This window comes from Plutella xylostella, chromosome 30, assembly GCF_932276165.1.
Source record: "Plutella xylostella chromosome 30, ilPluXylo3.1, whole genome shotgun sequence".
Classification (NCBI taxonomy): Eukaryota; Metazoa; Arthropoda; class Insecta; order Lepidoptera; family Plutellidae; genus Plutella; species Plutella xylostella.
The window spans coordinates 4,482,721-4,745,867 of NC_064010.1; the positions used below are offsets into that span (position 1 = coordinate 4,482,721).

The 263,147-nt window shown below is 38.8% G+C and overlaps 12 protein-coding genes, 1 long non-coding RNA gene and 5 other non-coding genes across 24 annotated transcripts; 12 read left to right on the forward strand and 6 right to left on the reverse strand.

Annotated features, from left to right (window-relative positions):
* Positions 1 to 3,378: 3,378 nt before the first annotated feature.
* Positions 3,379 to 9,601, forward strand: LOC105398258 (ankyrin-3). The gene is made up of 9 exons (XM_038121731.2): positions 3,379 to 3,535; positions 4,882 to 5,004; positions 5,878 to 6,032; positions 6,390 to 6,522; positions 7,024 to 7,206; positions 7,591 to 7,696; positions 8,003 to 8,235; positions 8,523 to 8,672; positions 9,065 to 9,601. Exons 1-9 carry the CDS (start codon positions 3,512 to 3,514, stop codon positions 9,383 to 9,385), a joined length of 1,428 nt encoding a protein of 475 aa, XP_037977659.2. The 5' UTR covers positions 3,379 to 3,511; the 3' UTR covers positions 9,386 to 9,601.
* Positions 9,602 to 12,027: 2,426 nt separating this feature from the next.
* On the forward strand, positions 12,028 to 12,269 carry LOC105398259. The gene is made up of 2 exons (XR_007268092.1): positions 12,028 to 12,073; positions 12,172 to 12,269. It is a non-coding gene; the product is annotated as an uncharacterized LOC105398259 (transcript).
* Positions 12,270 to 17,493: 5,224 nt separating this feature from the next.
* Positions 17,494 to 25,188, forward strand: LOC125488466. Its single transcript, XM_038121469.2, has 4 exons — positions 17,494 to 17,655; positions 18,123 to 18,295; positions 18,675 to 18,841; positions 24,865 to 25,188. The coding sequence occupies exons 1-4, from the start codon at positions 17,508 to 17,510 to the stop codon at positions 25,064 to 25,066; spliced, it is 690 nt and encodes a 229-aa protein (XP_037977397.2). The 5' UTR covers positions 17,494 to 17,507; the 3' UTR covers positions 25,067 to 25,188.
* Positions 22,796 to 24,448, forward strand: LOC105398301 (leucine-rich repeat-containing protein 34). Its single transcript, XM_011553191.3, has one exon. The coding sequence runs from the start codon at positions 22,939 to 22,941 to the stop codon at positions 24,367 to 24,369; it is 1,431 nt and encodes a 476-aa protein (XP_011551493.3). The 5' UTR covers positions 22,796 to 22,938; the 3' UTR covers positions 24,370 to 24,448.
* A 493-nt stretch (positions 25,189 to 25,681) lies between the features above and the next one.
* On the forward strand, positions 25,682 to 115,061 carry LOC105383208 (GTPase-activating protein CdGAPr). 6 transcript variants are annotated; one of them, XM_048632056.1, is made up of 25 exons: positions 25,682 to 26,087; positions 84,289 to 84,386; positions 84,709 to 84,794; positions 85,424 to 85,527; positions 86,336 to 86,480; positions 87,831 to 87,960; positions 89,171 to 89,355; positions 89,816 to 89,907; positions 90,225 to 90,282; positions 90,448 to 90,574; positions 91,206 to 91,384; positions 91,981 to 92,179; positions 92,856 to 92,990; positions 93,372 to 93,519; positions 93,868 to 93,986; positions 94,321 to 94,462; positions 95,152 to 95,212; positions 95,746 to 95,855; positions 96,353 to 96,477; positions 97,813 to 97,927; positions 109,821 to 109,924; positions 110,345 to 110,452; positions 110,760 to 110,834; positions 111,062 to 113,188; positions 113,674 to 115,061. In XM_048632056.1, exons 2-25 carry the CDS (start codon positions 84,310 to 84,312, stop codon positions 113,756 to 113,758), a joined length of 4,836 nt encoding a protein of 1,611 aa, XP_048488013.1. In that variant the 5' UTR covers positions 25,682 to 26,087; positions 84,289 to 84,309; the 3' UTR covers positions 113,759 to 115,061. The 6 variants fall into 6 exon arrangements, with proteins under 6 accessions (XP_048488013.1, XP_048488017.1, XP_048488011.1 ...); XM_048632054.1 differs by lacking the exon at positions 25,682 to 26,087 and adding an exon at positions 78,333 to 79,211; XM_048632055.1 differs by lacking the exon at positions 25,682 to 26,087 and adding an exon at positions 78,334 to 79,241.
* On the reverse strand, positions 32,428 to 33,589 carry LOC125491066. Its single transcript, XR_007268095.1, has 3 exons — positions 33,529 to 33,589; positions 33,256 to 33,445; positions 32,428 to 33,075 (listed from the first exon to the last, which is right to left on the reverse strand). It is a non-coding gene; the product is annotated as an uncharacterized LOC125491066 (long non-coding RNA).
* Positions 33,827 to 46,534, forward strand: LOC125491051. Its single transcript, XM_048631943.1, has 8 exons — positions 33,827 to 34,039; positions 35,591 to 35,640; positions 37,136 to 37,339; positions 37,857 to 37,955; positions 38,846 to 38,908; positions 39,048 to 39,590; positions 40,098 to 40,192; positions 46,469 to 46,534. Coding segments are annotated over exons 1-8 (1,122 nt in total). The 5' UTR covers positions 33,827 to 34,037.
* Positions 54,163 to 54,235, reverse strand: Trnak-cuu. Its single transcript has one exon. It is a non-coding gene; the product is annotated as a tRNA-Lys (tRNA).
* Trnak-cuu lies at positions 55,848 to 55,920 on the reverse strand. Its single transcript has one exon. It is a non-coding gene; the product is annotated as a tRNA-Lys (tRNA).
* Positions 115,062 to 127,797: 12,736 nt separating the features above from the next.
* On the reverse strand, positions 127,798 to 140,103 carry LOC105383174 (wee1-like protein kinase). Its single transcript, XM_048631944.1, has 12 exons — positions 139,717 to 140,103; positions 135,961 to 136,070; positions 135,300 to 135,437; positions 135,076 to 135,174; positions 134,106 to 134,197; positions 133,375 to 133,592; positions 132,150 to 132,296; positions 131,256 to 131,395; positions 130,781 to 130,906; positions 130,154 to 130,281; positions 128,998 to 129,161; positions 127,798 to 128,181 (listed from the first exon to the last, which is right to left on the reverse strand). Exons 1-12 carry the CDS (start codon positions 139,962 to 139,964, stop codon positions 128,007 to 128,009), a joined length of 1,785 nt encoding a protein of 594 aa, XP_048487901.1. The 5' UTR covers positions 139,965 to 140,103; the 3' UTR covers positions 127,798 to 128,006.
* A 482-nt stretch (positions 140,104 to 140,585) lies between these two features.
* On the forward strand, positions 140,586 to 165,249 carry LOC105383206 (SID1 transmembrane family member 1). Its single transcript, XM_048632061.1, has 21 exons — positions 140,586 to 140,934; positions 141,202 to 141,271; positions 141,580 to 141,676; positions 144,449 to 144,571; positions 146,542 to 146,734; positions 147,798 to 147,996; positions 148,498 to 148,581; positions 149,443 to 149,570; positions 150,350 to 150,513; positions 152,277 to 152,396; positions 153,370 to 153,481; positions 154,384 to 154,495; positions 155,269 to 155,334; positions 155,932 to 156,048; positions 156,726 to 156,846; positions 157,380 to 157,502; positions 158,551 to 158,667; positions 159,126 to 159,258; positions 160,883 to 161,008; positions 162,270 to 162,348; positions 163,051 to 165,249. The coding sequence occupies exons 1-21, from the start codon at positions 140,819 to 140,821 to the stop codon at positions 163,225 to 163,227; spliced, it is 2,577 nt and encodes an 858-aa protein (XP_048488018.1). The 5' UTR covers positions 140,586 to 140,818; the 3' UTR covers positions 163,228 to 165,249.
* Positions 153,036 to 153,108, forward strand: Trnak-cuu. Its single transcript has one exon. It is a non-coding gene; the product is annotated as a tRNA-Lys (tRNA).
* On the forward strand, positions 153,806 to 153,878 carry Trnak-cuu. Its single transcript has one exon. It is a non-coding gene; the product is annotated as a tRNA-Lys (tRNA).
* Positions 165,250 to 170,054: 4,805 nt separating the features above from the next.
* Positions 170,055 to 214,031, forward strand: LOC119694673 (homeobox protein DBX1). The gene is made up of 5 exons (XM_048632039.1): positions 170,055 to 171,087; positions 191,140 to 191,262; positions 193,899 to 193,970; positions 194,509 to 194,654; positions 213,530 to 214,031. Exons 1-5 carry the CDS (start codon positions 170,304 to 170,306, stop codon positions 213,872 to 213,874), a joined length of 1,470 nt encoding a protein of 489 aa, XP_048487996.1. The 5' UTR covers positions 170,055 to 170,303; the 3' UTR covers positions 213,875 to 214,031.
* A 20,975-nt stretch (positions 214,032 to 235,006) lies between these two features.
* Positions 235,007 to 240,177, reverse strand: LOC105383173. Of its 2 annotated transcripts, XM_048632035.1 has the most exons (4): positions 239,831 to 240,177; positions 238,678 to 239,518; positions 236,673 to 238,014; positions 235,007 to 236,614 (listed from the first exon to the last, which is right to left on the reverse strand). In XM_048632035.1, the coding sequence occupies exons 1-3, from the start codon at positions 239,897 to 239,899 to the stop codon at positions 236,702 to 236,704; spliced, it is 2,223 nt and encodes a 740-aa protein (XP_048487992.1). In that variant the 5' UTR covers positions 239,900 to 240,177; the 3' UTR covers positions 235,007 to 236,614; positions 236,673 to 236,701. The 2 variants fall into 2 exon arrangements, with proteins under 2 accessions (XP_048487992.1, XP_011551491.3); XM_011553189.3 differs by having other exon boundaries at positions 235,007 to 238,014.
* A 618-nt stretch (positions 240,178 to 240,795) lies between these two features.
* Positions 240,796 to 244,755, forward strand: LOC105383172 (protein dj-1beta). The gene is made up of 6 exons (XM_048632063.1): positions 240,796 to 240,956; positions 241,060 to 241,168; positions 241,515 to 241,634; positions 242,335 to 242,449; positions 242,892 to 243,031; positions 244,386 to 244,755. The coding sequence occupies exons 1-6, from the start codon at positions 240,856 to 240,858 to the stop codon at positions 244,488 to 244,490; spliced, it is 690 nt and encodes a 229-aa protein (XP_048488020.1). The 5' UTR covers positions 240,796 to 240,855; the 3' UTR covers positions 244,491 to 244,755.
* Positions 244,756 to 245,484: 729 nt separating this feature from the next.
* LOC105398262 (uncharacterized protein C1orf198 homolog) lies at positions 245,485 to 250,287 on the reverse strand. Its single transcript, XM_038121705.2, has 3 exons — positions 249,986 to 250,287; positions 249,254 to 249,866; positions 245,485 to 246,255 (listed from the first exon to the last, which is right to left on the reverse strand). Exons 1-3 carry the CDS (start codon positions 250,115 to 250,117, stop codon positions 246,101 to 246,103), a joined length of 900 nt encoding a protein of 299 aa, XP_037977633.1. The 5' UTR covers positions 250,118 to 250,287; the 3' UTR covers positions 245,485 to 246,100.
* A 2,200-nt stretch (positions 250,288 to 252,487) lies between these two features.
* LOC105383204 (zinc finger protein 714) lies at positions 252,488 to 261,400 on the forward strand. The gene is made up of 6 exons (XM_048632040.1): positions 252,488 to 253,557; positions 253,757 to 254,015; positions 254,465 to 254,642; positions 256,087 to 256,239; positions 260,168 to 260,266; positions 260,668 to 261,400. The coding sequence occupies exons 1-6, from the start codon at positions 252,552 to 252,554 to the stop codon at positions 260,902 to 260,904; spliced, it is 1,932 nt and encodes a 643-aa protein (XP_048487997.1). The 5' UTR covers positions 252,488 to 252,551; the 3' UTR covers positions 260,905 to 261,400.
* Positions 261,401 to 263,147: the final 1,747 nt, after the last annotated feature.

Below are 263,147 nucleotides of genomic sequence, written 5' to 3' on the forward strand. Positions count from 1 at the left end.
CTGCGCACATACTTGGGCACTATAATCTACTCCTGCGTAGATGGCTGATCTCAAATGAGATTGGCCGCCGTAGTCGAAATTCGGCTAGGAGGACATTATTACTTATTTTATTAGGAAAACTTAAACTAGTTAAAACTTAATATTACTAATTTGCATAACGGCCATGTAGTAGTTATAGTTATCGCATATGGTGGAATTCAGATCCATTGGACTCTTGTATTGGCTCAAAAGACTTGATGAGGTTTCACTAGCGCCATCTACCTTAATCTCTTATTCGCTCCATCCAAAGGTTGTCTGGCAGAGATCGCTTTTAGTGATAGGACCGCCTTTTGTACCCTAATTAGGTTCATCATCTTTAGCCTATAGCAGTCCACTGCTGGACGTAGGCCTCTCCCAAAGCACGCCACTGGATGTGATATTTAGCTTTCCGCATCCAAATTAAGTTACAACTTGTATATTTTATTATTCTTTTGGGGTGTACAAATAAAGAGTATTCTATTCTATAATCGGTTTTTGTCTATGGTGGAAAATTCTTCATTGAAAATCCCAACAAGTTACTGTGACTGGTTGGGAATTTTTATTTTCATAGTCCCAACTAGTTACAGTGTTACAGTTGTATGTGACACGTTGGGAATGAAGGAAAAGGGTGTCTCAACGAGTAACAGAGTGTGGACTGATGGGAATTTTGAACATAAAATTCCCAACGAGTAACAGTGTGACTGGTTGAGGTGTGACTGGCTGGGAACAAAGGTTTTAATGGACGATTATTGCCTCGCACACCGTTGCGCTGGTGGACAGGCAACTATTACTTACTCTATGGGACAGGCAGCCTGGGAAACCCGACAGTAAGATGTTGTCAAACTGCAAGAAGGGTCTGGCTTGGCTTAACGACTGCTACCGAAGCAGCAACCGGGACCGACGTCTTAACGTGCCGTTCGAAGCAAGGAAACGCCCAGAAAACAAGCCATAAATCGGTCATACTTAATTATCAGCTACGATCACTGAAGTTAGCTCGACCACGGACCCTTCGGATTTATGAGATTTATTAAAGAAACATAGGTACTTAAACATAAATTTCCCCAGTGATGTTTTATTTGGCTTGCTTATACACAGACCGGAGTCAAGGACAGGGTTTAACCACCGCTTCGGGACATCGTACTTATTTATAAATAGCCGCCATCTTTAAAACTGACAGACATATTGGATTTACAGTTTTTACTTCCGACTCTTTCTAAATTTATTTGTTTACATTGGATGTTTATGATTTAACTATGTGATTATGACTATGATTAGATAATAGTTTTAAAGATTTGTAACTTACTATCTTAACTAATTTACTTGAATAGTTAATTTAGCGACTTGAACATGGGATTAAATTAAATAAACATAAACTGAGCGTGCCCAGAGGCACAATTTTAGGTCCGCTTTTATTTGTATTGTAGGTAAATGTTTAACAATTTAATCCTGATGACGGATTACTTATCTTTAGTTACATCTATCATCAGCATAGCAAAAACTGAAAATTCCAAAAAAATAAAAGCGAAGAGAAGATGTTTGTAGAGAGATAAAGCCATAAGTCTCCCTTTCTTGATATGTACTTCTGAATTAAAATATCGTCCGCAGCTCCACTCACTTTACATTCACATAACATACTTAGGTAATATTATTATCAAGTATACTTACAGCATTATTTGATTGATATCCAAAACACTACACTACCGTCTTATCACCATGCCAAAATTAGCAACTATCCCTGTCTTTCTGAATGAGATTGAAGAGTGTCGACATATGGATCGGCAGACCGAATTGATTGAGACTTCCCGTATTGGTTATTTCAAATATTACGATTTCGGAGCCAAATATAATATACCAACGTACTTATTTACTAACCTATCTGTGCTTAGGGATAACTATTGATTGGTTGAAGAGGTGCCATCTGGGAAGATTCAACAATATATTACCTAGGACTCATTATGTAAAATCTAATGTAAGTATACTAAAACTGATACAAAATACAAACATCTAAGCTTACTTAGCGCATTAGGCCCCGGACCTAAGGTTAACACCCGCCACTGTATGTCATACCTTTTAAAGTTGGCAAGCAGCAAGGCATCCCTTAGGGCCGGAAGCTTTTCTACCAGTCAACATTAGGTACATATTGTGTATGAAGTGTTTCCTTCTGTATTCACCACAGTATCAAACACTAATCCATCGTCATCAACCTATATCAGTCTACTGCTGAACGTAGGCCTCTCCCAAAACACTAAACGCTAATCCAGCTATACTTAGTGTTTATCACCGACACACGCACAGAAGAATACATCAGGCACTATTGCTACTGAGCTTTAGCCTAAGACGAACCAAGGTGTTTTACCATACAAGGAGCGGTAGGCAGATGCAAAAATTGGCATAGCGTGCCCAGGTGATGTCCAAATTGATCGTCACTTGTCAACACCAGCCTTGCACGGGCGTTGACCTTACGATAATTCGGGCAATCGTCAGTCAGGGTCACACTGGGGTTGCCTGCCCTAGATTATTTATATGGATTGGTCTACGCTAGTACGATGTACATACCTACGTAGGTATTACATTTTTATCAGGAGGAAATTCCTACAAAATACACTCGTAAGCAACGAAAAAGCTTCAATGACTTTTCTGTGTCCAAATGATGACCAAATATTAGTTAGTTAACTAGTAGGTAAATGATGACGTCAACCGCTTACGCTAGGCCTTCAATCCAAAGCGATAATAGAATAGACTACACTAAAGGTATGACTTCATCAACAGTTGAACCTGGCACTCTCGAAGGAGAGACTCATCAAAATTGTCACAGCTATTTTAAAAATAACAGACGCACGAAACTTTTCAGTATCACGTCTTAGTACAGCCAGCAAAAAAGGGCAAAAAAGCAAAAACTGTGACACCTCACGAGTGATGAGTACTTAGGTGGTATGAAAAATACTAACATCAATTCATAGTACCTATTTAGATTTCTTAGATCTTTAACCCAGGTTCCCTATAATAAGATATGCGTCCCTGGATCAAAATGTTTGCCCTTTTTGGTTGACTGTAACTGCAACTAAGTAAGCACATAAACTTTTTCACACTAAATTAAAGTTAGGTTTAAGTCTACGGAGATCTTGTAAGTACCTCATTAAATGGTTTTGGGATCACAGTTGGCAAAACGAATCGAACTAGGTAACTAGGTATCTCTAATTAAATCAATCAAACCTAAAAATATCCAGCCAAGTGACCATCATAGCATTTAAAACTGCGTTATACTTTTACTAACACGCGTATGGAAAACAAAATTAACTACGTAAGTACCTGCGACACAATTTAGTATAAAAACAGACGATGAAAGCAAATAACTATCATTTGATTCCGAAGTGTGGCACAGGGAAGTTTGAAATAGAAAAATCGCGTAGTATTTAGTGTTTTCTAAATTTCTCGTGATATCCGATAAATATTGAAGAAGTGTGTGAACTAAGCACCCAAACATCTGTAGAAAATGGACAATTTGATTCACGACGAGGTGGGTTGAAATTATAGGATTAGTGTTAAGTGTACCCCCCGGAGATATGCACTAGGCCAGCGTGGCGGACTACCTAGGGCTAAAACATTTCCTTCATTGGAAGGAGACCCGAGCCCCAGCAGTGGGGATAGGATGAGATGTGATGATGACCTCGCGCAGACAAAACAGTATTAAAAAATATATAAGTAAGTACTTACTTAAAATATAAATTTTTACTTCCCTTACCCTTACTTCCATGGTGTTCAATGATGTGTGATGTTTGTTATATACATAACTATGAATAAATAGCTTAAAATTTACCAGTATTTACTGCTAAATCAACTCTTCCCCTCGTGTTTGCGATAATAAACAAAAATCAAGTAGGTACACTTTCCTGAAAGAAATACATAAAACATTTATTTGTAGCGGCGCTCAGCAGGCCAATCACCGGCCTTGACTGAAAGCGGGGTATTCTTTGTTTCCAAATATATTTCTGGCCAAACAAACAAATCGTTTGCGGTGTGTATGTTGTTATCCCAGAGAGGCGAGAGGTATGTCTCATTGTTTTAATACTGCATTCAATAATGTTTATCAATGTAGGTACCGATACCTGTAAAGTATCTAATAGGCATAACAATTATTATAAAAATTCAATGTTAGTGAAAGTCATGGTGGAAGTAGGTATATAATCTTAAAAAAGTCCCCGTTGTTAACTAGAGCTAGGGTTGGCCCCCGTGCCCTATAGGTAGTACCTACCTCTTGTAGAATTCTTGATTCAGGAATTCTTTACTGAAGTGCTTCCTGATAATGTATCACAAGGAAACATAGCACACGTGGTTTCCAAACAAAACATTCAATTATCGTGTCACAACTTCACAAGCGAGACTCGGGGGCATCACAATAAATTGGCGCGAATATATTCGAGCTCAACGTTTTGGACGTCCGCCATTTTTAGTTCGTTCAGAAACCGTGTGTGAAATTGCACGTGATAGCGACCTGCTGCGGAGGCTATTAATTAATCAACCGATTCAAACGATATAAAATCAATCGGCAGTCGGCAGTAATCGTCACCGTATATTTTGTATTTAATAATATGTAGGTTTCTAATAATATACGTTATACTTAAATCCTTTCGCTAACTGTAGGTACTTATAGAATAAGTCGACAATAATTATTTCCACGTTGTCGTTGTAGTGGTTTGATGGTTTCCGATTAGCCACTTAGGGTGAGGATAGACGAGTCTGGCCCATGGAAGTAATAAGTACTTACGTAAGTTCTTATTATTTCCATGGTCTGGTCTCACCCTTATTTTATCTCAAGCCATAAGCAAAAAACTCATAAATCATTATGCTACAATGTTGTTCCAGGAGCAAGCAGCCATGCCTTCGGAAATGGTGTCTCCGAAGTCGCTGCAGCGCGAGCTGGCCGACTCCATCATCCGCATGGTGCCGCTCGACGAGATCCGGATACTGCTGGCGTGCGGGGCGAAGGTAATCAGATGAAAATACAGATAAAATGTTTAGATTAGTATTCCACCGCTTTGCTCGTTAATTCTCAGAATAATAACTAAATCCTGTTCACACAGAGCAAGGAGATTGACAACCTCTTTGCTCTGTGTGTGTGAGTTTTTCCCCAGTGTTGTCATACTGAAATCTCAGGACAATTTTATGGGATTTTCCAATAAAAATGCATACTTCTGTATATGGGTTTTATAAACTTTTGTTTTCATATTATTTACGGTTATGGTTACTTACTATAAAATTTATAACTAACTGACGAACATGATAATGTCTTCTGACCGCTTATTATAACGTAAGTAATATCAATTGTGCATACCTAGTAGGTATCCAGACATAGTCTGAATTGGCTATTGTTTTAAATTCTAATTATAGAATCTAAAATATTGATGTTATCGTATCGGATATTGGCTTGGTTTTCATTGTTATTATACAACATCTATTTTCGTAATGCTGTAACAATACCTACCAAGTAGATAAGACACATAGATAAATAATAAAGCAGAGACATAACTATAAATTTTGTACCCAAGAAGTATAGTTAGGCACATATATTTTTTAAATCTATATTTGAGCTCATATTTAGACAACTCAGAAGGGCTAGCATGTGGCGCAATAGTTTTGCATCGCGCTCACTCATATCGCGCAGCCTCAAGAGATTTTGTACCATCTTAATTGCGCCCCGTGCTAGCCCTACAGATCCATTTTATTAGGTGACACAAATGATAAAACTATGGGTAAGAACCTATGCAATTTTTTTTAGATACATGTATATATATACATGTATATATATAACACATATTATTCTGCCGCCTGCACCTAACCTAACCCCCCTTTTCTCCTCAGGTGAACGAGCCAGTAACCCAAGGCCTGCGCCCGCTGCACTACGCCGTCTGGCAGCGGCACCTGGAGGCCACGCGGCTGCTGCTCGTGCGCGGGTGCGACGTGAACGCGCGCGACGACTGCGGGTACAGCGCGCTGCACCTGTCCGCCGAGCACGGGTGAGCTGTTGTAATTGTTGCTCCGGTTTCCGTCGTTGGATAATTAATTACCTAATCACCCACTGTCCACTGCTAGACATAAGAAGGTGCATGAGCTGTCACGAAATCGAAGGCGTGGCACAGGACCGGTCAGAGTGGAAATCTACACTTCGAGTCCTATGTTCCTGATTAGTAGGGATACCAGGACCTGATGATGATGATGACGTATACGTTTATCAATATCGAAAACAATAAAATTACAATAGGAACCCAGTGGGGTACCATCACCGAACATTAGCAATCTGGCGTAACTTTGGTGTGTGTTCTAGGTACCTTTGTTCATAATTTAAACTTACAGCCCCTTTTTTTCCTGCACAGTTACACGGAGCTGGTGAAGCTGCTGCTGCAGAGCGGCGCGGCAGTGGACTACCGGCCCGACACCGGCGAGCAGTTCCCGCGCACCACGCTGTGCGACGAGCCGCTGCGACTGGCCATCAGGAACAAGCATTATGTGAGTTCATGTGTAACATTAAGTGGAAGTTGGACGGAAATAAGTGCCAGAGAACCGATGATAGGTAAATGAGTTCGAATGGAGATAATCAACAGAAAAAATGGCTTGCGACGTCCTCCGCCCTATTATTAGTGGCTTGATGAGGACATAGTGTGGGGTTCTTAAGGAGGGGTCTATAATTATGTCTTGTATTTTACACAGCAATTCATTCATGGTAGATTATGACTTTTGACAAGTACCTAATTCTAATATTCTACGTCGAAAAAATAAACGATTTCATTTCATTTCATTCAAGGTTTCTTCAAGCATCGAGAAATTCCATCTCAAGCCTAGTTGGCCATCACGCCCACACAAAAACACTATGTGATAATTATTCAGCAAGACCAGAGATTTATTATTAGTTATTTCTTAAGTATCGGGCAATTTGAGGATTTCTGAGAATCTGATATGTAAATTCCTGTAGGAAATGTGAGTAATAAACCATATTTGTGTCCATTCCAGGAAGAAGCCCGCCTCCTACTAGAGCACGGGGCGGACCCCAACAAGCGCTACTTCTTCGGCTCGGAGATCAACCTGGTCTCCGACCCTGAGTACCTGGAGCTGCTGCTGACCTTCGGCGCCAACCCCGACTCCAGGGACCGCGCCGGCATGACGCCGCTCATGAAGGCTGCCAGACAACGGAAGGTGATTATAAACAGAGCTATTATTCCAAACCTATTCATATTTAGTTCACAAGAGCACCACACCCACTTTAATAAATTATGATGATACTGAGGAAAGGTCATATAGATCTGCATTAAATAAGCGTAGGTGGGGTAGGTAAACAAATTCTCTAGTCTAGACAGTGGAGGCCTCGTACAGTCCAATGGGATAGGCCCTTTGCACGCTGACGATTTAGGTAGCTAATTGGATGTAGAAGGTGGTAGAATGTTGAAATTTCGGAGAGGCCTATGTCCAACAAACAATACCTGAAACTGATGTTATTTACAAAATTACCTAGGTATATTATGTTGCTTGTTATACATACCAATAGACCTAAGTAGTATCTAATGTAGTCATCACCCCCAGGGCATGGACGCGGTGGTGACGCTGATCAGCTACGGCGCGGACGTGAACGCGATGGCGGACGCCAGGAACGACTTCCGCACTGTGCTGCACTACGCTGTGTTGTCTGGTTAGAACAAACATGATTATAATCCATTGACATCTTCTGACTCTCTAAGTCTCCACGGTGTTACTCTTCCTGAAGTTAAAAGTTATTAATTTTTGGTTACCGTGTCTAGAAAAGAGTTTAGGAAAGATTAGCTAGTCAGATTAGTTTCTGGTTGCCGACTACCCCAATGTTTATATAAATATACCGAGATATATTAGATGCATCATTCGAAGAGACATCTTATTGAACTTAGTCATATGAATGAAGCAAATAAGCGGCTAGACTGTCTGCAAAACTTCTAAATCGAATCAAAATATTTTTCCCCAGGAAACGAGGACGTAGTCAACTTGCTCATCAAGCAAGGAGCCCGTCTCAACTACGACTGTCCAGATCTGTCCAAGCCGAGTCCCCTAGACCTGGCTATCTTGAAGGGAGACGTGCCGATAGTCCAGCTGTTGCTGAGAGCCGGAGCGCAGGTCAACGCGTCGAGCTCTGTGATTGGTTCCCCGCTGCACGTGGCCTGCTCGGATAACATTACTAATAGGAAGGAAATTGTTCAGGTTGGTGGAGATTTTAAGGACCTTCATAGATACATAAAGCTGGAATGAGTATATAAAGGTTGAAGATAGTTAAATTGGTCTCTTCCAAGGAGCTATCATCACCCTAACCATCTACACAACGGCTGACTGTACAGCGACGTTTGATGACTAAGTTCTCCCAAATAATTTTCTATGAGCGCTTTCAAAGAGCCATCATCATCGTCAACCATCAATTATCCACGGCTTTCCACACCAATACTCCTCTGTCTCGAATCCTTCTAATAAAAAAACTTCTTCCAAACCCCCAGATCCTACTAGAGAGCGGAGCCGACCCAAACCTTAAGGTGTACAACGTGGAGGACGCGGCGCAGCTGAGGCCCGCGCTCGCCGAGTACCTCGCCAGCAACCCGGAGCCGCAGCCCGACATTGTGAGGCTGCTGTTGAGGAATGGAGCCAGGGTATGTAGCTTAGAAGAAGGATTACATTTATGATGATTTACATTGTGTGTGCGGAAATTCGGATGGTTTCTGCTTTGTATGCCTTCAAGAGGAAACAAAACAGATGCTTTTCTGTTCCCTCTAAATATCTTACTAGAGCTAGAGCAATAAGGTTGATGTGTGATGACCATAGGATAACAAGTAATGACTCTGTGTAGATCTGAAGGCCCAGCACGGGGCTCAAAACGCTCATGTCAAGGCGTGGAGCGTGTGAACGCCATGCAAAACTTTTGTCACGTCTCTTGACGTGCGCGTCTTTCACTCCGTGCTAGGCGGTCTAGGATGAATATTATACCTAGTATGGATATTTCAAATAAAACGGTAGTTGATAAGAATTTGTATATTGTTCGCAGGTAATAATGAAAACTCAGTTCCGTGACCCTGACGGCATCCTCAACCACCTGCAGAACGTCACGCTGGACGAAAACGAGCACATCTTCTACTTGCTTCTAGAAGCTGCTGAAGCGTTCGACCTTTGCATGATAAAAAGAAACCACACTCTTAATGCCACGCAGAAACAGGCATTAATCGACAGAGCTAAAACCCCTCTTTCCTTGCTCGCTCAAGTTAGAATCCACATGCGACGCTTTTTTGGCAACCATTTAGTTGAAATGGTGCCTAAATTCGATATTCCGACTACCCTGCACCACTATCTGCTATTTGACTACAGTTAAGGGGATTTGTGGTTTTGAAGCTGGTATTATTAAATTTGTAATGGCTTTATGGGAAATTTCCTTTGCCTGTTGCACTGTTGTTTTAAAATGGTGCAGGGTTGCCAGTATTGATAAGTCTGATTTTCTTGGGTAAAAGTATGACTTTTTAAGTACCTACTATAATTTTAAGTTTTTTTTTTTACTTTGACGGTCTATAAAGTGTACTATAATACTATTGAAAGTAAATCTTAAAAATTATCTTTACATTTTTAACCGACTTCGAACATAGGACGATGTTCTCCATTCGTCTGTATATGTATTTTTTTTTCCGCTGAGTAAATTGATGCTGGCTATAAGGTGTGACAAACGTATCCTTGCTACTCTTTTTTTTATCCAGTTTGTGATTTATGTAGGTACGGTTAGCTGCATAAGTTGTTATACACTTCTACCTTGTCAAACTGACGAACCGTCAATGCTTCAATGAATGGATAGGCGGTTTTTAAGATTGACAAGGTTCAAATGTGTATAGCTACTTATGCAGCTGACTGTACAATGTGTCAGCGGAAATCGACTAAGGGCGGATTCGACCAACGTCGAGTAACTTTTTACTCACGAGTAAAGTACTAGTTACTCGCGAGTAAGCAGATTTTGCATTCTACCAAACCTGAAACCAAGATAAGTAGCTTATCCCAAGAATAAAATGTTATACCGCCAAAATTGACCGTGTAACGAGCTTATCCGAGAGTAATTTTGTAATGGCGGCAGCACATCAGCTGATTAGAAAACCGTCATAATGACATATAAACACATCTGTCAAAACATAAACAAAAGTACGTTTAAGGGCAAAGTCTCAGAATAACAACAGCGAATAAAATATTAAAACATAAACAATTTCATACTTTTATAATCCATTCAAACTAAGTTGGCATGTCATTTCTATTGCATGCTTTGAAACGCAGCTATTTTTATTTTAGTTGCATTACAGTTTCGTTCCTCGTTCATTCAATTTAATCATGGTATAACTTGGTAGAATGCAAATGTACTTATCCTGGATATTTACTCGCGTATAAATTTTATTCCGGTATAGTTATTCTCGTGTAACGTGATGTTTGGACGAATTCACCCTAAGTATACGAGTTTGTGTTTTTTTTTATAGCTACCGCCGTATTTTCATGGCATAAGTACTTATATGTATTATTATGTAGTCATTTAAGCAAAATTATTTTACAGATGAAAAAGTTCTTATATTATAGGACACGTTTATGTATATGTATTTGATTACCGACCGATTGGCGTAGTGGTTAGTGACCCTGACTACTGAGCCGAAGGTCCCGGGTTCGATTCCCGGCTGGGGCAGATATTTGTTTAAACACAGATATTTGTTCTCGGGTCTTGGATGTGCCCCTAAAATGGTAATAGGCCCGCCCCTATTACATTGGGACTAACATAACACTCTGGCAAAAAGTGGGTGCAGCAATGCACCTCTGCCTACCCCGCAAGGGAGTACATTGGTACAAGGCGTGAGTGTGTGTGTGTATTTGATTACCTACTTTAATCACAACTGTAACAACCAACGGGTCCTCAAAGATGACTCTCACTTCAGCCACCCACTTTTCTTAGAGTATTATTAATATATATACCTATATACCTACCCAACAGGGTGAAATTTTATCAGTGATGTTCCTATTCTGTATTATAAATAGGGCTTAAAGCGAACCGATTACCAATCACGATTATTTAGATATTTTATTAGTTTTCACGATGTTTTCTGACATTATTAGAACACTGGTAGAAATTTCAGACACTTTATTCATTGTATTGTGATGCCTTCTTGTCGTAGGTAGGTACGACATAAACTTGAACATTATGTTAAAGTTGTAGAATTTATGATCTGACAAACGTACCTAGAAACCAATATAAATAAATAATTATGTTCCTAGCCGTGTGGGCTTCTGGTCTCTATGTACTAACTAAATCTGATTACTTGTATGTGATATTAATGTGATTATTTGTGATACATTATTATATTACTCACTTTTATGGCAATGTAACGAACATTTTAAACTTCTCAAAGTTATGTAACTTTTAATAAAAAGTATTCATCATTATATTTGTGTGAAATTAAACGGGATTTCATTTTAAAATAATTATTCCACCTTTCTAAAATGTAATGTATGCCCTTGTTAATATACTACAGCTGTCCTACTAGTTACCACCGAACCGTTAGGTGGTACGCTACCAGAGGTAGAATAAATTATCATCATCATTTTGCACTGCCGGTAGGTATTAGTCGTATCTATCATACCTATATGGTATATAATTTATGTCTGCTGCTGGATCCTTTGTCTATAGTACATTCCTAGGGCAAAGATAAAAACTGATAGAAAATGATGCTACCTCAATTTATTTCTGAAAATAACTGATTGAATAATATTAATTCATTTTACATAAAATATAAAAAAAGAGCCAAAAATATTTTTTTTCCTTGATTTGGTAAAAAATATATCGAAGTCTGGCAACATTAGAAAAAGCTGAAATCGTCGTGACTTGTCAAAATCAAAATTATATTGATCCGTCTCAGAAAATAAACAAGTTTCACCAGTAAAGTTTGCAGTTCTTCGTCAAATACACCAACAATGACCGACAAAGCTAAGGTGGACCTCGGCCTTCTGGAGGAGGACGACGAATTTGAAGAATTCCCCGCCGAAAGTGAGTAAAATGATCAGACAAAATCGCAAAGTCAGTGTCGCGAAATTTTACGTCTGTAAACTATTGATTTGTAATGCTGTTTCTTTCCCTCCTTACAGACTGGGGCACTGAGGATGCTGATGATGAAGATGTCTCCGTTTGGGAGGACAACTGGGAGGACGACATCGTCCAGGATGATTTCAACCAACAATTGAGGTTAGGATCTGTTTTTCTTGTAACATATTCCGGATGTTGAAGTATTTCGTAGTTTTTAGTGATTATTTTCAATACATTGCGACATTATGCTGTTAGACAGACTTAAAACTGTAATTGTTGGCGAAAACTCTGTGATTTTATACATTTAAACTTGCAAGACAAAGGAAACTTCACATAAATTAGCTCTACCAGTCTACATTAGATGATTAATGGTTACAAAATGTATGAAAGGAGGTATATTTATGTCATACCTAGTAGGTGCTACCAAATGGTCCGTCTGTCTTCCGTTTTTAGGACAATCACAAAGAACTAAAGTTGCCTGCGCTCATCTAAAAGTAATATTATACTAATTTGATGTTTTCTTTTTCTTCCAGGCAGCAATTGGAGAAGCTTAAGGACATGAGCAAGGCCGGTTAGAGTGCACACTCATTATCTCACATTACATATCTATCCCTACATGTATTAGTAGAATAACCCCTTCAATAAACTAACTTAAAAAGTCAAACTCCTTGTTTTTATTGAACATACCACACTATTTTACATTGCATTTCAATAGTCCAGTTTGCCAGTTAGATTGCGTTCCCAGAAGGCCAACCATACTCCTGTTACGAGACAAGCATAATATTATGAATAGCATAGAGTGAGGAAAAACTCACATTAACATTCGGTATACTTAACTTATATGCCTCTTACTCAGTCAGAGGGGAACCATAAGGCTAGACTAGACCAACTGAGAAATTTTCTTATGAATTCATTATGTTAAAACCTAAAATGATAATAATAAAAACCTGATCAGTATTATTGCTGAAGGGTAATCAAAGATCCTTTATTTTTGTTATTTGTAACTAAATAAAACTTTTTATTTTCTCTTTCAGTCAACAAGTGACACAGGGGCGAGGAAAGTGTTAGAAATGTTGGGGCTAGGATAATAAAATTAGAAAAAATAAAGAAGATAAGTTAATATTATTACATGTTTTATTTTATATTAGGTTAACATCATATTATAAAAGTAAAGTTTAAGAGCGGTGGTAGCTCAGATGGGTAAGCGCCAGCTTCTCACGCAAGAGATGCGGGTTCGAATCCCGGCGCCATAGACTAATTAGTCTATGCCGGCGCTGACATGTACCAATGAGTTCTTTTAACTTAAGTACAATGTATACCATCGCTCTTACGGTGAAGGGAAACATCGTGAAGAAAACTTGCATATCTATGAAATGAAATGTATTTATTTGCATGATTAAGATTAGATTTAGCACATCTAGATATGTGAACCCACCAACCCGCAGTGGACCAGCGTGGTGGGAAATGGACCAAGCTTAGGAAGGCAGTTTTGACCGTGGCGGTATGCACAAAGGTTCCACTCGAGAGAGCCAGGTAACCAGGTAACCTACACCCCACAGAGAATAGAATAGTAAAGTACCTTTGTACGTTGTTTTTGTGATTAGTAAAGGTACTTTGAGTGAGAACGCGATTATGGCTCCCCTAGCGTTAAGTAGCGAAACTAAATAATTAAATCAGACAAATAAGTTTAGAAAACATTATGGAAATTCAGAAATTACTTTAGCCAGATCATAACATGGTCATATAATGTACTAATATTTTATTAATTCATATGTTTTCCTTGAATTTCAATCTCTTCCATTAAAAATAATACGTTTCTTGCGCCCCTAGCGGTCAGTAGCGGAACTAACCTAACGGATATAACACCAACTGAATTTTCAGGCACCTCTAGCTGTAAATTAATCAAACCGGTCTCAGCTCTTCAGAAGCTTTACCTAGTCTGATATCTCGCACCTGTTAAGGCTGCTTTTCCAGTGATATGCGAGGACGCCAAGCTAGGAATGTGTTTTTAACAACAAATATATGCATTTACTTTTTTGTAGGTCCTACTTACAGTGAGAGAAGGTCCTTTTTACTCAGCATCCAGAGTACGAGTTAACACCTAACTACAGTCCAATTATAAAGTCATGACAATAAAGAGTGCGATTTTGCTAACACTTTTTATCATTGTCAGTTAATTTACTTACATTTAACATACGTTTTAAAAATAAAATACCGATTGATAATGGCTTTTCCACGGATTTGTCCTTAAATAAATATAATAGTTCCATTAAATACGGTCTTTAAAAATTAGTTAGGACCCACTTCCGTTTTCAGGACTTTATAGTTTGACGGTAGTTACATTAGGCTAGATGAAGGTTTTTCAAAATCATTCTAGGGTATGTTGTTTGGCGTGTCCGGATTAACGGGGCATAATTTATATATAAAATAAATACAATACAATACTCTTTATTTGCACCAAAGGAAATAATATAAAAAATAACTTATATAAAATTAAAAAAAACAGAACAAAGAAGCGGCCTTATTGCTTAAAGCAATCTCTGCCAGACAACCTTAGGATGGAAGAGATAATATGAACATATTTTGAGGTAGCTGTGGTGCAAATGTATAGGTACCTACTACTCGAAAATAAAATAGATACCTATACCTATTTATTTAAAACTATGCCTTTAAGATTCACCCCTAACATACCCCATATAGCACTTCTCTTGTGGAAAAGCGGGCTTAGCTCATCTTTCGGATGCATCGAATACCAACCTATATCCAAGGAAATCAGGAAAACCCTCCCTCATCCCCACTGATACGATCCAGAATTCTGTGGCATTTGTCGATGGGTAGATTAAAGACTTCTATTATGAATTGGGGTAGACGCAAATGCGCCAAAATTGAAAGCGGAAACCGGGGAAAATTACCACCGAGGGTTTCCCTCATCTCGCCTAATCTTTATTGCCCGAAACTCGTTTCGCATAACTCGTATGGTCTAAACTTTTTTGGTCGAATCATCCCTTTGCCAAATCTTATGTGGTCTAAGGCTCGTTTCGTCTAAAACTCTTTTGGCACAATCTTGAAACATCTAAGTCTCGTTTGCTCAAATTGATTTTCAAATCGGTAATCTTGTTTCTCCTTATATTAAGTTATTAAATGATATATTAAGTAGTATTAGTGACGTCTATAAATTCTTATTTTAATATTATTTTATGTACCTAACCAGTAAAGCCATACGATAAATAAATAAATAAGTAGTACATATACAAATTGTGGTATCCTTTTCTTAAATTCCGAAAATCACGATATAAAATGATCACAATATCGAAAGTCCAAGACCATTATAGTTATTACAAACGTCATTAAAACTCCATAGGATCGAAATCTAAAGATAGAAGGTGTTAGGTGCACATATTCGTCAAAAGCAAAGCGGAGCGCAGCGAAGCGGAGCGGAGCGTTTCCCACATAGCGGCCACAATACAAGGCACCACTTAGCGCTATGTAGGTGCGGAGACGTTTCGTTAAAGTGAAAGCCAAACGAATATTATTACTTTGTATACCTAGCCATTGCATTATTAGGCTATTCAAGATTTGACCAAAGCATTGTTAGGCTAAACAAGATTATACGAAATAACTTTTTACTAAACGAGATTTATGCCATACGATTTTCGGCGAAACGAGACTTTGACCAAACGTTACTATGCAATACGAGATTAGGCAAATAAATCTTAGGCCAAAAAAGGTAGAACCTACCAGGGTTCCGCTCATCTGGCATAATCTTTATTGACCAAAACTCATTTCGCATAACTCGTATGGTCTAAACTTTTTTGGCCGAACCATCACTTTGCCAAGACTTATGTGGCATAAGGCTCGTTTCGTCTAAAACTCTTTAGGCACAATCTTTAAACACCTAAGTTTCGTTTGCTCAAATTTATGTTCGTCTATACCTATGTATAATCTTGTTTCTCCTAATGTTATCTTAATAAATAATATATTAAGTATGTAGTAAATGTACAAATTGTGGTATTTTTCTCCTACATCCCGAAAATCACGATATTGTACGAGTATGATCAAAAAATCGAAAGTTAACGACCAATATAATTATTACAAACCCCATGAGATCGAAACCTAATAATAGGTGCGACGACGAGCAAAGCGAGGAGGAGCGTGTTAGGTGCACATGTTCATCAAAACCAAAGCGGAGCGCAGCGAAGCGGAGCGGAGCGTTTTCCAAACAGCGGAAACAATACAAGGCACCAGTTTGCGCTATGTAGGGAGACGCTCCGTCAAAGTTAAAGCCAAACGAATATTATTACATTATTACTTTGTATAAACCTATGCCATAGCATTATTAGGCTATTCAAGATTTGGCCATACCATTATTAGGCTAAACAATGTTATGCGAAATAACTTTTTACTAAACGAGATTTATGCCATACGATTTTCGGCGTAACGAGACTTTGACCAAACGTTACTATGCAATACGAGATTAGGCAAAAAAATCTTATGCCAAAAAAGGTAGAACCGATTTACCAACATGAGTTGGTAAATGTAAGGATTTATGAAAATGGGTAATTTATATGGGTTATGGGTAGTTATGGGATATTTTATTTTATATAACTATGTTTTTTCTTTATATGGGATCGCATTTTGAGCGACAATTTGCTTGCTTAGGCACTGCATTGCGTCGCGCCATCTCAAATGTTTTACAATATCTATCTCCCTTATGGCAGCGACGACGACGCACCAATGCGGCCTCACCCTAGGCCTAGGCCCCGTCTACCTTACTTTACATTAGATGTCTCTGGACGAGATAAGTGAATTGTTTGCAAGGCTCCCCAGGAATCCTCCGTCTCAACCGCAGTCAGTCCAGATCACACCGCGAAGTGGGAAAGTCCTCGGAAAATCCAAAAAACTTCGGAAGGAAATTTTGTAAGTAATTTTTTAGTTAATCTAGGTAGGATTATTTTATAGTTAAAAAAACGATAAAAGGGAGGGAGGGCTTATATTTTCCTGTTATTTAGTTAGATCGATTTTTAGAGAGGAGGCATTTTTTAGATCCATTTATAATAAACACTGACATTAAACAAACCACGGCTAGAAGTTGGTCATAAACTTAAAAAAGTGTCAAGTCAGATTCGTCGCAGAACTATGCCGAATCGAGTGTGGCGTCGTTTCGAAGCAGTCCGACGGTCGAGGAGTTGGCAGCAGATAATGATCAAATAATGTTAAGTACTGAAGAAATCATTCATAATTTTCTTGGCCTCAAAAAAGGGGCAACTTATATTAACACCCTTATTTCTTTTCGATTAAAAGTATAACTCCGAAACTTAAAAAAAAACCTTAACTCTCTACTTTTTCTATCAGCTGCTCTAATTAAAAAGTACCAGGACATCATAAACCTCGCAGAGCCATGCCGACCCGAGTGTGGCGTCGCTTCGAGGCAGCCCGAGGATCCCTCAAGCTGAGGGTCGAAGAGTTGGCTGCGGAGCGGTACGATGAAGCGGTGGCGATGCTGCTGAAGCACTTTACTGCTGACGAGCCACCGTGCAAGCATATTGGTGAGTTTTGTGCATTGATGTTTCCTTCAACATTGCATTAGGAGCAGGGTGGTTATTAAGTAGATACGGAAGTAAGTATCAGGACAGGACAATTGGGAAATCATTGTAATCAGAGAAAAACTTTATTATTTACCCATATTTAGGTAGGCATTCTTAAAGCTAGAGTGGCCGGTACACTGCCGCTTTTCCGACCTTCTCGGTTTCAATTCCCGTCCGGGGAAGATAACTATTTAGGCACCATGACGCTGAATTTTCTTACCTTTTCTGTATCACGTTTCGGTCTTCTTTTTTCTAGCCCTTTATCGTTGTTTAGGGTTAACTTTCTGCGTTATGCTTGTATAATATGCTTCATGTCACGCCATTTTTCCTACGCCAGAATTCACTTTACCTATATAGTCGTCTACGCAATCCAGCCACGATCATCTTATTTATGCCTCCGTATTCTAACCCTCTCTCCCCCTACCCAGAGGTCCACAAGCACCCCGCAGCCCTAGCCGCACTCGAGCGGCTGTGGCGCGGCGCGCTGGCGCAGGGCGTGTCGGTGGCGTGCGTGGTGGATGATGATGCAGAGGCTCCGGAGCTGGTGGGAGTCAACGTGCTCGCTGTGGCTGGACGGGAGGACAAGGATGAGGTGTTTCAGGTTAGTACCTAGACATAGAGGAAGCTACACTCGCAAGTCGCAAGCAATGAAAAATTTCCAGTTCCAGCCTGTTGCTTGCTCTGTAAGTACCTACGGATATATGGTTTACTCTTCCACAATAAAACAGCTGGACCAAGTTCATATAACTTGGTATGTATTTAGTAAGCTGACACCCTAATTACCACAAGAAAATCTTTCACAGCCTCTACCTTGACTACCTTCCCCAACGGGCCTATTTGATAAATCATAAATCTGAAAAAATCGCTTACAGGGATAAGACCTAAATTTTTGTACCTATGTGTTTGTAGTTAAGTAAGCTTTGTAAATTCTGTTCTTGTATGTGTAAAATTAAAGAATACCTATTCTATCTATCTAACAGTCGGACGACCCGGTCTGGGCGGCTCTATACGGCGCAGTGGACCTGGTCTCCCGTTCCGTGGACATCTGCCAGCACTTCGCGGTGCAGCGCTACCTGACGGCGTTCGGGCTGGTGGTGGCGCCGCAGTACAGGGGCATGGCGGTGGGCAAGGAGATACTGCTGGCCAGGTGAGCTGGTCTAAGCGAAAAGTCGTGAAATACTCACGATTTCTTTAGGGTGGCCTATTGAACTGATTGACTGATTTGTTTGTGGGCTACGAATAACTGTTCATAGTATGTGGGTAGGTAGGTAGGTTACATTATTATTTTCCGTCAACCCTAGAAAAATATTAATCAACCCACGTTGATTTGTCACCATCACCATGGAACTTTATCAAAATTAGAGCTATTCAATCTGCTGCCGGTTCCCCTCATCTCGCCTAATCTTTATTGCCCGAAACTCGTTTCGCATAACTCGTATGGACTAAACTTTTTTGGTCGAATCATCCCTTTGCCAAACCTTATGTGGTCTAAGGCTCGTTTCGTCTAAAACTCTTTTGGCACTATCTTGAAACATCTAAGTCTCGTTTGCTCAAACTGATTTTCAAATCGGTAATCTTGTTTCTCCTTATATTAAGGGCCCGTACAGGGTGACGTGCCGCGCAGTGACACGCACACATGTAAGTTTGCACAGTGGGTCGATAAACTTTTACTCGCCAACTTTATTGACAATTATGTTCAAGTACATTTTGGGTGATTTTAGGTTAAGTATAATTCTTACTTACACTGGTAGGCACCAGGAAAGAGTAGAAATTAATAGGGGTGCCACTTTACTCTATACTCGGAACCCGATTAGCTTTCTCAAACAAATGTGGTAGGTATTTACTTGTAGAAAGGTAACTAAAAGTATTAAAGTGTAGATAATAAGTTTCGGGCATCCTCCAGCCAACTGAACCCCGACGACAAAGCAAAGTAAATACATAGTGTCGCAAAAGGGCTATACTAAGCCAAAAGGGGATGACTCAAGGGGTCATTCTGAACAACTTTTGTTCTACAAGATTTGCAAATTCGCAAAAAAAAATATTCGTTTTCCATGGTAAAAAGTCACATGTCCAACAAAGTTTCTATGAAAAAGGTTTTTTTTTGTTAATTTCCAAAACTCGTAGAGCAAAAGTTCAGAATGACCCCCTGTCTTACTCCTTTTTACCCGACTGCCGAAGGAGGAGGGTAATGTTTTTTGATTGTATGTATGTATATATGTATGTTTGTCTGTTTATGTTTATTTTATAACACAGAAAGCCGCCATAGATATTTGTATGAAGATTTGAGGGAAAAAAATTGCTCAAGTTTGGGATTAATTTACACAAAATAAGTGTGTGTTTATTAAAAAACAAGGTATTTAGCGCCTAGTCCAAGCCTTTAACTTTATAATATGATAAAAATCATATGAAAATTCTTTATAATTACGACACAGTTGTTACAATACGGGAGTGTGATTGACTGGTTTTTCTTGATATCCTGAAATTAATTTACAGTTATCCATAATCATTTACTTAAATTCGAATGATTCAGCACCTAGCTAGACTCTTCAACTACCTGTGTGATTTTTTTCAAGGCTGTAGAGCATCATTTACTACATAATTCTATGACAATGCCAACCCTCGATTCCCTATTGCAGACCCTTAAGTAATTAAATAATATATTAAGTTACAAGATAAGATACAAATTGTGGTATTCTTTTCTTAAATTCCGAAAATCACGATATAAAATGATCACAATATCGAAAGTCCAAGACCATTCTAGTTATTACAAACTTCATAGGATCGAAATCTAAAGATAGGTGCGACGACGAGCAAAGCGAGGAGGAGCGTGTTAGGTGCACATATTCGTCAAAAGCAAAGCGGAGCGCAGCGAAGCGGAGCGGAGCGTTTCCCACATAGCGAAAACAATACAAGGCACCACTTTGCGCTATGTAGGTACGGAGACGTTCCTTTAAAGTGAAAGCCAAACGAATATTATTACTTTGTATACCTAGCCATTGCATTATTAGGTTATTCAAGATTTGACCAAAGCATTGGTAGGCTAAACAAGATTATACGAAATAACTTTTTACTAAACGAGATTTATGCCATACGATTTTCGGCGAAACGAGACTTTGACCAAACGTTACTATGCAATACGAGATTAGGCAAATAAATCTTAGGCCAAAAAAGGTAGAACCATCTGCTGCACTTTTACATGAAAATGATACGTTGTTTTATTTGATTTTATTCATACATAAGTGCACCACTTATTGCCTAATGAAATAGAAATTTACCTAATATTTATAAGGTTACAACTAAGTACCTACCATAGAATAACAAGTACAGTTAGTAATTCTATGGTACCTACTTAGTTATCTATAATGTTAAATTATCCATAAATCGTTTTTCACTCGAAATATTCATTCACAATCGGTGTTCGTGTGTATTCCGGTATTTGCCGGGAATCGTAGGAATTTTTCTCATTATGATCGCGCGATGGCGAACGGCGTCCCACTTGAGAATTTCATTATTACGGAGTGCCAGGCATGCGACGCCATTTGTACGATAAATTATATTGGTGATCTACTTCTACTTAGTATGATAGGAAGTCGATTAAAATTATCAAATAAGAGAAGTTATTAGAGATTTATGTAGTTTAAATATTTTATTTTTAAGTTGTAATTACTTACAGTTATACGTTGTAAAATGGGTGGTGGTTCAGAACTTTTTCAATAGTTAAGTACTTACTTAAATACTTTGTTAATACCTATAGGTAGTTAGGTACCTAGGTAGATACGTGTATCTGTACATAATAATAATATAAAATAAGAACGTGATTGATTGGGCATCAACGCACAGCCCAAACGGCTCAAGCTACAATCATGAAAATTGGCACGTAGATTCCTTAAAATTCAAATTCAAATTCAAATGGTTTAATCGACGTAAAATTTTACAATTATTTGTCGATAGTCATCTACCACCATTTCACAAAGGCCCCGTCATTGAGAAGGAAAGAAATGGCGAAAGAAACTCTTCGAGCATCTTTTCAACTTTTTCCTTATATATCTATTACAATTTTTACTTATATCTAGTACCTACAATTTTACTTAAGTACCTATATCCATTTCATTTTTTCAATAGCCTTAGCTGAGGTGGACAAGACCACGCGTTTTTGTCGTTTAAATAATCATTTATACTATAGTAAGCTTTACTACATAATGTAGCTTTAACATAATTCTTAAATTCTTGCTCAGTAAGGTTTATTGCTTCATTTGATAATTTATTATAAAAACGTATACAGTTCCCCATGAATGATGTGAATTTGAATTTGAATTAGGTAATAAAGGGTGGGTAGGTAGGTGAGCACTTGAAAAGTATTTTCAGAAACTCCACCCCTAAAGGGGTAAAATAGGGGATGATGTTTACTGTATGAAAGTATGAAAGTGTTTAGTTAAACGAGGAATTCCCACGGGAAAACTTTTTATGGCGAAGCAAAGCTCGCGGGAACAGCTACTTTTTCATAAAGTGTACTTAACTCTAGTATATTTAGGTCTATGGTATTTTCCATCCCGGATAAACGCAGAAGGACATTAATGTTTAATCAGTTCTTGAGGCGTCTGGAGTTGAAATTGCATCGCACCTACTTAATAGATTGCGGATTTGTAATAGCGTTTCCTCCTCCCTTATTGAAAAAGTTGAAGTAGCTAGTTTCTCAAAACTGAAATTTAGTTAGTTAGTTCTTGCTAAAAAGAAAGCTATGAGTAACTACTCACTCTTAATCGTTTCTTATTTGTCCTACAGAGTATGTTGTTTACTTATAGTTGTAGAGTTCGATTCTTTGACAAAATTACTCTTTTCTCACTGAACACGCGATGCGATGATGATAATGATGATATTGTACACTTACAACAAAGGCTGTAAACCTAATAAAAAAAACTAAAATATCAGAATAATAACTCCATCCCTAGAAATAAGGCGGGCCGTTCTTATTCTGAGTTTTAAATACAAACTTCAAAATAATAACAGCCTCCACATCCACATACAAACTTGTCCCTTGTCTGCTTGTCTGTTCTGTCTGTGGTAAAGCACTATTTATATTTATGTGTTGTCAAATCACAGTTTCAATCACTTTTCAATAATTACATAGGTACACTTTATTTACAATATTATCTATTTGTAAAAACCATTTAAGATCGCATATACTTATATCCGCCTTTTGGCAAAGATCAAAGTGTTAAACAAACATCATAAAATAAACACAATATGAGTGTTTGCGCTGCAACCTGCAAAAAACTAAATCGGCCACCGCCACGCTTGTTCCCGCGGAAAAAACAGAAAAGATGCATTTGCGACCCAATAGCGCAAGTAAAGAAAATAACTGGACAACCCGAACCATTGCCAGTCACTGAAATAAACCAAATACGACTGTCCTTGTTTACCGAACGCAACTCAGATGGCACTAGGTACTTGGTCTTAAGAGGACGAGACCTAGAAGCCAAATACCACCAGAGAATTAAAGATACAGATATAAAAGCTATATGTCTATACATTCGTGAATGCCCACAGAGAATAACAAAGTTGGATTTATGCTACAACCAAATAACTGATGCGGGTTTCTTTAAACTGCTAAAAAAGCTGTTAGTAAAAAGCAGATCTAGTATTAACAACTTGAATATCATGAATAATAAGTTAACAGAGCTTTCAATGGAGTATTTAGCAAGGTATGCGTACTATGTCAATCTGAAATACTTAAGAGTTAACGGCAATCCTATTGGAACAAAGGGAGGCGAGTATTTTGCAGATTTCCTCAGAATAAACAAGACATTGGAGTACGCAGACGTCGGCCAATCAGGGCAGACCTTGGCCAGTGTTGCCGCAATCGCCTCAGCATTGCACATTGATCATGGTGCGAATACTACTTTAAAAGTATTCGATTTGAGCAGAGTCGATCCTTTGTTCAATCGATACAACCTCGAATCTAAATGGCTTGCGTACCATATGGAATTGCTTTTGGTAAACAATTCTTCAATAGTCGAGTTGCATTTGCAGAAGAATGAACTGATAGGCCACGATATGGAGTTCCTGGTGAGAGGTTTGCGGCAGAATTCCACCCTTCTGTACCTGGATTTAGGGTACAATCGAATCGGAGAATACGGGGCAGAGCAGCTAGGGTCGTACTTGGCTGAAAAACCGGAACTTTTACTGCTAAACCTAGCAGGAAACGGGATAAAGGACACGGGTGCCAGGGCCTTAAGTTTCGGCTTACCATTTTCAAAAGTACGAGCGCTAGACATATCGGCCAACAAAATTACTGACACTGGACTAATGGATTTACTGTACACAATCAAAAAGCCTTACTACATGAGGTTTTTGAATATTTGGGGTAACAAATTCGGTGCAGAAACCTGTGGTTTGATCCAGAGAATGCTGGACAGCTGCGCACTTTTCCAGCATACCCTGGACGTTAAAATATATGAGGTGGATGGTATTTTATATGCAGCGTATTACCCCAACCCAGCTGACAGGAACAAACATCTGTATTACTGTGAACTCGAGTACGCCACGGCTCAGCCTATTTACCACATTAAAAGGAATGTCATTGCTGAGAAGAAATCGTTTAAAGTGGACTGCAAGCACAGGAAGAAGCTGGATAAGACCAGTCGGAATGCTTTGACAGATTATTACACGTTTTGATTTTATAAGTTTCATGTTTGCTAGTACTTATAAATTCTTTATGGCATGTTTTGGGATATAATACTTATTGTGGCTGTGATTTTTACATTTATCTTCTAAAGTAGTTATTAATTAAATAAATAATGAAATAACTATAAAGGTTTTTAGTATACTTAAATAAACTTTTACTAGGTTTAAGTCACATTCTTTAACAAAACAATAATTTAAACTATTAAATGAATAAAATAAAAAGTTACTCGTAATATTTTTATATTTACGAAAAAAAACGGGGGGCGTCGCCGACGCCGACGGTTCTATTTATTTATTTATTGTAATAAATTAACGAGTACTAAAGCATAATGACGAGGCCCTAGTGATTGGTGCATTCTTGGGCCAACAAGACGCAGCGCACCAATGGGGCTTCACCTCAACCTCACCCTTATTCTGAACACCAGGTCTACAGCTCAGAATAATAACGAAAAATTTTACCACAGCCAATTTTCCTATCTTTTTCAGGATTCCTTTGTGCAAGGCACTGGACATCAAGGTTACAGCCACGGTGTTCACTGCTGCGGCATCACAATCGGTTGCTGCTAAGGCAGGTTTCATCACCCTATTCGAGATATCCTACGAAGAATTAGCTAAACGGGGATTCGTTTTTCCTGGTGTTGAGAAATCAACTCGCTACTCTAAGCTCATGGCTTTAGTAATAGAATAAAGGAGGGAAAAAATGGGGCGGCCAATATCTTTCGGTTCGTATTAGATGGAAAACTGTTTTGGTTGCTGTTTAATTTTAACTGTGATAATTACTGATTTTTCTGTGATATATTAATTTATTATTTTAAATTATTTTAAAAGAATCTAGTCATGCTTGTCCTAGATAATTAATATTTATTGGAGCTCTGAACATTAAATTTAATCTTTTTTGAGTTAAGATAAACCGTGCGTTAAAATATACCACATATTATAAGGAAGAATAACTTACGTTACGTTATCTACCTACCTTTACCTACCTACACGACGATTATAGCCTATTTAATTTGTAGGTATCATTTTGTGGGTCGAATGTATTGTCAAAGTATCTAAAAGCTTGTTTTAATTAAAAATATTAATAAAAATTGGCAGTTTCTATTTATTTTAGCTCTAATTATTCACCTTTGCAGACTTCTACTAGAAACATACAACTTGACTAGAGTAGAGTTATTTTATTGAACGCTCTCTAGCGATACACAAATGAACTATGTTGTAGTTCCATCTAGCGGCGAGTAGCAGAACCAATGTGTCACAGATTATATTAAAAACCGGAATCTGTCAAAAGTGGAAAACGCAACAGAAAAAAATAGTTGTTTGACGGATGGCGTTCGGTGCGTACATTCGTAGCGTTTGTCGAGTTATTTTTTAATAATTTCAGTGAAAACTGCAAAGTTATAGCTTAAAATGTGTGTGAAACCGAATTCGTGCTGTGCGGATTCTTCATCCGAGGGAACAATGAGAATATAGGTCGATAATTGTTGGAAACACAAACATTCATTCGAAGTGATCACTCAATAATTGTTTGTTTTCTTTTTACATCCTGTTTTATTGAATTTCGTTTCAATTTGTGGCGTTAACATCCTGTCCTGTGCTTTGTTAGTGCAACGATGACCCAACTATGCTAGTTGAGTGATTTAGTTCAAGCTTATGGTGGTGAAAACAAGTGAACATCTGGATTACCCTTGTACACCACAGGAAAGCTGAAGGTATGTGCAAAATTCTTTATACATTATGTTTATAACTTTACTAAAATTTACCTTACAGAGAAACTGTTTAGAATTATTCCTGAAGATACACAAAAGCAGTATCTTTGAGTGTCATATCAACTGCACCTCATCTCACTCTAAACTGGGCCCTGAGTGCATTGACTTATGTAATACTAGCGTAACGACAGGGCCAGCCTCTCAAGACTATGGCACCCTTGCGCTGGCCCTAAAATATCATTTATCCTAACTAATATTATAAGTGTCTGTCTGTCTGTTACTCTGTCACGCCTAAACAACTGAACGGATTTGAATGAAATTTAGTATACATATGGTCTAGACCCTGAGAAAGAACATAGGCTATTTTTTATTCCGGAATTCCCATAAGAAAACTTTTTAAGGCGAAGCGAAGCTCGCGGGAACAGCTAGTATGTCATAATTTCTTTGAATTGGAGCCAGCCCAGCAACACGTTCTACCTTCCTTCCTCTTGGAATCATTGCCTGAGTGCGAGTTTTTACATGGTTTGAGAAACGGGGAGTAATGGAAAATTGATTTGTATGGTCCGGGAAGAGCCGCCACCTAGAAGTCAGTAGTAAGTAGCTGCACAAGGTCATACCATAAAATTGAGTGTTAGGATTCACTGCTAGATCGGCAATGAAGAACCTTAACTAAGGGCCCTGGCTTTTCCTCTCATCATCATCATCATCAGCCAATAATCATCCACTGCTGGACATAAGCCTCTCCCAAGGAGCGCCACAACACTCGGTCCTCGGCCTTCCTCATCCAGCCACTACCCGCCACCAGCCTAAGGTGCAAAGATTTCCTCTCATGAGGTGACAAACCATAATTTAGCCTAGTGTTTGTCATCAACATGCTGAGAAAAAATACCCATCTGTCCAAGACTCGGAGACTAGAGAAATGTAATTATAAAAACAGATGAATGTGCTAACTGGTGACTAATCCAACTTTCCTAATTATCTCTGAATTTAGGTGAAATCTAGATGCTTAGAGCTTTTTAGCACTTTCACTTGTTTAGAGTCTTAATAGTTGGTTAGTAGCACACTCATATTTCTCAAAACTGAGCAGTTTTACATTAATTGTTAATTAAATTACTCACTTGCTAATTAAGTTAACAAAGTGTCCAATTTAATTATCATTGTATGTATTATTAGTTAATTAGACTGTAGTGATTATTAACTTCACTTTTTAATTTTTAACCCACTTTAATTTAAAAGTGTGCTTTTTATACATATGAGTTTGTGCAGCTCTTTTTTTTTAATAACCTATAAACATTAGCTTCTCCTAATATACAGGGTGTTCCATAAGGCATAAGTTACAAAACTTGTACTTTTTCCAAGAACAAAAGTTGCATAGAATAATATATGAAATGACGGGAGGGTTCTTTCGAACATTCCATAACAAATTTCAAATTTCGCAATCTCCAGTAAAATTCACATGTCTCTGAATATAAAATACAGCAAGGACCTCAATCCACATTCTTTAATAATTTGTCAGTAGCGAGCTCAGTAAACGTCTGGCTTTATCTATGTTGTAGTCAAACTATCAATTAACACTAATTAGGATAATGACCAGCCGTACTTTAAACATTTCGACCTCTAGCCACATTGTAATGGAATGGCATATGAAGCTGTGCGTATGTTTTTTTTTTTAACTCCCACCGAAAAAAGATATAAACAAAAAACAAACACTCACGCCTTGTACTAATGTACTCCCTTGCGGGGTAGGCAGAGGTGCATTGCTGCAGCCACTTTTCGCCAGTGTTATGATAGTCCCAATGTAATAGGGGGCGGGCCTATTGCCATTTTACGGGCACATCCAAGACCCGAGAACAAATATCTGTGTTTAAACAAATATCTGCCCCAGCCGGGAATCGAACCCGGGAGCTTCGGCTCAGTAGTCAGGGCCACTAACCACTACGCCATTCGGTCGTCCAAGAAAAAAGATATAGGTACTGTGTTATAAGTTTGACCACAGTGAAGTGAAATGAAGTGAGAAATTAATCCTCATGAAAACGGTATTTTGGACCGCTGCTGCGCCAACCACGACCCTATCTCTTTGCGTTTAATGTACCGATTTATCGTCGAAAAGTAGGAGTAGACCCCCTGCTAGCTAAACAGGGGGCGCAAGACGCGACAAAAGTTCTCCGTCGCACTCGCTCTCGAAACCGCGCGATGTGAATGAGCGCGATTCAAAACTTTTGTCACGTCTTGCGCCCCGTGCTAGGCCGTCTGGTGGCAGTCGAGTCACGTATTTAGACTTTCGACTTTCGATCCAGTTAACTTGTCGCCCGGATCGAGAAGCGAAACGCTCTCAGCGAAAGTAAACCCTGGATCTAGAATCTAGAATGATTATGCCTATTGCTAGAACCTCTGTGTGTTTTGTTTGAGAAAGTAAATTATTTACTGTGTGATGAAAATTTATTAAAGTCACAGTGTACCTAAGCGATGAGACCGCAATTTTTGTACCTATGTATTAGTATATTATGTCTACTTACCACCAAATTCATAAAACGTATTTTAAGTTTCTTTAGAGGACGTTTACAAACACACCATCTTGTTCAGTATATTTTTAATCCAAGTAGGTATCTAGTTGCCGTTGCCGAATAAGGGTGCTTACATAGAGAATCGGGTTCCATGTACCTACCTGTAGCCCTACTCTTGGCACGCAATGTATTGGTTTCATCTTGCCTTCTCGCCATTTGGCACTCCCGAGATCGACGGTGGTGCCATCTTGTCTTAACTATTGAGCGGTTTTCAACGGAACTCGTCATACCCCATTTACACTCTCGCCTCGGCCCTCGCCTCCTCGCTCGCCTCGTCACTCGTGCGGAGGCGCGAATGTAAACACCCACTCGCGTGTGACGCGAGTGGGTGTTTACACTCTCGTGCAGAGTTCAGTTGTCTTTGAGCTAGCAACGATGGAGGACGTCGAAGTTTTAGCCGCAACAATAAATAATTTATGTATGATCACCGATTACTTCGCCGTTTATGGACCGATTTTGAAAATTCTTTTTTTTATGTATTGGGTTGAGATCCCATGTGGTCCCATTTTTTTCAAATTTTGATTCCACCTCCAAGGGTGGGTAAAGGGTTAAAAACAGGCTATGAATTTCCATTTTGGGTACCTATTAACCGATTGTAGTTAATGAAAGGAGGATGGGCAACAATATATGGGAGCTGGGACCACCCTCCAATAGCAGTAAGACTAACGTCGTTGGATAGGTCTTGTCAATAGGAATAACTTTTGCTTTGACAGCTTTGGTGTCACAGTTGTCCGTTCAGAGATATATGACTTATAAGTTCCGATACTCGTCAGTTCATCTTACTGCTATTGGAGGCTGGACCACCCTCCAATAGCATTAAGACTAACATCGTTGGATAGGTCTTGTCAATAGGAATAACTTTTGCTATGACAGCTTTGTTGTCACAGTTGTCCGTTCAGAGATATATGACTTATAAGTTCCGATACTCGTCAGTTTATCTTACTGCTATTGGAGGCTGGACCACCCTCCAATAGCAGTAAGACTAACGTCGGTGGATAGGTCTTGTCAATAGGAATGACTTTTGCTTTGACAGCTTTGTTGTCACAGTCGTCCGTTCAGAGATATATGACATATAAGTTCCGATAGGGGGTTAATTAAATATTTTCTTCGGAAGAAAAATAATAGCACTGGTGATTCTTTAATTATTTATTATTATAATTACACTATCTACACTATCAGACGAGATCTGGGCATATTGGATAACAATAACTGATAGATGAACTGACGAGTATCGGAACTTATATAAGTCATATATCTCTGAACGGACAACTGTGACAACAAAGCTGTCAAAGCAAAAGTTATTCCTATTGACAAGACCTATCCAACGACGTTAGTCTAACTGCTATTGGAGGGTGGTCCAGCCTCCAATAGCAGTAAGATGAACTGACGAGTATCGGAACTTATAAGTCATATATCTCTGAACGGACAACTGTGACAACAAAGCTGTCATAGCAAAAGTTATTCCTATTGACAAGACCTATCCAACGATGTTAGTCTTAATGCTATTGGAGGGTGGTCCAGCCTCTAGTAAGATGAACTGACGAGTATCGGAACTTATATAAGTCATATATCTCTGAACGGACAACTGTGACAACAAAGCTGTCAAAGCAAAAGTTATTCCTATTGACAAGACCTATCCAACGACGTTAGTCTTACTGCTATTGGAGGGTGGTCCAGCCTCTAATAGCAGTAAGATGAACTGACGAGTATCTGAACTTATATAAGTCATATATCTCTGAACGGACAACTGTGACAACAAAGCTGTCAAAGCAAAAGTTATTCCTATTGACAAGACCTATCCAACGACGTTAGTCTTACTGCTATTGGAGGGTGGTCCAGCCTCCAATAGCAGTAAGATGAACTGACGAGTATCGGAACTTATAAGTCATATATCTCTGAACGGACAACTGTGACAACAAAGCTGTCATAGCAAAAGTTATTCCTATTGATAAGACCTATCCAACGATGTTAGTCTTAATGCTATTGGAGGGTGGTCCCAATCTGCCCATTGTCTTTTAGAAAGTACATAGGTACTTAACTATATTTTTAACATTAAAAAAAATATGATGGTGACCTTGAGCTGATCTGATGATGGAAACGGAAGGTAGTCAAGGGAACTCCTCAACGGTAGGTATATAGCAACTACTTCGTGTTTACTACTGACTAGTAGTATCATTTGCTTCTTAATGTTGATTGTCAATTATTGCAAATAAACTAAGTATAAATAAGTAATAAAATAAAATAATGATAAAAAAACGACTTCAAAAAACCACTAAAACGTAAGAAATAATTTAAGGTTTAGACATGGTTTAGACCTATTCTATGTGGCAGTACTAATATATCTAAGCAGGTAAGTACTGCTTTTATTTCTTACGTTTTAGTGTTTTTTTATTATTATTATTTTATTGAAATATTTACTTATATGAAATTAAATGTTTCGTCTTGCGACCAATCCATTATACAACTGAGAAAAAACACTACGTTATAATTATACGACGACGAACACAACCTGCGCGGCACGATGTAGAAGCCAAAATGAAGCGGACGCGAGAGTGTAAACACCCGCTCGCGTGCGACGCGAGCTCGACGCGAGCTCCTTTGACTCGTGCCCCAAAACCGCTCCGGACGCGAGCGCCGCGAGTGGCGAGGCGAGCGAGGAGGCGAGCCACGAGCGTCTGTTCACACTCGCGCCTCGCCCCTCGCCTCCTCGCTCGCCTCGCCACTCGTGCGAGAGTGTAAATGGGGTATCAAAATCTAGTCCAAATTGTGAATTGGCACTCTTGACAACCTTTTTGACAGATGTTATTGTGTTCACTCTTGTGTTTAGGCAAGTCGTCTACGCAAGAACAAATAAACAACTTTTGAGTGGAGATTTGTGAATAAAGTAGTTAAATTATAGCTCGTTTGGGGCTACAATGTACATTAAATTTAAGTACAATGTGTACCATCGCTCTTACGATGAAGGAAAACATCGTGAGGCAACCTGCATGTCTAGATTTCGCACATCTAGATAATATGTGAAACCCATATGTAATGGCTCGTTTGGCACAACAATTTACATAGGATTTAAGTGAAATGTACCTATATTATCCCTCTTACGATAAATAAAAACTTCGTGAGACAAGATATCTAGGCAAGAACAAATACATTAACTAACAATTTGTGAGTGGAGATTTGTGAATAAAGTAGCTGAATTATGTCTCGTTTGGCGCTACAATGTACATGAAGTTTAAGTAACAATGTGTATCATCGCTCTTACGATGAAGGAAAACATCATGAGGCAACCTGCATGTCTAGATTTCGCACATCTAGATAATATGTGAAACCATCATCCCGCAGTGGACCAGTATGGTAGGAATAGCTCGTTTGGAGCTACAATTTACATGGTTTCTAAGTTAAATGTATACCATCTCTCTTACGATGAAGGAAAACATTGTGGCAACCTAGAGTTTTCATAATATCTAGATTATAATGTGAACCCACCAACCCGCAGTGGACCAGCATGGTAGGAAATGGTCCATGCATAGGAAGGCAGTTTAGACGTTAGGGATATGTACAATTGTTCCATTCGAGATATCCAGGTGCAGGTACGTACACCCCCGCAGAGAATATATAATAGAGCAGCCCGTTAAGCCACAACACCCGGTTTGGTGGAAGGATCCACCATTTACTATGGAGATGAACCACCACTTCCAGCACATCTACATGCCTAAATACTATAGTATCTTGTAAATATTTCAGTACTTAATGAAAAAGATTTAAAAATAAAAACATTATGTAAGTTTCAGAATTCTTTATCTTTATAATAATCATACAGACATACTTTTGTAGAATAATAATTTCACCACCACTGTTGAAATACTTGCAAACTTAATAATATAAGGAACATATTAACATAGGAACACTTTTTATAATATTATTTAACATTTCTTAAAAGAAAAATGTTCATATACTTCGACATAGGATAAGTATTAATATAAAATAATATTTTTAGTCACAGGAAAAATAATATAAAATCTACTTAAATCATCACATCATCTACTACTGCACAACAGCATCTATACCCATAACTAGTAACGCTGGTTATGGGACTAAATGGACTTAACTTTGTTATTTCTTGATAACTATTGCACAATTTGTATGAGGATATTGACTCCATCACGGACAGCTTCTGCTAGGTCCCCTTTAGGCTTTAGGGCATTAGCCCATGCTGTCAGCAGTTAGGCCTCTACCTGCTTTTCCTCTATGGCCATCACTCTGTCTACTTCTACATCAACTTGGTTGCGGCGGCTGGATCTACGCTGTGAGGTGGGAGCAGGATGAGCTGAGCGGCTTGATAGTTCAGGCCTGGGTATGATGGGTTCAGGATGCTGCACCTCGACATTAAGTATGTTATGATCCTGCCATATACCATGGAATGCCTCAGTCTGAAAAAAATAAATACACATTAACGTTTTAAAAACTTTTTTTTTCCAGTACTTACTTAATATGAAAAAAACAGTTAAGTAAAGTAAGATTTGTAAATCATCTTGGGGTAAGTTAGCTTACGGGGATTTTAATTTGTTAGTCATAACACAATGAAAAGTAAACTTAAGATTTTAACTTACTTTAGGCATATCGGCGGAGTCCATCTTTTTAAGACCCTCCGAGCGCATTTAAGGTCGAGGCCATTGATGTTATTTTTTTCATAATTTTAACTTCCCTTGGTCGGTCTTAAGAAGACCCCTGGCCATTCCAGGGTTACTAACTTTCTACAAGTAATTTCGTCTGGCGGTATGACGGCCGAGTTGCGGAACTCTGCGGGGAAAAACAAGGTTCATTATAATGATCGTAGTGGATATACAGATGATTCTAACACGTTTGGTAACTGAACAACTTACCATAATATTGGTTTTTAAAACTTTTTAAGTTGTTACTTATTATGAAAATCCACCGACCGGCCATGACAACAAGAATTTAATTGACAATTTGTTTTTTTTTTTCGTTTTCATTCATTCTTTCACAGAGTAACTGTCAAAATTGACTCACATACAACACAAGTTAGAACCAATTTCTAACACAAGACGATCTGAACATGCTATGTCAACTCAGTACAAACGATAGTAAATATTTCATTACCAGCAGCGCCGGCTGTGAATTAAACATGAAACTTTTTTGACAGTTTAGACATATGTCACAAACGTCAAGTTTTAAGTTTGAAATTTTTTCACAACCGTCTCTGTTGCGTTGTTTATTTCTGGTTTGCGATACTTTTGGACTTTTATTTGACTTTGCTGCTCTTACGGATTCTGTTTTGCCCACGATTGGACTTTCTTACGGATATCTTAATAAACGACAACTATTGCGCTTTCCCACGGACTCTGTTTTATGCTCAAGTTTTGGTGTGAACATGTCCAGTAGAGATGCCACGAATATTCGGCAACTATTCGGTATTCGGCCAGTTTTTTCAGTATTCGGTATTCGGCCGAATAGTGCGTACTATTCGGGCCGAATACCGAATAGTAAATCATGTAAAAAAATACTTGTTATTTTAATCAAAATTGTGTATTTATTTCCAAATCACAACATTTTAGTACTTAAAATTAATCAGTAGTAAGTTGTGCTGGATAAAAACGAGCATTTCAGCATTTGGTAGCCTACGATTGCGCTTTTCATTGTAACCATCCTCAGAAAATAACCTCTCACTATAAACGCTACTTCCAGGTGAAGAAAGATAAGTTATTGCAAATTTCAAAAGGTTCGGGTATTGTTTTTTGTTTGCTGACCACCACTTGTAAGGATCGGATATCCGATCTAGGCGAACTACGAGGGCGGGTCAATAAGTCCGTGACTTTTTGAAAAAAATACTGGTTTTTGGATAATTTTATTTTTTATTTTTCAACGTAGTCTCCTTTGAGCTCTATACACTTTGTCCAAAGTTTCTGCAATTTTTTTATCCCTTCCAAAAAATTAGGTTTCTCGAGGTCATCAAAATACCCACCTTGGCCTTCTTTGGCGCCGATTCACCCCGAGAAACCCACTGTTTAGATTGCTGTTTGGTCTCTGGTGTGTTGTGGTGGATCCACGTTTCGTCCTCGGTTACAAAACGGCGTAAAAACTCGTCCAAATTTCGGTTAAACTACGCCAAACACTCCTCTGCGAAGTTGTCATTCGAATGCGTTTGTGAGCAAACGCGGCACCCATCTTGCGGAAAGCTTTTTCATACCCAAGTGATCATTCAAAATTGAAACCACTGAGCCACGTGATATCCCTGTGGCTTCCACTATCCCTTGCACTTTCAATCTCCGATCGGCCAACACCATGTCGTGAATTTTTTCAATCATTTCAGGTGTAGAGACCTTAACAGGGTGCCATGAACGTCCGGCATCTTCCGTACTTGTACGGCCAGAATGGAATTCAGTAAACCACTTTTACCATAGATATTGATGGTGCAGAGTCCCCATAATCTTTATCAAGCTTAACCTTGGTTTCAGTGATGGTTTTTTTCCGCTAAAAATCATGCTTAGTGAGCACACGAAATTCAGTTTTTTACTTTATGTTTTTAAATCACGCGGTAGTTGCTAATAACGGGTGTAAAACACAAACCAAGTGACGTAACTGGTCCAAATTTTGACAGATGTCAACTGACAGTTGCCTGTTGACAGGAGCAATGTTGTTCTTTCAGTTAAGTGGTGGCGGGAAATTATAAAAGTCACGGACTTATTGACCCGCCCTCGTATTATCAAATAAAAATTCAACTCGTTTGCCACAGCATTCAGCCTCCTAATAATTAGCATTTCTCATATAATCTGTAGCGACTTCTTCAAGGCAGTTCCAGGAACAAAAAAAACAGGTTGTAGCGCCGAATATTCGGCGGCCGAATATTCGGCGCTTCGGCCGGCAGCGTCGCCGAATATTCGGTATTCGGTATTCGGCCAATTCACTATTCGTGGCAACACTAATGTCCAGGCTGAAATGCTGTGTACCTGGCTGTGATGTCGTTGCAGGAAGTGGTAAGTTAGTTTGTATACTTCATGATTGAAAAGGTTTCCAAGACAATCACATTTTAAGTTATGATAAGTTATCCAAGCAAACTTTTTTCCAGTGTTACTTATAGGTTATAGTATAGACTCCTACAAGTATTAACTGAACCTATAGGTAGCTGGAGGTCTTTCGGTTAAATTGTCCCTTCCAGTAGCTTAAGGTGTCTGAGAGGCGTGTTTTGAAACTATACAAGGCCAGAACGCAGAGGTTGGGACTGCTCGCGTATATTTTCAAATTAAAATGGTGCCATGATTTACTTGAATGTATACAAGGCCATTACGCACTAATCGCGTATATTTTCAAGTAAGTTGGGCCAAAATTATGGCTTGAAAATATACTGCAGCAGTTACCACTGCGTACTAATCGTGTATATTTTCAAGCGCCAAGGGGCAATGCGAGTACTTGAAACTATACGTGATTAGTTACCAGGTAGCCCTTTTGAATTGTTGCTCTCTCTTTCTTTCATGCGAAATAGTAATAAGTCTATTGCCTTCTAAACATTGCATCATCATTCCGCACTTGGCATTAATTTCGTAACGTGTTTTTTGTTTACACCGTAAGTAAAAAGTAAATTGATATTAAACTGTAGAACTGTTGTTAATAGTAAAAATTATCTCATAAGAGGGTGTAGAACAATTCATAAAAGACAATTACGGTGAATTCAAAACTTGATGAAAAATATGTCTATAATAGGTCTATACCTACTACACTCACGAGCAATGAATAAGTCTAAGTAGCAAAAAGTCAACACCAAATGACCCTAATTTTTTTAAACCATTAAATTTAATATTTGGTCAAAATTTACTATTTTAGTTGGTTATAATAATATTTTGATGCGCTGTTAAATGCACTTTAATATTGCCAACGGCGTCATTAAGCTAGTCTTATCCGTTCAGGAGTGTAGTAGGTATTACTCTTAATTCATTTAAATAATAAGATATTAGTAGGTATGCTTACTTGCAAGTATGATTGCTATAAATATCAATCAAATTAGAGCTTGTCCATCTTCATTTATTATCATTTTATAGGTATGACAGGCAGAACAAGTCAATTGTAGTCATTTACATTTACCGAAATAGTTAAGTAAATTAGAATCAGCATGTAGGTATAAATTATATGCGACAAGTACGCCAATCAAGCAATATGCGTAATAGCAATGTATATTTTCAAGTACGATTCAGTAAATCCCAACTTGAAAGTATACGCGATTAGTACGCACAAATCGTGTATATTTTCAAGTAAAATATTTATTTTTTTCACTTGAAACTATACAGTGCTAGTACACTATGGGTGCGTTCTGGCCTTGTATAGTTTCAAAACACGCGTCTGAGAGTATACAACAAATTTCTTCCAACCTAACAGTAGGGAAGGATTTCTTTATTAATTATTGTTTTTGTTCAAGTTCTATATTCATTTTATCATTGGCTTTAAGCTTTACTTGATAAGAACATTGAATATTTTCAGGTACTCTCCTACACACGTTTCCAGATCCTAAGAAGAACAATAAGTTGTTTGAGATTTGGATAACGAGAATTGGTGGTGACCTCAATGAGTTAAATGTGGATTATGTTTACAAGAACAGAAGAGTTTGTCGAAAACATTTTGTGGAGACATACCTCTACCCCAAAAAATTATGTCCTATGGCAGTGCCTTCACGTCTTTTACCAAGTATGTATTATTTCAGCATTATAGTGCCACAAACTTATCTGTTCCGGTGACAGTTCAAGTAAATGTCTAATACTTCTTCATTCTATAAGATTTTAAGTTTGCCCATAGTGGTAATTAGCCCTTGAGGTTTTAATAAACCCATCTAATCTATATCAATATACAATGAACTAGTAAGCAATTTAGTTCGCTCTCACCGGAACAGATAAGTTTGTGGCACATTAAATCCTAATCCTAACTAATATTATAAATGCGAAAGTAACTGTGTCTGTCTGTTACTCTTTCACGCCTAAACTACTGAACGGATTTGAATGAAATTTGGTATACATATGGTCTAGACCCTGAGAAAGAACATAGGATACTTTTTATCCCGAAATTCCCTCTGGAAAACTTTTAAGGCGAAGCGAAGCTCGCGGGAAAAGCTAGTTATCTATATTTGCTTTTGATTCTCAATTTATACTGCTGTCATCAAATGTTTTGTATAAATACTTATTATAATAATTATACCTTTTTTTCACAGGAGATGTTGAAGATGATAGAAGAAGAAGACCATTACTGATTGCTGAACCAATTAGTAATATGCCACTATTACATATGGATGTACCTAGCACATCACAAGGTAAGGTTAGGTTAGGTTATTTTTACATAAGGACATAAATTTATGCTTAGGAGGTAGCTGGTTTAGTCTCAAAGTTACATGTTACTATTTCTCATTAAATAATAAAAGGGAAATATTAAGTATGTTTGTAAAATCATAATGGAAGGCCAAGTAGTCCTTTCATGTTGGGATTTGATCCAACAACCTTGAGATAAAGATGTTATGCCCTTTGCAATATTCCACACCACATGTTAATATGTACATAATAATATGTAGGTACGGTCAGCTTCACAAGTCCCTATACACTTTTGTACCTTGCCAAATTTACCGGCACTAATGATGACTAACTTGACGGTTTATGACTTTTGGTTTTGACAAGGTACAAAAGTGTATAGCCACTTATGACGCTGACTGCACATATAATATTAATTCTCTTGTAATTTTTAGTTTTCCACACCCAAATGGTGCCAACGGGACCCTGTTACTAGGCCTCTGCTGTATGTCCTCAGCAGACTGTTTGTCTTTAACTTTAATATAGTTGGACTTTCAATAGGGTTGTGATTAAGTTCACAGAAGATCTAATCATTCCAGAGCTAACTCATAATTTCATACTTCTTACGTTCTGATCGGTCGTTCTTAAAGAATGTCACGTCACTTCATACAAATGAATGTCAACCTGTTCTTGCCGGCCCCTGACCGGACCGTTAAGTGTGTGCCCACTCTTACTCAGTTACATCCCTATTTATTAGGAGGAAATAACCAACAAAACGTCATTTTACTGCATCTAATTAAAAGTCCAACTATATGTCATATAGGACAGTTGTCATTTTCTAAGAGTGTGTATGACTATGACTGTATAGAACCATGAAAAAAAAGATATCTAATATTTACCTTATAAATATGTTTTACAGGTTACAACATGGACACAACTGAAAGACCTGTAGCTGCTGGTGGAAGAATGAAGTCACAATCTCGTAAGTTTAAATATTAATTCATTATATTATACCGAACACAACTCCTAGACCCCATTATGTGCCCCCAATTAGAGCGGCTGATTGCGGGGTAGGGATATTGATTATGCAATAAATTGACAAAAAAATATCGTTATTCCAGGTCGCCGATACAATACTATGACTGAAAACGAAAAAGCTCTTCTTAAGTTGTCCTCAAAGCTCCAAGCAAGAGTAAGGTTGTTGCAGAAACAGAAAAATGCCACAAAACATGAAATTAAAATTGTGAAGCAAATGAAGAAACAAGATGAGTTCAAAACTGTATTCGCAGGATTAAGTGAAGGAGCACAAACATTTTTTGCAATGCAATTATCGCAAACGGGTAAGAAACTGAAAGGAAGACGTTTCACAACGAAAGAAAAAATATTCTGCCTAGCTCTTTATAAGCGCAGTCCTAAAGCGTACCGCAAAACGTTTAAACAACCAGTAAGCTACACTTTTTGTCGCAGCTCTACAAAAACAATGAGTTTAAAAGAGCAAATAAAAGAGGTCATTGGAGAAATTCAAAAAACTGGTTTGCGTGTTGTGGCTACTGTTTGTGATCAGGGAGCAACTAACAGAGCTGCCATAAACAGTCTTCTAGAAGACACAAGAACCACATGCATCAAAGAGGATAAAGAGTGGTCGGGTGGTTACTTCCAACTGGGTAACAGTAAAATATACCCAATTTACGATCCTCCACATTTATTAAAAGGGATCAGGAATAATTTACTCAATAAGGATCTCATATTTGAAATTGATGGAGAAAAAGGGGTGGCAAAATGGAGCCATATTGAAGAGCTCTATACCCGTAAACCTGGCTTCGATGGCCTACGATTGGTGCCAAAGTTGACTGCTGAGCACGTGAAACCAAAGTTTATTCCAAAAATGAGGATGAAGCATTGTGCGCAAGTATTTAGCAGAACGACATCAGTTGCATTGGGATTTTTGGCAGGTAACAATTTTTTTCATTCATACAGGGTGTAGGTAAATGACATTCTCCCGCAAAACTAAATCAATTGTTAGTTTGACCAGTACATAATATGGTAAAATTTACCGGGAGCATGTCATTTACACTTGTATTGTATATTACACTTATATTATAATATTTCTCTGTGGCTTTGTTCGGCCATATAATATGAGATGATTATATGTAACTTTTCTTATATTTCAGAATGTGGAAAATTACCAGATGAATGTAAACACACTGCAAGGTTACTTCGTCTTTTTGACGACCTGTTCGAGTCAGTTAATGGCAGTTATCACCAGGTAATGAATGGAAAAGTGTACAGGGCGGCAGTTACGCCAAAATCACCACACCACGCACTCTGGAGACGAAGCCTCAAAGTTTTAAAATCAATGAAGTTTTGTGACAAAGCCGGCCGTACTGTATCCGTACCTTCCGTACAGAGTTGGATTAAAACAATAGAAAGAATAGAAAAATTGTATCAGCTCTTAAAATCAATGGGTATAGACTCAATTTTACTGAGAAATGTAAACCAAGACCCATTGGAAAACTTTTTTGGAGCTATTCGGTCACATGGCCAAAGCAACACAATGCCCAATGCTTTCGCATTTGAAGCCGCCTATAAGTCTTTATTGATAAATAATTTAAGATCTGCCCATTCTGTTGGGGCGAACTGTGAAAGCGACGGAGTGCAGTGCCTACAGTCATTAAAATATTTAATAGAAAAACAAAACAATAAAGATACCACAAGTAGTTTTGAAATCAATGCGGAGCATATTAGCATTGATGAACTGAATACAGATGAAATGACAGTAGGCACTAGTCGTACCGAGGTGGAAAGGACGGCAGCGATTGCTTATTGCAGTGGGTGGCTAGTGACCAGGGTCCAAAAATGTTGTTTTAAGAGCGGTCCAACATGTAAAAAAGATTGTAAGTGAAGAAAGACAAAATTTTCACAAAAACATTGAATGCAGGGAATATGAGAACAAAGGCTGGCTTTGTTACCCCACAAGAGAGGTGTTTGATTGTTTTTTACAGCTGGAAAACATTATTAACATCGTGCTGTCAGATAAATGTCACATAAAAAATATATCAAATTATATAAAAGTGATAATTGAAACCAATGTTGATTTTAATTTCATTTCTTGTGGGGAACACAAAACAATTAACATTGATTTTATAATAAATAAATCAATTAAATTTTTCATTCATACCTGGTGTACCACCGTTAACCAGATTTTAACAGGCAAACTGTCCTGTTTTAACGAAAACGATAAAATTAAGAAAAGTGCTTTCGAGTATTATTTAAAAAATAAAAGACGTAAAAATTACATATTGTTTTATTTATTCATAAAAATCATTTTTTCAGTTTGTTATCTGAAATAAGTCTGCATAATTAATGTCTGTTTTATGTTCAATCTGCTAGATTATATTATTTTCTCCTTCTGGTAAGGAAATCTGTCAGCAGATTGAATAAAAAACAGGCATTGATAGAACAGCTATACAATACAGGTTACCTACCTACCTATACGTATAGTATGGTATGATTAGTTCCATGTTTGATTTCTAGATGGCGCTCATCTGCGATACGGATTCTGACCTTGAGTCAACAGTCTTATTCCGATTATACTATAGTAGTCTTTGGATCTGAACACGATTGTGAGCCAATTCATGTCGGGAGTGCCAAATCTAACTTGAAATTGCCATAAACTTGTGTTCGATCTTAACACAATATGAATTTACGTCTTGCGTGCCAAGAGTAGGCCTACTGTACCGGTAACCTGATTATGCGAAAGCGCTCATGACATTTAAAAATCCGGGAAATGCTCCGTGAGTGACCGGTACAGGTAGATACAGGGAACCCGATTCTCTATGTAAGCACCCTAAGTCCGCCTCGCCATCCGATTGCCTACTCTAGTAGATAAGTTTTGCTCATGGTAATAAAATTGCTTTCTTCGCAGTCCCCTGGGATAACTTTAGATATTGAGGCCAGGGGGTCACTCTATGACGAAAAACTATGTTTCAGAGAACTGCTGCGCGAGCTACGACCCTGTCTCGTTGTACTAAACGTGTCGATTGCACGACAGTGCAGCGAGCATAGATTCGATACTATTTTCGAATCTACACGAAGGGTCACTTTTACTCTTTTACCAAACGCTAAACGTATTTAAATCAAATTTTAAATACATTTTGTACTAACTGACAGACGTATGACAGGCTGCTAAATACGTTTAGCGTTTAGTGAAATTCCACGTAACATATGGAAAAAACAAATGTCACTTTGGAATTAACTTTGCCTTGCATTTTGACAGTGACAGTTGACGATACGCAACGTTAACGGAGGTTCGATACTTGTGCTCGCGACTCAGCTCTCGTTCGATCGTTTTCGTCAGTATAAAGTAACCCTCCAGAGTCACCCCGTTACGGCTACGTTATGTTATGGGGCGAAGGGTGCGGCGGGCGGTGTAGGTCAAAGCAGAATGTGGCTTTACTCACGAAACCACTTTACTTTGTCAACTATTTCAATACAAAATCGTTTTCGTAGATGGTAGTACCTAGTTCAGTTGGGTATACCTTTTTAACCCTGTTGACGAAAAAGGTTATTATAAGTTTAAAGTGCCTTTGTAGGTGGTAGCGTAGCTCCCAAACGGCTGAACCGATTTTCGATTTGTTTTTTTAGGGTCATAGGTTATGATAACCCTCAGTGTTCTTAGCGATATTGTATCAAAATTGGCTAAGCCGTTCAAAAGTTATGCAACTTTTAATGTCGAATGTCGGGGGTTTTTTACGTTGTTTAAGGTAGTTGTTCAATGGTAAGCCGGTACTGGGAAGGGAAGGTCGTATCCATAGGTCCCACCCATGAGTCATCGTAGGAGTGTAGGCTAGATGAATAGGCCATTGATTTTTGCCACAGGAGGTAATGATGTATGAATAAGTTATTGTTTTTGTCGCTACACAAAGTCATTTTTGGTCACGGTTTTTCAAGCGAAGTTCAAAAGTTGGGGAAGTAACTGGGGAGTAACCGATTTTTTTTTTTTTTTTTTTTTTTTTATTTAAGGATCACAAAACAGATAAGTTACACTTTTAAAAACAATTTAAGGACTAGAGTAAAATTATTGTAATGTGTACTTTCTAAATACATGCGACCACAACACGAGTAGGTAAGTAAAGAAAACTTAAATGTAAAATAAACAGACTTATTTAACTAATTAAATTGATAAGTACCTTAAGTTACATTAATTAGTGATACTTAAGTATAAGATTTTTGCAGCTGATAATGCAGTAAACAAAAAATAAGTGCCTTGTTTAGGTAAATTACTGTTAATAAAGTACTTACGTACTAGGTTTTTGTAGCTATACTGTAAACTAACTATAAACTTATAATTTAGAAACATGCGAAATTAATTGTAGTTAATTCAGAATTTTAAGGATTTTATGGCTGAAATAGAGGTGGAATATATATCAATATTATCTTTTAATTTATTATACAGTTCCATTGTTCGATAGACAGGAGCATGCTGACCCATATTAGTTCTGGAGAATGGTAGGTCAAAAGGATTTTGCTTAACGACTCTGCCTTTGACTTTAGGTACGTTTAAGCGTATTGCTTGTAGAAGGTCGGGACAATCAATCATGCCATGCAATAGTTTAAATAGGAATATTAGATCATTACGGTCTCGTCGTTGTTTTAGTGTGTCCATTTTAAAGTAGTCCAGTCGTGTCGAGTATGAAGTAAGTGTGCGACATAAGTTTTGACTGTAAGATAAATGATGCATAAAACGTTTCTGAACTTTTTCTAGCCTGTCACTGTGTATTGCGTATACGGGGTTCCATGCGGGGCTGCAGTATTCTAATATAGACCTGACGTAAGCATTGTAAAGTAGCTTTAATGTTTCGGGTTCACGAAATACTTTTGCTTTCCGAGTGACGAATCCTAGGACTTTGTTAGCTTTGGCGACTATCTTTTCAACATGAATGACAAGTTTATATGAGCAGTCGACTTGAACACCAAGATCTCGGGCGCTATAAACCGTTGGTAAGATTTCATTTCCGATTGAGTAGGTATATGCAGTTGGGGATCGCTTGCGGGTAAAATTAATTTTGAAGCATTTTGATATATTTAGTTTCATATTGTTGTTTTTGCACCAGTTTGTTAGATTATCAATGTCTTGCTGTAGTTCATGACAGTCATTAATGTTATTAATAGTTTTATAAATTTTTAAATCGTCTGCGTATAGTAATGCTTTAGAGGTTCGGATGGATTTTAAGATGTCATTAATAAAAATAACGAAAAATAAGGGCCCCAAATGTGATCCTTGAGCTATTCCCGAAGATATTAAAAGTATTTTGGATTTATATCCGTTCAATGCAACAAGCTGAGATCGGTTATTTAAGTAGCTATTTACCCATCGCAGCAGGGATCCGTGTATACCAAGGTGAGATAGCTTGTCCAGCAACAGTCTGTGATCCACAACATCGAACGCTTTGCTGAAGTCGGTGTAGATTGTGTGCACTTCAAGCCCCGCGTCCAGTGCTGTCATGACGTCGTTAGATAACAAAGCAAGATTCGAAACGGTAGAGCGTTTGGGGAGAAATCCGTGTTGTTCATTTATTAAATAAGGTTTGACATGCCAATACAGTTTTTTTACTAAAATAGATTCTAATATCTTACTAGTAGCGCAAAGGATAGAAATTGGACGATATTTCGTAACGTTATCTGAGAAGCCTGATTTCGGTATAGGGACCACGTGAGCTAACTTCCATTTCTTTGGGAACTGGCCTAACTTAAGAGAGTGATTAAAAATGAGTGATAACGGTTTAGAAATGGTTTTTCTACAATGCTTTAAAAAATAAGGTGGTAGGCTATCCGAACCTGATCCCTTGTTGGCGTCTATTCTAGAGAGAGCCGCTTGTATTTCAGATTCGGATATAGCCACGGAGGAGAGACAGTGGTTTGCTATGTCATAGTTTATCTGCGCGGGTGTTATAGCAGTGGCAGGTTCAAACACAGAGTTAAAATATTCGCAGAAGATATCGCATATGTTTTGGCCTCCGGTGGCTACCTTTTCCCCGTATTTCATAGTCTGTGGAAATGAGTTACTATTTTTCTTAGTATTTTTAACAAAACTCCAAAAGAACTTAGGATTAGTTTTTAAGTTTTTTTCTGTGTTTTCTTTATATTTAGCATAGCATAGTCGTGTGAGTTTATCGCAGCGGTTACGAAGCAAGTTGAAGGTAAGTTTATCCAAAGGATTGTTGTATTTTTTGTACTTACGATGATATTTGGATTTTTCTTGTAGTGCTTTTATTAGCGGTTTACTGTACCAAATGGGATAAATGGAGAATTTGCGGGTTTTCATTGGGACATGTATTAAGAAGATGGTCTCTAGTGTTGAGTAGAAGTTATCTACGACTATATTTATATCTTGGTTGCCTTCTATTTCTAGGGCCGCGTACCAGTCGACCTGTTCAATTTTGTCATTTATCTCCGCGTAATTTGCTTTGTAAAAGTTGAAAGAAGTGGTGTGATTAGGCTGAAGTGTTTTCCTAGGTGTTATACGTACTGTTATATCCAATGGAGGATGGTGTCTATCTATCACTGAGAGAGGTGATGAGCAGCGATCTACCTTTATACATTCAGGTGAGTTGGTTAATACGAGATCCAGTGTACGATTTAATGTGTTAGTGATACCGTTACATTGCAAAAGGTTGTTGAAATGAATACAATCAATAACACATTTTTCAATTTCATTAGATGATGGCTCAGGGACAAAATATAGTGTATCGGGTGACTGACCCCAGTTAGTTCTAGAAAGGTTGAAATCACCTACGATTAGGTTAAAAGAGTTTTCGCTGGTACGGTAATTCAAGGTATTTGTTATATTTTGACATAATTCGTTGCTATATGTATGATTTAGTGGTGGGGGGTTGTAGGCTACACAAAGGTTTATGGTTGAGTACTGGTTAATTAGTTTGTTTTTTTTATTTACAGGTATTGAGAGCCAGATCAGCTCACAATCACATTCAGATTGGATATTTGTCTCAGTGATAATCTCTTTACGGATTGCAATAAGCACGCCCCCGCCGTCAGTTTTGTTTCTAAAGTTAATTAAGGGTCTATCTCGTCTGTGTACAGTGTATCGCGTATCGATGAATTCATGGTCATAGACAGAGTCATTTAGCCACGTTTCAGTAAAAATGATTATATCGTAATCTGAAGAGAGAATGTTGGTTTTAATTTTATCGGTTTTTGTTCGCATACCTCTAAGGTTTTGGTAGTATACATTTAAAGAAGCCATTTCTTATGCAAAATATGAGTGTCTTATTATTAACAAAATATTATAACTTATAAACTATACAAGTAACCTATATTACAAATTATTAAGCATTTCTAAATTTTTTATTATAATGATAGGAGAGAAGTCGGTTTTGCGTACAAGAATTTGACCGTTACGAACCCAACAGTGCTTCAGTCCCCTTTCCTTGACAATGCGACGGGTAGCAGCATGGAGCGATTTGTTTACGGGCGATAGATGCTCAGAAACAAATATAAATCGTTTATCGCCTTGTATTCCCAGGTGAGACGTACTGAGTTTGTCCGAGTGTGGAGCCGACTTGTTGAAGACTTTAACAGCCGCGAGTAGTTCATCTCTGCATCTAGAGCTGGGCAGTTTAGCGATGATAGATCTCGGTCTGTCAGATTGTTTATTCATCTTGCTGATCCGGAAGCACGAACGTATATCATCATTGGCGAGATCGTACGAAACAGTGTGTGCAATTTTCTTTACCACTTCAACGATATTTTCGTTACGATTTTCTGGTACGCAGTCTATCTCCACATTACACTCACGAGCATGTTGTTCTACTGAGGCGACACGGTTAGTTAAGTCGGCTACTTTGATAGATAATACAGAGTTCTCATTTTTTAAGTTCTCAATGGTTTTTGTGGCTGTTTTGAGTTTAATGAGGACATCTTTTAGTTCAGCGGCTAAAAAGTCCGTAGCCTGAGTAAATTCAGTGCTCATCGTTTCAATAGTTTTCTTAAATTCACCCAGTATAGTTGTATGCATAGTTTTAATTATGAAGGACTGAAGTGAATTAATCTTCTCATCGATCAGTTTTTCTAAACTTTCCGCATTCATTTTGGTAAGTTGTTCAGAGCGGTCACAGTCCGCGTCCCGCAGCAATCAATAGTGTACCGATTAGGTAATTAGGTATAATACGCAGCGAGTCCCGAGGTGTAAACAAGTTACCTGCCAGTTAAATTATAATAGCGGTATGTTGGTCGTCGCTAGAGTGAGGCTGTGTCCAGAACGTCGTAAGCGCCATGCAAAACGCGTCGCTTACGCGTTTCGTTCGGAGGGATTGACTAACCTTGTTATTCACTGTATGTCACGCTCTGCGGTATTTAATTCTTCTTAAAACACTTGTAATTAGTAATTTTTACCAAATATTGTTTTTGATATTTGTAAAATTGCACTTATATTTGTTATTTCACTTTCTTAAAATTGGGTAATACTTTTTGTTTACTAGTTAATGATTATAAATCACGAGTAGAAGCAAAACGTGTTGCACGTCTTCGGAGTAAGTTATTATCCGATCAACTGCAAATCATAGAATAGAATACTACTGTATTTACATATTATACGCCTTCCTTTTAATATTCAGGGTGCCATGCTAGTGTTATTTTGGCACATCTTCGGTACGGCTGAGAACGTGTCCTAAATTCATCTCTACAGGTTTTTGATGGGTTCTGGCCCAAAGTTCCTCTTTTTAATAAATTGCATACATATATGTGTGTTATTCTGTTGGTGAAACAAACAATGATGTGGATTCTGAAGGCACAAATTCTTATTTAGGGGGATCAAAACCTTCATTTCTTTAATTAAAATTCGACTCTACGAATGTTGTGTGTGGTGTGTGGGAATTTATAGTTTCACAACGTTAAAATTAGAATTTCTGCTATCAGAATATCTCCAGTGTCGTACAAGTTTGTTGTCCCAACTAGAGAACCGTTATTCACGCTAATCTTATTTAATTTTAGTGGCTGAATCTATTGGCTGGAATTAACACAATGTAGCTTTTGGTCTGCCATGGGCCACGGATACAGATCACACAATGGATCTACGGATCGTAATTTACAGCACAATGTTAAATGTACTGACTAATACCTCCACATTGTAAAACTCGTAACATAATAGAGCACCGTTAATTGCACCTCTAACGGAGGTGTCACGTTGTACAGTCAGATACAAAAGTTTTTGCAGCATTTTAAAATAAATTACATAATGAATACAATTATAATTATAGTTAAAGACAGACACTTCAAAATTTTGTGTTACATGATGATTTTGTTATCTATGCATTCTTTACAAATATTCACCAACATGCACACAAATACCTCATCGATATCATCACTTGTTAGAAGAAAATTCAAAACCAAATCATAATTACCAATTAAATATTTAAAATTAGGACTACTTATCAATAAACACACATTTACAAGTACGTAACTTTTTTTACACGTATAGAGGAACAATAGTAATAAATGAGATAAAATAACTGGTGCAGCTGACTGTACTATGCACAGACTAGCTCGGACTCAGTGGTGCATTAAGTTAATGGGTCCGTCTCAGATCCAGATCTCAGGCTATACACTACATGAGTACTAAGTGAATGTATCGGACGTGACGGGTCAAAGCTGGAGGGTTACATATTATTTATCACATCACGACCCATCACGTCCCCACTGCTGGGCCACGGGTCTCCTTCCCATGAAGGAAGGGTTTAGGCCTAGTTCACCACGCTGGCCCAGTGCGGGTTGGTGGACCCCAACACAAGCAAGCTTGTGCTGAGAGAGTTGTCGGGTAAGTGGAAAACCAGACTGTTTTTGATGACTGTTACATATTATACTGACGAAAAATTAAGAACGAGAGCCGTCGTGCAATCGGAGGGTTTTACAACAAGACAGAGTCGTGGCTCGCGCGGCAGTGCTGCGAAACTTAGTTTTTTGAATGAAAGAAAGAAAATATATTTATTTAGTACTACACAAGTACACCACATACACAGAAAAACAAATTACATATACGCTAATAACACAAACACAGATAGTACACAGAAAAATAGAAAAGAAACATACAAAAAATACAAAAGAAACTAATAAAGAATACCTAGCCAGTCTGTGTTGGTGGTGCATCAGCGCAGCGCCAAAAAGGCCCCGAGCTCAGCATATGCTACACGTACATAAATTTTTCGTGATTTCTCTGTAATAAGTACCCATATGCCTTCGATCATATAATTATATTACCGGAGCCGTATGCAGATAAACTTGGGTATTGAGTTAGGGCAGTGTTTTTCAACCTTTTTCATGACGCGACCCCCCTGGTATAAAAAAATATTTGGCGACCCCCTTGACCCTTTCGGTTTTTTATCATGTATGTATGTGTATGTTACAGTATTCCCAATATTCATTCCATACGACGTATTGATGGTCTCCATGATTAGGATTCAAAGTAGTACATACTTATCGGATTTAAAAACACATTATTTTAGAATTACACACTTGAATACGTGTGGCCAGTGGCCATGTACAAAGGTACCACGTACAACTAATGCCATTGCGACCAGGAATTTCTTTTTCGAAATTAGCTTTTTCTATCTGACTTTTTTGAGCATTTCAATATCTTGAATAAAAGTTTTCAACGGTGAAATGAAAGTAAAAAGACAAACTACCTAGCTTTACAAAAAAATAAATACTACTAAACAAAGTCGTCGTCTTTAAACCAGGCAGGAAGGCCTACCCACGCTACGTTTGCCTATTCATGGTCTCCACTCGAGAACTCGTCTACCCCAACAGTTATCGGTTCTTCGGCAGATATGACCAGCCCACTGCCACTTCAGCTTGCATATTTTGACAGCTATGCCAGTAATCTTAATCCTCTGACTGACGGAAAACCTCATTTCCGATACGATTTATCAGAGAAACCCCAAGCATAGCTCTCTCCATAGCACGCTGAGCGACTTTAAATCGGTGGACTAGTCCTACCGTCAGTGCCCACGTCTCTGCACCATACGTCATCACTGGCAGGACGCACTGGTTGAAATCTTTAGTCTTCAGGCTCTGAGGGATGGCCAAGGAGAATATGTGCTGACGAAGTTTTCCGAATACAGCCCAACCCAGTTGGATGCGCCTTGCAGCCTCCTTGTCGAAGTTGCTTCTGCCTAGCCGAATTTGCCTTTTGTCTCCCCGAGGTAGACATATCTTGCACAAATTCGATTGTTGCCTCACCAACGATCATCGGCTCCAGTTCGATGTGAGCATTGTACCTATATGACTTTCGTCTTGTCCAAATTTATACCCCGAAGCCTACACGTTGGGAAGCAGCATTTATGCCACTTCTATCATCCAGCTGAGTTTCTGCAGAGATTCTGCCATAATAACGATGTCGTCCGCGAAGCAGAGAGGTGTGTCATGTACTCGCCATTTATACATATGCCAAGTCCGGCGGCGTCCGAGCGGTACAGACTCCTCAACTCCTCGATATAGCGCCATTTGATTTGAAATATCTGCAACGCTACCAAAATTTCCCATGTCTCGATGGAGTTGAAGGCGTTTTCATAGTCCACAAAGGCTAGACACAGAGGCTGATTATACTCTTCGGTATTCTGTGTCATCTGCCTTACTGTGTGGATGTGGTCTATTGTACTAAAACAGATTCATGAGATAATTTAATTAATAAAAAATAAGCTCAGCCTTCGCATTTAAGATTTATTTTTATTTTTAAAGTATGAGTCTTTATTGTTTTTATACTAAAGTTCCCAGTTTTTTCGCCCTTTGGCGACCCCCCTACAGAAGCTTCGCGACCCCCCAGGGGGTCGCGACCCACAGGTTGAAAAACACTGAGTTAGGGTATAGCTGACCGCTTCTTCTCCAGTTTAGGCTCTATTTTAAAGACAGACATTTTTCAAGTTGAATCTGAGGTCAGGGTAGTCAATAAATACCTCTTGTCGTAGAAGGTCAGCCATACAGTTTTATACTATGCTAACTAACGTAACTAACCGTGTTTGTAGCTGTCCCTTCAGCAAGCACCTATAAATACAGCCGCAAGTAGATACCCTCTCTCCCGCTGCTGTCCTTGACCCGAATATAATTCAGCGCTAGTGCGACGCATAGCGCTATTTACAGTGACAGCAGCTGACTGCTGACCTTCGCTTGAGGAGTCTTCTTCTTAAGGTGTAAGCAGACCGGGACGGCATGGCAAGAGATTTTAATCAAACGCAACTGAAGACTAAAAATGCATCAGGCATCAGGAGTGGCTGTGGCAAAGTGGTGGAATGCCGCAGTATGTAAGCGGCCAGTGTGCGCTGACTTACGGCAAAAATCGGCAAAATCCCTTGTCATGCCGTCCCGTTCTGCGTAAGCCTTTACAAACCTATGTATATCCCCAAAGGTATAAACTGCCATCCTAAGCTTGGACCATTTTCCACTGCGGGTTGGTATATTCACATTGCTAAATCTAGATAAGCAGGTTTCCTCACGATGTTTTCCTTTACCCTAAGAGCGATGGTATAAATTGTAGGTACGTCAATTCCAAAGAACTCATTATGGTACATGTCAGCACTGGGATTTGAATCCGCATCTTTGGCATGACTCTGCATGACAAACGTATCACTTTATATTAGGTCCAGCGCACCCAGGGCAGTCAGCGACTGACGCTAATCCGACTGGGAAATCCTTTCACCACGGTGACAAACCTTAGTCTAGCTCTTGTACAGTGTACTACCGACCAGAACTTAAGGTGCTTACATAAAGAATCGGGTTCCCTGTATAGTACTTGTACCGGTAACCTGATTATGCGAAAGCGCTCACTCACGGAGCATTTCCCGGATTTTTTAATGTCATGAGCGCTTTCGCATAATCAGGTTACCGGTACTGTACCCTTAGTTAGGATTCGGCTTGGTCTATCGAAACACCCATTTTCATAGCCAACCTCAACTCGGCAACTTTCAAATCTTAATGAGAGTCGTATCGGATGCGTAATGTAGCCTCAAATGCGAGATGTTCGAATAATTAGAAACAAGTTCTCGGTCGTTTAGTTTCGTTTTAGAGATGAGACTGTAACCCACTGACATTATTATCTTTAGGAGTGTTCGAATAGCGAGAATATAGGGAACAGTAGGTATAGTTGCAAGTCTTCTGAAAGATTATTATTAAATTCTTTATTGCACAATAATAAATATATTATATATATGTACATAGGCGAACTTAATGCTAACAGCATTCTCTTCCAGCTAACCTTGGGTGTTAGAAAGATTCGGAATGATCCCGGATTACTTCGCTGAAAGTTACATTAGCTGAATTATTCCTATTCTGAGTTGCCTACCTTGAAAACCATAGAGGTGAATAAACTAACTATAACCTAAGCATAAAAACTGAAATATTTACAATAGTAATTAATCCTAATCCTAACTAATCCTAACTAATATTATAAATGCGAAAGTAACTGTGTCTGTCTGTCTGTCTGTTACTCTTTCACGCCAAAACTACTGAACGGATTTGAATGAAATTTGGTATACATACGGTCTAGACCCTGGGAAAGAACATAGGCTACTTTTTATCCCGGAATTCCCACGGGAAAACTTTTTAAGGCGAAGCGAAGCGCGCGGGAACAGCTATTCAGGATAAATCGGATTTTTTCCTGCCAGCATCTTTGTATAGGGATTGGGTTCCTTAGGGATTTATGGGCTATCTATGTCGGCTTAAAGTATGCCTTAAAGTTAAGAGGAGTTATAAGCATTTTTTCCGTGTCTCTGAATGTCGACCAATGCGTAAAATCAAAACGGTTGACTACGGAACTTAATCAAATGAGACGTGACGATAAACATGACGTGTAGATCTATCTCTGCAGGTACAGTGCTCCAAAATTGATAATGCGCATAGAAATCTTTGACAGATCGGTTGTTTTCGATTATGTGACACATGATATGTGTCGCGAGCATAGGATTCGATACTATTTTCGAATCTACACGAAGGGTAAATTTTACCAAACGCTAAACGTATTTAAATCAAATTTTAAATACATTTTGTACTAACTGACAGACGTATGACAGGCTACTAAATACGTTTAGCGTTTGGTGAAATTCCACCTAACATAATATGGAAAAAAAAAATGTCACTTTTGGAACTAACTTTGCCTTACATTTTGACAGTGACAGTTGACGATACGCAACGTTAACGGAGGATCGAAACTTGTGCTCAAGACTATGGACTCCTATTTCTTTCGAACAAGGTGCAAAATGCAAGTGTTTTTTTAAGGCTCTTACCATTTAATGATTCGGGTGTGAAGATCTGCATGTGCATTATTAATTTTGGACAAGTGTACCTACTTATAATGTGTTGTTATCTTTCTACAACAGGAATACGAGACAAGGCATTTAGCATAGAATTAACCCGAAAATAACAAAAAGCTCATCAATTTAATTCATAAAACGGTCACCGACGACACAATTTTCGAAAAATATTTGAGTGTTTCCGGTGTGGTCATTCAAAAGGCCGATTTAAATTAATATTAATGAGCATTGTGATGTGATTCTTTAGAATTTGAGTCTCTTTGGTTGGTCTGGGTATCTCATTATATTAATTTCCACACAATATTTTACAGTAAATTAGTAGAATTAGCAATTAGTATACATATACATACGTAGGTACTTAGGTAAGTACCTACCTATATGTATAGTAAATTAAATTAGTAAGTTAAATTTTAATGTAGGTACATTAAAATTTAACAAAGTAATTTGCTTTTGTCCCGAAAACACTGGTTCTATTTAACTGCTTTAATATATATATTTTTATGGAGTGTTATTTTCTTATCAAGTTATCATTGTCAGCACAGCTCCGTGATCAGATTGTCGATTCTTAGGTTGGCTCTAATTACATATTGCCTGTGATTTTATACTACACTCACGGGCAATGAAATAATTCGAATCACAAAAAGCCGACACCAAAAGACCTCAATAAAATTTGAACAAAATATGATTGTTTTTAGTTGGGATTTATCCTGATGCTCCATTAAATGTACTTCGATGTTCCAGAAGGCGTCATAAAGCTAGCTATTTCCGTTTAGGAGTAATAGTGTGTTTTTCTCAGTGGATTTTTTTCATTGCCTTTGAGTGTAGTATAAGCTTTTATGAATGTCTATAATTACCTACCTATATAATTATTAAAATGTTCTTCTGGATGAAGCATTATTTCCCTAAAAATATAAAAAAGTTTCGCCCAACGTGGGGCTCGAACCCACGACCCTGAGATTAAGAGTCTCATGCTCTACCGACTGAGCTAGCCGGGCTGTGATAACAGCTACGAAATCTTGGAATATTTCCTACAGCTCTGCCAGGTACATAACACAGCTTTATACACCCAACAAAAAAGGTTTAAAAAAAAATTGGTATCCGTGCCAAAAGTAAGATAATCGATATATTATTATTATGCCGAAGAACCAATGATATCAGGGTGTTCAAGAGCCTAGCCTAGTGACCCTTGAACGAGGCCTATGACAAAAAAACTATTTTAGGCACTTAGATAAACATAATACATAGAAAATATCTTTAAAATATCTTATAAACACCTAAGTTGATTAACGTTTGGTAGTAAGTAGTAAGTTTAGGTATTTTATTGCCCAGATTAAAGTGCACAGCCGAAAGACAAACATAACTAGTAATTCAATTTATTTGTATTAGTTATTTGCCAACTTGCTTGTTAGAACTAACTAAAGTTATTCAGAATTACGAGTTGTGTGAATTTTTCGTATGTGCTCTTGTACCGAGAACACCCATTCAACACCCAATGTATTTTACTACCAGGGTAGCATAGAATAACGAATACTATTAGTACTATTGTACTTGTACATTAACTACTTGGTGCTAGGCATCCAGAGTGTGAAGCCCGTGCCTCCTAAAGAAACAATTTAAAAATAAAGTCCAGTGTTGCCGCACGCGCGCAACAAAAATACCCGGGAATTTCCCCACTTTGTGCGCTTCTCGAAATAAACCCGCCCCCACTTGTGGCCGACAATGTTTGGATTTAGAAACGTGAGTATCTTTTATTTAAATTAAACACGATGATGTGTGTGTTAGTTAATGCGGGGCCGCACTGTTGTAATATTTTATTTTAAGTTGGTACTATAGCTTCTTTTGTTTTTATTTATTTATTTTATTTATTTAATCCTTTATTGCACAAATATATAAATAAGTGTACAAAGGGTGGACTTAATGCTAAAAGCATTTTCTACCAGTCAACCCACAGGAAGTACAGGAGGATGCATAGGTAGTAGGTACAGTCGACTTCACAATTAATAATAATGAGTGCACACTTTAATTCATTCTCCAGAATTTCAAATTACTTCATCGGCGCTTTATGTGGTATGGTTTTCTCAGCTGTACTTATAAATATTTATGGAGTAGACCACACTATACTCCGCACAGACTCTTTCCACGTCTCATTACTAAAGTAAATTGCTAATGTCCGCCGCACAGCGCATGCTAAACATGCAATTTCATAGTGAAAGTGACCAACTATGGCGTGGCTCAGTGAAACTTTGACAAACAAACTTTTGTGTGCGTCTGTTTAAGAGGAAATCAGCGACACATGATGTAATGTAACGTGTGCTATCGGACATTTACGTAGGCTACGTTTATGTAGAATACAATATGACATTATTGGTCACAACAAATAGTAAAACATACAAAAAATACGTAAGTACTTATAAACAATGAACAACAGGCGGCCTTATCGCTAAGAGCGATTTCTTAAAGGCAACTTTGAATATAAAGAAATAAAAAGTAAATAAATTATAGGGCGGTGTGCCTACTACCTATAACTAATATAGGCTGGGATTTTGCTACCAGTACGAAAAGTTGATTACTACAGTCGAGTTAAATGTAAAAACGGCAAAAATGATCCGCCCAACGTGGGGCTCGAACCCACGACCCTGAGATTAAGAGTCTCATGCTCTACCGACTGAGCTAGCCGGGCTGTGCGAACCTGTTCCAATTTTAACATCCGGTCTAAATCTTATTCAATATAATATATTTATGATGGATGTTGTAGATGCAAATACCTATTCTTCTCGCGTATCAAAGCGAATCATGTCTTGAATGCTATCGAAAAAAATAGACCTATTAAGAAGCAACTTTTATTTATTACGCTGCTGTCTCCCACTTCCATTTTTGTAGGTACATAACAACATACCTAATTTTAATTACTTACTGTTTTTTTTAGGTAAGCGCTCGATCCACTTATTTTCTGAAATAACAAGTGAGTGGGATTGAGACAAATCGGTGTTCGGTGGTTGGTGTCAGATTTAAAAAGTGTTTATTTAAATTAGGAACACGCGTTTCCCGCCAAGTTCATTGCCATGATTTCCGTTGGATGTCAATTAGTGACGTGACATCGTTGCTCACTTGTTTGTTCCTTTATTTGTTTAGGGTTGCCCGTAAATAAAACCGATTGCCGTGTTTGAGGGAAATAAGACTAGGGAATTTCAAATGAGAGCAATCTATTTTTTTATTTACATCAGTTCACATAGGATATGCAGTAGTAGAGTACTAACCTACAGGAGTAGGGTAGGTACATAGTAGAAAAAGGTTAAATTGGTATTCTTATATTAAATAATAGCAGTGAGAAGAATTCTCGCACTACTCGCAGCCTGTATCGCGAGAACCGTTAACCGGTAGGCACAGATACAAATAGATTCAGATTAGGTTAGGCAAATAAATATGATAAATAACATAAGTAATGCAGCTATTTTATACTGTTATTTTAAGTATAATATAGGTACGTAGTAGGTATTGTATTGTAGTCTACATTAAGTTAATTTGATAACGAAATCTATATTAATGTTTACCGTTATTTAACATTTAAATGCCGACGATCTAGTAAATCTTGCTCCCTGACAATTACCGTTGTTATTATAAGTTATAGGCTCCAACAAGTTTATCCAGTGCTTATCTGAAGTCTAGATTCGCAGTGACTTTTACCATGTCAATTAGAAATAATTTTAGTATTAATGAGAACAGAAAGTGGCCAGGGGCGCTAATGAATTTGTGGGAACCGCGTTTTTGTTGCATTAACATGTTTTAATTTCAAGTTCATAATTAAAGCTTTAATTACCATAAATTGGGAATACTCTTTCTTGATGAAATAAAAAGTTTCGGTGCAACCGGTACGTTTAATTCTACGAGATGGAGCCTTAGTCAGAGCAGCAGCCGAAACTATGTATTATCTTTCTTTATACACAACACAAACACTCACACCTTGTACTAATGCCCTTGCGGGATAGGCAGAGGTGCATTGCTGCACCCACTTTTCGCCAGTGTTATGTTAGTCCCAATGTAATAGCGGGCGAACCTATTGCCATTTTACGGGAACATCCAAGACCCGAGAACAAATATCTGTGTTTAAACAAATATCTGCCCCAGACGGGAATCGAACCCGGGTCCTTCAGCTCAGTAGTCAGGGTCACTAACCACTAAGCCATTCGGTCGTCTTTCTTTATATTCGTGATAATATCACGATATATTTATGAATTAAGATACAATCTTAAGTGTTATGAAAGGACTGATAGTGCCGGTGAGTCACTCTGTGCACCAGACCGATTGGCGCAGGCTTCTTCGTATCGGCTCCATACTAAATGTTTACCTTAAATGGTTGTTTTGTATCAGGACTTAAGTCGGTCAAGGTGAGGTATGTTTTGGCGTGTTACGTTTAATTTAGTTGTTTACCAGTGTGTCTCTGGTTCTGAGTTTGAGGTTCACTTCTTAAGTTTTCAAAAGTAGCTTTTTGAATTGAGTAATCAGTTTTAATATCGGTCCTATACTTCAGTTGTTTATGTTGGTATTATTGTTGAATGTGCATAGTAAAGTAAGGTGGAGGTCTCAGGGTTTTGAGCGTAAAAAATTGTCGAATCTTAACAACCTTGTTACTGGGGCAATGACCGAAAATAGTCTTGAGTCTCGGTAAATAATTACAGTAGCGTAAAAGCGAGTTATTCGTAAAAAAAGTGTTACAGACTTAAGTGGCTATTTGTGAAGTGAAATACTTTATGATCTGGTGCGATGGTTCTCATCTAATGCTTATTATAATGTGGGTACATCTAGTACAGGTTTGATAGTCTGTAGAAAACTATTAAGTAAAGTTTACGTTTTCTCGCATAGGTACAAAGTGCGAAAAGTGTCATGAAACTTTTGACAAATTTTACGAGTAACATGACAACATAATAATATTAATTTGTTTGCTTTTCTTTTTTTTGTATAACTACCTACACGTAGTGCGTCAACACAAAGGCTTCTACTGAAATACCGGCGCAGTGTCCTTGACCTAGCCAAGGGCACTGCATTAGCTGAGTGGACACCTTTTTGACGATGACAGCAAAAAAAATATGTATGAATGTGATTTGTGTGGTTGATTTTATCAGTATTGCTGTCTATGTCAAATAAAGTTTTTATCTATCTATCTATCATTCAAGGGCTGGCCGGAAAAAATGCTTTTTAGCAATAAGCCCGCCTTTGTGTACTCACTATTTCTATTTTGATATTTTGTTTATTAAATAACTATGTTTTGTACACAATAAAGTGTTTAAACAAATAGTATTGCACTGTCCATGACAACATTGACAGCCACGGGCGGTCTCGTTGTTGCAGCGAGTCCGACACAGGTTCCGTATTCGCCATTTAAGGCGTAGACCCCAAACCGCGGGTCATTATCCCGCTAAGGCCAAGACGCGGCCGTGATATAGTGTTTGTATAGCGCTAACTGTACATTCGTATTACTCAGCATTATGTGAATTGACTAGCGAATGGACAGGGCCACGGGATGGGAGGGTCGGCTACTGTGTACTTTTGGCTTTTAGTTTAGATCTTAGATTAACAATATATTTATTTATTAATTTATTTATAATATATGAACAAGATGGCAACCAACCATTGTACCAATGAATAAAGACACAAATCTTCTTCCGGAACTAATAGAAAAAGAGTTCAGTGGTAAAAGTGGGGTGTTATTTGTCGAGACGTTTCTTTTGCACTTACACTTTATCTTGTTCGTATTAAAATAACGTTGGTTTTGACTTTTCGTTTAGAGTCTCAGCATATCAGATCGTGCGTGTTCTGCATTTGCATCGATCAACATGTAACCAAAGTTGCGCCGCCTTAAAAGCTTTTCCTGTGTAAGAACTCGTGTTGCTTTGATTTTTGAGACCTCTCCAGTTTAATCCAGACTAAAGAACAGCAATAGATTTTTATAATAAACATTTAAACGTAGGAGAGAATAAAGTTATATATTTTTCTTTGTAAAATTTTATCAATATACTTTTAGAAATGGAAGCAACGAGAGACGCATTTTTAAGTCTACACAAACCTACCTCGAGATTTAATATGTGGGTTATTCCTAAATAAAATAAAAAAATAAAATAAAAATCGTTTATTTCAGACAATGAGGTCCATATAAGTATAAAATCAGTCATTAATTATAAATCTTACATTAAATACTTAAAACAATTTAAAAAGAAATCAAATAATATAATATTGAATACTTAGATTAAAATTAATATATTAAATTAAACCAAATAAACTAAATTACATAAATTAAATTAAATTGAAATCAGACTAGTCTATTAAAAGATCATATGACCCTCCTCACCAAGCACTTCCACAGGGAGGACGTCAGGTCATCAGCCACTGTTTTCAGAATGCTGTTGTGACTGTCCCGCACTCTGTTGATCAGGGATACTGTTTTTTTCCGAATGATGGCGTGGAAGCCATCCGTTTGGTATTCGGCAAACATCCCCGATGCACTGCAGAAGCGAGGCAGTCCCAGCAGCATTCTAAAGATGTTATTGTATTGGATATGCAGGATATCCAGCGATCTTTTAGTATGGTCTACCCACAGACTCCCGGTGTAGAAACTCTGGCAATACGCCTTAAACAGGGTTAGCTTAACCTCTTCACTACACCGGTAGAATCTGCGGACAAGCATGTTACCCCTGATCGCTAGAGCCCTACGTTCCCTCTCAATATCAGCATCGTCTTTAAGGTCCTCGGCAATGACGTGACCCAGATATTTGAATTTGTTCACCCTTTTTATACTTTTGCCATTCAAAGTGATATAAGGTGAACTATCCTGGCACTTACCGGGGGCCCCAAAGACGATGTACTCACACTTTTTTACATTGTAAGCGAGGCCATGTTCTGCAGCATATCTCTCACAAATTGCCAAGAGCTCTCGAAGACCACCCACAGTTGGGCTCAGCAGCACCATGTCATCCGCGTAGCTTAGGTTATTCACGCTTACGCCCCCTATACTACAGCCAACTCGGGTGCCGCTCAGCCCAACAATGAGGTCGTTAACATATACGTTGAAGAGCTTGGGAGACGTCAACCCCCCTTGCCTCACCCCGCAATCCAACACATATGGCTCCGAGAGGGAGCCAGCCCACCTCACATAGTTTGACTGACTAGAGTACCAGTACTGAAACATACTTATGATTTCCACCGGCACCCCCCTGTCACCTAGCTTACCCCACAGCACGTCATATGAAACTAAGTCAAACGCTTTGGAGAGGTCCAGGAAACAGGCGTATACCGGTGTACTTCGTTTTGTGTAGTACTGAACAGCATGCTTGAGACTTAATATCGCGCTTTCAGTGGAAAGTCCAGATCTGAACCCAAATTGCGCGTCATGTAAGTTCAGGTGTTTTTGAAGGCAAGAATCAAGCAAGCCGTCCAGTACCTTAGCAACAATCGTTGCCAGTGAGATGGGCCGGTAGTTCCCTCTGTCCGAGATATCCCCCGTTCTGTTTTTTACTATGGGCACAACTATGGTCTTCGTCAGGTCCTCTGGCAAATATGAGTGACTGATGCACATAGTAAAAAGCAAAGCGAGTACTCTCGGCAAGTGTACACCAGCATACTTGAGGTGTTCCACACTGAGTCCATCGTGTCCAGGGGATTTACCACCTGTCATTTTCCTAAGGACATCTGTGACCTGTCCAGCAGTAAAATGAGTGAAAGTTTTCTCCTTCCCCACACGGACAGACTCAGCGGGCACTTGCGAGGGCGAGAGACCAAGGAGAGACTGCACTTTAAAGTGAGTCCTAAACATGTTAGCAATGGCAGTAGGCTCATTTTTACCATCTACACACGCTGCGAGGCCAGGCTTAGCTTCTTGCTTCCCAGTAGCTTTCCAAAATTTACCAAAATTTTTATTGGTCCTGTGTTTAGCCAAAATATCCATTTTCAGTTGGTCCTGGTTATTTTGACACCACTTTAACCGACTTTTAAAAACCTTTCGAGCCTGGCTCATCTCATCAAATACAACGCCACTGGTCGGTCTTTTACATAATACCCAGGTTTCGAAACTCAACCTAGCCTCCGCGTGTGCAGTGTGAACGTGCTTGTTCCAGCCGCACAGATGTCTGCCTTTCCTACTCCCACTGACACGCTCACCACTCGACTCTACGGCCGCGACACAGAGTATAGAGCTTATGTCGCTGTATAATTTGTCCAAGACATGCCTATGTTCAGCCAAGTTGCAGAGTCCACGGCTGCACTCCGTAAATTCAGTTGGAAAATCAATGTCCCGTAGTCTGGAGTTACATAGTTGGCGGTATTTTGTAATCTGGGACTCATCTCTCTCACGCCAAATTACTGAGCTGTGGAAGCCGCCGTCTGACTGGATTTTAGGCCTAACCATCCTAAAATCACACTTGGCAAATATAGGCAAATGGTCAGAGACAAAAACACTCTCCACAATACCTACATCTGTAATGGTTTGCCAAGCCGAGATGGACACTACAAAATGGTCCAGCCACCGTCTACATCCATGGGCCTCACTCACAAATGTATAGCTACCGGAGTCGATACCGAGTTTTTCAATGTCAGCACAAACCCAAGACTGATCACCACAGAAGTCTGACAGCTCCCTGTGGAACGGTTCGTGAGGGTGGGCATTGAAGTCACCTAAAACAAATACTGTCTCAATGTTATCGCTTTCAATTATAGCGTTTATTTTCGCCAGCAACTCAGTGTATAAGGGCAAATTATCTGACGAGTCGGTAGGCATATAAACGGTTACAACAACAATAGACCGCTCGCCAATTGTCGCTCTGATTGCCGCCAGGCGAACACTACTACATTCCAACACAGTTATGCTGTCGAAAATACCTTTTCGCCAGAGAATGGCCACACCCCCATGAGGTCTTCCAACCAGCAAGCCGGCTGACGAAGAATAATCCTAATCCTAAGAATAATAAATAATATTAGTGATCTCATCTGCTACTATGGCATAAATATTTCGTAAAAACTTAAGCATTTTTGTGTCAAAATTCCGGTATCGCAGCGTCTGATTAAAATTCTGTCGCTTATCGGGGTCAACAGACAGAAAGTAGTTTTGAATTTGTAAAGCCTACCATTGTCCAGTCGGTCACAGAGTGAATGAGTTAATTTAAGTAAATAATACTTTTACTTAGGTATCTATACTCATAAAATAACATTACAATAGCAAAATAATTGCAGTTGATTTTATTGTAACAAAAAATAACTAACTATCTACCTACCCGAGCACTTAATAAAATCAAATTTTACTTGGGAAACCCACTGCATAAATATGGCAACACCGTAAAATTGCCGCCATTATTCGCCGCTGCATTCTTTCCTTCCGGCTGTCATTTGTGATGACCACAGACAAAAGGGACTTTGACTGGCTGCATACATTTTACAGACGTTCCAACAAAAAGTTACTACTATTCCAAGTTACTATTCCATATTTCCTACGAATAAGGTCGTTATTCGTTGCTTTTTGCGGCTTCTTTCCCACTCGGGTCTGTCACAGGAAAATGCATGTTCCCACGGCTTCGTATTGTTTTTTTTTTAATTCGTTGAACTTGTTAAGAATGTCGTAATTGTTACGTTGGATTAAACGTAATAATGGTAATACGTGTAACGTAACGTACGGCTCGGTATTTTAATTCGGCATTGCCGTGATGAAAGCGAGAACGGCGTTTCAGGTATGGCATCCAGATTTTTGGGGTGAAATTGTGAGCTAGGTACTTTCGAAATAGTTGAGAGTGTAGTCTTGTAAACGCGGCTTTCTTTGCGTCCATTTCTAAAAGAACATACTATTACAGTCATACATACAGTCGAACTATAAAGTCCTGACAAGTGTCAAATCTGTGTACAGTCAATATGCCCACAGGTAGATTTTTAAATTGGCCGCCCCGTTTGAACATCTTTCGCTGTCCAAGCCCTATCTCGTAAAGCAAGAGCGACCCTTCAGAACGGATGGCCGTGAAAGCAGCCGGAACCGGTCGGGTGAGTCGCCAGTGAGTCACAGAGCAGTGAGAAGCCGCCACAGACACAACGAATAGGCTAGGCTCCGAGTGATTGACATGATTTCGCCTTATGTATGTGTTACATTAGACAGATGGACGCTTCAAGTGTTGCAGCGGCAAAGACAGTCTGCCCCCGTATTTTGTTACTTTTTGAGAGTTAGCAACCGGTGATAATTGGTATCAACTTAGAGACTTATTAACCGAAAACACCAAAAATCGTAGTGAAAGAAATATGCAAGAAGCCTACCAATATATCCTTACATTCAACATAAACGTTTATGAAATCAGATTAGTAAAAAGTTATAAATTAATAATGCTCTAAGTTGTCAGCCATTTTATACCAACCAACCCCACTCGGAGTTACATAATACGGGGGCTGATTTACAGATCAAAACAAAATATATATTTTTTTAAAACATGTAGGTAACATTATACAGATGTTATATCTATTTAACATCTAAATACACTTTGCCTTCATTGGATCTGGTACTCTGTCTCCTTATGCCTGGTGAATAAAGGCGCTTGTCCCCTTAAAAATAACAGAAGGCATGTAAGGGGGGGTGGGTGCACTATGTAAATGTCAGGTAGTTAGAGGTGAAAAGACGGGTGTACGTTAAGATGGTTTATTGAGAACTAAAATTACATGGCAACCAAATGCAGTGACAAACAATGTGCTAAATTAACAGAAAATGCATAATTTAAGATCATATTGGTCAGTAGGTCGCACATGCCTGCATTAATGCATGCATAAGAGTTGTACTTTGTACATTCTCCCATCTCCAGAATAGAATATAGTAACTAAATTTATAATGCAACAATTATAAAAAAATTAATTAAAAAAAAGTTAACTATAGAAGTAAAATAATTAAACTAATATGAAGTAGTAAGTACTAATTGCCAAATACAATCTGATTAAAATAATAACTTAAAAGGAAGTTAAAAAGTTTTTAAATGCAATAAAAACAAGAAACTTCTAAAAATATGTCCGTAAAGGTAAAATCACTTAAAAATTATCTAAATTATTGTTCTAAATGTCTCTATATTATTAATTAGTCCAAATTGTTCATGTTTTGTCAAATTTTACTAGTCTTTTCATCATTGGTGACAAAGCTTGATCTACACTTAACACAGATTGACTCATAGCGCGACACTGATCCACATTAACACTTATTGCGTTGGGCCTCACTGCACTCATTTCAATGTCACGATTGTTTTGCTTTATTTGCCCTTTAATTTTACACATGTAACAACTAATCACTATAACTGCTACAACGCCGAAAGTCAGTACTCCGTAGATCATGATGTAGTGATGCAGATCATGCGATGAGACTGTAACTATTGCAGACTGCTCCTTCAACGTTTGAATGTCTTCGTTGATTTTGTCAAACTGTTTGTCGTGTACTTCCATTTGGAAATCCTGTGTCGGTATTGATGTGTTGATCACCTCGTTCAGAGGTGACATCTTCGGGACCTCAATTACAGAATTTTGCACTATCAATTTGCTATTTAATTCGTCATGTGCATAAATAGTGAAGTCATCGCCTTTGACAACGCAACCTTGATGTAGTTTGATGAGTCCGTTGCCGAGTAAGCGTTTTGAAGTCATTGCTCCGGGGCAAATAATTCGTACTAAGCATTCTTTGCAGCACGCGTACAACCAAGTGTCACCGTCATGTAACTTGACCCATTTATCACTGCAATCAGCTGTTCGTTCCGTATTGCAGTACGTCACGCCTTTGTTTGTTTTTAAATTGATATTACATATTGAATTGGACACTTGCATATTATACTGTGGGTGATTAACCTTGCAAAAAATCTGTTGATCGTTTGGGATTAGACAACTCGAAATATCTTCTGCGTTCAGAGGGATGATTAATCCTTTCATTACATTAAATGCGACATACTCCGTAGCTGCATAAGTATTTAATACACTCTTTCCTTGATAATGTGGTAGAGTCACGACTCTATCAAGTTTATATTTGTCATGTGCCATCAGTGGGATTTTTATTTCCATAATAAGATAGTTCCTTGTCAATCGTACCTGTCCTCTCAGTAGTTTGTAAATATAAATAAAGTTATCCCTTACATCTGGTAAGGTTAAATCTGTAGGTACATGCTTTGATACGAAGCTAAGGTGCTCTTTTAACTGTTCTGGCGGTAAGAGGTGCACATCAACGTGACCTTGATACATATTTGTCAATGTATTTATTAAAAATTGTTGTATAGCTTTTAGGTTTGCAATAATGCGATCGGCTGTAGTACTCGCCGTTAACACGTAGTAGAGATGTTCGTAAAACACCTTTGATTCATTCATACGTAACTTGATATCCTCTATCTGTTTATAAATAAGTTTAAATTGTGTGTTCATTATCGCCTCGTTTCTTTTTATGATATTTTGCTGAGCTTCGAAAATAGTAGTTTGGTTTTTAATTAATTGTAATAGATGTTCATCGTTTTGACGGATCTTTCCGATATCTTCCTCATATTTATCTGCGAATCCTTGATCCAGAACCCCAAATAATACATTTGTGACCGAACCTACTGCATTGATTAGGCCTCTCTTTCGTCTTGTAATGTGATGAGATTGCAGAATGGAGTTGTAATACATTAACTCGTTCATATCGTGGTCTAATTGTCGGATAATTAATTCAGAGTGGGTGTCGTATTCTTGTTTGCGGGCGAAGTTTTTGATGTGCATTACGTAATTTTCTATGTCATTGATCCCTTGCCAATAGGTGCTCATATTGTAGTATGTAACCAATTTCCAGTCATCTCTGATTAGTAGTAGTTCCGATATTTTGTCAAAGTATAGCATTTTGCTGGGTTGCAGTTCTGTGATTTGAAAGTAGGTAACATTTTCATGCAATGTTGGTGTTATAATCATCATGAAAAACATAAATGCATAACAAAGTAAGCTTGCAACTGTTATTTTCTTTTTTGTACATCTCGTTCTTTGCTGTTTATTTTGCTGAGTAGTGTCATCTTCTTCCTCGGTGTCAGTGTCAGTGTCATTTGTCAGTAGTTTTGCCAACTTTGTGATAGGTCTTTTTAGGTATCCTCTTGCAGTTTTTAGCAAAACCAGTCTTACGCGTTTGTCAGTTCCGGGAAAGGTTTCAACCACTCTCCCCATGCCCCACCTGCCAGCGGGCAGGTTCTCCTCTTTTATGCATACAATGTCATTTATCTGTAAGTCCTTTTGACTCGTCTTCCATTTGCTTCGTGATTGCAGCTGTGTAAGATATTCGTTCGACCATGTCTTCCAAAAGTCATTACTCATTTTCCTCACTAATTGCCACCTTTTCCTTATGTCAATCTGCTCAGTTTCCGGTTCCGCTACTGAGTGTATGGGTCCACCAATGAGAAAGTGCCCTGGTGTCAAGATGTCAAGTTCTGTGTCGGTCTCAGTCAACGTGCAAAGAGGTCTTGAGTTGAGACAAGCCTCTATTTGGCACAATAAAGTGGTAAACTCCTCGTACGTCAATTTTTGATTTCCGATGACTCGATACAAATGATACTTCATGCTTTTAACGGCAGCTTCCCAAAGGCCTCCTGCAGTTGGCCATGCGGGAGCATTGAAATGCCATGTCACGCCCATCTCGCTGACGTCTTTTAAAAATGTAGTGTCAATGCATTTTAAACAATCTTGGTATTGCTGTTTCAGGATCCTGTCTGCACCAATAAAGTTTGTTCCTTGATCGCTATAGCATGCCTCTGGTTTTCCTCTGCGGGCGCAAAAGCGTTTAAATGCAGCCAAGAATGAGGGTGTGTCAAGGTCGGTCACCATTTCGAGGTGTATTGCTTTTGTTGCTAGGCACACGAAGACTGCAATGTAACCCTTCAGTGTGCGTATTCCTCTGCCTTTGTTAGCCTTAACCTCTACGTGGCCTGTATAGTCAACGCCAGTATGGGTGAACGGCCTTGATATTGTCACGCGGGGTTTTGGCAGGTCTGCCATCAGCTGATTATTTTGTTGTGGGCTATATCGGCGGCACGTCACACAGCGATGAAGCTGATTCTTCACTGTTCTATGACCTGATAGTATCCAATACTTTCTGCGTAGGTATGTCAGTGTCAATCGGGGTCCGCCATGCAAAAGTACTTCGTGTGCTTGTTTGATAATCAGCTCTGTTAATCTGCTTTTGCTAGAAAGTATGATTGGTTTTTTCATGTCATCTGGCAATGCTGATTTCGTCAATCTTCCACCTAGCCGCAGTATTCCATTTTCATCTAAAAACGGATTTAAACTTAGTAGGGGGCTTCTCCTGCTAACGTTTTGCTTAGTTTTCAGTCTGGTTATGTCATCTCCAAATTCATGTAATTGCACATTTCTAATGATCGTATGTAAAGCGTTCGTCAACTCAGCTGATGTGAGGTATGCCGGTTTATTTGTCTTTGATATTTTGCTTCTTAGAATCCACGCTACGATTCGCGTAACATGACTCAACTTACTATGGCGGTATAGTAGCTCGAGTACAATGTCAGACGGCTGCAGTTTTGCTGAATTGACTTGTTTATTTTTAGCTTCCATTTGTATGTTATTGTCAACAGCTGATGTTACGATCGGAGTTTGCAGTTGTAGTTCGGGGTTTTTTATCCATTGTGGACCTTCCCACCAGAGAGAATGATGCTGCAACTGAGCTGGTGTTAGACCTCTCGTTGCACAATCGACAGCATTTTCTTCCGACTTCACGTAGCGCCACGACGATGCAGGTATGGCGGAAGTAAGTATTACTCTATTCGCTACGAAACTTTTCCACTTTTTGGGGTCGCCTTGTAGCCATCCTAGGACGATCATTGAGTCGGTCCAGGCATGCACAGTGATGTTATGGCTATGGTAATCAATGTTTTCCAATGCTTTTGTCATGAGCTGCGCCAAAAGAACAGTTGCACATAGTTCCAGGCGCGGTAACGTGATAGTTTTATTTAGTGGTGCAAGTTTTGATTTTGCTACTAGCAATCGGACTATTGTATCCCCATTGTCTGTCAGTGTTTTTATCCAAATGCCGGCCGCAAATACTTTTTGAGACGCATCACAGAATCCGTGGATTTCAAAACTTTTTGTCAAATTCCCTACCCATCTTGGGATGTCAAATGCTTCAATTAAACACATGTCAGCTTGCAGTTTTCTCCAGTCTTTGGTTAATGATTCGGGTATGATGTCATCCCAACCTTCGACGGTTGTCCACACTGTTTGAAATAGCAATTTAGCCTTTATTGTGATTGGGGTTAGCCAGCCTAAGGGGTCGAATAACTTCGATATTTGCGAAAGAAGCATTCTTTTTGTCAGCGGTTTGTCATAGGTGTCATTATTTTTATTTTTAAAAGTAAATTTGTCTGATTGGGGAATCCACTGTAAACCTAATGCTTTTGTTGTTTCCTTATCTTTAAATACAATCGGTTTATTTTTCTGATCTTCTGGCAGATGCTCTAGTAATGCTGGATGATTGCTGGACCATTTTCGTAAATTAAATCCTGCACTTTTTAACATGTTAATAAGTTGTTGTTGTTTTTCTAATGCAGTTGCAATGCAATGTGCTCCACTCATGACGTCATCCACGTAAACCTCTCGTTCAATCACCTGTGCTGCTAGCGGATACTTCTGTGCCTCATCCTGTGCTAACTGCTTGAGCGTTCTTAAAGCAAGGTACGGCGCTGCCTTTTCTCCAAATGTCAAAGTACAAAGGTCATATTCTTGAATCGGCTCGTGTATGTCATTTCTCCATAATATCTTTTGCAATGGTTGCATGTTTTCTGCTACTAATATCATCCTATACATTTTCTCGCAGTCGGCTGAAAACACATGTTCATACGTGCGCCATCTAATCAGTACAGCTTGTAAATCCTGATGTAATTTTGGGCCACATTCCATTAGGTCGTTAAGGCTGAGTCCCGATGATGTTTTTGAGGATGCATTGAACACTACTCTGAGTTTTGTAGTAGTAGAGTCGGGTTTTACTACCCCATGATGCGGCAAAAAACATTCGATGTCCGATTGGCTTGTGCTCTTTTTCATATGTTCCAAATCAATATATTCCTGCATAAATTTCTTGTAACTGTCAGATAATTCGGTGTCATTACTAAGCTTCTTTTCCAGGCGATGGAACTGGGCCAGTGCTTTTCCCTTTGATTCTCCTAACTTTTCTTTGTAATCGGCCACCATGGGTAGCTGTACTTCATACTGTCCATTCTGTAAACGTCTGGTAGTGCTGACGTAAAGGTCCTCACAGTATTGCTCTTGAGATGTCATATTTTTGGCTTCAGTAATTTCCTCCATTTCCCAATATTTTTTGATGTCATCTGTATTATTTGTAATGACGTGGCAGTTGTAAGTTCTGCCCGTACCGCTTCCTCCTGACAAAATCCATCCTAATTTTGTCTGCTGTGCACAAGGTTGTAAATCTGTGCCTGTCAGCAATCCTCCCATTATGATTTGAGAATGCACACTAGCGTCTAGTAAAATGTCAATTGATCGTGAAATATTGTAATCTGGGTCAGCAAGTGTCAGATGTTCGATATGCGACCAATTCTTCTTCTCAAAAGTTACGTTAGGCAAGTTGCTTACTACGCGCGACATGACTAATGCATCTGTTTCAAATGTAAAGTCGTTGTGCCGGGACATACATGTAAGGTTTACTTTTCCTCGGCTTTTGTTTGTCACGGAACCCACTCCTGCTATGCACGCGTTGTATTGAGTCCTTTGCAATCCTAATTTTTGGGCCGCCGACTCGGTTATCAGAGTAACTTGAGAGCCGGGGTCAATAAATGCTCGAAGTGTCATGTAGGTACCATCCGTGGCCTTCACTTTTAACAGGGCTGTTGCTAACATGATTTCGTCATCGCTTCCTATAGCATAATGTACGTTACGTTTTTGATGGTTTCCTGGTGTAAATGGTGTTGATGTTGGGGACATTTTAGTTGCAGTGGATGTCGTTGGTTTCATAGAAAAGGCCTTGTGCAGCAACGTATTATGTGCAGCGTTGCATTCGCGACATCGTTTTTCTGACTTGCAATAATTTTTAGAGTGATAATACAAGCAGTTTTTACATATGTTAAATTGGGCCATATGTTTTAATTGAACATCAGGTGACATACTTAGGAATTTGGTGCATTTAAATAAATCGTGGTCTTGGCGACAAAAGGAACATGATGACTTGTGTTCTTGAATATGCATTGCGTTATTGTACGATGGCTTGGAAAAATTGGTTCTGTATTCCCGATGGTAATTTTGTTGGTTGTCATTAAATGGTTTATGCAGTGTCATGTTGTCAGGTTTTTTCTTTGTCACGGGCTCCAGGGCGGTAAATTTTCCCTCTAGGAAATCCATAAACTCCTGAAGTTTCGCTAACTGACGCGGCGATTTTCTGTACTCCATGTAGTCGGTGTAAGTTTGCGTATCTAACTTTTCACACAAAATGTGCACTAATATCGGATCCCAATTCATAGTATCTACGCCTAGGTTATTAATGGCATGTATTACTTCCATAGAGGTGTCAAATAGCTTTTTGATTTCGAATGCAGATTGGGTTTTTACATTAGGCTGTCTCAGAAATAATTGTATTTGTTTGGTGAAAAGAAGTTGCAAATTATTGTAACGATGTGTCAGCAGATCCCAGCAGGCGTCATAATTCTCGGCACTAATGTGTAGATGCTGTACGATACGCTCCGCTTCTCCCTTCAGTTTGCACTTTAATATTTGCATTTTGTGGGACTTGCTCATGTTAGGGTTCTTATGTATTGATTCTGAGAACAAGTCCATAAATGTAGGCCACTGAGAATAATTCCCACTGAAAATAGGTATGTCAACTTTGGGTGCAGTTTGTTGCGAATGGTCAACAAAATTCAACTTCATGTTCAGTTGCTTTTTCATATCCTTAAATGATTTTTCATGCAGTAAATATTGATTGTTATAGGTCTCATCCCTCCCCTCTAGAATGCTATCTATTTGTAAATGCAAGATGTCAATGGTATTCCAACGTCCTTTCAGAGATTTTATCTCGTCCTCTATCTCCCATTTCTCTACTAGATTGTCAAGATGTAAGCTGTCAATAAGACGGATTAAAGATCTAAAGTTGCTTCTCTGAGTCCTCATGAGCTCTAGAACCTTCTCATCCTTTATTTGCAAAGTGTCAATACCCTCTCCAGATGCTTCCATAAATATGTCAAATGTCACTTTCTTCTCCGGCGGGGGTGGCGGCGGTGTCAATGGTTTAGGTTTTAAAAGCTGAACGATTTCGTCCTTAATTTGCATAACAAAATCATAAATATTTTCTGTATAATATTGATGCGTTTTATCCTCTTCCTGCATCAAAAGCTGATGATTCTCTTCGAATGTACGCCAGAGCTCATCTATCCTTGAAGCTCTCGCCTGTCTATATTCAAGGGTCTTTCGTTCACGAGGATCCTTTTTGATGTTTCGCGACATCCTCTTGATGTCCTCCATGACGGCGGCTTGCTTCTCTAATAGACCTTCCATGTTGGTCGAATTAGGTATGCAATGAAATAGTTATAAAAGGAAAGATCTTACTTGAGTTTCTGCAACAACGCCAACTTATCTCCGAAGTAATGCACTGCAGTCCAATCACTTGCACGAAAATGTCAAAGTTTTATGTCAATAAATGTCACTGGATTTTGATTCCGCGGACCTTACGTACACGACACGCGACGCGAGGGCCTTAATCGAAGGACCAAAAAAAATGTAAGGGGGGGTGGGTGCACTATGTAAATGTCAGGTAGTTAGAGGTGAAAAGACGGGTGTACGTTAAGATGGTTTATTGAGAACTAAAATTACATGGCAACCAAATGCAGTGACAAACAATGTGCTAAATTAACAGAAAATGCATAATTTAAGATCATATTGGTCAGTAGGTCGCACATGCCTGCATTAATGCATGCATAAGAGTTGTACTTTGTACAAGGCAAATAAAATTTAGCATTTGACAGCTGTCATAGGGCTCATGCTACATATAAAACATAATATTACCTATGTACTTATGAGTAATCTGTGTACTTGAATAAAGGGTAAGTGCATGGCTCAAAAGGACACGTTTCCAGGGCCATTAAACCTAATATAAAAAAAGGGTAAGTGCCAAATTCTCCATAGTTGGTTATCTAACTGACCGGGATGGGTTTATCAATTACTAGCTGTTCCCGCGAGCTTCGTTTCGCCATAAAAAGTTTTCCCGTGGGAATTCCGGGATAAAAAGTAGCCTGTGTTATTTCCCAGGGTCTAGCTAGACCATATCTATACCAAATTTCATTCAAATCCGTTCAGTAGTTTTTGCGTGAAAGAGTAACAGACAGACACAGTTACTTTTGCATTTATAATATTAGTTAGGATACGTCATCTCCATATAAAATTCTTGACAGATGTGTCAAAAGTCAACCACTACTCCCTCCCTCGTTATGCTCTAACCGACTATGGTTAAATTGGCACTGAGTCAGTTAGTTTAGGAATTTACTTTGAACATTTTTCTATCTAAAAGCATTTCTCTTGCACTATCTTACCCTTACCATCACAAGCATAGGTAATTAATTAATTCCGTCCCCCCACACAACACGCTCGCTGAACTCATAGAGAAAAAGTGTTGCAAGAGCGCGGCGCACGTTTACCCCGCGCCACAGAATAATAACTAGTACCTAGTACCCGCGCCGGTGTTGCCATGCGTGACGCCGGCGGACTTCCGCGCATTGTTCCGTGCGAACGCAGGGTGCAGCGGCTTCTGCGGGGTCACTTTAGCTTGGCAAAAAAACTAAAGAACGAGAGGTGGCATGCAATCGATCGGCACAATTCATATTTAATACAACTAGATAAAAAAAAGTGGAGTGACCCCATATCGCGTCTAGCAAAGCTATGGTGTGTACGTTAAGTTTGCAAAAAATAATATTTTAATAAAAACAAAGTTCGTAAATATGACATTTTTATCATTAGTTCATAATCAGGTAATTTATCTAATGATGGCTGTGCATAGGCCGTGTGTGAGATGTCCCCACATATTTATTTATTTATAGGCATTTTTTAAGAAATATTAGTTTTATTTTATTTAGTTGTATTTTTTATAGGTATTATTGATTATTTGTTAACGATAATAAATTCATTATACGATAAAAGCTTCAAATTCTTAAAAATATTCAAAAGCCGTACCTTCTTAACAATACAGATTGCTGTGCTTCTATTTTTCTTTTCGAATGTTTTATCGACGACTCGTAGCTAACAAATGCGCGTACGTGATGATCGTATGATAATGCGCTAACCATGCCGGTTGTATAAACAGTTATAACTCGAGTCGAGAGATGTTATGTAATCGGTACGTTCATACAATGTCCCTAGATTGACCGCGTCGGTATTATTTGACTATCGTTCGCTGATATTTATTCTTATCGATATATCGACATGATCTTTGCGGACTCGGGTAATTGATTTGTATACAATATACATGCGATTTCTGGATTTATTATTTTAACTGTTTGTAAACATAATTGTGTTGTGTGTATGAGTTTTAACATTGAATTTATGTTTACAAATTGAATATTTATTAATTGTATCTGGCTCTCAATTAATCGGTTTGTTATACGTATAAAGGGTGAATATTGATTACGGGTTATGTTGGTCGAATTCGGGAGTGTACTTTGATGAGATTAACGACCACTGCATCAAGTCCCTTTGTTATTTATAAGCTTTTCGAATAATATCGTACATATTTTATACAATATACTTTTTCCATTATTTAATACACATTTATACCATCATTTCTCTTACAATATATTTTTCAGTTCATAAATCAATACTCTACATACGATAAATTGCGGTCCTATCATTATTAATACAGCAAAAAATACCGTTATAAAATGTAGATGTATGACCTATTCATAAAAAAACGTGAGCTAGAGGCTAAGACTTGATAGGTACCTAGTTTTTATAAGTGGTTATTATGTATTTATTGCTTATAAACGAAACGCTGAACATAAAGAGTTAACAGGGGTATTCCGTTATAATGTGTATGCAATTTATCAAACGATCGTTTACTTTGGATAAATATAAACGTACTGGTAAGAGTTTTTGATTATTTTATTTTATTATGAAGTCTACGAAGAAGGGAGTCTACGTGCCAAGATTTAGCCAATAAATCTCAAGTTGTATGTTCAATAGTTATAGGGATTTCCCTACTTAATTAACGAGGTAAAAAGTATTATCAGCAGGAACATGCATGAGTCGATTCCCGTATTGTGGCGCGCTGTGTTTTTGTTCCGCTTTATGAGAATCACATACAAGTCAATACACTCGACACTTCATTATACGTTTGCGGTTTCGTCGAGTTTAAGTTATCGGTATTTAATTGAATCGCATTATGTTTTTTTGCTGACTCAGACAAATTGATTTTGTATTTCGTTTGATGTTCAATTTGTGTTAGATTAATTACTTAAACATTCCCAAAAAACCTCTTCATCGATATCGAACTCTGGACTACTCTAACTGGCGACAGTCGCGACACAATACACAATACAGCTAGGTCCAACTTGATAGTTCCTGAAGTTAGCAGGGTTTACACTTTTGTGCTTTATCAAACTAACTATTTGTCAATATTTTAATGAATGAATAAGCGGTTTGTTAGTTTGACAAGGTACAAAAGTACTGTACACAGATCAAACGTTAAAAATGACAGCCAGTCACATAACTATTCCATTATACATTATGTATGTGGACTTCATCGAGAGGTTATGGTAATTGTATGGAAGATTGCATGGAAATAGCACTGTCTGCATTGTTATGTATGGCCGGTATGCATTATGTAACTGTATGATAATGATTCGTATTTGCTAAATCTTATCATTGTGTTATTGTTATTAGGGGTCATTGGTTCCGGAGACTGACTATGCATGCTTGCTGTGCTATAAATTTATATTACACTCACGAGCAAGGAAATAGTTCCATTCAAAAAATATTGATTACATTTAGTTATTAGGTTTATTAAAATAAACAACAACTACAATAAAAACAATGCAAGTTAAATATGGCTCCGATTGCTCCCGCTGACCAATGTTACTAATGTTAGTTACGTGTTGGTCGTTAACACTACGTAATTCCTTTAATTACATTATAACTGTTTAAGTATACGCTTACTGAAGATTAAGAAGCTCTAGACTGCTTGTTCGGTTCAGTAATTATGTTGTCAGCTTATTAGTGACTCACTCGTCGAATGTATGTATTATGTTTGTACTATTCCTTCTGTTGCTAATATTGAATATAACTACTACTGAGTATCTTATTGATGCACATCTCTCTAAATAACTAAACTTCGTAAATTTGGAGCATTTTTTTATCATTTTTGTTATTGTTTTCCATTGTAGTATCCAGTCCATTATATTTTTTGCATGACGAGATGGCGAGCGTGACCAATCCCAATTTTTGCACGCTACCAGCTAGCCAAGAAGGATTTCGATTGGCTACCATTCTTATTTTTTGCGCCGCAAGTGTGATATTTGTACTGAAAGGTTATGTTTTTCTGTACAACATTTGTTGAGCACATGTCGATGTCGTGTGAATATTTGATGGCGTGTCTCAGAGGCCGTCCCGGGGAATGTTCTTTATTTGTCGAGTGGGATGTAATGGTTTTGGTCGAGGATGCGGTGTTGATGTTATTTTCATGTGGCAATACCCACGCAAATAATGTGATGCGTCGTTTTTCATGTGATGTTGTGTTGTTCCTGATTTAGTTATGATTAAATATTTATATTATGTAATTTTTGAGGACTTATTTTCGGCTAAGATTGCTGTACAACACCCAAAATTTTGTTTAAAATAACAAACCACCTATTTTTTCAATTCGATTGGTTAAAAAGATATCCGTTTAATGTTTCTCATTTGATAAAATAGTGTTTTATGTTTGCGACACGATGGCATTATGCGTCGTGCTTATTTTAATTAAAGCATCGAGTACTATGCCACATTCCATCGTCCATGAATCAAGTGGCATTAATTAACACTCAATATGGAACAATCGTTTGTGCTTACAGTTACTGACAGCTATTTGTCAATTTGTACTCACGAATACAAAAACAAAACATGATTGTAATTTTGTTGTTAATTCTTTGATGTTAGTCGGAATCGATTGTCTTTAGCAAAATGGGTAATACTAAAAACATTCTCCATAGTAAAAATTCACTTGACCAAAAAAGTGATTAGGTATTATTTTATTCGCGAATTTTGAAATTCTGATTTCAGTTTCGGGCTTAGATATACCATGCTGCACATGTAGGTTTCGGCTCAGTATACCCTTTTTGCAACACCCTGTATACCTATTACCTACGTACCACATGATTACACATTGTGTTCTAAGAATAAAGTTTCGACGTTCGAGCTGAGTTTATTGATTATTACATTGCAAAGTGTCATCATAACCTAAAAAATGACATCAGAGGCCATTAAATGACGAAGGCGAATTAAGGGGCCCATTCAAATGATACGTAAGCCCATAAAAGTGTTGGGTAGCAACTAAACATGACTCATTCATTATAATTACATTTACAGCTAGATTTAAGAGAACTGCGTCATTTCGGAACACGGATCACAATAGTTACAGTTAATTCCAATTCTGGTTTCGTATATGAAGAGGTTTTATTTGCATTAATATTTTCTATCATGAACTTTTACTATTACTATACTATAAGAATTATTTTCTCGTTGAGTTTAAACTAAATAAATTTGTTACGTAGAAAGCTGACACCCTGGATTAACACTTTTGAATATATACACATAATTACTTTTGTATATTGTGCAATGAAGAATAAATAAATAAATAAGTGTAGGCTATACTTTTAATCTTGGAATTCCTGTGGGATTTTTTATTAAAGTGAAAGCGGGCATTGCTACCATTAAATTTGATTTAATAATGTAATTTGTAGCATTGTAACAAAACTTTTACATGACCATCAAATGCCACGTTACATAAGTTCAGAAAGTCATTAACATGGCTTTGATGCTACTGCTCTCCTATTAAACTTGTATTAGTGTATTATTTGGCGATCTATTATGATTGTATAAGCCGTCAGCAAGAGTAGGATGACGTAACATGGCCCTGTTAATTACGTATTCCAGTTGAGCCTTTTGTTTTATTTTTATTATTATTGTGGTAGACAATAACAACACATTTGCAATGGCACTATGGCAGTGTCCATAAAAAACTGGCACCATACATAATTTCTTTATGCAGAAGATTTTTAGTCTTTATTTTTGAATAAGATAGAAGTGAAGTGGCTAAATTCTAATTTCATTGAATTTTGGTAAAAGTAGAATTATATCTTTTGAGTTCCCGATTTGAATATGACCAAATAAGATATATATAAAGCAATTTTAAAGCGGAAATCTCAATTAAAATTCATCTAAAATAATATACTACAAATAGACTGAGATGGATGATAATTTACTAACGGTTTAAATCCTATTTTTTTTATTTGTACAGACACACCCGTACCCTAGTCTAATGTTTACGTCTTAGGGTCTACGGTATTATTTTAATATTTATTACCTATAGATACAGTTTGAATAGTAATTTTACAAATTATTAATACATACGAGTACTATGTAATAATAAGTTTAGAAAACTCGTAGTCTCGGTAGGACTTTGCTGCCTACTAAACTATGACCTTTGTGGAGTGATAGCCTTCTACGTAGTTGCTTTCTAGGAGCCAGCCAGCCCACAGAGAAAGTCTGTGGGCCGCAGCCGTAGCGGTTTATGTATTCGAGGTTTTGTAATTAAATATCTAAGTGAATATTAGCCATGAGCTCTGCGGTTTGTATGGTCAAGGAAAACATCCAAGGTACGTGTCGTATACTTATTCTGACTGGGAAATTACAAATAAATACAACACTATTCAGTTGTGGTGTGTGCTTCTCAGTTGGTTTGGTTACTGGAGAAGATTCCTATTGACTCCATGAGATTAATAAATTATGATAATAATTATACTAATTTTTAAATAAAATTATAGGTATGATGAATTAGTTGTAGTATTTTCGTTCATTTCCATGCTGTCCAATTAAAATTAAGTTTGTAGGTACATATTTAAGAGTAAATTAAATTCTTGTTTTTTTGTTTTTGATCAAAATGATATCATACGCAACGCATCCAACAGAAACTACACACACCGAACCTGTTTTCCCGAGATTACGGATATTTTTTTGCCACTGGCATCCCCGCGATCGACCGTCGGCCGCGGGGCGAGGCGGGGGACGCAGCTGTCAAATCGAATTAAAAACCTGCCGAAATAGCTCTTTTCTACATCACATTTTAACGTTGGTTTTGCAGGCTAAAACCGTTTTTAGTTAAACAAAATTGGAAAACAACGCGTTATCTCGTTTGTGTTATGTATATTGTGTCCGGTCCGTGTTTAAAACGCTAATAATTCAATCAGTTTTGGGGCTTTCGCATTGCGTCGCGCGGCTGGATCGGTACCCAGCTATTTTTGTTTTTAGCCCAGTTTTAGTGTAAATATTGTTTTGGTGTTGAAACTGGTCGGACAGTGCGTTTTCAGTTCTATTCCGGTTGTAAAATCGATTGCCTTCGAGCCAGCGGACCGTAAAACAACGAGTTTCAAGTTTCAACTGTTCTATTGCAAACAAAAATTCACTTTCTCAGTGCCCGTGCTGTTAATTAGTGCCAAATGAAGTGCTTAAACTGATCGTGTGAAAAAAAAAACTGTGCCAAAAATTTACCTCAATAATTTGGATGCTCTAACTTTATTTTTCTATGGTGCATTTTGTATCCAGCCAGCATTGACTGTCCAATAGTTCCAAAACAAAAGAGTTCTAATTTTAAATAACTGGCTGGTGTAGAAAAAAGTTTACCCTCATGGAGGATGTAGCAAAAGTGTTTGTTCCAAGCTTAGTTTGAGGATGAGACGGGTGTTTGGGGTGTGCACCGACTCCTGGCTGCTCTGCGGACAGAATGTGAGGCGTAGCTGTCACTAGATGTTGTCTGTATGTTGAATGTTTCTTTTTTAAATTTTTCTTCCTTCTGGCACACTGGCAGCACATATATTATACAGTGCCGCAAACCTGTTCCGGTGAGAGCTCACATAAATGTCTAATATTTGTTCATAATCATTTTATAGACTCTAGCCCCCTTTTTCATATACCCATATTCATTGACATAGAGGGACAAACCAGTTCAATAGCTAAAACATTCTATAACTTTTCTATGAATAAGAGGGTAAGTTTGCCCATAGTAGTAATTCCTAAGTAAGTAGCCCTTACAGTTTTAATAAACCCATCTAGTCTATAACCCTACATAATTCATCAGTAAGTAATGAGATATGTATAAATTTAGACCGATTACACTGGAACAGATATGTTTGAGGCACTGTACACTAGATGAGCTCGGAAATTACTAACAAAATGATTATTCTGAGGAAATTTCTCATACAACAGTGATTGATAATATGTCTGCAGTTAACTTGATACCCTATTAAAGAACCAAGGGTTATGCCCAGCACCCCCAAGCCAGTTGACATGACTCCTGCTTGTCAGCCAGGGGCCAAGTATTACTGAAATCTATTTAGCTGTACTGTGTCATTTGTGTGTGTATACCTAGTTTCAGCTAAGATGATTCCTGTGACATTATAGAGACATTTGGAGTTTTACAGTTTTAGAGACAATCCCATAATAAAATTTTATAGATTTTGTTAGTCAACTTTTATGAGTCATATCATCATATCCAATGAAATGTAATGAACCATTCGGAAAATTGTGAACTGACACAGGAGTCATCTTAGCTGAAAAGAAGTATAATGCTGCATGTCTCATTCTAATCCATGTAGCTTGTGTTGTGACATTCTGTGTTCATCAGAATAACCACATGCATGTATGTCTGTTTTGTTTGCTGAAATTGTATAATATCATCAATATTACAACATAATGCAGAGAGACTTGTATGACTACTCTATAAGACTTACACTTTGATTTCACAACATGTATAACCTCCCTTTTTTCCTCAAGTTGAAAAGTCAACACTGTAGCATACTTGGAATGAAATGGAGTCATTGTCCTATATTAAAATTCCTATTATTAATGGCGCCACAACAGCACATAAAGCCAAATGTAGCAAGAGTAATAAAATTCTTGTTGGGTTATTGTGTTTTAACCTACATTCTGAAATAGTTTTAACATAGTTTATGGTGCCTTGTTATGAATGGCTAGATTTGATGAAACTTCTTTATGAAATATGAAATAGAAAAGAGAAATATGGGATTTCTCATTTTTTAGGTTTTACTTGCTTTAGTATTATCAATATCTTCAGCCACTCACTTTCATTAATAAAGGCATAGATAGGCAAATATAATGATCAATTAAAATAATTATCATGTAGAGATCAAAAATTGTTCCCTTTTAGGCTGATTCACACATATCAGTATTGCATCTGTCATATCCTTTGCCCATTGCAAATATTGCGAATTTCCATAGTCCAGCAGAAAAAAAAAAAGAATATAGGTAGTTTACAATTTATTCAACATAAAATTTTACATTGTCAAGTCTACCACCATTTTACTACGGCTGAGTCACTGACGAGAAGAAATGGTCAACAATGTATCTCTGAAATACTTATTAAAATGCAATGTTATCTTCACCAGATATTTTATCAATAGTGTTACACTTCAGTGAACAGCTTGTAATATGTTGGTAGATATTTATCTAAAGTGCTTGGCCATTTTTCAAGTGCATACTGATTTTGTGTACAGATTACTCTGGTTAAAGTGCTGATTGTCTGATAAGGATGAGATATTTTAAATAGGTTAGTGTGTGTCTCTCAATCAAATCTCCAAATATGTTGTTTGCATCAGTTTTGATGAATGAAATTCTCCTGCACTTGTTAATATTTGTGCTGATACTTATGTCCAGCGTATATAGGTACATTGTGTTATGCCTTTTGGAGTCTGCAAAAAGAGTCTAATTTTATTGGTTTAATTGACGGTACATGTTCCCACCAAGAACAGGGATTAATGTAATTATGTTCTTTGTACAATAAACAATATATACAAGGCGGGCGAGATAACTAGACACCTGGGTTAAATGACATTTGTCTTAAGTACTGAGTGCAAAAAAGTAAAATCGATATTACCAAAAATATTTCTTTTCTTCCTCTTTGCTATCAGTATTTTTATACTTAAGCTCGGCTAGAAAGATAAAAAAAACCTCGCCATACTGCGCAGTTTTAATGGAAATAATTTTATAACTTGTTGCGAGAACGTAAACATAATGGCTCCACAACACGTCTGCGGATGCATCTGCAGACAAATCTCTACAAGCGACCACACGTCTGAGTTCAATATCGGCAGACGCTACTCGCAAACATGGACATCGAAACCGCTGCCGTCGCAGCTATTTATGTGTTTAGTACTTTTAAAGACGACCGAATGGCGTAGTGGTTAGTGACCCTGACTACTGAGCCGAAGGTCCCGGGTTCGATTCCCGGCTGGGGCAGATATTTGTTTAAACACAGATATTTGTTCTCGGGTCTTGGATGTGCCCGTAAACTGGCAATAGGCCCGCCCCCTATTACATTGGGACTAACATAACACTCTGGCGAAAAGTGGGTGCAGCAATGCACCTCTGCCTACCCCGCAAGGGAGTACAAGGCGTGAGTGTATTTTTTTTAATGTACTTTTAACTACTACTTGAGTTTTCATCGCAGTCGAGTTATCAAGAAGAAGTGGAGAAGAAACGATGCTGGACTCACTGACTGAGGCGTCCGCGGACGTGTGGTCGCGATGCCGGACACTCGCGCTTGAACCCTTTGATCTGTGCCACAAAAACCGACAGCAAACGCATCGGTGGCAGATGCATCTGCGGACGTCAAATACCTACCACAGATGCCCAATCACCCCCTCTACTGGTTATCTAAAAACCCGCATGCGAAAAACATACTTACCTGACTTTTGTTATATTGTAATAAAATATATAAATATTTGTTTATATAAGTATTCAAGTTGATACCTACTTGTTAAAGATGTAACAAAAAAGTATGCGATAAAAAATATTTATTGTTAATCGTCTGATAATTTTATTCTTCAATAAAATTGCGACGGACTTTTGCTAACGCTACAAAAGGACGAGAGCGGGGCCTCGCGCGGGGAAGCGGGGGAGGGGTAGATTTTTGGGCCAGGTGTCTAGAAACTTTGCGCGGGTTGTATGTCGCAGGCATCTGTTTTAATCTCCTGTTTGATTGAACCGCTAGCCCGTTCATTGGATGACGCTATTCAGTTGTATGACTAGGCCGAATGTTGATTGTACAAGCGTCACAAAACGTCCAACTAGTTAGCTGACTTAAAATCAGTCAGGTGGTGAATAAAACAAGTATGGCGTCTAACAGCGAACAGCTGACACAAAAAGCACTTGTTTTGTTATTTTTTGCATATAAATTAGCTTTAAAGTACGTTATTTATGTTAAAATAGTGTAACAACATGGATTTACCTATTATTACACCGCCGGCGGATAGTTTCAAAGAAAAAAATGTGCTGTAACTGGATAACTCTGAACAACAATATCAAGGTACGTTTATTGTTATTGTTTAGTTAATTTGTGAGATGAGAGCTTTGTAACATAGTCTTTTTGTTGACTCTTGTCTGGTCATGTTCATCGTAACCAGACATTACAAAGTTACTATATCCCATTTAACGACTTCGCTGAATAACGTTCAGTCAAGACGTTGGATGTTACAGTCAACCACTTGACGATTTGTTCTTTAGTCATTCAACTGAGTAGCGTCATCCAATGAACGGGCTAGCGGTTCAATCAAACAGGAGATTAAACCAGATGCCTGCGACATATATATATATATATATGTCGCAGGCATCTGGTTTATTGTCGCTATTCAGTTGTATGACTAAAGGACAACTCGTCAAGTCGTTGATTGTAACGTTCGACGTCTTGACTGAACGTCATTCAGCGAAGTCGTTGAATGGGATATAGTATAGCAACTTTGTAATGTCTGGTTAGGGTGAACATCACCAGACAAGAGTCAACAAAAAGACTATGTTACAAAGCTCTTATCTCACAAATTAACTAAACAATAACAATAAACGTACCTTCATATTGTTGTTCATAATTATCCAGTTTCGCCACTTTTTTTCTTTGAAACTATCCGCCCGCGGCGTAATAATAGGTAAATCCATATTGTCACACTATTTTAACACAAATAACGCACTTTAAAGCTAATTTATTTGCAAAAAACTAACAATATAGGTGCTTTTTGTGTCAGCTGTTAGCTGTTAGACGCCATATTTGTTTTATTCACCACCTGACTGATTTTAAGTCAGCTAACTAGTTGGACGTTTTGTGACGCTTGTACAATCAACGTTCGGCCTAGTCATACAACTGAACAGCGCCATCCAATGAACGGGCTAGTGGTTCAATCAAACAGGAGATTAAACCAGTTGCCTGCGACATATATATTTTAATATGTGGACACATCTCAAACGCGTTCTTCTGATCCCAAACTAAGCAGACACAGATATAGATAGATATTAACACCCAAGATGTCTATGATCTGTCTTTAAACAAATACCTATCCAGGCCGGCAATTGATGCCGGGACTTTTGGTATAGCAATAAGGGTCGTTAACCACTACAACATTCTGTCATCAGATTTTTAATTATGTAATTTGTACCTACCATGTAGACTGTAGGGCTCCCCGCCGGCGCCGCGGTGACGCTATTTGAGCCACATTGATAGCTCTGCTATACAAATTGACAGTGCTGCTTCAGTGTGATAGTAAAACCAGCCCAAATCGCCAGTCAGCCAGCCTTACTCCCTCTCTGTCCTTTGGAAACCAGGGCAATGCTTGATGTCCTCCGGGCTTTCACTATAAATATCTATCAGATTTGCCAATATTTCTACGGTTACTTCTTACATACCACTGGACTCTTCTTGGCTTTGTTAGTATAGGTTACTAGGAGTCGGTTGTACTTCTACGTTTAGTGTTGTCCCAGGTTCGGTTCCTCCAGTGACTAAGAGTGTGTCGGTCCGCAGGGCTCCCCGCACGGGTCGGTGATGTCCTGCCAGTCGCTGGCCGCGCGCGCCTACTCCGACCCCGCCGCGGACATGACGCACTGCGCTGGCTTCCACAGGTAAGCGTGTTGATATTCTATTCTATATGGGAGTTATGCTGAAAGAATGGTATGATGCTGATCATGGCGGCACTGTCCCGGGTTCGATCCCCGGGTGGGACTATCTATTTTTATTTGGGGAATACCGAAAACAACTGATGTCTGAAAAATTAAAATTATGCTGATGGAGACAATGGACATGTAAAGCATTCAGCCGCAAATTCAGTTTTTTTAAGAATTTCTACATTACAATTTTCATAAAAAATAATTCATTCGCACCTACATGTATAATATTTCTAGGGTGCTAACCAATTTGTACTTATACTAACATGTAATGTTTCAGATCGGTCCGCTTCAGCTCAGAGTCCCGCAGCTCGACGAGGGCGTCCCACAATGAGGCGCACACAAGCGACAAGAGGGAGAACTCAGGTGAGACTCATTTTATGGTACATAGAAAGCAAACAATATACACTGCCGGGCAATGAAAAAGTTCCACTCACAAAATGGCGACAACAAACGATCCCAATTTTATCAAAGATTTAGTTTAAAATTGGAATAAATTTTTTACCGATTTTAGTTGGTAATATCCTGATGCTCTGTAAAATGTAGTTCAATGTTTCAGAAGACGGCATTAAGCTAGCCTTTTCCGTTTAGAAGTAATTTGGTGCTTTTCTCAGTGGAACCTTTTCATTGCCCGTGAGTGTATTATGTACTTGTAAGATGTTATCAAAAAGTCAAAAATAAAGTATTTTACAACAGCTCCGAAAGTTGATGTTTATTGATTCGCAACTCGATTTGATCGCTACTATGAAAAAAAACGATTACAGCTCCCCTAGCATTCAGTAGCGACACTGAATAAACTCATACGATTGACGTATGTAGGATTCGAACCCAATCTTCGAATCTAGAGGTAGTGCCAAATTCATTGTGATCGGTAAAAGCACAAAGAGCGGATATTTAAATGTTTTTAAAACGAAACTTCCGAAATACGCTATGCTATAAATATAAAATAACTTCATACACGTATATTTAACAAACATTCTCTTTCCCGGTCCCAGGTTCGATCTCGCTGGTGGCGTTATCAGTGTCTCCCGTGACGTCGCAGGCGTCCGTCATGAGCCAGTCCGCGCCCGCGCCGCAGACGCACAGCGACGACGACGCGGTGAGTTGGCATCATCATCATCATCATCATCATCATATCATCAGAAAATAATAGGAACTATTGGACCTGTTACCACTACAGACACATACAGACACATTAGCAGTTAACAATCCATAAGCAGCGTCGCTCGCCTGTCAAACTTCTTTCAGATGGATCTGACAAGCTACGTCGGATTTGACAAGCGAGCGACGTGCTAAAGGATTGTTAATTGCTTCTGTTCGGTGCTGGTAACCCCACTGAAGGGCTCGGAGAAAGAGCGCCACAAGTGGCCACAACACTGTTCTCAGCCTTCCTAATTTGAACGTCGGTGTAGCAGGATGGAAAGCGTCCCACGCTGATAAATCCCTGGTAGATACTTGTTTAAAATCAGATTTGCTTGGTATTCGGTGAACTGATGATTAAATATAAAGCAGCCCATTCACGTGACGCACCGCGAGCCGTACCCCGAGCCGTACAAATCCGCGGACAAATCCATCATCGCCAACACACTACACGAACATGAGTTGCACTCCAGTGGATTGTCAACGTTATTGAGCCTTGCACAAGGCACATAACTTATTTCTCTCGCGGCGCTCGCGAACCCAGACGCGACAAATCCGCCGGATTGGTACGCCCGTGAATGGGGGCCTTTAGGTTATAAAAGTTTGTGTTGTGTGATATCCCCAACCCGTCTGTCAAGTGTGGAGATTATAACAATAACCCTTCTACCTTGGAGGTGGCTCATGTCCTGCAGTAGACTATTTACATATATTTTATTCTATCCCTGTTATTACTAAAATTAACCCACTCTCCTTCTCTCCACCCACAGCCGCCGCCCGCGCCGGCCGCCTGCCGCTTCCCGAAGCTCGAGGAATGCGCTCACTTCCACTACGAGCGAGTGTCGCTCGGCGGACTGTCCATAGAGACCATGCCGTGCCCGCAGGACCATCATTCTGACTGTGATGATGGAGAAGGTAAGAAATATATTTATAAGAGTAAGCGCCATCTAGTGTTCAGTAGCGGAGTTGAGATTGAAATACTCTTTAGAGCCATCTATTGGCCTGTAGTGGAACAAGGTGGTTGCTTCCCGAAGCTCGAGGAATGCGCTCACTTCCACTACGAGCGAGTGTCGCTCGGAGGCCTGTCCATAGAGACCATGCCGTGCCCGCAGGACCATCATTCTGACTGTGATGATGGAGAAGGTAAGATAAAAATATTTTTTTACAGATATAACGTTAAGCACCATCTAGTGTTCAGTAGCGGAATTGCGATTGTATTATTCTTAAGAGCCATCTAGTGGCCAGTAGCGGAACAAGGTGGTTGCTTCCCGAAGCTCGAGGAGTGCGCTCACTTTCACTACGAGCGAGTGTCGCTCGGCGGCCTGTCCATAGAGACCATGCCGTGCCCTCAGGACCATCACTCTGACTGTGATGATGGAGAGGGTAAATAAATTATAATAGCGCATTTATAAAGTTTAGCGCCATCTAGTGTTGAGTAGCGGAATTGCTATTGAAATACTCTTAAGCGCCATCTAGTGATGGACAGTGGAACTAGGTGGTTGCTATAATGCGCTCACTTCCACTACGAGCGAGTGTCGCTCGGCGGCCTGTCCATAGAGACCATGCCGTGCCCGCAGGACCATCATTCTGACTGTGATGATGGGGAAGGTAAGCTCGTAATAATTAAACAGTTATAACGTTAAGCGCCATCTAGTAGTGAGTAGCGCTAGAGTGATTAAAATATTCTTAAGCGCCATCTAGTGGTGAGTAGCGGTACAAGGTGGTTGCTTCCCGAAGCTCGAGGAATGTGCTCACTTCCACTACGAGCGAGTGTCGCTCGGCGGCCTGTCCATAGAGACCATGCCGTGCCCGCAGGACCATCATTCCGACTGTGATGATGGGGAAGGAAAAAATATTTATATTGATTTTATAAAAGATTTTTACAATAAGCGCCATCTAGTGATGAGTAGCAGAGTTGCGGTTAAAATATTCTTAAGCGCGATCTAGCGGTCAGTAGCAGTACGCACGCGCGTATCGGAAAGTAAAATTATGCGCAATTTTACTTTCCGATAAGCCCGTGCATGCGTGTGGACTATCCGTAGAGCCACTAGAGACGGTGCGTGCACGCAGAACTTTCATAATGTACAACAATTAAATTATAGTTCTTAACTTATTGAACCAATGAGCCATCTAGTGATGAGTAGTGGTACTAGCTTATTAATAAATTTAAAAGAAAAAAACAGTTTTAAGACTGAGAAGGAAACTTAAGTAAACTTTAGATAAGTCTATGAAAATTAAAACTTTTATTTTTCAATACAATTCCAGGTTGGATCTGCATAAAGGTGCGTTCGCACGTGGTGCGCGGCGCGGACGGCGCGGATTCGGGCGGCGAGCACGAGTGGAGCCTGTCGCGCAACAAGGAGATGCTGCTGCAACTAGACGACATGCTACACAGGTAATGTGGACTCTTTATTAATTTGAAAAGGGCTTTATTGTACACTAGCTGTGTCGCGCGCTTCGCTTCGCCTTAAAAAGTTTTCCCGTGGGAATTCCGGGATAAAAAGTAGCCTATGTTCTTTCTCAGTGTCTAGACCGTTCAGTAGTTTTGGCGTGAAAGAGTTACAGACAGACAGACACAGTTTCTTTTGCATTTATAATATTAGTTAGGAAGTAAGGATTGCACAGTCTGGGGCAAAGAAATCGGACACTCTTCCTGTGCGACATTGTCACTGAGTCATAAAGGTGCGTTCACACGTGGTGCGCGGCGCGGACGGCGCGGAGGCGGGCGACGAGCACGAGTGGAGCCTGTCGCGCAACAAGGAGATGCTGCTGCAACTAGACGACATGCTGCACAGGTATTGTAGTGTATATATTAACTTGAAAGGGCTTTATTGTATACAGCCAGCTGTATAAGTAGCTATACACTTTTGTACCTTGTCAACCTGAAACCGCTTATCCATTCGTTAAAATCTTGACGGTTCGTCAGTTTGACAAGGTATAAAAGTGTATAACACGAGTGGAGCCTGTCGCGCAACAAGGAGATGCTGCTGCAACTAGATGACATGCTGCACAGGTATCTACTAAAACTCGTAAAACAAAAGTTGTTCAGGATGAACCCCTGCGTCACCCCCTGCTTAGCATACCCTTTATGCAACACCCTGTAGAAGAGTCACCAAAAATCGTTTTTTAATTTGAGTTACACCTACTTAAAACACTAGTTTACTCAATACATGTGCTTCGCGCGCGGTTAGTCATTACAATTTCTAAAAATTGTATTGACTCTAGATTATAAAGACCAAGTTTTGTACCCTTATCAGAATGTTATTCCCCTGTACCTTTAAACATTATTTATCCCTCTTTCAATCTTCATGAAATACAAACAACCCATAGTTTCATTTGCGGTTGTATGATGTAAGCTTAGTCGTAATCCTTAGGTTCATTCACACTGGCATCGTTTACAGGATTATTTTTTATTTAGCGGCTTTGATAATTGAAATCTAAACGCCACAGCCTATAAAAAACGTACACGATAAAACGTATGTTAAGTGTAAGGAAAGAATAAGCCACTGAAGCCATGAAATGAATTCCTGTCTTGCTTTGACACTATTATGCAATACCCTATTTTAATAGAAATAAGTCTTACCATGTTTTATTTTATTCCCCAGATGCATATACGACCGCAAGGTGTCCGGCCTGCCGGATCTCTCGGCGGAGATGCCGGCCTCAGTGACCACCAGCCTGGAGACATACCGCAGTCTGATAGCGGACTACCTCCACCACTTGTCTATTATAGCGGACGACGCGCTCAACTGTGGTCCTGTGCTGAACTGGCTGCAGATGGATAATAAAGGTATCGTGGGACGCCCTTTGGTGGTGTAAACTGACGGACTTATGAACGGCTATTTGGTAGTGGGTGAATAGCCTTGGGTCTAGAGCGTATTGTAAAAAAAAAACAGATTAATAATAGCTTCATCCTGTGAAGTGGTTCATTTTATTGTACAGCCTACTACGTAGATTGATGACCTCCCCTATTTTGAGTATCTCTATCAATGATATACTATTCTGTGGGTGCGAGTTTCGCAGAGGGGTCACTTCTGCGTAACTATATGCATAATATTTCTTTGATTATAATACTAATAATCCATATAGCGATGAAAATCCCATTAAAATAATAAAAATAGACTCATCTTTTGATATTCCAACAGCAAAACCTTTTCAAATCTCAGTATTTATAAATAAATTTATTCTTCCAAGAGGAAAAAACCTTTTCAAAACCTCATTATTAACGTTATTAAACATGTTGTCCCCAGGTCACAAGCTGCTGGTGGCCAACGAGGACTGCAACTCCATCAACACGCCCGCCGTGGCCGCCGCCTACTCCGTCAGGAAATATGTGTCGCAGGTGGGTCTGATTTAGCACATCTAAATAATATGTGAACCCTCACCAACCCGCAGAGAACCAGCGTGGTGGGAAATGGTACAGCTTAGGAAGCGATCCAGGTGCAGATTCTGACACCCCACAGACAATAGAATAGAATAGAAGAGTATAGAATAGAATAGAAAAGAAAGTCAAGTTTAAAAACACTAACGTTTGTTTCACACACCAAAGAATACATTACACAAAAAACAGAATGCTTTCCCGCTTTTAAACCTGAGTCGGGCTCATTCGATTAGGTTGGATTTTAGAGTTAACTAATTGTATTTTTATTTGTTTCACAGGCTCGGGATGAAATCAGTTTCGAGGTTGGCGATATGATATCCATCATTGACATGCCAGGTAACAATCATAATCATTTACCTTGTATGTAATTACACTATGATTCCTATCATAAATCTTATTTTCAACTAACATTTTTTTGTTTGTCATTGGTAAAATTACATTTTGGTTCTTCACAATCAAGATCAATGTGTGATTAAATTCTCTTCTCATTTCTACCTCCAGGTCCCCAAGAATCCCTCTGGTGGCGCGGCAAGCGTGGTTTCCGAGTCGGCTTCTTCCCGCACCACTGCGTGGCCGTCATCGGGGACAAGGTGCCCCGCCACATGACGCAGCCGCCGCCCATCGTCGGGTAACTATCATAATCAGCATCATCATCACGACCCATCACATTCCCAGTGCTGGGGCACGGGTCTCCTTCCAATGAAGTCAGGGTTTTTAGGCCTAGTCCACTCCACGCTGGCCTAGTGAGCAAGCTTGTGCTGAGAGAGTTGTCAGGTAAGAGGGCAACCATACTGTCATAATAAGTTGAGACATCTCACACACGACCATCCGATCTCAAGCTAGGCAGTTTGGTCTATGTTAGAGCAGTAGTGTGATTAAGTATAAATTCCGCCCTATACGAAAAGCAAAAGCGAATGTTTTTTTGCAACACTAGCGCCACGACAGACGATGAAACTTTATCATATACGCCACAATCATCGAAATCAACTCACAATACTGAAATACGCACAATTTTAAGTAATCGTCGATAATAGTACTTACGGTGCCATAATATGCTGGTCTAAGGTCTGAGTAACATTTATGTATATCTCTATGTATTGTATGCCAGAAATGCATACTTTACCTATTTTATAATAGAATAGAATATATTCTGATTGGTCACTACAAATATTCAAACATACAAAGAATACTTATAAACTAGAAACAATAATCAATTTTAATTCACCCAATCTAATCTCTTTCCTTTTCTCCCTCCACAGCTCAGTAGCAGTAGCACCAATCAAACCCGTCCTGCGCAAGCACGGCAAACTTATCTCTCTCTTCCGAAGCTTCATCCTCTCCCGGCCGTCCCGCCGGAGCCTCAAGCAGCAGGGCATCCTTCGAGAGCGCGTGTTCGGCTGCGACCTCGGCGAGCACCTGCTCAACTGCGGGCACACGGGTCAGTATATACAGGGTGTCCCGCGGGTCAGTATATACAGGGTGTCCCGCCGGAGCCTCAAGCAGCAGGGCATCCTGCGCGAGCGAGTGTTCGGCTGCGACCTCGGCGAGCACCTGCTGAACTGCGGGCACACGGGTCAGTATATACAGGGTGTCCCGCGGGTCAGTATATACAGGGTGTCCCGCCGCAGCCTCAAACAGCTTTAGTTAATTATTGTAAATATTTGTACGCCCATAGGGCTGAATTTGATGGATCCAACAAATATGAACGAATTATAGATTTCATGTACCCAAATTCTAGAACAAATAAATGATTTTACTTTACTGACCAGTTGGATAAAACAACCTAAATTAACACATATGCTACATACTTTATCCCGGAATTCCCACAGGAAACATTCTTTAGCTAGTAAAGAACTTCATCTTTATTTAAAGACAAAGCGTTTTTGCCAACGGAGAGTAGTATGTAAAACATTGACGATCATCAAACAATTTCATACTTGTGTGCCCGATGAATAAAAACTTTTCAATAAAAAATTAAAAATTGATTTATTTTGACAATGCCATTGGTATTGAAGATTGAATTTCTTTTCGCAGTGCCCCTAGTCCTGGTCGAATGCGCCCGAGTGATCGAAGAACGTGGAGCCGTAGACGGCATCTACCGGCTATCCGGCGGCTCGGGGCTGACGCAGCGTCTGCGCGCCGCCTTCGACTCGGGCTCGACCCCCGACCTGGCGGCGCCGCCCGTCGCGCGCGACCCCCACGCCCTGGCTAGCTTGCTCAAGATGTACTTCAGGTACCGAGTGTCATGTAATAATATATAATAATAATATAATACCCCAAGCTAGGCAGAGCCTGTGTTATGGGTATCGGACAGCTGATATATCTACACAAATACATAGATGGATACATATTAAATATAAATATCAACACCCAAGACCCGAGAACAAATACCTGTGTTTAAACAAATTTCTGCCCCAGCCGGGAATCGAACCCGGGACCTTCGGCTCAGTAGTCAGGGTCACTAACCACTACGCCATTCGGTCGTCAATGTGTATGTGTACAGGGTGTCCCGCGCTCTATAGTCTATGCGGAGCATATGTGAAAGCGGACACACTACGCTCTATACAACATATATGCTGGTACCACCTTTGAAAGATTAAAGACAAGTTACGAAAGTGTATTCGCTGCCAACTTCAGAACTATCAAGTTGTTTGTACCGAACGTAGCATACGTTTGTAGCCTACGGAATGAGTAGCTGAATTATCAGAATTCAATCATTATTTTAATTGGAAAATCCCAATCCATTATTTACATTCCAAGATTGAAATCTACCTAACCAAGAGTTTTAGCAGAAAATCTGTGTTTGCATCTAAAAGCAGCAAGCAGTATTTTTGCTTTCTCTTTCTTGTACAATTACTCCATCAATATTGGCTCCTAACATATTCTAACGTGTCATTCTTTTGTTCCAGAGAGCTGCCAAACCCTCTCTGCACGTACCAGCTGTACAACAGCTTCGTCAGCTCAGTACAAGCTGGAACGGACGAAGCGGACCGTATCGCCAGCATGCGCCGCACTATTGTGAAGTTGCCGCCGCCGCATTACAGGTGGGTCATTGATAGACTTGCAACCTGTTTCCCCATATTATAAAGACTAAGCCCTAGTTTCACCATAATCTGTTCGATCATTAACATCTCTGTTACATTAATCTTACTTTCATCATTTCCACATTAAATTGTTGACAGATTTGTCAAAAGCCAACAACTAATCCCTTGTTATGATCTAACAGAGTATGGTGAGACTAGGCATATAAATGTCTATTCCTCATTTTCAAAAGGCTTTAAAACTATCCCGTTTATGTTCTTATTTAGTAGGTATTCATATTTCCCAATTTGATCTCCTACTCCCCATGCAAGAAAGGTTTTTAATTTTGTCAGTTTATCTCTTTATCTTTTTAATACACTAATAACTTTTCATCATCTCCGCAGAACGCTAGCATACCTGATGCAGCACCTCCGCCGCGTGTCATCCCTCCACGCGCAAACCGGCATGACGCCGCGCAACATGGCCATCGTGTGGGCGCCCAACTTACTGCGCTCGCCCGCCGCGCACGCGCTGCACGGGATCGCGCAGCAGGTACAAGATAGTACCGGTGACCGTCGCTAGACGGCGTTGTTAGTGTGTTTTAAAATATAAGTTTCGGGAGGCTGCCGCTAGATGGCGCTGAAAGAATGTTTGTGTAGGGCCGCGCACGCGCTACATGAGATCGCGCAACAGGTATTACATATAGTACCGGAGACCGTCACTAGATTTCGCTGTTATGGAGTTTTGATATCATTGTCGCTAGATGGCGCTAAAACGACTTGAATAACTTGTGATACCCTTTATGTGGACTTTTCACAGCAAAACTTTCTAAACCGATATTATTTACGCACGAAAAAACTCAATCACACAAATTCTAACCACCCTTTTCTCCCCCAACAGGCGGTAGTAACCGAGTTCCTGATCTGCTACGCTCAGCAACTCTTCAGTTCAGATCAGGATCCGGACTGCGGCGAGGAGCCGGCCTTGCCGAGCTTCACGCACGCGCACCACCTGCTCGAGTGAGTTGTTGTTGCCGCTAGATGTCGCTAGTTGATGTTCAGTTAGTTCTTGAAAGGCCCACAAGATGGCAGGGTTCCTCTTTTTTTAAAATCCCTTATCACACAGTTTTCCCATTTAAATTCAGGGTATTTAACAAAAATGTTGTACATTATAAAATCATCATCAACATGCAATCAACAAAAGTTAATAATATAAATCAAAGAGCATGTTGATATGACGAGAGCCCTTTACAAGTATCCACTGATAATAACAGAGTGCTAGTAAGCGAGCTGGTCTCTGAGACTTTCATTTTTTACCTTCCCGTACTCTACAACCTACTTCTTATCTCCGCAGTCTGGAGGAAGCGCAGCGTCGCGGGCGCGCGAACGTGTCGATCTCGGCCGTGCCCGCGCTGCCGCCGCCGTCGGGAGCCATCGCCGCCGCCGCCGCCACCATACTGAAGCCTGAGACGGACCATAAGACTAATTATATTGAGGTAAGAGGAGAGAAAAGTAAGAGAAAGTTAAAAAAAGAATGATGAAAATCTGTCCGCCCGTTTCGGAGCCACAAACAATCGCACGGATTGAGAGGTATTACTACAAGAATTGTGAAAATTGGTGCCGTCGTTCTATAGCTCATAACTTTTAAATGATTATGATGAAACATGGGTAAGAACAATCTCCATTAAATCACCTTTCAACCAATGAAACCCTCATCCAAATCGGTCCATCCGTCTTGGATCTATGTGGGTATACAAGTAGTGTCGATATCCGCCGTGCCCGCGCTGCCGCCGCCGTCGGGAGCCATCGCCGCCGCCGCCGCCACCATACTGAAGACGGAGACAGACCATAAGACTAACTATATTGAGGTATGTGTCTAAAATAACGAAGAAAATTAAAAAAAATAATCATGAAAATCGGTCCGCTCGTTTCGGAGCCACACACCATCGCACGTGAAAATTTATGCCGCCGTTCTATAGCTAATAACTTTTAAATGGCTGCTCCGATTTCAATGAAACATGGATAGGAATAATCCCCGCTAAATCAGCGTTTTAGCAATAAAACCTGGTTAAAATCGGTCCACCCGTTTTTGAGCTATAAGGACATATATCGTGCCCATATCGTGTTCAGCCACACAGTAAATTTAATAAAAACAAGGTATTAATATGATTTTTTTTGTCCTCAGGTTGGATCCGGCCCCAACAACCTTCCGCAGTACCACACCATCCTGGAGCTGCCTGCGCCAGGTAAATACTTCATTATCATTACCATCAAACAACAATAGTCCACAGCTCATCGGCCTTTCCCAAGAAGCACCACATGTACCACAACACTCTGTCCTTGGTCTTCGTCATCCAGCCAATACCTGTTTGAGGTCGTCGTTCCATTGGCACATTCTATTTAACAGATCTCGATCTTTTTGAAAGCTGTTATAGCTTTTCAGTTTTTCGGAATATTGCAGTAAATAGCACAAGACTCACGATTTGTATTGAAACCAAACGTGCCAATTCTATTCCGTTTTCATGGCTAGATTAAGCATAATACATTATGCGTGAAAGTGTTACATGAAGCATGACTGTGTACTTCTATAATCATGTACGGTCAGCAGCTGCATAAGTAGCTAAACACTTTAGTTCCTTGTCAAACTAGCTACATAACAAACTGACAATATTTGAATAGGCAGTTTGTGAGTTTGACAAGGTATAAAAGTGTACAGCTACTTATGCAGCTGACTGTACATGTTTGGTGTATTTTACTAATTCCAAAAATAATCTTCCAGGAGCCAAGCGCGGCTTAAAACGGTCTCCAAGCGGCTGGCGCGGGCTGTTCTCGCGCAGCAAGCAGCGCCCGCGCCGCGCGCCGCCGCCGCCCGCCCCCGCCGCCTGCACCGTGAGTATACAGAGTGTTCATTGTTATATTACAAGTGCAAAATGAGGGTCTGGCGGAGTTGCAATGGAGAAACACACAGGCCGTATACAGAAAAAAAGCTGGAATCTTATAAGCGCAGGAAAATCTATGAACATACGCTGGTAGGCGCTAAGCGCATTTTTTCGTTGAGTTGTTATTTTTTCCTACATTTTGCTTCGTCTACATTTTTGCGACTCTGTATAAATAAGGTGTTACAAAAGAGTATGGCCAAAGATGGTTAGCTAGCTTCAGCTCGCCATTCTAAATAACTATTGCTCTACGACTCTTGAAATTTATTTTGATCCTGCATAGAAACTTTTTTGGTCACGTGACTTGTTACTATTGGAAGTAGTTTTTTTTGTCACAAACGCACGTATATTTTGTGTACAATTTTACTATTAAACAGATTTTCCTCCTCTTTTATATTGCTGCTTTCCTATATGTCCATAATTAATGTACAAATCATCTCTATTCCCCAGGACATCCCGATGGTGTCGTCGCCCTCGCTGCGTCCCGTGAAGTCGTGCGAGTCCCTGCAGTCGGAGAGCGACACCGTGTCGCCGCTGAGAGACCGCCCGACCGCGCCGCTCAAACAACACACACGGTCAGTTATGGTCACGGTCGTTACATAACATATTTCTTTCAGAAAATGTGGATTATAAGCCGTCGTAATAACGGCGGCGTCTCACACACATGCATGCTGCTCCAGTTTACTCGGGAGCTAGGCTGGCTGAGCTGAAATTAAGGGGATATGTACAGTTCCCCAAAATTGATAATGCACATAGAAATCTTCGTCATTATTCGGCAACGGTCGTATTCCCGAGCGTTAGAAAACTATTATGTATTTAGAGTGGTTAAGTGCATTTTCTTCATGAAATTTTAGTAGAATTATGTAATTGGTGCTAAAAGAGATAATTGATTTATCAGTAACGAAATTTGATTCGATAATTCATAATATTCCATAATATTAAAATTTACTTCGAAAATGTTACAGTAGGTACTTTTCAAGTGTCTGAAGCTGATGCAAAGATGGCTGAAAGAAGGTTTGAATAACACAAGGTTTATATTATAAAGAGAAATGGATTTCAAACACAGGTTTATATTAAAAAATTTAAATCTCAGTTCAAAAGTATTTACAGCACTGATTATTTCACATTAATAAAAATGTTTACATTAAAATCTCAGTTCAAAAGTATTTACAGCGCTGATCATTCACAATAATATTACAATTACAAACTTGGTCTTGGGTGTGGCTTAATTGGCAAAGTGAAGTCTATCAATGTGACGTATATTTTATTCTTAAATGTGCCTCATAATATGGCATCGTCAAAAATAATTAAAGTTGAAATTAAATTCACATTTGAAAAAAATAACAAGAACGATGTGTAATTGCAGCTCTTTATAATTCCACAAAAGTAATATTGATCTTGACCTTGAGACCCTTGACTGATCGGTGACAGCCACCGACCGCCCAAATTGTTTTCGATTATGTGTCACATGATATTGACTACTATTTCTTTCGAACAAGGATCAAAATGCAAGTGCTTTGTACGATTCAATGATTCGGGTGTTTCCGGGAATACGACAGTTTGCGAAGATTTGCATGCGCATTATTAATATGGGAGAACTGTACAAAGGTTCCACTCGAGAGAGCCACGTAAAGGAACTTCGCCCCCCTCTCAGAATAGAATAGAAAACGGCGTCTCCTTTGCTTCTCGATTTTCTAGCAATCCGATGAGACTGTATTCGGTAAATTTTATGAAAGTGGCATAGGCACTACGTCTACGTATTTTGATCAATAGCTACAGTTTACAAAAGCACACCACGTTTATGGTTTAAATTTCGTATCGTATCGTATTCGAATACCTACATAACGTATTTACATAATGTGAATACATTTTCTATCCTTCTAAACAGCATCACCATTCCTCACCCACAGCTCAGCGTCGTGCGACTCGTACTTCGAGGCGTGGCAGGCGGAGCTGGCCGGCATGCGCGTGCGCCTCGCGCCGCAGGAGCGCGACCGCCGCATGTTCAGCGAGGAGCACGGCCCGGTAAATAAAGAAAGAAAGAAAAAAAGGAAGAAAGAAAGAAAAATTATTTATTGCCGAAACATTTGCAAACATGCGGAAAGAAACACTAGTACTAATACTATACTAAACATAATTATTTATATAAAAAACAGACTTTCGGAAAAAGGAAAATTAATTTATATGTGAGTGCACGCGGGCTCTACACACTGCGCCGTGTGGCTCAAGGGCTCTACACAGTGCCGCAGGAGCGCGACCGCCGCATGTTCAGCGAGGAGCACGGCCCGGTAGGTGCACGCAGGCTCTAGGGCTCTACGAGATGAGCGGTGAGGCTCTAGGGCTCTACACAGCGCCGCAGGAGCGCGACCGCCGCATGTTCAGCGAGGAGCACGGCCCGGTAGGTGCACGCGGGCTCTAGGGCTCTACGCGGTGAGCGGTGAGGCTCTTGGGCTCTACACAGCGCCGCAGGAGCGCGACCGCCGCATGTTCAGCGAGGAGCACGGCCCGGTAGGTGCACGCGGGCTCTAGGGCTCTACGCGGTGAGCGGTGAGGCTCTAGGGCTCTACACAGCGCCGCAGGAGCGCGACCGCCGCATGTTCAGTGAAGAGCACGGCCCGGTAGGTGCACGCGGGCTCTAGGGCTCTACGCGGTGAGCGGTGAGGCTCCGGGGCGTGCTCCTCGCTGAACATGCGGCGGTCGCGCTCCTGCGGCGCTGTGAAATGAAATGAAATGAAATAGTTTATTTGCCAGAAATGTCGTACAATTGGTGGTCAGTATAATAAATAACGATCTACACATTTCACCTGTTCAGGTATGCAAAAATTATGTCTAGAACTTATGTATAAAATAGCATATTTTTACATTTCTGATTGTAATTATTATAATTAAGTGACATTAGGTATTCGAATATTAGTTCTTAGTCCATATTTATTTTATTTAAAGAGAGGTACTCATTTACATTATAGAAACACATTTTAATTAGCCATTTATGTAGTGAGACCTTAAATCTAGCCAAAGGCAAGTACTTAATTGACTGTGGGAGCTTATTATATATCTTTATGAGCATATGATAGCAACCTCTTTTGCAAAACTCAGTTCTGCATGGCGGAACTATAATTTTGTTGGGATTTCTAGTATTAAAAGAACAAACATCACAGTATTTAGTAAGTGTATGTCTTTGACAGTGGGCAAAACATGCCATTTCATAAATATAGAGACTTGGCAGTGACAGTACTTTTAGGTTCTTAAATAGTGGCTTGCAAGAATCAAGGGGATGTGCTGAGCAGATGGCTCTGATGCATTTCTTTTGTAGAATAAATACCCTGTGTACGGGCTACGGCTACCGTACAATAGGTACTTACTTAGATGTTATATGTATTATGTATATTGCTATAAGGTTGAAATCAGATTGATACTTACACACACATACATTACTTGTTTACTATGCAGTAATATTTTATAATGGAAATAAATTAGTGTTAAAACAGCGCTCATTGGGTTTGGTACTATCAGCCTTAACATAACCCCAAATCTTATCATCTATCATTATCATAGAACTGTAAACACACTACAGTTTTTAGTCCTTCGAAAATAAAGACCAGCGGTCCGTGTGGTGATAAACAATCAATAGTGTGAAGTTTCTGGTGATTTCTTGGTGCAGCTGCGATTCGGTTTGACTGGCCTGCCACCAGCGGCCCTCCCCAGTCAGATTGAGAAGGCGCACAAGGCTGTATCTGGGAGTCCCGGATTCGGAACACGCAGTTCATCTGCTATCATCGAGGACGCGCTCTCGCTTCGACATTAGTGAGGAAGTATATCAAGTGACATACAGTCATATCAAGACAGCGACAAACAGTCTCAACTTATCAACATGGAAAGCCTAATTCAACGGCAATCTGATATCATCGAGCTGATCAAACAGATCGAGCGCAACTTCAGCAAGGATTCTGCAAGACGGAAAACACGCACGTATCTGGACGAGCGTCTGGATACATTGGACAAACTGTGGGCGGAGTTCCAGTCAAACAATGACAAGCTGGCCCATTATGAAAACGACATCGAGCCCTACTTCAAAGAAGATCAGTATTCACAATCAAGGATCTACTTCGACTCTGTGCGCAGCAAGATCCATTCGTTTCCCGCTGCATCAGGTGAGGAAATGCAACCGAAATCACCGTTAGTGAATCCAAGACAGGTGAAACTTACGATACCGTCAGTGCCCATCCCGTCAGCGTCTACTGCTCTGACCCCGTCCGTCTACGGCCCGCCGGCCGCGGCCGCCCCTGCGGTCCCCCCGGCGGCGCGCGCGCCCCCGGCGCCCTCCGCATCCACGTCCACGGAGGCCCCCCCGAGCAAGGTGGCTGACCTCCTCTCGCAACAGCGAACCAACTTCCGAGCATTCAACAGAATGGTGAAGAATATCAAAGTGGACGAGATACGCGACAAGTGGGAACTGGAAGACGAGCTGAAGAACGTACAATCAAGATGGAGTACGATCGACACCTTACACTTACAGATCGATAACTATCTCCAGGGTTCGGATTCAATTTACGACGAAGAATTTGGAATCTACGAGAATACCTACAGATCAATCAAGAGGGACTTGAATCTTAAACTAGCGTCAACAGCGCATCTTCAACAATCAACCCCTCGCATCGACATCCCAGTGTTCTCCGGAAGCTACACACAGTGGCCCACCTTCTTCGACCTCTACGTGGAAAGCATCCATAACAACAATCTCCTTTCTAAATGCCAAAAAATGCAGCACCTGAAAGGGAAACTACGCGGAGATGCGGAGCGACTCATCCAGCATCTTCATATATCATCCGAAAACTACGACGCAGCATGGGATCTGTTGACCCATAGATACAATAATCAACAATTATTATTTACAAAGCACATTGAAGCATTCTTAAATCAGCCGATTGTACAGAAGCAGACATCATTTGAGATCCGACGTCTCTATGATACTACGATGGAGTGTCTACATGCCATACAGAACCTGGGTATCGACACAAGTACTTGGGACCCTCTGTTGGTGCACCTCATATCTAAAAAATTAGACATCGAGACCTATGGTGATTACAAGGAAGCACGGAAATCGCCACGTGACCTGCCATCGCTTTCTGAGCTTATGGAGTTCCTAGAAGGCAAATTCACAGCGTTGGAGCCCATACATAAGAAAGAAAGAGAAACAACATCAGCTACATCAAACAGGCCATATCAACAGAACAAGCCGTATTATCAATATCAAGGCGGGAATCGCAGTGGAAAATTTCCAAAAAGGGAACTGCAAGCTATTGCAACATGCACGTGGAATTGCCCGCTATGCAACAACAGTCACGCGTTGTACAAATGCAACAAATTCGTCAGAATGACCCCCGAGGAAAGGCTGATTACAGTGATAAAACTACACGTTTGCCAGAATTGCCTCTACAAACACTACGACAATCCGTGTGTTTCAACAAAAAGGTGCAAACAGTGCCAGAACACACATAACACCATTCTACATGATGCCTACACCAATGTCAGCAAAATGCCGCCGCGCGCACATATGCCGCGCATGAATGAAGCCGCCGCCGCCGTTTCCGTGTCGAATTCGACACCCGTACATACAGTACCTACGATGCCTTCACCTTCAACTTCGCGCCAAGATAACAAGCAGCACAGCGTAAATCACGTTGCCACAGATGACGAAGAGATCTTACTGACGACCCTCTCACTAAAAATCAAGTCCATTGATGGTCGTTATATCACCCTGCGGGCCCTACTCGACCAAGGCTCACAGATATCCCTAATATCTGAAAATGCTGCTCAGCTGTTAGGCTTACCAAGGCAACGCTATCATGCTTCAGTATCAGGCATCGGAAATGGCTCGAAACAAGGCAAAGGAATGATTACACTCGATTGTCGATCAATTCATGACGACTATTGTTTCACCACTCAAGCATTAGTCATAAAGCACGTCATAAATAATCTTCCCAACATGACCTTCAATCAAAAACCATGGGACCACCTGCAACATATCAAGCTGGCCGACCCCCAGTACAACGTATCAAGACCTATTGACCTACTACTGGACGCCAGCATCTACTCTAACATAATTATGAGTGGTCTTATCAAGGGTCCTAACATGGCACCCATCGCCCAGCAGACGAGAATGGGCTGGATATTATCAGGAAGCGTGAAAACCTTCAATTGTCACGTGGTAGTCAACAATTTATCAGACATCTCTCAATACTGGGAGCTTGAAGAGATTACCAATCAACCAGATGATCTCACACAGGACGAGCAGTACTGTGAAGAGTTCTACAAATCCACTACCAGACGTCTGGAGGACGGAAGATATGAAGTGGCCATACCTATGAAGCCCAACTTCGAAGAAAAACTAGGACAATCAAAATCAAAGGCCATGGCACAGTTCCATAGTTTAGAAAATAAAATGAAGAAAAATCAGAACTTTTCAGAAAGTTACATAAAATTCATGAGAGATTTTGAAGAACGCAACCACATGCGCTTAGTCAGCGAACAAGTACAAACTTCGTACTATCTCCCACATCACGGTGTGTTGAAATTAGAATCAACCACTACTGCATTGAGAACAGTATTCAATGCGTCAAGCAAGACTTCGTCTGGATATAGCCTGAACGACCTGATGGAACGTGGTCCTAACCTTCAGAAAGATTTACAAAGCTTAATACTCGGGTGGCGTCAGCACAAATACGTCATCACGGCAGACATAGAGAAAATGTTCAGACAGATCAACGTCAGAGAGTCAGATCAGCATCTACAACGCATAGTCTGGAGGGAGTCACCACAAGAAGCCCTGAAAGAGTATCAACTTTCGACCATCGTCTTTGGGCTGAAGGCCGCGCCATATATGGCAATGAGAACATTGAAACAGTTGGCGATCGACGAAGCAGACAAGTACCCATTAGCATCAAGGGCATTGATGACGTCATTCTACATGGACGATCTTCTAGAAGGAGCGAGCACGATCGAAGAAGCAAAACAGCTACAAAAAGAACTTATTGACATCTTGGGAGGGGCTGGCATGAATATCCGGAAGTGGTCCAGCAATACAGCGAAGCTAACTGAAGGTTTATCAGCCGAGCAACTTGACACCCCCCTCGACTTCAAGTGCTCAGAATCCAGGAAGACGTTGGGCATCCGCTGGAACCCTACAAGTGACACCTTCACATTCCAGAACAAATATCAATCTGAAAACAATGAAAAACGACTTACAAAACGAGAGTTACTATCAAAGATATCAGTGATATTTGATCCGCTAGGATGGTTATCACCACTTACTATCCGAGCGAAATTATTATTCCAACAAACATGGTCCGAGGAACCCTTAGATTGGGATGGACTATTGCCAGAATCGCTAAACAACGACTGGGAGCAACTAAAACAAGATCTTCAACACATAGATCATTTCGAGATACCTAGATATCTGGGAGATAAATCAAACTATCAAATACATGGATTTTGCGACGCCTCGGAGAAGGCTATTGCTTGTTCTATTTATATCACAACACATGATTATAAGGGCGAGTTTACATCAACACTCATGACTGCGAAAACAAAATTATCGCCGTTGAAAACAAAACCGTCGCTACCCAGACTTGAACTTTGTAGCGCGCTCCTATTATCACGACTTATGGAAAAAGTCATGGAGACCATAACAGACAACACACAGATCTTCGCATGGACCGACTCTATGGTGGTCCTTGGCTGGATCCACGGAGACATCAACAGGTGGAAGCCATTTGTCGCCAACAGAATACGTTCCATACTGGAAATCATCCCTGCTACATGCTGGCATCACGTCAAGTCAGAGGAAAATGCAGCTGATTGTGCCACACGAGGAGTAACTGCTGCACAGCTGTACAAACACCCGCTGTGGTGGAATGGCCCGGCTTGGTTGTCCACATTCGAAACAGAGAAGATCAAAGAAAAGACATATCAACCTCCAACAATTGAGACCAAGAAAAACAATGTGAACGCAGCCTTATGTCATAAGAATGACCTAGTGGACAAGTTATTAAACGAATGCAGTTCACTGCACCGAGTAGCAACCACTATCGCCTGGCTATCACGTTACATAAAGTGGCTGCAAAATAAACAACAAGTATCATATAAAAACTACCTATCAACTGCGGAATTGCAACAAGCACAAAATTTAATTGACAAAAGTGTACAATCGGTCGAATTTGAAGAAGACTTATCAAGATTGTCAAAAAAGGAGAATCTGAGGACTTCTAGTAAACTACTGAGCCTCAACCCATTCATCGACGCGAGTGATGGACTACTGAAAGTTGGCGGACGACTCAACAATTCGTCTCTCAGTCATGCAGCCAAGCACCCCATCATCCTACCGAGTCACAGCAGACTCACCGAGCTCATCGTACAACAAGCTCACTCCGCCACGCTACACGGTGGACCGAGCCTAACATTATCATATATCAGAGACAGATACTGGATACTAAGCGGGCTCCGAACGGTGAAACGAGAATTGCGCAAATGCGTGAAATGCAGGCGATTCAACTCAGAACAGAGACATCAGATCATGGCAGACCTGCCGGAGCCTCGAGTGACGCCATCCCGCCCGTTCACGTACACAGGTGTCGACTTTACGGGGCACTTTGACATCAAGGCCAACAAAGGACGCGGCGTGCGAACACACAAAGGCTACGTGGCGGTATTCGTATGTCTATCAACAAAGGCCGTACACTTGGAGCTAGTATCTGACCTCAGTACACCTGGATTCCTAGCTGCCTACCGCCGATTCTGCGCCAGACGGTCTACACCTCGGTGTATGTTCAGCGATAGAGGAAGCAACTTTATAGGCGCCAACAGGCTGCTGCAGAAGGAGTACAAAGAGATCCTCCAAACTATCAATGAAGACCTGCTAAGTAAGATCAGCAGTGAATACCACACACAGTGGAAGTTCAACGCGCCAGCATACCCATCAGCAGGAGGCCTTTGGGAAGCGGCCGTCAAGAGCTTAAAATATCATCTCAAAAGAGTGATTGGCGAACAGAAACTCACCTACGAGGAGTTTATCACTCTACTGCATCAGATCGAGGCGTGCCTCAACTCACGACCTCTCATATCATTAAGTGAAAGCCCAGATGGCGAATACTTGTCTCCAGGACACTTCCTGGTGGGCGGCTCACTAATCACAAGGCCACAGACGGATCCCGAGCAAATGAATTTGACTACGAGATGGCGTTTAATCCAATCAATGAACAAACAGTTCTGGAAGAAGTGGTCATCAGATTATCTACAACAGTTGCAAATAAGAACAAAGTGGAGAACATCTACCAAAAACATGGCAGTTGATGACGTCGTCCTTATCAAAGACGACAACCTACCCCCTGGCAAGTGGGCGTTGGGCAGGATCGTCGCCGTACACCCGGGCCAAGACGGACACGTCCGGGTAGCTACTGTGAAAACGAAAGGCGGCATCATAAAACGACCGATCTTAAAATTGGCTCTGTTGCCAGTTAGAGAAGAACACGCCACGTCACAGATAAGCGACGTACAATGCACGACACCAACGACTGATGACGTCACAACAGCTGATTCGCAAGCAGACGCGCCCGATCAAGTGACAACTCCCACGGTCAAGGCCAGCGGGCGACCAAAGCGAACAACAAGGAAAGGCATTTGTCACTACATATCCATGGCGCTACTACTTTTCTTATCAATGATGACTTCAGCACAATGCGACTGCAATATCACACAACTTAACAACAACATGAACATGTATTTCGACAAGATGTACGATATGAGCATCATCCGAGACGACTGGAAATTAATCATGTATTATAATATGAGTACATACTGGTCCGGACTGCACCACCTGGAAAAATACGTTTATCACCTAGAAGAATTTCTGGATTCAAATCATTTATCAACACAATACCAGAGTATCGTATATCAACTGCAACACGACTTATCAGAAATATATCACTATAATAAAATACTCAAGAAACACGTCACCAAACGGCAAAAGAGAGGCCTTATCAACGGAGTTGGATACATAGCCAACTCATTATTTGGAGTTTTAGATGATCGATTCGCAAGAAAGTATGAGAAGGACATTGAGAAGATATCTATGAACGAAAATCATCTACTACTTCTATTCAAGAACCAGACGAGTGTCATAGAAGCACAGTCGAACATTCTACAAAGGAACGAGGACATCATGAACAAGCAGTTTGGGATGATCCAAAAACACCTTGAAGAAGTGAAACTCGCCAATAATAAACTGCTGACGCAAAACAATAATGAACTTTATATCATATCATCGGCCCTCTCAGCATCAATCATGATATCCAACGTGCGCCGTGTACAAGAGAACCTTATCAACACCATTACAGACCTCACCCACGGGCACCTGGACGCGCACTTGTTGCCACCAGAACAGCTGGAGGAGCAAATGAAGGTCATTTACAGTCACCTACCTGAAGATCTGACTGTACCTACTGATAAACATGACTACAGAGACTTGTATAAATTAATGAAAATTCAAGTGGAAGTCGGAAAATCTTTCTTAATCATAGAAGTCAGAATACCGCTGGTGAGCAAAGAAACTTACGAGCTGGACAAAATTATCAGTTTACCTCACCAGTCCTACATCATCGAAACAATAACTCCGTATATCGCATTTAACCTAAGAAGGGATCAACTTATATTGCTATCAGAAAGTGAAGTAAAGGAGTGCACCCACACATCAGTAAATAAAATACTATGCTCCATTGATAAACTCATACATCAAGTTCAGATGACACAGAGCATATGCAACATCAGCATTCATAACAAACCCATGTGCCGTACAAGAGCGGAGCCGTGCCACGAGCTGTGGATTAAATTACACAACAACAATAGATGGTTGTACTCATGCTGTGAGAACTGCTCGCTGCGCATTTTCTGTCCTGATAACAAGATGACATTGAAGTCGTTGACCGGTAATGGCCTACTGGATATAGGTCAAGGTTGTGCAGTAAAGAGTACGACATTCTCGATCATTGGACATAGCAACTATATGAGCCACATGCAGATGGAAACTGATAATACATACATTGTTGGATCATCAATTCTAAACCACATCGTGAATACGTCAGATATGACGCCGTTCGTTCCAGAAGACCACATTCATGACTGGGACAATTTGAAAACACAGATTGACGACCTGAAGCAAAAGGCTAACGAACCCCTCAGCATTCATGATGTGCACCAGTATTCGGTAATGTACACCGTAATGGGAGTCGTCATCATCTCCGGAGCTGTATACTCTCTCCTGCGATGGCGAAAATACAAGCGCCGCCTCGAGCTGACCACAACGAGCATCGAGTCCCGCGGCGCCCCCCCGGCGCTGCCGCTGTGGCTGCTGCGAGCGCGCGCCCCCGCCCCGGCCCCCGCCGCCCGCGCCCCCGCCCCCGGCACCCCGGCCCCCGGCACCCCGAGCGCGGACCACCACGACACTTGGACTACGCCGACTGTTCGACCGCGCTCAGTTAGATTAGACATTCCTTCCGTAATCATTAATAGTGAAGTGTGTGAATGAAATACTTAAGTACTTACTATATTGTATTTTTTGTATTTGAATGAAATATTTAAGTTCAATATCTTAACATTGCATTTTATACCTAATTAATTTAATTTACAGTTATCATTATACTTGTAACTTTACTTTAGCTACAGTAACATTTAAATCTTATTTTATATAATGCTCTTCCTTCTTTTGAGTGGGCAGGATGTACGGGCTACGGCTACCGTACAATAGGTACTTACTTAGATGTTATATGTATTATGTATATTGCTATAAGGTTGAAATCAGATTGATACTTACACACACATACATTACTTGTTTACTATGCAGTAATATTTTATAATGGAAATAAATTAGTGTTAAAACAGCGCTCATTGGGTTTGGTACTATCAGCCTTAACATAACCCCAAATCTTATCATCTATCATTATCATAGAACTGTAAACACACTACACCCTGTCTATATCTCTACAATTTCCCCATAGAATTAGACCATATCTTAATACGGATGCTACATACCCGTGGTATGCCATCAAAGCCGTGTGCAAGTCAGATGTTTTCTGTAGTCGGTGTAGAGCATAGACAAATCTACTTAATCTAGTACACACATTTTCAATATGCTGCTGCCAAGAGCAATGTTCATCAACTACAATGCCTAAAAAAGAGGTAGATGGCGTATGATTAATTACAATATTATTGCATTTCACATTGATATTTTTTAATGCCATTCTGTTATTTCTAAATTGAATATATTTAGTTTTATTTTCATTTACATGTAAGTTATTAGCTTCCAACCATTTTGTTACCTTATCTATACTAGCATTCACATCTGATTCAAAATTTCTATCGTCAATACATTTGATAGTCATGGAAATGTCATCAGCAAATAGTATACATTTATTATTAGTTATGTCAGGTAGGTCATTAATGTACAGTATGAACAGCAATGGTGCTAGGACACTTCCCTGAGGGACGCCGTATTCATTTATTTCAGGAAAAGACTTGTGTACTTCCATTTCATTGGCATAAGTGAGTGTGTTGTGTAGAGCCCTAGAGCCTCACCGCTCACCGCGTAGAGCCCTAGAGCCCGCGTGCACCTACCGGGCCGTGCTTCTCGCTGAACATGCGGCGAGGCTCTAGGGCTCTACACAGCGCCGCAGGAGCGTGAAAAAATCCCACAAATCTTCAGAAAAACCAGGAAAACTCAAAACTAATAAGCAAGACAGTACAATTTCGTTACAATTTCCGCTAACACAACCCACCTCTCCACCCGCAGGGCTCTCTCTCTCTCTGCTCGTCGCCCCTCTCCTCGGAGCAGTGCAATTTAAAACTTCGCTTGTTCTTTTTTTTCATCCTGTGGGTTGACTGGTAGAAAATGCTTGTAGCATTAAGTCCACCCTTTGTACACTTATTTTTATATTTGTGCAATAAAGGATTAAATAAATAAATAAATAAAAACCTAGAAATTCAAAAGCAATAAGTAAAGTGTACCATTGCGTTAAATAAAAATCTGTTCCTATTAGCTATAACCTCCACTAATATATAACATTATATCATTCCACCCAAAGGTTGCCTGGAAGAAATTGCTATAAGACCGCCACATATTTTTGTGTACAAATAAAGAGTATTTATCTTATCCCATATCTCCATCCCCAGGGCTCTCTCTCTCTCTGCTCGTCGCCTCTCTCCTCGGAGCAGTGCAGATTAAAACTTCGCTTGTTCTTTTTTTTCTTGGAAATCACCATAAAACCTAGAAAATCAAAAGCAATAAAGTGTACCATTGCGTTAAATAATAATCTGTTCCAATCCTATCCTCCTCCTAATCCTATCCTTAGCATTTACAATATTAATATAAGTATTAATATTGCATTGTAAATTCGAAAGTAACTGTGTCTGTCTGTCTGTTACTCTTTTACGCCAAAACTACTAAACGGATTTGAATGAAATTTGGTATACATAATATGGTCTAGACCCTGAGAAAGAACATAGGCTACTTTTTATCCCGGGTTTCCTACGGGAAAACTTTTTAAGGCGAATCGAAGCTCGCGGGAACAGCTAGTTAACTATAATGTTCACTAATATAACCGATATATGTTCATCCGCAGGGCTCTCTCTCCCTCTGCTCGTCGCCTACCTACTAGTTTTGAATTAGTTAGTACAGTGTCCGTTTGACCTCTTCGGTTTCGATTAACATTTCGCTATAGGTAGTTTTCGGGTAAAACTCCCGGAAATCTCCAGAAAAACCTGGAAAATCAAAACCCGTACAAATGCAACGCATACAAATGCGTTAAATAATAATAATCTGTTCCAATTTACTATAATCTCCACTAACTCAACCTCATCTCTCCACCCGCAGGGCTCTCTCTCTCTCTGCTCGTCGCCTCTCTCCTCGGAGCCGTGCAGCGCGGAGCCGAGCCCGCGCCGCGCGCACGCTGATGTGCACCAGGAGCCCGCTGAGAGGTAACGTGGAAGTTAAAGTGGAAGTGACGTTTATAGTCATTCCCTGACGACTATTTTACGACGACCTTGCGTAGGTGGCTGGGTTAGAAAGGCCGAGTATTTTGGTATCCTTAAACACAAAATTGCGAAGAATAGAAAAAATACAGGCGAATTTACTCCAGGCCTTCGGACCGGATCGTGGTATGATCAGTAACTCAGGTTTCTCTGAGGATGGCTGGTTAGAATTGGTTCAATGATTTCCAACTCGCCTCCCAAGCGTGTGCAAAAATCAGAGGAAACAAATAGTTTTTCGCTTATTTTGTAAGTCGTACAATAAATGTTAATGTAAAAAGGACGAGTAGAGTCACTCTCATTATGTCTTACTACTTATATAACTTTGGCAACAATAAATTGTTAATTAATGATAATAATGAATTCCAGAAAACGTTGCGCCATAGAGGATGAGCTAGCCTCCATCGCGTACATCGACGGCGGGGACTCCCCGCGCGCGCAGCCGCCGCCCGCCAAGGAACTCAGCTCCGCCAAACGGTACGTTTGTTATCCATAAAAAACAGGATATACCAGCAATAAAACTGACTACAACTGATCCCCTTCTTGTACCACCAATAAAAAAATAGGACTTTCTGCAAGAGATTAATTACTGTCACTGTCTAAAACAGAATATAAAACAACATAATAAATTAAATAATAAAGATTAAAGTGTGAACACATAAATTAACAATAATTATAAAACATTATTTCAAAAAGCGATAGTTTGATCTTCATATGTCCAGCTACTCGGTCTTAGCCGTGTGAGATAAAGATAATTCGACATTAATATGATATTTGTCAACAGATTATGCAAGGACCGCGACAGCCCCAAAGCTTCCATCTCGGACTTCCAATCCGCCACCGTCAACGTCAAACTGAGGTTACTACCACAATTATAATATACTCTATTTGATTTGATGTCATTCTGTAGTTAAAACTAATTTCTCACTAGGCAAACTTTTGTTATTGTTGTCGTTTGAACCCGTTTGGTGCACGTTTGGCTTCCAATCAAAATTTTCTACGCATCAAACACCAAAATCATCATTTAAAAACATTATAACAAGCTAAGTTTCACGCTTAACTCATCAGCTAAATAACACATTGCAGAGAACGCAACTCGCCGAGGAAAGCTCGCTACTCGACTCGCTACAGCGGCCTCCACCACCCCGTCAGCGGTCTGACAAGCGAGCTGTCAAACCATGACAGACCTGTCACTGTCAACCAAAATGGCCGCCTGACTTGGCACGGCAAAGATGGACACTCGACGCTGATAAAAATAGACTGGCCGCAGGAAAATTCGTCTATAAGCAATTTGACGTCAAGCACAATCAATTCTAGTCCAGTAACGCCTGTTACGCCGATTTATGATCAGTTGGAATCGGATTCCGAAGTTTCGGAGGCGAATAATAAACATACGATTAAGATTACTGAGAATAAAAACTGCGATAATTGTCACAAGGAGAAATGTTTGAAGTGTGAGCTCAAAGCTACGGACTACGAACATCTGAAGGCCGATTTCAAGATAGGGCAGCCGGTTACTTCGAAATCTAGTTCGAATGATGCGATACAGTTGCATGACAGTCTAGAGCCGAGCCCGGTGCATTCCACGGATATAAGCTATCAAAACTTGAACAGATTGTCCGCTATATCTACGTCGTCTAATTCGGAACACAATTCGCACAAGAAAGAGCTGGAACACGCGGTTTTAGACCGAAAATCGGTGATGACGTCATCGCATGAAAGCTCTTCAAGCTACTCCAATCCGTCGAAGCAAGATGACTTGTACGAACCCTACACTTTTACTCGACCAAATTACATAAATCTGCATTCTAGCAGCACCTCCAAAAGCAGCCCTAGTAGCCCCCTAAAAAGCCCCCTAAAATCCACTATAAGTATCACCTTTAGATCGCCAACGAAAAGCGCTAAGACTCCCGATTACGAGTTGATAGAGAACACCGAAACTCCGACCAACGAAAGGGATTCGGTGTACGAAGATATAGATTTGGAAAAGAATCTGTCGATAGTTGAGGACGCGTCTATTCCGGATACGGATGCAAGTTTGCCGACACAGCAGGCCTGCCAACCTGACAGCTTCAACCAAGACCTGATCATTCTAGAAACACCGACGGAACAATACCAAAATGACGCCGACGTTTACAGCCAAGTGAAGTTCTTCAAAAAGTCCATAGAGGAAGTCAACGCTATGATGTTTGAGGCGCCAGAAAAGCCTGTCTCTAGGTATTATGAAAATGTGTCTTTCCCAGCCAAGTCTGTTAGGAGTAATAACGATTATGAGAATATTAATGTGGAGACGCTCAGGATATGTGATAAGGATGCAGAAACATCTAATGATAATTCAGATCTGATTAAAGATAAGGGTGAGAGCGATGTTGAAGTGACAGTTGAGAATATAAACGGTAATGTTGTTAAGAAACAGAAACAAAAGAATTTAAACGTTCGTGAGTTGGCTACTAGATTCGAGAGCCCTACTGAACAGAAAAGTCCGTTTTCCTTCGAGAAATTCAAAGCGGAAATTAAATATCCTACTTTAGAGCGAAAAGATGAAGACAAAGTCGAACTTCGACAGAAAGACAAGCCGACTGTTTCGCCGAAAAGCTTTCGACTTTCGAAGCATTCGACCAGCGCTCGGTCGCTCGACGAAAACGCGTTTATACAAGAATTCGGCTCAGAGAAAGTCAAAGATAAGAGAAAAAGTCTAGAACCGGCCGATGTGAAGAAGCGAGACAAATTCCTTCCCGACCTCAACTTGAATTTAGAAGAAACACACACAAAGACCGAAAGTATTACACCGACAACCGAAAACAAAATTAGCCTAATACAAAGATTCGAAAAGCCAGATCTGAAAAACATTATAGGCTTTGAAACGGAGAAGAAATTAAGCCGCGAACGCATAGAGAAATACAAGGAGGAGCGAAGAAATTTCCTTCGAGAGAAATACAGTTCGCAATCCTTCAGAAGTAACCCAGAACATTTGACGCGAATCAAAATTAAAAAAGACTCAGAAAGCGACAAAGATGACTGCGATAGACTCAAAGATGATGAGCCTAAGTTTGAGAGACGCAACACTGTGGATTTAGGACAGAGAATGCGGTTTAGTTTGGCCAAAAGTGATAATAGTCTGGACACGATACAGAGTCCCGATGGAGATAGGACCGTGGAGCTGGGCGAGGCTTGCGGGACCTATGATGCGGACGCCATGAGAGAGTTTGACAGGTATGTGGGATAAAGATCCATTTATACTTTGTAAAATGTAGCATGGTAGCTGTCAAATCCATTAATTTTATTTGTCATTTGTTTTTTAAAGGGAAAACGAACATTTGCACGGCATAACCATCTGACAATCAAACGTCATAGTACTCATGCTATATTTTACAAAGTTTAAGTAGTTTTTTTATATAGTAAGCTAGTGTACGTTTTAGTAATAGTTATAGGTTACTACTGTATCGAGGGTTTCAGGCACGAATATTTGTTTGAATGTTAGTTCTCGGGTCCTGTATATATGTGCAAGATGTCTGCTACATGCATATTATACGTATAAGACAAGCGGAAACGGCGGGATTCGAACCTGTGGCCTTGAGCTCCGAAACCAAGTTCACTACCGTCTGACCAAAATACAAACGAAATTGGCAAAATAGACAAAATATTTATGCAATGCACTATGACAAAATTTATTTACACCCATCTCGTTTCATTCACAGGACAGAAAAGGTGTCTCCGTCATACAACATTCGCGATATGGCGGCCATGTTTGAACAGAAGTCACAAAACAGTGGGACCGGTTGACGCCCGCGCTATATACAACACTAACACATTATATACCTGCTAAATACATAGCTGAACAACACATGTTGCCTGTGGAACAAAATAGTCTTAACGTTAACGGGAAAGGGTTAAACTAATCGTAGATGGCGCTAGCTGCCGCGCTGTCTTCTGATTGGTCGGCGCGGCCGCCATTTTGATTACGGAATTTTCTGATTGGCTGATGTTAAAACGATAGTGCTGCCATAGTTTCGCTTTTTCACGGCCCTATTTGGTACTGCAGTGGTTATTTTTCTCATTGTTTTTTTTATGCTAAGCGTGTATTGGATAGTCTTAAACATATTAAAGTTATGAGGGAATGGAATGGCTAAGGGTTTAGGGTTGGAAAACGTAAGTTTGTATTGTGTTTAAGTGAAGAAAGAAAAGTTTAATATGTTTAAGTGGTTATTAAAATATGTTTTTGAAAGTATTGGTTGGGAATACGATCTTAATTAAATGTGTGGATCACATTAGGTGACTAGACTCGTCATTCTCATCAATATTTTCAACGCAGATTCGTTTCCGTTATATATTTATTTATATTACTCTGATAACTTTAGTTAGCATCACAAAGTTAGTATTACTATTTTTATTGACTTTTTTTCGATTATCATTTTATACTGTAATCTGTTATGTTAGTTGTAAGTTTTTGTATATGCACTTTGCTTTGTAATAATTGTGTCTACAATGAATTTTAATCTACAATTTGAATCTCATTTGTTTTTGGCAGGCGGTGTTTATGAATATGATGTTTTATTGTCTATTGTGGGATTTTCAGAGTTTAGATCAAGATAAAAACATAATAAACTATAATTCTCACACGAGTAGATAAAGCTAAATGGCTGTCTCGTTTTGCGGTACATTTGTATGGATTATATTCCTGTCTTGGATTAACAATATACGAAGATGGAGTGTCAGTGCAATGAAAATTTTGGGCGACATCTATGGACCGCTTTTTGAACTAACTTCTGAACATCTCAAAAGTGTTGGCAGTCAGTAGCCGTGTCGTTTGCCAGATAAAAAACATAGTTAGAAAAAAAACAGTGTTGTGTTGCCATAATCGTATGAAAAAAATGCATTTATTATATTTTTGTAAGCAATAACTACCTGTGTCTAGTGTGTAGACTGTTAGTGCTTTCAATATAATTATTGTGAAATGCGTTATGTGAATTGTAAATCTATTTTTTTTTTTCAAATTGCTGAAAAAAAATCCAAGTAGGTATGTATTGTCTTAGATTTTTGGGTTCTGAAACAGTGAATTTCTATTGTTATTATTGAAGTTAAAGAATGCAATTCACATAAACTAAGTAGGCAAACCGGTTCATTTCGTTTGGAAACAAGTGACTATGATAATATTTAAATGTATAAAATAAAAACACTTAATATTTTCTATACGACAATAATATTGGAATTCCACAAATTTTTCATGAGTATGACCATAAACATTACGCAGATAAGTTTGGACTTAATTATGTATTAAGAATGTTACTAAATTTCATTAAAAATCGTATGAACTCATCTTCAAATATAATTAATTAAATAATGTTATAAAAATCGCCCATTTTCTAATACATACCTAAATAACCATTTATGTCTCCGTACCTACCAATATTCTTATGAATGCTCTTGAAAATCGCTTTAAAAACTAAAATATTAAGGTAAAATTGAATTTATAGATGAATCTCGGTCTTTTGGTAGTTTATAGAAATTTATACAGAATAGTCGAAAATATACATTTGTAATATTATAAGTGTCTGGTGCGTAAAAATCTTTTGGTACTTTTAAACTTCATGGTCCTTTAAATACTAATATGAAAATTAATAATTACGTCTCTGCAGAACTAAAACTTAGCCAAATATTACAGTAATTTACGTAAAAAAATGTAGAAACATATTTCTAGTAATGATAACAGCCAAACTTATAAACACCCATGTAACACCATGTAATAGCCTCAGTATAGTAAAATAAAGTTCAAATATTGTAACTTCAGTCTAAATGGAGGGGCATAATTCACACATTGATTTGTGGCTATTAACAAAACGGCTTCATATTTCTTATCTTATCTTACCTTTCCACAAAAGATGTGCGATGCAGTTATGATGCGATAGAAAACAGACTAATTATGATAGAAATGAATAAGTATGATTGCTGGATATCAAACGCACCCATAGCAACGTAGCATAGCACATCTATGGTGGGAAAGCACCCTTATTCTCCCCTATATGTGAGTTGTGAACTCATCTAACAACTGTATATTAAAATATAACCATGGTGTTACTAGATTTAAAAATAACACTCCGATTCTAGGCTAAATATTTCACCATATTTATTAACTGGTGTGCTTATTTCAGAAGTTCTTTGTATCATTGCGATCTGCCATAGTGTCATACCTACCTAGTGTGCCACTTTTTAGATTCCCCTGTAAATTCGTTATAAAGTTTATGGGCATCTAATAAAAAAGTGTATATTTCAGAGATGATAATTATGTCAAAACTGGTTCGCTACTTCAAGAACTTCTAAGCTAAGCGCCACAAACCTACCGAGCTTTAAAAAAGTGGCCACATCCTTTCCAAGTTTATTACAGTAAGGACGTTAATACTTTCTTTTCGATTCGACATTATGTCATCATTTTGTTTATTTATATTTACCCATTTATAATGAATCTAAATTCTTAGTCGATGTGTTTGTAATTTATGAAGTTTTGTGTTAAATAATATTTATAATGATTATGGTTAGTTAAGATAACGTAAAATTATTAAATAAATGAACTTTACCGGCTTTGTGTCTATTAGCGTAGCTGACAGAATGTCGATATTAATAAATGATTCAAATATTTCGTTTGTATTTTATTTCGGTTCTTTTTTAAATCCACATAATCTAAAAAGCACTTCGAGTACCTAGTTGCGAAAAATTCAAAATTTATTTATTTAAAAAACACATGCAACACATATTACACATAATTATGTTAGTTTACATTTACCTTATACTGCGTTATTAACATAATTTAAAACAATTAGAAATCTATAGGCAGGTACTTACTAACTAAAGCCCCAGGCATTGATGGGATCAAAACAATTGACATCAAAAGGATAGCGAATAATATCACAAAAGCTATTGTAAATTTGATTAATACATCAGTCGCTGCAGGTGAGTATCCTGATGGGCTGAAAATAGGCTGCATAAGACCTGTCTTTAAGAAAGGCAAAAAAGACAACCCTGCCGATTATCGCCCGATAACACTTTTATCCACTATTAATAAAATTGTTGAAAAAGTAATCAGTGACCAAATACACTCATTCTATAAAATAAATAATATTATATCATCGAAACAATTTGGATTCCAACCTGGGAAAAGTACGACTGCACTACTATCCAATTTCACAGATGATGTCAACTCTTACCTCAATAATAAAAAACATGTACTTGCCCTATTCATCGATTTCTCGCGCGCGTTTGATACACTAAATCACGCTAAACTTGTAGAAAAATTAAGTTCCAATGGTATTAGAGGTAGCCTGCTTGAGTGGTGCAAAAGCTACTTACAAGCACGTAAGTCTTGCGTCAAAATCAACGAGAGTCTGAGTGACATAAAAAACGTCAGCGTAGGTACTGCTCAAGGATCGGTCCTTGGTCCCTTACACTTTTTGACCTACGTAAACGACATGGGCCTGTGTATGACACATAGTAACGTGTATCAGTTCGCAGATGACACCTGCCTAATCCTAGCCAATGACGATGTGGATTCTGCTATGAGTATGCTGCAAGATGACTTCGACAACCTATGCAGGTGGTGTCATGACTCAGGACTGGTGCTTAACGCGAGAAAGACTAAGCTTATGCATATAAAGTCTCCGTATCTCAAAGGAGACCTTACATCTCAGCTCAAAGCCCATTCCCATAAATGCCTACATAGCATCTCACCGAACGTATGTGATGCCTGCTGCGACCTGATTGAAGTGGTTGAAGCTCATACCTATTTGGGTCTAACTATAGATGATAGATTTAACTGGAGTAAGCACATCGAAAGTGTCTGCAACAAACTGAGAGCATTCTTGGCTAAACTGTATGTGGTTAAAAATAGAATTCCATTTTCAGTTCGTCTCACGCTGTATAACGCTATGGTAGATTCTGTTGTGTCATATGGCCTCAGCAGCTATGGCAGAACGTATAAAACATACCTGGACAAAATTCTTAACTTGCAGTACCGCATACTAAAACTAATTGTTTCGCCCCAGATTAAACTTAAATATGATGACAACCCACCAAAACTCTTTAAACATTGTAACGTCTTACCAATTTACCAAAAAGTAGAAGTAAACCTCCTCAAGGAACAATTTTTCTGTCTAGACCACCTGAAAAAAGTATCTCACCCTATACATACACGAAAGGTCACACAAAACAAGTATAGCATGATTAGAGCAAACAATGTTTACGGCGAACGGCACTGTGCGTATTTAATGCCAAAACTTATTAATAAAATGGACCAAAATATTAGAAACCTAATCACACCGAAAAATATCAAGCCCAAAATAAAATCATACTACATATCATTACTTTAACTTAACACTGTTCGAATATGCACCAACTATCTTGTATGTTTGGCTGATGGTTTATTATTAAACTACCCTCTATTGTACTTATTTAATTAACGTGTAATATTGAATAAGTTTGTGTATTGTATAAAATATAAATAAGTATAATTAGTTATTAAGTACCTAATCACGTAGAATGATTCATCACGGACAAATCTCTGTGATTTTTGTGATGCAATGATATAAGTAATCAATAATTCTGTAAAATAATTTGATAAATAAATAATAATAATAAAAAATAACATTTTTTTATTAAACGCAGACTTAACTTAAGTAAAGTAGGTACGTGTAATGGTTAGAATATGTTGGATACAATTTTTATTCCACCTAAACTAGGTCTAGCCTGTACTATAGACGCATTTTTCCTGAAATAAAAATGACATATTATGTATCTAGCCTATCTGAAACCTAGTTAAACATTGTGAGATATGGCGTTTCGACTTTCTCCGTGTTCGGCATCATAAGGGTCACAGTGACAGTTAAATAAAGTCCATTTTTCTCTCCACCTTTATTTGCAAGGTGCGGGTGCCTATATAAATAGAGTGAGTCGCCCGCGCGCCTCAGTTGTAATATCACCATGCAGAAATGACTAGGTTTCAGATAGGCTAGATACATAATATGTCATTTTTATTTCAGGAAAAATGCGTCTATTATGTAGTCTGAGCCTATCTGAAACCTAGTTAAACATTGTGAGATGTGTTTATTATCGCATGGTGGAGAGAAAACCAACTGTGACCCATAAGCTACTGATGAGTATATCAGTAGATAAATATTTGAATCTATAAATTTATAATGCATAGATTTCTAGGTAATAGATATGCTAAAAAGAAAGGTATAAGTATACATAAGACTTAAGTACTTCCTTATTATTCCTGACTTGTCAGAAAGTTATGGAAGGTATGTACCTATACATATAGGTAGGTATTTGTACATATGGATACACACAGTGCCTCTTCGAAAGCAATACTTATTAGTAATTATTGATCAAAATCTTGTTATTGTCAAGGCAATATTTTTAACATACACTAAGGATGGATGGAACCAGTGAAATACTTTGCAACAATATTTAAAAGCTGTAAAATGTAGAATATCGATCCAGGCCGCTGGGGCTCAGGTCAGCACATGCTGACTAGGGTATGTAATTCTGGACTGACCTCAGAAATGCAGCAGGCGACCCTGGAGCCTCGAGGACCTGCTCAGTCAGCCCTGTACGAGGACACGGCCTGCAACACCTGGCGCGGCATCTAGTCCTTGGAACGAGGAGTGGTGCTTGAAGGGAAGATAATTTTACTAAATATCTCAGCCTCATCAGCTCTGGAAAAGATTAGATGAAGGCTGTGACACTGGCGGATAACTAAGTATTCAGTTTTTCAAAACATGATGCAGGTTACTATATTCATATTCTATATTGACAAGTACTCGTAACACACAGTCTAATTTTGTATTGTAACTAACTCGGCGGTTAACGAGTTCCTGTGCAGTCCTACTAGGAAGGAAAGTTATTTTATAAGCCTTTGCACTGATTTTGTGGGCTACTATCATTCTGTATCATCATGTGTGAATATTATGAGCTCTGGCAGCATTCCTTGGTAGATGACATCAATTAATAAAGATTGATTAACACAACAATAGCAATTTTAATAGTTGATAAATGAAACCCGGCTAACATGTCTTAACTGGGTAAGTAAATGATCAGTCATGCCACCAGGATAAGTAAAATGTTCAGTACTTCATATGAAAAACATTAACAAGGTCACCTTTAGGTATGTTCGTCAACACTAAGGGCAGGTCTCGGCCAAAACCTTAAGGCTTCGCCTTGTTGCAACTTCAAAGGTACGTAGGTAGGTACCTACTTACATTGTTGTAGGTTCGATTTTGAAACCATTAAGTCAACCTGGATAAAACAAAATAAAATAGCTCGATTAAATAAAGATGGTACGTAAAGATGTTAGTTGTACCTGATCAGACCTGATGCAACGATAGCCAACATAGACTCTCTAATCTGTGGAAGCAACAATCATGGTGGCGGGAACATGGACAGTTGGACGAGCCACCTCGAGCCTGACTTATCAATCAGAACTGACAGTTCGCCAACAGCAGATAGCTTGCGGCTATCTATAGGTAAACTTAGGTAGTCAGCTATACCCAAGAAAAAGTCCTTGGACATCGATATGACAGTGGAACGGCGAATAACTGTGACCTTCTTTAAAACAAAAAGGCTTGTTGTTGTCCAGCTAAGGAAGGTTACCTACTTCAGCGACCTGGTATTGCATTCTGAAAGAACTGCGAAGAGTTAATATTATGACTAATAATTATTACTTATTTAGAAAGTTTTCCGCAAACTCTAATAAATCAAGCAGCTACCACGTCACCGCTGCCCGGTTATAACTCTGTACTAGCTTAGTAGATATATATACCAGTTCTAGCCTTCAGCTAGAGGCCAGAGAGCTCCTAAATGTGATGCGAGTACGAGCATGACACAAGTAATTTTTTACTTGGTAACTAGTTACGTAACTAACTGAAAGATCCATAAAACAGTTGAGGATTACTCAGAATGGAATTGTGAAAACGGCACGTCTGCATCTTAACCAGTCAGTCTAAGTAGTTTCAGCAGATACAGTGTTGAAAAATAGTTATGAAACGTTTGCGCCAGAATTGAATTAAAAATACATTTTCATTAGAGAAGCCGTCTAGGCATGAATAGGTACTTTCACCCTTTGGATTGTGCTCCAAATGATGACCTTCGAAATTCATAGAAATTTAATGACGACTGCCATTGTTTATTATCTAGCCCCGTACATTGAGTAGGGCCGCGGCTACACGTGATGTGATACACAGTACACAGTAGGTATATGCATGTTCCCAAAATAGTGGAAGTTATAATTTTACCAAAATGTAGTCGTCTCGTGCAAGAGCACCGTTACTCGATTTATTCGATACACAACTAGTAGACAGCTGCTGCGTAGGAGGTTCACGCATTTTTCAACAAAGAGCTCGGATTATACACACTCACAATCCACTGGAACATAAGGAAGACAGCTAATATGGTGCCACTCAGAAACCGCGATGACACTCCGATCATGATCACCCGACAGTAGGATCATAATAAATTCGGTAACTTGTGAAGCGGTATGGTATAGCAACAGCGACTTTCACGAAATCAGGAATTAGCTCAGTGCTTTTAGGTTGAACACTCGCCGGTGGGATTCACTTTGCTCACAGCCGAGAAAAGAAAAGACTCAAAGCTGGAATCTGCCGATGTGTCATGACACTTAAGATAGTGTCTGGGGGGTCACTTTATATGACGAAAAACGAACTTTCAGTGCACTGCGGCGCGAGCCGCTCTATCTGTTTGTATGTATTAAACGTGCCGATTGCACGACAGCTCTCGTTCGTTCGTTTCTCATCAGTATAGAGTAACGCTCCTGTACTTACCGTGCGTCACCATTCCCATGAGCAGTCCAATGATCTTTAGGCAGTTTAGAACAAAAGCTGCATTAGACAGTTTCTTCAGCAGAGACATCGAAATAAAAAATTGATTGCACAACTATCCCCAGGAGCAGTCTACAGGTCACTTTGGGGAGTTCAGAAGAAAGCTGCTTTAATAGAATACCCTACCTCAGCGGAGGCATCAAATTGAAGTACTATAACACTTTTAGAAGCGGTACACGTTACCCGATTTGTCGTCATCCATGCCGATGCGGCTACGGCGACTGCAGGTGGTTACTCAGGCTTCGTTGGTGTGCCCTTGTATGGCTAACATGACCAACCTTGGCAGTAAACGTTCGTCTGCATATGCCAAAATCACTGATGAATAGCGCACGTTACTCGATACCTTCTAAATAAGTCACTCATAATGATGGCTGATGATGATGATGACCGTGCTAGCAATAGTGCAGGCGGTTCCGCTGAGCATAAAATCTCTTCCCAGACAGGGGGCGTTTGGATCTGGCAACCAGAACAGGAGTGCCAGGTGTGCGCAGCGATGCAGGTGGGACAACACAGCCGCCAGGGCAGGAGTACATGGCTGGGTCTATGCAGCGATGCAGGTAGCACAAACCGGTGGCCAGGGCCAGGACCGGGTGTACGCTGCGATGCAGGTGGCACAAAACGGTGGCCAGGGCCAGGACCGGGTGTACAGCCGCCAGGGCAGGAGTGCATGGCTGGGTCTATGCAGCGATGCAGGTACCACAAACCGGTGGCCAGGGCCAGGACCGGGTGTACGCTGCGATGCAGGTGGGACGAGACGGCGGCCAGCGCAGGAGCACAGGGCCGGGTGTATGCTGCGATGCAGGTGGCACGAACCGGTGGTCAGGGCAGGAGCGCAGGGCCGGGTGTACGCTGCGATGCAGGTGCCACGAGACGGCGGCCAGCGCAGGAGCACAGGGCCGGGTGCAGGTTACACGAAACTTTTATTTCACCGAATCGGCCTGCCTACCCTCAGCGGGTAGGTAACGGCGGATCACATTACTCGCCGCACATGCCACAATGTCCCAACATACTGAAACTCGGAGCCACGTGCTTCCTGTAAAAAATCCTATGACGGTCCTGGAAAGCTCCTGTTTGTAAAGCCTTACATAAGCTATAATCAAGTGCATTATTGTAATAGCAAAGTTTTTATCAACAGTTTTCAAAAAATATTAGAAATTGAGGGTAGAAAAATATATTTTTATTATTTTTTCCTGTATAAAATTAACATATGCTTTACTTAAAGCGGTCATTAATGTAAGTATCTAGCTCAAGCGCCACTAGTAGGACCGGAATATGTGATCAATCATCACCACGACTATTGAATCGGACCCTACTGCGTGGGATAAAAACCCCAAGCGCCGGAGCATTATGACCAGTGGCTGAGCTTTTAAAAGCAGTAAATAATAGCATTTTACTCACGGCTTATCAACTCAAACCTTCGTTGCGAAATCCTCAGCAATGGCTGCGTGCGCAGCAGCCGGCAGGCCCCGCGCCGCCTGGTCCGCATCACGCTACAGCTCCCGGCAGCGAGGACTCCGCAAATTCAATATTATATTTTTCCCCGTCGGAGCGAAGCCGACGAGAACCGTGGCTACATTGAGCCATTTTGCCGAAGTGTTCACTTCAAAAATCAAAAACCAACTGAGGCGCGCGGGCGACTCACTCTATTTATATAGGCACCCGCACCTTGCAAATAAAGGTGGAGAGAAAAATGGATTTTATTTAACTGTCACTGTGACCCTTATGATGCCGAACACGGAGAAAGTCGAAACGCCATATCTCACAATGTTTAACTAGGTTTCAGATAGGCTCAGACTACATAATAGGAGGAAATATGTTTTTAGAAACGTAACGCTGTAAAGCAGAATTTATGTATACGGTGCGGGAGAGTCGCCACTAGGCTGATTCACAGACTGTTTAGTGCGGTGCTTAGTCGACGGACATTGCTGGGCTTGTATGTATACAAGGTGTTACAAAAAGGGTAAGTATTATAAAGTAGTACTTACTACTACTGTTTGAGAAGAAAGGCGATCCCTTTATGTTACGCTTATACTATATGTAAATAAAAAACATTTTTTTTCATTATACATAATTTTTATGAATCATGTTAGTTAACTGTAATTGTACGTACAATACAGATTGAAATTTATTGTCTTGCTTTAGGGAACACATTTAAAAACGCTTGATATTTGCAGTAGCACAACGTAACTTTTAAAATTGCCTATTATTGCACCACAATCATTTTATTTCAACAAATCCCCGTTAGCGCTTAACTACACACATCCCCAATAAAACCACTGCAATAATTGAAACAAGCACATTTATTTAATACAATATTCATATTATAATAGCAAATATACAAAAAATCTTATTAACATTGTTACCCTCATACCCTTTCACCAACTTTGGTTACATAACCTTCACATACTAGTTAGTAGACAGCCATTTTAAAAATAGATAAAAGATAATTTCGCCTTCCAAATAGTGTTGGTAAAAGACTCGAGGCATTTAGGTCATGTTTCACAATGTCTGGATAGTGGCTACCTGTGGGATAAAAGACATGCTGTCACTCTCTGTAATTATGTTCAAGACAGTGACAGCATGTCTTATCTTACGAGCCAGGTAGCCATTATCCAGACATTGTGAGACAGGACCTTAGTCCATTTTAAAACTTGAGACCACCTTGAGTCCCTTTTCAAGAATAGGACTCGTTAGTCACAAATCACTTCAGAGTCATTTTACTGACTTTCGGCAATGAAGACTAAAATACTCCTGTATTTTACCAACACTACTTCTAATCCTCACTCGCATGGTATTGAGTTCAAATCCAACCTCAGTAGATTATGTTATGATCATAAATTAATAATTTATTAAATGCTTTGGCACAAAAATGTATTCCACATTTATTGGCAAAACAATCTGATTATCAAAATACTCCACACATCTACAACATTTAGCTTGAAAGACAAAGAGACTGAAATCATAAATTTTACTTAAAAAGTAAAATACAACTTAAAATCAACTGAGCTAATCTTCTACACAAACTAGTTATTCCCAAACACCAACCGCGATTAATAAATATGTAAAAAGGAGATAAAATTAACTCAGAATTACGAAATGTGAGAACGATGCTAGTACTTACAAATAAAAAAATGGATAGTTACGTCAAATAACATTAAAAGAAGAAATTATTGAGATCGGTACATACATACACCCTATTTTCTAGAATTCCTACTAGGTAGGCACCTCACACGCTATAGTAAAAAATATGTGTTTTTGAAGCAATTTTAAACAACGAACATCGAAATTGTATGGAGAAATACACATACTTTTTACGTGTTTAGCAAACCACTAAGAAACTAATCAAAGTTAAAAAAAATTAACACAAGAGAATGACAAAAAAAACCAATGACAAAATAAAACAATTTAAGATGATGACTAATGATGATACGAAAACGCTGACTAAATGACTTATGATAATATACATGGTAAGAATAATCTTATAACAGACTTACAATCGCTATTACATAAAAAATCGAGTAAAGATGACAACTACTATAATATCTTTGTGCGAAACGGCAGAAGCCGTGATATGATAAGATCATAACTTAAAAACTACAAAAATTACTTAAAATCGTATAATTTTACACCTATACAAGATTGATATAATTATTCATATAATACATAATATTTTTTTTGTTTTTTCTATATCTATGCTTTATTCGAGAAGCTGCCCAATGTAGTGGGTCGCTCAGCGAATTATTATGATTATTTCTAAGTTAGTTTATATAATATGCTTACACCGCTCTGTTCGCGCGAGCCTAGTTCGAAAATCATTATTTTTACATTCTAAAAACTCACAATTTTTGGATATCACAAAGTTTTATTACAATGGAAGAATCAAGAGTTTATACTATTATACAGTAATGTGCATTTTCGTAACCTTTTTTGGGCTAAGTATAGTCACAAACTTAGCTTGCTAGCTAATATCAGGGTTGTAACAGATGTATTCATGAACATATGCATAGTGGAGGCTTTTCACAATAATTATGTATTTAAACAGGTAACTTATTAGGACGAAAGAAAATGTACGCATATATTAATGAACTCAACTGTTTGTTTATTTGTAAAAGTCAATGTTTTGTTGTCGGCTCGGCATAATATTTGGGCAAACGACACCAATATTTGTGCCGAGACGTATGTATACGAATCGACCTGCATAAATCCTAAAGAAATTCTTTGCATGAAAATCTTACATTAAATTTTTTTTACAAATTGATTAGGCATTTGATTTAATGCATATTTTTTATTACTTGTTGATGCGATTTTAAAGTTTTAACTGCAATTTTGGAAACGGGATTATGATTATCTTTTTTCATAAAAAGGACTTAAACATGCATACATGACATCTTTGTATGCATCAAAACGTAGTAACGTATATCCATGCACATTTCAAATATTATCTGGTTTTATGAACTGCTTGCTTCGATGTAGCAGTGTTTGACAAGGTAACAGTTTGGTAGTTCTGAAGTGGGCATGCGAATGCTCCTTTGTACCTTGACCTAAACTAACAAACCGCCTATCCATTCTTTCAAAGATTGTCCGTTGGTTAGTTTGACAAAGCACAGTGCAATCGCAACCAACTTCAGGAACTATGAAGTTATTTGGATCAAATTTTATTAATACACTGTGTTTAAGTTAAAGATTCTATCTCCTGTATGTGTAACTAGATGGCGGTGTCGTCGTCACCAATAGATCATTTATACACTATTTCATATCGAAAGTATAGCCGTTCATAAAACCAGAAAAAGTCCACAAAATCAAAGTTTTTTTGCTATTTTGTCAACAGGCATCGTTTGTAAGTCACCAGAGACATACTAAATCTATCATTACGTCTAGTTTTATTACGATATCAAAAATATTCTTCTTCTATACAAACAAAACCATATTATTCAATATTTTATTCTTATTTTGGAGCACAAAACATCACAATCTGTTGGAACGTTTGTAAAACTAGTCGCTATGGGGGAAAACAGACATATTTATTTATGTACACTCAGCAAAAGAACTACATTAGCCAACCTAGCGGAAATACTTAAATTTTATGATCTACTGAAGGGTGATATATGATATGAAAACTTCTTATTCTATAGAGATTGCTTGTCTGTATCGATAAAATATTATTTGATTCATCTATCTTCCACTTAAGACTCTCAGGGTCAAAATGTTGGCGCTGTGGTGGTGACATATCTCTTTTGCTGACTGTACCATTTTGTGTTTTTGAAGTCTAAAACTGAAACTAAACTATGTCTAATGCAATAATAGTGGTCTTCAGGTTAATTTCAGACACCATATACAGGGTGTTAAAATTAATGTGTTTGATCTCAATCAATCGAATGTGTAAGGAAGCGATAAGTACTATTGATATGCAATCCCCCGATAGCAAACTAAAGTTATTACTTAAAGGCACTTAGACATATCTTAACTTAGTTAATAAATTACTACAGGCCAGAGAAGATTGGCTTTCAGTGTAATGTTTGTGAATATAGAAACGATTTGTACACTTAATTTTGCTATATCTACTTGGTTCGCAACATTATGTTTTATTATAATGCTGTCCTTTAGCTAACATAGCGGTTTTTTAATCTATTTTTGAGAAATAGACAAATAGTGAGATGAAATTTTCAGATTATAGCAAACATGTTTTAGTAATTTATGAATCATGGTAAAAAATTGGTGGGTACTGTAACTAAATTTTTACGTATATTTTAGAGTAAATGGATAGACAAGATAAAAAAATATATGTAGCGAACCAAGTAAATATGTTTTCCAACTGTACTCATGGTAAATTACCAAATCTTCATTCCTCATCTTTCAATCTTGCATTTACTATTCCATCATGTCAAATCTGGACCGAGTATAAACATACCCATCCAGTGTGCGTTATTAGAATCATTCAAAACACACCTTTACTTCTCTAAGCCCACCACTCGGCCAATCGGAAACGCGGATATCAAACTGTAACTGTCATTTGCTCTTTTATGATTGGCCGATTTAACAGCCTTCTCTGGTTGGCTGATTAAACGGCCTTATCTGATTGGCTCAGACAGCAGTTATCCACCCCGTTTCTCTTACCGTTATAACTGTTCTTATATTCTGTTCATCACATATTACGTTCGTTTCTGTCGCGACAGCCTAGTGGGTCGCGCTGGGGAGGTGACTGATTGTAACATCTCCGCTAGTTGGACATCGATGCGGGGCTTTTGCAGTCTCTTGCCGGATCTTGTGCGGAATTTCGCAGATTCTGTCGCCACTAGGTTCGGCGTCAGCGACTTTATGCATCTGTGGAGGAGAAAGGTTTAGGTAAGTTACATACATTTAAAACTTGCATGTCTTATAATGGTTAGGGTTTGGAGGGTTAGGCATTGATGATCCCATATCTTTTGAGTCATATTTACTCCGAGTTTTTATAATTACATGTAAGACAATATTTATTGATATCTATCCTGAGACATTCGGCTCAAACTATCCGCTCTGAGGTCCTTACAATACGACAATAACGGTCTGAAATCTAATTCAGGTAAATAGTACCTTAATTATACGAGTCTGGAATGTGCTATGACGTAAACATGTAGACAAAGTCTAATTTAGCTACGTATAAAATAAAAGGTATGAGACTTGTGACGTATGTTGGAGATAGCATTACATACATTTATGGAATGCAGCATACTACGTCACATGCTACAACTATCGCTATCTGACTCACCTGGCAGCCTCCTGCAGGCGTCGCTCCAGCAGTTCATTCTTCAGCTTGGCCACCGCCAGCTCCCTCCTCAACGCCGCCTTGCTCTTGTTGTCTCTGGCGTGCACTAGAGGGTGCTTACTTACCGACTTACCGACTTACTGAATGACTCATTGAGTGTATGATTGATTCATTGAGTGACAGAATGATCCGTTGACTGTATGACTCACAAAGCAGCATCTTTTAGCTCGTTTGTCTTATGAATGATCCTGCTGTCTTACTGATTGACTTACTAACTAGCTGTTTGGCTCACCTAGGACCTTCTTTTGGCTCGTTTTTCTTATGACTAACCAATCTATGTTACTGGTTGGCTCTTTAAGTAACTGATTCATTAACTAATTCTCTGACTGACTCACCGTGCGGCCTCCTGCAGGCGTCGCTCCAGCAGTTCATTCTTCAGCTTGGCCGCCGCCAGCTCCCTCCTCAACGCCGCCTTGCTCTTGTTGTCTCTGGCGTGCACTAGGGGGTGCTTGCGGAGGCGGCTCGCTGAGGGGCGTTGGGTAGGGTCGGGGTCTACCATTTTCTGTAGAAGGCAAGTGGAATGTTAGTTAATGGGGGATAAATAGGGTGTGTAATGGGGCGAGTGGGGTGTTATGAGGGATGCGAAATTATTATGTATAGTGACAGATGCCGCATGGAAGAGGAGCACCTGAAAATCGAGGAAACTGAAAGTCTATGTTTACATAAAATAAAGACAAACAGTATTCAAATATGACTTCTTGTCTTACATACCATTAAATGAGAAGAAAATTTTGAATTTAGAGTAAAAGTAAATAGGTAAGTATTTGTTTCTTCTAATGTCCATAAAAGGAGGATTCATCTGTCTAATCCTTTCACGGTGACAAAACCCTAGCCACAAGAGGCTAAATCTTGTGTTTGTTACCGGTATGATAAGAAGATTAGTTACTTTTGAATAAATTGGCATCTTAAATAAAACCTTGAGCAGCTGGTTGAACTATCTGGACAGCTACGGCTGGTTTGCCTTATCTGATTGTTGTTTATATCTTTAATAATGTATAATAAGCGTTATCTCAGGCTCTGCCTAGTTTGGGGTCGGATGGCCGTGTGTGAGTTGTCCCCACATATTTTATTATTATTATCATACCTTCAACAGCTGATTGAACTCTCTGGACAGTCTCGGCAGGTCGGGCAGCTTGCCGTCGCGGATGTCGTGCCACTGCTGCCCGTTCTTAGACCCTACCCTACCCTACATTCCCTAGTAGTCAAGTGATACCTTCTTCTTATCTCCCCGCCTCTTGTAACTTACACTAGTTCTGATGGTTACCTTGGCTTTTCCCGCGAACTTACTTCGCCATAATAGGTTTTCACGATAAAAAACCGCACCGTCGTTGTTTAATTTTAAATACATAGATACAGACAGACGTGGAAAGCGACTTTTGGTATAGAATATTAGGCAGTAACTGTGTGTTTAACTTTCGTTGAGCTTTCTCTCATTCTATACCTAGTGCCTGCAGTCGGATGGCCGTGTGTGAGTTGTCCTCATATTATTATTACCTTGAGCAGCTGGTTGAACTCTCTAGACAGTCTCGGCAGGTCGGGCAGCTTGCCGTCGCGGATGTCGTGCCACTGCTGCCCGTTCTTGGGCAGGGGGCCGCCGCCGCCCGCCTCGAATAGGGTTAAACCTGCGGAATAAACATATATTAGTAATTGTACATAATAACCATTTTAGCTCATAATTAGCCCTATTGATTAATAAAAAAAAATATTTTTAAGCCTGGCTTGATGTAGGATGGTGTGTCATGCTATTGTATTATTTCCACACATGAAATCGTCTCAATAAATGCATTCAGAGTATTTAGATTAGATGACGATTAAAGCCGATGACATAATGTAGTGGGTGATAAGTCGTTATTGGAAGTGGTGGTCGATGATAATGCCATTTATATTCAACTAGTGACTCGCCCCGACTTCGCACGAGAGCAATGCTGATGAAATAAACTATAGAAAAACTGTGATGCTATCATACATAAGCCTTCCTCTTGAATCACTCTATCTAATTAAAAAACCGCATCAAAACCTGTTGCGTAGTTTCAAAGATTTAAGCGTACAAAGGAAAAAAGAAACTGACTTTGTTTTTATACTATGTAGTGAAGTGATGATAAATATGACATAAAAACTCACCAAAAGCAAATATATCCGCCTTCGTGAGATGCGTGAAGTCCTCTTGCAGCACCTCCTTGGGCAGGTAGCGGCAGTCGCCCTCCTCCACGCGCGGCGCGGACACACACGTCACGTGACCGAGATCACCTGTGATTATATTTATGTTTATTTGGGGTAGTACAATTATTGTGATTGTTAGTTAGTGAGGAATGTAAAAAAGTGCTGTGTTCGTCGTCAGATGTTGGCCGGTTTGACGCCCACTGGACTACCACTAGCTACCACTAGCGCATTATGCTGAGTTGGGATTGGGACACTTTTTGACACCAACAACCCGCATTTTTTACCAATCTTATACGTATATGAAGGTAGGCGCCGTTTTCACGTCCATTGCATTACCGCTTTGTGGTGAGTTGGGACACCTTTTCCATATTTTTTTTTTGTATAGCATTTTGCTGAGTAGGGAACCTTTTTCCTCTTTTTTTGTTTATTTACTCACCAATCTTATAAGTATGCGTGGTCGGTATCCTGTCATCATCATATCCGTCATCAGAGTCCAGTGCCGCGCCCTCACGTCCGCAGATGAAGATATTGGCCGGTTTGACGTCCATGTGGACCAGGCCCAGGCTGTGGATGTAGCTGTGGGGGGGAAACGGGGTTGTGTTAGTTAATTGTACAGTTTGTTTAGTTTATTAACATATTATTTTTGTATTGGTGGTATTTCAAGGTGGTGATTTGATTGGGTAGTTGTAATCATCGACACACCGCTTTTTTTATAAATAATCAAAATTTGATTTATTTGATTATTTATTTATTCAGAACTATATACAATTTGACTTAAAACTAAACACCGCCAAACTACAAGGTAGTTTATTGGCAGTACATGCTCTCTTTAACTAATTCTTTTACTTACATGTGACTGTGACTTATAACTAACATGCAACAGATAAATTTAATTTAACAATAAAAAAATAAAGAACTATGGTAGGCGGGTATGGTGCCTGCATTCAGCACAATAGGTAGTATAGGTAGGTACATACATACACCACGCCCGTCCACTTTTACTCAGACCAATAGGTTACGCATTCAAGTGGGTCTACAAGTTAGGTAGGTAACTATAATACATTATTCTGGTTTGCAAGTAAATAGTTATTGATCTTCATCTTAAAGACATTCTTAGAGAAAGATCCGTTTCTAATTTCATTTGGTAGGTTATTGAGAATTTTCGGTACGGTACGATATGTTGCCTTTCATGAACGTTTTGACCAGTTTGACCAAACGTTGACCAGATTGTCCAGTGACTCCAAATCACCAGCGACACTACACTATCTTCCTAACTCATTTTCGACACGTTTCACAAAAGTTGACTAGATTGACCAGTTTGTCCACTTACTCCAGTCCATCGGCCACGTGCTGGAGCAGCAGCCGCAGCTCGGGCTCGGGCAGCGGCGCGGCCTCGAGGCGCTGCTGCAGCGAGCCGCCGTCGCAGTACTCGTTCTGGATGATCATGTGGTCGTCCTCCGCCCATGCTGAGTAGTATCTGTTTTTGGGTAGAGGTGGGATGTTAGTTACAACTGTTACAAGTAAATAAAGAAAGGTTGCCTGGTAAAGATTGCTGTAAACAATAGGGGCTTTTTTTTACTAATATAAAAATAGTAATTTTCCATCCAACCAAACTGTTTGCGTTGGGTGGGGTACACATACATATCACAGGATCACAGCAACACCTCTGTCACAAACTTACAACACATAGGTAAACTATGCGAAGCATAATTTGGATGTCCCACTCTAATATACTATACGGTCTACGAGTATGCTAATAAAATTCTACTCCCAAAGCCATTTTGATATTCGCGGCTGGGGACCAACAGTTTGCGTTTGTGTGGCGCGCATATATCTTTGGCTGACTGTACACTCTCTTTTCACAAACTTTCTCACTAATAAGCATCAAACTGTTTGCTCTAGAGCGGCGCACTCATCTCTCTAACAAAGAGCCCCATAAAAACGGATAGTAGTTTGTAAAAAAATTACGTTCATAAGAAAAAAAATATTTATACGATGAATAAATACATTTGACATTGACTTTCTACCCGCCTATACTAGACACCTACCTCACTACATGTGCGTGTTTCCCCAGCGCAGCATGAGCGTGCACCTCACTGAGCGCGGCCCTCTCCGCCGCCGACCCCGCCACGGGCCGCAGGGACCGCTTCACAGCGTACACACAGCCGTCCAGCCTATATGTAGCTATATGTAGCTTGTATACCGCTTTCTCATACAGAATACACTATCTATAGGTGGACGATCGAATGGTGTAAGCGTTAGAGACCCTGACTGCTACGCCGAAGATCCCGGGTTCGATACCCGGCGTTTATAGACAGCTGTCTTAAAGCGCCGCTGCACGGGTTTGTTACCGACGTAGATAAACGTCACAATATCGCGAGTCGCCATAAAAACGGTGCTGTGATTTGTGGATCGTGCATTAAACGAGTTTATCGAACTTTTACTAGTCCTTCGAGCCTGATTTTAGTGATTTTTGTGTGCATTACGTCCAAATTGACTACTCTAGAGCGGCGCAAACACCTCTAAAGCCTCCAAGACCAGTGCGACTCACTCACCTGACGACGTGTGCATGTTTCCCCAGCGCAGCATGAGCGTGCACCTCACTGAGCGCGGCCCTCTCCGCCGCCGACCCCGCCACGGGCCGCAGCGAGCGTTTGACAGCGTACACACAGCCGTCGAGACGGTTGAGAGAGCGGGTGACTCGGCCGAACTCGCCCGTGCCTATGACGCCGAGGTCGACGAACTCGACGTTGTAGCGGGATATGTTGGACTCCTGGTGGAGGGTAAAAAATAGGTTATTATAATATAAAATCGATTTTATTCGATATAAAATGAATACATTCTTAAGAAAGTCAACTAAAAACTACAACCCATTCGGAAAGAAAAAGCACGACATGTTGCATTCGTGGAAGGTTAGTTGTTAGTTGTGTTCGTTATTTATTACAGATTACAGACAAACGTAACGAATAAAGCTCTAGACATAAGTGGCATTTAGCAGTGATACATAAAATAGGCCCTAGGAGTCTAAGATCCTATAAAGATGTTACTGAATTGCGATCGAATCCTGCCTCATGTAGGTACAAAGGAGTTGTTTGGAATGTAAATATGTATACCATTGCCTTCATAATGAAGCAAATCATCGAGGTAAAATATGCACATCTCAATTTGTAAAAACAAATTTGGTATACAGTAAGCTGATTTCTAGATACATAAGCTACTTTTTATGCCGGAATTCTCACAGGAAAATTCAGTGGCTACCTCTAGTAGAATAGATAACCCAACTCACTCGTAATCTCTTAGCGGGTTGCTCAGGCGTGGCGTCGCCCCAACCAGTTGGCGTTTTGGACAGAGCTCGCTTCTTCTTGTTCAATGCTTGACCTGTAATGTAAATATATAAAAATAAAGTTATTATTACATAAGGATAAAGAAACAACAAAGATTTGGCGTTCATCTCTTGATTACGATAAGGTAGGAGTATAGTGTTATAAGAACTAAGGTTACCAACATAGCTTATAAAATGTGCAAGTTGAAATGGCAGGGGGCCGGTCATATCTACCGAAAGACCATAGTCAAGTAAACGTAGCGTCGGGCACCTCATATAGGTAGCTAGTGGCTGGATAAGGAAGGCCGAGCACAGACTGTTGTTGCAATCTTTGCGAGAGGCCAATGTTCAGCAGTGGACACTGAACAATTACTGAAGGAGATGATGAACAAGCTGTCTTCTTTTGCTTTTTATTATAAGACCATCAGTTTACTACAATTAACGCCATTTATCGCCTATTCCACGTACCGTCAGGTGTAAAGGGGTTGATATTGGCTATGGGCCTCCTCTGTGTCCTGGAGTCGTCTAATGGGTCGTCGGGGGGCAGGCTGCCTAGAGCTCAATCATCTTACTCTAATATTTACGTCCATATGTCCATTTTATTAACTCTATCTACTCTATTACAGTTTCCTATCAACAACGCCATCTACCGGCTCAACTTTTAACTACAAAGAACGCCATCTATCGCCTATCCCACATACCGTCAGGTGTGAAGGGGTTGATGTTGGCAATAGGCTTCCGCTGGGTCCTGGAGTCGTCTAACGGGTCGTCGGGGGGCAGGCTGCCGAGCGCGCTGTCTTTATTATACTCTAGTATACATTTACGCCCATATATGTCCATTATACTAACTCTATTACCGTTTCCTATCAACAACGCCATCTACCGGCTCTGCTCTTTACTACAAACAACGCCATCTATTGCCAAACCCACGTACCGTCAGGTGTGAAGGGGTTGATGTTGGCAATGGGCCTCCGCTGGGTCCTCGAGTCGTCTAGAGGGTCGTCGGGGGGCAGGCTGCCTACAGCGCACTGATCTTACTCTAATATTTACATCCATATGCCCATAATATTGACTCTATTATAGTTTCCTATCAACAGCGCCATCTACCGGCTCTACTCTTTACTATAAACAACGCCATCTATCGCCAATCCCACGTACCGTCAGGTGTGAAGGGGTTGATGTTGGCAATAGGCCTCCGCTGAGTCCGGGAGTCGTCTAGCGGGTCGTCGGGGGGCAGGCTGCCGAGCGCGCTGTCGTCCGACGGCGGGTGCAAGTGGTGGCTGGAGCCGGACATGCCTGCGGAGGAGGGTGGGTTAGTAGGGTAGGTGCTGAGTGGGGGCCTTTTTTAAGTGTACAAATATTTTTGTGATTTTATTGTTTCATTCTCAGTGCTGCTCTAAGGTTTGTCACCATGGCGAGAGGGTTAGCAAGTCATATTAATGACACTTGCTATGAATATTGTTTGATTATTATAATAATGTAGGGTGTAGATGTAGCAACAGTCTGGGGCAAAGACACCTGAGAGGTGTCAGCTTCCTATTAGTCCTATTACTAATGTGTTGGTAAGGCGGCAGTTCATTAAGTCACGAAAGGGTCCTTAGTACTTCACTAGACGTTTTATGTATGTAAAGTCTAGGGCCAAGAAACCCATCTCATAGCAATAATGCTACCTTAGAGTGGTCAGGTTTCTCTGCACTAGACTATACCTACTTTGTTTCTCTACTCACCAGAGTAGGTCAAGTCTAGATGGCCAAGAACCTTAGAGTGGTCAGGTTTCTCTTCCTCAGGCTATACCAGCTGGACATAATTATTTACTCACCAGAGGGCGCGGACAGCTTGGGCGGGAACAGCCTGGAGCGCGGCGGGTGGTGCGACGGCGTGGAGCACTTCTCCAGCAGGGTCTTCGGCGTGTGAGGGCTGTCGAACAGTCTGGAAGGAGGTGAGAGGTCAGGTTAGAATGGACGGTTTTACGTAAGGAGGTCACGTTAAAATGGTGACAATAATATGTTGGTCAGCTTAAAGCAAATAAAATACGTTTTTTAATGTCTTATCGTGTTCAGAATCATCAGCTGTATCTACCATTTCCCGCTCCAACGCAATCAAGTTAACACCCTGTATAATATTTGACCCGACCGGGAATCGAACCCGGGACCTTCGGCATAGCAGTCAGTTTTTGGTATTCAGGGGTACTGCGTAGTAAAAGTAAAGGGTGAGATATCACTACATTTACATTTACTATAGGCTACCTATGTTGGCTGGTTTCAATATCATTAAGGCGTAATGTATATCCGTTGATAGAGAAAAGATGCACCGTTCAAAATACTGAAAAATCTACGGCCGTTCATATAAAATTCACGCAAAAAATTATTACCGCCTAAGTGCAATGCAATCAGGGCACCCATTCAGACACCATTTTCTTTAGCCTATTGATTTGATACATGAATGGAGTATAACTAGAGCTTTCTCGCTGTGAAGCGGCGAATCTTCGAATGAATAAATGGGCAGTTTATACGTTTGACAAGGTAATAAAGTGACATAAACGTACATGAAGATTTACAACCATAACAAACCAATTTATAAATAAAACGCTAAAGAAAGCAGCATAACCGACCATAGCGCCGCTACCGACAATAGGACGAAACGACACAATAGGATATGTCTTCCTGAAAACAAGTTTGGTCAAAACCTGTTCATCCGACACAGCACGTGTTTGCACACGCTCGCGAATATTGTTTACGACGACGACGAGAAATACGTTAAACGGCATTCCGTGAAAATGTGTCACCGGTTTTCGTTAAAAAACTGGATATTATTATGTGCCAATTTTGGTGCAGCCGTTTCACTTTCGACATTTCGTCAATATGTCAATGTATGTAAGTAGGTGCGACTACGGTCAGCATCGTTAGTAGCTATACAGGATGTTGCAAAAGTGGTATGTACTAAGCTAAGGAGCTACTACTAGTACCTACCTACCTGCGTAATTAAATTAATTTGTCAATCTTAAAATCAGGACTGTTATTGTACAGGCCTGTGATGTAATTTATTGGTGTCCTAAATATTATGATATTACTAGGTAATATGTATAATAAATAATAAACATTTCTTTTCTCTCATTCCAGTAAAACACACACATTACAAAATCCTGCTCTACACACCTACACACACATACAAACTCAAGTCCTATTCACATGTGAACACCTGAATTTGTACACATGTCTCACAAAAAATATGCACAATAAGACCTTTTCCTTGGGCAACTCCTTGGAAAGCAACCTGACTAATATCAACCTTACATATAGCAGAATAAGGGAGTTTTTTAAGCAGCTAGATAGATGCAAAATTCATAAAAACATTTTAGTCTCTATTTAATATGGAATGAGGTTGACAATGGTTTGTCTACAGTTTGGCATTCTAAATTTGAACTACACTTTATTTTTAGACCAATTTACAGACTCTTTCATTGGAAAATGCACTTTGTTGTGTTGTTGCAAGGTGTTATCTCCAATGGCAGTTACTTTTTTTTACTAACAGATTATTGTACTTTTTATTGGGATGATCTCATAGCATTTTTTGTCTGTGTAGGTGTGCTGTAGTATTTTTTTTTAAGTCTATCAGCTGCTCGAACATATGTTTGGTTGTTATTGTGTTTGCTAACTGTTGTTTAACTGATTTCTTGGTATTTTTACTGGGACTGACTTTGAAAAATACCTTTTCAAACTGCCACAGGAATGCACTGCCTTTCTAAATAATTTTCTCCTACCAAAAGTATTCTGATTCACTAGCAGGGTGTCCATGAGAGCATGGATCAAACAAAATATGTTGGACTTACTTTATAGACACCATGTATAAGCTTCAAATGTCTAAATTATTATGAAAAAGTCTAGTTACGAGGTAGTAAAAAAATTAATAATAAGACTTAGGATAGTTAACTGTATGTTGTGGATATTCTTACAGCAAAGATTACCTGAACATTATCAATGGGTTGGGACCTGGCATGAGTTAAGTATACTTGTTTCGACCTGTTTGAACCTGCTGTTATGGGTATAAAAACAGTTTTTCTAAAATCTCATATTCTAAATTGGCAGATTCTGAACAGTTCATCAACAGTCAATTGTCCTGTCAATAAAATGACACTTCACATAATCACAGGACAAAAGACTGATGATGAATGATTCAGAATCTGTCACTTTACTATCTGAGATTAAAAATCAGACAATAGTTCAAACTTTGATGGAGATGAAGGGAGACTTATTACTAATATCACTCTACAGGCTTGAGACCAGTGAGACATTGATAACTAGCAGGTCATTGTTTCAACTTAGTATACAAGGTATACCTATCTAGGGTCTACTTTGTGCAGTTACAGGGTTCATCAACTGCTAGATAAAAAATAAATGAAATACAATCACTGAAATATGTGTTTGTGCATTGATAACTTAGCCAGTAAATTACTGTTATGGGTTAAAATCTCTAAACAATATGCACTGATGAGTTATTTTGAATTTATGTAAAATATTGCTGTTTACTTTATTGTTAACTAAAACATTGTGAGGATACCTACCTATAAATCTAGATGTGTGAATCCAACCCACAGTGGAAATAGTCCAAGCTAAGGAAGGGAGTTAAGACCTTTGGGATATGCTCAATGTTTGATATCCGGAGTGATTCAGGTGCAGATACAGAGAATAGATTATTTAAATTGAAAAATCCTGTAGGTTGGCTGGTAGAAAATGCTTTTAGCATTAAGTCCACCTTTTGTACACTTATGTTATATTTGTGCAATAAAGTATTAAATAAATAAAAATAAATAATTAACATCCAACCCACACTGGGCCTGCATGGTGGATTAGGACTAAACAATCTTCCTTCATTAGAAGGAGACCCGTGCCCCAGCAGTGGGAATGTTATAGGTTGTTATGATGAAGGTAATTCATTCAAACCATTTCTCATCCTTTACAGGGTTTGCCCCAGACTCCTCGGATGAGTAGTGGGAATGAAGAAGAAGAAGACAGGGTCACAGGAAGTTTGTCGTAAGCCTATATCCATAGTACAATCCACTCTAAGGTTACCGTCCTACCCGAGAGGAGCTTTGCAACAATAGTGTAAAAGAAATCTGATCTGTTCAGTGCTATGCTATGCGGGCCAATGAATGTGGATATCAAATGCATCCATTTCATTGTAGCATACCAAATATTGGGTGGAAGCTAAATAGGAATTCATCAAAGGGCTTGCTTCAGTCAGTGTAGTCAGAAAGAGGGCTATACTAGTTAATATCAAACAAAAATTTATCTCTGGTCTCACTGCAATTGATACCGTTAAGTAAAACATACATTATTTACATAAATTTACCAAATTGCAGTCCCAAAGCCAAGCTATCACATGATTTATTGAAGGCCACAGAAAGTGGTAAAAAGCATAACAACAACACACATAAATTTGTATAAATAAACGGGAATTTCAATTCGTTTTCTAGAAAGTGCTGTTTAAAACTGGTTCTAGGCTTACAGTTAGATACAGATTACATTAGACGTGGTATTTAGCTCAAAATAGTAGGATTAGCAGAGAAAGTACTTACTTCAACGCTCGGACTCTCTTGTAGGGAGGACTGATGGGCACGGGCGCCGGTGAGGCGTCCCTGATGCCGTCGTCATCATCTATATGTGTAAAATCCAATTTCCGTGGAACTATAGCTGGTATTGGACTTAAATTTTCGGAAAATATATTGAAAGAGTCTGACATTTCACAGCCTGATGTTTCGACGGACAATTCCGACGAGTTATGTTTATTAGCGTAGTTAGGTTTCGATCTATACCACTCCGTCATGTTTAAATACACATTTAATACACTATTCACAAATAAAACACAGTAAATTTAACTGAATTTAATCACTTTTCAACAAACAAAGCACACTTTCACAAGTTTTGTACGTTATGGCGGATGACGCATACACCTGTTGAATTATTCACCAATCAGAGCACGGTATTTGACCGGTAGACAAAGAAATTTAATTCTATTGGCTGAAATTTGTTTATTTTTAAACAAGATGTCGGACGCTTCGTGATTGGTCAGGTCATGTGCGTTCTGTTCATGCAACTAACTTGTTACTAAACCTCAATATTTTATAATAAAATATTTACTATTGTTATTAAATAACACATATGAAAAATTTTAATTTCAGTATTAAAATTGGTAAAGTAAGCACTAAATTAAAGACCTGAGTCTTCAATAGATTTTTTTTTACATTCACGGAATAGTTATTTATTATACTACTCTGAACGTACTGCAGTAAACAGAAATGATTCTTTCAACGCAGTACTACTCTGTTTGAAAACAAGTATTGTCAAAAGAATATAATTATTAAAATTTATGAGGGTTGAAGAATAGTAAAAAACCAAAAATGCATACATTCGTGAAGAAACGGTGACATGCACAGCGTTATTATTAAAATAAACGTGCAGAATAATTTAAATTACTAAAATGACACTAAAGGAATAAGTTTTGTATAACGAAACGTTACCAACAAGAATTTTCCTTTTGTGTGTATCGCTCTTGTAATAAAAATTAAATAATAAACCTTCTAAATAAGATAGACTGACAATAAAATCAACTGTGCCGTTGTAGACCAATTGCATTTAGTTTTATTACATTTCGGATCCTACCCAGATGCCGACATAATCATGAAGAAATCAAACATTTTGTGGCTGAAAACTTTGTTCGTATTTTGCCTGCCCGCTCTCAGTTTGGGCCAGGATTACAATAAGAAAGAAGGAATTGTATTCCATTATAATAATACGTAAGTATACCAGTGTTTCTAAAGTTTAAATTGTCTGGTTAAATGGCTGGACGTAATGTAAGATAGCACAAGTATCATTGACCTATTAATTACCTATCTATTATGAAAGGATGAGACAGCTGTTATAGGAAAACAATTAATGTATCCAATTGTAACCTTTAATTGTTACAAAAACTATTAACGTATTTTTAAAATAATGTTCTTTTATAAATTTTTGATAGGAAAAAGCTAATTTTTAAAATTAAAATATTGTTTGTTTATTTTCAGATATAAATATAATGTGGTGTACACAGTATTTGTTAATAAGAATACAGAGTACATTATGGAGTTTGCTGGGGTAAGACCATTGTGTATACTTTTAGCAAGGTTTAAAAAGCTTAGATATGGTCAGCTGCATAAGTCTTTATACACTTTTGTACCTTGTCAAACTGAAACCGAACCTCAATATTTCAATGAATGGATAGGCAGTTTCAGATTGACAAGGTACAAAAAGGTATAGCTACTTAGATATACATAAACATAAGCACATCATTATATTATGCTCACAACTGTAACAAATTGAAAAAACATAATAAATAACTGATAAATTCATTACATTGCATTCTATACATCCCTGACATGATAAAGAAATAACTTTACTTCCAGGACGCAGAGTCCTACGACACTCCTGCGCGAGTGACAGTAGCCAGTGATTCCGCCAATGGGACGTATCCGCTGTTCATCACAGCTCGACAGCAGAAAGGTAATACTTACTGAATTCAAATGATACTAACATAATATTCTGCACATTTATTTTAATTATATTGTGCATGTCACCGTTTCCTCATGAATGTATACATTTTTGGTTCTTGACTATTCTTCAACCCTTATAAATTTTATATAACAGTAAAAAAAAAAATCTTTTGACAATACTTGTTTTCAAACAGTGTAGTATAGTGCCACAAACTTATCTGTTCCGGTGACAGCTCACGTAAATGTCTAATATTTCTTCATTCTATAAGATTTTAAGTTTGCCAGTAGTGGTAACTCGCTCTTTTGGTTTCAATAAACCCATCTAATCTATATAAATATATAATTCTTTAGTAAATAATGAGATATGGATCAATGTAGTTCGCTCTCACTGGAACAGATAAGTTTGTCGCACTGTACTGCGTTGAAAGAATCATTTTTGTTTACTGCAGTACGTTCAGAGAAGTATCATAAATAACTATTCCGTGAATGGAAAAAAATATCTATTCAAAACTCAAGTCTTTAATTTATTTAATACTCCATTACCTATGTAAGATGATTGAGAAAGTGCAATTAAAATGAAGCTAAACACAGTAAACATAATATCTATAGAACCTTATTGCTATGCTTAGTTATTATTCCAGTATCCATGAAGCAAAAGCTATTTTAAAAATTAGTATTTTATTTGAATTAGCTTTAGATCTAATTCCTGATTGTATCTTGATTAAATAATAATATTAATGATTCATTTTATCAGTGTACAACTAATCTTAAGTACCTATCCTTATCTGTCTAAAACTATTTTACTCTAAAGTAGTCTAATTTTACAATTTTTAATGCAAAATAAAGCGTAATGAATTGGGTCTTTACAGCACAGTCGAAACCCGACAAAAGCTCAGGGTGTTGCAAAAAGGGTATACTAAGCCGAAACCATCATGTGCAGCATGGTATAATATGTAAGTCCGAATCTGAAATCAGAATTCCAAAATTCGCGAAAAAAAAAAATCAGCTTAGTATACCCTTTTTGTAACTTAACACCCTGTATACCTGGCTTCTTCTTAGCCACTCACCCCATTACTCTTCTATTCTATTCTATTCTCTGTGAGGGTGTAAGTACCTGCACCTGGCTCTCTCGAGTGGAACCTTTGTGATATGCTAAACCTAGAAATGCAGGTTTCCTCACAATGTTTTCCTTCAAAAGTGATGGATACTTGAATCAAAGAGCTCATTGGTATGTACTAGTGGAGGTTAATATAACATATAGCTAAAAAACATAGCAAGTGATTTGCTCGCAACGAATAGCATTCGCTTTATGAACGCGCAAATGCTGCTATAATTATAACGCGACGCGCCCTCGCGATCTTAGCTCGCAAAATTGGACAGCGTCTGCCCGCGGCCGTTGCCACGACGCTACTGCTACTACTGCTAGAAATAGCGGAGCGGCTCCGCTATTTCTCGCAGCCGCGAGACGTGGCGCGCGATAACCGCGCAGGCGATATTCACTTGCTTTGTAGCGTCTCGCTCTCTCAACGGTGCAACGTCGCGCGACTCGCGTGTGAGAGAGCGAGACGCTGCGAAGCTGCAAGCTTCAATACGCAGTAGCGCTCCGCTATCTGCTGAAATTAGCTCCGCAGTCGCGATTTGGCAACGGCCACGGGTGGCCGCTATGCTAATTGTGCCTCGCGCAACGTTACGAATTACGATCGCGTTGTTTGTTTTGTTGCATTTGCGTGCTGTAAATAAATATTTGTAAATATACATAATAATAAATAGTTTCAATAGTAACGTACTAAAATAGGTATAGTGTTTATTTAGGTTTAGTGTAAAATTGAAAATAAATAGTGTTTGTGTAAGTGTAAATAGGTACTTTCTAACGGACGATTTGGTTCTGAGGACAATTTCGTATTTTAAATGTTTTGTGATTGTGTGTGATTGAACTTTGACTGGACAATTTACCTATCTTTACTTTACGTGTGTTTTCGTAAGTGGATGAAACATTGAAAGGATATTACTTTGTGGTTTTAAAGTGTTTTGTGTAAATAGTTATTGCAATTAAAGAACCTTTGACAATAATTCATAAAAATGAAGAGAAACAGTGATGTGCCATTATGGAAACAGTGATGTGCCATTATAGACAGTCCTAAGCCTGTAAAGTATGAAGGAAAGTTCATTGGTTTTTTCATCAATTTTTTTTTTCATAATTTTTTTTTTTTTTGCTTTTCAATATCGTTATAACCTAGCGGATTAAATAACCTGCTATAAATGTGTAACATAGTGTCTGTAGCGTGTTATCAAAATGTAGCCGTTTTTCCCACCACTAGTATGTACCAATGTCAGCGCCGGTATGAACCTGCAACTCTGGCGTGATAAAGGGGTGTTTACCCAACAGACCCCTTAGCATGAATTTTCATCGTGAACGTGACGTGAAATTACTCGATGAATATTTTATGGAAATTTTAGTTCTGCTACTGACCGCCAGGGGCGCTGTTCATATTTTCATAAAAAAAATTACTTGATGAATTCAACTTCACGTTCACGATGAAAATTCATGCTAAGGGGTCTGACCAGGCTTACCCTACCGCCACTCAAAATCAAATTCATTTATTCATCAAATACATAATGCTTCTGCTCTGCTCTGTTCTTATTATTATTATTATTATTAAATTCTTTATTGCACAAAGTAAATTGGTACAAAGGCGAACTTAATGCTAGCAGCATTTTCTACCAGTTAACCTTTGGTGATGTCGAAAAAGTGATTGTTCATAACCTTCATCCCTCTCCGCAGGAGTGTTCTCCTGGCAACTCCCCATGCTGGTGCAGACGCCGGGCAGCCGCGAGCAGTTCACCAACATGTCTCGGACGCTGTGTCCGCACAACAACCTGTTTGACGAGACCATGGATAGTTGCGGTGAGTGCGTGGAGTTTACAGTAGTTTACACTAGTATATTGGGGTAGAGAAATTAGACCCTTCCAGAATTACAATGCCATCAGAGGAGGGCAGGCTTTGCCCCAGGATGTATAGGAAGAATTAATAAAATTTATTTTTCGCAACTGTTTGCGATCCACTTACAGTAAAAATATTAGTCAGCCAATGACTAATGTTTTTCTGTTAAACCCTTCACCATGATAACCCCTTGAACAGGGCCAGTGTTTGTATCTGAGATGGTAGAAATTTATTTATTTATTTATCTGGGGAAGGATTGCTGACTTGGGTTCGTTTGCCCCAAGTATAGAAACAAGGTATAGAAACTGGAAACTTCTTGGTAGTAAATATGATAAAGTATTGGTGAATAACCTGTCCAAAGGTTATTGCTTTTAATTTAACTGTAAAGGTAGATTAGCTCAATAGATTATTAAACTTGAACACCCATTTAAAAGATATGGCATATTATACTTATATTTACCGGAGAAAAAATGGGTGACTCATGTGATCATTCTGAACAACTTTTGTTCTATGACTTATTTACAATTAAAGTATTATTCCCCCTTATTCATAAAAAAAAGTTATAGGATGCTTTAGCTATTGAACTGTTTTGTCACTCTCTGACAGATAACAATTTGTTCTTTGACAGAGAGGGACAAAACAGTTCAATAGCTAAAGCGTCCTGTAACTTTGTTGTGAATAAGGGGGTAGGTATTTAAGGATATATTTGTGTGTTATTTCTGTTCACGCTTACATTTTAGAGGGGAATGAGTGGATCGCGTACTGTGGACCTAAACGTGAATATTATTATACATTTAAATAATGATTTATACGCTATATTAGTCGTGCTGCAAGCTTCCATAGTTTTCGTACGTTTTGATGTCATTCAATGTAACTTATTCTAGCACCAAATTTAATTTTATGAATGTAAACCCGTACTTAAACCTTATTTTACATTTTGAGTGTAAGTCACACAAATTGAATGTAAGGCACCAATAATTTAAATGTATTGCAGTCTTGCTCTGATACTATACTGCCAAAGCAAGCCAGAAATACTTTTAATTACATTTAAATTTTTGGTGCAAGTTACCGTAACAGTGCTAAAATTATTGTTTTCCTTCAAAATCTAATATATTAATTGTAATTCTGAAATCACAATGAAATGTTAAACATTTTACTAAGTCAAAACTTATATTTTAATTTTACTTTTTGAGTTTACACTGCACTAAATCAATGTACTTATGCTTTAAGTTAAATGTACATTTGCTGCCGCTATCATCATTATTCTGGTATAACTGCTATAGTAAAGATTTTCTTTTCGTGTTATCACTTTTTTAATTTTACTAGTTTTTGCACACCTATGTTTAAAAAAATATGTTTTCTTTATAGACTACTATGAAATTATGCTTAGCTACATATATATTTATTTAATTTTAGCCTATTCATCCTTTTATCCATGTATTCTAATTTTACGATATTTCATATTTGAATTTATTATACTGTAGACAAAAAAAGGTACCACATTACACGATCCTCCTTTGAGTTTTTATCATTCATTGCTCTAGTATTTTTAGTATTTTACGCTTTGCGCACCGTAGTTATTTTTGTATAAAACCGTCTTCTTCTGTTTAAATCTTCTGTCACATGTTTCACGATAGTTGCCGCTAGAGGCGCCACTTTATATGCAAGAAAACGATCACTCTCGAAGGATTGAGACACACATAGATCCTTCAGTGGGCCTAGTAAGGGTTTTGCCGTCGTTAAAACATAAAACTAATCGTGTATTGGTATGACTCTTTCGTAGTGTGGCACTTTTCCGCTAGATGGCGTCTGTACATGTTTCCATTCAGCTTTGACTTCACGAAAGGTGTAAAAACCTCCACTAAGCCCTCAAATCCATTACCTTATTACACTCCAATCGTCTCGCTTCAACTAAAACCCTTTTCCCCCAACAGACGTCTCCAACCAGAACACTCCGATCGTCCATCTCACTTCATCTTCACCAGTGGATATATCCGTCTCTGTCACGGTGGAGACAGTCAAAGACTTCTACATCAAGTTGAACAGCGCCGGCGCCGTGCACAGCTCGCCGAGCCAGCCGCAGTACTACTTCTACCCGTTCCAGCAACAACCACACGTGGATACTAGGGTATGTGATTACTCTAACTACTTAGAGGTACCGGCGGTTGACGATAGATGGCGTTGTTTTATATATTTTTTAAACCGCTGTCTGACGATAGATGGCGCTTTTTAGACACTAGGGTATGTACTTATAGGTCCCGCCGTCTGACGATTGATGCGTTTCATATAACAACGCATATAGACACCATCAACAACCGTCATATACCTTTGTTTCATCATCAGTGGCATTTAGACACCGGGGTGGTTGGCGTTTTTGATTGAAATACCGCATTTAGACACTAGAAAATGTGGTGTGTCATGTATAAGACACTAAATATATTACGATTAATGGCGTTTTAACTTAAAATACCGCATATAGACACTAGCAAATGTGGCGTGTGGTATGACACATCTGTCACTGTCACGGTGGAGACAGTCAAAGACTTCTACATCAAGTTGAACAGCGCCGGCGCCGTGCACAGCTCGCCGAGCCAGCCGCAGTACTACTTCTACCCGTTCCAGCAACAACCGCACGTGGATACTAGGGTGTGTTATGATAATGATGAAGTACCAATAAATATACATTTCAGTTTACACTTAGAGGTGCTGACCGCTGCCGATAGATGGCGTTTTTGTTTTAACCCTTAATAAGGCATGGCATTACAGTTTTTTCATTGGTTTTAGCCCGTAACTCAAGGTACTAAAGTTCAAAATAAGGTGGGAACTATTTTCTTTTTGCCTTATTAGGGCTTAAATAAAGCGTCGGCTGTTGTTCCAGTAGTCGCATGTGGGCATCAGGGTATGTAATTATTTAGAGGTTCAGATGTCTGACGTTAGATGGCGTTGTTGACTACAAAATCGAATAATATAGGCACTAGTAATTGCCGATAAATGGCATTGTTCTGAAAAAGCCGCATGTTGTTCAGAGAACATCATGCAAAAATATTTTAAAATTACACTTTAGGTGCCTGTGCGAGTTTGCTCTTCTTGTTTTTATCTTTTTTTTTTGTCGCTGATGTACCTTTTTATTTATCAAATGACTGTAAATGAGCCCCAATAAACGTTAAAATCATAACCACATATTTTACCTCCACCAGCGCCTCCAAAGGAAGCAGATCTGCAAAATGGACCTCGACGACACAGAGGAAGACCAACTGAACGCCTACCAACTGAAGCAGAGCCTGGACATAGGCCCCGAAAGGAGCTGGTTCTGGAGGCCTAAGAGTGTCATATTGATGATAGAGTCCGATGATGACATATGCGCTTTGGTTTCTATACAGAACTTTTCGGTGAGTTAACATTACCTTTATTCGGCAGTGAATGAATGAATGAATGAATGGACGATTGAATGAGTAATGTCATATTATGAGTATAGCTCCGGGACGGGCTTTGTTATTCGTTCAGTGTGTGTGAATGAATGAAAGAGAAGCTGTATGCACGCTATGCATTATAGCCATGGGCACAAGTAGAGACAGAGCCTGGACATAGGCTTCGAGAAAAGCTGGTTCTGGAGGCCTAAGAGTGTGATACTGATGATTGAGTCCGATGATGATATATGCGCTTTGGTGTCTATACACAACTTTTCGGTAAGTTGCTTTCTTATTCGTTCAGTTAGTGAATGAATAAAATAATTATAGAACGTGTAATGATGACATATGTGTCTGGCTGTAAATGAATAATTTATTTTTATTCAACAAAATAAAATCATAAATTAAATGAATTAAAAAAACGATGAAATAAAAATGCAGCATGTTTTTTTTATGTTATATGTTAATGTAATTTTATTTCAGTGTCCCGTGTTTGACAACGAAAGAGATATTCTGTACGATGGCTACTATTTAACTATGACCCGGCGAGGCGGTATCACTTTAACGGTAAGATATACAATATTGTCTATTATTTTCCAAAAGTCGTGGTACAAAATTTGTTTTGCAGGCCTAGCATAAAGTGCAAGACGTGCACGTCAAGACGTGACAAAAGTTCTGCATCACTTACACGGCCTCTCGAGAGGCCGTGGGTTCAAATCCTGGCCTGTACCAATGAATTCTTTCAATTGTGTTTTCAATTAAGGAGTTTAAGTAGAATAATACCATGTGCTCGCACAGTGATGGAAAACATCGTGAGGAAACCTGCACATCTAGATTCTAGATGTGTATCCTAAGTGCATTGTACTTATTCCAAAACGGCGATATGGTTCGCAACCTATCACGTGAGTGCAAATGTGCTGCGAAAAGTGGGTGGCTCGCTTGTGAGCCACCTCTGACTACCCCTTCGGGGATTACAGTCGTGAGTGCATATACATATACACGGCCTCGAGAGCGAGCGCTATGGAGAACTTTATTCAAAGTCTTGACGTGCGCCTCTTTCGCCCCGTGCGTGCTAGGCTATCAGCATGACACCCTAAGTCACCCCCTTTCGGCTTACTCTACCACTGTTGCAACAACAAAAAAAAAAAAACACGCACTCACGCCTTGTACTAATGTACTCCCTTGCGGGGTAGGCAGAGGTGCATTGCTGCACCCACTTTTCGCCAGAGTGTATGTTAGTCCCAATGTAATAGGGGCGGGCCTATTGCCATTTCACGGGCACATCCAAGACCCGAGAACAAATATCTGTGTTTAAACAAATATCTGCCCCAGCCGGGAATCGAACCCGGGACCATCGGCTCAGTAGTCAGGGTCACTAACCACTACGCCATTCGGTCGCCTTAATTTCTATATCTTTCTTAATTTCAGCAAGACCACTTCCCAGTGGGCTTCTACATAGTGTTCATAGTGAAGTCTTCGGACGAGGACTGCTCGGCGAGCCCGCTCGGCTTCAACGGAACTAAAGTCAGCGCAGACTCACGGGTTAAGAACTTTACGTATGTATAATATTATAATGATCACTAATATAATTAATTACACTACTATATGGAGGGTACAGGAAAAGAAGGGGCTCGTTTATGTCGATTCTGAAGGCAGAAATACAAATTTTAGTTCTGTCTAAACGGTAAATTCGCTCTATTAGTGTTTCCGAATTTGTCACCGGTCAAAAATATACTTTACAGCTCTAAAAGTAGAATTTATGCATTCAGAATCGACATCATTATAGGTATAGATAAAGGACAACCAGACACAAAATCGGGTTTGCCCTGGGCGGGATTCGAACCCGCACCTCCAAGCTTCGGAAGCAGGTCTACTACCGCCTAACCTACGGCGCTGACATATATGACATAGTGTTCATAGTAAAGTCTTCAGACGAGGACTGCTCGGCGAGCCCCCTCGGCTTCAACGGACCAAAGTCAGCGCCGACTCACGGTTTAAGAACTTTACGTATGTTTACTGACATCACTACATAAAATGAGCAAAGTCGCTTCCGTTATAAAGTATGATTCATTTTTTTTAATTGATAGTGTGAATTGTATTACTACGAGTTAAATGTGAAGCGTGCGAAGCCGCGGGCAAAAATACAATTAATACTAAAGCAATGACAATGACTTTTTATGAATGAATAAGAGCTTAACCGATAACCAATATCTGCCGCATTCGGGGATCGAACCACCGACTTTCGGCATAGCAGTCGGGGTAGACAACTATTAGACCAACCGGTTGTCATGACTTTATGACTATCTAATTGAAACTTATTTACTTTCTATTCCAGCTTCAAGATAGTGGAAACAATCTCCTACCAAGAGTACCTGATAGCCGCCTCCGTAGCTCTCTCCGTGTTCATATCGTTCTACCTGTGCGCGGTGCTGGCGTGGGTGATGACCCGGCGTCCCTTTGTGGAATCACGGCCAGTGGAACCTTCCGTTAATGTAGTAGGTATGTTACATATACAGGGGTATTATTTTGTATACAGCTAGCGCACCACCGATGTAGCATTGTATAAGCAGCGTCGCTCGCCTGTCAAACATCTGTCAGATCCATACAAGTTACGTCAAATTTGACAGATAAGCTAAGTTTCTTAAGAATTGACGATTGCTAATGTTCGGTGGTGGTTACCCTACAGATTGTTGCAAAATTGGCAGAGGTAGCTGAAAGGGGATGACTCAAGATTCAAGAGGTCATTCTAAACAACTTTTGTTAGTTTACCCTTTTTGCAATCACCTATACTCTGCTTAGTAAAGTCACAGTAAGATATAATATAGTGGCCTCGGTGTCTCTCTCCGTGTTCATATCGTTCTACCTGTGCGCGGCGCTGGCGTGGGTGATGACGCGCCGCCCGCTCGCGTCCGCGGAGACACGGCCCGTGGAACCTTCCGTTAACGTAGTAGGTATGTTGTATATATATATAATATACTATTAAAGTAACTATAGGGTTACGTATCTCAGGAGGTTAAAACGGAACCCTTATAGGGTCACTGTTTTTCCCAGACGGACAGCAATCCGTCTGAGAAAAAACAGTCCTAACTAAGGGTGTCTTTAAAAGCGTGACGATTTGATCACGCACGCGAATTCCGCCATTTTCCCGCGTCCCGCGTGGATATTCCACGCTTTACAATACAAACTTGTATGAAAATAACACTGGCGGGTGCTAGTGTATTATAACGCATATTGAGTATTTTATAACGCATGCGGGATAATCCCGCGTGCGTTATAAAATCTGCACCCTATTAAAACAACCTTAGTAAATAGTTACAGTAAGATATATGTAAGATAGCGGGCTCGGTGTCTCTCCGTGTTCATATCGTTCTACCTGTGCGCGGCGCTGGCGTGGGTGATGACACGGCGTCCCTTCGTGGAATCACGGCCAGTGGAACCTTCCGTTAATGTAGTAGGTATGTTACCTATACGGGTATTATTATGTATACTTACAGCACCACTGCCGAAACAATCCATAAGCCCCGTCGCTTTCAAACGTCTGGAACCTTCCGTTAATGTAGTGGGTATGTTATGTATATTATGTATTATTATATATACAGAACGCTTAACATGGGGCACAAGATGCGACAAAAGTTTTGCATGTAATGTAATGTTTGCATGCGGATTCGAGAGCGCCTGCGACGGAAAACTTTTGTCACGCCTTACGTGCGCGACTTGCAAAAATGGCTACATCAGTGTAACTGTGATTAGTTGTGGTTCATTTATGTTATATATTTTGACTACAAACGCACAGTAAGATGTAAGATAGCGGCCTCGGTGTCTCTCGGTGTCTCTCTCCGTGTTCACATCGTTCTGCCTGTGCGCGGCGCTGGCGTGGGTGATGACGCGCCGCCCCTTTGTGGAATCACGGCCCGTGGAACCCTCCGTTAATGTAGTAGGTATGTTATGTGATCTCTGTACTTATACAGGTGTTGCAAAAGTCCAAACTGCAAGTGCCAACTGGCATTAATAGAAAATCCACAAAAATAGTTATCTGCTTCTCATAGTAAAAAGTCACGTGGCTAACGAAGTTTCTATGGAGAAGCATCATTTTTATTTTCGCGAATTTACAAAAGTCTTCGCAGTAGGGCCTCTGAATCACCACCCTTCGGCTTTACTATACCATTTTTGCCACTGCCTGTATACTTAAATTAAAAAATATATTTTAATAAAAGAAAACGTTTTGTTGTTGGTAATAACTCTATATCATACGTTCCCAACAGAAGGCGAGCTGACCCCCGCGCACGACGTAGAGGAGTCGAACCCGGGCCCGCGGCGGCGGCTGCCCATGGACGCGTCCGTCGAGAGCACCTCGCGCGCGCACCTCGTGGATAATGGCACTGGTTTGTTGGGAGAAAAATTTTCATAGCATTATGCTGAGTGGGAAACCTTTTTGGTAAAACGATAAATTGGTACCATATTTGTCCAGTCCAACGAAAACACACAGTCTGTAATAATCCACTGCTGGAGATGCTCCTCTGGACGTCTGGACTGGACTGACTTTAGGATTATTACCATAATCTCCACGTTTGGAGATATTAAGTAACAAAAAACACAAACATAAACCCGATAACAAAATGATGTATGAGTAACATTGAGCTATCTCTACACATGAACCCGGAACCATCGACATTTCTCTTTTCATTAGGTCCTATTGAAACCGATGTGCCGGTGATAGCTCACGTAAATGTGGAATATTTCTTCATTCTATAAGGTTTTAAGTTTGCCAGTAGTGGTAATTCGCTCTTGTGGTTTCAATAAACCCATCTAATCTATATCAATATATATTTCATTGATATTAATGAGATATGGATCAATTTAGTTCGCTCTCACATCACCGGAACAGATAAGTTTGTCGCACTGTAACTATTTAATCTTAGTTAATTTGTAGGTTAATTAATGAGGCTGTTAAGATAACAAACTATTTACATAATATCGGACATCGATTGGACCTAATCACAAAATTGGGACTGTCTGCCACAGCCCGGCTAGCTCAGTCGGTAGAGCATGAGACTCTTAATCTCAGGGTCGTGGGTTCGAGCCCCACGTTGGGCGAAACTTTTTTTTTTACTTATTTTATCCTTGTCGCTATTTATAATTTAAACAGATTGATATTTTTTTATAATACAGAGGGTTTGGGTAATGTGCTATTCTTAAAAATATTGGTCACGTGACTTTGTATGGGTAGTTCAAATTTTTTTTTCTGAATTTAGAAATTTTATGTAACCTCTAAATTTGAATAAGCAGCTCAGTCACTCCGTCTTAGCTTACTATACCTCTTTGGCAACACCCTGTATTATATATTGCTTTCCCCAGAATGTTCATCATCATCAGACAGCGAGTCTGATTACTCAACTCTAGAAGACGCGAACACTGAGAAGGACATATACAGGCTGCCCGTCCGGCTGTGCGTCGCCAACCTGGCCAGGTGCGTATACAGGGTGTTGGGAAAATTTTAAGATTTGTATATAGCTAATATAGGGTGGTTTTTTCATTTGTGAAATTCGGTATTGTAGGAAGGAATATTGATGCATGATCAGACAGTCTAATAAAAAAATATTATAGTAAAGAAAAATACTATTTTAATTACTTATTTGGGGTATTTGGGGAATCTAGTGTCATATACCTACGTGTACGTCTGTGTTACTATAAAAATATTCATTTTTTTACCTTGGTATGCGCTTTTCGCGAATGGAGAGTTATTTTATTTTGACTTATGGAATGAATTACAAAATTGAGATCATATTGCACAGCCCGGCTAGCTCAGTCGGTAGAGCATGAGACTCTTAATCTCAGGGTCGTGGGTTCGAGCCCCACGTTGGGCGAATCTTTTTAAAATTATAAGACCCAGTTTCACCATACTCTGTTAGATCATAACAAGGGATTAGTTGTTACTTTTGACACAGCTGTTAAGAATTTATTATGGAGATGACGTATAATTGATAACATTACAATGTGAGGGTGCTTTAATAGAGAGTCGAGTTCCCTGTAACTACCTGTACCGGTAACCTGATTATGCGAAAGCGCTCATGACATTTAAAAATCCGGGAAATGCTCCGTGAGTGAGCGCTTTCGCATATTTCATTGTGGAAACTTATTATTGGCCTTGTACACTATTAATTATCTTAAGTCCCATATGTTGTATAAGCGCTGTTAGTTTCCTGAATAAACATAAAATTAAAAATAAAATAAAATAAACATAATCAGGTTACCGGTACAGGTAGATACCGGGAACCCGATTCTCTATGTAAGCACCTTAACAGGGCTGTTAATGAGCTAACAGAGTATGGTGAAACTAGTCCAAGTAATAAATTTGTTAATTGTTCTCAGGAAGCGTCCCCGCGTGCTCTCGGCTCGCAGTCAGATGTACTTGTGGAATGTTCTGACTGTGGCCGTCTTCTACACTCTGCCCGTCATACAACTAGTCATTACTTACCAGAGGGTGAGTAATACTCATGCTAATAGCTACTCACTAGGTACACACTAACCCCCTTATTCATAGAAAAGTTACAATACGTTTTAACTAATAAACTGTTTTGTCCCTCTCTTTCAAAGAACAAATTGTACTTTGTCGGAGAGGGACAAAACAGTGTATTAGTTAAAACGTTCTGTAACTTCTCTATGAATAAGGGGGTAAGTATCCAACATAACATGAATGAATGAAACACTTTCCCTACAATGCCCAAGGTTAACAGGAAGAGAATGCTATAAGTATAAGTTCGCCTATGTACAAATTTATTATGTGTGCAATAAATAAATTTATAAAATAAGTAATATGAACATACATAAACACGACATCGCATCATAAAAACTTCTTCTTCCCACTCGCAGGCGTTCAATGGGAGAGAGCGAGAGAGTGGCACGACGTCGTGTCGTGTTTATGTGTGTGTAGGACCATTATTTGTCCAAATCAACATTGTATAAAGTATAAATCACAGAGTTGTCAATCTAAATAAATATTTATCAGTATTGTAATTTAAAAGTCGAGTAGCTGCCCGTTTCAATAACTCTTATTACTATCGATAGGTAGAGTATTATCGATTCGATAGCCGACAGTTACTTCCATATGATTATGACAGAATGCAGCTTTTTATGTGTCAATGTGTCAATCATATGATAGTAACTGTCAGCTATCGATAGAGTATTGAAACTGGTAGTAGGCGTCAATGTCATCGTAACTATGGTTCAAATGTAATATTTTATTTTATTTTTCAGCTTCTCAACCAGTCTGGTAACCAGGATCTCTGCTACTTCAACTTCCTGTGCGCGCATCCGCTCCTGGTAAGTGGCCACGAAATACAGGGTGCAAATTTATCAGTGATCGAGACTAGTATAATATTTTTTCCTTGGCATAAGTCTATGTCCAGGAGTGGACCAGCAGCCTATCCTGGTTAATCTTTGATTAGTTATCTTCACTTTTAATTTGAATTTATTTAAAAAATAGTTTTTAAAATAAAACATAAAAACCAATTAAATACTTACTAGCAAAAATGATTAATTTCGTAACTCAAGCATTTATTTTAGCTGTAGTTTATTTGTTTTATAATATTTTGATTTATAAGACACACAAAGATTGTTTACCTTTTGTGCCAAGCAAAAATGAATGCAGTATATACTCTGTTTACAATTCCAGCTTTAAGCAACAAGACCGCCTTTTTAACCGACTTCAAAAAAAGGAGGAGGTTCTCAATTCGTCGGGATCTTTTTTTTTATATTTTTTTTTATGTATGTTCACCGATTACTCCGCCGTTTATGGACCGATTTTGAAAATTCTTTTTTTGTTGTATTACATTGTTGTACTTTATTTTTAAGTTGTCATATTGCAATGTTTTCTATAATGGCGCTAAACAAAGAGTATTCTATTCTATTCTATTCCAGGTGCTATCAGACTTCAACCACGTGTACTCCAACATAGGCTACATACTTCTAGGGCTTCTATTTCTGGCCGTGGTCTGGATGAGGCATAGACAACACGAGGCGATGTCGCTTAGCGAGGTAAAACCTTCCACCCATCCTACTAATACACTCACGGCCAATGAAAAAGGCCAAATTACTCCTAAACGGAAAAAGTAACTAAATGACGCCTTCTGCAATATTCAAGTACATTTAACGGCGCTTCAGAATATTAGCAACTTGAAAACGTAAACATTTTGTTTAAATTTCCTCTTAAATGTATAAAAAATTAGGATCATTTGGTGTCTGCATTTTGCAAGTGGAACTGTTTCTTTGCCCGTGAGTGTATTATACAGGCGAAAGTTTATGAGTGTGTGTATGTTGTTACTTCTTCACGTCAAAACGGCTGAACCTATTTGAACGAAATTTATTATGGAGATAGCTGACACCCAAGATTTACACATAGGCTACTTTTTAACACGGAATGCCCACGGGATTTTTTAAGGCAAAGAGAAGCTCGCGGCAACCGCTAGTTGACTTATAAATTACTAGCTGTTCCCGACTGGACTGGATTGGACTGGACTGAACTGGATTGGACTGGACTGAACTGGACTGGACTGGACCATATGACATTAAATTCAATTACATTTAATTACATTAAATTAAATCACATTAAACTACAATAAATTACTTTAAATTACAATAAATTACATTAAATTACATTAAATTACATTAAATTACATAAAAATACATTAAATTAAATTTCTCTCCACCCCCAGAAGGAGCTGGGCATCCCGCAGCACTTCGGTCTGCTGTACGCGATGGGCGTGGCGCTGGTGAGCGAGGGGCTGCTGTCGGCCGCCTACCACGTGTGCCCCAACTCCATGAACTTCCAGTTCGGTGAGCCGTATACAGGGTGTCTATATACAGGGGGTTAACTTGATCTAGTCAGGAGGTGTACAAATTAGTTATATCCATAGGTCGCTGGGTCATATCAGGCTCGAAGGACCATTTATGAAAAATATGCGTCGTATTTCCAAATGTATCATATATTTATATATTATATTTATTTATTTATTTATACTTTATTGCACAATTTACAATCATAATAATGTACAATTAGGTGGACTTAATGCTAAAAGCATTTTCTGCCAGTCAACCTGCAGGAGGTACAAGGATCAAAAAGTACGTACTTAAGTAGTAGATTTATTATTTATTTATTTATTATGAATTACTGACAGGTTTCCTCTCGATGTGTTGCTAGATGAATTTGCGTCTTGCCGCTGCAAGCCTCAGGTTGAGCTAACGTCTCCATTTACGCGGCCTCTGGCCGAGGGACGCAGTTGCTAGACCCAAGGCTGCCTCTAATGGTTAAGCAGCTTAAACTATACCATGTTTTGTTACTAGTCAATAAGCCCGCCTTTCTCTTCCAGACACGTCGTTCATGTACGTGACGGGCGTGCTCTGCATGGTGAAGGTGTACCAGAGCCGCCACCCCGACGTGAATGCGCGCGCGCACGCCACTTTCGGGGTATTGGCGCTGATTATATTCATAGGTAAGTAGTTACCGCTGATTTACATAGATGGCGCTCTATACGTAAGTTAACCCGAGCTAATTGAGTTGCTCGCGTTGTAGTTCAAACGGATTTCCATAATGGCGCTGTGAGTTGTAGATCACAGAGATTTACATAGATGGCGTTATTCGAGTTACCCTGTCAGAATTTCGCAGAGTTGCATACGTTGTAGTTCACACAGATACACATAGATGGCGCTGTATGTATGTAAGTTAACACGAGATAGATAGATAGATAATTCTTTATTGCACACAAACACAGAAATTACAATAGAATATGCACAACATAGACGGTACAAATGGCGGCCTTATTACTAAGAGTAATTTCTTCCAGACTACCTCGGAGGAGAGAAATTATACAAAAGAAAAGGGGAAAGTGCAAAAAATTACAAACATAACTTATAAAAGGAACAATTAAAAATGAACAATTATATAAAATTATACCTAATCTATACCTAGTAATAGGTAATATAAACTACATACAACATACTTATATACTTAAATATATACATACTTTTAAATATATAATATATTATAAATAAACATTATTCTGGCAAAGATAATAATTTATTGTAGTGCTTATTCAGCAGGGATTTAAATGATGCTTGCGAAGGCGCAAGTCTGATATGTGTGGGTAAAACATTCCACAACAATGAGATAGTTGATTGATGATTTCCATAGATGGCGTTATTAGCTATTCCAGTTTCCCCGTGGTCATTTCGCAAATTGGTTTACGATCACGACTTCCTCCTACTGCCCACGCGTCTTTTCCCCTCCACCTTGCCCAATACAATTATCTGAAGAAGTCGGTATCGATCGTGTCGGAGACCCCTTTATATATTTCCACACAATGGGGTTTCTCCGTTTCTGGAAGAAATCGCTTTAAGCGATAAGACCGCCATTTGTACATAATTATTATGTGTTAGATTAAGTTTTTTGTAATGTTGTCCATGTTTTTGTGTACAAATAAAGAATATCTATCTATCAATCTATCTATACCGAATTTAACCCCTCGTTTTCTCCCTCCCCAGGTCTAGTCGGGGTGTTAAACGCGAACCTGTACTTCTGGGTGGCGTTCACAGTGCTGCATCTGACCACGTGCCTCGTGATGACCTTCCAGATCTACTACATGGGGCGGTTTAAACTGGGTGAGTAGTTTGCTTAACGTGACGTCATAGCATACTATCTCCGAGGAGGGGCTGCGAATTCCGCAAATATTGCCCTTGACTGGCGGTCTCCAAATGAAGTAAGAAAGCAAAAAACCCCCGTTGAAAGCGAGCGGCGTACTGGTCTTAGCTGGAGCGAGGCCAGAAGTACAGCCAAAGGTAAGCGGGAGTGGCGAACGTTAGTGGAGACCCTCTGCACCTTAGTAGAAACGGGTTAGATAGTTTGCATGAAAGGAACCTACCTAGAGTGAAGTATTCTCTTTGGGGGTGTAAGTACCTGCACCTGGCTCTCTCAAATGGAACCTCGGTAGAACTCGAGCTCCCGAACGCCTGCTTGACAGAACAAAAAAGGCGATCCCTTTAAGTTACGCTTCTATGTGCTGAGGACCCTAAATAATTTCTGGTATATTGATTTGACACATAACTATCTCTATCCTCAGATGGCCTTGTAATCTACCGCGGCGCCCGTCAGCTGCTGACGCGGCCGCTGTCGTCGCTCACCCCCACGTACCTGGGCCGCTGCGTGCTGCTGCTCATCGCCAACGCGGCCAACTGCTCGTTAGCTGCTTACGGGTAATGTCTGAAGTATAGTAAGGTTCACGAAGGATGGCAAAAAAAAAACAAAAGTACAAACAATATAATGCGGTCAACTGCTCGCTAGCTGCTTACGGGTAATGAATGTGGTAGATACAGTAAGTATCTCAAAAGGTGACAGTAAGGTTCACTAAAGATGATCAAATATGTTCCCGGTAAGTATAGTACAAGAAAGAAGAGCAAAAGTTGAAAATTCTTGACAAAGCATGGTGTGTAAATAGCATAGAATAACGAGTACTAGTACTACTACTACTGTACTTGTTATTGTATGGTAAACAGTCAGCTGCTGACGCGGCCGCTGTCCTCCCTCACGCCCACGTACCTGGGCCGCTGCGTGCTGCTGCTCATAGCCAACGCGGCCAACTGCTCGCTCGCTGCTTACGGGTAATGTAGTGGGTGTAGAAGTGTAGTAAGGTTCACTAAAGATGACCAAAAGTACAGGAAGGTTCACTAAAGATGACCTAATAATAATATGTTTCCGTAAATTTGATTAATAGTTAGTTAAATTCCATAATTTCGGAGTAACATAGTTTTTGGTTTTTATACCTACGAAATATCGTATTTTTTATGGGATTTTATTAAAAATAAACTGGGTACATTTGGACCACGGGAGTTATACTCTTGCATTTAAAATAGTCTATCATATCGTAAATTGTAATAAAAAGGGCATGTCACTTTTTCGGCATTCATAAAACACTGTTGTACGGCACAAGAAAGATGAGCAAAAGTAGAAAATTCTTGGCAAAGGATGGTGTGTAAATGAATGAATGAATGAAAGTAAATAGTCAGCTGCTGACGCGGCCGCTGTCGTCCCTCACCCCCACGTACCTGGGCCGCTGCGTGCTGCTGCTGATAGCTAATGCGGCCAACTGCTCGCTCGCTGCTTACGGGTAATGTATTAGACGAGTATAGGAAGAGTCACTAAAGATGAACAAAAGTATAGGGAGGTTCACGAAGGATGGCCAAAAGTAGTAATTTTGTTGGCAAAAGATGGTGTGTAAATAGTATAATGTGGCCAACTGCTCGCTCGCTGCTTACGGGTAATGTTCAGTAAGGATCACTAAAGATGGCCTTAAGTACAGGAAGGTTCACGAAGGATGGCCAAAAGTAGACATTTCTTGGCAAAAGATGGTGCGTAAATAGTATAACGCGGCCAACTGCTCGCTAGCTGCTTACGGGTAATGTATAGTAAGAGTCACGAATGATGACTAAAAGTATAGGAAAGTTCACGAAGGATGGCCAAAAGTAGAAATTTAGTGACGAAAGATGATCAAAAGTACAGTTTAGTGCACGAAATATAATTAGAATCACGAAAAATGAACCCTATAAGTACAGTCTGAGACAGAGATGTTGGCCTTCACTCAAATACTCATTCCCTTTACCCCAAATTGTACGGCGCATACACATATAGGTAAATATTAATTATACTTTGTAAAATATAGTCGGAGTCCTAAGACAGCTGTCCATATATTTTTTTGTCATTTGTTCGTTTTCCGTTGGTTTTCCCAGCCAGACATAAGCACCTGTCAAATCTGTCAGGGCTCATGGTATATTTTGCAAAGTACAATTTCCACATAATAATAATAAAATTATTTCCCCACAGAGTGGCGAACCACAGCCGCGACTTCGCCTCCCATCTCCTGCTGGTGCTCATGAGCAACCTGTTCCTGTACACCCTGTTCTACATCGTCATGAAACTGCTGAGCGGGGAGCGGATACGCTGGTACAGGTCAGTGAATGTGTGGGCACAACTCACACACGGCCATCCGACCCCAAATTCGGAAAAACCATATGCAAGACACAAACTAGGCTGAACCATATGACTCACACACGGCCATCCGACCCTAAACTAGGCAGAGCCTGTGATATAGGTGTTGGACAGCTGATATTAACTACACAAATACATAGATAGATACATATTAAATACATAAACGATAACCAGACACAAGGCAAATACGAATGCTTTGCCTTGGGCGGGATTCAAACCCTCGCCCCAAGCTTGGAAGCAGCTTCACTACCGCCTTAGCTACAGTGCCGTCAGTGATACAGAATGCTCTCCCACATCCTGCTAGTATCTACAGGGTGCTCTCTCACTAGTTCGTACTCATGGGCAACCTGTTCCTGTACACCCTGTTCTACATCGTCATGAAACTGCTGAGCGGGGAGCGGATACGCTGGTACAGGTGAGAGCGTCTACAGGATGTTTTAATTGCGTATCCAAAATGTAGCAGAAAATAACTAATAATTAAAAAAAAAGTGCATATGAAGTTTTTTAGAATGACCCTTTGAGCCTTGGCTAGTCTTACTCTTTTTTAACACCCCATAAAGAGTGGGGTATAAGTGAACGTCAGAATAAATACAAAGGTATCTTGAAAGATGTGGCAAAAGTGGTTCTGAAAGGGAGACTCTGGTAATTCTTTATCAAAAGTGGTGCAACAAATTAGTTCAGAATGACGCTTAGAGTCACCCCCTATAATACACCCATGAACTGCCTCTGTGGTCTAGTGGTAGAAGCTTCGCTTCATGACCCAGAGGTCCCGGGTTCGATTCCCGGGTGGGACCATCAATTTGTGTTTCTAAATTGTGGTTCTGAGTTTGGTTAGGACATAGAAGGCTGATCACCTGATGTCCGAAACAGTGAAACGATCCATGCTGTCGGATGGGCATGTAAAGCAGTCGGTCCTGCGCCTAGCTCTCTCCAGTCGTGTCGGTCAATCCGTCCCATTGGGCTATGAGAGTGATGGAACAGAGAGTGCTCCTGTGTACTGCGCACACACTTGGGCACTATAATCTACTCCTGCGTAGATGGCTGATCTCAATTGAGATTGGCCGCCGTGGTCGAAATTCGGCTAGGAGGACATTATTATTATTATTAAAATACCCTTTTTGCAACACACTGTGATAGTTCAGTGTGTTTCGTAAACGCTATACCATTTGGTCTTTATTTAGTCCCTATATTCTAATGGTGTATTTGTCTGTCTGTCTGTCAGCTGGGTGTTCATCGCGCTGACCTACTCCACGTGGTTCACGTCCAGCTACTTCTACCTGGACCAGAGCACTAATTGGGCGGTGAGTCTACACATTACATTATTCCTAGGTTCTTTATAAAATATAGCAACGACCGAATGGCGTAGTGGTTAGCTGACTACTGAGCCGAAGGTCCCGGGTTCGATTCCCGGCTGGGGCAGATATTTGTTTAAACACTGATATTTGTTCTCGGGTCTTGGGTGTTGATATTTATATTTAGTATCTATCTATCTATATATCAGCTGTCCGACACCCATAACACAGGTTCTGCCTAGCTTGGGGTCGGATGGCCGTGTGTGAGATGTCCCCACATATTTATTATTATTTATTTATTTATAGCAAGAATCTTATGACATTTGAGAGACAGGTGCTTATGCCTAGTGAATAAAGTTCATTGAAAACTAACAAATGGCAGAAAAAAATAATGAATTTGTCAGATCTAATATGGCTCATGTTATGTTTTACAAAGTGTAGTATATAATATCTTGTGATATCACATGATTTTTTTTTAGGTTTTTCACAGATGAAAGAGCGTGAGAAAACCTAAGTAGTGTAGTTCCCTTAGTTTTTTTTAAGAAAAAATTGAGATAATTGCTTTTAGCATAGGAACTTTTGGTTTGAATACCTTCCCGGAATTTACACGGGAAAACTTTTAAAGACGAAGTGAAGTAGGTATACAAGAAAAGCTCCACCTTATTAATTCCCCCATCCACATACCGACTTAACGCCAACCTTCTCTTCCAGCTAACGCCAGCAGAAAGCCGCCGCAGCAACCGGCAGTGTTCTTTACTACAACTGTACGACTCTCACGATATCTGGCACTTCCTATCTTCTATAGCCATGTTTTTCTCATTCATTATGTATTTAACTATTGACGATAACTTGTCGGATATGCCTCGCAATGATATCATGGTGTTTTAGGTTTAGTCTCTCGACTGTTAGGTTGCCACTACCGAAAATTTAGCAATGGGGAGAAAAACTAAAAGCTAATTACAGATGGCGCCACAAGCGACTGTGCCTGATTCCCCATTTCTGATTGGTTGGTTCAGTCGCTATTTTTTCTTTCCATTTATGTGATTGGTCGGAACCTGAGAGGCACACTCGATTGTGCTGCCAAAGTTTCACTTGGTTTTCTTCCCCATTGAAATTCCGTTAAGCAACGTCGCTGGTTTTGTAAAATCTAACATAACTTGTATGGATCTGACTGATGTTTGACAGGAGAGTGATGCTGGTTATGGATTGTTAATTGCTAATTTGTCGTGAGTGGTACGGTAGTTGGAGTGTTTTGTGTAGATGGTCAGGGTTTTATGCCCGGTTAGGGCAGATTTAATTGTATATTGTTGTGTCCGAATGGTTGGATCTTTATTTAAAACAGGGCAAAATAGTTTGTGGAAGCTTGTTTAGTTGTTTGCCTGAAATAATAATAATAATAAATCATTTATTGCAGACTGTAAGTCCATAATGTTTCAGAGTATCACTTATTTTATTTATGCATAATCAATTCTTTATGTTTGCTTTGGGCCTGTTTCACAATGTGTGGATATAATGCCTACCTGTGGGATATAAGACATGCTGTCACTCTGTGCAATTATGTTTTAGACAGTGACAGCATGTCTTTTATCCCACATGTAGCTATTATTCAGACATTGTGAAACAGGCTCTTAGGGTTGTAAAAGGTTCTTAATAGATTCGTGATCAATATGATATGATATGTGGTAAGAAAATAAAGGTTTCGAAGGCTGTGTATGTAAGTAATTAATGTAACTTAATGTTTATATTATACAGGGTGTCCCAAAAGTCAACGTTATCCCTTGGAGGGCTGATAGACCAGCTCATAAGTGTCCCGAATATCATAATATGACCTCAATAAAAATTCGATAGTTTTAGAGATATTGACACATTGACTTTTGGGACACCCTGTATATAACTATCGTCTCAATAATTAAAATGAATTGTGTAAAAAAAGCCTAGCTTTATATTAAAATAATTAATAATATATTGTACTGTGCAGATTACTTGTAAGTTTTGTTTAGTTCGTTTTTTTAAATAATAATATATACCTACATATAAGTTATTAATGATCTTTTCTTAAGCATCCAATACCAAAGTGTTTATTTTATTTGTATATTTTACGAGTATGTAGAAGAGAATGTTGCCTTTGAGATTTTGCATAAAACATGTGCTCAAATTAAGCAAATAATGTCAGCAACGGTGCTTTACTGAATCCAAAATCATAGTATTCCACGAAAAAATAGAATAATCATTTTTTTTACATAATTTTCTTCCAACTTAATTGCGAAAGTAGGTATAATGAAACTATTGATCATATATAACATTTATTCCAATGTAAAAAATGCTCTCTTAAGGTGCTTATTGGTAGCGGAAAACATGTCGCAACGTCATCTCTACTGCTACCCTAGCACGGGGTGCAAGACGCGCACGACAAGACGTGACAAAAGTTCTCCGTCGCCCTCGCTCTCGAAGCCGAGTAAATGCGAAAAATTTACAGTTTTTTGCTTTGTTTTTGTATGTGACACACTATCTTATTCGTATCCGCCAAATGAGTCCCCATGTCGTCTGCTACCAATTTATACCTTCTTTATTTACTTTTAATTGTATCTAACTTAATATAGACATAGAACTAAAAGTTAGACATAACTACTCGGCTAAAGCTTTCTTTACGTGCCTTTTAAATAATCGTAGATAGAATTTGACTGGAAGCCCTTCAGTGTTTTGAATATGAGATACAGGATGCTGCAAAACTGGAAATTAATTATATTATGCTTTTTATCCTATTCATAAAATATATTATAGTTATTATTAGGAAGAAACGGGATAATCGCTAAAGGCCTTTGTAAAATCACGTGCAATTTCAAATAAATACACAAGAATTTAAACTAGTCCATGTAAATAAAAGCTAATAAATATAGACTTTTTTAAGAATGTTGTTGTTTTTTTTATTACGCTGAATGACACACGTTATCCCTTGCCGGCAAGGTTACTTTCATCATCATCATCATCATGGTTATTTTATACTGACGAAAAACTAAAAACGAGATCTGTCTTGCAATCAGCACGCAATTACAACGAGATAAAGTCACTTAGGTTTTCGTCATGTAGAGTAACCTCCGGGTCCGAGGCGTCCGAGCCAAGAGCCAACAAAACAGGAAACTATAAATGCAGTCAAATCAAAAATGCTATAGTGACATCTAGTGCCAAGTAGCAACACATGCAGCTTCGTATTAAGACACGCAGATGGCGTCTTTCTAAATAACTACGCTACTCAACACTAGATGGCGCTGCACGTAATATAACACGATTTTAACGTCATATGAAATAAGTACTTTTTACTTTTTTGTATGAACACACTGTTTCCCACTGCTGGGCAAAGGTCTTCGGTAGGTACAGTGGCTTGCACAGAAACCGGACCCCAGTTAGAGTGACATTGATACTGAGGACAGTTAGGCTTATTTGCAGCCCACTGTACCCACACGCCATCGCCAGCAGCATTTGGACACTCGCCCTCTCGATTGAGAGTCGATCTCTTATCCATTACGCCACCACTGCTCTTATAAATAAATAAGTATTTAACTTTATTGATATCATAATACGAGCAATTAGGTACCTTCCTAAAGGTGAAAATTTGTTAGACCTAAATTATCCTCATTTTTAAATGATATAGTTAGTTAAGTTTTGAAATGCCAATACGACCCCAATTTATAGAAACATCTAAAATAAAATAAATAAATTATGTTAAAATTGTCTCTTCCATCCAAAGGTTGTCTGGTAGAGATTGCATTAAGCAATAAGGCCGCCTTTTTTGTTCTATTTTATAAATAGTAATTTGTGAATTGTAATGTTTTCTTTAAAGGTGCAAAATAAAGAGTATTACTATTCTATTCTAAAATTTGAAATAATATTTAGGTTTTTTTTTTATAATATTTAGACGGCGTAATTAGGTTACCTACTTTGTTCGTTTAGGAGTAGGTAATTTGCTCGTGAGTGTATAATTGTATCGTGTAATAGTATGTTTTGTCTTAATTCTTCTTTTTTAATTCGGGGAAGACAGTAAACTCCCATCTTTTAATGTTGCAAAGCTAGCGTTATCGGAATATAATATGTAAACACCTACGTACGTTACATTTCTGCGACTAAATTTAATAATTGTGCGACAAAAAAAACAATGTTCTCTTGGTAATAACATCATCATCATCATCATCATGTCCTCCACACCGTATCCGGCGATGGCGACTCCTGTATGTTCAATCCGGGTTGTTGTTTTGGTGGGCTCTGGGCCCTGAGTGCGAGTTTTTTCACCTATCGAGAAGTGAAATCGAAACGCAAATTTGTATGGCGTTTTAGACACGCCACCTAGCGGTAAGTAGCTGTACTAGCTCCGCGCCATACAAAATCTGCGTTTCGATTTCACTTCTCGATAGGTTAAAAAACTCGCACTCAGGGCCCTGATGTGACTTGCAAAGCCAAACTTCGTCTTGAAAACACGACTACAAGGAATACAGTTGGCCAGACGAGTTGTACGTGTAGTTGATCCGTGGATGTCAACCTAAATAATAATAAATTAAAATTTTAATATGGCGATGTTACTGCTAGCCCCAGTGTTTTGACTCTCACCCTTTATGCCGACTGTCCGTGACTAATTTAAATTATTGCATAAATTTTATGCAGACGATTAGAATTAGGGGGTCCTTATAATAGCTAATAAGCGTTGATTTTATCGATCGCATGTTAAATGTGGATCAAATGGGGTCTTCCATAAGGTATTCTTTGGTGTTTAGGAGTTTTGTTTAATGACTGTGTTTTAGCTAGCCTTAAATTACCTGCTATTTGTGTTGTTATGTCTTGTCAGGAAAAATACATCAGAAAGACCCCAGTGAGGAGATCTATTAGAGATATAGACAGAAATAAAGAACATTTCAACTGCAGCGCTAAACATCAAAATAAAAAAGGATAGGTATTATGTGTAAGTACTTAGTTAAGTTTGTTGTGTGACCCCTACTCTAAAGGTGGGTACTGCCTACGTTAAGAGGTGTAATTAATGTAACATTCCCAGCGGGTATGTTACGCAACGCTGTGTTCTAAAATCGACTGGTTGCTCGCTGGTTTCCCTGTAACACTACGTACCAACTGACTGCACGAATGCTCGCTGTGTAACATGTTTCATTATACCTCGTAAGGGTGCTTACATAGAGAATCGGTACAGGTATGTACCGGTAACCTGATTATGCGAAAACGCTCATGACATTTAAAAATCCGGGAAATGCTACAGGTAGATACCTACAGGGAACGCGATTTTCTATGTAAGCACCCTAACGCTGGTCAGTACCAACCTTATAACATCTAAATGTGACATTTGTCTTTGATTAGATTTTGCAAATGCCTGCTGCCGCTGCATGGGTTCATTGTCGACGTAGATAAACGTCACTGTATCGCGATTCTCCATAAACACGACGCTGTGATTGGTGCGACGCGCATAAAAGAGTTTATCGACGTCAATAACAGATCGCTGGTCAAGAGAAAAAAAAACTAAATTATTTAAAGCCAGCTCTATAAATGCATCTCTATATCCGTCTCAAATTGGCGGGAAGCGCACGTGACGCCATCTATTGTTGCAAATTAGAAATGCTTCCGTTTATTGGCTACGCCAATGAGATTTGTCATATCTAATTATTTGTTGCAATAAAATATTATTTATGAATACGATCTCTGTTAATAATGGTTATGGTCTTGTATTATACGGTTGGGTTTGATGTGATTTAATTTGAATGCGTATATGTGTGGATCTTCCGACTTTAGGGATTGCTGTAAAGTTTAAAACTGGTTTTTAAAAGTATTGTTAGCAGTTGAGACCGTTTTCTACCTCACCCCTTTATAATATAAATAAAGTTATTGGGTAATAGTAGATTTTATTTATTGTGACTCACTTATTTAAGTATTACAAAGCAGAAACAGTGGTTTTACGTAAACAACTTTGTCTTGTCAAACAAAGTCATTCCTCGCAGAAACATGAATGAAACGTGAATATTCACGTGAAATTCGTAAAAATGGCATCATTACTCGATTAGGATTATAAATCCAACACATATCGCACGGGACTATCAAATGTTAAACCTAAGCGGCCGATACGATATTGATAAGAACACTAATCATAACTCAGTATCATATTAACAAAGAAAACGGAAACGGAAATCAAATCAAAGACTCGATTCCACTCACTCTGGCTAAGAGACAGATAATAAAGAGAAAACTACATTATCATGAATTCTATACTCCAAACTTTCTTCATCAAAGCTTCAAAAAGCAATTTAACCTCAATCATTTCTAAAATAGGGTACGGATTTGTTCGCAGCGAGCTCTGTAAATATTGCACCAATGAGAGCGCGGGGCGTGGTCTATTCTCGGTTTTTGTCTTCGCGTTTAATCTTTCTTTTTCTTTTCAGCCAGTCTCGTTTTAGACGTTTTACGGAGCACGTTACGTATGAATAAGCATTTGAGAAATTATACTCTATGGTTGGATGAGGTTTAGCCCTGGCCGTTTATGAATTTGATTTTTGTTTTACTCTTTCACTCGCTGAATTCTGCTTATGACGACTTTCAGTGCACAATTTCAGATGTAGAGAATAAGAAACGTATGCAATAAGTAATTGAAATGTGAAATAAAATAGGCACCTAACCGAAGTACTAGTTATTATTCTGTGCTGAAGTGCAGAGTGATGCAGCCAACAAATAATTATGTAGATTATAAGAATCTGATTAGTTTCGTAGAAGAAAAAAATATTATTCAAAATTTGTATTAGCAATGTAATATAATCTAGTCTAGTGAATACAATTCAAAGGCCAAGACAGTTTTACAGATCTATCAAATAAATCGTACAAAACTTTGCTACGACCGTCGTAGTAGGTGCTACGATTTTCGTAGCACGCCGTAGCATCGTAGCCTACGAGACCGTAGCAAGGAAAATTATTTCATAATGAGTATTTTTGTTAGTAAGATTTAAGATTGTTGATGTTTTATTTAAGTATGTCTGTTGTGTTAACTGCTGGTGTTCCTTATTTAACTAAATAAAAAAATCAATAAAATTAAGTACTTATATTGGAAAAATAAATAATGGTTTATATAATGTTGTTTAGGTTACATTAGGAATTAGGTCATTTCGACATTTAGGTAGTGGCTGTGCTGCGATGGCTGATATTATATAGATCTGGTACCAACATTATCCATATCTCTACTGGTACCAACATTATCACTTATAAAGCAAGCGGTTGAAGATTGATTTATCACAATAATAAGAAATATAGGAACTTTCTATAGTAACAAATTCAATAACAACCCAATTCTTGCCAGAGAAAATCCATTTTATTGAACACTGTAATGTTTCTTCAACTCTTTCTACACAGAGCTATCAATAATAAAACACAGCCATAAAGACTATAATACTTACCGCTCGCCACTTTCAAAACCATCTTAAATCCCACCGTACCCCATTGCAATAGAATCTTTACAAAATGCACGATTAACTTTGTAAGTAATTGCAGCTTACCATTTAAGGTTGACTCCTAAATCGCGCGCGAGCTCGCACACATTAGTCGGGTAGGAAAGGAAGGCAGAGGTCAGCGAATGCTGGGCGGCGGGAACACAAAACGCGGTAAAAAGCTACCCCACTGCGTTCGGAAACCGCCCCTTTGCTTCACCACTCCCTTTTCTAGTCAGTTGTTGGTGGCGGGCACCGCGAACACGCGTCCCGATTTTATTGCGCATTTCTGGACGAAATCGGAATTCGAATTTATATTTTTTCTCGCCCCATTCTTCGCGGCCAGTGTTTGTTTGCTTACCGATTCGGACTTAATTCGATTCGAAAACTTTTTTCATTGTTGTGTTGCGTTTGTTTATAACGAGCTGCTATTATTGTTTTTGTTTTAAATAAAGTTGTTTTGGTAAACAAATATGATTAGAAATATAAAATAGCAGTTATGAACGTATGATGTACCCGTCGCAAGATGCCAAACATGGACCTTTGAAGTTGAATCCGTTTGTGACGCAAAAATACTTAGACCACAACATTATGTTGAAGACTATACAGAACTTGTACAAAAATAACGGCCCTTTCAACATGACATCCCCGTTTCTGGTCGACAACATTCTGCATCAACAGAAGACCGTAAATTTCCACAACCAGTACATAAACCAGCAGCTAGAGAACTACGTATTGCAGCGGCAGAGCTATGAGCAGCAGATCTCGAGGGAAAATTCACCGGAAATGGAAGAATCGAAGACACAGGAAACCGAAGACGACTGCAATCGAAACGATGAATCGATCGACGATACGAAAATCGAACACGACGACGATTCAAAAAGCCGAGACGAGGATGACACTGCTTACGTCAAACACGAGCAGCCCGCGTTCCACACCGAATTTTACCGGGAAAACGCAGAAAAAGAAGTTCTAAACATTCCAAATTTAAATTTGTCGCGGCGCTGCCAGAGCTGCGGGGCGTACGACTGTTCTCCTTTCGCCTGCAAAAAGTCCGGATTACGGCGATTGGAAGAATTAGAAAAGAGGTTTATGAATTATCAGGAAAACTCCGGTGATGAGAGTGGTGAGGTTGGTAGCACTGAGAGGAAAGGTTATACTGATGAGATGGTGAGGAATTGTGAGGAGTTTAATAATGAACCGAAGAAACCTCTGTTGAAATTCAGTGTGAGTGCCATATTGGGAGATCGCGAGGACAGAGATAGTGCTGCCAAAAGCAATGGCGTTAATGGTAAGTTTTTCCTCCAATTATTTACTATTGCCGCTACACGGGTTCGTTATCAACGCAGATAAAGGTTACTTTATCGCGATTCGCCATAAATACGGCGCAGTGATCGGTGGATCAAGCTGTAAACGAGTTTATCGACGTCGATAACGGACCCGTGTAGCGGTCGCTGATCGATTTACAAAAACGCCGACTTTTTGTAGTTATATATTTTTTTTGTTTTAAAGGAATTATTGTAATACTTATGTGAATTAGGTAACAGTATTGAAACAAATACCTACCAATCATACCTTACTACAGTAATGAAAGTGACGATCCAAAGTTTGAGTCCCGGCCGAGAATAAAATAGAATATTATCTTTTTGGTCACCAAAATAACAAAATAGATAAAATATACTTATATAAGTACTGGAGACGATGCACAAGATAGGCGGCCTTATCGCTGAGTGCGATATCTTACAGGCAACTGCCAGTTACAGAAAAAAGAAAAATAAATTAGAGGACCGATCTAGATTTTAAGGTACAATGCGACGGAATGGTGTAGTGGTTAGCGACCCTGACTACTATGTCAAAGGTTCGGGGCAGATATTTGTTTAAAGACAGGTATTTGTACTCGGGTCTTGGATGTTTAAGTGAATATATTTATTTATTTATTTATTTATTCAAAAAGGAACACCAGCAGCTTAAACAACTTACATTAATAAATCATTTCTTAAAATTATAATTTTGTTGTAAAAGCCTATTAAAGGTGTACACAACATTCGTAAAATATCTATGACAACCTAAATAAAAATCTATATAAAATCAACAATGTTGACGTTAATTAAAATAAAAGGTTTATCTAAGTACTACGTATACAGAGATCACAGTAAGAACACAAATATTTATACTTTCAAACTAAACAATAAACAAAAAAACAAACAATAAGGTATTAAGAACATAATTTTATGCATTGAATTTTTTTCTAAAATTAATATAAAATGTATCTATCTATGAATGTCTGTAGATACATCAGCTGTCCGATACCCATATTACACGATCTTCCTAATTTGCTGTCGGATTATGGTCGTGTGTGTCCACAGGTTTTTTTAATTAACCGTAATGATATTATGTAGTGTGATGATAAATAAATATTATTGGTAAGTACATGATAGGAGTAATTATGTCACCACGGTGACAAGACTTTAGTGCAGCTCTAGCGTTTGTCACCGACACGCTAACAAGAGCAATCTGAAATGTGGAAATAGCCTCCTGACCCCGAGAGGTATAAATGTATACACAGTTATTAAATTTTAAAAAAATAAAAAAAAAATACTACTGAACCGTTTTGTCACTTTGTCAAAGAACAAATTGTTTAAGGGATAGGTACTTCATAAAACTTTAAAGGAATAACAGGGATACTCCATAAAACTTTTAATATAGGTATTTTTAAACTATATATTATATATTTTTTCAATGTCCTACTCATAGCATGCCAGGTGTCAGGAGGATAGAGTAATGCTGAGTTCCAGAAAGGGACAATAACATAGTATCGGCATTAATTTTTGTCTGTCTCTTTCTGTCCGGATACTGTCAAAGCAAGGCAGCGATAGATTTAATGCCGACATTAGCTTAAAGTTCGTCTGTCCATCTCAGTGTTAGTTGATATTGCACTGGAACCTTATCCAAATCATGTCCAAATCGCTACAAAAGTCAACAAATTGGCGGAATATTATTTACGTTATTTTAATATGAAATACCAACACGCCCGACCCATTTGGCCGACGGCATTTTTAACCTACTCTGGTCATTTTTAGGGTTCCGTAGCCAAAATGGCAAAAACGGAACCCTTATAGTTTCGTCATGTCCGTCTGTCCGTCTGTCCGTCTGTCCGTCTGTCACAGCCGATTTACTCGGAAACTATAAGTACTACAGTGATGAAATTTGATGGGAATATGTGTTGTATGAACCGCTACAAAAATATGACACTAAATAGTAAAAAAAAGAATTGGGGGTGGGGCCCCCCATACATGTAACTGAGGGATGAATTTTTTTTTTTCGATGTGCATACCCGTGTGGGGTATCAATGGAAAGGTCTTTTAAAATGATATAAAGTTTTCTAAAAAACATTTTTCTTAAAGTGAACGGTTTTTGAGATATCAGCTCTCAAAGTCGTAAAAAGTATGTCCCCCCCCCTCTATTTTTATAACTACGGGGTATAAAATTCTAAAAAAAATAGAGGTGATGCATGCTAATTAACTCTTTCAACGATTTTTGGTTTGATCAAAGTATCTCTTATAGTTTTTGAGATAGGTTGATTTAACTGTAAATTATATTTGCTGCTACGGAACCCTTTGTGCGCGAGCCCGACTCGCACTTGGCCGGTTTTTTTTTATAAACACTCACACCTTGTACTAATGTACTCCCTTGCGGGGTAGGCAGAGGTGCATTGCTGCACCCACTTTTCGCCAGTGTTTATGTTAGTCCCAATGTAATAGGGGGCGGGCCTATTGCCATTTTACGGGCACATCCAAGACCCGAGAACAAATAGATATCTGTGTTTAAACAAATATCTGCCCCGGCCGGGAATCGAACCCGGGTCCTTCGGCACAAGAGTCAGCGTTGCTAACCGCTGCGCCATCCGGTCGTCACTCTGGTCATACCTCAATAATATGGTTGTAGCTTTGATTCCTCAATCACTATATATTATATATCACTGCTTAGGCCTACTATACTTTGTAATGTAAATGCATGAGCCCTATGACAGCTGTCAAATCTATAATTTTAATTTGTCATTTGTTCGTTTTTAAGCGAAAATCGTCTTTATTTACTAGGCATGGCATAAGGATCTGACAATCATGTCATAGGAAACAAAGAATGCTACATTTTTCAAAGTATAATCTAATTAAACTTAACCATATACCCGAGCAAAATCATCATTTAACGTTTATCATTTTTAAATTAGGAAAATACCTACTTATAAAATTCAAATTCAGTTGATGTTGCAAAAGTGATATAAGTAGTAAGTTAAATGGTGGTGACACAGCTTACATCACAATCCATCATGTCCCCACTACTGAGGCACGGGTCTCCATCCAATGAAAACAGGGATTTAAGGCCACCACGCTGGCCCAGCTCAGCTTTGTGGAAGCTTGTGATGAGAAGGTTCCTATATCAATATAAAAATGCTATAGTAATTCACTAAAATGGATACCAACCTTCCCAAATAAAACGCCAAACACTAATAACTTTCGTAAGAATTATTTCATTACACGCAGCCGGCGCTAATAGGCGAGAAGACAACAAAAAATAGTAATAGAGAAATCTCTTACCGACATCAATAATAAAATAATAAAGCGAGTTTCGTCCGAAAATGGCAAGAACATATTAATTTTGCTTTCGGACCCCCCCGCGGTTCGCTATCTCACTCTAACCCATAGCTCCGCGCATTGGCGGGTCACTCTATAAACCGCCGAACGAACGAACTAGAATTGCTCTGCAATCCGTACGCTTAACACAACGAGATAAAGCCGAGGTTAGCTCTGCAGTTAAGTTTTTCCTAAGCTTCGGACCGTTGCGCTAACCACGGCTTTATACTCGTTGTGTTAAGCTTACGGATCGCAGGGCATTTCTCGTTGGTTGGTTCGTGGGTGTAGGGAGTGACCCCGCTGTCCCGCTCGCTCCTAGCCTAAGTGGGTCTGCAGATGTTGCCAGTTTTATTGAAAAAGTCCGCGCCATATTGCGAGTGTTAGTAAATTAAGATGTACCTCGATGGCCGCCGCTTTATAGTTAGGGAATGAAGATGTTATTAGTGCGAGTTAATTGTTCCGTTGTGTTGTTGTTCTGTGTGGGCACATAAGTACGCACATATATCTCACACACGTACGACCAAATGGCGTAGTGACGACCAAATGGCGTAGTGGTTAGTGACCCTGACTACTGAGCCGATGGTCCCGGGTTCGATTCCCGGCTGGGGCAGATATTTGTTTAAACACAGATATTTGTTCTCGGGTCTTGGATGTGCCCGTAAAATGGCAATAGGCCCGCCCCCTATTACATTGGGACTAACATAACACTCTGGCGAAAAGTGGGTGCAGCAATGCACCTCTGCCTACCCCGTAAGGGAGTACATTAGTACAAGGCGTGAGTGCGTGTTTTTTTTTTATATCTCACACACGGCCATCGGAGCCCAAACTAGGCAGAGCCTGTGTTATGGGTGTCGGTCAGCTGATAGCTGATTATATCAACATAAAAACAAGTTCGGATTCTCCAGCCACATCAGAGCACATGCGAGAATATAGACAGGGTCGGTCGCTGTCATCGGATACGACGAGGAGGCCATTATCATCATCATATCTACATAGATACATAATTAACACTCAAGGCCCTAGTACAAATATCTGCCCCGGCCGGGGATTGAACCCGGGACCTTCTCATCTCAACCTCCGGCTTAAATAGTAAACCACATTTACGTTCCCTTCTAGAATAATTCTTAAAACAGCATTTCAATTTTACTCACGAATGTTCAAAAGTTATATGAGTTTTATATCAGTAGGTAGGTACAGTAGGTAGGGGATGGGTTCACGGCCGACATCTGCCAAAAAGTCATCTTTAAACACCCAGATCTGTTCCTATTACTGGTCAACAAATGTCTCACACTACAATACTTTCCGACGATCTGGAAATCCGCCGTAGTTGTAGTGTTGAGAAAGACGGAAAACGACGACTACTTTTTTAGTTTTCTAAAATAGCAAATCCCGTACTAGAGGCCCTGATGTGGTACCACATCTATTTTTTTGGGATTTGCTATTTTATAAAACTAAAAAAGGTTTACGTTTTCTCCTGTCATCTGCATACATTATCTGTCAAAAGTTTAATGATAGTTTATGCAAGAGGGACCACTTAGTATGCGAGAAAACGTTAACTTTTATAGTTTTCGCCAAACTATCAAACCAGTACTTGACCCCCAGTCCAGTTAAATCTGTATAACAAAGTAACCACCAATGCCAGCAAAAGTAATGAAAAATAAGTCACGTAGCCACTGGTAGACCCCTTTCCAATAATCAATGGAAAAAAAATATCCTAACCTGAAAATAAAACTCTGCCCCGACTGAAAATCAAAATTTGGGCTTCCAATAAAATTATGCATAACGGAACCCGAGCCTCAGTATTAACATGTCATTCGACGCCATATTGCGATAATATTCGGAATTCGAATCCGGGAAATAGGGATGCCAGTTGTGGCCGTATTTCGGCTATGTAGGTAATTTTGAGGAAAATTGGCCGAAACTATTTTTTTAAATAATCTTCGGCTCTTGTAATGGCTGTGTATCGACGAGTAACTGCTAGTTTCAATAACTCTATCTATCGATAGCTGACAGTTACTTTCATACGATACTAGCTGTTCCCGCGAGCTTCGCTTCACCTTAAAAAGTTTTCCCGTGGGAATTCCGGGATAAAAAGTAGCCTATGTTCTTTCTCAGAGTCTAAGCCATATGTATACCAAATTTCATTCAAATCCGTTTAGTAGTTTTGGCGTGAAACAGTAACAGACAGACTGACACAGTTACTTTCGCATTTATAATATTAAGTTAGGATTGAGTGAATGTAACTTTTTATGTCATGGCATATTAGAAATAAATGTGTCAAACCCAAAGGCAGATCTCAAAGAACAAACCAAATCTACTCCCCATACTTAAAAGTACCTATACTACCATATATTTGTCTAAATATGTTTACAAGTTATTTGTAACATGGAACGTTTAGTAATAGGCCTTATAGGTTTTTTATGAAGCGAACCAAATTTATTCTCTATATATCTATCTAGATATGTTCACAAGTTACATTATCTGTAAATATCACTGGGAACTTGTAATTGGCTAGTAGCTATTTACCTAAGATGTTAATTTTGTGTTATAGCTGTAAGAGAGAAATTTTGTGTTTCGGCTTTTTTATAAAAATGGCCGAAAGTTTATCGCATCACTGCAGTCCATTAGACCTAAGCCACGTCTCACATTACGGGCTAGCGGGAGTTTTTATATTCGCGTCATAAACTGAACTCTGAGAGAAAGAGAAAGAAAGAGAGAGAGAGAGAGATGGTGAACGCTATCGATAGAGTATCAATAAATCGTATCCGTGATGAAATTAAAGAGGAGTAAAGGTAAGCGTCCACCTTTAGGCATAGTATGCCAGTTGCGCCATCGCATTCAGTATTCCTTGTATTGAATTTCACACAAATGCGTCCGCTTCATCGGTTTCTCCATACATTATTTATGAACATCCGTTTGGTAGGATACGTACGATGCCGATAGGCGGATGTTTACCTTAATCGGAATAAAGTTTATGTATTTATGCTACTTTTATATACCATAATGTTCATAATGTGACAACCTAAAGTCCACGATCAAGTGCATTGACAAAGGAATAAAGAGAGGACATGGCATATCCACGAAAAAAATGCGCCTACCTAAACTTTGGTGTCAATAAAAATGGCGGCTTTTTTCTTGAAAAATGTAAACAAACAAATTGTTTGACAGCTGAAGTACCTTGTGTTTGGATGTCAATCAACATGGCGACCGGTCGCAATTTTAGGCGCATTTTTTCGTGGATATGCCATGTTCTCTCTTTATTCCTTTGTCAATGATCAAGTGACGTATTGTTCTATTGGCGGGAGAATCGACTGTTGATAATCCGTTAAGAATCTGTCAATTTAGTATTAAAGTTATAATAATAATTACTTATATTAAATTTGTATGACGTTGCTACGCTGGTCGTAGCAATGCTACGCAGATTCGTAGCACGGCTACGAGATTTCGTAGCACGTCGCGTAGACATGTTGATTTATTCAAAGTCAAAATTACATATATACCTATACACAATTTATATGGGTAGTTGAAGACAAATTCATAAAATAATGTTACTTAAGTATATTACTAACTTAAGAAAAAAGAACCAAACATCTGACATTGACCAAGGATTGACCCTTAATAGCCGTTAAACCCTCCAAAATAAACCGCCGGACCGTTGGAAAGCACCAAAAATTTCGTATTCGGAACACACCACGCGTTAACCGCAGGAGCCCATTGGTTCGTTTAAATTCGGAACAGCCTGCGGTCGCGTTAAGTGTTCCAAAATTGAAACGGTTTATGTAGTCAACGAACAGGTGGCGCCTCTGTCGCGGTGGTGTTTTATCTGTTGTTGCGTATACTATGTGTGTGTAATAGGTAAACTATATGGTTGTAAGCAAATTGTTACTACGCATATGATTTGTGTCTTACTTGTCGTATGAATTGAGATAGTTAATATAGTTATTAGAAGATAAAGTAATCTGTGTGAGCTTCGCATTGTCATTACAGGGTTTCCCGTGGGGATCCCGGTATAATAAGTTGACTCTGTTTAAAAGTAGCACTCAGGCTCAGGCACAATGGAAAATTTTGCACTTTTAGTATTATTCTTTTATGTAGTTAGGATTATGAAGAGAAATTTATAAAGCAATAACTAATTTTACCTTATTGTAACATTACACTGTTTGATATTTGATTACTTATACTTATTTGACACATTTCTCTATGAAACAGTTTTCATCATTGACTTATATATTACTAGAGTAAGGACAGGCCCAACCGCTCTAGAAAATGACACCGTCTCGTTGGCCCTAAAATCTCATACATCTGTCATAATTTGTATGAATTAGGGCCAGCGCGCGGGTGCCATTTTCTTTTGACAAAACGTTCTGACGGGCGTATCCTTCCTTTTGAAATCATTGGTTTTCATAGAGAAATGAACCCAAAACGATAATCCATCTGCCTAGCGTGGACATTATATTCCAAAACTTAAATCGTGCAGAATTTTGCGTTTGTGTTTTAGAAAACATACACCCCCTTCGCCTTTGACAATACCGATTTATCAATAGATTTTTCAGTTTAAAATGATAATATTATTAGTAATCATCTAAGCTGAAACGTGAGCTTAGAGGATTACTGTGACGTAATGGAGACGTGCGTTGCAAAGTTATCAGTATCGGACTGTACGCATGAATATTTTTTTACATAAACAACACACACAAACACACGCACTCACGCCTTGTACTAATGTACTCCCTTGCGGGGTAGGCAGAGGTGCATTGCTGCACCCACTTTTCGCCAGAGTGTTATGTTAGTCCCAATGTAATAGGGGGCGGGCCTATTGCCATTTTACGGGCACATCCAAGACCCGAGAACAAATATCTGTGTTTAAACAAATATCTGCCGCAGCCGGGAATCGAACCCGGGACCATCGGCTCAGTAGTCAGGGTCACTAACCACTACGCCATTCGGTCGTCGGTTTTTTCCATATTAAATCAAATTTACCTCGATAAAGCAGTTATAAACAATTATTCACCGTATGCCTGCACGTTGAGGCCGACAGCCGGCGGCGTCGCATTACATTATACACAGAGTCGGACATTTTATTGCGAACCGCAAACTACATTATTTCGGTCGCGTTCATTACTGTTTACGTTCGCTTCACCTGTGCAGGTATAGTTCACGACGGATTAATAGTGTTATTAACTTAGATATTGGCACATTTGGAAGACTCTAAATCGGTCGAGCAGGGGTAGGCTTCTGCAAGGACGATCTTTACAAGTGGGGCTATACCGTTGGTACCAACCTATGCGACTGTGGTACCGCCCCCCAGACTATGGAGCATTTACTCTCCTGTCGCCTGTGCCCTGTACCCTTCCACCTGCACACGGGAAGACTTACTCCAGGCCAACCAGAATGCTATCAAAGTTGCTTCTTTTTGGTCTGGACAAATTTAAAAATTCGCATGTTCACTGACACGAAAGAAGAAGAATTAACTTAGATTAACAATATCGACTGTCAGTGCAATAGAAACGTCTCGACTAATAACACCTTACCTTCACTTTATATTTGCTGAATCTTTTCATCGACCAGAAAATTTATCCCGATCTTGTTATTAGACGAAACGAACGAAGTGAATACTAATTCTACATTTCGTCGTCGTGTAATACGTAATAAATTTCGTCATTCCATAATGGTTTCAGGGATTTAAACCAGAGCCAAAGACTTTTATCATTATCAGTTATTTACTTATAGTTTAATACATGTAAAAAAACAATATCGCTTGATAATAATCTATTTTTAATAGATTTGTGCTTATAGACCTATATCGTTGGCAACCACAATGGCAAAGGTATTGGACAGTGTGCTGGACAAATATCTTGGCAAATGTATGAATCTACATGATGGTCAGTTTGGGTTCAGGCCGGGTCTATCTACGGAGTCAGCTATTCTGTGTTTAAAGCACACCGTCCGCTATTATACCGATCGAAAGACGCCTGTATTCGCCTGCTTCCTGGACCTATCCAAGGCATTCGATTTAGTGTCATATGACATACTGTGGGATAAGTTAGCCAAGGACACAAAACTTCCTTCAGAACTAAGTTCATTATTTCGCTTCTGGTATGGGAATCAGACGAATGCAGTCAGATGGGCAGGTACATTATCTGACATGTACAGGTTGGAGTGCGGGGTAAGACAGGGGGGGCTGACGTCACCCAAGCTCTTCAACCTGTACATGAACGGCTTGATCGAGGAGCTCAGCAGCGCCGGTGTCGGATGCTCAATTGATGGAAATTTCATCAATAACATCAGCTACGCGGATGATATGGTGCTGCTGTGTCCTTCGATTAGTGCCCTTAGAAAGCTGCTCTCAATTTGCGAGTCATACGCGGCGACCCATGGACTTAAATACAACACAAAAAAGAGTGAGCTCATGTTGTTCAAGGCGGGAAGGACGTCATATGACTCCATACCTTCAGTCTCACTCTGTGGCTCTCCTCTACCGAGAGTAAGCCAATTTAAGTATTTGGGTCATTGGGTCACCGAAGACCTCAGTGATGACCTAGACATCGACAGGGAGCGCAGGGCGCTGGCAGTTAGATGCAACATGCTGGCCCGCAGGTTCTCACGGTGCACAGAACCTGTTAAGATAACACTGTTTAAGGCCTTTTGTCAGTCGTTCTACACGTGCAGCCTGTGGGTCAACTATACGCAGAAGGCCTACAGCGCCCTGCGAGTACAATATAATAATGCTTTCAGAATGATGTTGGGGCTGCCGCGGTTCTGCAGTGCTTCAGGAATGTTTGCTGATGCCAATACGGACGGCTTTCACGCCATTATGCGTAAAAGAGTGGCTTCCCTGATGCACAGAGTCCAAGGCAGTACCAACATCTTCCTGAAAGATATAGCTGGCAAGTTCGACGGCCCTATCCTGACTCACTGGATGAGGCTGCACGTCATCAGCCGGTGAGGCGGGGTGTGGCGGTCGGATTTGTTTTTAACTACTCGTATTATTATTTCATTTATTATTGTGTATGTGTGTCAGTGTATTGTTAGTGTATAGTTAGGTATTTGTAATGTGTGTTGTCAACATTAGATTAGGTTAGTATTTATTAGTATTAAGTATTTACTGCATTTGTATGTTTGTATTTGTTTGTTTTACGTGTTATGTTTTTGTTACAATGTTTTATGGACGTGGTCTGAAATAAAATTTTATTCTATTCTATTCTTAAATACATAGATAAGGTACATACATAGGTATACATCGATTAAATACCGGCTTAAACAATTAGTTAGGATCCATTTCCATTTTAATGAATTTATTGATGGTACTGCTGCTGCCTATTGAGGCCCAGGTAATCTAAAGTGAGCTGCTGGATCTCATAATAATAACAGTTATGTAAAAATAACAAGCTGGCTGTATCGGTCGTTCCATAATGTTATTTAATTGCCCGTTTCCGAGCGGTCCGCCGCCGCCGCAGCCGTCGCGCGGGAAGTGTTAAAATAATTGATTTCCGAACCGAAACAAAATGGAGGGTGCGCATTTACTGGCATTATTTTCATAGAGTCCGGGTGTTTATTAAAGGGATGTGATTTTCAGGTGGTGAGGAAGTATATAATTACCAATCGAAGTGTAATATTCATTTTTTTGCAACACTTATTGTTCAAAAACGTCAGTCTATGGCCGTGGCGTGACTCTTTATGCCACGGTTTTTAAGTCGCGCTATTCATAAATATGCGTCATATAATTTAGACATAGGTAGGTATGTACCTAAAACGATCTGGATTTGGATGCGGTTATCCGTTTCCCATAATCCCTACAAAAACAGGGGCAGTTAATAAAAATCGGACAAATACAATATGAGCCACATTATTTTCAAGCCAATAAAAAACATGTGTGAACAATAAAAAAAAACTATAGTCCCCCATTTAACAATACGTTCGGAACAATAAATTCATAGTTAATATCGCAATAATATTATTTCAATACTAATCCTCGTACAATGAGAGTTACTTCTAAATATGGTTGAAAAGAGCAGTCTTTTGTGTACAGATATCGTTTAATATCTGCGTGTTACAATGGCGTGTGCCTTTTTAACCTCAGATCGAAAAGGTGGGGTGTTATACGTTTCATGTGTTTATCTGCACATAAGTATGTATAGTACCTAATGTTTATATGTCTGTCCTATGCCCGTAATCCTCTAATGCTGGTCGTAGACCTCTCCCTTGGTCTTTTGCTTTTTGGAGTGCCACCCTATGTCCCCAGCCTTCCTCATCCTGCCCCAACCAGCTAGTGACTGGCCGGAGGGCGTCCCACGCTTTCCTAATCCTTGATCAGCTCACTTGTCAAATCTGACGTAACTTGTATGGATCAGACAGACTGCTTATGTATTGGTAATGTGTCAGTGGTGGTACGGTAGCAATTCGTGGTCTCCACTCGCGAATTCGCTGACCCCATATTGATTTAACTATCTGCTTCACAGTTCAACAAATGAGACTGCCACGGATAGTATGCCTTTGTGAACCGCATTCACTACAATAGTTCGTGTTTTTGGTACAATTTATCTTAAAACGGATTAAGAATTGTCTGTTTTTCTGCAGTTCAGTTTTTAGGGCGCCCCTTTTGATCAAATTGTGCAAGTGCTATTTTTAGTTTTTTTTTGTTGTTTTCTCAAGTGTTGCTTTTTATCGTTTTAAAGGGACTGTGTGGTTTATTTTAGTTTATTTTATGGTTTGAATGGCGTACGTTAATGCAGTTTTATTGTCTCTTATTATAAAGGAATGTTTTCTTGAAGTAGAATTTATAATCAGAATCAGAATCAGAATCAGAATCAGAATCAGAATCAGAATCAGATTCTGATTCTGATTCTGATTCTGATTCTGATTCTGATTCTGATTCTGATTCTGATTCTGATAGAATTTATAACTAACAGGTAATTTCGTATATAGACTCACTTCCATCCATAGTTTGTCTGGTAGAGATTGCTATAAGCAATAAGGCCGCCTCTTTATACTTGTAAAGAGGCGAGCAATCAAGAACACGGTTGATGTGCGAATGGTCTTTATTATTAATATGAAGTACGTATTAGGTACCTATGTATGGAGGGAAGGTGTTGCCACACTACACCTTCCCCCTTTTCGAATAAAAAAATGTTACATAATTACATTTTTTCAATTTTTAATATGAGTCGGTAATTGTTAAAATAGATTTTTACAAGTAATTACAGATACAGAATAATCAGACATTTAAATTTCGTTCTTCTCCAAGGTTACTAATATGTTACTACTTAAGTTCACAAAATTACTTAAAATTGGTTGCTTTTAAACAAAAAAAAAAATACATTTTGAATCTTTATATATACAGGAAAATCCTAATTTAAAAAAATATGAAAACTCGGGTATTTATTAGTTACGTACAAACTCTATATAAATGTATAAACATTAAAATTTAAATTGATTTTATAGAAATAAGTTATTGCAAGTGTTTTTGTACTGAACACAAAAATTAAACCACATCGTTGACATCAAAGCTTTTTTTTTTTTTTTCATTGATTACATGGTTAAACACGTAAAGTTAACATTAAGAATTTAAGTGTGCACTTTATATCCAACAAAGAATAATATAATTTCCGGACCATTAATATTTTAGTTTTATTTATTTTTTAATACAATTTTAGTTACGGATATCTTAATGAATACCAAGTATTAACATAATATATTACGTATTAATTTCCTATTGCAAATTCTGATTCTGAAAAGATTTATTATTATGATAGTGCACACATTAATACAATATAAAATGAAACAATAAGTACAATTATAAGTTTCCTCAAAACTTAAAATATATTTTATCTTAACATAAAGTAATGTTGACGTATTGTTGACGACTCGCTTGTTGATAATTGCTTACCCAAACATAAATGTATTTATTAATCTTTAATAAATCTCTATTTAAAAATCTTTTATTTTTATTTCATCTGTATAGCTGTATATGTATAGGTACCCTTAAAATGTATTACTCTAAATCATAGTAATTTATTTAAAAAAACAATATTAAATGTTTCGATATTCATGATAATTATTTAGTTTCAATATAATTCAACTCAGTACATAGGTACTTGCCCTACAAGAAACTCATTTAACACAAGTTGTGTCCAACTAAAATTCAAAATTATCTAATGATTATAGAAGGATTTGTCCTTGATTGTACTTTAAAATTGTTAAAGAAAATTATTCATTTATATGATTTATTTACTACATTATGATTAAAACTTTCTAATTTTTTTTTTTTAAATATTTACTGACGTAAGTTATTAATTCAATTCATTATAACCCTATTTCTTTCTCTTTCTATATTAAAAAAAATATATATTTATTTCGTAATTTACTATACTTTATTTCATTTATTTCTTTTACTTTCAAAATCATCTTTATTTATCTATACTTCATTTCATTTATTTGCGTATATTTATCATCATTCATTTAATCTTTTATTTTCAAAATATTTCATTTATTTTGCGTATGTATTTCATCATTCATATTCTTTTATTTTCAAAATCATCTTTTTATTATTTAATTTATACTTTTATTTCATTTCACACACATACATTTACGAAAGGTACATATAATTATTTCCACTCTTTGGTGGGCCAGCGCTGGTCTTCATTATTTATTTATATATTTATCTGTAGGGTACGCAAAACAACGAGAGTCGACTCTATAATAATTATAATATAAAAAACACATATTCCATAAATATTACAAGGGCACATTTAAACTAGCTCTACTCTTAGGCAATTCCAAAATTCTTCACGGAGGGTTCTCGACCGCACTATGATCAGAAATAAGGACGTGACACCTTGTTGTACCCTACCATATGTACCTTCGATGACTTTGCTATTAACTTTTTATTTATATAAGTCCTCTGACCATACGTAATCGCTAATTATCTTGGTAATTGCGCTCTGTATGTCCCTTACTCGTATTACCTTCTTTATATTACTCATGTCCTTTAGAATCCTTCGGCCAATAAATATTGTTAACGCTTGGGTGATCAGTCCAATTGTTTATTCACAGACTAAAGTTTCCACAACCATACATTACTCACGTGCACTATGAGCTACTGAACCTTCATACATTACCTAATATTCTTTATCATTGCTTACTCATAATCATTTTCACCATAATTCATACATCTTCCTTCAATTAACAATACTTATCAATCCCTAGACTCAAAAGAGTACTAAACAATCTTTATACTTGTACATCGATACCTATACCCTTCGCTTATCTACATTCGACGACGACAAGACGATTCGTACCTAATCATCATTTCTTGGAACGACAAAAAGATCTTTAATACTACATCTAGCCGTGTCTTTGCTCGCAAAATAAACTTTATACTCTACATTTTACTTATCTTTCTCCTATTACGATTTTGTTTTCTTTTTAAACCATTATGTTTATGTAACAATATCTAATATTATTAATGTATTTTTATTCTTTACATTCCAAACTTTATAATTTTTTATTTATGGGTACCTAAGTTTAAAATCAGTAACTATTTTTCGAAATCAATTTTTCGTAATCGAACTCTGGTTACGTAATTATATTTTTATTAGTTTACTAAATTAATTTATTATTTATTTATGTATATTCTGTAGTGACGTACGTGTCTTTTCGAGATACTGTACATTTTAATAATACGTATTGAATATTATGTTGATACTGGAACTTCATTATACTGTTGAGATATATTTTAATATTCGATTTATCAATATGGTTCGGGCATTACATTATTTTAATTTAGTGAAAAAAATTACAGGTGGTCAGGTTTCTCTGAATCTAACTGTACGTAAGTATTTATTTTTATCATGAGTTTTTATTTTTATTATGTATTTAATTATCTAACGCGTTGAATTTTTGACTACTGCATATTTCTGTTTTGTGATTCTGTTTAATACTTCCAATGAATGATATCCTAAACGTAGTTACATCCAAAAATAATAACTTTATTTTAGACCTGTTATAACTTTAGCTTAAATGTTGCATCGAGACATGACATGATTTCCCAATATGCATGATCATCAGATTCCTCACTGCATGCGCGGCGGATCGAAATACAATATCTGTTGAGCGTGTGACCATGTTTGTGAGAAGTATGTTTTTGTTGTATGGATTCAAAGAATAATGCTCCAAATGTGTAATTGAACTTTGATACGATATTTTTAATACTTAATAAGAAAATTTGGAAAATACTATCGGTTTATTGCGTTACAAGACTATGACAAACTCTTTATTACTGCACAAGGTAAAATCTAATACAAGAAAAATTGTTATGACGGGTTTTGAAAAAAAAATCTAATTACTGATAAAATACATATAGTTTTTGATTAAGTATGGTTAAACGTGCTCATACATACATAGGTATGAAATAAGTATATACGCGGCATTAACTATATTACTAGAATTAAAATATAAAGTATTTATTGAATTGCATATTTACGTACTATTAATTTCATTTGAGCAATATCTGTCTCACAGTGGATGATTTAATTAAATTAATTTTTATTTTACTTTTTATTTGATTAAGTATTTATAATTGTAAATTAAGTGCAATAAAGTATTTTATTTATTATTTCTTATCTTCGTATCTATAATATTATGTGATTTAATAAATGAATAGCGGTTTAATTTTTAAATGCAAATAATCAATTTAAATATAGCTAAAAAAAAATGGCTAGTCAAGGAATGTTTTTAAAATACCAAAGAATATTTTGAATTTAAGTGATTAAGTAAGTAAATAGGAAATTGTGCAATGCATTGAATTTGTAATTTGTATTATTTTAAATTTTAAACAAAAATGTATCTATTTAAGTATATAATTTAATTTATTGCAATTTGATTAGGTTAGCAGTTTAATTTTGAAATTTGAATAGTACTTTGACGGAATTTAGACATTTTAAATTAAAAAATATTTTCGAACAATTTATAAAAAATAAGGTAAGATTTTCTATTATTATATATTTTATTATTTGGTCATTTTGTGAGTTCCATTATTTATCGGTATCAATATGTTTATCTTTTAGAAATCAAAATATTGTTTATGAGATTTAAACCAAAGTTTTTTTTTTTTTTTTGAAAAAATGAAATTTTGCATGTAGGTACTTTAAACCTGTAAAATAAAATATCCTGAAATGAAATATAATATTATGTGATATAACAATTGACAATAAGTATCGACACGTACGATAAGTATTTGATTTTCTTATAATTTTTACTAGATTTACTTGATGAAATTACCTAGTCGTCAACAAGCGTCAATAACTAATTACATAGGTATATCTTTTCCCAAAGAAAATAAACATGCAACAATTTATAACTGAATTACTAATATTAATACTTTAGAACTGAATTACTATTTGAGCATTCGAATACTATTTATTCTTACTGAAATATTTATGTATTCGTCTTCTACATAAAATTACAAAAATACTTTACTTATATTTTGACAACAATAACTTTACGAATTTAACGAATTTAACTGAAAAAATGTAAATCAACTCAAAAAAAAGAATTTAAATAATTTGCAAACCTGAATTTCTAAGTAATGTTCCGAAAGAATATAAATTTCTCATCTGGGTGGCGTGGCGGTAGAACATGCGGGGGTCCAACTGTGGGCGCGTCCAGCTCCTCGCGTCCCTCTGGGCAGCATCAGGCAGCAGCATCCTCCTCCAGCCTCGCAGCTGTAGCTCGGAGGACATCCTCTGCTACCCGACTCGCACACTCCCAGCGCCTTCTCCTCAACAGCCAATTTGTCTCCCGGCGCCATCCATTTTTATTTATTTTGCAGATCGATTTTGGTTTTAAAATTGTGTATGTTTATTTTCTGATTATATGATTAGGTCCTTTATATTATATTATCTCATAGTCCATTTTTTACTAATATTATCACTTTCACTCCATAGTCCTTTTTTTCTATGTAAAAGTCCTTTGTTTATAATTTATTTTATTATTCGGTCCGCCGGCACTGCCACGGAGGCAAGGTCGCCATGTAAAGAGGCGAGCAATCAAGAACACGGTTGATGTGCGAATGGTCTTTATTATTAATATGAAGTACGTATTAGGTACCTATGTATGGAGGGAAGGTGTTGCCACACTACATACTGTTTTGTTTTGTTGTAATTTCTGTTCTTGGTGCAAATAAAGTGTATTGTCCTTTTAAAATGTACACGTGCAGTCCAATCCAAGAGATTGCTTTAAGTGATAAAGACAGCCTATTGTACACCAATTAATGTTGTTAAATGTTTATTATACGTTTTGGTATACAACTAAAGAGTATTCTATCTATCTATTTTTCTTATCATATCTTTCCACCCTGTACAGGTGTACAAAGACGAGGATACTATACCTTCTTATCATACTTATTTACTTATACACATTCTTACCATTGAAGAGCTGAATTAATTTAACACCCACACACAAATGACTGAGGGACGATCCGGAGGCAATCTTATTAAATATCCTTTACATTTCCAACCATAACTTCCCTTCGATGGAGGGGACACCCAATTATAAAAATGATCGAGAATGGAGATTTTCATTTAATATTACCTATTACTTTATTACCTACTTATTTGATTTGAATGAAAAAGAGGGGTGTTAGGGTGAGCGTTCATCATTCGGCATCGTACGCAACGGACGCATCGCATTCAGTATTCTTTGTATACAGAGATTCACATAAGTGCGTCCACTTCATCGGTATTGCCGACGCGCCGTTTCTCCATACATTTATGAAAATTATTTTGGTGCGATACGTGCGATACCGGTAGGTGGACGCATTACATTTAATTGGCTATAAGTACGACCTGTGGCCACGTAAATTTAAAAGTAAGAATAAGGAATCGATAATACTCCTAAATTAAAAAAAAACACCAAAAAGTTACGACAGTCACAAAGACACACACAGGTATGAAACGTATGCCACCATTGACTCTCTAAATAATTAAAAGGTGTGATGTGTATACAGGGTGAATCTTGAACAAACTCTTGGGCCCCCGCGGCGGCGGAGCCCCCCAGGGCTTAGCCACGCGCCGACGCCTCTGCTTCCTCTCATATTTTTACCCTCCAGAGGCGTTCTGTTAAATAATTTCCTCTAATTATTGGTTTGAAATATTTATGCCTAGTTTCACCATACTCTGTTACATTATAACAAAGGATTAGTTGTTGACTTTTAACACATCTGTCAAGAATTCAATAGGTATAGAAATTTTATTTTCGATAACACTTAACAATGTAACACGGGTGTTAATGACAAATGTGTTTGATGTGTGTATTAAGTACTGCTTTTTCATGTTTTGTGTGTGTTTTATGGACTTGATCTGTACTTAATAAAATTATATTAGATTATTTTATTATGCGTTCAAATTACGCAATCGTGAGGTTAGTATCGAAGAAAAAAAGATAGCATGTTTTTTTTAAACGTCCATAAAATGTTAAGTTTGTATAAATGTCCTAACTTACTTATTTATATTATACAAACTTTACATTATGGAAGTACCTACTAGACCGCCAAAAAATCATTATCATACTTCTTTTTCCCTGTTCTCTAGTTAAGGATAAAATTAACCGTTACCAAACCACAGACCAACTAAAAACAATTACTCAAAAACACGCCGAGCGTACACAGATTAAATTAATACGTTCCAAAATCAAAAACAAAATGTTAGTACTTATAAGCTACATGATTAATGGATTAACAAAGGTTCCGCGATATATTACACAGAGTCTGTTACTGACAGAACGGGGGGTGGGGGGGGGGGGGGCGTAAGAAAATCAAGGGTGTTAAATTTAAGGGGTGCATTCCAAAACCGACTTACATTTAGCCGGAATATCTTGGATGCCCGCCCATTCCAGACCTAATGATTTTGAAACACGGTCGCTTTTTCATTGCTACGACGCTTTTGTAAGATGTGAACGCTATTATAAGGGTATAGGGTTCAAATTGCATATTTAGGGGGTTTCTCTCTAAGGAACTCCGAGATTTGAGATAATTTGGGTGTAGGAATGCTAACGATTATGTATTTAAGGTCTTGATCGTATTTGTGTAAGTGATTTAGTATAATTTGGCGAGGAATTGAAGATATCCAGCCATTTATTATGGAATAAAGTACTTACAATCATATTAAATACCGTAGAAACTCACGCCTAGTATGGTGGAGGTGAATAGCAGTAATCACGATGACATTATTCCCATCGTATAAGAATAGTGCCACTATTCCGGTACTCGATAGTAAATACACACTTGCGAGCAATGATAAAGTTCCACATGCCATTGCCGTTCCATAATTATATGTCACTGGAACTTTTTCATTGCTCGCAACTCTCGTGTATCACCCTGAACTGGGAAAGCCACCCTGGACCAAAACACTAATTGATGAAATGTACAGTGCTTGCCGACCGACCCCTATTACTACTTTTTCGTACAGGCATTTCTAATTTTCTACTGAGAGAGATTAGCTACCGTACCACCACCGACACATGAATCGTCGCTCGCCTATTAAATCTGACGTAAATTGTATGGATCTCACAGATGTTTGACAAGCGAGCGACGTTGTTTTTTGGATTGTTCGGTGGTGGCAACTTCACTAATTCCTCTGCAGTCCACTGTATATTTAAACATATTTTCCTTCTATCTAAAAAGCACCTACCTAACACATGTGTATACCTCCCCGCAGAGTACCGAGCCCACCCGTACACCTCGCCCTGGCCGACGCTGGCCAAGCCCATCGCGAGCAGACCACTACCGCTGCAGCACCAGCACCTGCACATGCTGCACTGCGCGCACCCCTACCTCGCCGGTGAGTCAACGAACTAATGAACTAACGAACTGACGAACTGACTAACTGACAAACTGACGAACTGACAAACTGACAAACTGACGAACTGACGAACTGACAAACTAACGAACGCACTAACGAACGAAAGAGTGAACGAATGAATTAATGCCCTTTTAAATCAATACGCCTGATATTTTTACCATTTTCAATGTTGGGAACTGGACAAAGAATTTATTTGCTAAAAATGCGTCGTGTTTTAAAAAAAGTGTCTGAGGTCTTCGTAGGAATGAATACAGTTTTACGGTTACATAATGTGTTTGTGAATGGAGAATCGAAGCTCTTTTGGCAATACTGTCGCAAAAATGCAAAATATCTGTTACATGTTACATAACTAGTAAAATAAAATTACGTAAATAAAATAATCACGAAACAGCTCGTTGTTCATCGTCATTCAGCACAATGAGAAGTGATCAACTCATGAGTAAGTATGTCAGTTGTTCACTCAATAAATCCCACCCTGTATAAATAGTGCTCTGGTTTTAAGTTAACTTTTTACCCAACTGAAAAAACTTAATCCCAAATCCCTAGCCAAAAGACCCCCCAAGGAAAGATCGCACAGAGTGCATTTAAAAAACGATTATCCCCCGATTTTTGTTTGTTCAACTTGCAACATTTAACAATGAGGTTGAGACCGTGACACACCCAATTTGACAGACAAACAACAGTTGCTCTTTTGTTACTTATAATTATGTGTTTGTTGCGAAGAGATAATGTAGGGTAGTGCTTTTTAAAGAGAACAGCTGACTTGCGATTGATTTTATGTACTGAATTATATTTGATCAATGAATGAGCAAACGTATATAAACGTATATTGTAAGACGACCGAATGGCGTAGTGGTTAGTGACCCTGACTACTGAGCCGATGGTCCCGGGTTCGATTCCCGGCTGGGGCAGATATTTGTTTAAACACAGATATTTGTTCTCGGGTCTTGGATGTGCCCGTAAAATGGCAATAGGCCCGCCCCCTATTACATTGGGACTAACATAACACTCTGGCGAAAAGTGGGTGCAGCAATGCACCTCTGCCTACCCCGCAAGGGAGTACATTAGTACAAGGCGTGAGTGCGTGTGTGTGTGTTGTAATACGAACTAGATAGAGTGTAAAAATAACGTCTCGACAAATAACATCCCACTTCTGCCACTGACACAGAGCTTTTATTTTAAATAGCTGTTCCCGCGAGCTTCGCTTCGCCTTAAAAAGTTTTCCCGTGGGAATTCCGGGATAAAAAGTAGCCTATGTTCTTTCCCAGGGTCTAGACCGTATGTATACCAAATTTCATTCAAATCCGTTCAGTAGTTTTGGCGTGAAAGAGTAACAGACAGACAGACAGACAGACAGACACAGTTACTTTCGCATTTATAATATTAGTTAGGATTAGTTCGGTTTGAAGATTTGTGACCTTATTTTATTGGTACAGTGGTTGTCATTAGGTTGAACTAAAAACGGTTTGATAAACAAAATACGGACAGTTCGTATATTGTCTGTCCAACATATTGCCGATCCACATCATATTGGGTCGGTTAAAAACACTTAAAATATTACTACAATAAAACACGCACTCACGCCTTGTACTAATGTACTCCCTTGCGGGGTAGGCAGAGGTGCATTGCTGCACCCACTTTTCGCCAGAGTGTTATGTTAGTCCCAATGTACCTAATAGGGGCGGGCCTATTGCCATTTTACGGGCACATCCAAGACCCGAGAACAAATATCTGTATCTGTATATCTGCCCCAGCCGGGAATCGAACCCGGGACCATCGGCTCAGTAGTCAGGGTCACTAACCACTACGCCATTCGGTCGTCTAATAACTACAATAGTAAATACTAATAAAATACCCTCACTGAGATTTCCAAAAAAGGTCAGACTTCCATTCAGCCAGTAGCCAAAATAGCACGAGCAACCTATTGTTGAAATATTGGATTATTGATCTTGCCCAAAAAAAACTATTATTGCTATTGGTGTTTTTTGTCGATTCGATTTCATCTCGGTTTGACGTTAATGTACTTTTTTGCTGTGTAAAAAGTATTCGTTTTTACTTGCCTTACCTACTCTGGTTGTAAGAATGTCATAATATCATCGTTCACCATTACAATTAACTTAGAAAATGGATATATATATCAAGATATCTACCTCTGCCAATAGATAGCTACCTTACCATCGCCGACACATTGGCAATCAACTTAGACCATGCAATGCAATCAACGATCTTCGCTTCTGTGAAACATAGATAATTTGTTAGATCCATACAGATTCTGTTCGTTTTTAGTTTTGACATAAAACATCTGACCGTCGGGTTGCCCACTTACCCAACAATTCTCCCAGCACAAGCTTGCTTGTGTGTCCACCAACCCGCACTAGGCCAGCGTGGTGGACTAGGTCTAAACCCTACCTTCATTGGAAGGAGACCCGTGCCCCAGCAGTGGGGACGTGATGGGTTGTGATGAAGATGTATCATCATCATACAGCATCATCAACAAGCTTGCTTGGGTTGGTGGACCCCAACACAAGCAAGCTTGTGCTGAGAGTGTTGTCGGGTAAGTGGAAGATGTATACCTATTTATTTAAATATTTATGTTTTATATTTGTTTGTTGCAGTGCGGCAGCCGCAGGCACACACACAAGTGTTCCCGCTGCCTGGCGCCTTCCCGTGGGCGCACAGCTCCAGGGGTGAGTTTTTAAGGCTGTATACGTAGCATGGGCCGCAAACACGTACGTCTAGACGTGACAAAAGTTCTCCGTCGCGTCGGTCGCCCTTGAGACCTCGCAATGTGTGTGAACGCGGTGCAAAACTTTTTTAACGTCTTGAAATGCGCGTCTTGGGCCCCGTGCTGATAATGTTTCAGTAGCAATCAATCATATACTTATTCTAAAAATGACAAAAAAAACCGAAAGTTCCATTCACGAAATACCGGTTCTTGAATGGAACCTTTGTGCATATCTCCTTAAGGTCTAAACTGGCTTCCTAAGCCTGCTATACCAGACCGCCAACCTTCACTTTAATTTTAACCGCTACGTTAACGTTACGTTAAAATTAACTCTCTGATCATCTTTTGTAAACAAAGTAGCTAACAGGCTCAATCTATAGTGCTTACAGCTCTACTTCACCACCCACTTTAACTTCGACTTTAACTTCCACTTTCACTTTAAAACCACCTACTTTAACTTTAACACCACTCACTTTAACTTCCACTTTCACTTCACCCAGGCAAGCCCCGGCGCGGCATGATGCGTCGAGCCGTGTTCTCGGACCTGCAGCGCAAGGGGCTGGAGAAGCGGTTCCAGGTGCAGAAGTACATCTCCAAGCCGGACCGGAAGAAACTGGCGGAGAAACTAGGCTTGAAGGATAGTCAGGTGGGTGGAGAATACACAGACACACATTTACACGCACAAATAGATATAAACTCAAAAATAAAAATAGTCTCTACTCTACTAGTCACAGAATAACTAGTAGAGTTGAAGGACAGGCAGGTGGGTGGGATTGACAACATAAATACATAGACACAAAACAAAAGACATTGTCCATAAATAGTCGCTTTTGTAAGGTAAGGTATGCAGGACATCCAACAAGAGGTTAAGATGGAACCAGGGTTGTATGAAAGTCACATTGGTGGATAGTAGATAGATAGATAGATAGATAGATACTCCACTGACAGACACAGATAGACACGCACAGATGCACACGCACACATACGCATAGATACAAACTAAAAAAGAAAATGAGACTAGCTGAAAAACTAGGGTTGAAGGACTGCCAGGTGGCTGGAGAATGTGTATATATGTTACTGTAAAAGCCCGAACAACGGTAAATCCTAAGATTTACGCGTAAAACCTAAGATTTACCAACTCTTAATGGTAAAAGCCCGAAAGATTTTGCGATTCGCACTTTTACCACTATTCACTTGGTAGATCTTAGGATTTACATTAAGGCACGGTAAATGTTGAAAAAGCCAGGTTATAACTTATAACCTCCGTAGTCGAACAAAGCGTCCGTAGTCGAGCGGGCTTCAGTGATCGTAACTGATCACTGAGGTTTAGCAACAACCAGCATGGTCAGCCATTGGATGGGTGACCGATTTCAAGTGGTTCTTTTCTGGATGCTTTCGTGCTTCGGACGGCACGTTAAGCCGTGGGTCCCGGTTGCTGCTTCGGCAGCAGTCGTTAAGCCTAGTCTGATGCCTTCGGGCGGCTTGAAAACGTCTGTAATATAATAATCCTAGTATTTACGTATTATTATTGTTGACGTCGAGTAAAGTAGATTGCAATAATAAATATTTCTTAAGTTCGGTTAGTTATAAGTTATCATCATCATCACGACTCATTACGTCCCCACTGCTGGGGCATGGGTCTCCTTCCAATGAAGGAAGGGTTTCGATCTAGTCCACCACGCTGGCCTAGTGCGGGTTGGTGGACCCCAACACAAGCAAGCTTGTGCTGAGCGAGTTGTCGGGTAAGTGGGCAACCCGACTGTCAGACGTTTTCAAGCCGCCCGAAGGCTGAGGCCTTAGAGTCTAGGCTTAACGACTGCTGCCGAAGCAGCAACCGGGACCCACGGCTTAACGTGCCGTCCGAAGCACGAAAGCATCCAGAAAAGAACCACTTGAAATCGGTCACCCATCCAATGGCTGACCATGCTGGTTGTTGCTAAACCTCAGTGATCAGTTACGATCACTGAAGCCCGCTCGACTACGGACGCTTTGTTCGACTACGGAGGTTATAAGTTATAACCTGGCTTTTTCAACATTTACTTAATGTAAATCCTAAGATTTACCAAGTGAATAGTGGTAAAAGTGCGAATCGCAAAATCTTTCGGGCTTTTACCATTAAGAGTTGGTAAATCTTAGGTTTTACGCGTAAATCTTAGGATTTACCGTTGTTCGGGCTTTTACAGTAACATATACACATAGATTCAAAACATAATACACACATCCCGAAAAAAATATATATAGGCCTTATATATATAGGCCTTATCATGTCGTCACACTTTTTCTCTGAGACTTTTTATTGCATAATTTATCATCAGTTTATCATCATCACATCGCCCCTTAACCGTCCACTGCTGGACATAAGCTACTCCCAAAGTCACAAAACTCTGTCTTCTATAATAATACACTCACGGGCAATGAAAAAGTTCCGCTCACAAAATACCGACACTAAACAAACCCATTTTTTTTAAATATTTTTTTTAAAAGACACAAAATATTACCGTTTTATATGGCAGCATCGTGATGCTACTGTTAAATGTACTTTAATGTTGCAGAAGGCGTCACTAAGCTAGCCTTTTCCGTGTAGGAGTAATTTGGTGCTAATCTCAGTGGAACCTTTTCATTGCCCGTGAGTGTATTTTAAAAAGTTGAAGATTATAAGTTTAAAAAAAGAACGAAATTCCGACAGATTGTTCAGAAATTGCTATTTCGTAATAAACTCTCGCAGCTCTCCGTACAAAATCAAAATGCGTTTCCGGACGGAAAATGTTCCATTTTTGAACGAAATCCGGTGCGTTTTCCTAACGCCGACTAAGGGAGATCGGGGCTATATGGGGTGTTACAAAAAATTGCTACCCCAAGGGTATAATAGGGGCAGGGGTGTGTCAAATGCAGGCGTCACATTTAAGGGGAGAAAATGTTACCGCCCCTATAAAGGCACCCGGTACAGATCGGCGAAGATAAGTTTAAATTTTGCGAGTGGCGCTAGTTTGTATGAGGGGTCTTTTAGAATGTAGCTCAGTGGCCTACATTTGGTAGTTTACGTTTTTTGTTAGGGTAAAGATGGCTTGGATTGGTTGTGGAGGATTTTAAAACAATTACCGAATTCGATATTTGAATTTGGGATGGTGATTGCGTATAATTTGTTTTTTCGAGAGCTTTTGAGGTATCGTTAGGTTTTGTTTGGGGTCGAGTTAACGTTTATTTTGTGTGCTTTTGGAGAAGTCAAGTATTTAATTTTTACAGGAAGTTTGATCGTGAATAATTGCTATTAATGTAATAGCACTATCTAGGTATTAATTAATTTGTTAAGATAGATATTAAAATACATGTAGGTATATTCTAAAAATAGTACTTAAGTACTTAAAGTAAAAATTAAATGTTTTTAGTTTAGACGTAGGCCTAAGTGTAAACCAGTTAGTCAGTATATAAGTGGTTAAAGAAAGGTAAAAGAGAGATGGCGACAATTTGAAAAAAAAAAATGTTTTTAGAACGACACTTCAAAATTCTCGAGCTGTCAAAAATACTACCACTATCACTTCACTTTAACAACACCCTGTACACTGAACATATTGTACTTGCACCTACAGTAAAACTATAAAGTCCTAAAAATGTAAGTCGATCCTAACTAATTGTTAACCCACTGACGGACACTGACTGCATTTGACGTCCTCCACACTTTTAGAAAAAAATCACAACGTCGAATGCAGTCCCCTCTCTTTTTCTAATTATTTCAACAACGGTCAATGCAGTCCTGTTTTACCTAGAGTTTGTATGAAGACCATCTTGTTGTGCTTTATTTGACAGGATTTCAAAGTTATATGTGCACCCAGAGTACCTTTTTTTCACACAGCAATAAGTTTTCATACAGAAAAAAGTGTGCACTCATACGCACACAACGGTCACTGACGTCGTGTTTTCTTTACTGCGTCTAGGCAGTGTGCCGGCATGTGCACCAGCAGATCATCACTCAACTCCCATACAAAAATGTTGTGCGTTTTTATGAGTTTCACCGTTAATCTAGTGTCCATCAATGTGTTAAGATCGTATTTAATCGATGTATTTATTAAAGGACACAACCGTTAAAAAGCCATTGCCAAACGGTATTTTATTTTTTAAATGTTTGTAAATGTACGTAAATAACTGATAATGATAAAAAGTATTTGCAAATCGCACTCTTTAATGTCAGGACTTTATAGATTATATATTCGATATTAATCGGTCGACGGTGGCGCCCTCCCGGCGGCGGCAATTAATTTAAACACCGGAGTAAAGACGCCCCGCGCTCTCTAGTGATGGGGTAAAGTTTAACTTTTTTCTATTGTTAAAAACGTTTTGATTTGTGATATTAGTATTTTTTTTTAAATTAGTGAAATTACAAGTTAAAGAAAGTATGATCATTTATACTTTATTTATTTATTTGTTATTTTTGGAGAATCAACAGCATGTTCTTACTTACTTAGCTACTTAATCTCATAAAAAAACTTTAACTCACTGTTATATTCAGAAAAAGCCGCTTTTTAAATTTATTTTGTGATGAATCTATAATTGCCAATCTAAATCACTACATATAAAAAAATACATTAAAAACAATATATGACACTGAATAAACTTTAAACACTCCTTTTGAGAGTTAAAAAAAATATTACATCGGCATCTATTTCCCATCCCTACAAATCCGGATCTTATTTTAACTTCCAATTATCATAAGTATTTGGAAATCGAATAAACTTATGGGGGATTGCTGTTTATTGAAATCGGATTTTACATCGTTATCACTTAAATATTTTGAAAGTGATCACACAAAGTTTTGATAGTTACCCTTCGGAATTTCAGAAGCAATCTACCACACTACTTGATGGTGCAGTGGTTAGTGACTCTGGCTGCTGTTCAGAGCTGCGGGTTCGATACCCAGCCAAGGCAGATGTTTGCTAAAAGACAAAATATTTATTTATTTATTTAAACCATAACTACGCTACTCTTACAGCTAAACCAATACAGTAGTGTAGATAAATAATATTAACAATTTAAGTTACAACTTAGAACATATCCTAATAACAATTAAAACAAAACAGACTATAAATTATAAATAACAAATTACATATAATGCCGTTCGTGTGAATTCACTCAGCGAGCAGTGGAAGAGGTCTACGTGATCGTGGATCCTATTGATCACTAGATCAATTCTGTTTTAGACTGTTCAATGTTTGTGTTGTTTGTGTCGTGTGACTATGATTTAGTGTGGTTGAGTCCCTACATTAGTAAAAACACACTGTCCCGTGGGCCGTGACTTTTACAGACAAAGACTGTATGTAAAAGTCACGGGATTACATACTTAGTACTTATTGTTTGCTAATAAAAGAAAATACATCGGTGAATCTCAATTAGGTACTTACTATTTTCCTATTAATGGGCAATAAAGTTGTTCTCATGTCTTACTCAGTTTTTAAGGTATATTATACTTGCTGAATGAACATATTATGTACTTAAGTGGTACTTTAAAATTATCTGACCCCGAAGCTCGAGGAAGTAATTATTCTGAGGTATAATACAAAAAATACGCTCAATTGAACGCAGACACCGAGCGTACGCCTCGTACAAATATTCCATCTGAAAAAAACGAGAATCGCAAAAAAAAACAAATCACCCACCGTAATACAATAAACCGACATAAAAGAAAAATATCCGGGGCCCATTGTATTCGATTTGCGAAGCTAAACAACGGCTCCTATGTAGAAAATTACCCGCCAAACCCATTCCTGCGCGCATAACCGATCGTTCAGACTCTATAAAACGATATCGCAGCAAGCAAATGGCGAATAATAAAAAAGAACTCGCGTACCATAAATATAAATATAATCTGACCCGACGCGACGTCTTGAGACAATATCCGCCGGTGGCCCGGTTTACCCCACTCTCCCCGCGACAGAAAGAGACGGCAGCAGTTTTAGAAGGTACGTCTTCAAGCAGCGCGTTCTATTGGCCGATTTGTATCGAATAAAACTGTCCCGCGGGTTCATTGGTCGGTTCGTAGTTTTTTTTTCACGACGTTCTGAATTTTCTTTTTATGATTTCTGAATTTTATAGCGCACTCGTAAGCTGCGCTCAGATGATTAGTTCGTGTTTTTGAGTTATTAAGTTGAGGAATGTTCTATTACGACATGGAAGTACGGTCAGCTGCATAAGTAGCTATACACTTCAGTACCTTGTCAAACTGACGAACAGTGAATGTTTCAATGAATTGATTAGACGGTTTCAGAATGACAAGGTACAAAAGTGTATAGCTACTTATGCAGCTGCATCCTTTGTGATTGGCATTGATGAGGACCGATTTGATGAACTAAAAGCACCAGCTATTTGGCCTCCAGGTGTCAGATATGCAGATTGGTTTCAATATCGGCCCCGCCAGCAGCGGGGCGCCGCCGCCAATACTACTGCCAACCGCGATTGCGAATCGCCCTCCGCTAGTGACGCATCGTCGACGCACGGGAGCCGAGCCACCGCCGCCGCCGCCAGACCGGTCGCGGCCGCCCCTGCCCCCGCCGCCGCCGCGCCTCCCGCCCCCGCAGCACCCCGGAGGCGCATCTAGCGCCTGCCCCGACACTCGACCAATGTTTACTATTAGTCATCAAAACGTTAGATCGCTAAATAATAAAACGAAACGACTTGAAGCCCTTCTATTACAGGATTTAAAATGTGACGTACTAGCAATTAGTGAACACTGGCTGACATTAGATAAATTAAAATTGACTACTATTTCAAATTACACGATGACATCTAATTATTGTCGCCCGAATATTGAACATGGCGGGACTTGTATTTTTGTAAAAAATAATTTTAGATCGCAGCCTATTGACCTTCTATGCAAAATGTCAGTCGAGCAAGTCTGCGAGGTATCAGCTGTTCGCCTGATTGATATCGACTTTGTAATTGTGTGTATTTATAGGTCGAACTTGACGCACTGTAATGAGTTCTTCCCCGTGTTTGAGAGCTTGCTCGATAGAATATTTGATTTTAAGTTTGCCAAGCTAGCTATAGTTGGCGATTTTAATATAGACACGATGGTAGTATCGAACCATCGCAAACGACTGCTCGATATACTCTCGTCTCACGATTTGGTGAACATTGTAGACTTCCCGACTCGCATATCTGGCTCGTCCTGCACCTCACTCGACCACGTAATGGTGTGGCGCGGCGCGGGCGGCGCGGCCCTCGCGGCGCCGGTCACCACGCACCTCAGCGACCACCTCGCCGTGCGCACGCGCATGGACTGCGCACAGCGCGACCCCCCGCCGATCACCGTCACTGCCAGGGATATGTCGCGTGCTAACAAAATGAGATTCGTTGCAGGAATAAGAAGTATCGACTGGGAGGCCGTATACACCAAACCTCGTGAAAACATAGACGACCTTGCAGATTGTATAGTTGATATACTCCATAAAAAGTTTATAAGTTGTTTTCCGATGAAACATAAGACAATTAAATTTAAATATGACAACTGGATATCCCAGGATGTACTTAATATGAAAAGATTGTTATTTAACTTACTTGACATAAATTCTAATATTGACGACCCAGACCTGCAAAGGATGGTGAGTATGACTATGGACAGATACGACCGTATGTTATCGCAGGAGCGCACGAAACACCTATCGACCAAAATCAATGGCAGTGACAATAAGTGTAAGGCAATGTGGAGCGTTGTAAACGCAGAACTAGGCCGCGCAACTCGCAGCTCACTCGATTTTACTGATTTAGTAAAAGCACCTGACGGATCAGTGTATGCTTCGAAGCGAGATCTGCTGGACGCTATGAATGAGCGTTTTGTTGGGGCGGCGACGACGTGCGGCGCACCCCGCGCGGACCTGCCGGCCTCCGGGGCCAGGCTGGGGTTGCTGTGCCCTTCTCTTGACCAATCTTTTAGATTCAAACACTTCAGCGCTCGAGAGGTACTCAACATCATCACAAAAAAAATACCTCGCAAAAAGAGTAAAGACATTTATGAGATGTCATGTGAGTTGCTGAGTCTTGTAGCGGACTCGGTCAGTCCCGCGCTGTCCATTCTTTATAACCGATGCATACGGGAAGGTATTTTCCCAACAAGCATCAAGCGCGTGAAAATATCTCCCGTATACAAAGGGAAAGGTAAAAAAGAAGATGGAAATGACTACCGTCCTGTAGCCATCATACCCACTCCCGCAAAGGTATTAGAGAATGGAATTAGCGCTAGACTGACTGAGTTCCTGAGTGAGTCACGCATCCTGTGCGACCAGCAGTTCGCGTACCGAGCAGGGAGGTCCACGACCGACCTGGCGCGCGAGGTGGTGTGGGGAGTGCTCCGCGCGAGGGATGCCGGCCTACAGGTGGCAGTTCTGTGCTGTGATTTGTCCAAAGCATTCGATGTGGCCGACCATGACGTCATTGCCAACAAGCTCCAACACTACGGCATACGAGGGCCGGCACTGAGCCTTCTGGTGGACTTCATGTCCAACAGAAACCAAACTGTGGTAGGAGAAGGGGGACTTGCTAGATCTAGAGAAATAGCTACCAAAATTGGTGTACCGCAAGGCTCATCTCTATCGAACATCATATTCTCCCTTCTCATGAACGACCTGCCTAACTCAGTGAAAGAAGCCCAGGTAACTATGTACGCCGATGACGTCGCCGCGTTGGTCACCGGTCGATCCGTGGATGACCTCGAGAGGCGCCTGGCTCTGGCTGCCACGCAGTTAGCTGAGTGGTTCAAGTGCAATGGTCTCGCCCTCAACCCGCGAAAATCACACCTCATGCACTTCAACCTGGCCGGCCGACCGAGCCGTCCCCTGCAGGTGCGCCTGGACACGGATTGCTTGGCGCAGGTCAGCACCACCTGCTTCCTCGGCTTTCGACTGGACAGTGGTTTGTTTTGGGACTCGCACATCGAGTGGTTGTGTGGTCGCCTTGGAAGCGCGTGCTTCGGCCTTCAGCGGCTGGCAGCGACGGTTCCGCAAGATGTGACGAGATCCTGCTACTTTGCCACTGTTCAGTCCCTTCTCACATACGGCATTGAGCTGTGGGGCCGTGCAGCGGACTGGCATCGTGTATTCGTCATGCAAAAGAGGGCAATACGAGCTATGGCCCGTATCAAAATCGGCGAATCGGCTCGACCATCATTCGTCGACCTGCGCCTCATGACGGTGCCCTCCTTGTACATACTGCATGTTGCCCTGTTTGTCAGGAAGAACATGCAGTTGTACAAGGTAAGCCAGCGAGCCCGCCGCAGCGGCCTCCTCCTCGCGGTACGGCACAAGCTCGCGAAGTGCGCACAGTCGGTGTATGTGTGTGGCCCGAGCATCTACAATGCCATACCAACTGAGATACGGGATGAAGAGCAGAAGCTAACTACATTTAAATTTAAATTAAAAAAATGGCTCACTGAACAGGCTTTCTACACGGTGGATGAATTCATTAACAGAAAGAAATAGAACTTGTTTACTTAGATAATTTGGTTAAATCAAAATTCGTATTAGGTATAGTAGGTACCTAAGAAAATTCTTATGACATATTTTATCTTATTTTAATTTTATGACATTTACAAATTGACATTTTATATAAAAATTTTATTTTTGAATCTTTGACATGTTAATTAATTATTATATCTTGACTTACGATTATTTTTATGTTTTACGCTTATGTAAAAAAATGTTTATATTATGTAGCTATACAAAAGAATTGACATGTAATGTATAATTATGAAATAAAGAACCTAAACCTAAACCTAATATCTTCAAAGCTAATGATATCTGTTCAGGAACTTTGCAGTGGGCGATATCAGACCCTTGCGAATAGGGGAAGGAGTGGAGTAGCCTTTGTCGTTTTATTTAATTCTTTATTGCACAAATACGTATAAACATTTAAGTTTACAAAGGGTGAACTTATTGATAGAAGCATTTTCTACCATTCATCCCACAAGAGGTGCAAGAAAAAAATATGATCAGGTACACTCGCTAGTAATGAAAAAGTTCTATAGCTACAAAATGCCAAAATCGAATGGTCTTATTTAATCGATCTATTATATGCATTTATTAAAGAACAAATCCGTTAAAAAATCATAATCAATCCATATTTTATTTTTAAAATGAATGTAAAAGTAAGTAAATAACTGATGATCATAAAAAGTCTTAGCAAAATCGCACTCTTTGATATCAGGACTTTAAACTTTGATTGTAGAGTAGAGAGCCAATCAGCATCATAGACTAACCCCCTTATTCATAGAGAAGTTACAAGACGTTTTAACTAATAAACTGTTTTGTCCCTCTCTGTCAAAGAACAAATTGTTCCCTGTCGGAGAGGGACAAAACAGTTTATTAGTTAAAACGTTTTGTAACTTTTCTATGAATAAGGGGGTTTATATATAATAGGTATCTTTATTTTTTCACGATAAAAAAGTGAACACACTCGTTCTATTTTCAAAAACCCCAGATAAAGGCGACTGCACACCTCCGCTCGCGATCTTGGCGCGCCTTGCCGTTGACGTTAAATAATTGTTGGGCGCCATCCGATTGTGCAGACCTACACAGTGGCGCAGACATGGCAGTGGTTTTTTAAATTAATTGTTGTTGTTAATTGTGTTTTTCATCTTTGGTTAGGTTGCTGTTTTTGCTTTTGAAGGTAATTGTTGTTTTTTGATTTGTTGTAGTTTGTAAATGAATATTCTATGACTTTGTTAACTGTCATACGTGTAGGTATAGGCCATTTAATAATTTACGAACAGTTACTATCAGTTAGGTATGCATATATCTTTAGGTACTTATGATGGCTATTCTGATATTTTTATACATAAATAAATATGACCCCAAGCTAGGCAGAACCTGTGTTATGGGTGTCGGACAGCTGATATATCTACACAAATACATAGATAGATAGATACTAAATATAAATATCAACACCCAAGACCCGAGTACAAATATCTGTCTTTTAAACAAATATCTGCCCCAGCTGGGAATCGAACCCGGGACCTTCGGCTCAGTAGTCAGGGTCACTAACCACTACGCCATTCGGTCGTCAAAAACCTAGTTGCCCATAAGAGACTTCAAGAGACTTTGTTTGACTTTGCTTTAAGTCAAACAAAAATAATTATTCTTCATGCATACAAACAACAAACCAAAAAATCTTCACTTACCTAATGCTTCAAAAAAATTCATATCCACGAATGTCCATTCCTAGCTCTACAGCCAAGGGGAGTAGGGTTGGCGAGCAGAAATTTATTTAATGACGTCATCGGGCGCCGGATTGAGCCCCCCCCCCCCAATCCTGACGTCTTTGTTCCGAGATCCGGCACTTTCCGTTCGAGATTTAAATTTTATCGGTTTACGTCCGGAAATTGATGAACCGGACGGTTCTTTTTATTTAAGTTATTCTTTTTTTTATTACACTGACGTTTCGTACAGGGCAATTGTCCCCCCAGTTTTGTAATCTAAATTTATGTTTTTATACAAGAAAGTAAGTAGATAAGTACCTATAAGGAAAAAAGTATTTATGTAAGTACTTTAACTACTTAACTTAACTCTTTATAATCCAAATTGTTACTAACACAGCTAATGTCGAAAATAAAAAAAAATCTATAAGTTAATGTAGTTAGTTAATTCGAATGTCAAAAAACCAATAATAAAATGGACAGAGTATAGACGACCAAATGGCGTAGTGGTTAGTGACCCTGACTACTGAGCCGAAGGTCCCGGGTTCGATTCCCGGCCGGGGCAGATATTTGTTTAAAGGCAAATATTTGTACTCGGGTCTTGGGTGTTGATATTTATATTTAGTATCTATCTATCTATGTATTTGTGTAGATATATCAGCTGTCCGACACCCATAACACAGGTTCTGCCTAGCTTGGGGTCGGATGGCCGTGTGTGAGATGTCCCCACATATTTATTTATTTATATTCCTGTCCGGGGCAGATATTTGTTTAAAGACAGATATTTGTACTCAGGTCTTGGGTGTTTTATATGTACCATCTAGAGAGATGTATTTGTGTAGATATATCAGTTGTCCTATACCCATATCACAAGCTCATTTGGAGTCGGATGGCTGTGTGTGAGATGTCCCCTCATAATATTATTATTAAACACTATAGCTGGATTAGAGTTTATCAACCAAGTTGATATCTTTTATCTTTTATTTTATTTTATTTTTATTTTATTTTTGTTTTTATTTTATATCCTAAATAACTTCGTAGGCATAAGATTCTAAGATCCTTAAAACACGTAGGTTATGTGCCAAAAACATTATAATTAATCAATTTGGTTCCAATTGGAAAACTTTGTTATAGGAATCTTACATTTATTTTATTATTAATCTTCCAATAACCAATTAAGTATGTCTATTCAAAGTAAAAGATCAATTACAGAGGCCGCACAAAGCCCATAATTATAACACAATTTATACAATATTATTAACTAATACACGGTTATTAACGATCGCGCTAAATTCATATCTCGGGCCGGATCCGTTCAGAAATTCAATTAATTGTTTGAAATTATTAACACAATGGCGTCTGACTCGCTTTGATGTACAAGTGTGCGCGCCCCTTTATACGTAATGGGATTTATTTATGATTCAAATTTGTGTGTTCCGAATTTGAATGGCAAGTGTGCGGTTTCAAGTTTTAGGGATTTTTACTGACCTAGGGTCACTTGCAGAAACATATTAAATCTAGATTTAGTGTTAAATCTCGATTTAGTGTCAAATTTTATATGGACTGACGTTTCTTAAATCGAGATTTGACACTAAATCTAGATTTAATTATGTTTCTGCAAGTGGCCCCTAATATCGTTTTTTTAAATCTCAGATACTAAATTGACAGATTGTGACCGGTTCATCTACAGTCGATTGTCCGGCAATAGGGTGCTTACATAAAGAGGTTCCCTGTATCTACCTGTACTGGTAACTTGATTAGGTATGCGAAAGCAGAAATTTAAGACCGGGAAATGCTCTAGCGCACTCGCAGAAAAATAAACAGCAGGTTCCCGGTATGGCTAGATATAGGGAATCCAGACTCTCTATGTAAGCAACCATAGAACGATACGTCACTTAAAATCGCGGGAAAATCGACTGTTGATGAACCGTTCAGAATCTGTCAATCTGAGATTAAAACACGAGCTCCGAATCGTTTTCCGAATTACTCTTCTCCGATAGCACGGTTCGTCGAAATCACTGTTCGTCGACGGTTTGTTCATCGAAAAAATCCTTCTCCGATAGCACGGTTCGTCGAAAGCACTGTTCAACGATGGTTGCTTTGCCGAAGAAATCATTCGCCGATAGAGAGATTCGTCGAAAGCACTGTTCGACGATGGTTGCTTTGACGAAGAAATCATTCGCCGATAGAGAGATTCGTCGAAAGCACTTTAAACCGATGCGGATGGTTTGTTTAACGAAAGAATCAATTACCGCCGCAAAGCATTGTTTGCCATTTTAATATCGATAGTGAAATTATGAATGATGATTAAATAAATAATACAATTGTTTCTAAGGCATAGAGTTTATGTTAATTAAAGGTTTTTTTTTATTTCATGAAGTAAAGGAGATTTGGTTGTGATTTTTAAACTTTTTTTTAAATTGAGTGTATTTCGTGGTAAATTTAAAATAAAAGCATTTTTCTTGAAATAAAAATGAAATATGTATGTAGACGGCCTGAAACTATTTTTATTTCAGGAAAAGTGCTTCTATTATGATTTCTGCGCCTGTGAGATGTGTTTAATATTGCATGGTGGAGAGAACACCAACTGTAAGCTACTGATGAGTACCTATCTCAGCAGATCACAATCTGAATCTATAAATTATGCATCGATCTTTAGGCAGTAGGTATACTAAATGGAAAATTATAAGTGCATTTGTGTTGTGTACCTATAACATTATAGCTTGGACATAACTCAATTTGTTATTCCTGACTTACCAAAAAGTTGAGGTAGATACCCTATCTAGGTAGGTATTTATACACATGGATACACACAGTAGTAGGACGGCAATTGATTCTTTCGTTAAACGAACCATCTGCATAGGTATTGGGTAAGCGTAAGCAAAAAGAGCAAGATTACTTTATAACTTGGATATTTATTGGAAAACAATAGTCACACATATTATACACCGTTAGGCAGGCAAACAGAAAGAGAGAGACGTTAGGTGCATATAGAGCAAGTATAGAAATAGAAATTACTTTTCTTAAATACTGCACAATAACACAATAAGGTTATAGTAGTTTATACCTCATTATTCCAACTATCTGTTTAAAGTGCTTTCGGCCAACCTTTCTATCGGTGAATGATTTCTTCGTCAAAGCAACCATCGTCGAACAGTGCTTTCGACGAATCTCTCTATCGGCGAATGATTTCTTCGTCAAAGCAACCATCGTCGAACAGTGCTTTCGACAAATCTCTCTATCGGCGAACGATTTCTTCGGCAAAGCAACCATCGTCGAACAGTGCTTTCGACGAACCGTGCTATCGGAGAAGGATTTTTTCGATGAACAAACCGTCGACGAACAGTGATTTCGACGAACCGTGCTATCGGAGAAGAGTAATTCGGAAAACGATTCGGAGCTCAACACAGACTTTGCGCATAAGCCTTGTAAAATGCTATTGCGCAGGAACTTTGTCAGCATAATGTTTTGCTACGATGCGGCGTAGCAACAGTCGTAGGCCCAGTATGCTACGAACTCAGAAAAGCTATAGATTGTAATTATATTAGTCAAGTAAATCTTATGTTAACCAAGTTTTATTCTATTCTATAACCGATTTTCTACTCCGGTGTCAAAACTGAGCACATCATACTTCATTAAGCAAGTCTTCTATCACATGCAGCGCTGTTATTAAAATTTGCTCAGTTGTCACTAAGCAGGACCTACGGTCAGCTGCATAAGCAGCCATACACTTTTGTACCTTGTCAAACTGACTACATAGCAAACTGTCAATGTTTGAAAAGGCAGTTTGTGAGTTTGACAAGGTACAAAAGTGTACTACTTATGCAGCTGACTGTAAGTTCGAGCGTAGGGAGATTTACTCAAATGCGGCACTGAGCTGTTGTGTTATACCTACATAGATTGTAGTACGCGGTCTAAGAGACAATCGTACGAAACTAGTCCGCGAATCAAAGGCGATTTTAGCATCGGGCGAGCCGCGTCGCCCAATGAATGTGATTTTGGACCGCCGCCCGACGCTTCCAAATTTGAAATATTCATTTTCCGAATGAATATTCAAAATGCCGGCTGTTTACATTCAGCGGACCAATTTCGAAATATTTGCATTTATTTATTTATTTTGAATTTGGAATTTTTGTTTTCTTTTTCACGGCGCGGCCTGACTTTTGGCTTTTTGATTGACAGACGCATTCTTCGTTTGTTTGTTTATGCTGACATACATTTTGGATTGTTGCAAAAAATATACAAATTGAAAACGGTAACCCTTTTCTCTATTTTAATTATACAATTACACATGTCATATCATAACTCCCCTGTTGTCTGCCATTGTTAGTTAAAGGGTGTCACTGGCTTATAACTATCCTATTTAAATATCGTTTGCAATATATTGACATTTGGGTTACGAATCTGCATTTTGGTCTCATGAAATGGTTTTTATTTTTTTAATTTAATTAACTATGTTCGTCTGTATGCGAATCTATGCATCGAAATATATTAACGTCATTACAGTTAAAGTCCAATACAATTAAAGAGTTGACAGTATTACCTAGCTTTGCTTCGCCTTAAAAAGTTTTCCCGTGGGAATTCCGGGATAAAAAGTAGCTTATGTTCTTTCTCAGGATACGTCCAGGTCTATCTACGTCATATGTATACCAAATTTCATTTAAATCCGTTCAGTAGTTTTGGCGTGAAAGAGTTAACAGACAGACACAGTTACTTTCGCATTTATAATATTAGTTTGGAAGTTAGGTAGGATGTCTCTAAAATCGGTTCCATAGACTATTTATTCACCCTATTTTCCCTCTCTTTCTAGCCACTGGGTTTCCCCTCCCCTCCTAATCGCTCAGTCTGTTTCGCGTCACGAATCTCTTTATTCGAAATAAATTGCAATAAAAGGGAATATGTCAAAAAGTAATTAATTCCAGGGCGTCACACCCCTGTCTTGGCTAGTGTTGGGGTCGTACATGTCGATATAAATTACTATATCGATATCGATATTCAGCAGTGGGTAAAATGAATAAAAATATAGGTAAATAGAATTTTATTTCAGGTTGATTATACTTATATAACACACAAGATTCTTCTTCTTGTAGTGCCTCTCCATCATTGGAGATTGGCAGTCAGCTCTTTGCAGCGCTCTTTATTCTTGGCTAGTTTAAATATAAACAAACAAGATTAGGACACAAATTATAACTGCCCAAATAGATTGTAGTATTAATACTATAAAGTAAGTATTTATACCTATACTTTTTTTAAGTTAGTGTCATAATTCTTTGGTTCAGTTTTTCACCGCACCACCATCAGAGAAGAAAAGTAGGTGCTGAATTTATACACTGTCACAAATTAGTTATGAAGTACTTGCCGAAAACATCAGTAAAACACGATAAAAAAACAAATGACACAAAGACAATCGTTATAGTTGAAAGTTCGATATTCAATTCATCCCATCACTAGCCCAGAGCCCCCAAAAAGGTCGCGTCAGCTGCTGCCGGCATATTGTCGGAGACGAAGGAGGTCGCCACTAATCTGTCTAGGCTGTATGGTGGCTGTATGGGACCGTTGTCCTTGCCACGGTTGAAAAAGTTGCAGATATTGTTTTTGGTTAAACGTCAAAGATTGGCGGGATAATTTGGATTAATCTGATTGGTGTAACCGGTACCTAACTGATGCTACAAAATGAATTTATATAGATAGGTACTTTCTGATAATTTATTTTAAAACTTTTATTAGTTTTTACCAATGGGTTATGAAGCCAAGAACCCTGTTTCACAATGCCTGGATAAAAGTTATAATTATAACTTCTTAATAAAATAAAATATTAAACTTACTTAATAAAATAAAATATTATTATACCTACTTAACAAAAAATATACTTGACTAGGTATATCTCTGCAAAAATCACATTAAGTAAGTTAAGTGGGTTTCTGTAATAAGAAGTATATTATACCTTTCATTTACTTAGGTATAATTAAGTACATATTATAATTAATGATACTAATGACCTCTATAAGCAAAAAGTACCAATATTTTGTTTGTAAGTAAGTAGGTCTAAAAGTCATACCCATCATAGTCATCTTACATACGTACACGAAACAGCTGACGCCAAAACGAGACACAACGTGGTAGTAATTTCACAAAATTAACAAATCAATTACATCACTGGCACAATATGATTTCACGCAGAAAAAGTAAAATATCTCGTTCCAAATTTGATTTTGACAAATGATGATTAAAGTCCAACATTTGCCGAGTCTATGGTGGCAGGAATCACAAACTGACATCGATTTCAGAACAAAATATTCGTTCCATTGTTCGTACGTGGAAACTAGCGCCACTTTAAACGTTGGTTTATGGGTGGCGATTTGTAATAGTTTTGATGACAAATGATGTAACCGTTCAAATTGAATATCGAATAGAAACATCGATCAATAACCGATTGGTTCCGGAAATCGGATGCATTCATTCATAAGGAAAAAAAGTATAAAAACGGATACGTGGATGATGTGTCAATCGCGAGTTAAGTATAAACAGATTTCGAAAACATAGGTGTATAGTGCCACAAACTTATCTGTTCCGGTGAGAGCGAACTAAATTGGTCCATATAATCTATGTCAATATGAAATTCATTAGTACAGTAAGTAATGAGGTATGGACCAATTTAGTTCGCTCTCACCGGAACAGATAAGTTTGTGGCACTATACTTACATACTTTCAATTAAAAGTCATCGATCGTTCCAATCGTGCTTCGGACGGCACGTTAAGCCGTGGGTCCCGGTTGCAGTCGTTAAGCCTAATCAGAGGCTGCCCGAAGCAGCTTGAAAACATCTGACAGTCGGGTGGCCCACTTACCCGACGACTCTCTCAGCACAAGCTTGCTTGTGTTGGGGTCCACCAACCCGCACTTGGCCAGCGTGGTGGACTAGGCCTAAAAAACCCTTCCTTCATTGGAAGGAGACCCGTGCCCGTGACGTGATGATCGTTCAAATAACCGGTAACATTACATCCATCTTTTAGACCTCTGCCTACCCCACAAGGGAGTGCATTTCATTGTAGGTACAGGGTGTGATAAAACGTCTATTTCGGTTATTGTAAGTGATTCATCATATTTTTATACAATTTCGATCTGTTCTGCCAATGTGTGGGCGAAAAGGCGGGAGCGAGTGCAACTGTCAATAAAAATATATACAGGGTGAATTTTATTAATGACTGACCCAGTAGCACCGGTACGTGGCCTTAGTTAGACACATATGGGACCTTAGATGGATATAGGATTAGAACAGAGTGATGTCGAGTGGGACTCTTGGAACAGCAGATTCCATGATAACAAACTAGTTTAAATAAATATTTGTCATTCACTTATCGGTATCGTACGTATCGGACCAAACGGATTTTCATAAATGTATGGAGAAACGGAGACGGCGAAGCCGATGAAAAGACCGCACTTTAGAATGCGATGCGTCCGTTGCGTACGATGCCGAAAAGTGGACGCTTACGCAAAATAAATAGTTACTAAATTATGAAAACAGTAAAATAACGAGTGGTGATAAATACATTTATGATAAATAACCCTTATGGTTAATTATAATCCTTTGGGTTTACAATAAAAAAAACAATGTCCATGTATTAAATTCACAAATGACCCTGCACACAAAGAATCAAACTAAAATACAAAAGCACAGCGCACAAAAATAATTCAAAATTGTGCCAAAAATAATGACCCCATTTTTACTTTATCGACGTTTTTTTGGCGGTGATTCCGTATTTTTGCGTGTTTTTTGAGACATCCTAACTGTTTTCGAATTAAACGCTGTGTCCCGTATTGTGTCGCTGACATTTGTACTTTATTGATGGTCAGGAGGCGTGGCTGAATCGGTTTCTATAGAAATGCTGACTGCACAATGTTTTTTTTTTTGTTTTTGAAAATGAGTTTTTGCGGAGATACCGTAGGTTTGATACGGTTCTTGGAATAATTAAGACTTTATGATTACACACATACTTACTTACATTATGCTCACAACTGTAATCCCCGAAGGGGTAGTCAGAGGAGACTCGCTTTTATATTTGTTTAACGTATTAGGTATTAACTTATAAGTACATAAGATGACGAGGGATGGGATAGAATAATATGGCGGAAATAAAATTTTAGCCGAATTAAAAAAATAAACAATTATAGAATTTGGCATTATATTTTATTTAGCGCTGTCCTGTCCAATCCTTATAAGTCATAAACCGTATTGTTCTATTAAATAAACCGTTTAAAAATAACCCGCACTGTACTGACCCTCTACAATTTTATGGTGTCCATCACAATTTTACTTCCCTCACTAACTTCGTAAATGTCTTTGTTGCAGGTGAAGATCTGGTTCCAAAACCGCCGCATGAAATGGCGGAACTCGAAAGAGCGGGAACTGCTAGCTTCCGGGGGCTCTCGGGAGCAAACATTACCCAACAAGAACAACCCACACCCCGACCTCTCCGACGCAGAGGCCGACAAGCCGAAACTGTCCCCAATATCCACACCAGAAGACGGAGACGACAAGAAAATGTACGCTTCGACCTCCCAAAACGAAAACTTTAGAGGTTATGAAGATAAAATGGCGGGAATATTTAATCGCGAGTTTTCCAATATGGCGGATGAAGGCGAAGAGTTTGAAAGCGATGCTAGCGCGTCGGATGAAGAGATCAATGTGACATGACGTGTTTTAGCGAAGTGGTCTGTAATTATTGTGTAAAAAGTTACTTTTAGGAAGTTTATTGGGTTTTGTTGGAACAGCTGCCGTACCACTTACTGCTTATTCTGAGGGTATCCTGCATACCCGATGCCTTACCACCACTGACAAGTTAGCAATCTCAGTTAGCAATTGAATTGAAATTGTATTTACCTATGTTAGCAATCAATAATCCTTAACACCGCTTGTATGTCAAATACCCAGCACCATTCAAATTAGGTCAGTTTTGACAGAAAAGCAACGCGATGTGCTGGTGGTATGGCAGCAGGTGTGCATCCTTAGAATAAGGAATCGGTCGGTTTTTATTTCCAATCTTTACTCCTCAGAGAGATTGTGTTCTATTTATTGATTAATTTAACTCACGAGCACTGAAAAAGTTCCAGTGACATTAGAATATTACCAACTAAAAACTTTAGTATTTCGATCAAATACTTAATTAGTGACTTAAAAATGATTAAAAAAATTGGGGTCATTTGGTTTCGTCATTTTGGAAATGCAACTTTTTTATTGCTCGTGAGTATTATTGCGTAAACCTTGTAAATTAATGTGATTATGATTAGGTAGAAAATGCTATTTTCTATCACAAGCTTTTAGGTAATACCTACATAAGTGTGTATATAAAAGTATAAACAACACCGTAGATAAACTATGTTTAGAAAATACCTATTCTTAAAAATTAAACGTCCTCTTATAAGTCAAAATTTAAGAATCCACTTCACAACGTGTTGTGTATTTTCCTCCTACAAAAAGTCAACGATTGTCGGTCGTTTACGGGTACTTACTCTAAACTACACTCACGGGCAATGAAAAGGTTCCACTGAGAAAAGCACCAAATTACTCCTAAACGGAAAAGGCTAGCTTAATGCCGTCTTCTGCAACATTGAAGTACATTTTAAACAGCATCAGGATATTACCAATAAAAAACGGTAATATTTTGTTCCAATTTTTTATTAAATCTTTGATAAAATTGGGATCGTTTGTTGTCGCCATTTTGTGAGTGGAACTTTTTCATTTCCCGGCAGTGTATTTTCACAGCAACTTAACAAAAGCAGATGTTTATCAGCAAATCTATCAATATCATAAACTTGTATATAAAATATATACGGAATTTAAATAATTATATTTGGTTATTAGTATTAAATGTTTAAAAATAATACGTACCTCTTGTATAATATGTAGGATATTTGTAATTATAAAATAAGTTATGTAGCATTGTAATTTTACAATGATGTTACTTATTGAAATTGTCTTTCTGTATCAACAAAATATTGCACTTTTTATGTTTATATTCAGCCCAACATAAAAAAGATAAAGTTTAAATTAACTAGTTATACCTACCTACTTTTGGAATTTTGCAAAATAGAATCTGCTTACCTTACGTAAAAAGTCACGTGACCAATAAAGTTTGTGTTATGGAATTATGCCGATTATGCCCATCTATTAAATAGTCAGATAAGTGTTATCTGAGGAATAAAATTGTTGCTGTCGCATCTGAATGTTAAGTATTAGACAGTGACACCAACAATTTTATTCTGAAAAATCAGCCCTTATTCTTGTGACAGACAGTGATAGTTGTTCACAATTTTAGAGAGTTATACACAAATATAGTTGCAAAATCTGTGTGTCTATGATACATTAGGTATTTTCATTGGATATGTATGACCCATACAATAAGACGATAGACAAAAACTATATAATTTCATAATGGGATATCTCTAGAACCGCAAAACTAAAAACGTCTCTATAATGTTATAATCATCTTACTTAAAACGAGGGATGAATGCATTTTTTACATTATATTTGATTTTCAATCTTTTAAGTACGTACCTACAAAAATAAATATTGCACCAATGTAAAATGTACATATTTAAAGATTAATAGATAGTAAGCTTCGAGACTTTATAACTGATACCAAACTTACTACAGCCTAAATTATGTGGAATAAAAATGACAAAATACACGCACTTTAGTTTTTCTTAAATAGTTACGTTACTGACGTCTATTTAACACCCTCCTCTTTGACCTTAGTGCCAATTTCTTCATTGTCGGTTATCTAACCGACAGGGATTGATTTATAAATTAAACGTCATCTCCATATAAAATTCATGACAGTAGTGTCAAAAGTTAACCACTACTCCCTGGTTATGCTCTAACCGAGAATGGAGAAATTGGCACTTAGCGTATCTAGTCCTTAACACATTCAATGCCTTAGTCACTAGCATCATCACTATAACAACGATATTTCAAAAATAAGAACTACAGTCGTCGAAATATACACAAATGACAATGGGCGTTTTGGGACCTATGTCCAATAAAGATGAGACATACATCGTTGGATAGCTCTTTTCAAGTGAGCAAAAAAGTATTATGGCGACAAATCCGTATAAGTTGTCCATTTTGAAATATATTCGTCGGAAGGAAGTATTTTTCTATGGCATTGCACTCTCTCTCCTGATGACAGTTAGGGCGTAATACACGTAAACACGTATTATTGAAATTGGAGAAATTACTTTCAACTGGTTTTATTTACTGAGATAATAAACAAATATAATATTATATGAAATATGATCATTTTGTTATAAAAATTAAAAATGAATGTGAAAAACTAACAAAAACATTAAAATTACAGAAATAAAATATAAAAACTTTCAAATTACGATTATTCTAATTGGACAGTAAATCAAGACTAGCACTTCCGTTATTCATATTCTGCAAAAAAATACCTTTTCAACGACGTATCACTCATTTCTATTGGTGCTGGTCCCAGCTTCCATATATTGGTGCCCATCATCATTTGCTATTTACTCTTGATTAACTTGATGAAATACAAATTTGGCTTACTATTTAACGGCCGAAAGAAAGTAGAAATTTTGAAGCACCAAAGGTTGTTTAGATTTTTAATGATTTAGATTTGACACCAGCTGTCATCCCATACATTTTGTAGCTGTCCAAACGGGCCTCTTATATTTCGACGACCTTAAGTCTTAAGTAGCTGCAGTTTCAGTGCCATAAAATGTCTCGACGAGCTCTTGTGTGGAATCAGTTCGATTAGAATATTAGAAGATTTGTGACTTCAAGCCCCAATTTCTCCATACTCGGTTATCTAACCGACCAGGGATGATTAGTCAATTATACGTCATCCCAGGACAGTGTTTACGTACGTATTTAACTACGCAATATTCGTAATGTGCTTTCAGTGTGTTAATGACTAGGGTTTGTCAGCTAATAATAAAAATAATAAATATGTGGGGACATCTCACACACGGCCATCCGACCCCAAGCTAGGCAGAACCTGTGTTAGGTAGGTTACCTAATGAAAGGATTAGGCGGTTCTCACACTGTCACACATTACGTTGCGTGGAGCGTGGTGCGTGTTGCGTGTCCGAGCGTTGTATACAGAATGTTGCAAAAAGGGTATACTAATAAGCGGCTAATTCGGCTTAGTCCCTTTTTGCAACACCCTGTAGAAACGCCTGTAAGTATCTTCGTTATTATATTTCGATGCGAATGACGACCGAACGGTGTAGTGGGCAGTGACCCTAACTCCTACGGCTCCGGGTTCGATTCCGGCCGGGGCAGATATTTGTAAGTACTCGAGTCTTGGGTGTCAATATACATCTATCTATGTATCTGTGTAGATATATTAGCTGTCCGATACCAATATAACAGGCTCTGTCTAGCTTGGGGTCGGATGGCCGTGTGTGAGATGTCCCCACGTATTATTATTTTTAGACAATTCACGCAACACGGGATAGTGTGAAAACCATCTTTTGGTAAGCTAAAGTAGATAACTCGCTTTGAACTTAAAATGGTTTGACAGTGAACATAATGAGGATAGTTTTTAGCTTTGTTTTTGTATGTGATACTATACAGGATGAGTCTTTCCTAGGTGCACATCCGGAAGTATGTAACAGAGCTCTTCATTCTGAACAACTTTTGGTATAATGACCTTGGAATATAACGAAAAAAAAAGCCATTTCCATTTCACTTCATTCCCTATACAAAAATTCGTTGTTACGTGACACTGTGTATGGGGAGTAGATATTTTTTTTCGGGAATATCCCAAGGTCATCATAACAAAAGTTGTTCAGAATGAAAAGCTCTGTAACATACTTCCGGATGTGCACCTATGAAAGACTCACCCTGTATAACTTGTAATATTATGTCCATCTTATTAATCGTTTTTTGACATTCGAAATCCCGTACATATTTGATGACTGCAAAAGAAAACCAACTTTATTACCAGACATAAGCAAACGTCAAAAAACCATTAATAAGATAGACAGAGTATAGTTTATAAGTATTGTTTATCAAATACAAAACAGAAACACAATTTAAAAAACATTATAAGTAGGAATAGGTATTATTAGCACAACATTAAAACACCGCACGTTAAATCGATAAAAAACCATTCTCTCTGGTACACAAAGCCTATTCAACCTTTTTTATTTATTTTCACACCTTCCCGCCAAATAATATATAAACCGCTGGACAAGCGGCGAAAAAATGGGTGTGTCAAACGAAAATAAATATATATAAGGTGCAAACACACGTCATAAGCAGAATGCGTGCGTGTGGACTCTGAGGAGACCCTTTATTTATGTTGATTTTCATTCGATAATGGATTTTTTTAAATAAAATACCATCTAGGTAGGACCATTGTTAGATGTAACGCATGCTTCACATGCTGGTTTCGGCTTAGTATTGCCTTTTTGCAACACCCTGTATAGTTATGTAAATAAAGTCCTGATTATTTTTATTAGGTTTAGGTATATCATATTTAAGTATATATTTTGAAAAACTTAAGTACATGTAGACTCTTTATTTCATAAAACATATTCACTTGGCATATTTTACAAACGCAATAAAATTAATAGGCATCAACAAGCAAGCTATCGTTGCACGAAAAAAAACTACCCCAAAAACAAGCGACAATCGATCGCCACCAGGCGGCGCCCTAGTCACGTGTCACGCACGTTCCCGCCAAAACTAAACGTCAAAAACAGCTGCGTTCAAAACTTATTGAATCGTTTGATCTGACTCCTACATGCTCTCACTTACGATTTCTGAACGCTTAAGGCGATTTATTTAAATGAATAAGGGGTGTGTTTCGAAGATTTCCGCTTATTTCGAGTCTTTCGTATGCATGAGGCTGAATGGTTGGTTGCCTTTGCCTTGTGGGTGCACGTTTGCGGAGGTGGCTTTGATCAAATATTTAAAATTGTTTTTTTAGGGTATTGAAGCTTTTAATTATTGGTTTTAGTTAATTTCATCACAGTTGGGAAGGGTTCATACACCACGATTTCCATGCATCGGCTTCTTTTTTGCATTGACTAATTTCATATTTAATAAGTGAGAGTAAATACGTACGTAAATAGTATTTGCCAAGAAAAATATTCTTAAAATAACGAAAAGAGGTTGTGAGTGTCACCCATTCGGCTTAAAACACCAATTAATTTGTACCACGGCGCAAACTGTTTTAGAGGTAGAAATTTCTTAACATAATATTTTAGTTTTGTTTGCTTTATTAATTTGTTACCTTGTTTAGTTTCCCTAAAAATTATAAAATTAAATAAAATGTACTACGCCGCGTCGTAGCACTTTACTACGCCGTAGCGGCGTAGCATTACATTATCTCAATATTTAAAATTCAATTATTTTTTTTAGTTTACGCTTACTAAGGAATCTTGTTAGAACCATCTTTGCTATTTAAAGCCCTAAGGCTAACCAATTAAAGCTAACCTAACTCACAAATCCTTATCCCAGTCCCTAACAACAAACATCTGCAGAAACTTACACACAAATAAACAAATGCATAGAAAATCCGCCAAGTGGTCACGTGTCAGGCGCGTGTGACGTCATATGGTGAGCGAGGGAGACAGAAGACGGACGCCACAAGAGCGAGTGGGATAGCACTACGGAGTGTTTATAAAGACTGCTATTAATCGTTTTGGTGACAGTTTATTGTGTTTGATTGCAATCGCTGATGGTTTAAGTTATTGTCGTTTTTATTACACGCTTCGGTTCTCGGCTGCGAGATAGTGGGATTGATTTTGATGGTTAGATAGATAGAGATGTGTTATGTATGAACCAACGATGGTCAAGCTATTTCTTACTTCTTAGACGGCTTTTAGCGTTGTTCTAAGTAGGTAAGGTAAAAGTAAATTACTGCAAAATAACCATACGAGCCTCAAAGGGTTCTACTAATTATCTACATTGTTTAAAAGTTGTCGAGTTCATTTAAAAATAAACAAAGTTAACCTCAGGATGTCTTGGGCGGATGTATCTGAGCTGGCTCAAGATGGTAAAGAGTAGCGGCGCTTGACATCGGCTTTTTGCTCCCCAGCGGAGATTGGGAATAAAGTAAGTAAATTAAGTATTTAAACCTAAACCTCTTCGCCGAGGCGACTCTCCTTGTGAGTACTGTCGCTATACGCTGCAGCGGCTAGATCCACCGCTCCATGGATCCCTGATGTCAGACTGCCGTCTGACTGAAGGTATAGTGCCAGCAGTTTATGACTAAGTCGTCGGGAATTACAGGTCACTATAATTATATCAAGTAGTTTAGAAAACGGGTTACATGGCCAGAGGGAAGGCAAGGAAATTAAAAAAAAAAAACACACGCACTCACGCCTTGTACTAATGTACTGCCTTGCGGGGTAGGCAAAGTGCATTGCTGCACCCACTTTTCGCCAGAGTGTTATGTTAGTCCCAATGTAATAGGGGGCGGGCCTATTGCTCGTATAGCGACATTCTGGTCGGGGCTGCGCAGCACTGGGAATGCAATACTGAAAGTGGTAAGTGAGGATTTTAGAAATCCATTCTACAGACACTGGCTCTCTGTTCATCAAGACGCAAATCGAAAATAAAAATGACCTTACCTATGTAATAGGTATATGTATGTTTAAACTGATAATAATTGTAATACTACAATTTAATTTATTTGTGTAAGTACGTTTGTGTTTATATAATGTGTAATATGGGTGTCTAGCCTGAAATAAATGACAATTTATTTATTATTTTATTTATTATTGCCATTTTACGGGCACATCCAAGACCTGAGAACAAATATCTGTGTTTAAACAAATATCTTGACCCAGTTTACTAATATATGATGATGCGGTCACCTCTGCACGTTGTACATATACACATTATAATTATTCAGCAAACAATTTTACTTCTACTTTGCACATTCCTTTTACATAATTTTGCCTTGTTTAAACTTATTCATAATATTAAGATGTTTAGTTACTAAGATTATTTAATTAGATGCTTAAGTTTCTCTATGTAACTTTTTAATCTGAAACACAGGAAAAACTCTGTTATTTCCTAGTTCAGAGCAGTATTTCACCTACCTTTAGATTTAAGAGTTGACCTATTTTTAAAATATGTATTACCTATAGTTATCTGAATAAAGTTATTCTATTCTATTCTATTATTCTATTCTATTCTATCTGCCCCAGCCGCGAATCGAACCCGGGACCATCGGCTCAGTAGTCAGGGTCACCAACCACTACGCCATTCGGTCGTCCGGAAGGAGATTTTAGTTTATTTATATATAGGGTAAGTATAGAATCTCGGCGAATGGTTCAATATAGAGAAGCTACCGAACGACTACCGACACATTAGTAACTGAGGCCCGGGTCTCCTATTCACGCGGCAGGTCGCGTCCAACGCCACGCCGCAGGCCGCGTCACGATGCTCACTACGTCTACGCGCCAACGTCGGCGTGTGAGGGAGACCGCATCAGTACATTTCTATAGTGAGCATCGTGACGCGGCCCACGGCGCGACGCCGGACGCGACCCGCGGCGCAAATAGGAGACCCAGGCCTAACACAGAGCGTCGCTCGCTTGCCAAACATCTATCAGCAGATCCATACAGATTTGAGTTAACTTTACCATAGAACAACGCGGGCTCGCGTTTCATACTCAATGGATTTTACAAGTGAGCGACGCTAATGTTCGGTGGTGCTAACCCCGCACTGTTCCGAGCTGCACTTGCAACATAACACACGGGACCAAGGGGATTTACATGACCTACGATAGTAGATAGAACCTTAAGGTAAGCGTCCACCTTTCGGATAGTACGAAAAGGAAACATCGCATTCAGTATTCTTTGCATAGAAATTCACACAAGTGAGTCCATTTCATTGGCTTCACCAACGACGTTTCTTCATACATTTATGAAAGTCCGTTTGGTCCGATACGTACGATACCGATAGGTGGACACTTATTGATTTATTTATTAAAGATACACCAACAGCATACATACTATTGACACTTGCCTTTGAGAAGAAGAATTTTAGCTACTTACAGTGCGACAAACTTATCTGTTCCGGTGAGAGCGAACTAAATTGATCCATATCTCATAACTTACCAATGAATTATACATTAATATAGATTAAGTGGGTTTATTAAAACCGCAAGGCTGAACTACCATAACAGGCTAACCTAAAATCTTATAGAATCAAGAAATATTAGACATTTACGTGAGCTCTCACCGGAACAGATAAGTTTGTGGCACTTTACTTACTTATAACTTACATGAAGTTGTGGCAATAAACAAACAAAATGCAACATTATTCCTGTAAGTAGGACACTATAATGGGTACAAATTGGAGCCCAAAGCTTTTACCACGAAGTGAGGGTCAATCATTTATTTGTGGGGTGAAGTAGAGCTAAAAGATATCATGTTTGTATACTTACTTACTGCAAAACACACACGATTATTTTCAATGTTACACAATACTCCGATACTTTAGTACTTAGTAAGCAATTATTAATGCTGAAGATTGATGTCCTTACCATAAAATATTTTAAACGTTATAAAGAAAACCCCGAATTCATATCCTGAGAGGTACCTAATATCCAAACTTTCTGAAACAAGCTTTCAGTCGACATTGTTATCTACAAAATAAATTAGTTAAGTTTTCCTAATATAATAAAATAAAAAATAAAATAAAAATTGCTGAGCATGATGCCATTTGCCAGAACTGAAGTACACTTGTCCAAAATTAATAATGCACATGCAGATCTTCACACCCGAATCATTAAATCGTAAGAGCCTTAAAAAAACACTTGCATTTTGCACTTTGTTCGAAAGAAATAGGAGTCAATATCATGTGTCACATAATCGAAAACAACCGATCTGTCAAAGATTTCTATGTGCATTATCAATTTTGGAGCACTGTACCTACTTACCTATTTTATAACTCTTATGTTAAGTCTAGTTACTGTCCTTGTTAAAAATGTTATGTGTTTAGTTTTTACTATAGAATTAAGTATTTATGTAGTAGGTTTCATTTGTTTTTGGCAATAAATGCTTTACTTTCAAACATACAAATACACCGCAGACCGAAAAATAACCCTTCGTTGACTGGACTACTTCTCTATAAAAAGGTTTTTTTCCGCAAAATATCATAAGGAGCTTCTTTTGTTTTTCTATTTTATTATGCCTAAAGGGTTCTTGTAAAGATTATTAAGTAACATGTCAAATACAGAATCCACCGTCTACATTATCAGAATATCAGATTGTGTTATCTCCAGTTTAAAGCTACGGGTTTGGAGGTAAGTTGGAGCTATGGGGGAGATCGGAGCAGATTAGAGATACATTTTATTGTTGTTTTAATCCCCTATCGAGAAGAGGAGTGTTTTAAGTTTGCCTTGTGCGTTTTTAAGTGGTTCGATGAGGAATGGTGAAGACAGATTCTCGAATTCATGTTGTGATGTCAACTTTTTGACTGACGTTAAAACGAGTCGAAAGCAAGTCAAAAGTATTTCAAAGGCAGTTTTAATCTTGCCTTCTTTTTTGTCTATGAATTTAAGGGAAAGTTTGGGATGAAAAACTATATTTTTTATTCCTTAATAAACGTATAATTAAAAACTAAGTACCTTAAGTAAATGAAAAAAAAACACTAACGGCATCCAGGATCCGATTCCGAATCCACAACTAAAAGTTAACCGCAAGTTAACAAACGATCGCTAAGTAATCCGTCGAGTCATCAGCGTTGTTTGCTAGTACTTAGTATCGAATGTTGGTAAATTGCTTGTGAAACTCGACGCCGCGGGGGCGTGTTGCCAGTTTAAGTGAAACACGCCAGGGCCGGACTTGGGGCATTGAAGTATAATAATGTATTAGCGTACTAGAACAGACAACAACGCGAACAAAATCTGTGTTCTACGTGAAACAGTGCGGAGCGCGCGACCAAGTCGTAGATTTCCATAGATCCACGCGGACTCTGATGTAGATTCTGTCAGAATGAATGAGATTCCAGTGACAGAATGAATTCGTTGTTGCCGAGCGGCAAATGTCAAGGTGTCGTTTCTATACGCTACTAAAGTACTAATAATAATAATACTTTAAGCGATAAGACCGCCATTTTTGTACATAGTTTATAGTATTTAAGTTATGTAAGTTTCTTTTATGTGTGTGTGTACAAATAAAGAATATTCTATCTATCTATCTATCTAATATTAGGACAGTGACTAGCTTGGGGGCACTCGCGTGTGCCCGCTTGGATTACCACCTTATTCATAGATAAGTTATAGGACGTTTTAGCTATTGAACTGTTTTGTCACGCTCTGTCAAAGAACAATTTGCTTTATTTATTTTTAATTAGCCATATCGCCGTTTTTTATGGTGTACAATGTAGTTATGGTAGACATCTAGAATCTAGATGTGCAGATTTCCACACAATGTTTTCCTTCACCGTCAGAGCGTAAGTATGGGCACATTGTACTTAAATTCCAAAGAACTAATTGGTACAGATCCCAACTTATCCGACTGAGCTACCACCACTCCGTTTTTTATACTCGTACTTATATTGCTGGTACCTTTTTTCAGTTTTACTTAGTTGGTAGTTCTAGTAGATATTTAAATAAATTTATTATCTAATATGCGTTATTTAATCCAATCATTAAATCTTATTATTATTTATTTATTCATGCAAATAATTTAAACAAATACTTAAGTAATTTCGTTAAACCACCCTTAGTCCGTCCCTGCACTCCCCTCGCTCAAACATGCGTGTTTACAAGAGTACTACATCGACTGTGCAAACTACTGCTCTCTATACGTACTTACGTGTATCTGTAGCTTTACATTATGTACAGCAATGTATTGATGACTGCCGCGATGTGGGAGGAATCGTGGATACGGCTTTCTATTTTGTACCGATCAGTGGTGGTTTTGAAGGAAAGAAACGGGTTATTCATGCACTCACCACAACAAAAGTATGGAAACAATACAATACAAAACAAATCTTAACAGGTTGCTGTAGGTACAGAGAAAAAGACTCTAGCTGAGCATGTGCTATAGACAATTAGGCCACAGCGCTGTTTTCAGCTGGCCCTTAATCTGGGGCAAATGCAATCACATCAGAAATACTTAAGATACGTCTAGGTAGGAAAGAAATATCTGCTAAATGGCTCGTTCTCACGCCCACAAACCGACGTAAATGTCAAGTTAACAATAAAAGCAATAAAATGATAGAGGCAATTACTAAAAACTCGTAGAAAACATTCCTCCAAAGATTACCAGTATTATCGCCCAGCAAAAACGGATAAGCCATAAGCCCACCAGTCAGCATAAAAGGGCCACACACAAAGCTCAAATAGATACAAAAACGATTTAAAAAATTGCACCCCCATATAAACATACTCCATCTCAGATAACTTGCCGCGCAAATGCACCCCAATAAAAAAAAGGTTTGACAATTGTCAAAAATGGTGGGCTAATTTGACGTTTAAAAAAGCGCGAATTCAATTGTCACATAATTTATTGATGTTTTGATAACAAAAGCTACGTTTTATTAATGATGTTTTGGATAAAAAGTCATTCTTTTGCATTTGTAGACCATAAATAATGTTAACTTTGAGTATTTTCACGCTACAGTTGGTTTAAAAGCGGCTAATGTTTACAAATTGTCAATCTCGCGCCGGCAAGCGTTCTGAAACTGGTTTGCCGATGTGATGTCTTAATTAAAAATCATTCCGGTACATAAACTCCTTGGATGCGCCCTCTTTCTTCATCAACACAAAAGTTTTATATTCAAAGCTATAACGGTTACTCTAAAAACGCACTTACAAAAACCTTGTATGTAGGTAGGTACAGTGGCCTGCGCCTAAAAGTATGCAGGCACGGTCCGCACAGTGATGCCATCTAGTAAAAACCTTGTAACTACAACGTATTGGACGTGTGTTTTGATAAGTGCATGTTGTTGTTTTATAAGTAAGAGTGTTTGAGCAGTACGATATTGTTTGTATTCGCTGTTTTTACTACTGTGTATATTAGGTAGTTAATTTCTTACAATTTCGTCATAGTGACTGTGGCGTAGTTGTTAAGGCGTGGCGCGGCGGTGCCGCATGAGTTATTACGAATTTGTTGATACTTACTTCGCATCCTGTTATTGTTTTTTGTGACTTTAAATATCATAATATGATAGAAGTTTCCTTTACTTTCTTTTTTTAATTTTTGAATTCGATTAAGGGTTTGTTAGTATTTAAAAAACTAAATTAAAATTGATTGTTAATCAATAACACACTTGATGGGATCAATAATCTACAATAGTTAGTAGCAGTCAGGTGCAATGTAGCGGACGACTAACTAAAACTTGCTTCTTTTTATTTATTGAGTTGTTCTCATAAGATTGTGAGGGTAGAACTATATATTATTATTATAATATATTAAGTATATGTGATCATGAATCCCAAAGTTCTTTGAGACAATACACCACTTGCGTTCCACTCAACGTTTTATAAATCGCTTTGGCTTCTAAATATTACTTATCGGTGCTTACTACTGATATCAAGAATGTTAAAAGGCATTTAAAAATAAAAACCAATAGTTTTACTATTTAGTGGAGGACTTGAACACAGGGACCTCATGCCGCCGCATCAATTCATGAATGCTTAACCACTCAGACTATCACCGACCATGATAGCGTTCTCGAAATATGCTATCATTATGCTGTTATTATTACCGCCACCGCCCCGTAACTTATATTTACAAGCTGGTTACTAGATGGCATTACTGTTTCCAATTCGCCTGATTACTTTTAGGCGCAGGCCACCGTACCATCAACCTACTAAAACCTTTGATAAAGTAAAAACTTAGATCGACTATTTGCTGTTTAATAAAATTTCTTTGGGCACTTCTGTATCTCGCCCGAAGCTTGCCGGAAAGAAAGCTCGCTTACCGACAAGTTAATTAGACATACCTACTTAATAATTTTATTATTTAGTGTTGAATCGTTAATAGTCGAGCTAGCCTCAGTGATCGTAACTGATCATTGAAGTTAAGCAACACATGGCAAGGTCATTGGATGGGTGACTGATTTCAAGTGATTGTTTTCAGGGCGCTTCCGTATGCTTCGGACAGCACGTTAAGTCGTGGCTCCTGGTTGCTGCAGCTGTCGTAAAGGCCTTCGGGCAGCTTAAAAAACATCTGACAGTCGGCTTGACCACTACTGACAAATCTCTCAGCACAAGCTTGCTTGTGTTGGGGCCCGCGTGGTGGACTAGGCCTAAACCCTCTTCTTCACATTTATCAGTAGGTAGGTATATATACCCACAAATAAGTATACAACATTTAACAAACCTGAATTTCACCCGAAAAAAAAACAAGTAACCTTTGGATCCCAATTTTCTAAACGCTACCAACAGTTGCGAAACTTTTTCGCGTGGCCTTTGCGTCAAAAGCGTTAAAATTTCAAATTTGGAAACGCGCGGGAAAACTCAATCAAAGCGGACATGGCTGCGCGGGGCAGCTGCCAGTTACTACACGGAGTTTAGATCTTTTTGGCGAGTCATTTTTTTGAGCTCCAGCGTTTAGTAAGATAAAAGGTACATTTTGGTAAAAGTTCACTTTTAACTGCATAGTCGGTATCGGGTTATCACTTATGTAATAGGTAATCTAGTAGGTAAGTAACAAAAGTAATCATTCGATACAATTTTTATATATTTTATAGAGGAGCCTATATCTACTAAGTCATTATTAAATTGGTAGGTAGTTAATATACTCCAAAAAAATTCTTTTTTTTAATACACTATTATTATATAAGTAAAATTAAGAGTGAAGGTACAAGCTTGGCTACCAAAGTATTCAAAATAAATTATCAATATGAAACTTAACGATCTGTGAGATCTTTCAATTTAATATTTATTGAAAATCGAACCGTTTTGTGTCCGTAAGTTACGACCCCACATATGGCACAATCAAAACATCGTAAACTTTACAATATTTATTATTAAACTACAACCCTTTGTTGGATGAGTGCGAAATACAAAATACAGTAAGTACTTACTGGAGGACCGGTGGTAGCTCAGTCGGGTAAGCGCCCGCTTCTCACGCAAGAGATGCGGGTTCGAATCCCGGCGCTGACATGTACCAATGAGTTCTTTTAACTTAAGTACAATGTATACCATCGCTCTTACGGTGAAGGAAAACATCGTGAGGAAACCTGCATATCTAGATCTAGCACATCTAGATATGTGAACCCACCAACCCGCAGTGGACCAGCGTGGTGGGAAATGGTCCAAGCTTAGGAAGGCAGTTTAGACCTTGGGGATATGCACAAAGGTTCCACTCGAGAGAGCCAGGTGCAGGTACTTACACCGCCACAGAGAATAGAATAGAATAGAATAGAATAGAATAGAAGTACTTACTGCAGTAAGTACAGAGTTCAGTGGGGTTACTCTATACTGACGAAATACGAACGAACGAGAGCTGTCGTACAATCGGCAAAATCGCGCAGCAGCGCTCAACTTACAGTAAAACTATAAAGTCCTGAAAACGGAGGTAGATCCTAACTAATTGTTATACGGTCTGTATTTAACCAATCCATTATATTTACGAACGAATCCGTTAAAATTTTTTATTTTTATAATGTATGTCATCATCATCATCACGACCCATTACGTCCCCACTGCTGGGGCACGGGTCTCCTTCCAATGAAGGAAGGGTTTAGGCCTAGTCCACCACGCCGGCCAAGTGCGGGTTGGTGGACCCCAACACAAGCAAGCTTGTGCTGAGAGAGTTGTCGGGTAAGTGGGCAACCCGACTGTCAGATGTTTTCAAGCCGCCCGAAGGCCTCTGACTAGGCTTAACGACTGCTACCGAAGCAGCAACCGGGACCCACGGCTTAACGTGCCGTCCGAAGCACGGAAGCGTCCAGAAAAGCACCACTTGAAATTGGTCACCCATCCAATGGCTGACCGTGTCAGTTGTTGCTTAACCTCAGCGATCAGTTACGATCACTGAGGCCCGCTCGACTACGGACGCTTCTAATAATTCTAATAATGTATGTAAATGTCAGTAAATATCTGACAACAATTAAAAGTATGTATTTGCAAAATCGCACTCTTTAATGTCAAGACTTTATAGTTCGACTGTAGTTAAAATTTAAAAAAAAAATGTTTATTGTACAAAAACACAAGTTAAAACAATTCGCAAGGCCCCCTGTACTAGGTGGGAACCTGTATTACTGGGTGCCCCGCTCAATCCACCAAGACAATAATTTAATAAAATACTTACAACTAATTTAACTAAGTAGGTAGGTACACATGATTAAATATATATGTCGCAGGCAACTGGTTTAATCTCCTGTTTGATTGAACCACTAGCCCGTTCATTGGATGGCGCTGTTCAGTTGTATGACTAGGCCGAACGTTGATTGCACAAGCGTCACAAAACGTCCAACTAGTTAGCTGACTTAAAATCAGTCAGGTGGTGAATAAAACAAATATGGCGTCTAACAGCTAACAGCTGACACAAAAAGCACCTATATTGTTAGTTTTTTGACAATAAATTAGCTTTTAAGTGCGTTATTTGTGTTAAAATAGTGTGACAACATAGATTTACCTATTATTACGCCGCGGGCGGATAGTTTCAAAGAAAAAAAGTGACAAAACTGGATCATTATGAACAATAATATGAAGGTACGTTTATTGTTATTGTTTAGTTAATTTGTGAGATAAGAGCTTTGTAACATAGTCTTTTTGTTGACTCTTGTCTGGTGATGTTCACCCTAACCAGACATTACAAAGTTGCTATACTATATCCCATTCAACGACTTCGCTGAACGTCGTTCAGTCAAGACGTCGAACCAGTTGCCTGCGACATATATGTCGCAGGCATCTGGTTTAATCTCCTGTTTGATTGAACCACTAGCCCGTTCATTGGATGGCGCTATTCAGTTGTATGACTAAAGGACAACTCGTCAAGTCGTTGATTGTAACGTTCGACGTCTTGACTGAACGTCATTCAGCGGAGTCGTTGAATGGGATATAGTATAGCAACTTTGTAATGTCTGGTTAGGGTCAACATGACCAGACAAGAGTCCATAAAAAGACTATGTTACAAAGCTCTTATCTCACAAATTAACTAAACAATAACAATAAACGTACCTTCATATTGTTGTTTATAACTGTCCAGTTACGCCACAATTTTTTGTTTGAAACTATCCGCCCGCGGCGTAATAATAGGTAAATCCATGTTGTCACACTATTTTAACACAAATAACGCACTTTAAAGCTAATTTATGTGCAAAAAACTAACAATATAGGTGCTTTTTGTGTCAGCTGTTAGCTGTTAGACGCCATATTTGTTTTGTTCACCACCTGACTGATTTTAAGTCAGCTAACTAGTTGGACGTTTTGTGACGTTTGTGCAATCAACGTTCGGCCTAGTCATACAACTAAGCAACGTCATCCAATGAACGGGCTAGCGGTTCAATCAAACAGGAGATTAAACCAGATGCCTGCGACATATATATGTCGCAGGCAACTGGTTTAATCTCCTGTTTGATTGAACCACTAGCCCGTTCATTGGATGTCGCTATTCAGTTGTATGACTAAAGGACAACTCGTCAAGTGGTTGATTGTAACGTTCGACGTCTTGACTGAACGACGTTCAGCGAAGTCGTTGAATGGGATATAGTATAGCAACTTTGTAATGTCTGGTTAGGGTGAACATCACCAGACAAGAGTCAACAAAAAGACTATGTTACAAAGCTCTTATCTCACAAATTAACTAAACAATAACAATAAACGTACCTTCATATTATTGTTCATAATGATCCAGTTTTGTCACTTTTTTTCTTTGAAACTATCCGCCCGCGGCGTAATAATAGGTAAATCTATGTTGTCACACTATTTTAACACAAATAACGCACTTAAAAGCTAATTTATTGTCAAAAAACTAACAATATAGGTGCTTTTTGTGTCAGCTGTTAGCTGTTAGACGCCATATTTGTTTTATTCACCACCTGACTGATTTTAAGTCAGCTAACTAGTTGGACGTTTTGTGACGCTTGTGCAATCAACGTTCGGCCTAGTCATACAACTGAACAGCGCCATCCAATGAACGGGCTAGTGGTTCAATCAAACAGGAGATTAAACCAGTTGCCTGCGACATATACAAGTTAATATTAAAAGAACAGGACTAAAATTTAATAACAATATAATACTAAAGTTATGATTAGGTAACAAATTTAATATACAAAACTAATGCACAACACAAACTATAGGTATAAATAGATGATGATTGAAGTAGGCAGCAAAAAGAAGTAGTTTTTCGTCATATACATAGAGTGACCCTGTGGTCAAACCGTGGATAATGTAGATACCTATAAGTAGGTCTAAGGTAGGTATGATGAGTAAGGGTGCTTACATAGAGAATCGGGTTCTCTGTATCTACCTGTACCGGTAACCTGATTATGCGAAAGCGCTCACTCACGGAGCATTTCCCGGATTTTTTAATGTCATGAGCGCTTTCACATAATCAGGTTACCGGTATCTACACTAATCTACAGGTAGATACAGGGAAATCGATTCTCTATATAAACACCCTTAGTAGACTTAAACGGACTTACTGTATAAATGTTTTGCGCTTATGATTTAAGTAGGTAACAAATACTCTGTCCTACAGTAGGACTCTGTCCTACAGTTATTTTGCACCTGTAGCTGGCAGTCTGCCATCCCCCAGGCTGACCAATCAACTCAACACCCCCTGATTTTGGAATGTGTCTTAAAACGGTAAATTTGTACCAACATAAGCTTAGATTAACAATATACACACAAGCTGGAGTGTCAGTGATCTATTCAAAAAAACTCGACATATAACACCCAACCACACTAGTTCGGATATAATATTTGCGTCATTGGTATAATGATTGTCATTAGGTTTAACTTAAAACGGTTTCACTGTAAAGCTGCGTACACACCGGGCCAACGAACGCCCAACGAACGCCAACGGTTATCCCAACGATGGATATTAACATACATAATACAGGGCAGATTGCAGAAACGAAGGCCAACGAAAAACGTTCGTTGGCGTTCGTTGGCGCGGTGTGTACGCGGCTTAAGCAAAATGCGGACAGTTTTTTGCATCGCTATCGTGTGTGACACACCATTTTATTCATCGTCATCATCATCAACCTGTAGCAGTCCACTGCTGGACGTAGGCCCCAAAGCACACCACTGGATGCGAACATAGCTTTCCGCCGGAGGGCGTCCTACACTACGTTTGCCTAGTCACGGTTTCCCTTCAGATCACGTCAAAGTCAAAGTCAAAGTCAAAATTTTTTATTCATCGTACGAATATAAAATTTTCTGATGAACGTCAATTTTTACAAATTACTCTTTACAAATTACTCGTCTTCCATCTTGTTCGTATATTGTTTATCTAAGAACATAAGCATCGTTCGGAAACAATTAAATTTGAACGCAGCCTTTGATTGATATGCCCGCGGGCGCGGTCCGGCGCAGCTAGTCTGTGATTCGGCCATTTTTGGCATTTGACGTTTCACTTGGCGGGAACGGGAAGTTCGCTGACATTTTAATTAGTTTTGTGTTAATTTTATGTCTACTTGCAAAAGTGGTAGGTATATTTGAGGTATATACATAGCCGAAAGGGGCAAGGGGGTCAGCCTAACTAAACAACTGTTTTAAAAAAATCTTTTCCATACTTTATATTTCTGGTTGGTGTGTTTTTTTTATTTTAAATTTTTTATTTGTATCAAGATCGATTTTATGTGAATAGTTAGTTGTTTGTAGGTGATTTTGTGCAGCACCAAATAAAATCATTTTCTTTATATACTTACACTTTTTTAGTCATGTGAATTTTTTACTAACTATGGGGAAGTTAATTTTTACCCCCGTTTCGGCTTAGTATACCACTTTTTCTACACCCTGTATTAGGTGCTTATTGTCATTAATTCCTTTTATTGGTAGGTATGAGCCCTGCCTTTAATGTAAAGATATTTTATTTTTTCCCGCCGACTAATTTATAATCCTAATCATGTCAGTAATGAAAGTAGGTATGTATAAGTTTTACTATGGTTCTTAGACGAGATTCCATTGACATAATTCATATCTGCCGAAGAACCGATAACCGATGGGGTAAACGACTTCTCAAGTGGACACCACGAACAGGCAAACGCAGCGTGGGACGCCCTCCTGTTGACGCTGGACCAACGACCTTAGGCGGGTAGCTCGAATGGCTAGTGGCTGGATGAGGAAGGCCGAGGCCCGAGTGTTGTGGCGCTCCTTGGAAGAGGCCTATGTCCAGCAGTGGATTATTATTGGCTGATGATGATGACGGTAATTGCAATTTTTTACTCCGTTACAAAATAATTGTTTATGTAAGGGCGCCCTTATTGCGGATATCATAACCAGTAACGCCATCTGTTGTCCAGTAGAAAAATATTTTACAGCGCCATCTAGTATCAAGTAGTTTTTATTTAGTATCTAGTTTTTAACCCTATTCTATTCTATTCTCTGTGGGGGTGTAAGTACCTGCACCTGGCTCTCTCGAATGGAACCTTTGTGCATATCCCCAAGGTCTAAACTACCTTCCTAAGCTTGGACCATTTCCCACCACGCTGGTCCACTGCGGGTTGGTGGGTTCACATATAAATATCTAGATGTGCTAGATCTAGATATGCAGGTTTCCTCACGATGTTTTCCTTCACCGTAAGAGCTATGGTATACATTGTATTTAAGTTAAAAGAACTCATTGGTACATGTCAGCGCCGGGATCGAACCCGCATCTCTGGCGTGAGAAGCGGGCGCTTACCCGACTGAGCTACCACCGCTCTATCTAGTTTTAAACCCTATTTTTTTAAGTATTTATTTATTTTACTTCATATTTTCATAATAACAAATCTTATCATCACATCAAATATATTTTTTTATTTTAGAATACACATTCAATTTTATTCGACGGACGCTATTCGGACTGGCTATCCCTTTCACCACGGGGACAAACCCTAGACTAGACGCTCTAGCTAGCGTGTCATGTTTGTCACTGACTGGCGCTAAGAGATTAGCTTGGCCACCCTTGCTAGGGTGAAGACCTTTGGACTCTCATAAACCAGAGACCTACGCATTTAGAGATCCTCGATCGAAAATGGCGCTGGATAGGTCATTCGTTGCGGCAGGAGGACTCTCGCCTCACAAAGCAGGCCCTAGTGTTTGCCCCGCAAGGAAAAAGAAGGATAGGGCGCCCAAGAATAACTTGGATAAGGACATTAGCCCAGGAGATCAAGTCGATCAACATGAGCTGGCCAGAAGTTGTGGCTGCTGCCTCTGATCGTCAGAAGTGGAAAGCTGTAGTTGCGGTTCTATGCTCCACTAGGAGTTAAAGGCATGTTAAAGGACTTAAGAAGAAGAAGACCCTTGCTAGGGTGTAAGAAACGAATGGGCCCTGGAGAAAAAGGTCCACGACACCAGCGTACGGCACCAACTAATATTATTTATATATGGCAGAGATTTGTATACGTAATTAACTCATCACGACCCATCAATCAATCAAATTAAATCATCACTGCTGGGGCACGGGTCTCCTTCCAATGAAGGAAGGGTTTAGGCCTAGTCCACCACGCTGGCCTTAGTGCGGGTTGGTGGACCCCAACACAAGCAAGCTTGTGCTGAGAGAGTTGTCGGGTAAGTGGGCAACCCGACTGTCACGATGTTTTCAAGCCGCCCGAAGGCCTCTATAGGCTACGACTATAAAATATAAATAACTGCCATAGAGTAAATAATACTAGTTGACCGCACTATTATTGTTTGCCAAGAAAATGTGATAAATAAAAATATACTTTTTAAGTTTTGGCATGAGGCATTTATTATAAAAATGAAATAAAAAATGTAGTTAACATAAAAAATAACACTATAAAAATCATAATTGATTCAATCAGTAAAAGTTGCTCAAAATCTCATGGTAGGTGAAAAAAACAGGCAATTATAAAATCCCGTATAAAGATACGAAACATCCCAAATGATTTTGTCGTCATAAGATTCTGTTAATTCTAAATTACTTATCTCAATAATTGTGATGTCTTATTTTTTTTACACACATTACAATCTCTTGGTAACAATTTCTTATTTAATTCACATTACAATTGATTATTGCATCACAGCCTAGCTAGCGTTACACACAGGGTGTATTTTTAATTCATTCAAATTTTATACAGTAACAGTGCAAAAAATATATATTTACAAAAAATATCGTAAACCTGCCAGACGCACCCAAAAAAAGCTAATAGCCAAGTGGTTTTATAAAAAAAATTGGGAGTAAATTGATTTCAATAATAAATATTCCGTCCTGCAGAATAAGGGAGAGGCTCCATTGCTGTGGTGCGTTTTTTCATGTATTTTTTATGATAGGACCCTGACAAATATATGGATAACAACGCCCCGCAGCAATGAGACATCACCTTAACAAACAATATCCTCACAGATTTTTTTACATATTCGATGTATTATGAGTATCAATCACACGATTATTTCATGTGGTTTACAGTGCGTATCATAATGTTTCAAATGTTACATGGGCCTGCGCGTACTGCAATTTTTTGTAGCGCGAGTTTATTAAGTATCACTATTCATATTAAAATTTCGACGTGTTTTTTTATCGCAACCCGCTAATCTAATATATTCATATGAGACATTTCTAGGACAAAAAAATGGATATTAAAAATATTGCAGTGGGCGCACAGCCTTGCCATTGTGCGTATACCAATAACATAACTTACATAATATGAAACCACTTTCACAACCAATAGAAATTTCGAAAAATAAAAGCGAGCAATGAAATAGGTTCAGTGACAATCATTGATCGATTTCACTTCTCGATAGGTAATAAAACTCCCACTTGAGCTAAAGAAGTTAAGTCAAGCATAAGGCTGCTGCCCGCCAGAGCAGATCCCTTAGCATGAATTTTCATCGTGAACGTGAAGTAGAATTAATCGAGTAATTTTGTATGAAAATATGAACAGCGCCTCTGGCGGACGGTAGCAGACCTAAATTTCCCAACAAAATTCATCAAGTAATTTCACGTCACGTTCACGATGAAAATTCATGCTAAGGGGTCTGGAGCTGTATTTTAGGTTTTAGAGAGCATACTCTAAACGAAATTCCATATCATACATACAGATAAACAAATCACTTTTTTGTCAAATCATAAATCACTGGTGCTTTTACAAAGAGCAAGTAAGGCTGCGTTCGCAGTAGACAAACTGTTCGCCCGTTACTAAAGTCTGTTTTTTAATCTCACATACTACATTGACAGATTCTGAATGGTTCATCAACAGTCGATTGTCCCGCCAATAGAACGATACGTCACTTAATCTCGGGACCATCAATGACAAAGGGACAATCGACTGTTGATGAACCATTCAGAATCTGTCAATTTAGTATCTGAGATAAAAAAACAGTCTTTAGTTACATTTAATCTAGTATTTCCAATAGTCATACGCCGGCAGAGTGTCCTATACATGCCACAGATGCTAATGCTATGACTGCACTTGGAGTGGCTCCAAAACCTGTTTATCACTCACACCATCACTCAATTTCACATCCTTCTTAATACTCAAGTTCTGTATCGTCTCATCACTAATACAGTCACCAATATTCTTCATAGTATTCACACCATGTTCAAAATTCTCTTCGGAAAACTTTGCATTGTCAACTTGGTTCGTATCACCATGTTTAAACTGCATATGTTTGTCTAGGCTCGCTTTCTGAACGCACCAGTACGAGCAGTGAGGGCATTTCACTGACTTCTGTCGCGGTCTGTACGGTTTATTCTGCGTTTTGACCTCAACCTTCTCGCCGTCCTTCTCGTTCAAATGTCTCTGTTTGTGCTTAGTCAGATTCGTCTTTTGTACGCACCGATAATTGCACATATCACAACTGAAAGGTTTCTGATCCGTGTGCAGATACATGTGTTTGACTAAATTAGGTTTCTGAACGGTTCTGTAGTCGCAGTACGGGCACGCAAAAGGTTTGTAACCTGTGTGCGTACGTTCGTGCACCACCAAGTTATTCTTCTGAGCACAACGGTACTCACAGTACTGGCACCGAAAAGGTTTCTCCTTCTTGTGGACTAAAATGTGCTTGGCCACGTTGTTTTTCTGGCCGGATTTGTAGTCGCAGAACGTGCAAGAGAACGGCTTTTCGCCAGTGTGAGTTCGGATGTGGATTTTCAAGATGGCGGACGACTGCGACCGGTACGGGCACTGGCTACAGCCGAATTTCCCGCGCTTTTCTCCCTCGCTATCCGCAATTTCCATGCAGTTTTTCGAGTGCTGCTTCAAACTCCTTTTCGTCGGGAAGATTTGCACGCATTTGTAGCAAATGTACTCGCCTTTTATGTTCATTGCGTCATCGTCGCCAGTTTTCTGAATCTTGTTATGCTCGTTGGAATCATTTTCGTTTTTCTCCGCATACATTTGGCTCAGATTCTGACTCGGGTTGTACTCTGTGTAATACATAGTTACATTGTTCTCTTTAGGGTCCAAATCTTTTGGTTCGTCGTGTTTTTCTGTTACTTCCGTGCCGCCATTTTGAGACTTAAACTCTTCCTGTTGGTATGGGCTATGGTTTTCGAATTGTCTATGGACGACTAGGTTCTGTGGGTTTTCTCTGGTTATGTTGTCGACTGAGTAGTTTTGTATGTAGTTCTGGGGGCGAGGGTAGAGGTCTAGAGGTGCTAGGGCCGGTACATTGACGTTGTTGATGTGATTGTTGTATGGGGAGAATATTTGGCTGTCTTGGTGTAGCGGCGGGTTGCGCTGCGCTTGCTCTGCTGGTAACGGCATGTGGCCTGGAACATAATATGAAATTATTATTAGTAAATACATTTTGAAAAAAAAAATAACAGTGGAGACACACAACAACATTTTGTTCTCAATTTATAATCATCACTCTTTATTACTGGGATGTTTACTCATAAGAATTGCTGCTGTATGTTCTTTGTTCTTGCAACAACTGTATTTTTACTTAGGGACTCTAGGGTATGAGAAGAGTTTTTACACCTTTTAAGAAGGGTCAAGTTAACATGAACATGTATGGCGCATATCCTAGCAATAAGTAGTTGCACTAGCTCCGCTCCATACAATTCTTCTTCTTTCTTTCTTTCTAATGAAAAACCTACACTAAGTAATCTGAGTAATCTTCAAATCTAGACTATTTTCTAACATTATCTAGATATTTAAGTGTGTTGTGATGGTTTCGTTGAAATGTTTTGACCAAAGTACCAGCTGTAGTTGACTGTTCATACAATATTTGTAAATAGACCTCTCTATCTAATACATCTACAAATATAAATAATAATGATCACATGTATTGTAAAATATTTGTTTTTTATAAAGTTCCATAATAAACAAAGTCCAATATTGCTCCATGTCATATTTTAATATTCTGAGTTAAAATAGCTATTCCAGGTTACAACCTAAATATTTATACTACAGAATAAATAGAAACTTACCAGCCAAACCACCAATGTTATTTGCGAATCCATGCGGCATCGACTCATAGAAATAGCCGTCATCCTCCTGCTCCGATTTTATATGGAACTGCATCGGCAACAGATGGTCACTCTGGTCCAACTGCCGTGAGCCAGCGTCATGGACCATACCGTGGCCCACCAGTCTCTGCCCATTCTGGTCCACTAGCATATTGTCAGGAACACATTGCACAACTGTTGGCGTACTCCGTGAATCTTCCAGCATTTCCTGCTCAATATTAGGATTCCGATTGATGTGGTGGGTCAAATCTAATTCGTGACTAACATTTTGCTGAATGTTTGCGTCGGTACGCACTAAGTTCTGAGTAAGCATGTCATTTCTTGACAGATTCTGGCTCATGTCTACACCTAAGTTTCGCGATAAGTCCATCTGTTCATTCAGGGATTGTACAAGGTTCTGAGCAAGACCAATATTCTGTTGCAGTCCCATTTCATTTGCCAAACTCCGAATAAGAGAATGCTCTGGCAGATTTCTATTTAACCCATCATCGTGATGGTTTCTCACAACATTTGGAGGAATATGTGAAATACTGACATCAGACGCAAGATTATGGGTTAACTCCATCTCGGAGGCCAGGTTTCGTTGCAAATTCGTAGGAATATCCGAAAAGTGAAGGTTTCGTGAGATGTGGTTGGTTTTGAGCATCAAGGTGGACATTTGTCGCGGAGACAGCGGGATCTGGAAGCCGTGCGGGACGGCGCTGGTCAGCGAGCCCTGCATGACCTGGTGCAGCTGCTCCATGGAGATGGCCGTGTGCTGGTACTCCATGCTGTCCATGTTCTGTTGGCTCTGCTTCAGGAGCTGGAACAACAGTTTTTTTAACATTGATACTGTCATAGAAAATTTATTTGTGGAAGACCATAATAAGTGAATTATGTGTAAATTATAATATGTAATAAAGATAGGTAAAAATATTTGATAAAAACTTATTTTGCCTAAATTTTTCTTTTTAGTTTATATATAAAACTTCTAACTAGCAATTTGATCATATTAAATGTTAAAACAACTGTAGTGTAAATTTTAATGCAGTAGTAAAATTAGTAGAAGACCATGATAAGTAAAAGGAAGTAAAAAAAAACTAGCCATACAAGACAAAGAAACAGCACAACTTACAGCCTCTGTATACGCCTTATAACTCTCTTCATCAATAAGATTTTGGTCTTCTCTCTTCACAAAATCCATTTTGCACCCGTATTAATAGTTTAAAACACGTTACAAGATATATCTGAAGGTAAAAACGGCATTATCCTTAACCTAACCACAAACCGCATAGCCACATTTTCAAAAGAAATGTTCGACTTGAAAACACTAGCACATGATTTCAATATAATAACCGTTGAATATACAATACAGTAAAATTATTCAAAATAGAGAGAAAATTAGAAATTTTGTGGAAATATCCTCGTTTGTAACAAAAACGGGCGAAAGAAAGGAAGCCGCCATAGACAAAGTAGAACTTCCGTCAACGAACATCTGTCGCAGCGGTGTTCACAGCTCTAATTTTTTTCCTCTAATCAAGGTAAAATTAATACTAGAGGGTAAAAGAGAAGAAATTAAACTGTTCCTTTTTTTACTTATTGTGTAACTGTCAATACGGGTTTAATATCTATGTCATGTAAAGTTTTTTTTTTTACTATAAACATATACCTAATACTAAGTGAAAAAAATAATTTCTTATAAAAACTGAGGTTCTGGCACTTTTTTGCCAGACTGCATTTATTGTCAGCTTTGCTATTTTTATCTCCCCTAAATGGCAGCACTAAACCATAGAGAAAAAAAGTTGCCCTCATCACAATCAAGAAGCTCGAGGCCTTTATGTGAATTATTCTGAGAACTGGATTAATATTGAATGCGATGGTTAGATGGAGCTGAGAGCATTTAAGCAAGACACCATGGGCCTTACCACAAAATCTGTCAAATTTATATATAGGTTTGGCTTGCTTCCCCTTCTTCTTCTCAAGCTGCTTTACTTTTACGCTGTTAAAATAAGATGTTTTTTTTAGATTTGTAATCGATTCGACGAAATCGAATAAAATCATCGGAAGCAACCGGTTTACAACATAAAAAACCGGTATTATTTGACATTTAGTCATCTGTCAAGTCACTGAATTTTCGACCTTGTTGACATTCAAATTTTCATGAATTTTATCAAAAAAATAAGTCTTTACAGTTTAACTTCACCGTATTTAAAGAAAATCGATATCCTACATAAACCCCGCGGCAGTTTACTCATCTGCAGGTACGTAAAGTGAACCTACTTCCATAAATCGACTCCAAAAGAACACAAAATGGTTCACGCCGGTCGTTCTCTTGACGCAACATTCATGATTATCTCGTTGTAGACTCCAGCACCAGACTCCGAGGATGTCCAAGACTGCGCTGATGATCCTGGCGGAGGGCGCCGAGGAGATGGAGACCGTCATCACCGTGGACATGCTGAGGCGAGCCGGCGTAAGTCGCACGATATTGGCTTGGAATTTGTACCTATACTTACATACATTTACATAGTTGCATATACCGACGGACTGCCATCGGTTATTTGTAGGGAGGGTATGTATGATATTGTGTGTGTACTAAATTAAGCCCAGACCAGAAATGAGTGCTGTGGCAAGAGTCACACTGTATTTAACTGATTAGGGCAATAACCAGGACACTGACTTAAATTATATTAATTGCCTGAAAGCTCTCTTAAATTGGTAGTCTTAAACCCATAACCTGTAATTTTATAATAGGTTGATTAGAAAGGTGTGTCACCCCATTACTATAACACTTATATTTTGACACCCTCGGTTCCCAGGTGACAGTGACGGTGGCGGGGCTGGACGGGGCGGCGCCAGTGCTGTGCTCCCGGCAGATCACCCTCGTGCCTGACAAGTCTCTGGCTGATGCCCTCGCAGAGAGGCCTGAGTATGATGCTGTGAGTATGATTTTGCCACCTTTTTTACCAGCAAGTAAAATAGAGAGGTGCTTCAGTTTTACTTCAGTCAGAAGAGATCTAAAGAGAGTTTTTTTTTTAATTGAGAACTATTTAAATTCCTAAGTACAGAATAAACCTTTTACACCCCCATACTCTATGTATAATAAGATAAAGTGTTCAGTTCCTTTAACTTTCAGTGTTTCCTGAGTTGTCACTGCAGACATTATTTCCTTAATTAGATGAGTCTGTGCTTTATAATTATATTTAGTATGTATCTATCTATGTATTTGTGTACATTTATAATACATAACACAGGTTCTGCCTAGCTTGGGGTCGGATGGCCATTTGTGAGATGTCCCCACTAGTGATGTAATGAATGTGTGTTTTTGGACATTCGCGAATGCAAATGCGAATGCGAATATCTGATAACGACATTTGCGAATGCGAATATTCAGTTTGTGTTCAAATTTGGCGCCATTTGTATGGTTTGGTGGCAGTCTCGTACTGAACGAGGTACGTTCCGTTCTAGGCGCATTCCGAATAAGACTAGCCAATACAAGTTGAAGTTCCCCGGGACCATCAGCTCAGTAGTCAGGGGGGACCATCAGCTCAGTAGTCAGGGTCACTAACCACTACGCCATTCGGTCGTGCTGACTGAATTTATTTATTATTATTATTATGTCCCCAACATCATATGCAGGTGATCCTGCCCGGCGGGCTGGAGGGCTCGGACCGGCTCAGCAAGTCCAGTGCAGTTGGCACTCTGCTGAAGGAACACGAGAAGAATGGGAAGATTGTTGCAGCTATCTGTGCTGGTGAGTTGCATAATTATAAGATACAAAATCATTTATTTCCTTTAACCACATAATCATAAAATTTAGAAGTAAATGGAGTCTCTTTTTAATTAAACAATACCTGTATCAGGAGGCTCTGCTCTTCCACAATGGTTACAATATAAGATTATAAGAATCATTGTCATCATAATATAGTCAGCCTTCTACCAGACCTGGAGTAACCTTCGAGCCTTGGAGTAGGCTTGGTAGGCGGGTTGGAGATGTCACACACCATTAACCAAGTCTATTCTATTCAGAGAGGGGGCGAAGCTCCTGTACGTGGCTCTTTCGAACCTTTGTACATATCCAATGTCTAAGCCCGATAAATAATATTTACCAAGACTGGAATTCGAACCCAGGTATGTTTTAAACATTTACCTAAGTATTTCCTAAAATTTCTCACTAGCATATTCTATTTCCCCAGCGCCGACAGCGTTCGCGGCGCACGGCGTGGCGTCCGGCAAGCGCGTGACGTCATATCCGACCACCAAGGACAAGATGGCGGGCTACGAGTATGTGGAGGGGGAGAGGGTGGTGGTAGATGGCAACATTGTCACTAGCCGGGTGAGTGTTATCATTCCTTCAAGTATTATTTAGAGTTCAGGGCCTTGAGTGCGAGTTTTTTCACCTATCGAGAAGTGAAATCGAAAACGCAGATTTGTATGGCGCGGAGCTAGTACAGCTACTTAACGCTAGGTGGCGTGTCTCCCACGCCATACAAATTTGCGCTTCGCAGGGCCCAGGTGACTGTATCTTTCACATCTAAATTTTCTTTTAACTTTGCGGGTTAGGCCGATGTGTATTACATTACACCTACAGTTCCCCAAAACTGATAATGCACATAGAAATCTTCGTCATTGTTCGGCAACGGTCGTATTCCCGAGCGTTAGAAAACTATTATGTATTTAGAGTGGTTAAGTGCATTTTCTTCATGAAATTTTAGTAGAATTATGTAATTGGTGCTAAAAGAGATAATTGATTTATCAGTAACGAAATTTGTTTCGATAATTCATAATATTCCATAATATTAAAATTTACTTCGAAAATGTTACAGTAGGTACTTTTCAAGTGTCTTACTGAAGCTGATGTAAAGATGGATGAAAGAAGGTTTGAATAACACAAGGTTTATATTATAAGGAGAAATGGATTTCAAACACAGGTTTATATTAATTTTTTTAAATCTCAGTTCAAAAGTATTTACAGCACTGATTATTTCACATCAATAAACATGTTTACATTAAAATCTCAGTTCAAAAGTATTTACAGCGCTGATCATTCACAATAATATTACAATTACAAACTTGGTCTTTTGGGTGTGGCTTTATTGGCAAAGTGAAGTCTATCAATGTGACGTATATTTTATTCTTAAATGTGCCTCATAATATGGCATCGTCAAAAATAATTAAAGTTGAAATTAAATTCACATTTGAAAAAAATAACAAGAACGATGTGTAATTGCAGCTCTTTATAATTCCACAAAAGTAATATTGATCTTGACCTTGAGACCCTTGACTGATCGGTGACAGCCACCGACCGCCCAAATTGTTTTCGATTATGTGTCACATGATATTGACTACTATTTCTTTCGAACAAGGATCAAAATGCAAGTGCTTTGTTTAATTCAATGATTCGGGTGTTTCCGGGAATCCGACAGTTTGCGAAGATTTGCATGCGCATTATTAATATGGGAGAACTGTACTTTCTTGTAGAAAGGTTATTTGGCCCCATTTAATAGATGGAAGGCATACCGGGTACAAACACCGAAAAAAAATACTTGTTATATTTATTTTCTTAATGGAAGACTCCAATAGTAAAAATAATTTACGAATGGAAAACTTCAGGTATTGCCAGCATTAAATATGTATGAATTTAATTGCTTCCGAATTGCGTCTAATATTTAAAAAAAAATTGTCCCCAGGGCCCCGGCACGGCCTACTGGTTCGGCCTGACTCTCATCGAGCTACTGACTGACAAGGCAAAGGCGGAACAAGTGGAAAAGGGCATGCTCATCTCCAACTATTAAGAAAAATATCTTGGCTGTATGCGACAAGATTCCCTTGCCGCCGATTGTAAATTAAAAACTAAAAAGATGGCGCGTATTTTTGAAATGTCAAGTTTTCAAAATGTCCGCCGCAATTTTCTCATAAAATGGGAAGTTGTAATTTTTGTATCTCTATAAAAAAACAATCGTAAGTTAAGATAAATACGTAGTGGTGTCTAAATAATTTTTAAGGATAATTAATTAGATGGGTGATTTTCTAATGAAATAAACACTTTGAATGGTAAAATTCATTTTATTTTATAAGCCGATAAATAAAATCATGTATTTCTTATAACAAAACTAAATATAAAGTAAGTTCTTAAATTAATTGAGTATAATAATAAATTATGTCATAATAATTTCATTAAATGCATAAACAGAGAGGTATAGTACCTAAGATTACGAGAAAAGTAATAAATAATACTAAAAACTCAGTCCATTAATATACCGAAACGTAAAAAATATGAGATTCATTTTAATTTCGAATTAGTTCCAACACTAATGTAGAACAAAATGTGATAAGTCACTTTTGACATACGTGAAACATGTAAATTACGTTTTGCGTCTGTTATCAAAAGTGCCTTTACTTATTATAGTTATTATAAAAGACAAGGCATATTATACAAAAACACATACGTTTTCTACAACTAACTTTTTGGCAAGCATTAGATATTAATTACCTACTCCATACTTCAATCACAAAATCTGTGACTTTTTTGTGTAACATGTGTGACAAAATTTTTCGGGAAAAATACATGGTGAGTATTGCATTTCTTCCATCATTTTTGGTAAAATGATAAAGCGGACTAGAGTATTTACTTTTATGAGAACATGGTTTTACAATGTCGAACTGTAAATACATAATTTGTTATGATGAATGTTCCATACATAAAAAAGTCGCAATTTTGACAGTGTTAAATTAAATTTTCTGCCTTCAGAATCGAATCTTTGTATGGTGTTCTTTATCTATTATGTATTGCACAATTATCTCAAAGATCTATTGTAATATTATTAACCTCCTCAATTCAGTTCACGCAATATGAAAGCAATATAAAGATATAAATTCAATACCAAAAACACACACATATCTCTACCAGTACCTAGGATTGTATCTACTTCTCATTCTACAATTTTAACTCACGTTTATCATCAGTATAACGCCCGCAGATAAAGAAACAATATGAAAATGACCTAACTCGCTTTCGTATACCTTTAGGTATGTAGGGTGCGACGAAAGTCCGAACTCCAAAATGTCTAAATTGGTGACCCCGACGTGATGACGTTGTGAGGTAAATTAATAATTAAATTTAATAATAGAACTATGCAAGTATAGTGATTACGCCAGATACCCCATGTACTCCTCCCTGCTTCCACTGCCTCTCCCTGCTTACGTAAAGGGCACCATTTTGACATTGTTTCTTTATCTACGAGAGTTACATGAAGCATAAGACCCTTTCGGTAAGCGTTCTACTTCCGGCATCCTACGCCAGTATAGAAATTCACACCGATGCCGTTTCATCATACATTGTTTATGTTAATCAGTTTGATTACATACGACACCGATAGGTGGACGCTTATCTTTTTACACCCATTTACCAGTTATCGAGGAAGTCGTACCCGGTCTTGCCGACAGAGGGCGCGAGAGTCTCGGTGCTCTCCGCGGACGCCACCTCCTCGCACGAGTGGAAGTCAGTGGAGGACGCGAGGGACCCCGAGGATAGGAGGCCGCGGTTCTCTTCTGATAGGTCTGCGGATTGGGATAGTTATTTTATTAGATAAAGATAAAAAATATGTATTGATATTATGTGTGTATATGTATGCCACCTTAATAAAGTCTCAATAAGCGCTTCCTTATATGGCGACCTTGCCTGGATAAAACAAACTGGGTATTGGTAACTGAGTGATGGTAATAGTATGCCGTCGGGATGACGGAAGGTGGACAAATTTCACAGAATGGTGTCCTACAGCACACACACGCACTCACGCCTTGTACTAATGTACTCCCTTGCGGGGTAGGCAGAGGTGCATTGCTGCACCCACTTTTCGCCAGAGTGTTATGTTAGTCCCAATGTAATAGGGGGCGGGCCTATTGCCATTTTACGGGCACATCCAAGACCCGAGAACAAATATCTGTGTTTAAACAAATATCTGCCCCAGCCGGGAATCGAACCCGGGACCATCGGCTCAGTAGTCAGGTCACTAACCACTACGCCATTCGGTCGTCCTACAGATTGGTGGACTACCTGCTAGATGGTCAGATGAGATCAGGCATGCACAAGACTTTATCAAGTTACGTGAATCGTAGTATACGTGAGGTATTTCTAAGTAGCCTTTCACTAATAGTTGAAAACGATACTTTGTCAATATTATCATTTATAAAACTATTAGTATGTGTGGCATTCCTAAGCACAAAATGTATGTATGTAAGCACGTTATGTATACCTACTAAAGTAAACTAAACTTTATTCCTGACATAGAAAGAGTCGTAGGTATTATATTTTTTACGGTGAGTGAGTGAAGTGAGTAGAGCTTATACATTTTCACTCTATGGGTTGTATGCAAAATATCGTTATAATCTAATTATAACCTATAAGATGAGCTGTGAAAGACCTCGGAGCTAATGGATTAACCAATTCGGGAAGCTAACTATTTTTAGAGAAGCGCCGTATTAACTTTTAAGAAAACCGCATTTAAATAGGTCTATCCATTTCAGAGAAACATGAAGATTAAAAATAACATCTAAACGTATACTTATTATTATACATCTAACGTACGCCTTCTTATTGGTTACTTTAAAAAAAATATTGATATTGTCCGATTTCACTAACGTGCTGTTTGATATTTTGAATTTGATAAAATGTTAAGTGTGAATAGGTACGTGCTTTATCAAGCCTAATTAAATACATTTGATTCAATTCAGTCGAATGCGTCTTAAACGGTTGAAATTACTATGTATTACTAGGTACCTACTGCGGAGTTATGATATATAAAATTAGTACAACAGATTATTTGAAATATGAAGTTTTTGAATAATCTGAATCCTTATTTATTCAGATCAGATTTGTGTGTGTAACGGAACTTTGATGGGATTTTAAAAACATGTAGTTACATATAATGTATACTGATAATCTGCGTACCTATTTAGATTCATTAATTATTATTCCCAGAGCAATACATAAATAAATATATCACTGCAACAATACAGTTTGCATATTAAAGATTTGTTTGCATTTCCGAGTACCTAACAGATTAATGCATTATTGTGTACACGTAATGTTATGCTCACGACTATATTCGCCCAAAGAGTATTGGTACAAATAAATTGAAAGATCTCTCCGTTTCGTTTAATTTACGACAGCCAACATTTTATTTTTAATATCTACTGTAGTTGAATTAATTGCATGTGTACCATGTCCTCTATCACCCTTTTTCGTTTGGACCATGACTTGCAGGGCCATCCTGTATACAATACCGCTCGCGTTCTACACAAGTGAGTGCAATGCACACCGAAAAATTGGTCGCTTGCGAATTACCTCTGACTACCTCTTCGTTAGTCGACCGAATGGTGTAGTGATTAGTGACCATGACTACTGAGCCGAAGGTCCCGGGCTCGATTCCCGGCCGGGGCAGATATTTGTTTAAACACAGATATTTGTTCTCGGGTCTTGGATGTGCCCGTAAAATGGCAATAGGCCCGCCCCCTATTACATTGGCACTAACATAACACTGGCGAAAAGTGGGTGCAGCAATGCACCTCTGCCTACCCTGCAAGGGAATACATTAGTGCAAGGTGTGAGTGTTTGTTTTTTTATTTTTTTTACCTCTTCGGGAATTTAAGTCGTGATGTCGTGAGCATATTTATGATAAAAATAATCCATTAAAACCTTACTAAAGTTATCGTGGCATGACATGTAATGCACATTATTGCATGACTAACTTTCTCTGTATCTAATGAATACGCATGTTAGCAATTATAAACAATAACCGAGGCACAGGGGTATACTTATGCAACATTACTGGTTTTTACACTTTAAAGGTGCCCATTAAGGCAAACATACATATCAGACCAATAGGATTTTCAGAAATGTATGGAGATAAGGCTTTGGCAATACTGATGAAGTGGATGCACTTGTGTGAATTTATATAAATACAAAGAATACTGAATGTGATGCATACTATGCCGAGAAGTGGACACATACCTTAAACATGAACAGTCATCAATAGTTTATGTACAAATGTGTATTACAATATCATAAACATTAGCCTACATTCCTAGATCAAGATAATGACTAATTTAGTCATATCATTTGCAACAAGACTATTGTTTGGTTTGTGTGAGTCATTTCATTAGAACTAAAGATGATTGCTACATTAAGTGATGATTCAATACTTTTGATCACACTATTGAGACAAAAGATTTGTTTTTTTTTTAATACTTTTTTTTTTTTCACTTTTCATTTGTTTGCATCATTGCAATCTATAGCAGTGGGCTATAATAAGCAATCTCTTTCTCTACTTTGTATCTCCTTGGGTTGTTGTGTTGAAAGATTTGTGTTTTAATGTATGTATGTTTCATGATCATAACCCATCACATCCCCACCACTGCTGGGGCATGGGTCGCCTTCCAATGAAGGAAGCATGAAGCTTTTGCTGAAATAGTGGGCAACCTGACAGAGAGATGTTTTCAAGATGCCCAAAGGCCTATTCTATTTTATTATTAATTTATAAATAAAGGTTCTACTCACCACTGCTAGACTTGGCCATGCTGGTACGATAGTCCTTTTCAAACTTGAGATCACTTGGAGGACTCTTGAAGTTGGTCCTGAAGAAGTTATCAGACGAAGCCACAATCTGCGTTGGCTGGTTTGACACAAGTCGCTCTTTATCATCTTCTTTACTCTTGAAGTTGCCAATGAATTTGCTAATAAAGCCTGTTGGAGAGCTTATCGGCTCCCGTTCTACGGTTTCAGCGGGTTTGCTGTAATTGGTGCTTTTCAGCATATCGTGGGATTTTAACGCGTTTTTCAGTTCGCTTACTACTTTCGAGTGTGAAAACGCTAGCTCCAACACTGGCTGGTCGTCACCGACTATGGATTTCAGTTCTTTTTTCTCTCGCAGCTCGTTCAGAATGCATAGATTGAGTTGGCTCTTTGTCTGGTAGAGGAACGGGGCCGAGTGCTCGTCGCGCCAGGTTCTATTGTCTTCCTGGATGAGCTTTTGTCCGTGATCACGGCCGAAGAACGACATGAGGTCATCTCGTCGGATCGGCGGGTCGTTTATGTCGAAGTCTAGGGTGTCTATTAGCGCGTATTTGAGAGCTATGTCGGGTTTGATGATGGATTCGTTGATTATTTCCGTCTGGAAACAAGAAAGACAGTTAGAAGTTTTTTTTTTGTCTAACAGGAAACTGGAAAAGTTATTTTTAGATTTGCGTAGTTTTGTGACTGAAGTACATGTGGTTGGTGTTGGTAACGTACCTTCTCCTTGTCCGTGAGGCTGTCCCAGATGTTTTCGTAGGAGTTTTTCGCTTCTTCGATGTCTTCGTGAATTTTTGCAGCCAGAGGATTCATTGAACGGAAATAGTCTTCCGCTATAGCGTTTATCGCCATTGCTAGGGCCAGTCCAGTTTCTCTGGTTAAAGAGTAATTAATTATAAATGAGTTGTGTACTTGTAAACACTACATGCCGGAAGAAAATTAATATAATTTCTGATTTCGCGCAGCAAAATCATAAAAATTACGTCCTCCCACACTCCAAAAAAACAATAATGAACACAGATTATTAGAATTTAGATAAAAAGAATAGTTTGTTTTTTATTCACAGATTAATTTAAACAAAAACCGGTAAAGTAGTTAAGAATAATCGATTAATCGTTTTTAACTCGGTAAATCGAAACTCAATGTATTCGCTACTGTCCTTTACTTACCAAGTGTAAGTCAGGCTGTTACTTTTTTTTTGTATTCAAATGTCAAAATGGCTAATATCTGTAATGTTTACAATTGAACTTAGCGATGCGCGATTATCACTTATATCAATAATCGAATACACCACTACCGCTACTCTCCATAATCGAATATCAAAGTAGCGATATACTTATTGCAATAATCGAATAAGCACCACTACTTCGATTATCGATTCTAACTTGACCGCTACTTGTATTCGTAAATGCAAAAGTAGCGGTGGATGACCGATTCGATTATTTGCAACAATGTAATGATGAGTAAGACGTATGAAAGGGGCGCGGGCGCGGCGAGTTGAACACAGACGCGCCGGCGACGGTCAGCTATGGCGCCATCTACCAGGGCGCCGCTAAGACGGGGTGTCTAACGGACACTACTAGGGGTGGGAATATCGAATAACAACTAGTTTGGTTTTTAAACCATTATAAATCTGTGAAAGTACCTAGGTACCTAAGGGATGTTTTTAGCAGTGTTATATTATATATTAATTACCTAGTTTTTTTCTTTATAAATATAATATACCTATGTAAGTACCTACTTATAATATAATAAAATAAAATTAATAGGTAGTTTCAATTGATTTAGTTTTTTTAATCGGACTCTTTACAAAATGTCAAAATAAGCAGGGTTTATACCGGTAAGTACTTAGTTAGTTCATTCATCTATTCCTAAAAACAACTTTCCTACCATAATTTGGCACAGTATACTGAATCAATGATGTTACATGTAAATAATTAAAAAAAATTAAAAACCGACTTCAAAAAACCACTAAAACGTAAGAAATAATTTAAGGTTTAGACCAATCCTAGGTCACAGTATAAATATACCTAAGCAGGTACTGTTCTTTTTTGATATTGGTGCGGTGACAAAGTAGTTAATCTGAAGAAATATGGCACCAACTTCAAAAAAGAACAGTACCTACTTAGGTATATTTATACTGTGACCTAGGATTGGTCTAAACCTTAAATCATTTCTTACGTTTTAAGTGGTTTTTTGAAGTAGGTTTTTTTTATTATTATTATTTTATTTTATTATTTTTAGTTTATTTGCTTCTTCTTCAAGAAGAAGAAGTTTATTTGCAATAATTATCAATCAAAAGTAAGATGCAAATGATACCAATATGTCCTACTCGTTAATACTTATCATTCAAGCCCAAACACGAGGTAGTTGCTATATACCGTTGAGGAGTTCCCTTGACTGCCTTCCGTTTCCATCATCAGATCAGCTCAAGGTCACCATCATATCTTTTTGTTATAATAACAATATTTACGTTATAAATTTCATAAGAATCGGTTGATAAGTGGCCAAAATGGAAATGTATACCCCTGTTTTTACCCTTTTACCCACCCTTGGGGGTGGAATAAAATTCTGAAACAAATTGGACCACCCCTGAGCTCAACCCAATACAGCAACTTTCAATGTTCCATACATTTTGGTTTAGTAGGTATTTAACTTTACTATGGAACAGCTGGATTTTTTTTGCCAGCTTTGGTCCCATAATGAAAGTTGCTTGGTATTTCGGTTAGTCACCTACCTGCGGGAAGTTCACTGATAAAGTTCCACACTTAACAAGTTATTGGTTTTCTTTAAAAAAAACAATGGTTTTTTTAAACCACACACCCCATCTCTATCACCTGAGTAAAAAAATATGAATTAGCGTCCCGCGCAAATTTGAAAAATAACTCATTATTCGAAGTAGCGATACAAAAGTAGTGGTAAATGATTAGTAAATGCAAAAGTAGCGATGAATAAATAGTAAATGAAAAAGTAGCGACGAATAAGTAGTAAATGAAAAAGTAGCGACGAATAAGTAGCGATACAAAAGTAGTGGTAAATGATTAGTAAATGCAAAAGTAGCGATGAATAAATAGTAAATGAAAAAGTAGCGACGAATAAGTAGCGATACAAAAGTAGTGGTAAATGATTAGTAATACTCTAAAATGATAATCGAATAATCGAATGATTGTAATAATCGAATAATTAATGTAGTATCATTTATAATCGCGCATCGCTAATTGAACTTTAATCAACTTTAATCAATTGTTATGGAGTGAAGGGGCGTCTATACGCGTCGAAAAGAGTTATGTTACAAAACAGTGGGCCTTACGGGCCAAATGATGTCCCAGGTAGCTTAGGAGCGCCAATGGAGAAGCCACAAATCGGTCCTGTAAATATGTCCCACAATTTAAGTCATATTAGCAAAATAAGCCAAGATTCATCACAGTGCACTATACCGCAGTACAATTTACCTCATTATCCTGTCTACGGCCACAACCAGATCCACACGGAGCCACAACAGAATCTTTTTCCGAATTTCACACAAAATCACGTACATCGAATATCATACCCTATTCTGAATCATGCGCTACATGTAAATAATAGCCAGAATGGCGTGAATCCTTTGGATTTTAACTACCAAAACCCTTTCAAAGAATACTTCAATAATGTTCAAGGTAAGTATCAACAAATGGCATCTGGTCTGCCATCCAACTCTGGTGCAAGTTCATACAACCCAATTAGCACAAAGGCATCTCAAAAAGTATATGACTTAACAGAAGATAGTGTAAATAACTGTACATATGAAGCAAATGAACTTAATATGTGTAAAGAACCTTACAGAGACTCAAATTTAGATGTAAGTTTCAAAAACAGTGCGGTCAGCTGTAATTCATTGGTAAAAAGAACAGAGAGAATAGAAAATGCGGTGAAACATATAGAGAGCATCATAGCTAGTGACATGCTGCACAGACAAAAGGAAAACCAAAAGAAAACAATAGAAATTGACAAAAAACATGAGTCCTTTGAACCGTTAAAAGAAGAATGTATGGATGAGTTGGAATATAACGAAGGTGAATCAGATAATTCAGAAGACAATGAAGAAGAAGAAGATAATAAAGATGAAATCAAAGATGTAATAGTCAAGGAGGAACCAGATTTTTCCGTATCATTAGAAGTAACATCGGTAATAAATAAAATAAAGCCATTTGTTAGTGATGTGAATGGATGTACCAAAGAGCAATTAGACAGTAATGAAATTATAATAACAGCAAATAACAGTGTAAATGAAGCAACTTACATTGTTAAAAATAGTAAGTATTGGTGTAAAATATTTAGCCAAGTTTATATGAAATTATAAGTTTGCTTGCCTTTCTAGTTGACCCACTAAGTTATGACGTGTTTCTTTTATTGATGACTTATTTTTTACTAAGTCAAGACTCTCTGGAGACAGTGTTCAATAATTTTACCAATAAACAACTTAATCTAAAACTCTACCATATTCATTTACAGAACTACTATCACCACACCGCTACTACGAATGCCCAAACTGCAACCTTCTGTTAAACCATCCAAAGCGGTTCCTAATCCACGTCAAATGGCACACTTTCGGTCTCACCAACCTGAAAAGGCAGGCGTTGGCCGAAGCCAAGGAGATGAAGAAAGCGAGGAAACGCGGCGAGGTGGTCAACCCCGCTGAACAGACATACCCGTGTTCCAGTTGTGACAAGGCATTCAGCAGACCAAGCGCTTTGAAAAGTCATAAACATAAGTGAGTTTTGAATGCAAATGATTTCTGATCAGACCCCTTAGCATGAATTTTAATCGTGAACGTGAAGTAGAATTCAGTGAGTAATTTTGTATAAAATTATGAACAGCGCCCCTGGCGGTCGGTAGCAGAGTTAAAATTTCCCTCCAAAATTCATCAAGTATTTTTACGTCACGTTTACGATGAAAATTCATGCTAAGGGGTCAGTGCTAAGAAAGCATGTTGGGGACAAACACTATAGCTGGTCCAAGGTTTTGTCATTGAGGTCAATTGGCCAGTTAGTAGCATTGATCATTGAAAGCCCAGAATGCGCCAATGTTAATAAAAACGCATGACAAATTTAACCTTTAACTCCTTTAATTCTCGCTTCGTTGTGAGTTTGTAGCCATGAAAAGCAATGCTACTGTAACCACAATATAATTTCTAAACCGCTCCCTATCTCGTCCCACCAGATACCACAAAATAGAGGACCGCAAGTGCGACATCTGCAACATAGTGGTGGGTGACTGGCGCGCCTACCGCCTGCACCACGAGACCGTGCACAAGACTGAGCGAGGCTTCAAGTGCACAAGATGCGATAAGATTTTTAAACACAAGCACACGCTGACGAAGCATGAAGCTTCTCATGAGGTTTGTTAAAGTTCTGATGAATTCCAGTAGATGGCTTAGAAAGTAGTTTTTTTGTTGACAGCTGTCAGTTGAGTTTTTGTTCAAGCCGATAGATGTCGTGACAACGTCAGATAGTGTACCGAACGTCAGATATTGCACACAGAGAGCAAAGATGTGTAAGTATTAAACTCAGCATAAGAACTCACTACTTTTAGGGTGGATTCGTCCAAACATCACGTTACACGAGAATAACTATACCGGAATTAAAATTATACGCGAGTAAATATCTAGGATAAGTACATTTGCATTCTACCAAGTTATACCATGATTAAATTGAATGAACGAGGAACGAAACTGTAATGCAACTAAAATAAAAATAGCTGCGTTTCAAAGCATGCAATAGAAATGACATGCCAACTTAGTTTGAATGGATTATAAAAGTATGAAATTGTTTATGTTTTAATATTTTATTCGCTGTTGTTATTCTGAGACTTTGCCTTTTAACGTACTTTTGTTTATGTTTTGACAGATGTGTTTATATGTCATTATGACGGTTTTCTAATCAGCTGATGTGCTGCCGCCATTACAAAATTACTCTCGGATAAGCTCGTTACACGGTCAATTTTGGCGGTATAACATTTTATTCTTGGGATAAGCTAGTTATCTTGGTTTCAGGTTTGGTAGAATGCAAAATCTGCTTTCTCGCGAGTAACTGGTACTTTACTCGTGAGTAAACAGTTACTCGACTTTGGCCGAATCCGCCCTTAATAGTACTTCTATTTAGTCTAATTTACAAGTTCAGAATGTTTATTTTTCAAGCGTCGTTGAACACCTGAGGGCAGATATAGAATTTCCTCTGTGGAAATAAGATGTGAGCTGACACAAAATCTGTGTTCTGAGGGTTTGACAGTTAGTACAACTTAGACAACGCCATCTGTTTCTCCAAAAATTAAAACTTTTTTTTTAACAAACGGCTCATAGATGGCGCTGTCAAAGGTTTTTGATCTCAGAAGAGTGTGTGTTGTGCATCTACATAATATTATAAGTCTGTACGTAGCGATTCATTATGATAATGAATTAGGTTTTGTTGGACAGCGACAAGGTCTTATCAGGCACAAGCACAAGCTCGCCAAGCACGAGGCAAGGACGAGGTGCGTGGCGTTAGCGATAGATGGCGCTGTATTTTTTGGTTTTTACAATAGATGGCACTGTAACTCGTTTTTCTTAGGCGGAAAATTATTGTCTAATCTTAAAGTTTAGACGAGTTTGTCCTCAGAAAAAAGGGTCTGTGATAAGTTTAGTTTGTGTATCTATTTTTTTAACTGTATGTATACACGTACCACTAAAAATAACTTTCAACTTTTTTCCCTAATAAAGAGTTCTCCAAATTTACCAACAGATGGCGCTACAAACAACTTCCCACCTCCACCAACAGATGACGCTTAACCTCTTATTTGTTCCACAGGAGAAGACAGTAGCCTGCCCCGACTGCCCCAAGCTGTTCGGCTCGCAGCGGCTGCTCCGGCAGCACGCGAAGACTCACGAGCGGGCGCAGCGCGGACACACGTACCACTGCTCCTACTGCGGGAAGGGGTTCTTTGAGAGCTATACTCTGCAGGTTTGTGGGGAGGGCTTACTAACTACTTGTGTTATTATACATAATAGAGGTTTCCGCGAGCTTTGCTTCGCGAACGGCCGTTTAACTTTTAATCCCGCTCCATACTCTCTACGAGAGGTTTTGTCTCGGCTCTTGACAAAACTATCCTAATCTTAACTAATATTATAAATGCGAAAGTAACTGTGTCTGTCTGTCTGTCTGTTACTCTTTCACGCCAAAACTACTGAACGGATTTGAATGAAATTTGGTATACATACGGTCTAGACTCTGGGAAAGAACATAGGCTACTTTTTATCCCGGAATTCCCACGGGAAAACTTTTTAAGGCGAAGCGAAGCGCGCGGGAACAGGTAGTTCGCTATAAAAACTAATAGCAAGCTCTGCCTTATAGGGCCTCTACACTCTCGTCTTTTTGCGTCTCGTATAGTTTTGTCGAGTGTCTAGAGCGGGCTTTACGGGACGGCAAAAATAATAATAATAATAATAATAAAGTTCTTTATTTACAGGTAAGACCCATTAGAATACAAATACAATACAATAGAATACAATAGTAAAATTAAATTAAATTATACATAATATGTTGCCTATGATAACTAATCTATAAAGCTAAGATTAGTTAAAATTTGCCATTCTCAGCACGGTGCACGGCCAACCAGTGTCTAACAAATCCGTTATCAAGGTTGGAACTAATCGTTTCTAGGATCCGGTTGTTAGAGTTCCTAATCCTCTCCCAAAAAGCAGCTGAACGAAACCGAAGGACAGCATAGAAGTCCGGGACCCTGGCGTCCGCGAACATGCCACTCGCGCTGCAGTACCTGGGTAACTTCATTATAATACGGAAGGCGTCATTGTATTGCACTCTTAAGACATTGTAAAAGCGTTTGGTGAAGTTAACCCAGAGCTGACAGGTATAAAAAGTTTGGCAGTACGCTTTGAACAATGTTATTTTGACTTCACGGGAGCAGCGCGCGAATCGCCTGGCGAGCATGTTGCAGCGCACGGCCAGCGCGCGCCGCTCCCGCTCCATGTCCTGCTCGTCGTTCAGCTGCTCGTTCAGGAGGTGACCCAAGTACTTGAAGCTCCTCACTACCCGAACTGGTGAACCCAGCAAGTAAACCGGCGGCACCGACTCCGGACCCCCACCTGCACGAAATACGAGCATCTCGGTTTTCGCCACATTATACTTTAAGCCGTGTCTTTCAGCAAAGGCTTCACAGACTGAAAGCAGCTTCCTTAATCCGTTAATCGAGGGGCTGAGAAGCACCATATCGTCCGCGTAGCTCAAGTTGTTAACACACACGTTATCAACATGACAACCGATCCTGGTGCTTCTCAGCTCCACGATTAGATCGTTAACATACAGGTTGAAGAGGTCCGGAGAGGTGAGCCCCCCCTGTCGTACGCCACAGTCTAATCTAAAATCATTAGATAGTGCGTCGCCCCATTTCACATTGTTAGTCTGGTTCTCGTACCAATATCTCAACAGGTTCACAACAATAGTCGGTACGTTGGAATCAGTAAGCTTCTGCCAAAGAGTCTTATAGTTTACTAGATCGAAGGCGCGGCTAAGATCTAAGAAACATGCATAGACAGAAGTGTTACGATTGAGGTAGTATTTTACAGTATGTTTGAGCGCGACTATTGCTGAATCCGTCGAGAGACCGGCACGAAACCCAAACTGCGCGTCATCAATCTTTATATTGTTCACCAGTTCGGGCTGCAGGAGCCTCTCGAAGATTTTTCCTATAACCGTACCTAGCGAAATAGGCCTATAGTTGTTCGGGCTCGAGAGGTCACCAGTTTTGTTCTTGACAATCGGTACCACCACCGTCTTCATCATGTCGCTCGGCATGAAACAAAAACGGATGCACTGATTGTATAGGATGCTCAGAAGTCTGAACACCCCATCCCCAGCATACAGGATGTGCTCAAGACTGAGGCCGTCGTGGCCGGGCGACTTGCCGCGCGTCATGGCGCGCACGGCGCGGGCCACGTCCCCCGCGCTGAACTCCAGCCGCCCCGCGCCGCCACCGCCGCCGCCGCCGCCGTCCACGCCGGCCGCAGCCCCGGGCACACCCCTAACTTCTAATGGCTCCACTCTAAAGTGACGAGCAAACATATCCGCTATGGATTTTTTGCATGTTTCATTATTAACACTGACAGGTAGCTCTTGCTTACCGCTCAAACTCTTTACATTTTTCCAAAATTTTACAAAATTTTTGTTTACTTTATTAACTGCCAAAATATTCATTTTAATCGAATCCTCATTATTCTGCACCCATTTAAGTTTATTTTTAAATGTTTTTCGACTCTCTAGCATTAGTTTGTAAATATAGCCGCTCGCGGGGCTACCACAATCCATCCACCACTTGTGGTATAATCTGGCCTTAGCGTGACATTCCCTGACGTGGTGGTTCCAGCCGGCGACCTGTCGAGCCCGACCCCGTGCACCGCGCTGAGAGTGACAACTATGAATAGCGGCCTCCTGTAACGTTATAACAATAGACTTGTACAAATCACTTATGCTAACCTTATGACAATCACAACATTTATTTTCATTTTCATTATTATCACAGTTATTACATTGACTAGACGTTTTTATCGCTATAAATTTATCATGACAATACTTGGCATAGTTATTAATTTGATCTATATTTCTACACTTCCAAAGCACGTTATTGATATCAGTCTTATTGTAAATATGTACATTCTTAATATTAAAAATCTTAATGTCAGCTTGTATAAAAATAGGGTAATGATCAGACCAACGAACATCATTGTCTACCCAAACTTTGGTAACTGAGTCCCAAGCGGCTTCAGTTGACAAACAATGGTCAAGCCACCTACGGGAGCCACTAGATTCACACATAAAAGTAAATGTACCGGACTCAACTCCTAAGTAATTTATATCCGCACATACCCAATCGTTTTCCGAGCAATAGCTCAGCAGCTCACGCCCAAACGGTGCGCTCGGGTGCGCGTTGAAGTCGCCGAGGGCAAATGCAGCCTCAACGTTGTTGTCATCAACAACGGCACCAATACACGCTAAACAGTTCGTAAAATCCGTTAAATTATCTGCTATGTCGCACGGCATATAAATAGTAAAGACCAGAAACACTCTATTACATAAACTTATTTTAATGGCCGCTATTCTATCAGATTTACAGTCAATAATGGTTACATTAGTAAACACTGACTTCCGCCACAACAGCGCCAGTCCCCCGTAGGGCCGACCTCGCAGCACTCCAGCCCCGGTGTCCACCGATGACGTAGATAAGCAGGCAAAGTCATTATCGATTTCATTTACGAAATTAAGATCATGCGGTAAAAGCCAAGTTTCCTGAAGCGCTACGATGTCAGCTGTTTTACAAATATCGCGCACATGAACAATGGACCTTTTCAATGATTTACAATTGAAAGAGGCCATTAATAAGTGGTTAGTTAGGTGTTTATCCATTATTGGTACTATTGGGTCGTGTAAGGCGCGAAGTACGCTCTCTGTATCGCCTGTAGACCAAGCCAGCGGGCCAAAAGTTGTTATTTAGGATAGTACCTACTTTACTACCAGGGATCATAACTTTAAACGAATTAAAACTAGTTTCCCGCTGCGGCATTAAAAGTTCGACACTTAGGCATTTTTCATTCATGTCGTCAAAGTGTTCCTGAATGTCTTTCTCGGTAATGTGTTTCATTAATCGAGACACATAGATAGCACAGGCGGGCTCCACGACCTGCAGTCTATTACTCGATTGCAAGGTGCCTCTCATATTTTTATTCTTACTACGCTTCTTATGCGACACCGTAGTAAATCCATTGTCATTTACACCCTTGTTGTCATAGGGCATACGGTCGACAGTCCCTCCCTCCAAAAATACCAAGTACTTACCTCATATCATACCTCACTGTAGTAATTTTGTTCCTACCCGCAGGTGCACGAGCGTACGCACCGCAACGAGAAGCCCTACAGCTGTACAATATGTGGCGCCGCCTTCAACACCAACTCCAGTGTCAAGCGACACATGAAAGTGGTCAGTATAGTGCGGTTCACGGAAGCTGACCGTTTAGTACAAATCGGTTCACGAATTCACGAAAGTTGACCGAAAATTTAATTTGAACGGTTTTAAATTGATAGAGTCGCAAGAAAATTAGCAGTATTTGTTGAATCACTGTGTACATATTTTTGGTTTAAATTACAGTGTAGTAGTACTATAGTACTGACTATTATGCCGAAGGTTCCGGGTTCGATCCCCAGCCGGGGTTGTTTTCTGTTAAAAAACCCAGATCCTTAAATATTTGTATTGATATCTCGAACCTGCCTGCCAAGTTTGGAGATTATGGCTATAACCGTCCAATCTTGGAAGAGGCTCATGCCCTGCAATAAATTATTACTTTATACGAAAATAATTCATATTTTCTCTTCTATCCCCAGTCACACAGCACAGAAAAGCCGTTCGAATGCCCCACATGCCACCGTTCATTCAGCACCGAGCTCATACGGGACAGACACTGTATGAGAGTGCACGGGGACCAGTCCCTCTTCAAGTTCCCTTGTGAACAGTGCGATTGTAAGTACCTGAGACTCAAAGATCTGAAGAAACACGCTTCGAAAGCGCATCCCAAGTCCAGAAGAAGGAAAAATGAGGTGGAGGATCAAGAAATAGAATAGAATTAGAAAAAACTTTATTTGACAAGACAGGATCCAAATATTATCACTCATATCACGGCAGCGCCAGAATAAAAGAGACTCAATTAAAAATTTTACATTTTTGAACGAGTTATAAAAAATTTTATACTATGAGCGCAAAAAACCGAGGCATTTTTATTTATGCTAGAAATTAACTGCATAAACATAATATAAATGCCAGTTTTCGTGCGTATCTGATAGATTTTACATATATTTAGGCAGAGAAAACGGATCTCTTCTCACTTCGGATGACATATGTTTGAATTAGGTAATAAGATTTTAATAAATAATTTTAAAAACACTATTCTGTAGAGTAAGATTAAGAACATCATTATAATACTTGTATTATAAAATATAGCCTATTATTATTGTTGTTTTTAGAATCGGCGCCAATACCAATATATTAAGCATATGAATAGACCCATTTGAGAAAGGTAGTAATGACGTTTGTCTACTGGGTGCCATGGAATTAATAAGTACTTACAGTGCTCCAAAATTTATAATGCGCATAGAAATCTTTGACAGATCAGTTGTTTTCGATTATGTGACACCTGATATTGACTCCTATATCTTTCGAACAAGGTGCAGAATGCAAGTGTTTTTTTAAGGCTCTTACAATTTAATGATTTGGGTGTGAAGATCTGCATGTGCATTATTAATTTTGGACAAGTGTACGTAAGTACTTATTACTTCCATGCTGGGTGCAATTTCATTAGTAAAATTCCTCTTGGTAGGTGAATGTACCCGTCAACCTAAGCAACTTAAATTCGATCAACAAAAAAATGTGATAACTTGGTTGAATTATGAAAAATGCTTAGTGCCGATTTCTCCGTAGTCGGTCAGAGCATAACCAGGAGTAGTGGTTGACTTTTGACACATCTGTCATTAATTTTATATGGAGATGACGTTTAATTTATAGATCAATCCCTGTCGGTTAGATAACCGACTATGAGAAATCGGCACTTACTCTGACAGTACTCTCACTTGATTAACCTGCCAAAAGGAAACTCACTGATGAAATTCTATTCTGTATGTATAGTTAAATAATGATCATGACCAGGGCCGAATAGAGCCGTGTTGTACAGATACTTACATAGGTAAGTTACGCACAGTATTCTTAAAATACACGCTTAAATAGGGTGTTGCAAAAATTCTATCTGAAAAGGTAGTCGCATAAAACACTAGTAACTGGGACAGACTTTAACCGATCTTGCCCGATCACTAGTAAATATAAAAATGCCACTGTACTGACATCACACTAAACAAAAAACGTAAGTAAATAATAATACGGCATAGACTATTTACATTGAACTAATATTAAGTAATATTAGTAAATTTTTAATATTAAGTAATATTATTCAATGGCTATTTATTAACAAAGTTTGAATGTACTTAGATAAAATTCATTAGCATTTTTGCAGCATCTTGTACAAAATAAGTACATTATTTTGCACATATTATTTTAAATGCATTATTGTAAAAATAAAATATCTTCCTATTTAGGTGTTTAGGCATAGGTACAACGTAACTTTTAACTACTTTTAAATATTATTTTTGTTTTGTTTTAGAATACATTTTATGTAAAATCCTTGTTAATACTTTCTTCTTTATGTAGTGGATTAATTGATATATTTGTAAATAAATTAAATCTATATTAGAGATAGGTATCATTAAAAAAAAATCTCTCAAATTTCACATCACAGTAAGTAAATAAATAATCATGTAAAACTGCAAATACTGGGTGATTTTTTATCAATGCGCTTACCCTTAGCAGCGTACAGACCTCAGTTGACCAGCTGACGGAAAGCACACTGATAAAATCCAGCCCTCCCAGCAAAATGGCACAGACTCTGGCCAAGAGCTGAATATTTGTAACTATAATTATGTATAAATGTACACGTCACAAAAATATCAATAAGTAGGTACAAGGTACATTTTTATCAGTGATGATCATTTATGGTAGGGTACCCGACATGTACCTACTGTTGACTCACGGAAACTTAACAAAATTCTACCTTGTATTTATTATTTACTCTACTCTAGCGTAGCCTGACCATACTATGAAATAGGACATAAATATGATATGAACTACCTGTATGTAAGCTAAAATAAGATAATTCTGTAATTTTCATATTTTAAAATTATGTACCTGTTAGAGAAATCGTTTATTAGGATTACATTTTATTGTTAAATATGTTTATGAATAAATGTTTGTTTGGGTAGAT

Excerpts from the sequence above, each read along its gene's own strand:
- LOC105398258 (XM_038121731.2), top strand. The coding sequence starts at position 3,512 with ATGGACAATTTGATTCACGACGAG. Across the intron at positions 5,005-5,877 it reads TGCTGGCGTGCGGGGCGAAG|GTGAACGAGCCAGTAACCCA; the intron begins GTAATCAGATGA and ends TTTTCTCCTCAG. Across the intron at positions 6,523-7,023 it reads CCATCAGGAACAAGCATTAT|GAAGAAGCCCGCCTCCTACT; the intron begins GTGAGTTCATGT and ends TGTCCATTCCAG.
- LOC125488466 (XM_038121469.2), top strand. The coding sequence starts at position 17,508 with ATGCCGACCCGAGTGTGGCGTCGCTTCGAGGCAGCCCGAGGATCCCTC. Across the intron at positions 17,656-18,122 it reads GCCACCGTGCAAGCATATTG|AGGTCCACAAGCACCCCGCA; the intron begins GTGAGTTTTGTG and ends CCCCCTACCCAG. Across the intron at positions 18,842-24,864 it reads AAGGAGATACTGCTGGCCAG|GATTCCTTTGTGCAAGGCAC; the intron begins GTGAGCTGGTCT and ends TATCTTTTTCAG.
- LOC105398301 (XM_011553191.3), top strand. The coding sequence starts at position 22,939 with ATGAGTGTTTGCGCTGCAACCTGCAAAAAACTAAATCGGCCACCGCCA.
- LOC125491051 (XM_048631943.1), top strand. Across the intron at positions 37,340-37,856 it reads GCCTTCACGTCTTTTACCAA|GAGATGTTGAAGATGATAGA; the intron begins GTATGTATTATT and ends TTTTTTTCACAG. Across the intron at positions 39,591-40,097 it reads GGGTGGTTACTTCCAACTGG|AATGTGGAAAATTACCAGAT; the intron begins GTAACAGTAAAA and ends CTTATATTTCAG.
- LOC105383208 (XM_048632054.1), top strand. The coding sequence starts at position 79,158 with ATGAGACGGGTGTTTGGGGTGTGCACCGACTCCTGGCTGCTCTGCGGA. Across the intron at positions 92,180-92,855 it reads TTGCTCAAGATGTACTTCAG|AGAGCTGCCAAACCCTCTCT; the intron begins GTACCGAGTGTC and ends CTTTTGTTCCAG. Across the intron at positions 96,478-97,812 it reads CCGCTCAAACAACACACACG|CTCAGCGTCGTGCGACTCGT; the intron begins GTCAGTTATGGT and ends CCTCACCCACAG.
- LOC105383174 (XM_048631944.1), bottom strand. The coding sequence starts at position 139,964 with ATGACGGAGTGGTATAGATCGAAACCTAACTACGCTAATAAACATAAC. Across the intron at positions 134,198-135,075 it reads CAACCCCTTCACACCTGACG|GTCAAGCATTGAACAAGAAG; the intron begins GTACGTGGGTTT and ends TTTACATTACAG. Across the intron at positions 128,182-128,997 it reads CGACGCCTGCAGGAGGCCGC|CAGATGCATAAAGTCGCTGA; the intron begins ACGGTGAGTCAG and ends CTTTCTCCTCCA.
- LOC105383206 (XM_048632061.1), top strand. The coding sequence starts at position 140,819 with ATGAAGAAATCAAACATTTTGTGGCTGAAAACTTTGTTCGTATTTTGC. Across the intron at positions 141,677-144,448 it reads CACAGCTCGACAGCAGAAAG|GAGTGTTCTCCTGGCAACTC; the intron begins GTAATACTTACT and ends CCCTCTCCGCAG. Across the intron at positions 153,482-154,383 it reads TGCGTCGCCAACCTGGCCAG|GAAGCGTCCCCGCGTGCTCT; the intron begins GTGCGTATACAG and ends AATTGTTCTCAG.
- LOC119694673 (XM_048632039.1), top strand. The coding sequence starts at position 170,304 with ATGATGTACCCGTCGCAAGATGCCAAACATGGACCTTTGAAGTTGAAT. Across the intron at positions 171,088-191,139 it reads CAAAAGCAATGGCGTTAATG|AGTACCGAGCCCACCCGTAC; the intron begins GTAAGTTTTTCC and ends ACCTCCCCGCAG. Across the intron at positions 191,263-193,898 it reads CGCGCACCCCTACCTCGCCG|TGCGGCAGCCGCAGGCACAC; the intron begins GTGAGTCAACGA and ends TGTTTGTTGCAG.
- LOC105383173 (XM_048632035.1), bottom strand. The coding sequence starts at position 239,899 with ATGGATTTTGTGAAGAGAGAAGACCAAAATCTTATTGATGAAGAGAGT. Across the intron at positions 239,519-239,830 it reads ATAAGGCGTATACAGAGGCT|CTCCTGAAGCAGAGCCAACA; the intron begins GTAAGTTGTGCT and ends CTGTTGTTCCAG. Across the intron at positions 238,015-238,677 it reads TAACATTGGTGGTTTGGCTG|GCCACATGCCGTTACCAGCA; the intron begins GTAAGTTTCTAT and ends ATTATGTTCCAG.
- LOC105383172 (XM_048632063.1), top strand. The coding sequence starts at position 240,856 with ATGAATTTTATCAAAAAAATAAGTCTTTACAGTTTAACTTCACCGTAT. Across the intron at positions 242,450-242,891 it reads TGTTGCAGCTATCTGTGCTG|CGCCGACAGCGTTCGCGGCG; the intron begins GTGAGTTGCATA and ends CTATTTCCCCAG. Across the intron at positions 243,032-244,385 it reads GCAACATTGTCACTAGCCGG|GGCCCCGGCACGGCCTACTG; the intron begins GTGAGTGTTATC and ends AATTGTCCCCAG.
- LOC105398262 (XM_038121705.2), bottom strand. The coding sequence starts at position 250,117 with ATGGCGATAAACGCTATAGCGGAAGACTATTTCCGTTCAATGAATCCT. Across the intron at positions 249,867-249,985 it reads GCCTCACGGACAAGGAGAAG|ACGGAAATAATCAACGAATC; the intron begins GTACGTTACCAA and ends TCTTGTTTCCAG. Across the intron at positions 246,256-249,253 it reads CATGGCCAAGTCTAGCAGTG|ACCTATCAGAAGAGAACCGC; the intron begins GTGAGTAGAACC and ends CCCAATCCGCAG.
- LOC105383204 (XM_048632040.1), top strand. The coding sequence starts at position 252,552 with ATGTTACAAAACAGTGGGCCTTACGGGCCAAATGATGTCCCAGGTAGC. Across the intron at positions 253,558-253,756 it reads AACTTACATTGTTAAAAATA|AACTACTATCACCACACCGC; the intron begins GTAAGTATTGGT and ends ATTCATTTACAG. Across the intron at positions 260,267-260,667 it reads TCAAGCGACACATGAAAGTG|TCACACAGCACAGAAAAGCC; the intron begins GTCAGTATAGTG and ends TTCTATCCCCAG.